At 39.3% G+C, this 270,291-nt stretch overlaps 3 protein-coding genes, 2 long non-coding RNA genes and 1 pseudogene across 11 annotated transcripts; 2 read left to right on the top strand and 4 right to left on the bottom strand.

The window, feature by feature from the left end:
• Positions 1 to 21,997: 21,997 nt before the first annotated feature.
• LOC100471210 lies at positions 21,998 to 22,178 on the bottom strand (annotated as a pseudogene).
• A 5,009-nt stretch (positions 22,179 to 27,187) lies between these two features.
• TBC1D19 (TBC1 domain family member 19) lies at positions 27,188 to 180,957 on the top strand. 5 transcript variants are annotated; one of them, XM_034671991.1, is made up of 22 exons: positions 27,195 to 27,425; positions 28,251 to 28,273; positions 64,633 to 64,705; positions 65,658 to 65,703; positions 71,914 to 71,989; positions 84,027 to 84,101; positions 85,306 to 85,369; positions 86,376 to 86,422; positions 88,936 to 89,046; positions 98,265 to 98,337; positions 103,026 to 103,064; positions 104,800 to 104,912; positions 117,225 to 117,299; positions 120,560 to 120,622; positions 150,157 to 150,241; positions 152,368 to 152,412; positions 162,939 to 162,971; positions 166,626 to 166,735; positions 168,871 to 168,962; positions 175,099 to 175,214; positions 179,697 to 179,767; positions 180,756 to 180,957. In XM_034671991.1, exons 2-22 carry the CDS (start codon positions 28,271 to 28,273, stop codon positions 180,828 to 180,830), a joined length of 1,485 nt encoding a protein of 494 aa, XP_034527882.1. In that variant the 5' UTR covers positions 27,195 to 27,425; positions 28,251 to 28,270; the 3' UTR covers positions 180,831 to 180,957. The 5 variants fall into 5 exon arrangements, with proteins under 5 accessions (XP_002924345.1, XP_011229446.1, XP_011229448.1 ...); XM_002924299.4 differs by lacking the exon at positions 28,251 to 28,273 and having other exon boundaries at positions 27,188 to 27,425; XM_011231144.3 differs by lacking the exons at positions 28,251 to 28,273; positions 162,939 to 162,971 and having other exon boundaries at positions 27,188 to 27,425.
• CAR1 (syncytin-Car1) lies at positions 124,838 to 126,253 on the bottom strand. The gene has a single exon (NM_001305590.1). The coding sequence runs from the start codon at positions 126,251 to 126,253 to the stop codon at positions 124,838 to 124,840; it is 1,416 nt and encodes a 471-aa protein (NP_001292519.1).
• On the bottom strand, positions 127,937 to 128,320 carry LOC100470961 (small ubiquitin-related modifier 2-like). The gene has a single exon (XM_034671993.1). The coding sequence runs from the start codon at positions 128,318 to 128,320 to the stop codon at positions 128,033 to 128,035; it is 288 nt and encodes a 95-aa protein (XP_034527884.1). The 3' UTR covers positions 127,937 to 128,032.
• A 36,890-nt stretch (positions 180,958 to 217,847) lies between the features above and the next one.
• LOC117804452 lies at positions 217,848 to 221,479 on the bottom strand. The gene is made up of 3 exons (XR_004628918.1): positions 221,456 to 221,479; positions 219,224 to 220,008; positions 217,848 to 219,115 (listed from the first exon to the last, which is right to left on the bottom strand). It is a non-coding gene; the product is annotated as an uncharacterized LOC117804452 (long non-coding RNA).
• Positions 221,480 to 224,773: 3,294 nt separating this feature from the next.
• Positions 224,774 to 236,356, top strand: LOC105239798. 3 transcript variants are annotated; one of them, XR_004628917.1, is made up of 8 exons: positions 224,774 to 225,207; positions 225,967 to 226,194; positions 226,612 to 226,701; positions 228,991 to 229,041; positions 232,136 to 232,684; positions 234,051 to 234,159; positions 234,399 to 234,469; positions 234,614 to 236,356. It is a non-coding gene; the product is annotated as an uncharacterized LOC105239798 (long non-coding RNA). The 3 variants fall into 3 exon arrangements; XR_004628916.1 differs by having other exon boundaries at positions 225,967 to 226,701; positions 232,482 to 232,684; XR_858714.3 differs by having other exon boundaries at positions 225,967 to 226,701.
• Positions 236,357 to 270,291: the final 33,935 nt, after the last annotated feature.

Genomic DNA, 270,291 nt, shown 5'->3' with positions numbered 1-270,291 from the left:
AGAAATTGGCTAAGTGAAAAGATGAGAGGTGGTCTTTGATCGATTGAGGAATGGATCTTTTGCAACATGGTGTCTGGCCTCGGGCTAAGGAGGTAGACAGCCAATATTGGCTGTCCTCCCCGACTCTCATTTCCACCCCTGCCCTCATACCCCAAAAGGGCACAGCCAGTGAATGTTAGGATTTTTGGTGTCTGACTTATGACTAATGTCATATTTAGGTTTTTCTGTTTTTGTTTTTTTTGGGTTTTGTCGTTGTTGCCTTCTGTGATAATTCCTCACAGTAAACTTGTGTCAGCGGAGACATGGGGAATGGGGGAAGGGGCTGTGTCCACAGCTGGGCAAGAATGGCAAGGTGGCAAGACGTACCCAACAGAGCAGCCTGGTGCAACCATCTTGAGGGAAGCGACAAGCCTCTCTCTGAAGTAATCTTCAGCTCTCTCTGACAAGCCACTGGGTTTCTCATAATAATGCGGAGCGAAGGTGAAAGAACTTATTTGTGTATAGTTTTTAAAAGTAATACAAAAGGGCAATAAACTTGACTGGGGAGGAGAATGTCAAGGACCAAGGAAGGATTTTGAGATTTGGCATAAGACCTGAGGGAACACCCAAACCACCAGTTTCAGAGGCATATTTGTAGATTCTTACAAACAGGGTCTGTGTGTGGTATGTATGCTGGGGGGCGGTGGTGAGAAGAAAAAGAAGTATGAAGGTAACAAGTAGTCAGGCAACAGAGGCATCACTAATGCCTACTAAGGGCAGAAATTTGGCAGTAAAGAGGAGAGAAATAGAATCTCAGCTAGAGGAGGTTATAGGATCAAATGAAGATGTTCTTGTGTGTTTGGTTTCATGACTGGATGGAGGTGTGCATGCTTGAATAGAAAGGAAGAGACACTGAGGGGGAACTACAGATATTGAACAAGAAGTGCGTAGATGTGAGCCCACAGACATAAGACATTTTTAGGTGAGTAGTTTGGAAGCTTCAGATTGTGCCATTGCTACGGGTAAAACATTTTTGAGGATTTACTTTGAATTCAAGTATGTTTACTTATTTAAAAATTGCTTACAGGGGCTCCNGCTAGAGGAGGTTATAGGATCAAATGAAGATGTTCTTGTGTGTTTGGTTTCATGACTGGATGGAGGTGTGCATGCTTGAATAGAAAGGAAGAGACACTGAGGGGGAACTACAGATATTGAACAAGAAGTGCGTAGATGTGAGCCCACAGACATAAGACATTTTTAGGTGAGTAGTTTGGAAGCTTCAGATTGTGCCATTGCTACGGGTAAAACATTTTTGAGGATTTACTTTGAATTCAAGTATGTTTACTTATTTAAAAATTGCTTACAGGGGCTCCTGGTGGCTCAGATGGTTGAGCGTCTGCTTTTGGCTCAGGTCATGATCCCAGGGTCCTTGGATGCAGTCCAGCGATGGGCTCCCTGCTCAGCGGGGAGCCTGTTTCTCCTTCTCCCTCTGCTGCTCCCCTTGCCGTGCTCTTTCTCTCTCACACAGGTGGATAAAATCTTTAAAAAAAAACTTGCTTACATACGCCATTGTTATACATGTTTTAAAATTATGCAAAATGGATATTTAAAAGTGAGGATATAACAGTAAAATATTTTAAAATAGTTTTATTCATACACAAGTATTTTGTAGTTAAAATTCCTTATATCCACTACTATATATTATTAATGTGATAATAATATTTTTAGTGGCAGCAAAGTGATTGAATATGCTTCACTGTTTTTGAAAATCTTGATTTAACATTTTGAAATATAGCAATTCAAAGATCTGGTTCTAATTTCAGCTTATTTTGATATTTGATTTTGTGTCTGTTATAGCTGAACAAGACACCTCACAAAGATACGTAGATGTGATCGGAAGTAGTGTTTGCTTTGCTTACCAAATCATGATCCTTGCTTCTCATTCCCACCCACCAATTATGCAAGGGCTGTTATTGAAATTTAGCTGGGGAATTTCCATCTTCCCTCATGTCAATCATTCGTTCTTACAAACTAACTATAAGGTGTTCTGTCTCTACATTTTTTTTTAAAGATTTTATTTATTTATTTGACATAGAGACAGCCAGCGAGAGAGGGAACACAAGCAGGGGGAGTGGGAGAGGAAGAAGCAGGCTCATAGCAGAGGAGCCTGATGTGGGGCTCGATCCCAGAACGCCGGGATCACGCTCTGAGCCGAAGGCAGACGCTTAACCGCTGTGCCACCCAGGAGCCCCCTGTCTCTACATTTTTAACAGATGTGTTTAAAAACCACTGAAGTCCTTTGTTTGGAAAACAAATTTAAATAGGTCATGGGGGTGTAATGACGTACAGCATGGCAACTATAGCTAATAATGCCATATTGCATATTTGAAAGTTGCTAAGAGAGTAGATCTTAAAAGTTCTCATCACAAGGGAAAAAGTATGTGTGATGATGGATGTTAACTGGACATATTGGGGTGATCATTTTGCAATATATGCAAATCTCAAATCATGTAGTACACCTGAAACGAATATGTTGTATGCCAATTATTCTTCACCTAAAGAAAGGAAATGGGAAAAAATATTGTTTAGTGGGTGACAACTTACACACAGTAAAATACCCTGGTCTTAAGCTCAAAAGAGGATTTCTAAGCAGAAGAAAATTCAGTGTCCAATTTTCTCAAGTGTGCACATTTGGCTGCTTTTACAGGGAACAAACACAAGTCATTCGGAGCAGCCACCTGAAATATTGTGGCACACTTCCAGCACCAGTTTTGAAACTGATCCTTCCTAGCATAAATATATTTTTAAAAAGAACAACTTTTTACCCATTAAAAATCATCTTTACCTTGAAGAGAGATTAACCCTATCAAGTACGTGCTAGTTAACATTCTAGTGGCATTTACTGCTCATCACAGGAAGGGTTGGCAGATTCACAATGCCTCAGTGCTTCTAATTTTTGTAAAAAAAAAAAATGAGTAGCTTTTTTAAGTTTGGCAATGATTTTACCTGGAGATAACTGCTTTGTCCGTTGGGGACCATGTTGTTTGCTGTTGCTGCACTGACAAGTGCAGGACCTGCAGCCTAGGGCAGAGCAGTATTTCCTGCTCTTCCAGTGAGACTCTGCTTTAGGCTGTGGGTGACTGAGCTTGGCTCAGGGCTGCCTCATGCATCTTATTACAGAGCCCAGGCTGATGGGCAGCAGGGAATATTCTTCTGTGGTAATAGCAAGTGAGCAGGGATTGGCTAGTGCCTTTTAAGCCTCTGCTTATGCAACAGCCTCTAATATCCCATTGGTCAAAACGAGTCACACATTAAACCCAAAGTCAAGAGTGGAAAGAACAGTCTGCCCACCATAAATCCATGTCAAGGGTATTAAAATGTACTTTTCTAGCAGGGGAATGAAGAATTGGGATCAATCTTTCAGTTCACCACAGGTTCCTAAGATTTTTGTGGTCACTTCTCATCTTGCTAAAACATATTATACAAACTTCACCACAGGGAATGTTATCTTTGTAACTTTTTCCCCGGAATGTCTTTATTTATTCCTATCAAGGCTCTTGCCTCATCAGAAGTTACATTCACACAGCTTTTAACAAAGCTAAAACTTTAAAAAAAAAAATTTTAATGGAAAGCATTCCGTATTGAATTCTTCTACTGGACACGTTTCCTTCGAGGTTCTCATGCACACACAAAAATCCTTCCTCTGTTCATTAGTGAAACCCAACCCTGAAAACTGTCAAGATGAAGCATGCCTACAACATCTGTGGTTTCTTCCGACAGAATAACAAAATTCTCAAACTGCTTGACTTGTACTGATATTGATTCAATTTTGCAACAGTTTGTGTGTGTATGTGTGTTTTATGATTTATGTATTTATTTGAGAGAGAGAGAAAGAGAGAAAGAGCATGACAGTGGGGGCTGGGGGGTGGGGAAGAAGGAGAGGGAGAAAGAGAATCTCAAGTCGACTCCACGCTGACTGAGGAGCCCGACATGGGGCTTGACCTCGCAACCCCAGGATCCTGAACTGAGCCCAAATCAGAAGTCAGATACTCAACTGACTGAGTCACCCAGACACCCCCAGCAGTTTTTTAAAATATAACTTTCAAGAGTATTTTCTGACAGATAAAAATGTATTTTTAACCTATTGTTTTTAATGTATTGTTTTGGCCATTTTCTCCACCGTAGGAAGAACAGGTGTTTCCACTGGTGGTGTGTGGCTTGTTTGGTTTTGGTCTTAAGACATCTCCTATGAGCAGTCTCAATATTTATCATCCAATTTAATGAAATGTTTAGGAGTTCTAGATTGATATCACATTATTTTAAATATTGCTGAAAAGTAGTAGGGCTCTTTCATGTTTTGCCTGCTTGATTTTTTTGTTTGTTTGTTTTAATGAGACTTGGTATGCTATCCAAGGAGAATATCCACAATATCTGAAAAGGATATAAAAACACACCTCCCTTTTCCAGTTACCTATCTGTGTGACACTGCATTTTGTCATCACCCACAAATAACATGGCTCCACAGCAGATTAAAGAATCCAGCTGTCCTTTTAAGCCAGATGTCAAAGAGATTTGCAGAAATCTAAGATAATGCCTTTTTTCGCACTAATTTTTATATCTGAAAATGCAGTTCTTTTAAATGAAAATATTTAGGTCAATATATAATGGGTTTGTTGTTGCTATTTTAAATGAATTAATAAGCAATTAAAAAAAAGATTTCATCCATTTCTTTGACAGAGAGAGCACGAGCTGGGGGAAGGGGCATAGGAGAGGGAGAAGCATATTCCCCACTGAGCAGGGAGCCTGATGCGGGCTCGATCCCAGGGCCCTGAGATCATGACCTCAGCCAAAGGCAGATGCTTAATGGACTGAGCCACCCAGGTATCCCAAAAGCAATCTTTTTTTGTGGTAAATATACATAACATAAAATTTAGCATCTCAGTCATTTTTAAAAGCACAGTTCAAAACATTCATATTGCTGTGCATCTGTCACCACCATCCACTTCCATCCATCTCCGGGACTTTTTTCATCTTGCAAAACTAAGCACTATATATACCTGTTAAGTCCTAACTCCTCATGCCCTCTCTTTGCAGTTTCCAACAACCCCCATTCTATTCTCTGTCTGTATGATTTTTGACTACCCTAAGGACCTCACATAAGGGAGTCATAACAACATTTGTCTTTTTTCTGCCTAGTTTATTTCACTTAGCATAACGTCTTCAATATTTGTTTGTGTTGTAGCGTGTTGGAATTCCCCATTCATCCATCAATGGACACCTGGGTTGTTTCCATGTTTTAACTACTGTGAATAATGCTGCTATGAACACAGGTATGCAAATATCTCTTCAAGACTCTGCTTTCAATTCTTTAGGGTATATACTCCGAAGTAGAATTACCCAGAAGTAGAATTATTGGATCATATGGTAATTCAATTTTTAACTTTTTGAGGAACTGCCGTACTGTTTTCCACAGTAGCTGCATCATTTTACCTTCCCACCAAAAATGCACAAGGATTCCGGTTTCCTTTTTCATTTGTGTAGAATCAGTAGTAATGTCTCACTTTCATTTCCAATTTTAGTAATTTAAGCATTCTCTCTTTATTTTTTTAGTTCATCTAGCTAAAGGTTTGTCAATTTTGTTGATTTTTTTTCAAAAAAACCAACTTTTTTCTCTATTTTGTTTATTTCTCTTCTAATCTTTATTTCCTTCCATTTTAGCTTTTGTTTAATTTGGATTTTTTTCTAGTTCAGTTGTTGATTTAAGATCTTTCTCCTTTTTTTAATATAAGTGTCTAGAATTATAAATACCTCCCCCCCCAGCACTGCTTTCTTTATGTTCCCTAAGTTTTGGTATATTGTGTTTTCATTTTCATTCACCATGAAGTATTTTCTAACTTCCCTTGTGGTTTCTTCTTGGATCCATCTGTTGTTTAATGTTGTTTAATTTTGACAAATTTCTGAATTTCTAACTTTCCTTCTGTTAATTGATTTCTAACTTCATCCTGTTGTGGTCAGAGAATATATTTTGTATATCTATCTTTTTAAATCTATTGAGACTTAATTTGTTGCCTAATAAATGATCTATCCTGGAAAATGTCCCATGTGCACTTGAAAAGAGTGGGTATTCTGTTGTCGATGGGTGTAATATCCTGTATATGTCTGTTAGAGCTAGCTGGTTTATTGTGGTGTTCAAGTCCACTATATCCTTACTTATCNGTGTTCAAGTCCTCTATATCCTTACTTATCTGCTCTCTGGTTGTTCAATCCATTATTGGGATTGAGATATTGAAGTCCCCAACTANTGGTGTTCAAGTCCACTATATCCTTACTTATCTGCTCTCTGGTTGTTCAATCCATTATTGGGATTGAGATATTGAAGTCCCCAACTATCACTGTAAAATTGTCTATTTCTTATTTCAATTCTGTTAGCTTTTGCATCATATATTTTGATGGTCTGTTATTAAGTGTGTAAATGTTCATAGTTGTTATATCTTCTTGTTGTATTAAATCTTTTACTAATACATAATGTCCTTCTTTGTCTCTTATAACGTCTTCTGACTTGAAGTCTAGTTTGTCTGACCTCTGTTGGCCACCTCTGTTCTCTTTTGATTATCGTTTGCATAGAATTCCTTTTTCAATCTTTTCAGTTCCAGAGAGAGAGCATGATCAGGGGGAGGGGCAGAGGGAGAGAATCTCAAGCACACTCCCTGCTGAGCACAGAGCCTGCCACAGGGTTTGATCCCACAACCCTGAAATCAGCAAACCTACGCTAAAATCAAGAGTCTGGTGCTTAACTGACTGAGCCACCCAGGCATCCTTAATCTTTTCAGTTTCAACCTGTTTGTGTCTTTGGATCTAAAGTGAATCTCTTCATGTTTCCAAAGAAGACATACAGATGGCTAACAGACACATGAAAAGACACTAACATCACTCATCATCAAGGAAATGCCAATCGAAACTACAATAAGATGTCAATTCGCACCACTCAGAATGGCTAAAATTCACAACACAGGAAATCACAGATGTTGGTGAGTATGAGGAGAAAGGGGAACCCTCTTACACTGTTGGTGGGAATGCAAACTGGTATAGCCACTCTGGAAAACAGTATGGAGGTTACTCAAAAAGTTAAAAATAGAAACTACCGTACAGTCCAGCAATTGCACTCTGATGTATTTATTCAAAGCATACAAAAATACTGATTCAAAGGGATACATATGCACCCCAGTGTTCACAGCAGCACTACCAACAATAGTCAAATTATGGAAAGAGCCCAAATGTCCATTGACTGATGAATGGATAAAGAAGATGTGGTATGTATGTATACAATGGAATGTTAGCCATAAAAAAGAATAAATTCTTGCCATTTAAAATGACATAGATGGAGTTAGATAGTATTACGCTAAGGGAAATAAGTCCGTCAGAGAAAGACAAATACCATGTGACTTCACTCATATGTGGAATTTAAGAAACAAAACAAATGAACGTGGGGGAAAAAAGAGGAAAACAAAGCCATAGACTCTTAACTATGCAGAACAAACTGATGGTTACTGGACGGGAGATCGGTGGGGGAGATGGGTTAAATAGGTGATGGGGACTAAGGAGGGCACTTGTGAGGAGCACCGGCGTTGTGCATAAGTGATGAATCACTAAATTCTACACCCGAAGCTAATATTGCACTGTATGTTAACTAGCCAGAATTTAAATAGAAACTTGAGGAAAAAAAGAACAACAACAAAAAAATAAAGTGAGTCTCTTGTAGACAACATATAATTGGATGATGTTTTTTTAATCTACACTACCAATCTTTGTCTTTTGATTAGAGAATTTAATCCATTTACATTAAAATTAATTACTGATGAGTTACTTAATTTTGTTATTTTACCGTTTGTTTTCTATGTGCCTTATAGCTTCTTTTGTTCCTCATTTCCCGTATTATTGTGTTTATTGACTTTTTGTGTTTAGTTGATTTTTTTGCAATGAAATGTTTAATTCCCTTCTCATTTCCTATTGTGGGTATTCTATAGCTGTTTTCTTTGTGGTTACCATGGAGATATCATTTAATATTCTAAAGTTATAGCACTCTAATTTGACTTTCTACCAGCTTGACTTCAATAACATACAAAACTCTGCTCCTTCACAGTTCCCTTCCCAAAGCTTTTGGTTGTTGATGTCACAAACTACATCTTTATACTCTGTGTTTCCAAAAACATAAACTAATAATTGCTTTGTTTTGAAATGAATTAGACTTTTAAGTTATGTAGAGAACAAAATGTGGAGTTATAAAAAAGTTATAATAATACTAGATTTTATAATTGCCCATGTATTTATTTTTACTGCGATCTTTATCTCTTCATGCAATTTCCAATTGTTGTCTAGTGTCCTTTCCTTTCAACACACAAGACTCTTTAGCATTTCTTTCAGGGAAGGTCAGAAGTAATGAACTCCCTCAGCTTGTTTATCTGGGAATGTCTTAAATTCTCCTTCACTTTTGAAGGACGGTTTTGCCAGACATAGGTGGACAGGTTTTTTTTTGGGGGGGGTGGTTTTGTTTGTTTTAGCACTTTAAATATATCAGCCCACTGCCTTCTGGCCTCCCAAGTTTCTGATCAGAAATCTGTTGATTATATTATTGAGGATCCTTTGTATGTGATGAGTGACTTCTTTCTTGCTGTTTTAAAGATCTGTTGTCTTTCAGTTGTTTGATTACAGTGCATCTCAGTGGGGGTCTTTTTGAGTTTATCCTCCTTGAAGTTTGTTGAGTATCTTGATTGTTTATAATCATGGTTTTCATTAAATTTGGGGAGTTTGGGCCCTTGTTTCTGAAAATATTCTCTCTGCCTCTCTTTCCTCTTCTTGATGGTGTCCCACAAGTCTCTTAGGTTCTGTTTACTTTTCTAAAATCTTTTTTCTGTCTTTCCTTCTATCTTTTTCTTTCTAAAATCTTTCTATCTAATTTCTAAATTTCTAATTTCCATTCTCTTATCTTCAGGTTAGCTGTTTCTTTCTTCTGCCTCCTCAAAGCTGCCTTTCGATTCTTCTAGTGAATTCTTTATTTTAGTTATTGTACTTTACAGCTCCAGAATTTATCTATCATCTATCTATCTATCTATCTATCTATCTATCTATCTATCATCTATCATCTATCTATCTACCTATCTATCTATCTATCTAGTTTTCTCTTTACTGATATTTACATTTTGTTCAGACATCATTTTCTTGATTTTCTTCAGGTCTTTCTTTTGTCTTTGAGCATCTTTAAGACAGTCTTTTTCAAGTCTTTGTCTAACACATCTGTCAGGTCTTTCTTGGAGACTGTGTTTTGGTTTATTTTTCCCTTTGAGTGGGTCATATTTTCCTATATTTTTGTACACCTTGTGATTTTTTGTTGTGGTTGAAAACTGAACATTTGAGTCAAATATTGTGGTAACTCTGGAAATCAGATTGTTCCCCTTCACTAGGTTTTGCTGGGTTTTGTTCTGTTTGGCTTTGTTTTGATTGCTGTAGGCTATTTCTGTGCCAAGGATCAGCCTGAGGTGTAAACATAAGGCATTGTTAGGTCTTTTCTGAGACTAAGCCTTTTCCTGGGCATGTGTGGTACCTTTCCAATTTCTCCTATATATGTGGTTGCTTTTGAATGTCCTAGCTTTCTCTCTTTTTTTTAAAGATTTTATTTACTTATTTGAGAGAAAGAGAGATAGCTAGAGAGAGCACAAGTGGGGTGGAGGGGTGCAGGGAGAGGGAGAAGCAGGCTCCCCACTGAGCAGGGAGCCTGATATGGGGCTCAATCCCAGGACCCCAGGATCATGACCTGAGCAGAAGGCAGACGCTTAACGACTGAGCCACCTGGGTGGCCCCGAATGTCCTAGTTTTTAATGTCTGACTCCAAAAGGAGGAAAAAGGAGAAAAGTGAAGGGAGAAAACAAAGACTCTGGTAGCTTTAAACCCCAGGGGAGGTCACTTCAGCTGGATGAGAAGGGGCTTATAACAACAGAAGGAGGTGCAACAACAGGGGCTGCCCACCTTTGTGTCTACACCTATGGGATCAGAAACAGCAATCAGCAATTAGAATACAAAGCCCCAGTATGTGGAGGACATGATTTTGATTGCCCCCTGGTTCCCACAAGCAGCCTGCAAGCAGCTCCAGGACCATGTACACAGCTGTGTGTCCTCAACCTGGGTAAGTAGCTGTTGCTGAGCTAAAAGCTAAAATTGACCAAAGTTTACCATGCAAGCCTTCCCCTGGAAGTTGCGTCTTCAACTGACTCTATGATTCCAAGACAGATACATCAGATAGATTCTGCCAGTATAATTGTTGTCTGAGTGTGGAGACAGATTCCTGGTGCTTCCTATTCTGCCATCTTCCTAGACTCCTTGCCTGCTTGATTTTTTAAGGGTCCTTTTAAATTGTGCTGCCTGCAGTCTATCAATCACTAATATCCAAACCATGAGATACATTTAAGGGGGGGGGTCATTGTTTATGAGAATGGATATAAAACTATATTTCAAATAGGCTTGTTAATATTTGCAAGGAACAGTGCCAACTTCTAGTCATATCATAGTTTTTTACAATATGTTACAATGACACAAGATAGGCAAAGAGCTTGTATGAGTAGTCACAGAATAACAGCTTTGCCTTTATGGTTTATTTGCAGATATCTTTTGTTGTTGCTTTGTTGTTGTTGGCCCATTTTCTAAGGGTTGATTTAATTGAAACATGAGCACACGATCTGTAAATCCACTTCCCACAGCTCAAATCCATGTGTGCCAAACTGTTGAAAAGTGGAATAGCCTGAGACCGCTATGGTCAGTCCTTCTGAAACTTTTCCCCCAGCACACCTCCCACCCTGAGTGTACAACATGGCCGCAGATGTGGAATAAGTAAGTGTGGGCAATCTTTAGACTAAATAACACTGAAGCATAACTTTATTCTCACAAGACAAACGCGGATAAGTAGAGCTTCTAATATCGATTCAATAATCCTATTCTGGAAGCTGCTAATTCAGGCCAATAGTCACATAATGGTAAAAGAGTTTCTTAGCAAAATATTTAAATTATTTGTTCAAGATTAGATTCTATCAGCAGGGTTAGAAAGGCTAGCTCAAAAGGCCTGCTTCTCTTTCCTGGCTCTCTGACCCTGTAGCAGATCTCCCTCACGGGCTGGTATTTTCCCGGAAGGTAAGTTATTTTCCATCTAATTCTCAGGGTTTAAAGCTTTCTTTTTTCAAAGCTCTGTTATCTTTGTGACCTAAACAAATTATAATCTATACAGTATAATATGGAAATGACATGAATTTTTTTGTGTTTGGTTAAAATTTTTACCTCTGAAAATGGGCTGTGGCTTTTCTTTGCTGTCTTATGCTAGAACTATTCATTTTGCTATAATCAGCTCTGGCAACATTGAGAGAGCCATTTAAAATTAGTCATTTTTTCCTTCCTGAGCTTAATAGACACCTATTTATGCAAAGACAGAGAAAGGATCTTTGCATTTCCAGGAAATAGATCTTCAGACTGTGCAAATATTGCTCCCAGACAGCACAGTGGCTAACAGAATTTTATGCCATTCAGGAAATGGGAAAGCAACATGAGCAAGGTAAAGAGCAAATTATGAGTGTATTTCTTTTTCTAACAGACCATCCAAAGAATTAGACAAAGAACATTAAACCCCGTAAGAAGAATGAAGAATAATTTGACCTGTTGAAATTTTAGTCTGAATCACTGGGAAATGAACTAGGTTTATCTTTAGCCATCCAGCCTTCCCTTTATTAATAACAATCTCTAATATTTTTTCAACACTTTGCAATTTGCAATTTACATAAAGCTTTTCTTGTTGGTGGCACCCTCCTTCCCGCATTCTCTCCTGGTGCCCATGGGCTTTCATCAAATCTGATCAACTCATTTCCAGTAAGCAGCTTCAAATCCTTTATGGAACAAGGCAGGGTCAAACTGGAAAAAAAAAATCATTCAAACAAAGGTAAAAATGACTGATAATGTTTAATGCGTGACCTTTCCGGAGGCATTTGTATTTTACCAGAAGATAAGGTCTTAGATGAATCTGTAATTTTATAAATCAGGCAGCAAGAGAGGTTTTCTGGGGGAAGGGAGGGCACAGGACTTGCAGTGTCCTTTTTGATATCTCTGCAATGAAACTATTTAGGAAGTCATTTTGCTCTCTGGCAAGGTATGCCTCTCCCTGAGTCTATATATCTGATAGCATACATTGCTTAGATTAGTTGAATTTAATTAATTAGAGTCCAGATTTTCAAACTGTCCAAAAATATAGACTCTTAGAATTTCAGAGATTAAAAGAATCTTCGAGTTATTTTGGCCAAACCTCTTATCTTATAGGTAAGAAAACCGAAGACAAGGAAGTCTAAATCATTCTGATTAGTTAAGGTCACACGATCTAAATGCATTAATAAAGAAGGAAGCTGATAATAGGAGGACTAAACACTGAATTGATCAGGAAAGTATCTTGAAGCGTGTTATTGTTATTTTGACACTCACCAGGCACAGGATGCTTGGGGTTTGCTGTGGTTGATGTTCATAGATCTAACTCAACCATATTTGGGCAGTAGGAGATGTTACTATTCCAGTGCCTATCGATGTGTTGTTTTGATTTGGTATAATCATTACCTTTTGTCCCTAGATTATGATTCATCATGTTGCCAAAGGGGCATCATGTTGCCAAAGATGCCCCTTCTTAAAATACAATGTTGTTGAGCCACTGGATTCCTTGTTAGCTTTACATCATCACAGGTTTTGAGGGAAAATCTTTAAAGATATTGTTGGTTAGCCACATCATGTTTTCAGAGGAGATTCTAAGACCCAAAGAGCCACATACTTAATTTGTAGCAGAACCAGATTGAGAGTCTAAATTTCCTGAATCTGGGGCACCTGGGTGGCTCAGTCATTAAGCGTCTGCCTTCGGCTTAGGGTGTGATCCTGGAGTCCTGGGATCGAGCTCCACATCGGGCTCCTCCACTGGGAGCCTGCTTCTTCCTCTACCACTCTCCCTGCTTGTGTTCCTTCTCTCACTGCCTGTCTCTCTCTTGCTGTCAAATAAATAAATAAAATCTTAAAAATAAATAAATAAATCCCTTGAATCTGTGTCCAAGTGTCTGTCCACCAAACCACACGGCAGAATTTTACAAGCCCAGAAGTCTCTGATGGCTCCAGAAAGCCACGTATCCCCTATACTTCAAACCTAGAGAATATTGACTGGTATGATTCCTTTGTTGTAAATCAAATTCTGGAAGAGGAGAGGAGAGACAAAGTTATTCTTCTCTCAGGCGTCCTGAGATCACAGGAAGTATTCACAGATGATGGGTGAGCCTCTAAGAGTTTGATTTTTCCATTCAGCTCTCTTTTGTTTTGCTTGGCCTTACAAGGAAGGAAAATGTGTAACTGAGTGATAAAGTCAATAAGATCTGAACTGGCTGTTTGTTTTATGTTTCCTCATTAAGTATTTCCATTTTGTGCTTAAAATTCAGAAGCTCATCTTAAAGAGAAAAGGTTACATTTCAAGATTAGCATCAAAAAATTTCTGGGAAAATTAACTGAGAAACCAAAATCCTGGTCCATGCAAGAACTGTTCTCTCTGAGAAAAGATTGATGAGTCATGCTGGTTGTAGAAATTTGTGATCTGCCATGAAAATTGGGCATTTATGATTCAAAGATTTCCTTGGCTGCATCTACACTGAATCATCTGGAGGAATATTGGAAAAAACAAAACACAAAAAACAAAACCCACCAGTCAATTGTCTGGGTATTTTGGCTACATAATGAGAAGCATACAGCTGTTTGCAAGTATTAAGTGACTGTCTGAGATTTTGGTTATTTTTCCCCCAACTTTTTATTTAAATTCCAGTTAGTTAACATACATGTAATATTAGTTTCAGGTACAATTCAGTGATTCAACACTTCCATACATCACCAGTGCTCATCACAAGTGCCCTCCTTAATCCCCATCTCTTATTTCACCCATCCCCCCACCCACCTCCCCTCTGGTAGCCATCGGTTTGTTCTCTGTAGTTAAGTCTCTTTCCTTGGTTTTCCTCTCTTCCCCCACCCCCCACCATGTTCATTTGTTTTATTTCTTAAAATCCACTTATGAATGAATTTATATTGTATTTGTCTTTCTCTGACTGACTTATTTGGCTTAGTATCATACCCTTTAGTTTGAGTTTTTTATCATCCAGATTTGCAGTAATGGACACAGTCAAATTCAAAACTGCAGTAGCATCAAGGAACAATTAGTTTCTACCTGGAATCTAATTGGAAATTTAAGGCACAGATTTGGATGATGACTAGCTGAATGAAAGAACATAGCTTAGATGGGTGTGCAATGCACAACTCATATGCTCAAACATTTGCTGAAAGAAAAATATCATGTAAGAGAAAGGATCGAAGTGAACCGGTGCAACTTGGTAATCAGCAGCTGGCACATTGTTGGCTTACCAGTGGTGTTTTTTAAATGTACATGCTCAATAAGGCACATGGGTGGCTCAGTCGGTTGAGCCTCTGACTCTTGATATCGGCTCAGGTCATGATCTTGGGGTCCTGGGATTGAGTCCCGCATCAGACTCTGCACTCAGTGGGGAGTCTGCTTGGGATTCTCTCTCTCTCCCTCTGCCCCTTCACTCCCCCTGTACTCTCACTCTCTCAACTAAATAAATAAATCTTTTAAAAAATTGTTGGAGATGTTTCAATAGAATGGCAGGGTCTCTGGAGCTAAGCCCTGAGTTCTACTGATTACTAATAAGAAAGAGCATGCACACATAACTTGCAGTTTCAAGGATTCACACTCATGTAAGAGTTCAATGAAGAAATCCCTAGTGCCTAGAAAATGGGAGAAAACACACACAAAAGCAAGAGATTGTACCAAATGAGGGAGGTCTGTTCTTAGCTACAGCTTTTCATCAGTCTTCAGTTTTACTGCTCACAGCTACAAAACATCTAACAACTAGCAGCTTGGTTTTTCTTTCTTTTGTTTTTTGCTTCTTCTCAGAAGTGATAATTACCTTTAAGCGTGTGTTAATTATTTGGATGATGAGTATAATTTGACGTCAATGGCTAAGTACACTGGGTCAGCCTTGTCAAATGTCACCACCTCTGAGATGCCTTCCCTGACCACCCAGTCCACATATCAGACACCTCCACCCATTACAATGTTTTGTTTTTTAGAAACATGATTATCCTTTCTTTTCTTGTCCATTTCCTGCATGGGGTGTGAGCATTGTAAGGTCAGTTTTCTTGATCTAATTCGTTGCTGGATCTCCAGTGCCTAGTATGGAGCCTGACACACAAGAGACATGGAATAAATATTTGTTGAATGAGTATCCAAAAACCGAAGGCAGATGGCCTTAATTATATCTTCTGCTTTCCTTTGGAATGAAAACTAATTTCCAAGTTGCTGTGCAAAGGAGAAACTCCTCTAAGACAAATAGAGAAATTGGAAACTGTTAGGAATGACTAAAGAACAAGACTAAATAAAACAAACAGAGCCAGATGATTAAAAAATAAAGAATAAAATGAAATGATTATTAATTATTATTAAATAATTTAAATGTTTTTATAGGTAAAAATTCAAAAGATGGCTAAAGATTAAAAAGCAGAAATAAATTTGGCAAAAAAAAAAAAAAGGTAAAGTATTAGTTAGAAGGTTTGCACTGCAGGGTTGGGACGCTCCTTGCAGTGATCCTCAGGGATTAGAATTCTGGATGAATCAGAAAGGCAGAGGATCCAGGTTCTTGACACCATAAAGAAGAAACCAGTCATTGGAGACAGCCCAGATTCAAATCCTGGAAAGTCTAGATGATTTTGAAATGAGGTTTAAAGGAAATAAACATGTAAATGTCTTAGCACTGAACCTGCTTCTTAGTGAGTGTTCAAAACTGTCATCTTTTATTTTGTATTTTAAATCATTCAAAGGGATGCTAATAAACAAAACTGTCTTACCTTCTTTGCTGTGGCCCATTAGCCACCCGGTTGCTCCTGAAGTCAAAGGGGTGGAGATGTGTACAGAATGTCAGCAATCACCTACAGGCAACGTTTTGTACCATCTTTTCTCATTATTGTTGGGCGTTGGAGTTTGCCTTAGAACTTTACCTCTGAAATGGAAAAGGAGAATTAATAGAGATAAGGATTCCAGTTATAAGCTCTGTACAGACACATGCAACCCATCATCAAAGGCTCACCTCAATCCTGTGCTGTATTTTTACCATAATCTCTACCTACTTCTGTTATGGCTCTTAACACCTGCAGTTGTGCTCACAACCTTTCTCTTAAAGGAAATTCTTCCAGGGAAGAGGCCTGTCTAAGTTACTCTTATGGACAGTGTTATGTCCTCTCCTCCCCAATTCATAAGTTGAAGTCGTAACTCTTAGTGTGACTGTATTTGGAAATAGGGCCTCTAAAGAAGTAATTAAGACTAAATGAAGTTGTAAGAGTGAGGCCCTAATCCAATAGGGCTGGTGCCTTATAAGAAGAGGAAGAGACACCAAAGATGCACACTCAAAGATGAAAGACCAGGTGAGGACACAGGGAGAAGCAGCCATCCGGAAGCCAAGGAGAGAGGACTAAAGAGCAACCAAACATGCCAAGAACTTGATCCTGGACTTCCAGCCTCCAGAACCATGCAAAATAGACTTTTGTTATTGAAGTTACCCAGTCTGGTATTTTGGTATCTTGTTATGGCAACTTTAGCCAACTAATACATTTATCTATGATGGAACTGGAAGATTGGCACTCAGCATCCCTTCCAACTTCCTTCCAGTGTGTCTTCCTGTACTGTAGAGGCCAGGGAGCTTAAAATATTCTCCTCCACTCTCAAATGTAAATTAGTTTCACTGATCAGATGCCCTCAAGGGAAATTTGGAAGGTGGAAGCGAGGCAGGGCCATCTTCAGGCTGCTGTGGGTGTTGCTGGGTCAGGCACAGTCATGAAGCACTGGGCTGCTCTGTGGCAGCATGCTAGTGTCCAGTCCTAGTTTGAAGGCAGTGGTGAGGCAGTTATTGTGGTGATCAAGGTAGACTCTTGATTGCCAGATGGCAGCTAAGGCAGTGTCTCCTCAAACTCAACAGTTCCTGAACGGGATGGTCTTCTTCTTCTCCCTCCCCTCCTCCTTCTCCCTCTCCTCCTCCCTCTCCCCCTCCTTCTCCTTCTGCTCCTCCTCCTCCGTCGTCGTCTTCTTCTTTCTTCTTCTTCTCCTTCTTCTTCTCCTCCTCCTCCTCCTTCTTCTTCCTTTTAGAGAGGGAGAGGGATGAGGAGGGCCAGAGGGAGAGAGAGAATCTTAAAATCTTAAGCAGTCTCCATGCTGTGTGTGGAGACTGACACAGGGCTTGATCTCACAACCTTGAGATCACAACATGCGCCAAAATCAAAAGTTGGACGCTTAATCAACTGAGCCACCCAGGGCTCCCCCTGAATGGGATCATCTGGTTTTCTTATCCCTGACCGTGGCAGAGGTAGCAGCCACCTTGGGGGGACCACCTTGAAAATGTTCTGAGAATCATTTCTGGAACCCTGGTCTAGAAGTAGCTCTTCAATCTTTCCTGCTAGGTCATACGTGTTTAATGATCTGGATAAAATCTCTTTCTGCTAAAGAAAGCTAGAGCAGTGTCTGGTTTTTGCAACTGAACCTGGATCGATGCATTCTTCTTTGTGTCTCTAGCATTGAGCACAATGCCTGGCATTTGTAAAAGATGAACAAACCCTTATTATTGTTTTCTAAACTGGTGGTTCTTAGTCTTTGATGTGTATCATCATCACCTAGAAGCCAATAACGAACATGAAGGCCCTGACTCACTGAGAAAGAATAAGGCTTTTATTTTTTTTATTTTTTTTTTAAAAGATTTATTTATTTATTTATTTGACAGAGAGAGACAGCCACTGAGAGAGGGAACACAAGCAGGGAGAGTGGGAGAGGAANAGATTTATTTATTTATTTATTTGACAGAGAGAGACAGCCACTGAGAGAGGGAACACAAGCAGGGGGAGTGGGAGAGGAAGAAGCAGGCTCATAGCAGAAGAGCCCGATGTGGGGCTCGATCCCATAATGCAAGGATCACGCCCTGAGACGTAGGCAGACGCCCAACCGCTGTGCCACCCAGGCGCCCCAAGGCTTTTATTTTTACAAAGTTCCTTATGGGATTCTAATAACCACCAAAGTTTGAAAAGTTCAGGCCTACCAGGGACCAGGCATCTTTGAAGCACATGATACTCAGTGACTCTTTTTAATCTCATATTGACCTTATGAAGTAGGAAGCAGTAGTATCCCCATTTTTGAGATGAGAAAACCAAGGAATAAAGACCCTTGGAAAAGTACCCAAGATCACACAGCTCACTAAGTAGATCTTAGTTTCTAAACCCAAGAACCAAGGGACTTAGACCCCCGAGTTCATGACCACCACGTTCTTCTGTATGAATTCTCTCTTCTCAGAAGAGCCTAAAGATGAATCTCATTTAAATTTAAATCAGAGTCCTCTGAACAATTTTTTAAAACTTAACAATATTTCAGTCTTGGGGCACCTGGGTGGTTCAGTCAGTTAAGTGTCCAACTCTTTATTTCATCTCAGGTCATGATCTCAAGGTTGTGAGATCAAGCCCCATGTTGGGCTCTGAACTCAGTGAGGAGTCGGCTTGAGATTCTCTCCCTCCCTCTGCCCCTCTCCCTACTCTCATTTTCTCTCTCTCTTTCTCTCAAATAAATAAATAAATAAATAAATCTTTTTTAAAAAACTCCAACAACAATATCCCAGTCTCTCTCCTCAGGTCATTTAGTTACTAAAGAAAAGTATTGGGCTAAAAAAAATCTTTCTACCGAAACGATAGTCTCTAGGCTAGATGCCAACACACTTCAAAGTCTAATAAAACCTATTTAAATCAAGCAATAGCTTGAAGGAGTAATTGCTCTCAGGTACAAACCTAATAATTCCCTGAATATTATTATTATCTTTGAAGTGAAGAATAACAAACTGACCCTTAGGTGCCTCCATTTATTATTAGAAAAACATTATACATTTTCAAGAAGAATAGATCAAAATAGTATTATTTAGCTGCAGAATCCCACATTCCTTTTTTCTTACATTTTCAAGATTGCATCTCTAAGATTTAATAAAATCTTATTATTCTCCTAATGCCTAGAAATTAATAATGTAGAGGAAGATATTGGAAGATGTTCATAGGAACTTCTTATAGAGATGTGCAGAAATGCACAATGAATAAAAGGAAGTATTATCCTCTTTTAAACTTTGTGAACTTTTTAGTCAATAGAAGTTCTCAAATTTAAATTTATCATTATTAAAAGAGAGGATTTCTGAAAACTTCTGAAGTTGTCATTTTTATCACTGGTTTCACTAGTTGGGCTTGTAAGGCAATAGTGGGACCTAAACATTTTTGAGGCAAAAATTACCCTCATTTATCCCAGAGAGGAAATATGATGTAAAAGAGCTGGGTTCAAATCCAAGTTCTGTTATTATGAACTTTATTGTGAATTTTGACAGATTAATCTAACGTTCAATTCTTATTTTCTTGTTTTTTTTAAAGTCTCATTTTCTTAATTGTTAGAGAAAATAACCTCTACCTTATGAGATGTTACAAGGATTAAATGAGATAATATTTTTTCCCTCCATGTTGAATCTCTGCAGCCTTGGAGAGGAAAAAGAGAGAGAGAGAGAAAGGAAGAAAGGAGGGAAGGAAGGAAGGAAGGAAGGAAGGAAGGAAGGAAGAAATAAAGAAAAGAATGGCAGCAACAAACCATAGACACCAAAAATAAACATACTGGAATCATGAGAAAGCATGAGCTGAATTATTAGAAAATTTGGGTATGAAATTGGAACTCTGTCTCCATCTTGTTTTGTGATGTGAAGCAAGTCTTTTAATTTTACTCTTGTAAAGAACAAATTTCACTCTTGTCAAAAGGAAATAAAATTTTTGACTTTCCAAATTTGTTCTAATTCTGACAGTCGGTGTTGCAGGAATATAAAAAGCAATTCTTAAAATTTATAAAAACTTTTACGTCTTTACTCATATATTGAATACCTTAAAATGTGCTCTTCAACCATCCACATTTCCCATCCACTTTATTTGTATTGTCAAGTGAAGTTGTTCCAGCACATGAGTCATTTGAGATGAAAACATTTATCTGATGTAATGTGTCAAAGATATTCTTTTAAAATGTTTCCAGTATGTTTAGATATTAAGTCTCTCTCTCTCTCTCTCTCACACACACACACACACACACACACAAACACACACACGCACACACACACGCACACACACACATAGGAGGTCTGACTAGAATACTAGTAATGAATCACAGCCTCCTCTCTCTTTCTCCTTCAGGCTGAAGTTTGATTTTGCCATTTTCCCTTTCCCTTAACAAAAGTGCTATTTGATATATTTCATATTTAGTTCTACGAATGAAACTATACTGTTTTGGGACTCTGGAAAGAATATCATATCTGGGTTCCACCAGAATGGACCACTCTGGACCCAGATGACAGCCAAGAGGTACTCTGCTAGGGGCTCTGGACTAGTTCAAGAGGCCAGTCCCCAAGAGTGGAGTCCAATTCATCAGGGACAAACAAGGAACAGAAGAATAAGGCAGCAGTGTAAAGGGCCAAAGTGTCCCATAAAACAGAAAATCAAAATTGAAGTGTGGTAGAGAGAGTCAGGATATTAGGGAGACAATGAGGGGTCAAAGTAGAATATGACTCTTGTGGATGCTTGCATGACTAGGACAAGGGCTTTTAAAGAACCAGGTAAAGAAAATGGGTACCTCTTGTGACGGTTAATTTTATATGTTAACCTGGTTATACTACAGTGCCCAGTTGTTTGGTCAAACACTAATCTAGATATTGCTGTGAATGTTTTTGGGAGATATATATGGTTAACATCTACAATCAGTTGGCTTTAAGTAAAGCAGATTGTCCTCCATAACATGGGCCTCATTCGATCAGTTGAAGACCTAAAGAGCAAAAAATGAGATTTCCTAGAGAAGAAGGAATTCTTCCTCAAGACTGTCACTTAGAAAGCCTGAGTCTCTCGTGTGCTGTCCTGTGGATTTTGGACTCAAGACATCAACTCTTACCTAGATTTCCAGCGTGATGACTTGCCCTATAGATTTCACATTTTCTAGTTCCCACAACCATGTGAGTCAATTTCTTAAAATAAATCTATTTCTACTCTTATTGGTTCTGTTTCTCTGGAGAATCCTACTGATAATACCTCTGTTGTCATTTTTCTCTAATACAAAAATGTAAAGTTTGGAAGACTCTGGTGGGCTGGAAGGTTGGGGTTAAAGCTGCAACACTCCAGTCAAGCAGTTTCACCTGGAGAAAACTGGAAATCATCGTCCCTTTTTTGACCACTTAAGAAGTACCTGCTACCTTCCAGGCATCACATTAGGTACTAAATGTAGATTAGGTTCCCCCAGAAGTGGACTCTGAAATAAAAATTTGAGTGTTCATAGTGTATTGGGGGTGATGTCAGCGAATACATGTAGTGGAGTGGGGAAGTGAGATAAGGAAGGGGAGATAAAATGAGGTATGTTACTGCGTAGGGTACAGATGTGGGCTATTGGGTTCAATACTGCTGAGACTTCTGGGACAGCATATGGTGGGGGGCATTCGGCTGTGTGTCAAGGAGTGTGTTGACAACCAAGGCTACACATGGTGCTTTAGTTTCCTAGATGTTGCAGTATCGAAAACATTTTTATATTGAAATAAACAAAGGTATATTTTGGAATACACCTGTCGTGTCATGAATTTTTGAGATAAAGGATAAGAACTCAAGGATATTTGAGTGGAAAAACACTGTTTTATTGTAGTCTTTGCCTTTTGTTCTCTTTCTTCTCTGTATCAGACATTTAATTCAATTTCCCATGTTTTTGAGTCATGCCATAAGTTTATTTAGAAACATATCAAGTACTTTGAATTCAAAAGTTTGATCCATTTTCAAAGAAATTGCACTTCTTAAATGTTCTTCCTATCTATCTCATGGATTAACTAAAACATCCTTATTTCTTAAGTAGTTGGTGTTTTACTATTAAAAAAAGATGCAGCAAATCCAGATCCAAAGTACACAGTCGTCATAATTAGTAACTGCCACTTGGTTTTCACTGAAAATGGCAAATTCTTCCCTAGGCCCTCCTCATAGTGGTTTCCGTGTGTGAACATCTCGATGCTCTGTCCCAACATGGTGCTGGTGGAAGTTCTGTGAAAGGCAATGAGACCCAAGAGGAAGAAATGGTGCACCACGTTAATTCCCCTCAGTTTCCCACTTGAAAGTCTTCTCCTTGTCAAGTTACCCACTTTGTTCCAGGGTCCATGGCTTTGCTCTTTGCAATGCACAGACCTTGTCTCAGGCTTAAGTCCTGGTAACAGACCTGTCAGCCCCTTCCCCAGGACCCCTCCTATTAACAAGCATCTGCAGTGGGGCTGCTGGTTATGCACTAGAGTTTCATGCTCTGCTCCTCACTGGCTCTGCTCCTAGATGACTAAGCATGTGACAAACACTTTTTGATCTTCTTTCTAGGTCTATAACTTAATCTTAATTCCCTGTATGCAGCCATATGGACAATTTTTTCCTTCCCTAATGGACAGGGAAAGACCCCACTCTGACCTTCAATTTGATCTCAAGTACTTAATATTGTAGCTGTTCTAGATATATATATATGCCTTATACATGTTGCTATGCCTTCAAAAAAACTGGAAAGAAAAAAAGATGGCAGACAGTACGTAATTTTCCTAGGAGGCAATGGAGAAAAGGTGGTACAAAATAAGAAAGAATAATTCAAAAAGAAACATTATGGAATAGAAGTGTGTGTGTGTGTGTAGTGTAGTTTGGCTGGGGGAGGTGGGAAAGCTGAGCTATGATTAGAGAATTAAGAAAATGAGTCAAGTAGATCCTTCTTTACTGTGTCACCTGAAACCTAGAGGAATTGTCTGGAGAAACCAGGCCATCCATCACTTTGTGGCAGTCAGCCTCTTTTGCTCCAAGCAGCACAGATTGTATAAGAGAATAGGTTATTTCCAGTGCTCACTTCTGCTTGTACAACCAGACAGAATAACCTAGAATTCCAGTAGAGTGACTTCTAGATACAGGGAGGTCTTCACAGAAAGTTATTTATGAACAAGTGTTTTCTTCACACGTCATCAGTTTTTGTCTTTTTTAAAAAAAATAATAGCACTTGCAAGTATTCTGTTCTTGTCACATAATCTTTTACTTATAGATCGTATTTTGCAAATGGGTCAACCTTATTTATTTTTAGCTTTTAGAATGTCACCACAATACTGAGAAAATGCCACATCAATAAGTACTATAATTTAGATTCTGGATTCTGAACTTCACACAACAATCTCTGTGGATAATAAATGATCTGGATATTGCCCAACTCTGCTTTATTTGTGGTCCAACTGGCCTGAATGTCAGTCAGGAATGCTCACCCACAACTGTTCATGTCACAATGCCAATCTGAGACTGAAGTTGTTTTGGACAACATGGTAGAACCAACAAGCCATTCTTCTCCTTCACATTTCTCTCAGGATTGAGAATAAAATACCAGGTCATTTCTTGCCACTCTCTTGTGGCTAGAGGTGGTCAGGTGACACAGCTTTGGGCAATAAGATGCATGGGAAAGTCTTTTTGGGTGATTCTTAGAAAAATAATCTTTCTTAAAGTTTATTTTAAAAATAAACTTCTTTGGGAAAACAATATCTCTGGTAATAGCTCTCTTTCTGGTACAGGTCCCCTTTCCAATACAAATTTAAGCAGTTGAGTAAAGAACTTTTCCTGAATCTGCTGGGTTTTAAATGTCTTTAGTGCAAAGTAATCTTTATGCCAAAGAGACATGTTTTGGGGTAGCAAAATCTGCTCCCCTCCAATAGCATGGTCTGATAATCAGCTTGGGTTCAGACAAACAGAACCATAAGGGGCTTTGTTCTTGACGGGTTTTGTGAGCCTTGGGATTGAAGCATCTCTGGGTTTTTGCAGCTTTGGGAGCTCCAAAAAGCAGCACCCTGGACAGTAGCTTTTGAGGCATCAGATACTATCAGATACTATCAAAGCAGGCAGAGCAGATCACAATCAGATTTGCTCCTCAGCACACATGTGCCACTTCTTTTCCCAGAAGTAACAGGAAGAGGCTTTCAAGAGGAGCCTGAGGTCCTGTGCTAGCATATGAGGGCAAATGATCCAGTGACAGATAACTGGTATCACAATGAGCTCATTTGTTCCCAAAGACAATGTGGTATTCATGGTATACACACAAAATACTTTTTATTTATTTTAAGTAAATTCCTGACAACCTACAATCCAATCAATTCTGCAGATACCCCATGCTAATAGCAATGTCTCCTAAAACAACAGCTGAACATACTTTCATTGTAGATCGTGGAGTGTATGCAAGCCTCAGTTCTGTGTTGAGCTCACAGGATATTTTGGATGTGGTCCTCATCTTTGCTCATGGGAGGCCACTGGTCAGTGGCTTCCCCCCACCCCCTCACCCACAGTGAAATCTGACACAATAATAAATCAAAGCAGAGCAGGTGGGAGAAAGGCAGAACTGAGCCCAGAACCTTACACATGTTGGCCCAGAAATGCCTTTGCTTCAAATTTGAGGGGATTTTGAGAAATCTCTCTGCATTAATTTTCTTTTGTTTCTGTTTATATAGTTTTAGTTACTCAGATGAAATTGGATTCCTTTTGCTATTCATCTCTTAGAGTGTTTTCCCAATTCCCTCCCACTCTGAGTAGAATAACGATTTCCAAGGCAAAGTTCTGCTTGTGAGATGGAGATAGAAATCTGCACCTTTTGCTTCTTATTAGACAATGACTTTAGAGTAATAAAATTTCCAGATACACAGGTGGGAGCCTAAGGAGGCCCACCTACCATCATAGCTCTCTGTGTCCTGACCTCACCATTCCTTTGAGACAGAGAATTTCTTAGAAGAAAGGACCGTTTCTTACTCATCTTTGTATTCCTTGCCTTTCTTAGCCCAGAGCAGGTGTTCTGAAAAGTTTTGCTAAATTGAATTGGAAAAAGAGAACAGAGGGCATTCTAGAATTGAATTGTAACCTAACACACCTGCTTCTGTGTGTGTAAGAAACAAATCTTTAATATTAGGATTAAGAATATTTTTTTTGCTTGGGCATGTCTTCAGAATCAAATACAAACTTTTTAATTGTTGCTGTAAGACTGCAAATTGTTTTCTCCTTAGGAAAAAACTTTTTAAAGCTGCTATTTGTGCAAAAAATTGTGCTGGGCACTTTCACACACATTGCTACATTTATTTACTTTCCATTCCTTTGTCAATAGCATTGGACATTGTTTTATTTACTTATCTCTATTTTAATAGCTCATTTATTCATATTTTTAAATAAATATTTTAACACTAGCTATATCTTTCCTCCTCGTATCCCCTCAGGATGGTATTTTATCCTCCTGTTACAGATGAGAAAGCTGAAACTCTGACAGGGGAAAGGACCCAAGGGTTCATAGAAGAAAAGGAGTTAGGTTGTTTTCTTATTCCAGGTACCATGACTTTCTGCCACTGCACAGTTTCATCTTCTTTCCTTCCTATGCCTTATGACCCTTCTCAACCTAAGCATTCTTATCTTTCTAGTTATTAACCATCTCCCCCCTTCCAACCTCAAAAGAACTCTCTCCATAGTTTTCCTTTTTTTGTTCAAAGTGATGTTTGTGTTGGAGATTCATGGATGGCTGGGGAGGTTGTAAAGCGTTGAGGAGATTTACTCATCTACAAGTTGGAGAAATTCTGAATTTTAGGGGGAATGTTTTGTAGAGAAACTGCATGTTTTGTGGAGTCTGTCATTAATTGTCTTTAAGTACTTTTTTCCCCCTGCCGGCCTCTTTCCAAAGTTGTTTTTAATAAACAAACATGACCAAATGGATTATTTGGAATCTGTATTTACTATCACAATATTCTGAACAGTGGTGCTATGAATGCCAAGGTGTGTATGGGTGCTAAAGGTCCAGTCCTTTAGAATTTCTATCATTTATCTGTTTTAGTCCTTTGGTGTTCAGAGTGTAGTTTCTGAACCACCAGCAAAACAATCTCCTTGGAACTTGCCAGAAATCAGATTAGCAGATCCTACAAGGCCTTTTGAATCAGAGGATCTGATTCAATATTACATTAAAGTTTAATGTAGTTAGGCTAGCGTAGTTTTTGCAGTAATCTTGGTCTGTTTTCTCGGAATCTTACCTTTGCTTTGCTTAGAATATATGCATATACACACTTGAAATTAATTCTTGATTCTTTTGGTGAGGTTATTCTAATGTTTACGTTATTCCACAGGCATTTTTCTAGCTGTCTTTGGGAATGCCATTCAATTAGCGAAATCTGTTTGTTCTAGGTCTACTAAAAACCTTTGATATGTTTCTTTGAAGGCAAGAACCATGTTTTATTTACCTTTGTGACCACAGTTTCTTGTATGTAAATGCTCAATAAATTGAAAGCTGAGTGACTTTTCTTTTTGAAAGTTGAATGAATTTTGAATATATGAATGGGTGAATGGAAGAAGAGGCATTTAGATGGTACATCCCTTGGACTGAGACAATGTCTTAGTCATCCTTGAATTGCCAATGCTTCACAGGAAGCCTATTAATAATAAATAAATAAATCTTTCTTTGTTAAGTTGTAGCTCTTTGATGAGAAGATGTTGTCTATTTATTCCTGGCATAAGACCCCAGAGAATAGAAACAGGAGAAGTGGAAATAAAATGAATTGTTAAATACAGCATTAGCCACCTTCACAATTGTTACCACAGCTAATCATCACAACATCTTGTGAACCGGTGTTATTTTACGAAGATAGAAACCGAGTTCTGAACTGTAAGCACCTCGCCCAAGTTTACACGGCTAGTGTCAGAGCCTTATAATCTTGGCAGTAATTTTCCATGCAACTGTGCGCACAGCCCTGTTTCTGCAGAGACTGAAAGGTGGAAAAGGAATGTTCCGTGATAATAAAACTCAAAGATACACGACTCTGAGCTCCCCCTGCGCATCAGAGGCACTGTAGCTCCGGAGGAAAGAGCTGCTCGTCTTGTTGCCTTTTAGACGTACACCAAGCAGGAACAATGGAATGAAAAGCTACCCCCAACCAGGTCTTTTTTCCGCTAGCGGAACTCAGGCGCTGGGACCTTCAGCCGCCGGGGGGACCAGAGAGGAACGGACTCACGGCCCGGCAGTTGCCTGGTAACGCCCCGCTAGAGGAGTCCCAGCGTAGAAGGTCCCGGAGAAGTGTCACTGGCCCCGAGTGGGACCCCGTACCCCGTTCTCTCCTCGCCAGCCTGTCCCCGCGGCTTGGCGGGCTAGGGCAGGGGAAATGTTGCAGGAGGAGTCGGATCTGTCTCTCATTATTGCCCAGATAGTCCAAAAGCTCAAGGGCTCCAATCTGTACGCTCAGTTGGAACGGCAGGCCTGGGTGAGTGAGGCCGAGCGGGAAGGGATGGAGACGGGCGGGGCCGCGGTGATGCCTGCTCCCCGCCTGCAACCCGCTAAACTAAGCGGGAGCCCGCCCCTGGTCTCCCCCGCTCCGCTCCTGGGCACGGAAAAGCTTCCTTTGCAGGTGGAAGCTCCACTTGCTCAGCCTCGCGCGTGGGGCAGTAGATTTTTAAAGCAGGGTGGGGCGCATCCCGCCTTTCTTTAGGCCAGAGAACGCCGAGGCTATTCATTCATACCGTAGTCCTTTCCAGGGTCTAATTTTTTAAGCTGCTAGAATCAGTAGAGATGGGTTGGGCCACGCCTTCCCTCACATTTTTCGTCCGGCGGGTGGGTTTGGACCCCCAGGTGCCTTTTTGCGTTCCGTTAATCTATCACCTTCTTGCACTCTATTCTCTCTGCAGTGATTTCTTCCCCTTTCTCTCCATCCAGCATTTCCCGAGTATTTTCTAATGTGCTAAGTTCTTTGGATGCAGAGATTGATTTTTGCCTTTTTGTGTGAATGTCATATAAATGGGATCGTACAGCATGTAAATTTTTGTGTCTGTTTTCTGTCATTTAGCATAATGCTTTTGAGATTTGTTCAAATTGTTATTATTTAACTAGTTCTATTCCTTTTTACTGCTGAGTAATATTTCGTGCTTGGATGTACTATGATTTGTTTATCCATTTATCGGTTGCTGGGCATTTTCGGTTATAGTTATGGGTTGTTTCCAATTATGGAGATTATGAATAAAGCTGATATATACATTTTGATATAGGTTTTTGCTTGAATATTTGTTTTCTTTTCTCTTGGATAAATATCTAGGAGTGGAATTGCTGAGTTGTATGGTAAGTGTATATTTAATTCTATGAGAATCTGCCAAAGTTTTCCAAAGTGGTCGTATTATTTTGCACTTCCACCAGCAATTATGAGAGTTTGTTACTCCGCATCCTTGTTAGTACTTGATATCAGCTTTTATTAATTAATTTTTATTTATTAATTACACTCCTCTGGTAGGAGCATGATATCCCATCATGGTTTTGGTTACATTTCCTTTATGATTAATGATACTGAGCATCTTACCATAGGTTAATATTTTCTTTGGTCAAGTAGTTTATGCAAATCTTTTGCCCCTTAAAAAAATTGTGTTTGTTCTCTTACTGTTGGCTTGTAAGGATACTTTTTATATGACACAAGTCTTATCGGATACGCATCTTGCAAATATTTTCTGCCAATCTGTGGCTTATCTTTCCATTTCCTTAACTAGATCTTTCAAAGAGCAAAATTTTTTATTTTGATGACAATTTTTAAAATCAGTTTCTTCTTTTTGATTTGTGTGTTTTGTGCCCTACCTATGAATCTTTGCCTAACCCAAAGTCTCAAAAAATTTCTCCTATGTTTGGTTCTAGAAGTTTTGTAGTTTTAGCTTTTACATTTAGGTCTGTGATCCATTTTAAATTAATTTTTTGGTATAGATAGATAGATGTCCAATACCACACCTATTTCCGGTACCTATTTGTAGACACGCCTATCCATTCTCCACTAATTTCATTGGCACCTTTGTTGAAAATTGATTAGGACACACACACACACAACTATTTCTGGCTTTTTGTTCTGTTCCACTGATCTATTTGTTTTGATTTTTGTAAATTTATATTAAGTCTTGAAATCAGGTAATTAGTTTTCCAACTTTGTTCCTCTTTTTCAAAATTGTTTTGACTATTCTAGATCCTTTGCTTTTCCATATAAAGTTTAGAGTCATCTTGTAAATTACTACAAAAAGTTTTCTGGGCTTTAGATTAGGATTATGTTGACTATGCAGATCAATTTTGAGAGAATCATGTAAACAATATTGAATTTTCTGCCTACGAACATATTTTATCTCTTTATTTCTATTTTCTTGTCAAGTGTTTTATAGTTCAGTATACAAATCTTGCACATATTTTGTTTAGATTTTCCCTTAGTATTTATTTTTTGATGCTATTATAAATGCTGATTTTTTTCTCATTTCATTTTCCAATTGTTTATTGTTAGTATGCAGAAATATGATTGATATTTGTATATTTGCCTTGTATCCTGTGACCTCATTAAACTTACTTATTAGTTATAGTACCACTTTTTGTAGATTGCATAGGATTTTCCAAGAACATGTGTCATATGTGAATATAGTTTTACTTCTTCCTTCCAATCTGTATGCTCTTTCTTTCTTTCTTTTCTCTCTCTTTTCTTCTCTTTTCTTTTCTTTTCTTCTTTGCCTTGTTGCACTGCCTAGTGCCTCCACTGCATTGGTGTTTAGATATGTTCTACTAGGTTGAGGAAGCTCTCTTTTATTCCTTGTTTTTTGAGAGTTTTATTATGAATCATTGTTGAATTTTGTTAGATACTTTTCTTGTATCTGTAGAGATGCTCATGTGATTTTTCTTTTTTAATATGTTGATACGGTGAATAATACTGATTGGTTTGGAATGTTGAACCAATTTTGCATTCCTGAGATAAATTGCACTTGGTTTTGATGCATCATCCTTTATATATATACATTTCTTGATTTGATCTGCTAATATTTTGTTGAAGATTTTGTGAATATTTTCATGAAAAATGTTGGTTTGTAGTTTTATTTTAACTAATCTTTGTCAAATTTTGTTATCAGGTGATGCTGATTTCATAAATTGCGTTGGGAAGTGTTCCCTCTTTCCTATTTTATGGAAGAATTTGTATGGAATTAATATTATTTTCTTCTTAAATATTTGGTAGAATTCCTAGTAAGGTCACTGGGGCCTGGAATTTCCTTGGTGGGAGTCTTTTTTATAGAAAATATAAGTAAAAAACATATGCAGGGCTATTCAGGTTATTTGTCTTGTTGATTGTTCCATGTGCATTTGAAAAGAATGAGCATTCTGTAAATGTCAGTTAGGTCAAGCTGACTGGCAATTTTCCTCAAGTGAATGTGGAGGCTTACTGAATATGGAAGCTAAAGTCAGTATAGTTGGGGATCAAGCTAGGCTTGAGTTTTGTTATTACTGTCGTTAGTTTCAGTGTACATAGGGTTCAAATTTGGTGGGCTGCTATAACTTTGTGCTTATTAGAAAAGGCCCTGGAGTACTGGAAGGTTTTCCTGTGTTCTACGTTCTGTGCTTTCATCTGCCTCTGCTTGCCTGTGCCACAGAGGGAAGTCTCTCTCTTTGCTCTTTCCCTCAGCAGTAGAATGTTGTTTGTTACTCAATCCTAAGATCATGGTAGGTACAGGCATTCTATATTCTACTGATCCTGTCTTAATCCATTTGCCTTGGGAGTGGATCTTTCAAAACGTTCCTTCCTCTTCTCCCCTTGGCAACCAAACTCTGCCTTGTATTTGTGGCTGGTAATGGAGGAAAAAGAGATTCCTGATCCTTACTAGTGCTGGCTCACCTCTGCTTTGTACTGGTGTAGGATCCTGGGCCCAAGAGGGTTTTTTTTCCCCATGAGGAAGATCATTTTTGCCTCTATCTCATCCCCAGAAACAATTAATTATTGCCTTGTCTTCAGAGTGTGAAGTTTTCTGAGCCCTCCCTCAGAGGTTTAAGGCCTTTTCCTCCTATGAGTGGAAAGCTAGGCAAGGTAGCATGGTTTTATGCCTGTCCAGAAGTGGCAGTTTATCCCTTCTTGTGCACCTGTGCCACAGAAGGGGTCTTTCTGGAGTTCCTGGCTTTGCGGCCATTCTTTTGGATGGGCACCTGGTAGAGACCCATGGAAAAGAGCATGAAAGTGCGTGTAAATGCCCCATGTGTTTTGAGCTTTTAGTTATTTTAAACTGAAATGTTAGCCTACATACAGTCTACTGCAGTTAAAATTTTAACTGATTTCTTCTTTTTTTTGCTTGTGTAGTAGCCTCCTTTTTCTTCTTTGCTCTGCCAAATGTGAAATAGTTTGGAGCTCCCTTCTGTCCTTGGAGAGGTTTGTTATTCTTCGAAATTTAATTCACTTGATTGTCCTACAACTTCAATTTTCTGATGGGTTCAAGAAGTAATTATGATTTGGTAGATTATACCATTTTTCTCATGGTTAGGGTGGGAGAGACATTCTTGTACTGGTTTTCTACATCCTACAGTATTAGTAGAACTCCAATAATAAGTGTTAAAGGATTGCATCTATGTCCCTGAGAAAAATTGGTCTGTAATTTTCCTTTCTTGTAATGTCTTTGACAAGCTTTGTATCAAGGTTATGCTGGCCTGATAAAATGAGTAGAGAAGTGGTCCCTCCTTTTTTATTTTCTGTTTGCTGAGAGAGTGTTATGAGATTGTGTTATTTCTTTCTTAGATGTTTGGAAGAATTCTCCAATAAAGTCTGTGTCTTAGATTTTCTTTTGGGAGTTTTGTTTTGGGTTTTTTTTTTTTTTTAGCAGACTTTATTTTTTTAGAATAGTTTTAGGTTTACAGCAAATTGAGCAGAAGGTACAGAGTTCCAATATATTTCCTTTTCCCTTGTACACAATTTTCCGTATTAACATCTTGCATTAGTGTGGTACTTTTTTTCAATTGGTGAACCAATATTGATACATCATTATTAAATAAAGTCCATAGTTTACATCAGAATTCACTTTTTGTGTTTTACAGTTCTGATGGTTTTTACAAATGTAAAATGTCATATATTTGCTATTTCAGTATCTTACAGAATAGTTTCACTGCCCTAAAAATCCTCTGTGCTGCACCTGCTCATCCCTCCCTTTATTCCTCATAAGCCTCTGTCAACCATTGACTTTTCTGTTCTCTAGTTTCACCTTGAAGAATGTCATATAGTTGGACTCATGCAGTATGTAGCATTTTCAGACTGGCTTCTTTCACTTAGTAATATGAATTATGTTCCTCTATGTCTCTTTGTGACTTGATAGCTTTTTTTTTTTTTGAATAATATTCTATTGTGTGGATGTATCACAGTTTATTTATACATTCACCTGTTGAAGGACATCTTGGTTGCTTCCAAGTTTTGGCAGTTATGAATAAAACTACTAAAACATTCCTGTGTAGATTTTTGTGTTGACATAAAATACCAAGGAGCATGACTACTGCATTGTATTGTAAGACAATGATTAACTTTGTTAGAAGCTGATGACTTTTCTTCCAATGTGGCTGTACTATATTCCATTTCCATGACTAATGAACGAGTTTCTGTTGCTCCACATCCCCACCAACATTTGGTGTTGTCAGTGCTTTAGATTTTAGACATTCTAATAGATGTATTGCGATAGTCTCACTTTTGTTTTAATTCGCAATTCTTTAATGATTTATGACACTGAGCATCACTTCACATGTTTATTTGCCATCTGTGTATCTTCTTTGATGGATGTCTGTTCAGATTTTTTGCCCATTTTTAGATTATATGTTCTTATTGTTGAGTTTTAAGAGTTTGTTGTATGTTTTGGGTACAAGGTTTTTTGTTTTTGTTTTTTTAAATCAGCTATGTCTGGTATGAATTTCTCCCAATATGTGGCTAGTCTTTTCATTCTTTTAAAAGTATCTTTTGCAAAGAAGTTTTAAAATTTTAATGGAGTCCATCTTATCATTGTTTTTCTTTTATGGATTGTACTTTTGGTGTTGTGTCTAAAAATTAATTGCTAGACCCAAAGTCACTTAGGTTTTCCCTTATGTTATCTTTTTTTAGAAGTCTTATAGTTCTGGGCTTTGAATTTAGGTCTGTGATCCATTTCAAGTTAATTTTTGTGACAGGTATGAGGTGTGTATCTAGATTTTGTGTGTGTGTGTGTGTGTGTGTGCCTGTGGATGTCAAGTTATTCAAATACAACTTTTTGACTTGTTGATAAGACTATCTTTGCTCCATCGTCAAAGTTGACTATGTTTGTGTTGGTTTTTCTGGGTCTCTATTCTGTTGCATTGATCTGTTTGTCTATTCTTTCACCACTACCACACTGTCTTGATTTCAGTAGCTTTATAATAAGTTGAAGTTCGGTGATGTCAGTCCTCCAACTTTGTTCTTATTCTTTAATATTGTGTTGGCAACATTTTTAATAACATTACATTTTGATAGATATAGGAATATTAAGATTTCTATTTCTTTTATTGTGAGTTTTAATAAGTTGTGTTTTTCAAGGAATTTGTTCATTTCATTTAATGATATAAATCAGTGTCCTAAAGTTGTTTATAATAAACATATATTTTTTAAAGTCTGAAAATTCTATAACAACTTCTGATAATGGTAATTTGTATGTGTGCATGTGTGGTGTGTGTGTTTGAACAGTTTTGCTAAGGGTCTCTCAATTTCATTAATCTCATCAAAAAAGCAGTTTGGGTTTTGATGATTTTACCTTAATTTTGAATCATATCTTTATTATTAATCGCCTCCTGCTTTCTTTAGGATTGATTTGCTGTTGTTTTTTGTTTTGTTTTGTTTTGTTTTCAGTTTCTTCAAATAAGTTTACATCAAAGATTTGAAACCTTTCTTCATTTCCGAAATATGCATTTAAAGTTATACTTTCCCCCCAACCACTATTTTTTTTAAATTTTTTTTTTTTTAAGATTTTATTTATTTATTTGACAGAGAGAGAGACAGCCAGCGAGAGAGGGAACACAGGCAGGGGGAGTGGGGGAGGAAGAAGCAGGCTCCCAGTGGAAGAGCCTGATGTGGGGCTCCATCCCAGAATGCCGGGATCATGCCCTGAGCTGAAGGCAGACACTTAACGACTGAGCCACCCAGGTGCCCCCCAACTGCTATTTTAACTGTATCCCATAGTTTTAATGAGTCATATTTTCATTAGCCTTTCATTCAAAATATTTCCTAATAATTTTTTTTTGTGATTTTTAATTTGATTCAGGGGTTATTCTGAAGTATATTGCTTAATTTCTAAGCAGTTGAGATATTCTATTTTTGTTACCAATTTCCAGCTTAATTTTAGTGTTGTCAGAGAACATCTTCTGACTGATTAAATATTTTTAAAATTTTGGGGGCTTGCTTTATAACCCAGTGTATAATCAATTTTGCTGAATGTTCCATGTGCACTTGTGAAGAATGTGTGTACTGTCACTGTTAGGTTAGGCTTATCTCTATATGCCACTGAGCCCACTTGTTAATTATGCTATTTAACTTTCTTATAATCCTATTGAATTTTTTTTCTGCTTATTTTATTAGCTATTGAAAGAAATATGTTAAAATCTCCCACCATGACTATATATTTGTCTATTTAATACTCTCATTTTATGCTATGTTTTAAGGCTATTTTATTGGTTGCATAAGATTTACATTGTTATTTTCCTGATGGCTTAACCCCTTAATCATTATGAAATGTCCTCCTTTATTTCTAGTGAGTTTCTTGCCTTAGAGTCTGTTTTGTGTGATGTTAGTATAATTACATCAGCTTTCTTTAATTAGTGGTTGCATGGTGTGACTTTTTTCACCCTACTGTGACTGTATTTTCACCCTACTGTGACTGTATTTAAGATGTGTCTCTTGAAAGCTTCAGCATCATATAGTTGTTTTTTAAATCCAGTCTAACAACCATAGTCTTTTAATTGTATTATTTGTCTATTTATATTCAATGAATTTACTGATACTAGTTTTGTATTTGTATGTTACTGATTTAGTTTTGTATTTCTGGTCTTAATATTTGTTTTTTTAGTTGATCCATTTGCTTTATATTCTGTTTTCCCTCTTTTAATTATTCAGATATTATTGAAATATTTTATTATTTCTTTTTCTTTTCATTAATGTGATAGTTACATGTTGTTTTAATATTCTTTAAATAGCTACCCTGGATGTTACAGAATTTATTCTTGATTAATTATAGTCTCATATAAATAATCACTTTACTATTTCCCTGTTATGTAATGCTAGAACTTAGAACAGTTTACTCATTTATGCCGCTTTCCTTTTGTTTCTGTTTTGTTTCATTTGTGGTTTTTTTTGCTATGCCTTTTATGTGTAATTTATTATTATTATTTTTTAAAGATTTTATTTATTTATTTGACAGAGATAGAGACAGCCAGCTAGAGAGGGAACACAAGCAGGGGTAGAGGGAGAGGAAGAAGCAGGCTCATAGCAGAGGAGCCTGATGTGGGGCTCGATCCCATAATGCCGGGATCACGCCCTGAGCCGAAGGCAGACGCTTAACCGCTGTGCCACCCAGGCGCCCCTATGTGTAATTTAAATCCCTTGAGAGAGATAGTCCAAGATGGTGGATGAGTATGAGACCTTAGTTTCGTCTGGTCCCAGAAATTCAGCTAGATAGCTATCAAAACATTCTGAACACCTGTGAACTCAACTGGAGATCTAAGAAAAAAAATAGCTGCAACTCTACAAAATAGAAAAGCAACCACTTTCTGCAAGAATGACAAGATGGAAAAACTCACCTCAAAAAAGAGAACAAGAGGGGCGCCTGGGTGGCACAGTCGTTAAGCGTCTGCCTTCGGCTCAGGGCATGATCCCAGCGTTCTGGGGTCGAGTCCCACATCAGGCTCCTCCGCTAGGAGCCTGCTTCTCCCTCTTCCACTCCCCCTGCTTGCGTTCCCTCTCTCTCTGGCTGTCTCTGTCAAATAAATAAATAAAATCTTTAAAAAAAAAAAAGAGAACATGAGGCAGTACTGACTCCAGGGACCTAATTAGTATGGATATAAGTAAGATGTCAGAACTAGAGTTCAGAATAATGATTATATAGATACTAGCTGAGCTTGAAAAAAGCACAGAAGACACTAGAGAATCCCTTTCTGGAGAAATAAAAGAACTAAAATCTAATCAAGTTGAAATAAAAAGGGCTATTAATGAGATGCAATAAAAAATGGACGTTGTAACTGCTAGGATAAATGAGACAGAAGAGAGAATTAGTAATACAGAAGACAAAATGATGGAGAATAAAGAAGCTGAGAAAAAGAGAGATAAACAACTACTGGATCACAAGGGGAAAATTTAGAGATAAGTGATACCATAAAGCAAAACAATATTAGAATAATTGGGATTTCAGAAGATGAGGAAAGAGGGAGAAAGAGGGGTAGAAGGTATAATGGAGCCAATTATAGCAGAGAACTTCCCTAATCTGGGGGAGGAAATAGGCATTCAAGTCCAGGAGCCACAGAGAACCCCCCTCAAAATCAATAAAAAGTCAACACCTTGACATATAATAATGAATCTTGCAAATCTCAGAGACAAAGAGAAAATCCTGAAAGCAGCTGGAGACAAGAGGTCAATAACCTACAAGAATAGAAACATTAGACTGGCAACAGACATCTATCCACAGGCCAGAAAGGACTGGCATGATATATTCAGGGTGCTAAATGAGAAAAATATGAAGCCAAGAATACTTTATCCATCAGGGCTGTCATTAAAAATCGAAGCAGAGATAAAAAGCTTACAGGACAAACAGAAACTGAAATAATTTGTGATCACTAAACTAGCCCTCCAAGAAATATTAAAGGGGGTCCTTTAAGTGGAGAGCCCAGAAGTAACATAGACCAGAAAGGAACAGAGACAATATGTAGAAAAAATAATGACTTTACAGGTAATACAGTGGCACTAAATTCATATCTTTCAATAGTTACTCTGAATGTAAATGGGCTAAATGCCTCAATCAAAAGACACAGGGTATCAGATTGGATAAAAAGGCAAGACCCATCAATATGCTGTCTGGAAGAGACTCATTTTAGACCCAAAGACACCTCCAGACTGAAAGGGGGAGGGAGTGAAAAACATTTATCATAATGGACATCAAAAGAAAGCTGGGATAGCAATCCTTATATTAGACAAATTAGATTTTAAACCAAAGAATGTAATTAAAGATGAGGAAGGACACTATATCATAAGTAAAGAGTTTATCCAACAAGAAGATCTAACAATTGTAAATATTTATGCCCCTAACATGGGAGCAGCCAATTATATAAACCAATTAATAACAAAATTAAAAGAAACACATTGATAATAATACAATAATAGTAAGGGACTTTTTTGTTTTTAAGATTTTATTTATTTATTTGACAGAGAGAGGTAGCGAGAGAGGGAAGACGAGCAGGGGGAGTGGGAGAGGGAGAAGCAGGCTTCCCGCCAAGCAGGGAGCCTGATGCAGGGCTCGATCCCAGAAAGCTGGGATCATGACCTGAGCCGAAGGCAGACGCTTAACGACTGAGTCCAGGCGCCCCAGTAGGGGACTTTAATACCCCACTCACTGCAATGGACTGATCATTTAAGCAGAACAACAAGGAAAAAGGGGTTTTGAAAGACACACTGGAGCAGATGGACTTCACAGATATGTTCAGAGCATTCCATCCTAAGGCAACAAAATACACATTCTTCTTGAGTGCACATGGAAAAATCTCCAGAATAGATCACATACTGGGTCACAAATCAGGTCTCAACTGGTACCAAAAGATTGGGATTATTCCCTGCATATTTTCAGACCACAATGCTTTGAAACTTGAACTCAATCATAAGGGGAAATTTGGAAAGAACTCAAATACTTGGAGACTAAAGAGCATCCTACTAAAGAATGAATGGGCCAACCAGGAAATTAAAGAAGAATTTTAAAAATTTATGGAAACAAATGAAAGTGAAAAAACACAACTGTTCTAAACCTTTGGGGTGCATAAAGGCTGTCCTAAGAGGGATGTATATAGAAATTAAAAGCCTTTCTTAAGAAACAAGAAAGTTCTCAAATACACAACCTAACCTTACACTTAAAGGAGCTGGAGAAAGAACAGCAAATAAAACCTAAACAGCAGGAGAAGAGAATTAATAAAGATTAGAGCAGAAATCAATGAAATAGAAACCAAAAGAACAGTAGAACAGATCAACGAAACTAGGAACTGGTTCTTTGAAAGAATTAATAAGATTAATAAGCCCCTCGCCAGACTCATCAAAAAGAAAAGAGAAAGGACCCAAATAAGTAAAACCATGAATGGAAGAGGAGAGATCACAACCAACACTGAAGTAATACAAACAATTATAAGAACATATTATGAGCAACTATATGCCAACAATTAGGCAATTTGGAAGAAATGGATGCATTCCTAGAGACGTATAAATTACCAAAACTGAAACAGGAAGAAATAGAAAACCTGAACAGACCCATAACTAGCAAGGAAATTGAAGCAGTAATCAGAAATCTTCCAACAAACAAGAGTCCAGAGCTGGATGGCTTCCCAGGGGAATTCTACCAAACATTTAAAGAAGAAATAATACGTGTTCTTCTGAAGCTGTTTCAAAAAATAGAAAAAGAAGGAAAACTTCCAAACTCATTCTGTGAGACCAGCATTACCTGATCCCAAAATCAGACAAAGAACCCACCAAAAAGGAGAATTACAGACCAATATCCCTGAGGAACATGAATGCAAAAATTCTCACCAAGTTACTAGCCAATAGGATCCAACAGTACATTAAAAGGATTAGTCACCACAACCAAGTGGGATTTATTCTTGGGCTGCAAGTTCAACATCCACAAATCAATCAACATGATACACTACATTAATTAAAAAAGGACAGGAACCATATGATCTTCTCAATAGATGCAGAAAAAGCATTTGACAAAGTACAGCATCCTTTCTTGATTAATACTGTCCACAGTGTAGGGATAGAGGGAACATACCTCAATATCAAAAAAGACATACAGGAAAAGCCCACAGAGAATATCATTCTCAATGGGGAAAAACTGAGAGCTTTTCTCCTAAGGTCAGGAGCACAGCAGGGATGTCCACTATCACCATTGTTGTTTAACATAGTACCAGAAGTCCTAGCCTCAGCAATCAGACAACAAGAAGAAATAAAAGACATCTGAATCGGCAAAGAAGTCAAACACTCACTCTTCACTGATGACATGGCACTCTATGTGGGAAACCCAAAAGACTCCACCCCAAAATCACTAGAACTCATACAGGAATTCAGCAACATGGCAGAATATAAAATCAATGCACAGAAATCAGTTGCATTTCTATACACAAACGATGAGACAGAAGAAAGAGAAATTAAGGATCTATCCCGTTTACAATTGTACCAAAAACTATAAGATACCTAGGAATAAACCTAACCAAAGAGGTAAAGGATCTGTACTCTTAAAAACTATGGAACATTCATGAAAGAAATTGAGAAAGACACAAAGAGTTGGAAAAACATTCCATGCTCATGGATTGGAAGAATAAATGTTCTTAAAATGTCTATGCTGTCCGGGGCAACCTACACATTCAATGCAATCCCTATCAAAATACCATCAACATTTTTCACAGAGCTGGAACAAATAATCCTAAAATGTATGTGGAACCAGAAAAGACTCCGAATACTCAAAGGAATGTGGAAAAAGGAAACCAAAGCTGGCGGCATCACAATCTTGGACTTCGAGCTATATTACAAAGCTGTAATCATCAAGACAGTATGGTACTAGCACAAAAACAGACATGTAGATCAATGGAACAGAATAGAGAACCTAGAAATGGACCCTCAGCTCTATGGTCAACAAATCTTCAACAAAGCAGGAGAGAATATCCAATGGAAAAAAGACAGTCTCTTCAAGAAATGTTATTGGGAAAAATTGGACAGCCACATGCAGAAGAATGAAACTGGATCATTTTCTTACACCATACACAAAAATAGACTCAAAATGGATGAAAGACCTAAATGTGAGACAGTAATCCATCAGAATCCTAGAGGAGAACATAGGCAACAACCTTTTTGACCTTGGCCACCTCCTTGCTAGACACGTCTCCAAAGGCAAGGGAAATAAAGGCAAAAATGAACTATTGGGATTTCATCAAGATAAAAAGCTTTTGTGCAGCAAAGGAAACAGTCAGCAAAACCAAAAGACAACCAACAGAATGGGAGAAGATATTTGCAAATGTCTTATTAGATAAAGGACTTGTATCCAAAATCTATAAAGAACTTATCAAGCTCAAAACCCAAAGAACAAATAATCAAGCCAAGAAATGGGCAGAAGACATGAACAGACATTTCTCCAAAGAAGACATACAAATGGCCAACAGACACATGAAAAATTGCTCAATGTCACTTGACATCAGGGAAATACAAATGAAAACCAGAATGAAATACCGCTTCACATGGGTCAGAGTGGATAAAATTAACAAGTCTGGAAATGACAGATGTTGGCAAGGATCTGGAGAAAGGGGAACCCTCTTAACACTGTTGGTAGGAATGTGAGCTCATGTAGCCATTCCGGAAAACAGTATGGAGGTTCCTCAAAAAGTTGAAAATAGAGCTACCCTACAATCCAGCAATTGAACTAGTAGGTATTTACCTCAGAGATACAAATGTAGTGATCCGAAGGGGCACCTGCACCCCAATGTTTATAGCAACAATGTCCATAATAGTCAAACTATGGTAAGATCCCAGATTTCCATTGACAGATGAATGGATAAAGAAGATGTGGTATATATACACATTAGAATACTACTCAGCCATCAAAAAATGAAATCTTGCCATTTGCAGTGATGTGGATGGAACTGAGGGTATTATGCTAAGTGAAATAGGTCAATCAGAGAAAGACAATTATCTTATAATCTCACTGATATGTGGAATTTAAGAAACAAAACAGAAGATCATAGGGGATGAGAGGAAAATAAAGCAAGATGAAATCAGAGAGGGAGACAAGCCATTAAAGTCTTTTAATCATAGGAAACAAACCGGGGGTTGCTGGAGAGGAGGAGGGTGGTGGGATGGAATAACTGAGTGATGGACTTTAAGGAGGTCATGTAATGTAATGAGTGTTGGGTATTATAAGACTGATGAATCCCTGATCTCTACCTCTGAAACTAATAATATATTATATGTTAATTAATTGAATTTAAATAAGAAAAAAGAAAGGAAAAAAAATCCCTCAAGACATGGCTATTACTGTTTTGTAGCATCAGTAGTCAGTCCGTATTTACTCATTTTTAACCACATTTTTATCCTTTTTTTGCTCATCATTTACTTCTACATTTCCATATTTACTTTGGGATTATTTTTCTTCTACAATAAGAACTCTTCTTAGTATGTTTTTCGTGCAAATTACCTGGCATGAATTCCTCAGTTTTATTTGTCTGGTGTCTCTGTTTCATCTTCATTTTTGAAGGACTTTTTTAATGCATATAGATTTCAAAGTTGGCAGTAATTTTTTTTTTTCCAACATGCTGAGACAGTTTATTGTCTTTGGCTTTTTTGTTTTGTGTTTTGAAGTCAGCCCTTAGTCTTTTTGTTGTCTACTGAATCTATGCCGCCCACCTTTACCCTGGCTGCTTTTAATATTTTCTTTCTGTCTTCGGTGTTTAGTAGTTTTGTTAAGATGGGTCTTGGTGTGTTGTTAGTATTTGTTTGTTTTATTTATTATTTGTTGTTTGTATTGTTGTTTGTATTGTTTTTGTTTGTATTATTATTTTATTTATTCTGGTTTGAGTTTGTGGGGCTTCTTGAATCTGGGGTTGATATCTTTTACCAGTTTTGGAAAATTCTTGGCCATTAATTGTTCCAGTATTTATTCTGCCACATTTTTCTCTTTCCTCTCTTTCTGAGGAGAAAGTCCAATTTATACATGTTAGACTTTTCCCTGAATCCCATTTATCTCCAGTACTTTTTTCCCTTTTTTTCCATTATTTTTTTTCTCTGTGCTGATATCAATATAGATATTTCTTTTGACCTTCCAATTCACTAATCCTGTTTTAGGCTATTTCATATCTCCTGGTAAATCCAGCTAATGAGTTCTTATTCACATAGTGTATTTTACAGTTCAAAAATTTCCAGATGATTCTTTTTTGTTGATTCCAGTTGTCAGGTAAAATTATCTGCTTTTTATCTATTTCACCCATTTTTTCTCCTTTTTTCAAAAAACATGTAAGTCATAATTATTTTAAAGTCCTTGTTAGTTAACACCAATATCTGGATCACATGTAGATCTGTGTCTATGGTGTTATTTTCTTTTGTTTATCTGATTTTTCCTATCAGCATGACTAGTGCATTTTTATTTGTTGCTAGACATTGTGTGTGAAAAACTGTAAAGCCTGTAGATGATATCTTACTTTATTGAGGGTTCCCTCTCCACTGGGTAGATAGTCTTGTGACTGGTTACTGTAATCCAATTAGGGAATGTTCTGGATTGAGGCTGAGTTTTAGCCCCTTTGCTTTAATCTTCCTCTGGTTCTTTCCTTGCTCTCCAAGGTTTTCAACTAAGAATTTGATGTATTCTAGAGGTCCTCTCCCTCTTGGGTCCCAAACTCTAATCTTTTTCTTGTCAGACTGCTAAAAAGACTTTTTCAGAGGGTTCCTTCTTAGATTTTTAGCTTTCCACTCCACAGAATCCTAATATTAAAATAATTTCTTGAGGACAAAACAAGCCATGTGCTTAAGATCTCCAAGTGTCTGCCAAAGCTCTCCTTATTTGTCTGTCCACTGTTGGTAGCCCTGCTTTGTGCTGGGTTTGTATTGATTCTCAGCCTCTTGTCTGTGCTCAGAATAATGATCCCAGGGAAAACATGGCTATAGACACCAGTTCATCTAACAAGATTTTTCCCTTTCTGTTACTGTAGTTCTTGTTCTCTCAGCAAATCTCTTCTTCCTTCAGATAGTTGATTCCCCTCCCCCCGCCCCCCTTCCCCCTGGCTTTGCTAGTTCTCTGCAGGGGTGCTGATCAGCCACCAGTTCTTGCAACTTGGAAAAGTAAGTCCCATTTTGTGAGGACTGAAAAAGATAATATGCCTGGCACATTGTAAGTGCTTAGTAAATGGAAGCCTGGATATTCCTTAAAAGTCCAAACAAGATTGTTTAAAACCCTTAAGGCTTCTTATGGCCCTTAGAAAAATGGTTAAAGTCCTTGATCATGTCTACGAAGCTTGGTGGTACTGTTCTTCACTCTGCTCTTTCAGCCAAGACCATTTAAGCTCTGTAGGTCTTCTATACCCTCTCAGTTTAATGGCCCGTGGTACCTGGAACTTTCTTTTTTGTAGTATTTATCACACTTGTATTTATTTTTTAAATGTCTGCTTTCCCCATTAAAATATAAGTTTCATGAAAGCAGGAAGAGAGTAGGTTTTCATTGTTCTGCTGTATGTTACACCTACCAAAATGACTGGCATGAGCCAGGTGCTCAACATGTATTTATTAAGTGGAATAAATCCAGATTCTTCTTCTTTAATGTTGATTATAATGATATATATGGAGTATCTACTATATGCCAGATACTTTACTAGGTGACAAAAGACTACTGAAAGCATCCTTAACCATATGGAATTCAAAGTCTTATGTGGGACTCTGCTTTTCTTTGGAAAGTTTTTTATTTTAAGTATTTCTTTTTTCAAACTTGAGATCTACTAAGTTAATAGCTGTTTCTCAATTTATAAGACACCTTAAAGTTCCAGAAAATAAGCAGCAATGACAAAACTTTTTGTTTTTAAAGCTTTTTGTATGTATTTCAGAATTGCAAGTAAAGATAAAAAACCTGTGTATAATATAACCTTATTTGGAGATTACTGCCCTGAGAAAGTATTCTTGTTGCTTTCTATTTTGAACTCCACTTATATTAATTAAATATGATTATTTATTTGATTATTCAACAAGTATTTATTGAACATTTAGTATATGTCAGGCACAATTCTACTCCCAGAGGATACAATAGTGAATAAAATAAAGTTCTGACATCATGGAGAGGTGATAGTATTACAAATAAATACAGGCTCACAATACCTTATCTAAAATCTGGGGGCCAAGTATGTTTTATAATTCAGATTTTTTTCAAATTTTAGAAGGGTAATTCAGTCATATTTTATGTTATTTGATATCCGTACTATGGTCTTGTAGCACCTTATAATTATACAAATTAATATTTTTGCAATAAAATGTATGAATTTTCACACTAAGTGTGATAAATAAGGACTATAAGTAGTCTCATCAATTCAGGTCAGATCAGATTTTGCCACCAAATGAGTTCAAGTCAGGACCAATTATACCACAAATTCAGTTATGAAAAAACTTTGGTCTTCAAGGAATTTCAAGTAAAGGATAATGTATCTGCAATATAACATCAGTTAATTGCTTTGATATAATAAGAAAGAAACGTAAAAGCAGGATAAGGAAATGATTACATGGGAACTCAACTTGTATTTGACTTGTTCTTAAGATACGTAAAGTAAAAGATCTATAATATTATAGATTGATACTTTTAAAGAATGTAATTATAGATCTTTAATATTAATACAACCTTGACCCTGAAAAAATGTGTTAACAACTTTGCCTTAGCTAATATCTGCTACTGCAGACATTTAATAGAAATAAGCTAACTCTTAAAAGGCAATTCTACAATCAGTTTTAGTAACACACTTTTAAACCACTGGTTATTTATTTGTTACATGCCTTTACAATTTTAATCATGGGGGCATTTTCAGGCCACCAGCATTTTTCTGTACTGTCTTCATTTTGTTTTTTGGGGTATATTCTGGAAAGTGCTAGAGCAGTATTGGTTCAACGTAATTGGAAAAATAAAATCACACAGAATATTTTAAAGAGAAATATAAGTGATTTTTAGACTTTCCCCCCAGCTAATATTAACACTTCTTTTTTAATACTATAATTAAACTGTATTTTAATATATCCTTTGTAGACTAAAATTTAATTATCAAGATCTTAGTGTGATAACGTGGAATTTTGTGTTTCTGGAAAGGGGTGATATTTTTTGATTTCTGAGGTTTTTTGAGTTACTTTGTTATGAAGTTGACCTACATCTTAAAATCAAATTTGCTCACTCATCCTCTAGACACTAGCATGATAACCTAATCTAAATTTGATGTTTAGCACAAAGATTAACATTGTTATTTTGTATCATTCATTATTTGTATTTAAAATGGATATTGTGTAAAACCTCAAATGTTATTTCCATTCCATTAAGTATTTAATAAGTCTTGTTGCTCTGATTGTTATTATAAATAATAGAATTTTGAAATGAAGGAAACTGAAAGAAGATAGGCTTTGGAGTGAGAAGGAATAGTATAATTCATAGGACATTGTTATAAGTCTAGAACCCTATAGCATCTCAATGCTAGTGTCCCTTACTAAAAAACTTATGAAATTATATGTCAAATGTTGTTTTTTTTATTCATCATTATTCATCAGAATTTAGAGATCATAAAAAGAGAAGAAACTGACATTCATTTATCATTCATTTTAAGGAAATGAAAATTTAATGGATTTACATAAATTTAATTAAATGTATTTTCTGTAAGATGTAGATAGAACATGTATATATTTTTTAAAGGTTTTATTTATTTATTTGAAAGAGAGAGAGCACAAGCAGAGGGTAGGGGCAGAGGGAGAGGGAGAAGCAGGCCCCCCCCTGAGCAGGGAGCCCAATGCAGGGCTTGATCCCAGGACCCTGGGGTCATGATCTGAGCTGAAGGCAGATGCTTAACCGATTGAGCCACCCAGGTACCCCAGAACTTATATTGGTATTGAAAGGCCTATGCCATGAGCAGAACTTAACCATCTTCTGTCTTTTCTTTCTCTCTAGGGTAGGATTTGGCATATACATGGTTAAGCTTCAGATTGGACTACTGTAGTTGATATATAAATTAATAATTCAGGGACTCTGATTCTGTTTGGTGCGAAGCAAGGACTGGTGTCATTCTTACCCATATCTGTCTTGGCTATTGTTGTGTTCTTTAATCCTGGAAAGTACGACAATTGTAGGAGTGCTGACAATACTCCTCTTTGGCCCTTCATTTTGTTCATGTTCGCTGGATGACCTATCTTGGAGCTATGCGTTCCTGGCTCCTTGGAGATTAATATACATAACTTAGAAATGCCCACCAAGGTTAGGATGGGGGGGCTTGCTTTGACCTCCCATGAATCCATTAAAGATAACATAGTCTTTCTCCTTCCTGATGCGCAGGTGGTATCACAAGATCTAATTAAAGGTTAGCTGTTAATTAGGTGCATGCAAAGCCTTTGAGGTGCATGCAGAGCCTTTGATCTTGCTACAGTGCCCTTCTGCACATCCTGTCACACTATAAAATCTGTGGACTAAGGTCTAGACTTTGTGGAGAATAGCTATACAGTGCCTGAATCATCATCTGCCTGATCCATCTCTGTCAGTAAGTTACCTGGTAAAACTCTATGTAACGTGTATGGAGTTCCATTTTCTGGTCTCAAAGTGCCTTCTTTCTCTCTTTTATTGATTGATTGATTGATTTTGTATCAATTTTTCATTTACCTTTTAGTTAATTAACATATAGTGTAATATTGGTTTCAGGAATAGAATTTAGTGATTCATCATTTACATATAACACCCAGTGCTCATCACAATAAGTGCCATCCTTTATACCCATCACCCATTTGGCCCATCCCCAATCCATCTCCCCTCCAGCAATTCTCAGTTTTCTAAAGTTAAAAGTCTCTTATGGTTTGCCTTCCTTCCTGCCTTTTTTTTTTTTCCATCCCCTCTGTTCCTCTGTTTTGTTTCTTAAATTCCACATATGAATGAAATCATATGGTATTTGTCTTTCTCTGACTGACTCATTTTACTTAGCATTATACACTCTAGCTCCATCTACATTATTGCCAATGGCAAAATTTCATTCTTTTTGATGGCTGAGTAGTGTTCCATTGAGATTTTATATATATATATAAACATTTATATAAATGTATTTTATATATATAAATGTATTGATATATATTGAGATATATATATTGAGATTATATATACACACACACACACACACACACACATATATATATACACATATGTATATACACACACACCACATCTTCTTTGTCCATTAATCAATCAATGGACATTTGGGCTCTTTCCATAATTTGGCTATTGATAATGCTGCTATAAACGTCGGAGTGCATGTGCCCCTTCGAATCTGTATGTTTGTATCCTTTAGGTAAATACCTTGTATTGGAATTCCTGGATTGTAGGGTAGCTTTATTTTTAACTTTTTAAGGAACCTCCGTACTCTTTTCCAGAGTGGTTGCACCATCAAAGTGCCTTCTCAATTTGGGGGATACTTTACTGTCTCTCCCCTACCTTCTAACAACAGTGTAGAAATGAATCATTATGTATAGCATTTCAAAATAAGAAACCTCTTTTCTCCATAGAATGTATGTACTGGGGTGGGCCTGGGTAAGATAACTATTAAAATAGGGGTTTGCTTTGAATAAGATAACTATTAAAATAGGGGTTTGCTTAAAATAGGGGTTTGCTTTGCATTTTATTTTAGCACGGAGTTGCTTAGAGAAGGTCATATAGGGTTTTTGAATTAGGTAAGGCCAAGCTGAAACAAGAGAGAAAAGATTGATTACTAAATGTGAACTGAAGACTGGCTCAGGCATAAAGTATATTATGAAAGGAGGCTAAGAAGTAAAGATATGGAATAAGGGGGATAAGAGACAGTGCTGGCAGAAAAGTGGGTCATCTTTGGGATGTCAGCAAAAGAAAAACAGTGAGGAATCTATCTTCAGGTGAAAGAAACCAGAGCAGGGTTTGAATTATACAACACAGATTGAGTGTAAGGCATTGCCAGCTTGCACAGAGCCAAAATTTCCAATTTGTAACTAAAACTCATTCCTGGCTACAATGTATGTCCACTGGGGCTACTTGGATTACAGAAACAGATATGATCTACAATTTCATAAAGAACCAAAAATATTAGGAAGGAATGGAGATACCCAGTTCAGCATGTTTTAGTTGAGCCTCTCTTCTTTGGTGGGGATGGGAGAAATTAGACAATGTCCAAAACAGTGATGTTAGTGAGAAGGATGTTTGTGGATTGATGCAGGAAAGAGCATTTATTTATCACACTTTTTTTCTTAGCTTTTTTTTTTTTTAAAGTAATCTCTCCACCTAATGTGGGGCTCGAACTTACGACCCCAGGATCAAGAGTCACATGCTCTACCAACTGAGCCAGCTAGGCACCCCAGCTTTTTATGTCCCTCAATACATTGTGAGTTCCTCAAGAGCGAGGGAGAATCATGTCTTGTTTTTATTTTTATGTTCAGCAACTGACACATAGGAAGTATTCAATTATTTATTGAAAGAAGAATGTAAATTGTTAGGCATATACTAGACATATATATACTGAAAGGACACAGATGGGAGTAGAGAAGACTTGGCTAGCACTCAAGGTGGGGAGATTGGAATGAATTCCCAATATAGGAACAGCGAGAAGGTTAAGTGGAAGGTTTCTGTTGTAGGGCACTTCTAAAGAGTGAAGGAGTTCAGAACAAATCTCCCCAAATGTGCCACTTTGGTATGTGGATTGTTTTGAACTGAAGGCAATCGAGATCCTGCAGGCTCAAAAGAAACTTTTGCATTTAACTACCTAGAAGAATCTAAATTGGGTGTTTCCCAGAATAAGAGTTATTACCAGAGATCAATTTTATCTGAGTGACCCATCTGTATGGCAGGGCAAATATCTAATTATGAAACATCTGCTCTTCTTACTGCTCTGTGAATTACCTTCCTTCCCTTCGAAGCCCCAGGTTTCTACCCCATTCTTTAGCTCAGAATGGCGGATATACCTCATTTTACCTTCCTATTTTGAACCTCTTATGTATGTGGGATTCGCATATGTATGAAATTAGATTTGGTTTTCTCCTGTTAATCTGTTTCATGTCAATTTAATTCTTAGACCAGCTGGAAGAATCTCTGAAGGCTAGAGAAAAATTTTTCCTTCCCAACAAAAGATAAGATTATATAGGTTGGGTAGGACTAGGTTTTTAGGAGATCATAAATGCCAGAATGAATTTGCTTTTATTCTGTATGTACTGAAGGGGTCATTGAGGTATTTAGAGGAGGGTGAAGACTTGAAGGATTTTTTAAAGAATATTAATCTGGCACTGGGGAGTTCAAGAGATAGGAATAGGAGAGAGTGTTAAAGCTTCATTTTCCACTTTATTCTTTCCTACATTCTCTTGGAACTTTTGCTCTTCCACAAAGCGACAGTGCACAAGAACATCCCCATGACTTTGCTCAGTCTGTTTACATAGCCCATACTCTTTTGTTCCCCTTTTCCAGTTCTTCAGTTAGAATTAATTGTTCCTGTCTCTAAGGATGATACCTTTGTTGTAATATATTTTTTTCTTATGGTAGCATTAGTTGTTTTTTGTTCTTTTTTTAATTGGGTATCTTCATGTCTGGACTAAGAATTCCAGAAAACAAGGGCAATCATCTTGTGCTTCCCATGGGGTTTTGCAGGTGTAGGTCTAAGGAATCTTTAGTGCAAATGCATTCATTGTGAACATGTTTATGAAGTACTTACTATTTGTTAGCTATTGTGCTGAGTCTTGGGGTACAGAGGTGAAAGACATTTAGATTCTCAAAAACTTGAATTCACCATGTGAACTTGATGGCTCCTCAATACTTAAAGACTTTTCTGATGATATTTACGTGATGTTAAAGAGTGTTACTTTTTGATCTTGTTTAACAAAATGTGTCCACTGTGTCACTTAATATAGTCAAAATGATCAATGCATAATGTTATGAAATCATATATAGGTAGAAGATTGATTCAAAGTGCAAGGCAGAGCGATACATATTTATGTAATAAAGCATGAAAACTTTACTGAGGTTCAGATTCCACACTGCAACTAATTTTTAGGAAACTACTAGTCAAATTTTGGTATACTATCACAGGAAAATATCTACAATATCTGAAAAGGATATGAAAATACCCTTCCCTTTTCCAGTTACATATCTGTGTGACACTGATCTGTTTCATATACATCAATCAAAATAACATAGTGCCACAGATGGAATATCACAAGAGATTGAAGGGTCCAACTGTCTTCAGTTAAACCAAACATCAGAGATTTGCAGAAATGTAAAACAATGCCTCATTTTCTCACCCCAATTTTTGTATCTAAAAATATAGTTCTTTTAAACAAAAATATTTAGGCTAATATATAATGGGTTATAGTGTTATTTTTAAACAAGTTAATATTTTTATTGTAAAATATGCATAAAATTGACCATTTTTACCATTTTTAAGTGTACATTTTAAGTGGCATTAAGTACATTCACATTGTTGTGCAACCATCAATAACCATCCATCTGCAGTACTTTTTCATCCCCAAATAGAACTTTGTACCCATTAAATACTAACTCTCCATTCCCATCTTCCCCATAGCCTCTTGCAAACAGCATTCTACTTTCTGTCTCTATGGATTTGACTGTTCTATGTACCTCATATATGTGAAATCATACAGTATTTGTCTTTTTGTGACAGGCTTATTTGACTTAGCATATTGTTCTCAAAGTTCATCCATATTGTAGATATGTCAGGTTTTTCTTCCTTATTAAGGGCTGAGTAGTATTTTATTGTGTGTACATATCACATTTTGCTTATCCATTCGTTTGTGGACACTTAAGGTTGCTTCCACATTTTACTTATTGTGAATAATGCTGCTATGAGCATGAGTGTACAAATACATGTTCAAGAATGTACCCAGAATTGAAATTGCTGGATCATGAGGTAATTCAGTTTCTAATTTTGGGGGAGGAAATTCCATACTAATAAACAAATAAGGTTTTTTTTTCTGTTTTAATTTCTAATGCTGTAAATATCAGTAGATATAATCCACATAAAGAAAGTACTCTTAGATCCTCAATTTTTAAGAGAGTGAGCGTCCTGAGGGTTAAAAGTTTGAGAATCAGTGGTCTAGTGAAATGAGTGAAGTAGAGAGATCAGTTAGGAAGTCACTATCATAGTGGACAAGTTGTACTGGACTTTGCTCATAGAATGGGCAGGGTGGTAAGAAGAATGTGTCATACGAAGAGAACTTGGAGAATCTGGAAATATATGTGACCTTGAGAAAAGAAGCTTTTAGGGAAGACTCAGTAGCTTTCTTTGAATATTTAAAGGTCTCCTATAGAAAAGGGATTAGGTTTATATTTTGTGACATTGTGTGTGTGTGTTTGGGGGGATTGTGATGGTGGCAGATGGTATGAGGAATCAATTTTAGCTCATAATAAAGAATTTTCTAATGTAATAATTCTAAGATGAAATTGGCTAAGGTACGGATGTAGTGAGTTTAGAGTTTCGTTGTCGTCGTCGTCATCGTCGTCTTCTTCTTCTTCTTCTTCTTTTTTGGTTTGGTTTCAGAAGTAGAATTTAGTGATTCATCACTTACATGTAATACCCAGTGCTCACCATAACATGTGCTCTCCTTAATGTCCATCACTCATTTAGCCCATCCCCCACCCACCTCTCCTCCAGCAACACTCAATTTGTTCTCAGTAGTTAAGTCTCTTATGGTTGCCTTCCTCTGTTTTTATCTTATTTTATTTTTCTTTCCCTTCCCCTATGTTCACCTGTTTTGTTTCTTAAATTCTACGTATGAGTGAAATCATATAGTATTTGTATTTCTCTTACTGCTTATTTCGCTTAGTATTTTACTTAGCATAATACACTCTAGTTGCATTCAAATTATTGCAAATGGCAAGATTTCATTCTTTTTGATGGCTGAATAATATTCCATTGTATATATCTATACCACATCTTCTTTATCCATTCATCAGTCAATGGACATTTGGGCTCTTTCCATAATTTGGCTATTGCTGATAATGCTGCTATAAATATCAGGGTGCATGTGCCCCTTTGAATCAGTATTTTTGTATCCTTTGAATATATATGTAGTAGTGCAGTTTCTGGGCCATTGGGTAGCTCTATTTTTAACTTTTTGTGGAACCTTGATACTCTTTTCCAGAGTGGCTGCACCAGCTTGCATTCCCACCAACAATGTAAGAGGGTTCCCCTTTCTCTGCTTCCTTGCCAACATCTGTTGTTTCCTGTGTTGTTAATTTTAGCCATTCTGACAGGTGTGAGGTGGTATCTTATTATGGTTTTGATTTGTATTTCCCTGATGATGAGTGATAAGCATTTTTTCATGTGTCTGTTAGCCATTTGTTTGTCTTCTTTGAAGAAAAGTCTATTCGTGTTGTCTGCCCATTTCTTAACTGTATTACTTATTTTTTAGGTGTTGAGTTTGATAAGTTCTTTATAGATTTTGGATACTAGCCCATTATTCTATATGTCATGTTCAAATATCTTGTTCCATCCCATAGATTGCCTTTTAGTTTTGTTGATTGTTTCCTTCACTGTGCAGAAGGTTTTTATCTTGATGAAGTCCTAATAGTTTATTTTTGCTTTTGTTTCCCTTGCCTCTGGAGACACGTGTAGTAAGAAGTTGCTACAGCCAAGGTCAAAGAAGTTAATGTCTGTGTTCTCCTCTAGGATTTTGGTGGTTTCCTGTCTTACATTTAGCTCTTTCATCCATTTTGAGTCTATTTTTGTGTATGGTGTAAGAAAGTGGTCCAGTTTCATTCTTCTCCAGTTTTTCCAACACCATTTTTTGAAGAGACTGTCTTTTTTCCATTGGATATTCTTTCCTGCTTGGAAGATTAGTTGACCATAGAGTTGTGTGTTACCATTTCTGGATTCTCTATTCTGTTCCATTGATCTGGATGTTTGTTTTTGTGCTAGTACCATACTGTCCTGATGATTACATCTTTGTAGTATAGCTTGAAGTCTAGGATTGTGATGCCGCCAGTTTTGGTTTTCTTTTTCCACATTCCTTTGACCATTCGGAGTCTTTTCTGGTTCCATGCAAGTTTTAGAATTATTTGTTCTAGCTCTGTAAAAAATACTGGTGTTATTTTGATAGGGATTGCATTGAATGTGTAGATTGCTTTGGGTAGTATAGACATTTTAACAATATTTGTTCTTTAACGCATGAGCATGGAATGTTTTTCAGTTTCTTCATATCTTCTTCATTTTCTTTCATAATTGTTCTATAGTTTTCAGAGTAGAGATCTTTTACTTCTTTGGTTAGGTTTATTCCTAGGTATCTTATGGGTTTTGGTGAAATTGTAAATGGGATTGATTCTTTGGTTTCTCTTTCTGGTGCTTCATTATTGGTGCATAGAAATGCAACAGATTTCTGTACATTGATTTTATATCCTGTGACTTTGCTGAATTCCTGTATGAGTTCTAGCAGTTTTTTGGTGGAGTTACTCAGGATTTCTACATTGATTATCACGTCATCTGCAAAGAGTAAAAGTTTGACTTCTTCCTTGATGATTGGATGCCTTTTATTTCTTTTTGTTGTCTGATTGCTGAGGCTAGAACTTCTAGTACTATGTTGAACAACAGTGGTGAGAATGGACATCCCTGTCATGTTCCTGACTTTCAGGGAAAAGCTCTCCTTTTGTCCGCATTGAGGACAATATTAGCTGTGTGTCTTTCATATATGGGTTTTGTGATGTTGAGGTATCTTCCTTCTATCCCTACTTTCTTGATGGTTTTTATCAAGAAAGGATGCTGTATTTCGCCAAACATGTTTTCTGCATCTTTTGAGAGGATCATATGGTTCTTATCCTTCCTTTTATTAAGGTGGTGTATCACATTAATTGATTTGCGAATATTGAACCACCCCTGCAGCCCAGGAGTACATCCCACTTGATCATGGTGAATAATCCTGTTAATGTACTGTTGGATTTGATTAGCTAGTATCTTGTTGAGAATTTTTGCATCCTTTTTCTTCAGGGATATTGGTCTATAATTCTCCTTTTTTGGTGGGGTCTTTGGTTTGGAGGTCAAGGTAATGCTGGCCTCATAGAATGAGTTTGGAAGTTTTCCTTTCTTTTCTTTTTCTTTCTTTTTTTTTTCTTTCTTTCTTTCTTTTTTTTAAATAGCTTCAGAAGAAAATATTAATTTTTCTTTAACTGTTTGGTAGAATTCCCCTTGGAAGCCATCCAGCCCTGGACTCTTGTTTGTTGGGAGATCTTTTATTACTGATTCAATTACTTTTCTGGTTATGGATCTGTTCAGGTTTTCTATTTCTTCCTGCTTCAGTTTTGGTACTTTATCCAAATAATTTATCCATTTCTTCCAGATTGTGCAATTTGTTTGCATATAATTGCTCATAATTTTCTCTTATGATTGTTTGTATTTCTTTGCTATTTGTTGTGATCTCTCCTCTTTCATTTATGATTTTATTTATTTAGGTTCTTTCTCTTTTCTTTTTATAAGTCTGGCTAGGGGTTTGTCAGTTTTGTTAATTCTTCAAAGAACCAGCTCCTAGTTACATCAGTCTGTTCTCATTTTTTTTAAATTTCTGTATCATTTATTTCTGTTCTAGTCTAAATGATTGCCTTCTTCTTCTGGTTTTAGGCTTTATTTGCTGTTCTTTTTCCAGCTCGTTTAGATGTGAGGTTAGGTTGTGCATTTGAGACTTTTCTTGCTTCTTGGGGAAGGCCTGTATTGCTGTGTACTTACCTCTTATGACTGTCTTTGCAGCATTCCGAAGGTTTTGGACTGTCATGTTTTCGTTTTCATTTGCTTCCATGTATTTTTTTTTTCTTTTTTAATTTCCTGGTTAACCCATTCATTCTTTAATAGGATGTTCTTTGACCATGTATTTGTGGTCTTTCGAAATTTTCTATGACTTCAAGTTTTATAGCACTGTGGTCTGAAAATATGAATGGTATAATCTCAATCTTTTTGTACTGGTTGAGGTCCGATTTGTGACCCAATACGTGATCTATTCTGGAGGTTGTTCCATGTGCACTCGAAAAGAATGTGGATTCTGCTGCTTTAGGATGAAATACTCTGAATATATCTGTTAAGTCCATCTGGTCCAGTGTGTCATTCAAAGCCATTGTTTCCTTATCAATCTTCTGCTTAGATGATTTGTCCATTGCTGTGAGTGGGGTGTTAAAGTACCTTACTATTATTGTATTATTATCAATGTGTTTCTTTGAGTTTGTAATTAATTGATTTATATATTTGGTTGCTCCCATGTTGGGGACATAAATATTTACAGTTGTTAGACTTTCTTGTTGAATAGACCTCTTTATTATGATATAGTGCCCTTCTTCATCTCTTATTACAGTCTTTTTTTTTTTTAACTCTAGTTTGTCTGCTATAAATAAAAGCTGGCTACTCCAGCTTTCTTTTGATGTCCATTAGCATGATAGATGGTTCTGTACCCCTCACTTTCAATCTGGAGGTATCTTTGCATCTAAAATGAGTCTTTTGTAACCAGCATATTGATAGGTCTTGGTTTTTATCCATTCTGACACCCCATGTTCTTTGATTGGAGCATTTAGTCCATTTACGTTGAAAATAATTATTGACAGATATTAATTTAGTGCCATTGTATTACCTATAAAGTCACTGTTCGTGTCGATTGCCTGTGTTCCTTTCTAGTTTCTGTTGCTTTTGGCCTCTCTTTCCTACTCGGAGGGTCCCATTTAATATTTCTTGCAAAGCTGGTTTAGTGTTCATGAACTCCTTTAGTTTTTGCTTTTCTTGGAAATTCTTCATCTCTCTTTCCATTCTGAATGACAGCCTTCTAGATATAGTATTCTTGGCTGTATATTTTTCCCATTTAGCACATTGAATATATCGTGCCACTTTTTTCTGGCCTGCCAAGTTTCTGTGGACAGATCTGTCGCTAACCTTATGTGTCTACTCTTGTAGGTTAAGGACCTTTTATCCCTAGCTGCTTTCAGAATTCTCTCTTTGTCTTTGTATTTTGCAAGTTTCACTATGGTATGTCTTGGTGTTAACCTGTTTTTGTTGATTTTGAGGGGGGTTCTCTGTGCCTCTTGGATTTGAATGCTTGTTCCCTTTCCCAAATTGGAAGTTCTATAATTTGTTCAAATAAACCTTCTGCCCCTTTTCCCCAGTCTTCTTCTGGGACTCCTGTGATATGGGTATTATTGTGCTTTGTGGAATCGCTGAGTTCCCTAAGTCTGTATTAATGATATAATTGTTTTCTTTCCCTCTTCTTTTCAGCTCATTATTTTCCATAATTTTATCTTCTGTATCTTCTGTATCACCTGTTCATTCCTCTGCTTCTTCCATCCTTGTTGTAATTATATCCAGTTGGTTTTGCATCTCAGTTATAGTATTTTTTAGTTCAGCCTGACTAATTTTTAGGTCTTTTATCTCCTCAGCAAGGGTTTCTCTGGTGTCTTTTATGCTTCTTTCAAGCCCGGCTAGTATTCTTATTAGTGTTGTTCTAAATTCTTATTCAGGTTTATTGCTTATATCTGTTTTGAGAAAATCTCTGGCTGTGATTTCTTCTTGATCTTTCCTTTGGGGAGAATTACTCCATTTTGTCATTATGTCTGGGTTTCTGTCTTTTGCATGTTATGAAAGCTTGGTATGTTTCCTGCTCCTGAGAGTAATCCTATATAAGAAGGGGGTCATACACTGTCCAGGGCCTGGCACTTCAGGAAGTGTTTCCGTTTGCACTCTGCTATTGTGTTTTGGCTGTTCTTTCCCACAGGTCAGTTCTCTGTAGAGTTCCTCCTTGCTTGCTTTGGGGAGTGTTTGGAACTTTAACTAGGTATGCTTTTTTTGTTTGTTAAGACAAGCCTGAAACAAGCAAACAAACTCCGATCCAAGAAAAGAGAAAAGGAAAAGGAACAAAAAGCAAACAAACAGACAAAATACTATAAGCCTGATTCCAAAGAAAAAGAAAGAAGGAAAAAAGAATAGGAAAAAAACAGCCTGATCCAAAAAAAGAGAAAAGGAAACAAACAAACATACAAACAAATGAACAGAAAACTATAAGCCTGATTCCAAACTAAAAAGAAAATTGAAAAAAAAAGCCTGGTCCTATTTCCACCAGAACTGAAACTGATTCTTTAGAGCATTCTATGATCATTCAATTTGATACTTGCAGAGGGCCTGTGTTGGTCCTCTGGGAAGAGGCCCGCTCCACTGGCTCACAGTCATATCTGCCCTAGTAAAGATACCCCTGTCAGGCACAGGGAAGTGCGGTTTGTTGTAAGCAACTCGGGGCACTGTGTTTCTCTTGGAAGTCTCATGGTGCTGGGGGGTGTGTGGAGTGGAGTGTGGTGGGGAAGATGGAGTCACCCTGCTCTTTCTTCCCCCAGGGAGGGTAACTCAGGGGTGCTGTTGTTCAGAAGGCCCTTATAGAATAACTAACAATCTCCCCTCCTGTGTCCCAGGCTTCTGTCAGATTCCTGCCCTCAATCTGTCTGTGCCCAAGCCATTGTTCTCTGGTGTTTTATCTTTGGAGTGGCGCTGGGATTCAAAACTCCAAATCTTAAAGGACCTAGCAAGACATGGACCCACTCCCCTGCCTTGGAGGAGAGCCTCACAGCTCTGTGCCTGGCACCTTTCTGTCTCAGAAAAGTAGTTGCAGGGCCGCACAGCTACCTGGAGTCTATGGTGAAGCACAGCAAAAAGCTGTCATCAGGTTATCTGCCCTCCAAGTGAGCCTCTGTCCCAGGCTGTTGAACAGCCACTCAGTGGCTCCTGGTAGGCCTTTTGTCCTTGAAGAGGCAGTGTACCCTCTTCCAAATGTACTCCAGGAAGGGGCATGTTCTCTCCCAGTGTGACTCAGGGGATCCCCACACATCTTGCAGGAACCCTACCCTCTGCTCTCTCCCTGACTTCTCCCCATGTAAAGGGCTCCCTTCCCTCCACAGCACCGTGTATTTTCTCTCCCCCAGTTCATGTCTCTGAACCTTGCATCTCCCTCTAATTATGCAGATTGTTTTCTTAATCTTCAGATCAATTTCCTAGTTGTTCAAAATGATTCAGTGTTGGTCTAGCTGTGTTTGAGGGACGAGGCAAGCCCAGGGTCTCCCCATTACTTGGCCATCTTAACTCTCACCCTAGTTTAGAGTTTCTAAGGTAGAGTTTCTAAGCTAGAAAACCACTTGGAGAAGAGAGTTTTATTAAATGGTTAGTTGACCCAGAAGAACTCTGTAGCTTCTTTGAATCCTGAAATTCTTTGATTCTTCAGACACAGAAAGGCGAAGTTCAGGATTTGCATGATGGAATAGTGAGAAGTGGGGAGGATGGGTCCTCTTTAAAGGGAGTTAAAAGATACTTGGAACCTCCTTTTTAGGCCTTGCTATGCCCTGGTTTGTACTTCATGGAGTATTTAGTCTCAGGTTACCTCCCATCTTCTTGGACTCAACCACAACATCAGCCACTTTGCTTCTCCAGTTTTCTTTACTTGCCAGGTTTAGAAATATAAGATTGCCAGTGGCTAATGCTTTGGATTAAGATTATTCTGGTGGACGTAGAAAGAAACTGAATTTGTGTGTGTGTGTGTGTGTGTGTGTGTGTGTGTGTCAGGGGCAGCGGGGGCAGAGACTGTCATGTGTTTTTAGAGTGCAGAATGGTGGAGGACGTCAGAAATGTCCACATAAATAAATGGGTGAAGAATATATGCAAGGTAATGTACACTCTTGCTGGAATGAATATATATATATATATATATTCATTTTTTTAAAGATTTATTTATTTCATAGAGAGAGAGTGACTGAACACAAAGGAGTGACAGGCAGAGGGAGAAGGAGAAGCAGGTTCCCCACTAAGCAGAGAGCCTGACGTGGGGCTCAATCCCAGGACTCTGGGATCATGACCTGAGCCGAAGGTAGACACTTAACTGACTGAGCCACCCAGGTGCCTCTGGATTATATTTTTTATCATATTGTTACCAGCTCTTATAGTGAGTTAGAGGTGTTTTGTTTAAAGAAAGGGTTAAATTTTGTTGTAGATTTCTAAAAAACTTCTACCTCCAGGCACTCCTTTCCTGCTAGTCTTTTACATTTAGTCTATTGTCATCTGGATACCTCGTATTTTATAATACAACTTTAATTTACACTGGAATTCCCAACTAAAAATAACCTTGAAAATTTTTTTATTTAAGTCTCACAATATCCTAGTTCAGGTATTACTTTCCCTATTAAATAAGGAACACGGAGATACAGAGAGGTTAAATGACTTGACCACGATAATAAATAAAGCTGAGAGATAATTCAAGGTCTTCTTATGCCCAATCCTATTCTCATTTAGTCCCAAATAGTTTTAAAATTGTGCTTTGTTATACCCAAGGACTCAGAAAATGTCCTATTTATTTAAAAATTCTTAATTTAAAAAGTATATTAAGAAGCACCACTCTTCCAAATGCATTGTTGTTATATTAAATACTTCATAATCCATTGTGTGTTTCTAAATTAACTTGTCTCTAGATAAGTCCCAGGAAAAAACCCTGTTCCTTTCATCATTTTCATATATTAGAGACACTTATAAATGTGTCATTGATGAGGAAGGATATAATTCTGCACTGGTCTTTCAAACTATTTGGGTTTGCACATGTGCGCCCATGGTTCGCTGTGCAAGTGAGGATACTACTGCGGGGGGTAGGCAGAGTGCAGGTGCATCTGCTCAACAGAAGCTCCCTTCATGGTGTACTGCAGCAATGTGGGACAAGTGAGCCAGTGACACATCATGTGGTAGTAATATCATGATATGTGTAGTTCTAGCAGTCATAAGCATCAGAAGCTCTTTGTCTGATTTTGTATTTATGATAACTAATATCAGTAATTTTTTTCTTTTTTTAAAAAGATTTAATTAATTAATTAATTTAGAGAGCTAGTGGGAGGAGAGGAAGAGGGAAAGGGAGAGAAAGAATCTCAAATAAACTCCAAGCTGAGTGCAGGGCCTGACACAGGGCTTAATCCCACAACCCTAAGATCATGACCTGGGCTGAAATCAAGAGTTGGATGCTTAGCCGACTGAGCCACCCAGGCGCCCCTTCAGTAATTTGTTTTCAAAATAAAAATTTCCAAGGATTCCTCTTTCAATTTCCCGCAGCAGTTTAATTTGGGAGTGTGCTGAGATTGCCAAGAAGGCTATTAAAAATGCAACCACTTATCTCTGTGAGTCAAGACTTTTTCTTTATGTTGAGCGACCAAAACAAAATACAAAAACAAATTGGATATTGAGGCTATATCATAATAAAGCTATGCATTTCTAATGTAATTATACCTTAGTCAATGAGAGAATACTCATTTTCATTGTCTACTAGTATCACTTTCAATGTGTTTTATAGAGTAGGGTTTTTTTTTTATAGTAGGGTTTTTAATTGGGTTCAGATTTCATTTGAAAAAAGGTTTATGCTGCTAAAACATGTTTGAAAATTGCCTTACCATGTTGTCCTGTCACTGGCCTGCTTTTGATTTTCAAATTTCTCAATTTTTTTTTCTTTTTTCAAGAGAGTGTGAGTCAGGGGATGGGGCAGAAGGAGAGAGAGAGAGAGAATCTCAGGCAGGCTCCATGCTCAGTGCAGAGCCCGATGTGGAGCTCAAAATCATGACCTGAGTTGAAATCAAGAGTCAGATGCCCAACCAACTGAACCACCCAGGCGCCCCAAATTTCTCAAGATTTTTATAATTATGCTGATGATTATGAATTTGGCTTGCCTTTGATTAAAAAATGTATCTAGGAGATCTAGCAACCTTAAAATATTGAAAATGTTTAGAAGGAATAGCCAATTTTTTATCTTGAAATTCTTTTAATTTTGCTACCTCAGAGTCATTTCCAAATACAGATGTAGTAAAAGAATACCTATTTCCTTTTGCTTTGATACTTTTGAATAATGAGCAAGATTTCACAGCTTTTAAAATCCTAAGAATAACAGACTGGAAAACAGTCTCTTTAGTTAAAAATAACTTTTATAAAGTTCCTTATTTATTTGGGTGGAAATTGTATAAAAAGGGTAAAACATGGTTTGATCAATATAATTTTGTTAAGCAACAATTAATACTGAGTTAATATTTGGAATGCAAAAATGAAGTCATTGTCCTTGCCTTTGAATTTAAAATCAAAAAGAAAAATAGGTGAGCTGAAAATTACAATATAATCTGATAAGTGCTATAACAGAGAAACAGAGTAGGGAAGTGGTAAGGAAGTGGTAGGGAAGTGGTAGGGACAAATTGAGAGAAGAGGTGGTATTTGAGGGATGTCTTGGGAGCTAGTAGGTATTTGCCGAGGTGGTGAGGGAGCACTTGCATCTGAAGAGCAACATGAACAAAAGCCTGGAACCCTTAAAATATTTAACAGTTGGGGGATCAATGAATGTAATTCACAGTGACTAGAGAGTAGTGTGTCTTGGGGGGAGAAGGTGTGAGAAAAGAGATATTATTGTTAGCCTGGTGGAAGAGCAGCTGATGAATTTGGAGAGATAAGTTGGTCTACATAGTGAAGGGCCAAGTGTGCCTTGTGGAAAAGTTTAGATTTCTTGTTACTGCTATGGAGATTTGCGGTTAGGAAACTCTTATGTTTTAGGAAGAAAATGCTAGAAGATGAATTAATAAAGGGAGAAATTGGTTCATTTAGTCAATAAACATTTATTGATCACCTACTATGTAAAAGTAACTATTCTAAGCACTTGGGCTATAACAGTGAACAGAAAGAGAAAGATATCTGTTTTAGTGGAGCTTATCACTTCTAATGTGGGATGATAGACAATATACAAATAAACATAGTAAATACATTAATCATATGGTATATAAGGAAGTAATAAATGCTAAGAAAGGAGAAAAAGTAGACTAAGGGAGTGTAAAAATGCCAGGTGGAGAGTAACTGCAATTTAAATAAAGTGGCAAGACTTATGGTTTAGAAGCTGTTACAGTGATCCAAATGAGAAATGATGAGGATTTAGGCTTAAGTGTGGGACTTTAGAATGGAGAGAAGGAATAAATTGGGAGACATATTTTTCTTTTTCTTTTTTTGGTGCTTTTTTATCATAAAATAAAACACAGAAATTGTATAAAACAAACCTATAATGTAATCAATTATAAGATGACTGACCTTGTAAAAACTGCCCTGGTAAAAAAATGAAGCTTTGCCAGCCACGCCGGAAACCCCTCCATTTGCCCCATCCCAATCACAAACACCACTCTCCCAAGCAACCTGATTTTTATGATAATCACTTTCCTTCATTTTTTGATAGTTTTCTTTTTTTTTTTTAAAGATTTTATTTATTTATTTATTTGACAGAGAGAGAGACAGCCAGCGAGAGAGGGAACACAAGCAGGGGGAATGGGAGAGGAAGAAGCAGGCTCATAGCAGAAGAGCCTGATGTGGGGCTCGATCCCAGAATGCCGGGATCACGCCCTGAGCCGAAGGCAGACACTTAACCGCTATGCCACCCAGGCGCCCCTGATAGTTTTCTTAACCAAATGTGTATCTCTCACATGAAGACACTCTAACTTGGTCTTGCCAATTTAAAAAAGTTTTAAAAAATTATTTTTTAATTTTTAAACTTTTTAAAAAGATTTAATTTGTTTATCTATTTGAGATAGTGGGAGAGAGAGAGAGAGCAAGCAGGAGCCGGGAAAGGAGCAGAGGGGTGGAAGAGGGAAGGGGAAAGAATCTCAAGTAGACTAAGTGTGGAGCCTGACATGGGGCCAATCCTACGACTCTGAGATCATGACCGAGCCAAACCAAGAGTCAGTTGCTTAACCAACTGAGCCACCTAGGCACCCCTAAAGAAGTATTTTTGATATATCTTTTTAAATCTACAGGTTTTCTTTCCTTCCCTTTGTTTTCCTTATACTTTATGAGCTAAAGAACAGAGCCATTTTAGAATATCTCATGTCCTGGATTTTTCTGATTGCACCCTCATGGTGCAGTTTAACATGTTCCTCTGTCCTTTGTATGACTTGTAAATTGACAACTGGACCAGGGGCTTGGTCAGACTGAGGTGTCATCCCTTTGGGCATGACTATTGGCAGTGGAGTGTTCTTTCATTAAGAAGCACATAATATCTGGTTGTCTTTGGCATTGTTAACAGCTGTTTCTGCTCAATGCCTAGAATTCGTAATTTATTAGGGGCTGCAAAATCGTGATATTCTAATTATATCACATCTGTTTTAGTTATTAGCTGGAATACTTTTTATCAAGAGACAGTTCCCCTTATTTATTATTTGGTTACCCCGTGATGCAGTTTCTATAGGAAAGGCAAGATACATGCTTTTTCCCTTATTCACTGGTTTTCAAGGTATTGCATTCATACTCTGTCATCCTCAGTTTTTATTTTTCTATCAGTATTTTCTCCTCAGTATGGCTTTGTCTGGAAAGGGGGCACGAGTTTTTCAGTGGCAAGAACTCATAGGTGCTAGGCTGCCACAGTCTCTTCAGACCTCATCTGCTATAAGCAGTTAGGGAACACCTCTCCCAGTTTTAGCTCTGTTCTAAAATTGGCTTTTCATGTGTTCCAGTGAAAACAGTGCTGGCTATTTTGGGGGTCCTCCTGTTTTCACATCCATCACATATCCCACTGCTTCCTTCTGCTTTTTCCTGCACAAATGCTAATATAATATAGGTCTATGGCTGTTGGTTTGTCCCCAACTGTTTGTATTTTAAGTTTGTTATCACCAAGTTTTGTAAATGTTTTCCAATGGATTTTGGTTTTCCTATTCAGTTGCTTGGTCTGTTTTTATGTGGAAATCAGGGAGATTAAAAAGCAAAACAAAAAACACCCAAACCAAAAAATAATTCACTGCCTCCAATGCTATCTTCCCAGAAAGGGATTGAATCTTTGAGGAGTTAGAGTGGAATTAAGAATAACTGAAGTTTCTGACTTAGAAGGTCTGATGCATGGTAATTTCATAGATGAGGATTAAAAAATAGAAGAGAAGGAACAAAAGATGAGTGGAAGATAAGATCAATTTTTGATTTCTTAGGTTTGAAATGCTTATCATGAGTTATCCTAATATTAATGCCTTCTTAAGGAATAGACTTTTACAATTTGAGAGAAAGAGCTAGGTGATGAAAAATCAACACTTTGAAAATAATCGAAACCATTTTAAATTGGAGAAATTATTACTTTTTGTTAAAATTACAGTGTGAAAAACGAATAGATAGAATAGAAGGCATGCAATTGAAGATGAAGGAGACACTAATAAGTATTTGTGAACTACTAGTTTTATGTGTTTTCCATAAATATGCACAGCAAATGAAGGTTTGCATTGAGCAGCAATCCGAAGAGGAAGACACTTTTCAAAGGGATACAGCTGGGTTTTTGGTCATTAGGTATAAATGCCGCCATATGTATTTGATATAATATTAAGAGAATGAATTTATAAAATCTGAGTATTTTTCCTACTAGAAATATAGATACTAAGTATTCACAAAGATAAAAATCTTAGATAAAATGTTAAGTATTCATAAGTTGCAAGTTTTTCTATTTTGAGTAGACTGCAGTGTACCATCATAGATCCTGTATATTAAGGGTAGGTGAAAAAGTCTTCTCTCTTATGAGCTATTCTAGATAATTCCAAAGTGCTCTGACCTCAAAAAGGGATTTGTAAAATGGTATGCACATTTGGACACTCTTTTTAAAAATTTTTGTTCATATTAAATATCAACCCAAATGACTTACTTTTGACCTCTCTCTTTTCCCTTCTTCTTTTTCTTCTTCTTTCTAAAATTAGGCCAGTCTTCAGAGACCTGAGATTAAGCTTGAATCACTAAAAGAAGATATTAAGGAATTCTTTAAAATATCAGGTTTGTAAGTTGTTTTCCCCCCGAATTCTTTAAGGCAAAGTAAGGAAATACTTTATTTGGAGGGAATATTTTATCCTCAGCCTTCCAATTACTCATTCAAAATTGTGAAACAGTGGCTGGATAGGTTTCTATTTAAGGAGAATTAGAACTTTCAGATATTTCAATAAAATGCTGCAAAAATTCAGGAACACTGTGGAAATCACTGCATTACTCAGTTTTTAATGCTGTTTACTTCCTGATCAAAATACATCCTGAATGTATGAAGAATCTCCCTCGCTAAGCACTTCCTCTTTTACTTTTCATTTGTGGCTGCTTTTCCTTCTACACCCCCCCCCTTTCTATCCTTTCAACGAAAAGAAAAGAAAATCCTAATTTCTTTTAGAGCAGGAAGAGAAGTTCCCTATTCTAACCTTTGTACACGGAAATTGAGATGTTAAGTGGTTTACTTATCCAGAAAAGTTTAAGTAGTTAGCGCCAAGCTCGCTGGTATGATGGTACCTCATAATAATGTTCTGTTGTTCAGGAGTTTACTTCCTAGTTAGTAGTGACTGATTGTTTATGATCTGTCTTTGTCAAGTGCCTGGCTGTTTCTTGCCCTTTCCTTGGCACGTTCCTGGTAGTACTCGCAGTACAGTAGCCAGCACTGTTTTGGCATTCATTGAGCACCCTAGCAATGGGAAGAAGGATTTCTCCCATCTTGAGAAAATAGTGTAATAGTTTTAATTAAAAAAATAGAGTCATACTGATAATTTTCCTACTCAGTGTTTGCCAACGGACATAGTGAATGTATAGGAAATAATTCCTTAACAACACTTACACAGCAACTGGCAATTGATAAAGTTCTTTCACAAATGAATATGATGTGAGAGTTTTAGTGAGATAAATTTGATTATAATGTATGCTTCTTTTTGAAACTAATCTATTCATATATTTTATTCTTTTTAAAAAATAGGTTGGGAGAAGAAACTTCAGAATGCTGTTTATAGTGAATTGAGTGTGTGAGTTTTTCCTACCTATTTTGAGATACTGTTATGTTTAGCTGTATTTACTTTGTAAGTAATGAATATAGTATTGCTATGTACACTCATTATATTGTTATTTTTCATTAGTATTTATATAACATTTCACGTAAGTTAATACATTTAAAAATTACAGTCCTTCCTGGGAATGAATAATGAATAGGTGGGGTTTTTTACCACCAAAATTTTTATATTAACAATTCATTTATCCAGTGTAGTTAGGGAAATAAGTTAATATTTCAGATAACTGAAGCTTATCAACATTCTTTTTATTGTTGCCATTTTGGATATTATCCGTTTTCTGTCTTTATAAAGCAACCATTCTAAATATAATTAACTTTTTTTTTTTTTCAAAATTGGTGTCATTATTAAGGAAACCAGTGTTTCTGTTAATATGGACTTGCCCTTAGAGTCTGTTGAGGTGTATAAAACTATTTGTCATTATAAAGAATAAGGATCTAGAGTTAGCTTTTATAGTTTATTCAACATTCCATTATTCATCAGTTATTTATTGAGCCCCTACCATGTGCTAGCACTATGCTAGGCACTGGGAACATAGTATAGAACAAGAAATCAATTCCTACCCTCATGGAGTTTATAGTCTAATGGAGTTCTTTTGTCATTTTTTTTTTTTAACTGCTATCAATGTGCCTATGTCTCTAGAATTCTCTAGATTCTAACACTTCTGTTTCTAATTTGTCCCTTCTAATCTGCTATTAACTAGGAAACAAGGGAATCTAGTTTATCAGAACTGTTCTAAAATAAAGAGACTCAGATGAAGGACTGTGGACCTACGCTTAGACACACATTTTAAAAATTAGCGTTTACTTCTTTGCCTGTCACCATTTTCCCAGTTGATTTACAGATTCTTAGATAAATCATATTTAAGTGCCACCTGTTAATTGAAGTTGACTGTGACCATACCCCTGGTCCTAGTCACCCAGAAATAGATGCTTATCATAATAAGTAAGGTTTTAAATATACAATATGTATAGAGATGCCACCGGTTACTTAAACTAATACGAACATTGTGATTTATCTCTTTGCCTGTTACACAGGAAGCTTGTTATTTTGTGTGTCTTTGTGTCCAATACTGGTGGAATAAAAGCACCCGGTTATGTGTAATTGCAAACAGTGGATTCTTATCCAAGGAGGTATTACTGGTGTTTACTATTTTTGTAGTCTAAACCATTCCTGAAAATTGTTTGATGAGTGAACAGTGAGTGCCTTTTTACTTGATGGCAGGGACAGTATTTCATTCATTGTCTTATTTTCAGTATCCTAACAATAGACATAAAATAAATATTTTTTAATAACGTTGAGATTTTTGAAAGAGTAAGTAATACTACCTTTTTTACTCACTTGGGTTCTGAAGAAATTGAGAAATAAGATAAAACATAAAGGCATATGGGTATCAAAATTATACTTTTATTACTGATAAAGGCTGGATAAGAGGACACAGCTTAGTGCTAGAGCAAAATGAGTCCTTTAACTGAACTCCAGAATTAAATAGACTTAACCTTGCAGTTAAATAACATCAGTGAGCATGTTCAGTTTATTATTCCAAAATTTTAAAGTTGGATAAGGGGGCGCCTGGGTGGCACAGTTGTTAAGCGTCTGCCTTCGGCTCAGGGAGTGATCCCAGCATTCTGGGATCGAGCCCCACATCAGGCTCCTCCACTGGGAGCCTGCTTCTTTCCTCTCCCACTCCCCCTGCCTGTGTTCCCTCTCTCGCTGGCTGTCTCTCTCTGTCAAATAAATAAATAAAATCTTTTAAAAAAAAAAAAGGTTGGATAAGGCACTAAACCTCTTCTGTGGTGTAGCGAGTAAAGCCCTGGAGAGAGGCCAAGAATGTTACAGTAATGGAGCTCTTTTCACAGGGAAGGACACATCCAGAGTGAAGAAGTGTTTCCCCTAACATAAATCAAAGGAATAAAGTGGACTTAGTATATTGTGTTGGATTTTTCCTTGGCAGAAATCATTAGATGGACAAGTAAAGAATACAAAAAGTAAAGTAGAAGAATTCACTAGGTTAAATAGAGTAGAAAAAAAAATACACTCTTACCTAATAAAGGTGTAGACACATGAGCTATACAGATGATACCAGAAAATTGTTCACTTCATTTTAGTAACCATGCCGAAGATTTTTGTCCAACTCTTGTTTAAAAGAGAGAGAAAAATTTTTGTATTCTGTTATTTATCTGCAACTTTAATTGTCGCCTAGGTTAGTTCTTCCCTCTTAAGATTGACCACTTAATTGGGGTGCCTAGGTGGCTTAGTCCTAGTTAAGTGACCGACTCTTGGTTTCGCCTCAGGTCATGATCTTGGGGTCATGGGATCAAGCTTATTTAATTATTGTTGTGTAAATATTTAATAGGCAATTGACATGATTAAATGAGTATTTTATATAAGCACTCTGCTAAGCACTTTAAATACATTGCCTTATGGAATGTAATATTCACAACAACCCTATGATTGTGGAATTTATTATTATAACCTTTTGCAGAAGAGAAAACCAAGGCGTTTTTAAACTACTTAAATAATTTACTGAAGATCATATGGCTAGTAAATGGTAGTGCTGGGTCTTGACCTCCAGCTGTTTGATTCCAAAGAACATGTGTTTTACTACGTCTCACATATGTGTATATCTTATCTCTCAGCCTGGATTAAAAGTGTTATGAAACAAGAATTATATTTTATATTTCTTTTAGTACCTTCAAATAAATGGTATTGAGTCAGTGGGTAGGTAGTTATTGGGCCTCTGACCAGTGCTAACACAAAATAAATATTTGTTGAATTGAGGATACCCAGTAGTTACTAATCCTAAATTTACTAAAAAGATTTAATTAAGACAGTCTTTACATGGAACATGCACCTTTTTTTTCTGTCTTAGTTTTCATCATACTTTGTGTAGAACAGTTGATAAAAAAGTAGGTTGCCTATCATTTTCCTTTAAGGAATATACATAAACCCTTTTAAAGTCTTTCTATATAGGTATATATTAGTAAAATATATACATAGTGTACTGTTATGGTAGACACATGCAAACATCTTCCATACTTTAGAGAGGTGTGAATGTTGAACAGTAGTGGACCAAAAATGGAAAGATTTTAGATAATGGGTACCTTACACTAGACCACAAGATATGGTTAAGTCTTTATAGACATTCATGGCATTTGTTGGAAGAGTGCTTAGGCAGTAGACCAGAGTAATTCCAAAATGTCCTGATCACATAGTTCTTCTTTGCCTTTTTTTGAATGTTACTTTAAATGTACTTGTTATATGCTATACCCTGAGCTAGGAATTGAGGATAATGAACAAGCTGGCTAGTCTTTGCTTTCATGGAGCTTACATCTCAGTGCAGCACAGATAGTTTAAGGAGGCAATTACAGTACAATATAAGTACAAGATGAGGAAGTACAAGGAACACATAGGGCAGGCACTTAACTCAGGTTGGGGATGTCATGAGGGCTTACCAAAGGAAACAATATTCAGATTGAGATAAAAAAGCTGAGGTAGAGTTAGTCAGGGAAAGGAATAGAGAAGAAAAGTGCTTTAGGAAGAAGGGAGCAACAAGCTTAGAGATTTAGAAGTGGAAAAGTGTGGCACATTGAAGGAGGGAAGTTGTATGGCTGGGTGTATCAGGAAAGGGACATGGTGAAGGATGATACCAGATATGTAGGTGGGGGTGTGCTTCTTCCTCAAGGCTATCTATCTATCTATCTATCTATCTATCTATCTATCTATCATCTATCTTTCAGATTTATTTATTTGAGAGAGAACACATGGGCGCGTGTGCCAGGGAGGGGCAGAAGGAGAGAATTTTTGAAGCAGACTCCACCCTGAGTGCAGAGCCTAACTTGGGGCTTGATCCTATGACCCATGAGCTTGTGACCTGAGCTGAACCCAAGAGTCGGCTGCTTAACCCACTGAGCCACCCAGGCTCCCCTCAAAGCTTTTTTAGACTGGATCCTAAGAGCATTTGGGTTTCATTTTAGAATTTTAAGCATAGTAATGATGTGATCATATTTGCGTTTTATATTCACTCAGCAATGTCCTGGTTATCCGGTATGTGCCACACATTATGCTAGACACTGGAAATACAATCACTGGTGAATAAGAAAGACATTGCTCCTGGCTAAATAGCCAGACAAATTGGCAAACAGATTGAAAATAGTGTGGAAGGAGGGGAGACTGCTTAAGAACTTGTCAGATAAATACAGGCAAGAGATGTTGGTTTAAGTATCAGTGGAGTGGAAAAAGATGAGAAGTATTTCTGGGGATTTAGGGGACAGGAAGAGGCAAGAGTCAAGAGTGATATACAGGTTTCTTCAACCTTCATCTCTTCATGTAAAAATGTGAGCTCTACAAGGACAGAATTTTAGCCTATTTTATTTACTGATCTATTTCTATTACCTTAAACGTTTAGTAGAGTCTTACTAAATATTTCTGAATGAATAAAAATCTAACTTGATTTTGGATTAACATTAATGATTTTTGGGTTGCCACCTTTTATTACCTATTTATGGATAAACTTCTTTGTGCATTAAATAACAAGATTACCAGTAAGTGCTCTCAAGTTTCAATCCTTAATTTCTAAGTTTTACTAAATTTAGAAATAATTATTATTAAAATGAAAGGATTTTGAAACAATATTTCATTCTAAACTATGTGTCCCTTACAAATGATATAATGAACAGTATGAAATATATGGTTTTTAAACTGTCTTGCATATATGAAGAAATATTGAGGTATATATAGATTACCATTTTTTTTCATTTGTGAGTAGGGAAGGATAATTTATTTAGGTACATGGAGTACAGATTTTTGTGGAAAAAACAGATAGAGATAGTGAAACTTTTAGAGATTGGTTTGAACAGGTTGCTTTTTCTATTCCAGAAATGTTTCCTTTGGACATTTGAGCATTTTACTCTTAAGTCCTGGGATAGGTGTAATTAAGCTTGGTGTAGCATAAACACTTTACCTGTTGGTGTTCCACTTTGGATGAGGCATTTCTTGAAAATTCAGTGTATGGTTCTTGAGTATTAGAACATGGTTACTTTGCCATAGGAACAAGTGTTATGACTAATTTCAAAAGGAGTTATTTGTTCTCGTGAAAGAGACTGGAATCTCTAAGTAAATGTTGAACTGTTATGTTTTCCTGTTGCGCTTTCTGTGCTTTCATGTCACTCTGTGTCTCAATTGTTATATTCCAACCATTCTGGCTTTTTCTGATTTTTAAATCTTCCAAATGTTCCTAACTCAGGTCTTGTGCTTGCTGCCCCCTGCCTGAAATATTCCTCCCCTAGATCTTTGTGTGGTTGGCTCCTTCTCACTTATGTCTTAGTTCAAGTATTAGCTCCCCTAGACACCTACCCTTCCAAATCACTTCTATCTCATTTCCCCGCTCTCATTTTCTCATGGCGCGTATTACTATCTGATATAGTTCTATTAATTTGTTTCTTTTTCTAATTATTGACTGTCTTTCTTCACTAGAATGTTAGGTAGATGAGAACAGAGGATATTATCTCAATTTCTACCATATACTTAGTATCTAGAATAGCTCAAATATTTGTTGAATAATATTTTCTCAATAAAAACAGTACATTTTGAATATGAATGTAAGGTTACTTAAAAAACAGAAAGAATCCATAAGAAATTAACATTTTTAAATTTTATTAAATTCGTGTATTATATAGTAAAACATGGCTCTTTTGAAAGATACTAATTACATTATCATTTCAACTATGTAAAAAATATATAATCATATGGAAAAGGAAATTGGGAGAAATGAAGACAGTTGATATGTTAACAAGTTCATGGATTTTTTTCAACCTTAAAAAATTCCTCTAAATGTTACAATATTTATATGCTAAAAATAACAGCTCTGACAATTTTTACATGAGGATTTACAAAGTAAAGTAATTTTAAAATTACCTCAAATTATGAATTCAGATTATTGTGCAATTCAACTTTTAACAAGTAATTAAATTGCTAATCTAAAACTATAATATTAGTAGGATAAGAAAACTTTATTATGTTGTTGTACCTTCTGTAAACACACTGAATTGCTAGCAGATACTCTTTTTCATTTATGACATGGACCACAGAGGTAAGTGATTTCTAACAAAGAGAATTAATTAGTTCTCAAGATAATGTACAATATTTAGCTGCCTCTTTTTGTCCTAGGTTTCCTTTACCTAGTCATCCTGCTGCACCGCCTGAACATCTGAAAGAACCTTTGGTTTACATGAGGAAAGCACAGGTTGGCTATTGTTCATTTTCATTTTATTTTTCCGTGCTAGGTTATATAATACGGAATGAAAGATCCTCATTGGTATCAGGAGTATATATTATTCCCTATATGGAAGCCTGGGTAAGGACCACTCCAACGATTTGAATAGTATTTGCATGCTCTTCCTTTTTACTTTCGGTAACCAAGGAACACACTTACTTAACTACAGTAATCCTGAAAATGTTGAGTTGAAGGAAGAAAAAAAATCAAGTACTGTACTGGCCTGAAATTTTAAATGTGATAAAAGTATTATGTGACCGTTTATTCCTCATGCTCGTGATATTAAAAGAATGAGATGGAAATGAACCGACTCACTCTTCCTTTAAAATATTGGCTTTCAAAGCCAGTCATACTGATACTGTATTTGAAATAGGTTTGTTCTCACAGCAGGCGCTATGGACTAACTGTATTCTGTCACAGAACTCAATTGAACCTGCTTTCTAAAGTGGGCTGAAATAACTAAAATTCACTTTAAAAAAAGAAATGATTTTAGACAGAAAACCGAAAAGAACTGTTAAAATAGACACTGAGGTTCCATCACTGTTCTTCACCTCAGCGTGGCCTGACGCACCTGCCTCCGAGGTAACCCCTGCGAGCCTTCCTCGCGGTACCGAGTGTGACTCCCTGACTTCCGCTGCCAAGGGGTTTAATGGGCAGCACAGAGTCAACCTTTCTCAATCATAGTCTCAGAGATTATCATGAAAAATTTCAAATATACCCCAAAGAACTCCCGTAAACCCATCTCCCAGCTTCAGTTATCATAGTGGTTCGTTCTGCTCCTGAGAGATAATCTGCTGCTTTGAGTTATCACAATCCAAGCAGTGGATGTGAGGCAGCTTTTTTATTTTTCAACTTTTATTTTCATTTGAAAAGCTCTCAAAATCAGATGGTGAAAAGAAGCAATAACATGGAGATCTTTGAGGAAATATGTAATATAATCCTATCTCTGGGTGGTACCTTTAGGTCTAGCAATCAGACAATATTATTGATATGTCACAAAGCATAATCATTAAATGCTACATGTGTGAAAATTGTTTAATCTTTTGTTGTAAAGACATAAACTCAAAAAAATAAAAAAAATTACGTCTGAATATTTTTTTTGGTGAAATTTGAAAATTTCCAAAGGGTTTGGGAAAAGTATCAGTTTTAGCATATTAGCTATAGGAAAGAAGATACTGAAGCTATTTTCCTATCATGATGGAAAAAGAAGAGGTGGAGAGGTGGGGTCTCTGGGTGGCGCAGTCGTTAAGCGTTTGCCTTTGGCTCCAGGGCCTGATCCTGGCCTTCTGGGATCGAGCCCCACATCAGACTCCTCCGCTATGAGCCTGATTCTTCCTCTCCCACTCCCCCTGCTTGTGTTCCCTCTCTCGCTGGCTGTCTCTCTCTCTGTCAAATACATACATAAAATCTTAAAAAAAAAAAAAAGAGGTAGAGAGGTAAATAATAGGTCCATTCTTCACGCCTACTGCTTGTTGCTGAGACCACATATGAAGGGTAAGTGTATGTGTTGTGTGTAGATATATGCGACTCCTCTCTTTTCTTTCCAGACTCACACACTAACGCAGGGCTTGGTGCAGTGCAGTCTATGGGGCAGATCTGCCCTGCCACCGGTTTTTACACAGCTGGCAAGCTAAGAATATTTTTTACATTTTCAACTGGCTGAAAAACCAGAAGAGTAATTTCTGTGACTTATGAAAATTATAGGAATTAATAATTTTATTGGAAAATAATCTTGTTCATTTATTTAGATATTGTCAGTGGGTGCTGTCGCACGACAATGCCAGAGTTTAGTAGTTGCCTAGAGAGCTTATGACCTACAAAGTCTAAAATATTTGCCGTTTGTCTTTTTACAGGAAGCTTGTCAATCCCTGCACTACATTATTCATTCTTTAAGAGCAGGGACTGTGTTTTTTTATCCTTGACATCCAGCACAGTGCTTAGCTCATGGAACATGATTTGTTGAAATAATTGATTCTTTAACTGTGGTCACACTAAATACCTCTTCTACCAATTAGTGTCTACCTATCTTCTTCTATTTGTTCTCGCTGAGTCATATAGTTCTTAAGCTCCCGGTTGTATTGGGCAGTTCTCTCCTCTTTGCACAAAAGCTCCTTAGTCCATATGGTAAAACTACCATTCCATCAGCGTGCTCCCTTGCACCTCATCGTCTCTTGCCCTATTAGACTTCTGTTCTGTCTGCCATTCCAGTTCTCAGCCTAAGGCTACTTCTGCGTCTACTTTCTTCTCCCAAACTGTGGAGTTACTTAGGAAAGTCACGTGAATTTTATGTTTACCATCAGTTTAATCTAAATCCATTTATTTGTCTTTCAGTGGATTCATTTTGCTGCCTGTCAGTCCTTTTATTATTACTCATCATGCATTATCTGCTTTCCAGTTAGGTTTTCCCAGAGTTTCTCACGCTTGTATAGCTCCTAATTCTACTTCTGTCTCTCATTTTAAATATTTAACTGTTTTTAATATTTGCCACTTAGTTTATTAAGAACATTCACTTCCACTTTATCAGTCTCTGCTGTCTTATAACTGTTCTGTGTGCCCTTACAAGTGAATCATTTTGCCTTTCCCTCTTGCATCTTTTAGCGCTTTTCTTATTTTGTTTTCTTGTCCCGGAAAGCTCTTTCCTGGTTAGTATTATGAAAATTCATCTATTTTGTGAGAGTCAACTCAGATGACATCTCTTCTCCAAGATGGTTATCATGTTATCATCCCTGTTGAAAAGGATCTCTCCTTTTGGACTCTTGTAGCACACTGTCATTTTATGGTTCTTATCACAAATTGCATTCTATTATAGCAATTTCTGTGTACATCTTTTTGACTTTTGTTATAAGCCTCTTGAAATCAGTAACAATTTAAAAACGTTTTTGTGTACCCATTACATCTAGCGTACTGATCCTTATGTAGCAAGAACTTAGAAAGTTTATGTTAAATTAATAGTAAAGGCACTTGCCATCTCTTCTACCAATTATTGTGATATTCAGATTAAAAGATCTTTACTGAATGCCTGCTAAAAGACACCCTACTATGTGCTATGAAGATTCAGAAATAAATTAGATATGGGGCGCCTGGGTGGCACAGTTGGTTAAGCGTCCAACTCTTGGTTTCAGCTTAGGTCATGATCTCAGGGTTGTGAGATCGAGTCCCATGTTGGACTCCATGCTCAGTGCAGACTCTGCTTGGGTTTCTCTCTCTGCCTCCCTCTTCCCCTCCCCCCTGCTTGCTCGTTCGCTCTCTCAAATAAATAAATAAATCTTAAAAAAAAGAAAGAGATAAAGATTCCACCTATGGTAACTCATGGTTTAATCACTGAAAGAAGACATAGGCATAAATGGTTGTAGTATAAGGTAGAAAGTGCTATGTACTATGGGGGAGATGGCTAAAACATCCTGTAGGAGCACTAGGGAGGACCTGCACACGGGCGGTTCCTTATTAAGTTGTTCTTTGCTCTTTATAATCAAAAAGAACTTTTAAAAAAAAACAGTTAGTATTTCTTTCCCCTTTAATTCAGTAAAACAGGTCGGCAGAAAATATTTTGGAACTGGAGCCTGGAAAATTTTGATTTTTTTTTCCTGTTAAAGTTTCATGAGTTATTTGAACTTCACTTAGCTCTTGATTGTGTCTTCAGAGTTGGGATGTAAATCAGCTCTCTGCAGTTTTTGGCAAGCTAGATTGGTGTTCAATTTTCTGGGTTGATGAGGGAAAGAGGTTTCTTATACTGCATCAGCATTTCCCAGATTGTTTTCTGCTGAAACTAGCCCTGAGAGGTGCTCCACAAAAAAGGGTTCCATGGACAAATAAGTTTAGAAATTGAGGCCCACACTGCCTTCCTCTTGGTCACAGTTTTTCTTTCTTTCTTTCCTTCTTTGTTCCTTCCTTCCTTCCTTCCATCCTTCCTTCCTTCCTTCGTTTCTTTAAAAATCCTTTTTTTATTTGTATTTATTTTTTATTGAAGTATAGTTGACACATAATGTTACATTAATTTCAGGGTTTCGGGTATTCAGCATAGTTTCGGGGTACCACATAGTGATTTGATGACTCTACGTTATGACGTTCACCAGAAGTGTAGCTGCCATCTGTCATCATACAGTGCTATTACAGTATCATTGACTATATTCCCTGTGCTGCAACTTTCACTCCTAGAATCACAATTTATTTTATGATTTTTTTGTGTGAACTTGATTTTTAAAAGATTTTAGATTTACAGAAGAATTAAAAAGTTATTATAGAATTTCCATAGATTCCACACCTAGTCTCCCCTATTAACATCATCTTAGGTTAATGTGGTATATTTGTTACAATCAGTGAACCAATATTAATATGTTATTATTAGCTAAAGGTCATATTTTATTTGTATTTCCTTAGTTTTAACCTAATGTCCTTTTTCTGTTCCAGGATCCCATCCAGGACACCACATTACATTTGGTTGTCATGTCTCCTTAGGCTCCTCTTGGCTATTACAGTTTCTCAGACTTTCCTTGTTTTCGATGACCTTGACAGTTTTGAGAAGTACTGGTTAGGTATTTTGTAGAATGTCCCTCTGTTGGAATTTGTCTGATGTTTTTCTCATGATTAGATTGGGGGGCCGGGTAGGTTCTTGGAGGAAGACCACAGATAGAAAGTGCCATTTATATTCCTCACATATCAGGGTATAGACGGTCAGCATGGCCTGGCACCGCTGATGTTGACCTGGCTCGCCTGGCTTGGGTAGTATCTGTGAGTTTACTCCACTGCAAAGTCGCTCTTCGCCCCCACCCCCTTGTATAGTCTATTCTTTGGAAGGAAGTCACTATTTGTGGTTCACATGTAAGGTGAGACAGGTAGGTTCCGCCTCTGTGAGGTGAGAGTCTCTACAGAAATTATTTGGAGTGTTTCTGCACGGATGAGTTGCCTCCCTCCCCCCAGTTATTTATTATATCACTGTGGACTCATGGATTTTTATTTTATACTTTGGGTTTTAGTTCAATATTCCTTAATTTTGTTGTATACAATTTATTTTGGCATTTTAAAGGCTCCAAGATGTTCTGCAGTAAAGAAACTGTTTAATTTTATTTAATCTAGCATTGTTCAAACTTATGTGACCATGAAACCCTATATCCATGTAAAATAATTTGAGAACAACTTTGCTTTAGAGAAAGCAGTATTTGAAGAAACTGATATACAGTGTGTGATTAAATATAAGTATGTGAATTTTCTTGTGAAATAGTACTAGTAAGAATGTAGTGCTCTAATTATGTGCCAGGTACCATTCTAGTGCTTTACAAGTATTTACTCATTTAATGTTCATGACAAGCCTGTGAGGTGTGTTACTCTTTGGATCTTAGATAGGTCCAATTTCACAAAACTAGTAGGTGGAAGAGTTGGGATTTCCACCTGGACAGTCTGGCTCTAGAATCCGTACTGCCTGATGATATTCAGCCTGTTTCTCTATCCACTCCAGAAATGCTCAGACAAATTCAAGGTATGCTGTGTGGTTGAATTTGTGCAGTTCTCTGTCAATCTAGTAACCTAAATAAAAATGAAAATTTTGTTAGTTTTATGTGACTTCAGTTCTCATCCTCTTCCTAATTGATCTTTTCTGCCTTCTGTCTTGTCACTCCATTTCTTAAAACTTTTGGGTTTTCTGGGTGGCTCAGTTGGTTAAGCATCCGACTCTTGTTTCGGCTCAGGTCATGATCTCATGGTCTGGTATTGAGCCCTGTGTGGGGCTCTGCGCTCAGTGGGTAATCTGCTTGAGATTCTCTCTCTCCCTCTCTCCCTTTCTGTTGCTACCCCTGCTCAAGCTCAGATGCAAGCATGCTCTCTCTCTCAAATAAATAAATAAAATCTGTAAAAAAAACCTCCAAACTTTCTCGAATTTTAGGATACAGCTGCAATTTCTTGTTTTTGCTTACAAAACTATAAATGATCTTGCTCCTTTTTACCGTTCAGATCTTATCTTAAGTGTCCTCACACTGTTCCTCCCCATCCCGGCACTACCTTGCCCACTTCCACACACATTAGCCTTTTGTATCTAATCATACTTGACTTCCGTCAGTTGTTCCAGCAGGAGAACTGTTGCTCATGCTGTTGCTTCCAGCCGAAACTGTCTCCCCACAAATCCCACATAATCTGGCTAACTTCTGCATGTTCTCAGGTGTCAGGTTACATGATGGTTTCTTTAGGAAGGCTTTCTGACCCCGAGATCTCAGATTCTCATGTACTTTTTCTTTTTCTCCAATTCTCCATATGGGAGTCCCCCTGTACCTCCTGCCACAGTACTTGGGTTGTCTATATCATCATCTCGATTCTGCCACTCTGTGAAGCAGGACCAGTGTCTCTCTTTTCACAACCGTATCTTCAACATCTGGCACAGTGCCTGCCTCAGGACAGATGCTCAGTAGCTATTTTTTTTTTAATGATGGATGAATTGAATAAACACAAAATAGAAAATGTGCCCTCTTAGAAAATATTCACACCCTCTTTCCTAGTAATTCCACTTTTAGAACCTTATCTAAAGGGAAGAATCAGGGAAATGCAGAAATTTATGTTCATGATAATATTAAAAAATTTAAAAGAATCCAAATGAATAACTGTAGCGTTTGCATATATATAGCATGGTATCTCCAAAAGACAATGTTATACAGACATCAAAAATGTAATTTTTGAAAGAATATAATGAAATAGAAAAGTGTATACAATATAATCTTAAATGGAAAAAGCAAAATATAAAACAATATAATTCCACTCTAATTAAATATGTATATGCATGTGTATACGTATACACACACATGTATATCTCAATTGTACACATGTAGAGAAAATGAAAGAAGAGAACAAAATATTAACAGTGGTTATTTTTGGCTGATAGAAATTTATGGATCCTTATTTATTATTCTATTCTTTACATACTGTTCTTTTTTCCAAATTGTCTTGAATAAATGTGTTACTTTTATAGTCAGAATTACTAAAATCTTTTTCCTTTAGATAGCTGGGTTATAACTATTTTGCTTTATTTTTTTCAGAGTGAAGGAAATAATTTTTTAATTTTATAATTTCATAGTTTTTTGCATGCTGAATTATATGGCTTTTAAAGACTTATTTACTTAAATTGTTATGAAAAAGTAACAAGGCAATAGGTAATACCGAATTAGAGATTTCAGTACAATTGTGAGTCTTTTGTAATTTTTTTGCTTCTCATGGCTTAGAAATTACCTTATTTATAAAACTCTTGAAATCCTTTAACTTAATACCATAGATTCCAATTATTAGGGAAACTGATTTGAAGGCAACAGTAATTTCATTTGGAGAGGATATGGGTTTGGGTAAAAGGTAATATCTTCCTATTAAACATTTTAAATGTTAAAAGGCCATTCATTTTTCTTTTAAATAGCATTTTAAAGCTTTATTTATTTCATAAGTCTTTTGGGGAGAAACCATTATTTTCTTTGTACCTTGTATTAGTGCACTGTCATTTCTCAATAGTTGATTTGCCGCTTCCACTTCTTTTTCTGTGTGTGCTAAATATATTTTGACATTTTAATTTAAATAATAGCACAGGACTATGATTTTTTTTTTTCCGAGCATTTATTTTTGAGACTTTGGGCTTATTTAATCACCTCTACAGATACAGCCTGAGAAAAGTTATCTATAAACCGGAGCTGAAGTGGATCCAAGTTTATCTCATCCAACCTCTGATGTTCATGTCCTTTTGGTTAAGTACTTCTAGAGAAAACAGGGAACTCGCGATTTCATAACTTAAGCCATTTCAGTTAAGCCTTTCTACTTATTGGAAAGTTTCTTTCTTGTATTAAACGGTCATTTGCTCCTTATAACATTTACTCACTGGTCATAGTTTTGGGCTTGGCACATAGAAAGCATTCCATACAGTGTCTGTCAGTGAGGCAGCAAGTAAACAAAGGAATGAATAAATACCCCTGAATTAAGGTTAGAGTTCTTGAGGGAACCTAAAGGATAACCCAGGTTGTGAGCAACCACTTTCTTCATCTTGGATTTCCCCTCATTATCAGGAAATTCTATTCCTCTTTCTGATGTCTATAGAAGTGACTTCTCTGACTACCCAAGATTTCTATGGAAATAACCTCTCTGGTCATCTGACTGAAGTTCTTGTAAGGGGTACCCTTGGAAAAGCCCTGCTGACCTTGGCATTGTGTTGTAAGTATGGAACAGAAGATGGGGAAGACATGGTGAACCCCTGGAGTTACTTTTCTTTCAGTATTTTTAGGCTTTAAAGAAAGTGGTTTCTATTCTATTAACAACTAGAAGTTTTGACATACCTAGCTTCCTGTTTCCTTGCTTATTCTTTTTTGTTCTTTCTGTGTGTACGGCATATGGCTGATATAGCCCTTGTGAACTTTTTGAACCTGTCTCATGTTATTTGTGTATCTGTCTTATCTTCCCCACTCCCACAACAAAAGTGATGTGTTTCTTAGATACATGGGATGCAATTTTATTCATCTTTAGTGTCATGTGTTTAATGGGTGCTCAATAAATGTTTGTTGAGTTAATATCTTTTCATTATTTGAATTTTCAGCTATAACACCTCATGCCCCCCTGTTCTAGCCACAAAAATCCCTTTTTTTTTTAATTTAATATTCTTTTCCTCTTAATTTTTAGTCATGCTTTCTTCTCTTTTGGATTATTTCTAAGTTCCTGCTTCAATTGTGGAGCACATAAAAATGCTAATTGAATAAAGATTTGTTCAACTTTGCTTCAGTTTTTAATATTCTCTCTCATTCTACTCTCATGTGTTCCTTTTAAAAGTTTCCTCATTCATGCCCCATATGAGGCTCCCTGTTTGGCGGGGAGCCTATTCTCCCTCTCCCTCTGCCCCTCCCCCCTACTCGTGTTCTTTCTCTCTCTCTCTCTCTTGCTCTCTCGCTTGCACGCACGCACAGATAAATAAATAAAATCTTTTTTAAAAAGTTTCCTCATCTATAAAGTGAAGGTAATGGTACATATCTCACAGGACTAATAAGTAACATATGTAAATATATGTAAATTATGTGGCTGTTTCCAAACTTTTCTTTCAGAACGCTTTCTTCTGTTGTCTGATTCCTTCTCTGTGTAACTTTATTCCTTAACTATTTTCTCTTTATATTACATGTCTCTATATTACATCTAATTGAATTACATTCAATTTCAAGTTGGTAAATTGAAATACTTGGTAGTGGGGTCTATCCATTTAGGAGAACTGTGATTAATCATGTAAAAATTGTACTTTATAGAGAACACTTGAATGAGATGTTTTTACCAAAATAATTTTTTAAAGATGTTAACAAATACGTTTCAGGATATCTTGTTGAGGTGTCATTCCAGAAGATGTCATTCTATTTCGAATGGCCTTCATGTTTGAGTTTTTAGTAGGCTTTATACTGTATTAAAATTGTATATTGCAGTCTTAAAAATATGTATAGTATGTATTATGATCCACACATTGATGTCTACTGTAACTTTTTGTTTTTATGTCCATGAGATACTGTCTTTTTATCAGTTCAAGAGCCTTTTTATGTGTGGCTGAAAATGAGAATATTTGGAATAATAATTCAATAATAGCAATTTGGTTCTTTATATAATAGGATAAGTGATACAAATTCAGGGATTGGATTTTTTTATTGTTTATTTTTTTGAAGATATTTATTTGAGAGAGACAGATCATGAAAGAGAGAGTGAGCACAAGCAGGGGGGAGGGGCAAAGGGAGAGGGAGAAGCAGACTCCCTGCTGAGCAGGGAGCCCAATGCGGGACTTGATCCCAGGTCCCTGGGATCATGACCTGGCCTGAAGGCAGACACTTAACCCACTGAGCCACCCAGGAGTCCCAGAGATTGGATTTTTAATCTTTACGCAAATTTTATTTTTATAGTAATGATTGAATTAAGATTACTTTTTTTTTTCCCCCCAAATAAGCTTTCTTGTATCTCCTTCCCCCACAGTCTGGAGCTGGGGTGGGGGAGGCAATTGACAGAAGGCTTATTAGAGGAAATGATATTTAAGCTGAGACTTGAAAGTTGAGTAAGATTTATTCAGATAAATTGAGGATAAGGATGTTGGGGATGGAAGTGGGTTATATTGTTATAACTACTGTTTGATCATGAATAAGGTGCTCAAAGGTATTTTAAGTCTTGGATCTAAGAGAAATATTTACAGTAAAAGAGAGAGATAATTGAAAATAAACCAGTAAATGGGATTAGTTTTGTCGGTGTTTCATATAATTTATGAAGACTATTCTTTTACTCCTAAAAAACCTATTTTTAGAGTAGAAATCTGCTCAATCATTGAGCATTTATTAGGTGCTAGACAAAGTGTGATTATGTGCTATGATAGGTGAAGGATGGGGTGCAAAGGCACCTAATACCATCTGAGGTGAGGGACCAGGAAGAGAAAGCTTAATAGAGTTGAAGACCTGAAAGGTGAATAAGGTTTATTCATATAAAGTAGGAATAAGTACGTTGGAGATGAGAGTAGAGCATGGAGAATATCTTCCAGATAAAAAGGGTAATGTATTGGGGCGCCTGGGTGGCACGGCGGTTAAGCGTCTGCCTTTGGCTCAGGGCGTGATCCTGGTGTTATGGGATCGAGCCCCACATCAGGCTCCTCCACTGTGGGCCTGCTTCTTCCTCTCCCACTCCCCCTGCTTGTGTTACCTCTCTCGCTGGCTGTCTCTATCTCTGTCAAATAAATAAATAAAATCTTAAAAAAAAAAAAAGGTAATATATTTAAATATATGTGTTAAAGAGGAACCTGTGAACAATAATAACTATAGTAAAAGCTATCAATTATTGAATGATGATTATTATCATTATTATGTCCCTTTTCCAAATTTTCCAAATACTTTACCTCTTTAATCTTTATAACAACCACTTAAAGGAGCTATTATTATTATTCCGCTTTTATTGACTGGATATAACTGTCCATTATCAATAATGTAATATATAGTTCTCTTGTTTTCTTCTCTCCTGGTCTAAATTTTGAAGCTTTGGTATTATTTTATTTTGGTTTCAGTGAGTCAGAAGTGGCCTATAGGCATGTTTTAGTAAAAAGACCAAAAAAAAAAAATTACAACATTTTAGCTTGGTGTTAAAAAGAATAATTTACTAAAATATGGTATACATGGGTAATCAATTTATGACTGACTATTAAAAAGAACTTATTATTTCAAATTTAAAAGAGATATAGGGGTTAGAGAAGAAGGTAATCAATGCTGTGAAAAAACAATAAGACAAATCCAGATTGTAACACATTCTAAAAGATGACTGGCCTGGACTCTTCAAAAAAGTCAGTATCATGAAAAAGAAAAGGACAAAGAGACTGTAGATTCAGTTACATGGGAAAAGATAAAACAACCAAATGTAATGTAACGCATATGTTTTTAATGGATTGTGGATTAAAAAAACTATAGAAGATATTTTGGGGACAACTGGAAAAGTTTGATGATGGACTAAGTATTAGATGATGTGAAATATTATTGCTAATTTTCTTAGGTGTGATAGTGGTATTGTGGTTATTATGTAGGAGAAAGTTCTTTTTAGAACATTCATGCTGAAGTATTTAGGACTGAAATGTCTTGTTTGGAAAAATTACAATATAATAATTCCTGTAAAGTTTTATTTTTACTAGGTTATTAATGAGATTTCTGAGTATCAAACATTTACAAAATGCTTAAGTGTAATTTACCATTTTATTACTTGCTATTTTTTCTTATGACTTGTTGATTTTTTTTTTTCTTTAATCTATCCTCATAGCCATCCTCCCCTAGAACATCAGTTCTATGAGGACTGAGACCTTCTGTTCATGGCTTAATTCACAGCACTAAGGACAGTATCTGGCACATAGTAGGCAGTAATCGATATTTGTTGAGTGAAATAATGAATGAAGTTAACCAATCTCAACCAACCAACTACCATTTCTATATAACTCATAATATCTTTAATTTTTTAAAAATTAGTTTTGGTATTGTTAACCAGAAACAATAATAAGTTGTTTTTTATATTTCAGGGAAGTTGGGAAAAAAGAATTTTGAAGAGTTTAAATAGTATGTGCACGGAACTGAGTATCCCATTGGCACGAAAGGTACTTTTAACATTCAAGTATTTTATTGTCAATCAAATACTAGGAGTACCTTGAAGTTGTAACTGTTAGGCAGATTTATTTATTTATTTTTTAACCAGTATATCAGTTTGTTTTGAATCAAAAATCTGTAAAAGGCCACTTACATGGGTGCATTCTAAATAGATTTCTATTACATATACTATAATGCTTTTTGTAATGAACATATCTTGAGAATAAATAAAAATATAGTATATAATCTACATATAGATTATTTAGAAATTTGTAAAGGTTATAAGTGTTATAAATGCACTTTAAGAATTTTAATTACCTTTGGTCTCCTTACTTTTGGCTAATTTGCACAATAATCATACTTTTTGAATTTGAGATGGGGTTCAGGCATGCTATTATCTTGTAATAGCCAGTATGGTACCATCTTTCAGTGTTAACATAGAGAATGGAAGGATGATTTGTCATCTCTCAGTTGAATTATTTAGTTCTAATAGTGGTATTATTAGATCTAATTCTCAACATTTATCTATCACTATGGAGTTTGAGTGGGGAGAGATGAAAAGGAAGAGAAAAACCACTTGAGGAATGCTCTGGATTCTTTTTGGCTTCTCCTGAGTAGGAAAAAACAAATTTCTCTTCATTTTATTCTCCCTACCTGCTATTTATTCCTTGTCGTGGGACAGGATATAGTGGATGAACTTTGGATAATACCCAAGGACAAGTCACTGGAGGCACCAGAAAGATGGCATAAAAAACGGATACATTTATATGGAAAACTGTCGAAGTATGTAGTATTGTGTGATGCGCTGTCTTTCATATAGGAAGATGGTGCTGCTGACTCACAGTCACACTCTCTTGGCCAGTCCCCCTCGCGATGTGTTTCTGAGGTTGTGGGATGGGGTAAGAGATGTACTATGTGGCTGAGGAGCAGTTTTTCTTTGTGAAATTTACTGGCCAGTAGAGATCATTTACCTTCTTTTCTTGGACTCATTAGTACCACATTCTACCTGAGCCATTGAGACTAGATATAAAATAATAGTTAAATAACAAGAATTGTAAAAGTAATTCCCAAAACAGTTCACCTTATGTCATGAAATTATTTTTTCTTATATTATGGTAGCTTATCCAAACTTTTAGGTAAGTTATCGGTTCTTATTTTTCAGCTGCATTGCTAAACTGCACAAAATGAAACCAATTTTAAAATTACCTTTTTTAGAGGCCAGTTGGAGAACAGAAAGAACTTCTCAATAAATGGAATGAAATGGGAACTGACGAACCAGGTACATGAACAACTTTTTTCAAAATGTGGTAGTAGGAAACGAATCACCTTCTTAATTATGGATCCAAAATAACAGCATTAACAGTTCTTTTGGTAGCGCCAGCAGTTTTCCTTCCCTGCTAATTACTGTCATCTACTTTTTTTGCTTCAACTCCTACTTTGCAGTTGAAAAATTCCTAACTTTGGCCAATGTTTTACATTACTTCAAGATATTTAAAACGATTATCCTCTTTTAAAGCAGCATTTGGAAACATTTTTGTAGAAAAGTAGATTAAATCTTTCAGTGGATTTCTTAGATTCTTCATTAAGGTAAATATTTTTCAGTCTTTAAAGGTAGGTGAAATGGTGAGAAGTTTTGAGACTTCTAAATGTTTTTAAGTATTTCTTTTGGTTCATTTTATGTTATTTTATTTTTTGGTTCATTTTAATGGTTAAAATGAACTAAATCAACCAATTTTATAAATATATGAGTGACAACTGTATCTCATTTACCATGATAAATAGATATATATAATTGTATAGATAGACATGTACATAATCCCTGGTGACTCCTTTAAAAACTAGTGTGGGGGACTGGGCAAGAAATGAGTACCGTACTAGAGGAAGCAGTGTGTTATACAAGTTCAAAAGGGAGAACAGCACAATACAACTAGAGGAATTCACTAAGAAAGTATTATTTATGTTCTGTGTACTCTGAGAATTCTCATATAGAACTTTTATGTTTTACTGACATTGATTTTTCAATTCAGTTACAAATTTATTACAGATTTAGGAAAGGGAGTCTCTTAATTTCTTCCAGAATATGTCACTTTAGGCTGTTACCCTTCCTTTTCATTTTTGTGCTCCCAATACTTAAGACAATGAATGAAAAATTATCGATACTCTGCAAGTCTGAATTAATCTAGCGACATAGCAACATATGAAAGATTCGTTAACTTTTATTATTAATAAGCATTCATATGGTGTAGTAATTGGACTTTTGTTCTAATCTATTTTATTAATTCCAGATTTAAGCCTTTTCAGACCTGTTTATGCACCAAAGGATTTTCTGGAGGTAGGTTATATTGGATCAATATAGGTATATTAATGAGGGGGAAAAGTGGAAGAAATGATGATATAAGAAAATCTCCAGGCAGAGGAATCACCATGTATAAAGCCCTAGAGTCACTGAAGTGGTAGAATGACATGATCAAATTTGTGTTTGGAAATAGCTCTTGGAAAATACATTGGAATGTGGAGAGATTAGAGGCAAGAAAATCAATTAGGAAGATTTTGATTAAAAAATAGTAATCGTAAATCAGGTAGCCTGTTGCCTGGCCCATATAGATGGTCAGTGAATCTTTCCCCTGTTTTAGTAGTCTAGGCAAGACATGAAAAGGGTCTGAACTAAAAGAACAGCATTGGAACTAGGAAGAGTTCAACAGATTTGCAAGAGATCTTTAGGATTTGGGAACTGATTAGGTCTGGGGAGTATGAGAAAAATTAAAGGTACAGATGATGTTTAAGTGTCTAGAGTTGGCAGCTGGGCAGAGGTACCTTGCCCTTGACATAGGGGTTATAGGAGGAGGAACAGGTTTGTTAGTGAAGACAAAGAGCTTAGTTAAGTTTGACAGGCATACGGATCATTGAGTGCAACTCTTTAGTAGGCAGTTAGAACTCACTAATTATTTTAATTGACCCTTCTTTGACTCTACTCTGTCTTTTGTACCTTATACATAATCTATCTGCAAATCCTGTCACCTTTACCTTCAAAATGTATTCAGAATCCACCCATGTCTTCTCACTACCATTCCTACATCAATGGTTCAAGCTCCTGCGTCTTGTCTGGACCATTGCAGTAGCCTCCCACTGGCCTTCCTGCTCCACCCTTACCCACCAGAATCTGTTCTCAGTGCAGTCCCCAGAGGAAGCCCTTTAAGTACCATTCCAAATAAACCACTCCTCTGGCATCCAGTAGCTTCCCATCTCATTCTACCTAAAAGCCAAAGTCATGACAGTGGCGTAAAACATCTTATTTGATCTGATACCTCATTACATCTCTGAGTTCATCTCCTATAACTTGTCCCTGATTTGTTCTACTCCAGGTAGCTTAGCCTCCTTGCTCTCCCCAGCTTTCTGCCATCTGAGGGCCTTTGCTCCTTGTTTCCTCTGCCCACAGTGCTTTTTCCTCAGATACTTGTCTGCATATTCCCTCACTTCTTATGTCTTCGCTTTAAGTGTCACCTTCTCAGCAAAGCCTTCCCCCTACCCTCCTGCTTGGAACTCCTTTTAGTCTTTTCCTACTTTGTTTTTCTTCATAGCATTTATCATTATATAACATTCTCTTTTTCTATTTTGCTTATTGCCTGCCTTCTCCTATTAAATGGAAGATCCACAAGGGCAGGAGCTTCTCTTCTTGTTTTGTGCACTGCTGCAACAATTACAAAGTCAAATGACCGAAGAGACTTGCAGGACTTCACAGGATAAAACCACCGAAGGCTTTTGTTTCAGCAAGAGAGAGAAAGCACATACAAATGCAAAGAGATCCAAACTTCCAGGCATAGCTTCTAGGGCCCTTTCTTAGTTGCACAGGACATGCTTTGTCTCTGGATTATGAGCTACCAAGATATAAGTGAGATACACTGGCCTGGGGAGTCAAGGCACAAGTTTCCTGAGGGGTCTTTTATAACCCCACTGGTAAATCAGGTGAAACCAGCAATCTGTACATTTTTAATAAACAATATAAATAAACTGATATGGACTGCCTCTAGGGGACATTAAATAGCATAGTATAATAATTGACTAGTTAGTATATTTCATCTCATCTTAGCCAAGGTCACTCCCGGACATCCAGGTGTCCGTGGAGATAAGCATAGAGCTACCACAAACCAGCTGCAAGTTAACGGCTCTATCTCCAACTGTAGAATAGTGCTTAGCATATAGTTGCTCAATAAATAGGTGTGGAATGATTGAGTAGAAAAATGAATGAATCTTTTCACATTTTATTTTTATTTCTTTTCTCAACTGTTGTCTCTTTACTAGTTTGCCGGCATAAAACATATGGTTGATGCTTGAACAACGCAGGGGTTGTTATGATCCCCTGCATAGTTGAAAATCCACATAGAACTTTTGACTCCTCCAAAACTTAACTACTGATAGTCTACTGTTGGCTGGAAATCTTACTGATAACATGATAGTCAATGACCACATATTGTGTATGTTACATGTATTATATACTGTATTCTTACAATAAAGTGGGTTAGAGGAAAGAAAATATTAAAATCATATTATAATCAAGTAATTTTTATTTTTTATTACCATCAAAAGATTTTTCGTTCTAACTAAATTCTTAACTTTTCAGAATTTCATATGGTAGATGATCAGTTGGAATATTAAATTTAAAGCATGTTTATGGTGTTTTAACATTTCAATACAACTGATTAGTTTTTTAGAATGTAATTAAAGTATATGCATAGCCCCAAATAGTTTTTAATTTTGTGGTGATACACCAAGAATATTAATGCCAATTTTATAAGTGTAAACATTCTATAAAGAAACTAACCAATTTTGTTGGATTTGTTTTTAAAGGTGTTAATTAATCTTCGCAACCCAAATTATGAAAATGGTGATTCACTTAGTTTCAGGACCCATTTGGGTTTAATCCAAGTACCTCTGAAAGTAAAAGACATCCCTGAATTGGTAAGTATAGGCATTTCAAAATATTACATATAGTAGAAGACAGCCATTAGAAAAATATTTTAGTGCAGCATATATCTAAAGCAACAGGACTGTCTGCTCATTAAATAAATTAAGTGAAAGGTTTGTGTTTTATTGTCAGTATGTTTTATAGACAGTGAGTTGCTTTGCTGGTAGGACTAAAGATGAGCTTTCATGGACCTATAAATGTATTTGCTTTTTTCTCATTTTAATCAACAGCATAGATTTATAAGACAGTTTGTTGGGATTCAGATGCGTGATCTATGGCAATAAAACTCACTGAAACAAGTTGTGAATTTTATTAAAAAATTTTAAAGAACATACATTTTATTTAATTCAGCCAACCTTTATTAAGCTTAACAAGATGACGCACTGAGGGAGATAAAGGGAAGGGAAGATGAGGTAGAGATTGTCTTTGCTCTGGAAACTATTACATTTTGGTGAGAAAGTTAGTTTTAAAATAGAGCAATTATAGAAAGGTGGGGAGAATTCCTGATGGTGGAATTAGGAAGTTATCACTCCTTTTGCTAATCACCCCAAAGCAATAAGGAGCACAGAACTATAAATACTGCTTTTGGTGAAACTAGGAAACAACTTATAACTCTGTTAATGTATTCAGTTGGAAAGCTGATAGGAAAATGATAAATGACTTAAACATGAAAGAAGTTCAAGTCCAAATGCCTCTCTCTAGAAGATGGGAGATACAGATGAGAGACATGCCAATAATCAGTTTATCTTTCAGCTCTGTATCAACCTTTTTTTGCTCTGCTTTATTATGCTGGAGCTAGATCTTACAAACATTCCTCTTTTGCTAACTGGCTTGATGTTAGGCTTTATCAGTAGAGGGTTCTGGAGGGCACTGCAGACCATAATAAGAACAAGGAGCATCCCTTCCTGGTTCCTATATTCGGAAGGCAGCCGATTAGCATGAAAAAGCCTGCTCCAGACTGCCCTCTAGCAAGTTTCTTCACCCGCCCCAAGACCCACATGCACATTTCCAGGGTAGCCATTCTCTCTCCTTAAAAGACTGAATCTGGGGCACCTGGGTGGCTCAGTCACTTAAGCATCTACCTTCCACTCAGGTCATGATCTTGGGTCCTGGGATCGAGCCCCATGTTGAGCTCCCTGCTCAGTGGGGAGCCTGCTTCTCCCTTTCCCTCTGCCCCTCCCCACTGCTTGTTCTCTCTCAAATAAATAAAATCTTAAAAAAAAAAAAAAAGGACTGAATCTCATGGAATCTAAAATAGAAAGCAAACAAAAAAAAAACAACAGAAATAAACTCACAAATACAGAGAACTAGTGGGTGTCAGAGTAGGGAGTGGTGGGGAGATGAGCAAAATAGGTGAAGGGGTTAAGAGGTACAAACTTCCAGTTACAAAATAAATAAAGTATGGAGCTGAAAAGTACAGCATAGAGAATATAGTCAGTAACAGTGTAATAACTTTGTATGATAACAGATGGTAGCTACAACTTACCATGGTGAGCATTTTCTCGTAAAAAAAAAAAAAGTCTGAATCTCAGTCTTGAGGGCAGGGGAGACCCTTTCCTGAGTTCTTAGTTCCTTCTTGGTTCTCTCTTCATCAGTCTAAAGTCATAGTTGCTTTTTGTATTCGCTAATTCTATTTTTTCCTGTTCACATTTCTGGTATGATTTCTATTTTCTGACTGGACACTGACTGATACAAGAAGCAAGATTATTTTCTCCATAGAACTTTGGAAAGGCTTAAGAATTGGAGACACCGCATGTTATAGAAGGGCTTGAGCCATAGGTTTGAATATGAGACTGTGTGAAAGTCTATATCAGGAGAGAGTAGACCCCCAGACTCCTACCACCTTGCATATTCAGGTGACTCCTCCTTCTCCACGGGATACCAGAGATATATTCATGAGAGAAAAAGAATCAGAAAGGCTAAGAATTCAGAGACTTCAGATTTAGAGCAGTACAGGAATGAGATGCTATTTTGAAAACAGAGAAATTAAGTGAAAGTTGACCAAATCATGAGACTAATACCGTCATCCCCTACCTCCATCACTGTGCCTGCTCAGTTCTCTCCTTCTACTGCACCCTGTACCCCATCCTTGCAGACACAGCTTCGGTCAGTTGCCTCATTCCTAAATATGACTGACCAGCCTAGGATCTCCAGATATTTGAAATCTTCCAATTTGAAAGGCAAGAACCAAAGAAAAATAGCCAATTTAGGGAATGAATGCTTATTATGAGCACTAATAATTGTTTTAGATTTGGAGTTACATTCACACTCACAGGATACAATAGGTCATAACCTGGCATCGGGTTCACTTAGATTTGTAGAATAGTTCAGGACAGAAAACATAGCATGTCTGTGTATCACGTAGATCTTCACTGGGAGTCCTTATAGCAAATCCTATGCGACTTCCCAGCCCTGACAAGGAATGCATGCAATTGGAAGTGACAAAGTTACATAGGCATGACATAGGGAAGTCATACACAGTAGAAACTGTTTCTTGTAATGCACATGAGCATAACTTCCAAGTCCTGTCAAGAGATACCACACCAGGCAGCTAAGGCCTGTGTTTTCCAATATATTTTTATAGTCCTCTCACAGTCTTCCATTTCAAATGTAATTTATCATCAAGGGTCATATTTTTTTCAGTAAAGTACATTGCTTAGTAATATAGCTGGCATTCCTTGCCACAATGTGTGTGTCTGTGTGTATGTGTTCTGTGTGTGAGATCCAGAACATTTTCAGGGCAACAGTGCTGGGAGAAGGTAAACTCAAGGTCATCTTTACATGGACAAAGAGGTTAGCCTGTTAAACATTTCTTCCCAATAGAAGACTTAAACCATTAATATTCTCAGAGAGAAGATACTACTCATGAAACAAGAATTACACAAGAACAGAGTTTCATTAAAACAACAAAATAAAACATAAAAGAATGAGAAAGAACATTCAGGAATAAAAAATATGGTAGGAGTGTTGAAAACAAAGGTGAGGAAATCTCTGTCAGAAGACAAAGCAAAAGCAAAAAGCCAAAGAGATGAAAAATAAGAGGGAAAAGATTTTTTTTTACCTAGATATAAATCCAGAAGGGCTAACATCTGACTAGTAGAAGTTCCAGAAAGAGAAAACAGTGGTAAAGGAATTCTTAGAATTCCCAAGACCTGAAAGATAGGAATCTCTGGTATGAAAAGGCCCACCCACTTTCCAGTGCCATGAACGAAAGAGGACCCATTTCAAGCCCCCTGAAAAGAAGACTTTAAAGACTTTTTATAGAAGGAAAACAGAATACATAAAAAGTGTCAGGAATTAGAGTGGCTTCTGACCTCTCAGCAGCAAAACTGGAAGACAGAAGATTTTGAAGTAATCCCTTTAACAATCCAAATGATTTCTAGCCAAGAATTCTATATGTAGCCAACTGTTGATCAAATGTGAGGTTGGAGTAGACATTTTCAGATGTATGTGGTCTAAAATATTTACTCTTATTTGGTGAACTATTGGTAGAAAGCCTCCAAATCAAGCTCATAAACAGAGCAAAATAGGGGACCCAGGAAGCAGGGTTCCAACCCAAGAGAAGAAAAATTTCCAGAATGAGAGTGAAAAGAAGTTTCAGGGCAAAGGGTGGGCAATAGGACCAGAGCACAGGGATTCCAGATTGGAGCAAGAAGTGGAAGGTTCCAGGATGAATGCCTGCAAGAAAAGTTTGACCACATGCAAATTTATATTGTGGAGGGTCTTTTCAGAGTTGTCGAAGGGTATAGAAAGATAAATGATTAGAAAAAATTGTGTATGTGAAAAAATGATTTAATTATGAGGTGCATATACAAAAAATAGTACAACAAAGGAAGCATTATAGCATACTACATGGCTCACCAGTGAATAATATTTAAATAGTCATAATGCAAACACTTAATATGGATTTAATCAAGAATTGATATATAATTATATTGGAATGATGGAGTAAAAGACTGTACCTGAGCTAAAATCCTTAATTACAATAAAAAATCAATAGGTATCTGAAACTGATAAAAACAGCAATATATGTTACTTGAAATATGGAAATAAATACTAGAAAAAAAGCTGAAAGTGGTTGTCCCTGGGTAGTGGCTAGTTACCATTGTGTGTGCGCCTATGTATGTATGTGTGTGTGTGTATGGCAGAGGATTGTACAAGATAAGGAGCTGCTATTTTGTTGTGACATATTTTTAGCTAATTTGACTTTTTTTTATTATGTTCAATTAGCCAGCATATAGTACATCATTAGTTTTTGATGTAGTGTTCAATGATATATAACACCCAGTGCTTATCACCACACATGCCCTCCTTAATGCCCATCAACCAGTTACCCCATCCCCCCACCCACCTCCCTTCTGTGGACCCTCAGTTTGTTTCCCAGAGTCCAGAGTCTCTCATGGTTTGTCTCCCTCTCCAATTTCTTCCCATTCAGTTTTCCCTCCCTTCCCCTGTGGTCCTCCACACTATTCCTTATGTTCTACATATGAGTGAAACCATATGATAATTGTCTTTCTCTGCTTGATTTCTTTAACTGTTTGCTGTATGTGGAGACAGTATAGCATGATGGTTAGTTGATTAGATTCCAAAGCCGCCTAATTGGGGTTTAAAATTTTTGCTCTGGGGCGCCTGGGTGGCGCAGTCGTTAAGCGTCTGCCTTCGGCTCAGGGCATGATCCTGGTGTTCTGGGATCGAGCCCCACGTCAGGCTCCTCTGCTATGAGCCTGCTTCTTCCTCTCCCACTCCCCCTGCTTGTGTTCCCTCTCTCGCTGTCTGTCTCTATCTCTGTCGAATGAATAAATAAAATCTTTAAAAAAAATAAAATTTTTGCTCTGCCCCTTACTGGCTATGTGAACTTGGGCAAGTTTCCTTGACCTTGAGCTTTAGTTTTCTTATTTGTCAAAGAGAGATAATAACATCTTACAGAAGTATTGTATAGATCAACAAGTTAAGATGTAAATTATGGAGTGAATTGTGTCCCTCAAAAAGATATGTTGAAGTCCTAACCTCCAGTACTTGTGAATGTAACCTCATTTGGAAATAGGGAAATAGGGTCACTGCAGATCAATCAAGTTAAGATGATATCTCACAGAAATAAGGTAGGCCCTAAATCCAATATGACCAGTGTTCTTATAAGAAGAGAAGAAACATAGGAGAAATAAGAGAGTTTCTTAAGACAGTAGAGGCAGAGACTGGAGTTAGGCATCTATAAGCCAAGGAATACCTAAGGTTGACAGTGATGAGGGAGCAGAAGGCTGGCTAAAGACAAAGCATAAACTGACACCCTGCAGCCTCCTCCCACCCCCCACTCTTGGGTGGGACATGTGTGACATTCTTCCAGGAAACCCCCAACCATCTTAATGCTAATGACTTGCTAGAGGGAAAAGCAACCTTATGTTGACAACCACAAGGCCTCTGATATCCTGAGAATCTTCTTTAACATATGAAAGTACTTTCTCAACCTCCCTTTTTCCTTACCTCCCCCAACCCGATAGTATATAATCAGCCACCCCTCACAACCCCGGGCAGCAGCTCTTTCTCCCATGGGTCCTGTCCCCGTGCTTTCATAAACCACCGTTTTGCACCAAAGACGTCTCAAGAATTCTTTCTTGGTCGTTGGCTCTGGACTCCACCCCACTGAACCTCACCTATATTCCAAAATCACATCACCAGAAATATCAGAAGCTAAGAGAAAGGCTTGAAACGTATTTCCCCTAGAGTCTTCAGGGAGAGCACGGACTTTAATGCCTTCCTAGAGGGGTAAACAACTTTCACTTGACAATGGCAAGGCCTCTGGTATCCTATGAGTCTTCTTTAACATATGAAAGTACTTTCTTGAATCCTCCCTTTTTCCTTACGTCCCCCAAACCCGTAGTATATAATCAGCCACCCCTCACAACCCAGGGCAGCAGCCCTTGATTCTAGCTTCTAGAACTGGGAGAATAAATTTCTGTTGCTTAAAGCCACCCAGTTAGTGGGACTTTTTTTTTTTTTTAATGGAAGCCCTAGGAAACTAAAATATAAAGCATATAGATGGTACTTGAAACTTAGTAAGCAGTATATAACTTAATCATTACTATTAAATCCTTAATAAAAAATAATTTTTAAGAAGTTATTTTCTTAAAATGTTAGAAGTCCTGTTTGTAGTAGTTTATACAAAGTGTACAGAAGAGGAGGGTGGCGGATTCTTCTGCTGGAAGTGGTAGTGATGTTGTTGTGGAATATAGGTGAGGTTCAGTGGGGTGGAATCCGGAACCCACGACCAAGAAAGAATTCTTGAGACACCTTTGGTGCAAAATGGTGGTTTATGAAAGCACGGGGACAGGACCCATGGGAGAAAGAGCTGCTGCCCTGGGTTGTGAGGGGTGGCTGATTATATACTATGGGTTTGGGGGAGGTAAGGAAAAAGGGAGGATTCAAGAAAGTACTTTCATATGTTAAAGAAGACTCATAGGATACCAGAGGCCTTGCAATTGTCAAGTTAAAGTTGTTTACCCCTCTAGGAAGGCATTAACATGAATATAGTTGGGAACTTCCTGGATTCCTGGAAGTATCTGTCTATGGCTTGTAAGGTATAAAGACATTTAATTGTATTTACATTCCCTTCTGGAAGCTAGGTTATTGATAGAAATGCTTTGTTCTTGTAAACTGCTAAAACATTTGTAAACTGAGGGAGACTCAAGTCTTGCTGGATTGTGGTGTCTATAGGTTAACGATTTCTTTTTCCTTCAGGGCAGCCAGGAGTGCCTGAGGAATGTCATGTACACCCCATGGGGGCGGGGAGGTTGTGGGGTGTCAGTTTCTGCTTTGTCCTCAGCTTGCCTTCTGTTCCCTCATCATTAGGAAGACTTCTTAGAGGTACTGCCATTTGGACTAGTTTGAAGGAGTTTGCTAGGTAAAGAAGCAGGGAAAGGATACAGTATGAAAAGGTTTAGCATGTTCGTGAGTGGGACTAGTTATGTCTTCCGTCTGTCTGAGGGGGTCTGGAGCTGATGTAGATTCATTCTTACCTATTGAAGAACTGAAAGCCTGTGGTTAATTTTCAAAAAACTTGTGTCTATACCCACTAAGAGTATGGTTAGTCTTTCTCTTCCTGCTGTGACTAGGGCTAGCTGTTCCTGCCTTCCTTGAGTCATGTGGCCTGGTGATATGATTCCAACTCCAGGATGCATGGTTTATTTGAGACCCTGGTCTGTGTGTATGAGTATTGAACTTGGTGAGGTTCACTGAGTCAAATGACCCTATAGTAGATGGCTTTCAAACCTAGTTTACAGTGTTATGTAGACTCATCCATGCTAAAAGGACATTTTTTAATAAACTGAAATTTATTAACTCTAAAGTGAAATTGTCGACTCATTCCTATTTACTGATTCAGTCACATAGAGGCAACAGGTTGGAAACTCGAGCTCAGCAGGGTGAGTCAGTATTTATGGAGCCCCTCTGCTCTGTGTCACTTAGCACACTGTACTGGGGGTACAAATATTTGTAAGACACTGTCCTTGTCTTGCAGGAGCTTCAGGTTAGTGGGAGATGAACAGTAAAAAGATAATTTCAATATGATGTTGATGAGGGAGCAGAAGGCTAGCTGAAGACAAAGCATAAGCCTACACCCTGCAACCTCCCCCATCCCCCCATCCTGGGTGGGATATGTGATGTTCCTCCAGGAAGTTCCCAACTATCTTCATGTGAATGCCTTGCTAGAGGGAAAAGCAACCTTAATTTGACAATGGGAAGGCCTCTGGTATCCTGTGAGTCTTCCTTAGCATATGAAAGTACTTTCTCAACCCCCCTTTTTCCTTACCTCCCCCAACCCCATGGTATATAATCAGCCACCCCTCACAACCTGGGGCAGCAGCTCTTTCTGCCCACGGGTCCTGTCCCCGTGCTTTCATAAACTACCATTTTGCACCAAAGACGTCTCAAGAATTCTTTCTTGGTCGTGGGCTCTGGATTCCACCCCGTTGAACCTCACCTATATTCCAAAAACCACATCAATATGATTTTATGCTTTGCTGGTGGTTTATAAAAGGTAGTATGTATAGCATAGAAAGTTGTTTATATTAGCCCAGAATATCAAGGAAGGCATCCCAGAAGGCCTTGTATCTTGGGTGAATTTTGAAGGAAACCTGGGATTCAGGTCTACTGACGTCGAGTGAAAAATAGTACAGAGCAGCGAAATAGAAAATGAATGTTCAGAGTTCTGTTTCTGTGCCTTAGCATAAGTAAAATTCTCCATTTTGATTAGAGAAGCTAGTATTGACATGTTTATTGGATCTAGGTCCCTTCTGTAGTATGAAGGGACTACTCTTTAGTCATTAAAAATGGAAGCATAAATTGAAGTGGTTTTTAAAAGTATATATAAAAATCAAATTTAGTTAAAAATTGAAGTATAACATCAGTTATTTAAAATCGATACAAAAATGAAATGAGTGTGCATGTTAGGCTGGATAACTGTCTTATGAGGGGCAGAAATAAATCACTAACTTAAATAATAATACATAATTATGAGGGATTAAAACTAATTCCATCTTTTAAAGGAGAAGGAAGTTAGGTTTTAGCAATTAAAATAACAAAACACTGAGGCAAATATTAATAGAAATATTTAATTAGTTAGGGAATAAAAATAATGTGAATAATATGGGGTTACTTATTTAAAAAGTAACAGACAAACATTATTACTTTTCCTAGACATTACTAGATAACTGGAGGAAGTCTGGAGAATAAATCTAATTTGTTCTTAGTTTAGCAGAACACTTGATAGTCTAATTTTACTTAAAAATTAATTTAAGTTGTTTGGATATTTGCGGTGTTTAGTTGATTAAAAGTGAAGTACAGTACCATGGAAAACAGGTAGAGAATCATATACGTAATTTTAGACAATGAATTTCGAAGATAAAATTGTTGAGGTCTACACACACTGTGCGTGTGACTCAGGAAAGACTTGAATGTTATTAGTTCTTTACTGAAAAGTATAATTATCATGTCTTACTTTACTAATTAGTCTATTACTTAAAAAGGCAAAATTTGACTAATGCATTACTCTTGAAAAGTTCAATAGTATCCTCTTTAAGAGGATATTTGAATGAAGCAAAGATTCATTTTACATTGTGATTTTTTTAATTTAAACTAGTGTTTGGAGGAGGCTGATTTTTTTTAATACTGTGTAGCAAAGTCTGGGATGTATGTTAATTCTATGTTTGTTATTTTTCAGAAAGAATTCTTTGTAGAACTGGGCTTAACTACAGGACAGCTGGGTATAGATGATTCTACACAAGTGCCTCCTGGTGAGTGTTTCTTCCATAGCACATATAATTAATGACAAATGAGAGTGCGTTGAAGGCTCATCTTGTCATTTCCAAATTAATCTAGTAATTTTTTTATGTCTGAAAACCAAGCATACTTTTTGCTTCTCCTTGATTGCTGTTAATTCTTGAATAGAATTCTGTATGTTGTAATTACCAGAATTCAACTAGATTTTGTCTTTTTATTTGAAGGTCTTAAATTTTGAAAAGTCATTAAACATACTTAAGTCATTTTGTTGGCAAAATTGTCACCAGCAGCACTCATGTTTTCATTTACTGGCCATTACTATCTATTTTTATTACTGTTTGTATCACTAAGTTAATTGTATACATATATTCTACCTTGTATAAACTTAGGCTATAAAATTAGTGTCTTTTAAATCTTAACCAAACAGAAAATTTCTCCACCTTTCCTTTTTTTGTGCATAAATACAATGCATTTTTCATAAAAGACCAGATTGATTGGTATTTAGCTATAATAAACAAGAAATAAAAATTGACTTAAAATATGGATGCCTTTATTGTAGTGGAATTCTTCTAGTCTTTCCTCCACCACTGGCTAGGTGTGTGACTTGGACAAGTCACTTTACATTTCTGGACTTGTGTCTTTCTCTATAAAATAAGGAAGTTGGCTATTTCTTAATAACAATAATAATAATAATAAATATAATCAAGTCATTGAGTACATACTGTATGTTACATGTGTGTTATCTCATTTTAACCCCAGCAGCTCTAGAAGGTATGTACTATTACCATTTTTAAAACTTTATTAATGTATAATGCATATAGAAAAGTACAGGGGCGCCTGCCTGGCTCAATTGGTAGAGTGTGTGACTCTTGATCTCTGGGTTGTGAGTTTGGGCCCCATGTTGGGTGCAGAGTTATATTAAAAAAAAAAAAAAAAGGAAAAACACATACATCATAAGAGAATGGCTCATTGCATTTTTATGAATTGGACACACCTATTAAAATAGCACCCAGATCAATAAACTGAAACCCCCTCCTACCCTCTTTCAATCTTTATTCCCTTTGTCAAAGATAACCACTATTCTGATTTCTAACAGTATAGATTAATTTTGCCAATTCTTGAACTTCATATGAATGGAAGCATACAGTATGTGCCCTCTGATATTTGACTTCTTTTGCTCCACATTATGTTTGTGAGATTCAGCCGTATTGTTGTATGTATTTGTGGGTAATTTTTTTGCATGACAGTGTTCTACTGTATTAATGCACCACACATTTATTTAGCCATTGTACTGTTGATGAATATTTGGGAAGTTTCAAGTTTGGGGCTATCACAAGTAAGGCTGCTGTGAACATCCTAGCATGTTTCTCTTGGTGAGCGTATGTATACGCCTCTGTTGAGTATACACATGGGAAGACAATTTCTCTCTCCTGGGATTTGCATAAGTTCAGCTTTGGTAGATAATCTCCAAAGAATTTTCAAAAATGGTAGTACCAGTTGACATTTCCACCAACAAGGTATGAGAGTAGACGTCCTTGCATGCTTGCTAATGCTTGCTGTATGCCATCTTCTTTGTAGTCATTCTGGTGGCGTATAGTTATAGTGCATTATGGTTTTAATTTTCCTTTTTTTTTTTTTTAAAGATTTTATTTATTTATTTGACAGAGATAGAGACAGCCAGTGAGAGAGGGAACACAAGCAGGGGGAGTGGGAGAGGAAGAAGCAGGCTCCTAGCGGAGGAGCCTGATGTGGGGCTCGATCCTACAATGCCGGGATCACGCCCTGAGCTGAAGGCAGACGCTCAACCGCTCTGCCACCCAGGCGCCCCTATGGTTTTAATTTTCTAGTATCATGTGAGGTAGAAGTATTACTACCATTTTAAAGTTGCTTTCATGTTAAGTAACTTGCCCAAGGTCTCAAAGCTAGTAAGGTCTAGAACCAAGATTCAGAACTAAACAGTGAGCCTCCAAAGTCTGCCATTATATGCTACCTCACCTTCTGACCCCTTTGATAGTCCTTTTTTATTTTATAAGAAGATATCAGATATCTTACAGAATAAGATATTGCTATGGTTTAGACGTTTTTGTCCTGAAATATTTTGAAGTTCTAATCCCCAAGGTGATGGGATTAGGTGGGGCCTCAGGAAAGTGATTAGGTCAGGAAGGTGGTCTATCAGTGCCTTGTGAAAGAGCTCTCTAGCTCCTTCCAGCATGTGAGGATACAGAGAAAAGTCAGCAGTCTGCAGCCCAGAAGAGGGCATTCACCAGAGCCCAACCATAAGGACACGCTGATATTGGACTTTCTGTCCCCAGAACTGTAAGAAATAAATTTCTGTTATTTATAACCCAGGCTGTGGATGTTTTACTGTAGTAATCTGAACAGACTAAGACAGATATCTTATATTTCTGTTCATGGCCAGTGATAGCCATATATATAACAAAAGGAAAAGAAAATAATATAACCTTGAGTGATATTTATGTTTTTCACTTTTGGAATAATCCTTAAGAATTGCTTAAAATTATTCTAAATCCTGTAGTAGCTATGCTTTAGAAAACCTAATTGTTTTCTTAATCTAGAGTAGTTCTTTCTTCTTTGATTCACTTGTAATACAACAAATGTGAGACCCTGCTAAGGGCCAGAGACTAGTGAACACATAGATGTGACATAATCTTACTCTTGGTGAAGATACAGTGGAAAGTAAGATTCAGATAAGAATCAATGTGGAATTTGCTAATATTACCTACAAGGGGTGGTTGGAGCAGAGGAAAGAACACTGCATCTGCTAGAGGAGGCTGATAGTCTCTTTAGTTGATGCAGTTTTTATTCTCTACTCCTCAAAGCAGGACTGCTAGAAATTGGGAGGAGGGAATCAAGTGCCAAGATGGTCACCAGGTTGCCAGGGGACCCAGGCTCTACTTACCCAGTCACATGTAAGTTCATGGCCCTTAACACACAGTTATCCCATTCATTAGAAAAGGCAAACTAATCACTGTTGTAGAATCTAACAAATCCAATTAACAGCTCCTCCTTTCTCAGCTGATGGGGAGAAAGAGGAAGAAAGGAAATTGAAAAACTGGTTTTCTCTGGGATGGGGAGAGGAGCTAAAATCTTTCCCTCGCATAGTTTCATAATCTTTTTTTTTTTTTTTGGCTCTAATTTTTGAATAACATTTATAGTAGTATAATGTACATACTGAAAAGGACACAAATCCTAAGCATACTGATCAGTGAATTTTTATGAAGTTAAAACACTGGTGAAACCTCTGACTAGGTCAAGAAATAGAGTATTACCAGGATCCCAGAAGCCTCCAGATAAGCATCTAGACTGTACCACCTCCAGGGGTAACAACTATCCTGACTTCTAACATCATAGATTAGTTTTGCCTATTTTTTACTTTATAGTTATGGGATCATACAATTGATGATTTCTGCTATTGATGGTCATTTGAGTTGTTCCCACTATTTCGTTATTGCCTGTAGTGCTGCCATGAATATTCTAGTATATGTCCCTCGGGGCACATATGCACACATTAAGGTGTATACCTGATGTGCATACATCCAGTGTTAGTAGGTGCTGCCAGTTTTCCAAGTGGCCGCACTATTTACATTCCCATCACCTTTGTATGAAAAGTTCATTTGCTCCATTTCCTTTGCATGTAGAATTGTCCATCTTTCATTATACCATTGCTATGGGTGTGTATTTCATAATGGTTTTAATTGCATTTCTCTGATGACTAATGTGGTTGAGCCTCTTTTCATAACTTCACTGATCCTTTGGATCTCCTCTTTTGTAAAGAACCTGTTCACATGTTTTGCCTATTGTGTCAGAGAGTTGTCTGTCTTTACCAGGAGTTCTTTACATGTTCTAGATACAAGTCCTTTGCCAGGTATACGTATTGCAGATATATTCTCCCATTCTGCGACTTACCTTTTCAGTCTCAATGGTGTCTTTTGACGAGTAGTTTTTTTTTTTTAATGTGGTTTAATTTATTGAGTCTTTTCCCATTATGATTGGTACTTTAAAAGCAAATCTTTGGGGTGCCTGGGTGGCTCAGTCGGTTAAGCACTTGACTCTTGATTTTGGCTCAGGTCATGATCTCCAGGGTCTTGGGATCCAGCCCCACATGGGGCTCCAACCTCAGCATGGAGTCTGTTTGAGATTTTCTCTCTCCCTCTCCCTCTGCCCCTCCCCCTGCTCTCTTGCACTCTCTTGCTCTATTTCAAAATGAATAAATAAGTAAAATCTTTTTTAAAAAAGCAAATCTTTGTTTCTCCCATATAATCTTTTTAAATGGCATTTGTATAGTGAGATTTTACCTATAATAGCATTAACACTTTATTTAGCTATGCTTTCATGGAAGATTAGAGAGCAGAAGGAGGGCTTTGCAAATGAAGCTATCCAGATGAGTAGACATGTTTCTGTTTTGAAAAGATATTCTGTTTTATTTTAACAAAGGGAAATTAGTTATCAGATTTTTTCTTCTGATTAAATGTACTTAACTCATTTTTAATTTCCGTAAGCTTTAAACAACTTAGAAAAAAGATTTTTCTACGTATAAAGATACATATTCTTGTAGTTCTTTATAGAGCCATTCAGCTTTAAAACAGTATCTATAGCAGAAAAAATATACCTAATATTGTTCTAAACAATATTGATTGTTTGATTATATTTGTGTCTAATAATTTTATTTTATCATTTTTAGAACTTTTTGAAAATGAGCATGTACGTATTGGGCAAAAAGGTAAGCTTTTGATTATACTCATACTTTCTGAAAATGAAACAGTCTGAAGTAAATGTCTACATTCTGTACCTCCAGCTGAAATCCAATCTCTGAAAAGTTAAAAACCTAAAAAAGGGTAATATTTACTTGTGTAGTTAATATCATGGGAATTTTTATAAAGAGGAGAAATGCATCATTTTGGCTTCATCAATAAATGTTAGATAAAGAAGTACACAGATGGTTCACTAAAAAGGAAATAATAAATGCAGACACACATTCTTCAATAATGTTACCTTACTCCATTCAGCAGTAGAATTTCATTTTAAAATCAAAGAGGCAGGCTGTCTCTCTGCTGTGCCCACACACTTCTCATTACCGTTAATGGGAATACGGCTCTGCATCAGGAGAAGCTATCTTTTGCATGCTTCTGGACTGTTCACAATGGTAAGACTTAATAACCAAAGCGGCTCTTAGTGTTCTGGGGAATGATTTTTCCCTACCTTTTGAAGATTCTTTTCCTTGTTTTTATAAATCTTCTTTTGTCTTTGAAATACGAAGTACAGGTAAGTCTTTGTGTCACAAAGTACCTTCTATGGCAATTGTGTAGTCATGTTTTAAACTCCCTAGTTCAGTTTTTCAAAATCATATTTATTCAAGACTTCATCATTTTTCCTTCATATGGTTGACATTTGCATTAAACACAATTGCAAATTAAAGAATATGTCTCATCTCTTTTTATTTTATATTACTCCTTTATTTCTTTAGGCTATGTCATTTTCATTTAGTATAAGCTTTTTTTTTCCCCTTTTAAGAAGAAAATAATAAGAAAACATTGTGTCAGATAAATATCAACAGTTGTCTAGTATATCTTTTGCTGCTTTTTTTTGCTTTGTTTGTTTGTTTGTCTTGGGAGAGCCTTTATTTCCAGACTTACTAGCTGGTATTTTCAAAGACAATTAAAATGAAAATAAAAGCAAAAAGATAATATATTAATTTTGTGAACTTGGCTGCTTACAAATAGTTTTTGGCCTTCTTAAAGGTTATCAGATCTTTTTATTTTTTACCTCTTTTTTTTTTAAATCTCTCTTTTATGTTGATTTTGGCAGATAGCTAAGAAGTCATCTAATAGATTAGTTATCTTACATCCTTTATAATTCTTTTTTTCTTTTTTTTATTATGTTCAATTAGCCAACATATAATACATCATTAGTTTTTGATGTAGTGTTCAAAGATTCATTAATTGCATATAACACTCAGTGCTCAACACCTTTATAATTCTTTTTTTTTTTTTTAAAGATAACACCTTTATAATTCTTAACCATAATACTTCAAATACCACACTACATCCAAATACTAGAACATTCATGACTTAGAGAATATGCATAAGAAGTTTGAGTTTTTTGTAAATATGACTTTATTTGATCATGGAATCCAAAGATTGTGTGTGTGTGTGTTTGTGTGTGTATATATACACACACACACACAGCTATAGTTAAAGCAAAGTGATTTCCAGATACCTGCATTAAAAACTTTTACCAGATTAGGTAGAAGGTGGGAGAATTTAAGGCTTGACACGTATAGGGCTGTAAACAGGGCCACATCAAAATTCAGAGAGTAAAGGAAGGTTGTCAAGACATGATGTAATGTTAGATATAAAGATGAAATGTTAGCTTCCCCAAAGATTTTTAGTTAAGGATTTCAGTGTTATTTCTTACATTATGAATTTTCTAATGAAATTTTTCTATACTTTTGACAGTTCTAGCAGAACAAGATAGTGCCGCTGCTCAACAGTATATCAGACAAGGAAGCCCCACAGCACTGAGAGCAGAATTATGGGCTCTCATTTTGAATATTTCCAGTCAACCGGAGGTAAGAAGAAAAAAGGATGGGCCAAATTTGAGCTGTTAATATTTATTCTTCAACGACCAGTTATTCAAAATAGAAATATTTTTGTTTCTTTTTTTCTCTACTTTGGTTTCTTAATCTAATATATTTACCCCCTCTTCTAATTTCAAAATCACTGTAGTTTTGAGTTCTAAGACAAGATTAACAGAATTTAATCACTTTGTGCTTAACATAAAAGTTTTTGTTATTGATAATTAGTTGGATACTTTAAATTTACAGGTATGAAAACCAATAAATAAAATTGTTAGAAAGGGAGTCATCCAGTGGAGGTCAGTGAAGACATCTGGTAGAACTGTGTTGTTAGAATAGAGAGAAATAAAAAAGGACTGCGCAGTATATGTAAATGAGCCTTTTCTCCCTACAGTTAGTTTTGAAACATGCACTATTTTTATGGTTCTAAAAACAGACATATTATATGGGAATATTATTTTTCTAAGAACATTTTATTTTAGGAAATACAGTGAATATGAAGAGAAATCACCAACAGACAGGTAATAGATTCAGTAAGGAGAATTATATAAGACACTGATTCCTTTTGAAAAAAAAATTATTTTTTTGCTTTAAGCCCATTAATCATATAATCCATCCACTTGAAGATTTTAATAAGCAGCAAACTAATACTTCCCTTGCCTAGTCCTTAAAAGCATGGGTTTTGGAATCATATGGACCTGATTTCAACTCCTACCTTACTCAACTTATTTGAAATGAGCCATTGAGCAAGTTAAATTTCTTGAAAGCTCAAGTTACCTGTACTTAAATATAGGTAATAATATTTGTATCATAGAGTGGTTGTGATTAAATGAAATAATGTGTGTTAGTCTTCTAACACAGTGCCTGACACAAATGGTCACCGTTAATGGTAATAATAAAATAATACTTACATGTTGCAATTATTATGTTACAAATTAATTATAATGCAGTTTTTAAGAAAATTAAATATCATTAATACTATTATAAAAACTACACCTCTAACCTTTGCAAATTATATACTTGTGTGTATGTGTGTGTTTTAAATCTCCCCCCATGAACAGCACCATCAAAAATTACTTCCTTTTTGAAAGAATAATTGTTCTGATTTATTTCAGAGAAGTTTTAGACCAAATGATATTGCTGATCTTTTGTGGTGACACTAGAATTAACAGTTTACAGAACAGACGTCGGGTGTGTTGGGCAGTTTTTGTGAGTGTTCAGCTCTTGGAAAAGAGATGGTAACTCTTGTTCTGATCTAATCGTGTAGATAGATGACCTACCAAGTTCTCTAGTCAGGAGCTAGATAACAAAATCTGTCTCTCCAAAGGAACTAACTGCTGCTATTTTAGAAACAAATTTAACATTTTTCCAGAAGTCTCACCCTAGAATAAAAGTAGTGGTCCCAGATAATGATTGTTATAATATTCAAAGGCAGTTTTTACAAAACTTGAATTTTGGAGCTAGTAGTCATCTTAATTTTTAAATGCAAAATGGCAAGTTTGTAAATAGAAATTAATATTTTCAGAAAAGCAATCTTGATTTTACTGAATAAAAACACTTTTTATCACATGCTTATTTTCAGCTATAAAAGTATGACCTCAGCAAACTGGAACAAACAGTTCCAAAATAATTGTTGTAGGTAGTACATTAGAGGGAGAAGGGGGGGAAGAGAGGGAGAATGGTTGCTTCTTATCAGGGATACTTTATCAGAACTTTTTGTTCAATTACTTTTCAATCACTTAAAATAAGCTACACATGCAAATGCATCATAATTAAGGAGTTAGATAAGTGGAATATTTCACATTTTATACCCATAAGGATATTTTAAATCTTACCTCAACAGAAAAACTGGATATAATGCTTTAAGTTCCTAGTAATTACTAGAACATTACTAACTTTGATTTTTTTTCTCTTATTAAAAAATATGTGATAAGTTTAAAAGGATTGCTTTTAGAACAAGGACTAGAACATTACTAACTTTGATTTTTTTCTCTTATTAAGAAAATATGTGATAAGTTTAAAAGGATTGCTTTTGTATATTTTCTTTTATGCAAATCTCTAGGTGTATATCAAAATATCTATATTTAGAAAACATTCGTATTTTAAACGTTTTTGCTCAATTTCAGTTTGCTAATTAAAGAATACAGGGGGCGCCTGGGTGGCACAGCGGTTAAGCGTCTGCCTTCGGCTCAGGGCGTGATCCCGGCGTTCTGGGACCAAGCCCCACGTCAGGCTCCTCTGCTGGGAGCCTGCTTCTTCCTCTCCCACTCCCCCTGCTTGTGTTCCCTCTCTCGCTGGCTGTCTCTATCTCTGTCAAATAAATAAATAAAATCTTCAAAAAAAAATAAATAACATAAAGAATACAGAACATTTTTCTATACTTTGCTCTAGGTACTCACTTACTGATAAAATAGCCAGGGCTAGTATTAATATTTAACATTTTCTTTAGTGAGTTCATAAGGTTCCCCACAGCTTTCTGCAGGTCGAAAACAACTCCTGACCTTCCTAGATTTTCCTGGTCAGCTCATTTAATCTTCACAGTGCCTGTTTCTGACCTTCACTCTCCTCAACACTTCTTTTCAGAGTCTTAGTAAAACACCTCACCTTCTCCTACCCCGAGAAAACAGAAATCATGCTAAGAAACTCATTCAGATTCCTTCTACCAAACCTGTAAACTTAACTGCATCAGCACCTGTTCATGCCTCCTCTGAAAGAAAAGTCTATGCTGGCGGCATTTACTTCCTTAAAATCATTCATTACTCAGTCTACCATAGTCCTGGCATACACCCCGCTACATGACTATAACTGCCCTAGCTAAAGTCACCAAGGAGCAATGCACACATTTTAGTCTTTACGTCTACGGTGTTTAATACCCTTGCCTGCTCTGCCCTTGAAATATTCTTGGTCTTTAATTTAGTTCGCCCTGTTTTCTTAGTTCTTCATTCTCTTGTTCTCTCTCTTTTGTGTGTGTGTGTCCATTTGAGTTCCTTTTTTAGACCTTAAGGGCTTGTATTTCTAAGAATTCCATTTTGATTGTCTTTTTATTCTATACATGTTTCCTGGACTGTCTCATCCCAAGTCACTTACTCTGTAATGTCTTTGACTCTGTGTTCAACCAAGCTCTCTCTTAAGCCTACAACTTTTATTTCCAGTTGCCTACAGAACTCCGATATGTGGGGGCGCCTGGGTGGCTCCGTCACTTAGGCATCTGCCTTCGGCTCAGGTCATAATCCCAGGGTCCTGGGATGGAGCCCCCTGTCAGGCTCCCCGCTCAGTGGGAAGTCTGCTTTCCCCTCTGCCTCTGCCCTTCCCCCTGCTCATGCTCTCTCTCTCAAATAAATGAGTAAAATCTTAAAAAAAAAAAAAAGAACTCCAATATGTGTTCTGAAATTATGCCAGACTCACAATGTCTAAAAGAAAAGGCATAATCTTTACCTCGATGTGTTTGTGGTCGTCCAAGAGATGCTCTATTGTCTCTCTTTGCACCACACAGTTCTCTTCCTGAAAAAAACCTCAGACTCTTGTCTGCTTGGAGACTCCTACTCTCTTTCTTTTTTCTTTCTTTTTTTAAAGATTTTATTTATTTATTTGACAGAGATAGAGACAGCCAGTGAGAGAGGGAACATAAGCAGGGGGAGTGGGAGAGGAAGAAGCAGGCTCATAGCGGAGGAGCCTGATGTGGGGCTCGATCCCATAACGCTGGGATCACGCCCTGAGCCGAAGGCGGACGCTTAACCGCTGTGCCACTCAGGCGCCCCCCTACTCTCTTTCAAACACAGTTTATTCCATCACCTTTTCTGAGAAGCTTTTCTAACGTTCTCTCCTACCTTATCTTCTCCCAGCTCCATCACCATTACAATTAGATACTTCCTTCTCTTTTCTGGTCATCACCAGGGAAGGAGCAAACGCCTAAAGACAGAAAATCGTACTATACTTCTTACTCTTTCTGGCTGCCGCTCTTTCTAGGTTGAGTGCCTGAGGACAGAGATTTTTTTTTTTTTCTCTTCACCATCTGTGAATGTCGGTATCTTGTACAGTGTCTAGATGTTTAATGAACTATAAAATGTTAGGAATGTTCTTTGAGGTCTTTCATTTCCTAAGAGTACATTTCCTTTTTTTCTTTAGTTAAAGAGGTGGTGTAAGTCTACATAAAATACCAAACAAATATATATACTAAACTTTAAATATTCTCTGATACTAAAGATTTGGGCTACTTTGTTTTTCAGAGATTGTTTTTTATAATTATAATTTATTACTCTTAAATATCTATATTACTAGAGCTTATACAAATACTCTTTAACAATATCCTGTTATATTATTGGTAATCATTGCATTCTATAAATGCTTATGTATTTTATAGAATAAAATTAAGCTATTACTATAAAAATCCTCCCTTATCCCTATAACATTGTTATAATTTCAACTCTCCTATCCACATTTTTCTTTCATTTTATGTGGATAAATTACACCAAAAATTGTTGAAACCAAACACCATAGCCTGGAATTAGGAAGACTAGTTTTGTCACTAGCCAGTTCTGTAATGTTGGCTAAGGCAGTTAACTTGACCAGATCTCATTTTCTTAATGTGCAAATAAGGCATATAGACTAGATATTTCCAAGGTCCCTTCTAGGTCTCAAATTCTCTGATATGTTTTTCTTTTCTCTAGAATTAAAAGTAGATTTTTGTCGGTAGCACTGTTACATGTCAAGAGTTATAGGTGTTGAGTTATTCACAGCATTTTGAAGATATATTTCTTTATGAAAGCATACTGCACTAAAATTAGAATTTTAATGACTTGTTTTTATTAAAGTATTTATTAGCTTTCTAGCATTGGTCATGAAGAATGTTTATTATTAATTTATAATAAAAAGCATTACAAATGCAATTACAAATTACTATTTAGAATAGCAATTAAAATGAAATTCCCTGTGGGAATTTCTGAATTATAGGCAATAATATAGTTTGCAGTATATTATTACCTAAAGAAATATTTTCTTTGATTTTACTTCACTTTTTTATGTTAATATAAATGTAAACCTAAAATTTTAAAAAAAGCAAATTAAATAAATAATAATAAATTGAAATCACTCAAGGTGCCTGGGTGGCCCAGTCAGTTAAGTGTCCAACTCTTGGTTTCAGCTCAGGTCATGATCTCAGGTTTGTGAAATCAAGCCCTGCGTGGGGCTCTGTGCCCTGCGGGGAGTCTGCTTGAGATTCTCTCCCTTTCCCTCTGCCCCTCCCCTACTCATGCACGTGTGCTCTCTCTCTCTCTAAGTAAATAAATCTTTGAAAAATATAAAAATAAAATCACTGAAATCACTCAAACTAAAATTATTAAGACTTTATTTTTTAGAGCAATTTCAGGTTCATAACAAAACTGATAGGAAGGTACAGAAATCTCTCATATACCTGCTGTGCCCCACATATGCATCGTCTCCCCAGTTGTCAACATCCCCTACCAGAGTGGTACATTTGTTACAATTAATGAACTTTTATATTGACATATCGTAATCACCCAAAATCCAGCATTCACCTTAGGGTTCCTCTTGGTGTTGTACATTCTAAGGGTTTGGGCAAATGTATGATACAGAGGATTTTAACTGCCCTAAAAATCCTCTAAAAATATTGTATTCATCTCTTCCCCTCCAGTATGCTAGTGATTACTGATCTTTTTACTGTCTACATAATTATGTCTTTTCCGGAATGTCACATAGTTGGAATCTTATACTATACAGCCTTCTCAGATTGGCTTCTTTCACATAGTAATATGCATTTAAGGTTCCTTCATGTCTTTCAATGACTTGATGGTCCATTTCTTTTTAGTGCTGAATAATATTCCATTGTCTGGATGTATCACTGTTTATCCATTAATCTACTGAAGGACATCTTGGTTGCTTTCAACTTTTGATGACTATGACTAAAGCTGCTATAAATATGAGTGTACACATTTTTATGTGGACTTAAATTTTCAACTCCTTTGGGTAAATATGAAGGAGTAGGATTGCTGGATTGTATGGTAATAGAATGTTTAGTCTTGTAAGAAACCACCAAATTGTCTTCTAAAGGGGCTGTACCATTCTGCACTGCAGCCAGCAATGAGCACAAGTTCCTGTTGCTCCACCTCCACCAGCGTTTGATATTGTCAGTTTTCCAGATTTGGGCCATTCTGGTAGGTGTGTAGTGGTAGTTTGTTGTTTTAATTTGCATTTCCCTGGTGACATATGATGTGGAGCATCTTTTCATATGCTCGTTTGACATCTGTATATCTTCTTTGTTGAGGTGTCTGTTAAGGTCTGTTAAGCTCTTTAGCCCATTTTCTAATTGAGTTATTTGTATTCTTATTCTTGACTTTTAAGAGTTCTTTGTATAGTTTGGATAAAAGTCCTTTATCAGATGTATCTTTTACAAATATTTTCTCCTGGTCTGTGGCTTGTTTTCTCATTCTCTTGACATTGTCTTTTGCAGAGCACAGGTGTTTAATTTTAATGCAGCAAGCTTATTCATTATTTCTTTTTATGAATCATGTCTTTGGTATCATATCTACAAAGGCATCACCATACCTAAGGTCATCTTGGTTTTCTCCTATGTTATCTCCTATTAGTTTTATAGTTTTGTACTTTGCACTTAGGTCTATAATCCATTTTGAGTTATTTTTAATGAAGGGTCTAAAGTCTGTATCTAGATTAATTTTTTTGTGTGTGGATGTCCACTTATTCCATCATTTTTTATAAAGATTGTTTTTTTGTTTTTTTACTCCTTCATATTACCTTTGCTCTTTTATCAAAGATCAGTTGACTTTATTTATGTGGGTCTATTTCTGGAATCTGTATTTTGTTCCATTGATTTATTGGTCTGTTCTTTTGCCAGTACAAAATTGCCTTGATTACTTTAGTTTTATAGTAAGTCTTGAAGTTCAGTAATATCAGCCCTCCAACTTTGTTCTTCTTCAATATTGTATTGATTATTCTGGGTCTTTTACCTCTTAATAGAGACTTTAAAATCTCCTCCTTCTCCTTCAATATTGTGTTGGCTATTTTGGGTTTTACCTCTTGATATAAACTTTAAAATCAGTTTGTCAATATCCACAAAATAATTTTCTGTGATTTTGACTGGGATTTCAGTGAATCTATAGATCAAGTTAGGAATAATGCACACCTTGAATCTTGACAATATTGAACATGGAATATCTCTCCACTTATTCAGTCTTTCTTTGATTTCATTCATCAGAATTTTGTGGTTTTGCTCATATAGATCTTATACATATTTTGTTAGGTTTATACCTAAGTTGAAATTATTCTTTGGGGCTCCAGTGTATATGATATTGTGTTTTTAATTTCAAATTCCCCTTGTCCATTACTTGTATGTAGGAAAGTGATTAGCTTTTGTATATTAACCTTTTTATCTTGCCACCTTGCCGTAATTGATTATTAGTTCCAGGAGGTTTTTTTGTCAAATCTTTTGGATTTTCAACATAGAAAGTCATACCATTTGCAAACAAAGACAGTTTTATTTCTTTACTGTCAACCTGTATACTTTTAATTTCCTTTTCTTGTCGTATTGCACTAGCTAGAACTTCCATCATGGTATTGAAAATGGTGGTGAGAGGGGACACCCTTGCCTTGTACTTAATTTTAGGGGAAAGCTTTGAGTTTCTCAGGATAAAGATTACATTATAAGTTTTTTGTAGATATTCTTTATCAAGTTGAGGAAGTCCCTCTCTGATTCTAATTTATGAGAGTTTTTATTATAAATGAGTGTTGGATTTTATCAAATGCTTTCCTTTACCTATTGATATAATCATGGGTTTTTTTTTTCTTTTTAACCCGTTGGTGTGATAGATGACATTAATTGAATTTCAAATGTCAAACCAGCTATATAGACCTCAGGTAAATCCCATGTTGCCATGGTGTGCAATTCTTTTTATACATTGTTGGATTCAGTTTTGCTAATATTGTTGTGGATTTTTTTTGTCTATGTCCATGAGTGATATCAGTCTGTATTTTTCTTTTCTTTTGTTGTTTTTGTTATTAGGGTAATGTTGACCTTGTAGAATGAGTGAAGAAGTATTCCCCTGCTTCTGTTTTCTGACAGAGATTGTAGAGGATTGGTAGAATTTCTTTCTTAAACGTTTGGTAGTGAACCCCTCCGGGCTTAGTATTGTCTGTTTTGGAAGGTTATCAATTATTGAATCAGTTACTTTAACAGTTATAGGCCTATTCAGATTGTCTTTTTCTTTTTGTGTGAATTTTGGCAAATTGTGTTGTTCATATAATCAGTCCATGCCACCTAGGTTATCAAATTTGTGGGTATACAGTTGTCTATAGTATTCCTTTATTATCCTTTTAATGTCCATAGGATCTGTAGTGATGTCCCCACTTTCATTTCCAATATTAGTGTTTTGTGTCCTTTATCTTTTTTTCTTAGCCTGACTAGAAGTTCATCAGTTTCATTGATTTTTTCAAAGGACTAGCTTTTTTTAAAAAAAAGATTTTATTTATTTATTTAGAGAGAGAGAGAGAGCTCATGCGTACATTCCCACATGTGAGCGGGGGAGGGGCAGAGGGAGAAGGAGGGAGAATCTCAAGCAGACTCCCCACTGAATGCAGAGTCCAACATGGGGCTTGATCCCATGACTGAGATCATGACCTGAGCTGAAACAAAGAGTCAGATGCTTAACCGACTGAGCCACCCAGGTGCCCCAGAACCAGTTTGGTTTTGGCGATTTTTCTCTACTGATTTTCTGTTTTCAATTTCATTTATTTCTGCTCTAAATATTATGATTATTTTTTTCTGCAAACTTTGGATTTAATTTACATTTCTTTTTCTAGTTTCCTAGGGTAGAAACTTAGATTATGGATTTTAGATTTTTCTTGTTTTCTAATATATTCATTCAATGCTTTTATAAATTTATCTTTAAGCACTACTTTCAGTGCATCCCACAAATTTTCATAAGTTGTGTTTTCATTTTCATTTAGTTGAAAATATTTTAAATTTATCTTGAGTTCTTATTTGACCCATGTGTATGTTGTTTAATGTTCAAGTATTCGGTCATTTTCCAGCTTTCTGTTATGATTTCTAGTTTAATTCCATTGTGATCTGAGACCAGACGTTGTGTGATTTTCATTCTTTTAAATTTGCTAAGGATGTTTTATGACCCAAAGTTGGTCTGTGTTGGTGAATGTTCCATGTGAGCTTGAGAAGCATGTGTATTCTGCTGTTGTTGGATAAAGTAATGTATAGATGTCCATTTTATGCAGTTAATGGTGTTGTGTTCAACTTTATCCTTTACTGATTTTCTACCTGCTGAATCTGTCCATTGCTGATAAGTAATAAAGTTTTGTTTCAATTGGAAATATATGGTCTATTTAATAAATGATGCTGATAATTAACTATCTTTCTGAAAGAAAACAGACCTTTTCCTTATGACATATAAAAATAAGTTTCAGGTAGATTGTAAATATTTAAATAAAAAATAGCAATTTTAGAAAAAAATAGAAAAATATTTATATAAACATGTGGTAGAATAGACTTACCTAAGGCAAGCAAGAAAACGTAAAGCCATAGGAATTTTTTTAAAATTTGTTAATGGGGGGTGCCTGGGTGGCTCAGTCGTTAAGTGTCTACCTTTGACTCCGGGCGTGATCCCAGGGTCCTGGGATCGAGCCCCTGATACATCAGGCGCCATGCTCTGCTGGGAGCCTGCTTCTTCCTCTCCCACTCCCCCTGCTTGTGTTCCCTCTCTCTCTGGCTGTCTCTCTCTGTCAAATAATAAATAAAATCTTTTTTAAAAAATTTGTCAATGTATACCATAAACAAGAATCAAACACTTTTTTTATGAAGAAAAAGTATTTGTAATACAAATGACAAAGGGTTAATCCTCATTATAAATAGCCCAACAAATAAAATAAATATAATCTAATAGAAAAAATAGGTAAATGTTATGAAAGGCAAATCATTGAAGTATAAATTCAAATGCCCAGTAAACATATGAGAGGATGTTCAGCTTTATTGATATTTGGAAAGTGCAAATTAACACAATAGTAAGACTCCAGTTTTCATTCATGAGAAAGTTAAAACAGGTGAGGATATAGGTAAGCTTTTGTTCTCATGTGTTGCTGGTGGAAATTTGAATTGATGATTTTTAGAAAATGATCAGGTAAACTATAGTCCAGCTAAAGACGTATATAACCTTCAGCCTATAACCCTTCCTTTGCCAGTGTACCCGTAGTTACAAAAGCACGTGTGAGTAAGGGTATTTATTACAGTGTTGCTTGTAGTGACAAGCAACTTCAGTATCCATCTACAGGAGAATGATTAAATAAATGGTGATCTGTCTGTGGCACAGCTTTAAAAATATTAAAGTGTATGTAGCTATTAAGAAGAAAGATAGATGTATGTGTGTTAACATAGAGGGATGACCATGCTATATGGCTAAATTAGAGAAGCTGAATAATGAGTATAGTATGATTCCAGTTTATGTTTAAAAAAAAAAAGACAAACAAAACCCCTACATGAAAGTGTATATTTATACAAGCATGGAGAAAACTATGGAAGAATAAAAATTACAAATAATATTACAAATACAATGCAAAGAACATTAGTTTCCTTGGGAAGGCAGAGTGGGTAAAGGACGGGTTATTAGATTTTCTTTATCCAGTTTTAGATTGTTGTACTTCTTTAATGGTCACATACCAGTTTGTGATTTTAAATTTATTTTATTTTTTAAAAGAGGCATAGCTCTGAACTTGCTAGCTTTTCCACTATAATGTTTGCTAGAAAACATTTAAGTATAATACTAGGCTCTTTGTCAGTTGTCAAGGATTGGTATTTGAATTAGGTACTGTTCCTGTCTTTAAGAATGTTCTTTTATTCTAGGGAGAGAAATGGATTCGATAGATACAATGGAAGTTAAATAAAATAATGAAATAATTTTGCCTTAGTTAAGAAATAAAAACATCATAAATAAGAGCAAAGTAACGCTTTTTTATTAAAATTAAAATGACTAAAAATAGCCAGTAAATCTCCAGATTATCTTTAGGCAAAGAGCACTTTGACCCAAATCAGAGAACTGTGTATTAAGCATCTTTCAAGATTAAGAAATCATATTTCAGGAAACATAGGGTCAGACACCATCCTGCCAAGGCAGCTGCTCACAACAGATATTCTTTGTCTCAAACGACCCTGTCCCTCACCTCCTACTTGTCTGAGGAAATGTCTTCAGAAAGAATCATACAGATTGGTGTGTACTAGTGGAGCCAAGCAGTGTTTGGATCTGGGCAGAAACCAGGGCTTAAAGTGCCTGAGAGATGAATAGAGGGATTGGGAGGAACACAAGGGCCAGCTAAAGCAATGAGATGATATTTCCATCTGTCTTTAAGACAACTATTATCCACTTGATCCTCACCTTCATTCTCTCTCTCTCTCTCTCTCTTTTTTTTTCTTACCTTCATTCTCTTTTTGGGGATGCCCTGACCAACTATTAACCTGATGCTTAACTGGATTATAGTCTCGAATCCCTCCTCCCTCTCTCCCTCCCTCCTTCCCTATTTTTCCTTTCCTCCTTTTTTCTCACCTTTCCATCTTCCCTCTGTTTGTTCTATGTCTTATTCTCTATTAAATTAAACATTAGCCTAATCTTTTCACTATGAACTGTTAATCAGATTCTATGATGTTATGGAATCATATTCTAATATTTAAAAAACTGACTTCTTTCATATGCTATGTGATTGCTTTTACTAGCTGGAATGATTTAGTATCTTTAACCTTTTTATCTTATAATAATTTAGATATTAGAAAAGCAGTATAGAGTAGTCCTTCTGGGTGTTTGCATAGGTTCTGGGGCCAGGTTTCCTGGGATCAAACTTTACTACCTTTGTGCCCTTGGACAGCAAGTTGCTTTTTTCTCTGGGTCTGATTCTCAAATATAAGTGGGAATAATAATCACTGAACTATTTTATTTTATTGGTATGGGATTAAATGAGTTAACCCATGAATGGTGGTTAAAACAGTTTCTGGCATCTAATAATTAATAAATATTATTGTATTTGCTCTTAAAGTTAAATAATGGTTAATCAGTTTAGCAAATATTGATTAAATACAAGTGCCCAGATCTTATCCTAAGTGATGGGATTAGGTATGCTTATTGAGTATCTACTATTGGTCAGGCATGGAGAATATAGAAGTGAATAAAATAAAGTCCTCTTAGTATTTATGATACTATTAATGATTATTATTTATTAAAATTTGAGGCTGACTTTAAAAATGTGATTGACCTTTAATTTTGTTTGTTTTATTTTTAAATCTAGGATATCTTGTATTATGAGCAGCTTAAGACCAATGTGATACAACATGACCTTTTGGTGGACAGTCTAATCTATAAAGTAAGTAAAGGTGTACATAGTTTTTTCATTTCAGTAATATCATTAAACAATTATTGTGAGTCTTTACCATACAGGACCTGTATTTTGTATGGTAATACATGTTAACCTTGAAAAATAATTGTAAGTGATCATTGTACTTGTAAAGGTAAGGTTCATTTTCAAAATTTGTAGTCTCCAGTCAATATTATCCTCCTTCGCTTTGAAGCTGTCCTCATGATTCTTTCCTGGTACTCCCATTTTTTTGATTAAAAGAATGATAAACATTTCTTGTTTCTGTAAATTCAAATTTTCTGCACAAACCAAATAAAAATGCAGCTGAAAGGAAAATCAGACTATGTTTTTCAGAGTCAAATCAGACTAGTATTTTTATCTTATTTATCTCATGATTCTTTAGGGCCTACTTGTTTATTCTCTTGTATTGAATTCATTTTTATTTTTAATTTTTTGTAGTTTTAGACATCTGGTCAAGCACATCTCAAGTTTTATGATAAGGATACATTGAGCTTTTGTCTCCAGGCATCTGGTATTGAGTTGAGGGTTGAGATGTAGATGGCATAAGTATGATGGAGGATATGCCTGATTCTGGATTAAAAATTGGGCTATTTAAAAGACTTGGATTTTTAATTTAGGACTTTTAAAGATAGAGAAGAAGGACATATTATTTCAGGTCTCAGAACTGGGAGAGAGAAAATTACACATTGAGGACCTGAAGATTTTTATAGGTAGAACATGACCAAGGTTAATAATAACAGTGACAACTGGCATTTAATGACTATCTACCATGTGCCATACAGTGTTCCAAACTCTTCACATAGATTGTCCTTGATCCTGAAAGCTACCTTAAGAGTATCAGATATCAGCATTTAGGTATCATTTATAGATAAATGCATCCCCCCCCCGGGAAAAAGCCCCACATTCAGTAAAATCATACATTAAAGATAATAGAGCTTATGGGAAAAATAGGGTTAGGGTAGCTTTTGTAACTTTGCAACCAGAGTATTAACAAAAACAATTATGGGTAGTTTGGAAGATGAATTGGACAGCTCCAGCAGGCTGCTCCTACAGCAGCTATTAAAAATGTACACATAGAATGAAGTAGAAATGCTAACAGAAGGCAGATGGAAGTGGTACACTGGGCCCCTGGGGCTGCTGTTAAGGTGGACACAAGAGGAAGTACAGCAGCTAGGAGATGTGCAGGGCCAGGGGTGTGCCTGTCTGGAGAGGGAGCCCCTCATACGGTCATTAATTTTTAATTTTCTTGAAATGCAATTGTAGGGCTCATGCCTGTGCAGCAGCTGAACTGAAGGCATTTTTCCTTTCTTGTTTAAGGTTGTAATTCTACTTTTGTAATTTTGGCACCCCTATAAAAGGAAGGTTGCACCTGAACCAACACAATTTCCATGTAATAACAGATAGCACTCCCTTACCCCCTAGAGACATATTGGCATGTGTTACAGAAAAATAGGAAGTACTATTCTTTTACCATTTTACAGATGAAGGAACTGAAGTAAAGAAAGATTAGAGAAATTAGTTAAATTCACATATTAAGTGGTGAAGTCAAGATTTAAAATTAGGTAATCTGACTTCACAACCATACCTTTTAAATCACTGTTCACTACAGGAAACAAAGTCTTGACTCTCTCAGAAGTTTTACATAGATTTGGATCACAGGTACTATTGTTAACTAAGGTCTAATAGTTGTGCTCAGGGGATGCTTTTAGCACAAGCATAAGAGATCTTTTGGGCTTTTAGACCTTCCAACCTCTTTTTCTATTCAAATGAAAGAAGACTCCCAAGGGAAGAAGTTCGGAAAGTTAGGGAGGGCTAGCATGAGAATTCTCTTTGCTGCCAAGATGAATTTCAGTTTGAATCAGTAAAGGAAGAGGTAAACAGTTTGTATCTGAAAAATTAAATATAAGTTTTAGTAGAATCAATCCTGACTGTCCACAGCATTAGTACTTTTAAGAAGATATCTGTCTCTGGTTGTTCCAGACGTGTGTGTTGAGCTTCGCTGATCTTTCTGGAGCAACTCCAAATGTTAAAATCAGCTTTTGAAGGAATGGGCATTTAAAAAAATTACTGAAGTTTCATTACAGCTCCCTATGGCAAAGACTAATTTTTAATTTAACTGAAAATAAAGTAAAATTATGTTAGTGATTGAAGGAATGGATGGAACAAGGCAATACTAAATTTAGAACATCACCAAACCCTCCCTAAGCTAAATTATTAAATGTTCTCTCTGGACTCTGTTTTTCCCCCCCCACAAGGTTGCCTTGTAGCCACGCTTTCTACAGTTTTGTACCACTTAGTATGACCTGGCAGTTCATACCAGTTTTTCTCAACCTTTTCTTCATTATTAGCTCCCTGAAGAGAAAAATTAATTTTTCTCTAGTATAAAAAAATTAAATACCAAAGAGTAAGATTTGGAGGTCTATAAACCATTGTAATATGTAAAATTTTTTGGCTTTGGAGAACTAATTCTCACCCCCTTAGAGGTAATATCATCCCTATTAAGAATGCATTATCTCTACCTCTACCCATATTGTCTTCTGACTTAGACTGACCCCTTTCTTTTCTCTTAATTTGTGTCTTTCAGTTTTTCTAGACTTAGCACATATTCACTACCTCTAAAATCATCCATGATTCATTTCATCCTCCCTTGATTGCTGCTTCGCTCAACAGCCTGGTTGAAATTTGTAGATTGAGCAATATTACCTTGGATTTCTTTAATATTTCTTTCTAATTGTTCCCATATTTCTACTACATAGGTATTCTTGCTGGTGAGATTATAGACTTTTTGAAGATAAACAATTGTTGGGTAATATGCAATGACTTGCAAATGAATAATCACAGTGGTGTGGAAGATGTTTGGTATTTCAAGGGAATGGCAAGAATGTGAACTTGAACAGTAGGGGATGAGTTTGGAACAGTAATTTGGGGCCAGCTTGTTATGGTTTCTTCTGAATGTTATGATTGCATCTGCTTTTCCAACTTTAAGACACTTAAATATTAGATTAAAAGAAGGTAAAAATTGAAATAAGTAATAAGGAAAAATTGAAATAAGTAATAAGTTGTGAGCAATTTAATGTGTCACATATATTAGTCAAGCAAATTTATAGCAGTGATGAAATCTAATTGAGACATTTATAATCATACATAAGTAAAATCATTACAGTATTATTTCTAGATAATGCATTTGTGTCAGTACTGTAGACATGTTCCTTTAGGTTCTTTTCAGTACTCTCTACCTTTAATTATAGGATGTGAAGTTGACAGCAAGCAATGATGATTATTATTTTGTATTTGAAGATTATTTATATCAGGTAAGTTGAAAAATCAAAATATATAATGTTCTTGTTTTAAGCGCTCTAACTCAGCATACTTTAGGAAGTGTCTCTGTTTTTAACTGAATCCTCCTAAAATCTAAGCCATGTCTGTTCTTTATCAAATATTCTAAGTTTAGAATAAGGTTAACTTTTGTGCTTATGTGGAATTGGGTGGGAGAACAAGAGTTCTCAAATGAGTGTTTGGGCTGTTTCTTTTGGTCATATTTGCTATGACCAGGAGAGGTATAGGCACAGATTCTTAAACTGGGTGTCAAATTCATTCTTAAGCCATCCCAAGATGTTTAGAAAAAGCATTTTACACACTTTTCTATTAAAAGTATTGAATAAATAATTTAATGTTTTGTGGTCAGTTTGACGTGTCTTGATTATTCTTTGATCATTTCATATGCTAATGTTGTAGATGTTTGGGTCCTTACCTAAGTCTTTTTAGTATCTACTAAAATTAAAACATCTTATCTTAAATAGAGAATGTGTCCTTTATATAGAATTGCCTAGATGATATTCTTTTCTAAAAGATTGCACATATATATTAATAATTTTATTTTGAGTGTCAATATAAATGTCATGGTGAAAATATCTAGTTTCCATGTAGTAATTTCAGCTTGATTGAATATAAATTAGTTCCAGCTGTTTGGATTAGCAGATTTCAGTTGGTAATAGTGGTGGGAGTATGCATGTGTTTAAGAAAAAGTTAAAAAAGAATCTCTCAAGGTTTAATTATTCATTTGAAGAACTGAAATCCAAAGCCTTTATGGGTAAAATTAAGTTTTGAAATAACCCTAGAAACAAATTTAAGAGGATTTTAATGATTTCACATGTGACTAATTTTTCATTTTAAAAAATAGTAAAGATGTAAAATTCCATTTTTAATGTAAAGTCAGTTATTAATTAAAATTTAGAAAATACAAAAATCTGAAAGTTTATTTACTTATATCACCAGTATGTATACCCCAGTGTCTAATTGTTAGTAATCAGTAAAATTTTGACTATACAGGTAAAGTTAATGTTTCATTTATGTATTAATGTTATTTTACTGATGACCTCTAAACTTAAGAAAATTGAGTGGATATTATTACTTTTGGAATGGTAGCATGAAACCATCCCCAGCAGAAAAACCATAACTGTTGAAAATTATTTGAAAAACAGAAACATTTTGAGTATCTGAAAATGGTCCTAAGGTCATACATCAAATCAGAAAAAAAAGAAAATTATTCAAGAGAAGCTACTAAATCCCAGTAAGAACAGTCTGTGGCACTTGAGCCATGACACACTCTCTCTCCCTTCACCGCCAGGTCAACAAGACAGACGCTACAGTTCATCTGAGTGTGACCAAGACGATAGGGTTCCCTTTTCCTCTAACTTCCAGTCAAGGGCTACGGTAGCTCTACAGAAGTTGTAGGTAGCCAGTATTTTTCATATCCTTGAGCTCTTTGTTGCAGATGCTAAATTCCAGAATATCGCTGCCAAGAAGTCACAAGCTCCCTTCTTCCACCTAGCCTTCACTCATAGGGCAGGCCTCTGCCCCAAATGCTCTACCTGCTCTCACTAGGCTGAGAATACTGGGGCCCCACTTCCCTCACCCCAGTTTGCTCATAGGGTGGCAGTTCCTCACTGGGAGAGGCAAGCTGAGAACACCAGAGGTTACTGTCCCCAACCAGTGCCCTTCTCAGAAATCAGAAGTGGGCCACAGTCCCTACCCCTATCTCCAGAGCAGTGACTCAGATATTTTGTCCCGGGACATAAGAGACCAATGAAGCTGTCCTCAAAAAACTTGACTTTAAATGGAAAGTGAGAAAGTTCAAGCTTAATGGGCTTCTCTAAAACAGTGGAGATTTTAATGACAGGCAATTAAGAGGAGGCAATTAGCTTCATAAGAATAACGAGCTAAAACTACAAGCTGACTAGTTTACCAGAGACCAGAGAAGCACAGCTGGGAAGAGCCTTGCTGGGGTGGTCACAAATTTCAAAGACTGGCTTCAAAAATGACTTCTGTAAAGGATTCAAAATTTAATTGTATCAGACCGTGGAACAATGTATGCCTGAGAATGTTGTTGAAAACAGTAGAGCAATCACCGGGCAGTTAGTGGAGCCTAACATCTGGTTGGGATACAGGGGCAGAGAGCTTAGAGAGGTCAGAGAGAGAGACAATTAAAAAGAGGCCTGCTAAAAGTTGTGTTATCGAGGAGTGACTGTATACTCGAGGCTGCGCCCTCTGACACACATCAGAGGCTTCACACTGTGAGAGAAATGAACTTCAGTAAAATATTCCAACCAAGTCAGTAAACAAGTAAGCAAGCAAACTCATGTTTGATGTAGTCTCACTTATTTATTTTTGCTTTTGTTCCTTGTGCTTTTGGCATCATATCCAGGAAATCACTGCCAAGACCAACGTCAAGGAGACTTTCTCCATGTTTTCTTCTAGGAGTTTTATGGTTCAGGTCTTAAATTTAAGTCTTTAATCCATTTTAAGTTTGCTTTTGTGAGCGATGTAAAATAGGGGTCTAATTCCATTCTTCTGTATGTGACTATCCGGTTTTCCCAGCACCATTTATTGAAGTGCTATCCTTTCTGCATTTAGTATTCTTGGCTCCCTTGTCAAATATGAGTTGACTGTATATGCAGGAGTTTGTTTCTGTGCTCTTGATTCTGTTCCATTGGTCTCTGTGTCTGTTTCTGTGCCAGTACCATATGGTTTTGATTACTGTAGCTTTGAAGTGTAGTTGGAAATCAGAAAGTGTAATGCCTCCAGCAGTGTTGTTCTTTTGCAAGACTGCTTTAGCTCTCCAGGGTCCTTCACATTTATACAAGTTGTAGGATCGGTTTTTCTAGTTCTAAGAAAAATGCCATTGGAATTTTGATAGGGATTACATTGAATCTGTAGATGGCTTTTGGTGATACCAGCATTTCAACAATGTTATTTCTTCTGATCCATGAACAGGGATATTTTTTTCCATTTGTGTTGTCTTCATCTTCTTTCAGCAAAGTCTTGTACTTATCAGTGTAGATCTTTCATCTCCTTGGGTAGATTTATTCCTTTGTATCTTATTCTTTTGGATGTTACTGTGAATGGGATTATTTTTATTGTTGTTTTTAAACTGTTTTGTTATTAGTGTATAGAGATGCAACTGTTCGGCACCTGGGTGGCTCAGTCGGTTAAGTGTCTGCCTTCAGCTCATGTCATGATCCCAGGGTCCTGGGATCGAGCCCTGTCTCAGGCTCCCTGCTCAGGAGGGAATCTGCTTTTCTCTCTCCCTCTGCCGCTCTCTCATGCTGTCTCTCTTTCTCTCTCTCTCTCAAATAAATAAATAAATAATATCTTTTTTAAAAAAACAAATGCAACTGTTTTCTGATGTTGGTTTTATATCCTGCAACTCTACTGAATTGGTTGACTAGTTAGTTCTAGCAGCTTTTTGGTGGAGTCCTTAGGATTTTTGTGTGTATAAGTTCATCTTGATGCAGGTGGGTCAGGTCTGAGAACTCAGAGGGGGTCCCACTGGACCAGCCAAGAGGGTCCTTGGCTTCCCACAGGGTGGAAGTCAAACATGAGCCAGCAGGAGGTGAAAGCAGAGTTTATTGAAGGTATAGAGAGAAGATACAGATGGAGTATCTGGGCGACTCAGAAAGGAAAAGAGGGAGTCTTTGCTTGGCGTCTGAGGTTTTTATTGATGATTGCAGTCTTCTGCATGTGTCTTCTCAGGCATCCAGGAACTGATCAGAATGAAGACAGGGTCCAGGTGTCCATCATAAGTCAATTATTCCCTGGAGCCAGGGGGTCTTGGCATGAAGGTGTTTAGTGACAGTGGTCTATAATGTGCACAAAATGGCCTCACCTGGTCATTCCTTAGATGGTATGTTGTGCTGGAAGACTCCAAATAAATCATTAACTCTTCATCCCTTATGAGGAGGACATACAGTAAGGTATGTGTAGGGCAAGGGTGCAGGTTCTAGCAAGAATAGAAGCGGGAAAAAGAAGCAAAGGGGGAAAAAAACAACATTTTTTTTCTCACGGGGTCCCTTCGGTTTCCCTGTCTCATTCCCTGCTTTGGGATTTTCATCCTTCTATTCTTAGGGGGTGTTGAAGGGCGAAGGTCTCATCTTCTGTAGCTTCTTCAGGCTGAAAGGGATTGTAGACCCTGCCTATTGGAATGCATAAAAATCTTGATTAAATGAAGGGCCCCTACTTGTAGATCGTCAGAGATGTTCATGAGGCCTTATGATAATAGAACGCCTCCTAGAGAATATCCGTTCTGTTAATTTTTCTGACATATTCATGCAGAGAATGCAACAACAGTAGCTCCCACAGCAAAGAAAGAGCCCTAGCAGAACTACTGTTACTGCAAGTAAAAGAAGTTTTTTCCACCAAGACCATCCATTTCCACTAAACCAGGATGAAATCCAATCATTGAGGGAACTAGAGGTGTCAGACATTCCTTCAATTTGGACGTGCATGTCTGATAAAAGTTTAGATACATTAGCTGAGTTATCTGGGATATATACACAACATTCAGACTTAATGATAGCACAGGTTCCTCCTTGAGCTGCTGTTATTACGTCTAAGGCCATCCTATTTTGTAATACAGCCATTCTCATTAATGCAACTTCAGAATTTAACAGGCTGATTGCATGCATACTGTCATTAAGGGCGCGTGTGGTATAGTTTGTAAGGGCCTCTACGTGCCAGATTATGTCTTCCATTCCCAGTTGGGGCAGTAAAATACCTAATAGGTGGTCATACCAGTGGAAGACTGACCGTGTCCAGCGATGGAGTAGATAGGGATAATTTGCAGGCGTTGGTAATTTATTACGCAATGTCCCTTGCATCCAGGGAAAGCCCAGGGTACAGCGCCCTATCCATCCAGGGGGTAGCCAAGGCCACAAATTTGTGCCACATAGCCATTGAGTTCCATTGGGTGCTAACCATCTGATGCCTGGTCGTCTTATCCAATCAGTAGCAAACCAATCAGTTGCTTGTAAAATTATGATATGGGTACAAGCTCCTGGGGAGAGCCATCCTAATTTACGGGTGCTATTAGGCCAGGCATCATAGGTATGATTTCTTTGCTCCCAACATAAAAGAGCTTTCTGGTTTAACTGGCCTATGGTAGGAGTAAGCCACATAAATTCATCCCATACTTGAAAATAACCATCCTGAGTAATTCTCATATTATCAGGCTTAGTTGTTCCCCACAATGCTTTACTTTCAATCTTAGAGTTGGCATATTCAGTCATGATTTTGGTGGTCTGGGGGTAGGAAAAATGTCTTTTATGGCCTGGAGAATTCCAGGTAGTATTTACCATAGGCCAACAAGAAACATCTTTGTTAGTGATAGAGATGTCCCTATATATGCTTGAATTGGGATGGAAAACCATATCTTTTATATATTGGTGTAAGTAATGCCAGTCTGTGCCTTGTAAAGGAGAAACCCACCACGGGAGGCCTGAGGTGCTGGATAACGGCAAGAGGCCACAAACCCAGCAGGAACTTTTCTGTAAACTATCAGCGTAGTGTTGAGCCCACTGCAAAAATACATTAGAGCCAGTAGCTTTTCCTAGATATAGGTAAGGAAAGAGTAAATTCAGAAAAGTGAAAGATTTGAAAAGCACCATTGAACCTTACTTATTGGTCCTTCAGAGCAGCAACTTTAGTCTTTTCCTCAGGGTCACAGGCGCGGGTGGATGCTAGGAGCTTCAGGTAGACATGCAGCAGGTATTTTCTTGAAAAGATAGCTTAATTCGTTGACAGGCTCACAGGCATATGTGTCCCCTTCTTCCCTTGGAGGCAGTATCGAAGTTGGCTCCTGCAGAGACTCAGGAGAGATAGGTTTGATTCTGGACAAGTGATCCTAGCTAAAAATACCTTTAAGTTTTACTGCTGTGGGGGTGCTGAGTAAAAGTTGATAGGGCCCTTCCCACCTTGGTTCAAGCTGATCTTCTGGTCACCCCTTTTTCCATATCTTTAATGGTATCTTGCTCCCTGATGGCATTGGCAGAGACCGCTTGTCTTCAGTGGGGTTCGGAAGTACTTTATTTCCATACTTTTGGAGAGACTAGTGCTTTACCCACACTGTTTATATATTTTAAAATTTGATTGGTTTCCTCAGCAAACCATAAAGTTGCAGTGAGAAAAGTTCTTCCATATGTTATTTCAAAGGGGCTCAATTTAAGATTCCCCTTTGGAGCCACTCTTATTTTTAGTAAAGCAATCAGCAACATCTTATACCATGTTTCATGAGTTTCTCAACAGAGTTTTGCCAAAGTTCGCTTAAAGTTGTGGTTCACTTTTCCTGAAGATTGAGGCCTCCATGAGAGATGAAGTTGATAGCAGATCCCTAGGGTCACTGATAATTGTTGTGTTATTTTTAGCAGCGAAAGAGGGTCCATTATCACTTTGCAGACTTCAGAGAAGTCCAAACCTAGGTATGACTAATAAAATCTTAGAAACATCTAAAGCCCTGTCTGTCATAATAAGGAAGGCCTCTACCTACCCTGTCAATGTATCCACATAAGCCAAAAGATACTTACATCCCAGAGAGGGTGGCTTTTGAGTGAGGTCAGTTTGTCAGTCTTCCCTGTGGTAAATGCCTCCATAATGAACTGGCTTATTTAAGAGGGGAGGCATAGGATGGGACCCTGGGTCATTTCTGATACAAATCTCACATACTCTGGTACTTCTCTTATAGTTTTGGCCAGATTCTTTCCTCCAAATACTTGCTGCAGTAGATTTTCCTTAGTGTCTCTACCAAAGTGAGTAATGTATTTGCTTAATTATTTTTCTTTTTTTTTTTTTCATTTTAAACAAGAAGTTTATTTAAACAACAAGATGCTTGACTTGAAAGGAAAACAATGTAGGACTCATTTCTTTTAGAGTAATCTATCCCCACTTAAAGACGGATCGTCTTACATGTAACAGCTACATACAAAAAAGTTATAAAATTGTCCTTGGTTTTGCAATGATAAATGAAAAACATTAAAATTCTCCAATCACACAAGGTATGCATAGATTTTTATGTTCTTTTTTTGTTAAACCATGAAAGCAAAACAACTTGCTGGAATATAAAGACAAGAGCTGACTGAGTGTGCCCCTAGTGGAGAAAGGGGGTATTCTCACAGAACCAGTATTTTCCCTCATCCCGTCTCCATTTGATGTCAATCAAAACATACCATTGGCCATTTAGTTTAAAAAAAAAAAAAAGGGCAATGTGCTTATGCACATGTATAGTTACTTGATGTCAAAAAAAAAGGAATGGGAAAGGGGAAAGTGAAAGAATGGAGAAAACTCTACTGCAGGCATCAGGGTGTGGTGGGACCGAATTGGGGTTTGCCAGCTGAGAACGTCTTCTTGGTTGGGAGGAACAGAGTCCTGGAGTAAAGCAGCGAGCTCCCGTTTCAGTGGATGCCTCCTGTCTGCTGCTGGAACACGTCGATTATATCTTCGTCCTGCATGTCCAGCAGTGCTGGCGTGTCTGTTTCCTTGATCGGGTGCCCGTCGAAGCGGAACCTGACCTGTGTCACCGGCAGACCCTGTCGTTCACAGTAGGCTTTCATCAGCTTACTGAGTAGCGTATGCCTCTTAATCTTAAAGTACACCATAGAACCATCCTGCCCCGCCACCTTCAAATGGATATGGTTGTTGTTCTCAGTCAGGACTTCTTCCTTGGGCTTTTCCTCAGCCATGGCGAGCACCGGGCCTCCTCAGCTGCCGCTTCTCCGAAGCGGTGCCAGGTCCACACTGAGCGAGCGCGCCAGCAGCACCAGGAGCGGCAGAAGAAGGCTTAATTATTTTCCATTGCAATGCCTTGGGGAGTACATCTTTATTATTTAATACATACCGTCCCAATCAGTTTCAAATCCCTTTTGTGAGGCCCATTGAGCTTCAGAGGGAATATAGCTTGGGCTGCCTTCTGGCAGAGGACCTTCTGGAAGCTAACACCTGTGTAACAAGCTCTTTCTTCCTTGCTGTCCCTATTGCTATTCTGTCCGCAAAATCGTTTCCTTTACTCGTGATGGTTTGGTCTGTTTGGTGTGCTTTACAATGTACAACTGCCCCCTCACAAGGTTACAGCCTCTAGTAATGTTAACATTTCCCCTTTACGTTTTATAGGGGAGCTGTTTGAATTTGATAGTACCCATTTTTTCCAGATGGCTGCATGGGCATGAAATATTAAGAAGCCATATTTGGAGTCAGGGTATATATTTAACTTTAACCCTTTACCTAGTTGTACTGCTCAGATTAAAGCAATTAATTCGGCCTTTTGTGCTGAAGTATGGGGAGGCAAAGCTTTTGCCTCAGTTATTTCCTGTAGGCTGACAATAGCATATCCGATTTTTCTGGTTCCCTCATGCGTAAAGCTACTTCCATCCGTAAACCATTCAGCCTCTGGATTGGGCAGAGGTTTGTCCTTTAAATCAGACCGATTTGAATACACTAGTTGTACAGTGTCCACACAGGAGTGGATTAGAAGCTCCTGCTTGCCTTCATCAAGTAATAGAGGAGCTGGGTTTAAGCCTCCACGCACCTGGAGGGTTAGTTACATCAGGGGTGTCAAGGAGGAGGGCTCGATACCTCAGTGATCTCTCGCCTGTTAAGCATTCATGCCCTTTGGCTTCTAAACCCCTTGGACTTGCTGTGGGATCGTGACATCCAGATGTTTTCCTAGAGTTAATATGCTAGCTTCTCCAACTCCGTGGGCAGTCACAGCCACTGCTTGTAAACATCCTGGCCATCCTTCTGCTACCATATCTAAATGTTTGGAGAAATAAGCTACTGGTCTAGGAACAGGTCTGAGTTTTTGAGTTGGGAGACACAAAGTTATTCCTCTCCTTTCTCACACGTATAAGGTGAAAGGTTTTTCCAGGTTTGGGAGCCCTAAGACAGGAGCAGTGCTCAGTTTTTCTTTCATACCTTTGAAGGCTTGGTGGCAGTCATCATTCCATTGCAGGGGTTCTAAATCACTTCCTTATAATGCTTTATAAAGGGGTTTAGCCATTAGGCTAAACCCTGGAATCCAAATGCAACAAAAGCCTACATGCTTAAGAAGATTCTTAATTGCCTTTTTGCTTGTGGCACTAAAATATTCAGTATGGCTGATTTTCTGTCCTGGGCCAGTGTCCGTGCCCCTGGAGTGAGGACATCGCCCGGATATTGAACTTTCTCCTTAGAAGTCTGGGTTTTCTGGGGAGATACTCTCTATCCCCATTGTCCTAAAAAGTTATGGGTGATGATTGTATTTTCATCAGAATACTCTTTTGTTGGGCTAGCAGTCAATATATCACCCACATATTGAAATAAAGTTCCATTAATCAGTTGTAAATTCCCCCATTCCCTTTTTAAAGCCTTCCCAAACAAATGTGGGCTGTCTCTGAATCCCTGAGGCAGCACTGTCCAGGTCAGCTGGGAGGTCTCACAAGTATCAGGGTCAGTCCATTCAAAAGCAAAAAGATATAGGGAGTCAGGGTGTTCTGGTATGCAGAAGAAAACCTCCTTTAAGTCTAATACCATAAGTTTGCATCTGGAGGAACTTGTGTCAGTGTAGTGTAAGGGTTAGGGACTCTAGGATGAATAGGGATCACAGCCTCATTAATTGCGCTCAAATCCTGGATAAAGCAGCACTGCCCATTTGGCTTCTTAACTGGTAGAATGGGGATATTACAGGGTGACTGACAAAGGGTTAATAACCCATATTTCAAAAATTTCTTAATTAGAGGCCGAATACCTTTTTGGGTCTCTGGTCTTTTCCAAGAATATTCTACACGTGGTCTTAGGGAGATAACAAATGGGTGAAATATTATTGGCTCTCCCGGGAACTTCTGTTTCCCATACATTGGGCATTATTCTGATTGTAATATGGGACAGTATACTGTCTGGCACATAGATGTTATTTCCCACTTGTATGGCTAGGCCCATTATCATTATAAACTTTGTTTTCTCTATATTTGGGTCTGTCAGTCCTCTTTGGATGGTAGTTTGTGGCTTAGCAAGTAAGTTGCCCCCAGTAAGGGAGTAGGGCATTCAGGTATCAGGAGAAAGCTATGTGAAAGCAAGAGACAGCCAATGCCACAAGCTAGTGAACAAGTAAATTGTCTTCACCTGTGGCCATCCATCTATTCCAATAACTGTACAAGAGTGCTGGGAGAGAAGCCCATTAGACTGAGTCAGGACAGAGTAAGTGGCCCCTGTGTCCAATAAAAACTCAATATCCTTACTTGCCCCTTCAGAGATCGCCTGAGGCTCCTGGTATGTCATGTTGAGATGTCTGGGAGAAGCCATAGGGAGAGCTCGGGCCCCTTCAGTCCTCTGTAATTTTGGTCAGCAGAGGTTTTGGGTCTGGAACAACCTTCCTTCTGAGGTGGGGACAATCCTTTTTCCAGTGGCTGTCCATCTTACTGAAAGCACATTGATTGGGACCCACCCTTTTGTGAGCCAGGGGCTCTATTTTGGCTTTGCCAGAGTCCAGCCTCATAGGTTTCCATATACGGGGATCCAGGAGTGGTGAGTTCCCCAAAGCTGTGGCCAAAAATTAGGCATGGCATTTATTTTGGACAAACCTGTCCTCCTTCTCTGCCCTTCCTCTATTATTAAAAACAGCAAAAGCCACATCCAACAATTGGTTCATATGAGTTTGGGGCCCACCAGTTGCCTTCTGTCATTTTCTGCTGATATCTGCTGCAGATTGCAGGATAAAATGCACAGCCAACAGTGACTGCCTTTCTGGAGAATTGGGGTCTGTATTGGTATACTTCTGGAAAGCCTCCACCAAAGAGCCTCCAAAGAGAGCTGGGTTTTCATCCTTTCCTTGAGTTTCTTCCCTTACTTTATCGAATTAACTGGCTTAACTGTGCATGGTCTCATTTCCTCCTCCACAGTGCAGCAATGAGACAATAAGATCTGTAGGTTTCCCCCAAGTCAGATCAATCATCAAAATCAGTTCCAGGATGTCAAGTGCCTCCACTGATTTCGGAACTCGGGCCATGCAAACTACATTATCCTTTGGGGTCCTGATACAGGGCCGTAAAGGGTAACACAGAAGGCACTTCACTCCATTTCCCTTCCCTCTTACAAAATAAACCAAGCTGTAAAATGGTATTGTAATTCAAAGTCCCATTTGCAGGCCGGGTTTCTTGGTCCCCCAAGAAATATGATACTGGGGCCAAGCCTCATTACAATAGAATATTACCTTCTTCTTTTTCAACTTCTACAGCATAAATGTGTCTGATTATGTAACAAACAAACGGGAATCCGTGGAAATGCTCACTCTTGCCCCCATTTAGGACCGTAAGCAAGGAGTCAGATTGGGACAAAGGGAGGATAAGATTCTAGGATAATATTGTTCAGAATGCCAGAGATCTAAGGCAGAGGAGAGAGTCATTGGCCACAGTGGCCCCAGCCAGATGAATCAGATAGAAGTCATGGAGTTTCCTAGAAACCAAAAGGAAAGATAATCTCTTAAGGATAGGGAAGCCTGCTAATGCTGAATACGACGGTCAGACAATGTAATTCCTCAGTGACGGGCGAAAAAGGCGAAAATTCAGAGGGGTAGAAATAGGTGTAGAGGAGTGATAGGGCTGGCGTACTGAGCAAAAGGTGCAGGAGATTCCAGCTTGCCACGTTTCTCCTCCCTCATCCAACAAGATGACCTGTATCTCATCCCTATAAGCCGAAAACCCAGTGCAAGTGGGGGCACCAGGGCCACTCTTTATTCTAAGAGTTTTGGTTCTTAACGGATTGGCCACCAATCCCCAGCATAATTCCAATGTCCCAGAATTGCCATGAGGAGACATCCACTTGGCAATGGAAAAGAGAGAGAGAGAAGTCCAGACTCTATTCTAGGGAAAGCATGTAGTGGATCGAATGTGCTACTTATGGGGAGAACTTCCCAGAGAGTCACCAGCGGGCCTATCTTCCCCACTTACCTGTCTCAGTTTCTCCCAGTGGCAGTGTAACACCACCATGGGGGCTCAAAGCACAGGATGATCATTCCTTCTGTGTGCAACCCTGGGTGAGCCAAAAATTAATTACCATGGTTGGGGGGAAGTTTTTCTATGGGACCACACCTGTCTCACATAATCTCTGATACTTCCCTTGGTCCTTAGTTGCCTAAGAACACCTTTCATTGGGAAAGAATAAGTGTCCCTTTTCTTCAGAGCTGAGTGACTCAGTCTGTCATGACAACTCACAGCCTTGAAGTTGTCTGGAAGCCAGAGTAAAAAAGAGTTTCAGAGCAGAGAGCGAGCGGGGAGTAAGAAGAGCAAGTTCACAGACAAGTTTTCCCAGTTTCTCTCCCTCCCTGGAGAATGGAGGAAGAAAACAGAGAAGCACAGAGACAAAAATTACATTAGTATTCAACCAGCTCTGTTTCCCAGAGGTGGAACTTACCAGTTCTCGAAAGCCAAGCTGCGCTTCGCAGACTCAAGTTGGGATACCGATGTTCCTCTGCGGGTCCCTTTGTGGTCGCCAAGATGATGCAGGCAAGCTGGGTCTGAGGACCCAGAGGGAGTCCCACAGGACCAGCCAAGAGGGTCCTTGACTTCACACGGGATGGAAATCAAACTTGAGCCAGCAGGAGGCAAAAGCAGAGTTTATTGAAGGAGTAGAGAGTGACCAGATCAGATGGAGTGTCTGGGAGCCTCAGAAAGGAAACAAGAGAGCCTGTGCTTGGGGTCTGGGTTTTTATTGACATCATGGTCTGGTACACGTGTCTTCTCAGGCATCCAGGAACTGGTCAAAGCAAGGACAGGGTCCAGGTGTCCGTCACAGTCACTTATTCCCTAGAGCCAGAAGGTCTTAGTGTCAGGGTGCTTAGTGACAGTGGTCTGGAGTGTGCACATGATGGCCTCACCTGGGCATTCCTTAGATGGTATCTGTCATTCTGGAGGCTCCAAAGAAATCATTAAATCTTCATCCCTTACAAGGAGGACATACATTAAGGCATGTGTAGGGCAGGGGTGCAGGTCCTAGCAAGAATAGAAGCTGGAAAAGAAGTAAAGGAAAAAAAACAAAACAAAACTTTTTTCTCATGGGGTCCCTTCAGTTTCCTTGTCTCAAGATATCATCTACATATAAAGACAATTTGCTTTTTTTTTTCTGCCTATTCAGATGTCTTTTCTTTCTTTTTCTTATCTGATTGCCCAGAGTAGTCTTTTAAAAACACCAATCAATTCATGCCACTTGCGTGATTAAAACCAAAAAGACCAAAATCCCTCATGGGGCCTACACGACCCTCCATGCTTGGCCCCCTCCCCAGCCGCATTGCTTACCTCTGTCTTAACTCTCTGGTGCAGTGCGTTCCAAACACCGATTGTTTCACTCCTCGAGTTCCCTGCGTGCCTCTGTACCTCAGGGCCATCAGACCTGCAGTTCCTTTGATGTGAAAGACTGTGACCCTCTCCTCTTCCCTAAGTAAATTCCTATTTTTCCTCAGCTCTCAGCTAAAATATCTCTTCCTGACGTATACCTTCCCTGACCTACACCCTGCTTCCCTACACACACGCACACACACACACACACAAGGTCATGGCCATCTGAAATGTGCTTTTAAAGTATTATGTAGTACTTGTCATGCCTTTTATTTATAGCTCTCATCGTGGCTTATTTGATTATTTTATGATTGTCTCTCCCATATAAATTCCATAGTGTTTTGGTCCTCATTGTTAATCCTAGTGCATCCCATGCTGTAGATAGTGAATGAAAATGCTTAACATTGTATTTTTTTCATTGATGACGTTTGATTTTTTTTTTTCTTTGTTGAGAAGGAAGCTTTCTTCTTAAATCTGAAGGCTTAATTTTAGGAATTATTGGCTGTCACTGTACAGGGCTTGAGATTTCCTTAAGTCAAGTTTAGGTCTAGATGTGACAGATCCTTTTTATGAACTCACTCCTAAGGGAAACAGATTAGTTAATGTTGCTCAATATTAAGGATATAAAACAAATGAAACCAAACAAACTAAATATCTACTGCTTGGCAAAAATTTTAACTGACTTGTTAAATTGTTTTGGTCCTTCCTGTGCTAATTATTTCGATCCTGAACATGACACTGTTACAACACTAAACATATGAATATGTATGTATTATAATATCAACTAAAGATCAGAAGTGACATGATTTATAGCATGTTGATGCTCCTTCAGTGTGTGGGTAAAGTGTAAAGAGAAAGTGTAAAGTTGACAATTTCATCCCCTTTGGTGACTGGAGAGAAGAGGATTGTCAATTTCTAATTACAATTACAAAAGCTTTTTAGTGGTGGTAAAAGGGACTTGCCAGGTAACAAATCTGCCTCCTTCAGTGAACAGAATCAGTAAGGGTATCGTTTGAACTGAGAGTGGTAACAATTTCTTGAAATAAGTTCCAGAATTAACGCTTGAAGCTACAATGGCACCTGCTTATCCAGTTTTGCCTTCCCGGGTTTCAGTTGCCCACAGTCAGCCGTGGTCCAGAAGCAGATGATCCTCCTTCTTATGTGTCGTCGGAAGGTCAAGAGTAGCCTAAGGCTCCATCACATGCCTACATCATTCCCTGCACTTCATCTCATCACGTAGGCATTTCGTTATCTCACATCCTTATGGAAAGAAGAAAGTTGAGTACAGTACAAGACATTTTGTGAGAGACAGACTGTATCCACATAACTTCTATTACAGACTAGTGTTATAATTGTTCTTCTTTATTATTAGTTATTGCTCTTAATCTCTTGTTATGCCTAATTTATAAATTAAACTTTATCATAGTTACGTATATGTAGGAAAAAGTATATATATAGGGTTCTGTACTACCTGTGGTTTCAGGCATCCACTGGGGATCTTGGAACATATTCCCTATGGCTAAGGGGGGGATATAGATACATATTCATTTTTGCCTCTCCCACATAAACTTGGAAAACTTATAAGTGACTAAGTCTGACAAACAGAATTATTTATGAACAATGGATGTATTCTTTGAGAAAAGCAGAGTAATCATCAGTAAATATTTATTGATCTTTATTGATCTCTTTATTATATGTAAATTATATTACCTTTGATGGGTTTATATTCTAACTAAGGAGACAAAACAACATAAAAAATGTTTTGAAATTGTTTTAAGGTGTTTATGTAAAGCATTGGATATTAATTCATATCACAGACAGTTATACTGTAGGAGAGTGCTTTAACCTTTATTTTCCATTCTTATCAATATTTCAGTCCCAGTTGTTTTTTTTTTACATAATTTTTTCAGTCACAGATCTCATGGCCTTTGCTACCTTTAGTACTGAAGTAATAATACTAAATAAGCTTTAATGTGAATCTTTATCCCTATAAAATAAAGAAAAGGATAATTATAATACATAAACTTTGTCTTTGGGAATTATGCAGATAGCTATTAAGGAAACACTTTCCATGATCATATCTTTTAATGATTTATTTTACAATTAGTCTGACTAAAGAAGAAAGAAGTTCATTTTATGTAGTAAAAATTAAAAATATATGTAATTGTATGTATTGAAAATAATATTTTATGGTCAGATATTGAATTCTGATTTTTCTCTGGGAAAAAAATTATTCTCATATGTGCATGTATGTATGTGTGTGTGTGAGAGAGAAGACATAGTTTGTTTTATTTTGGTTTTTTTTTTTTAATCGTTAATTATAGGCTTTCCTTTGGCAGAACTGCCCAGCTACACAACTGCTCTGTGAGGAAATTGTTGGTGATAATGGAGTAAATTTAATGTTTCTGGCCATGCCCTGGGTCCTAAGCCATTTATTGAGTTTTGTGACCAGACTAGACTACAAAGTTAGATGGCATGTGACATTGCTGTGTCCATAGATAGATAGATGAGAAAACCTCCAGTAATCCCTCTTTAAGGGAAATCTGGGCCTATGTTACAAGGATACGCCAGGCACTACTCCCAAGTGATAGTTACCTAATTTTATAGGCAACAGCACTAAATATTATACAAATAATGCTTTGAGTAACAGGTCAACTTTTTAGTATTCCAAACTTTAGTTTTTATTTTGCATGAAATTCTTAAAAATACTTTGTGATGTTGAAAATTTTAAATTGTCAGTTTTAAAATGTGTTCAAACAGAAGATGCTCCTTATTCCACAGAAGCAAATTGGGTGATTTAATCATTTTGGGGTTCTAGTACATCATGACAACCTATAAAAGTTAGCTTGTGGTCCAAAGTGTATAAAATACTCATAAGGAAGAATTCCTATATAGTAAAGGGAAGACATGGGGATTTATTCATTCTGTTGTGTAACAAATTTTCTTTTTTTTTTTTCTTTTTTTTAAAGATTTTATTTATTTATTTGAGAGAGAGAGAGGGAGAGAGAGCACCGGCAAGGGGGACCAACAGAGGGAGAAGCAGACTCCCCGCTGAGCAGAGAGCCCGATGTGGGGCTCGATCCCAGGACCCGGGATCATGACCTGAGCTGAAGGCAGACGCGTCACTGACTGAGCCGCCCAGGCGCCCCGTGTAACAAATTTTCTATCCTATGCTTGGCTTATCTAGCATATACTTAGCAGTACTGACATATTAGAGTATTCCATACTTACAGACATTTTAATGCCATTATATGGAGTTAAAGAAAGGCCGAGGGACAATCAAATATCATTTATTCATGTATCCATGTCGTATTATATTGAGTATGTTCTGTTACAGGCACTGTGTTAGGTGCCGCATAATTTTATCAAGCTCACATTTTAGTGGAAAATGAGGGGAAAGGCAAATGCATAGTTATAATTTGATAAATGCTCTGATATAAGTCTTTGTAATGTTCCATGCAAATACAGTTAAAGTAGACATAAATCTAGGAGTAGTACAGTTTATGGTGACTTCAGAATAGAATTGTTATAAGAAATGTCTAGTTCTTAAAGGCAAGGAATTAGGAGGAGAATGGGGAAAACAAAAATGCACATGAACCACATGCATACAGCGACTGGTGAGGAGAGATTAGTTTAGGTGGCAGTGAACAGCTCCAGTGTTGAGGCTAGCGTTAATGAGCACCGGATAGAGAGCGAGGTCTGGGGGAGTAGACAAGAGAGAACAAATAAAGAAATGTCAGTACCATGATCTATCATTATAATCACTTCCTCTTGAATAGATGTTCAACTCTCTTGCCACTTCCTAGTAGTAATTACCTGACAAAGCTTTAACACTGGTTAAATACAATTCTCTACCAATTCTGTGGCAGCAGGATGCTTTTGAATGTGACTGGACAAAGACATGCAACCGTGATAACGAGCTGTGCTTTACATTCATGACCACTAACCTCAAGAGAGTGTTAGTTCTGCCCAGAAATTCTACTTCATTTCCCTAGTGCAGTCATGCATCCATTCTCCTCGATGACTCTGCACACCTCCACCTCTTCTCTTTCAGATGATGGCTTTGAGTCCAGTTTCCGGAAAAAGTCAAAGCTCTGAGAAGAGAACCCCACATACTCCCACCACCTGCGTCTGTACCCATATACTCAGCTTTCCTTTCCTCTTGTTATGGATAACTGCCCTTGCTTTGATCTATGATAAAACCAGTCTCTGCATTTGGACGCTAAAACTCACATCACTTTGGTACTCAGAATCAGTGCAATTGTTAGTTTTTCTTTTCTTTTTTCTTTTTTTTAAAGATTTTTTGTTTGTTTGTTTATTTATGTGACAGAGAGACAGGCAGCGAGAGAGGGAACACAGCAGGGGGAGTGGCAGAGGAAGAAGCGGGCTCCCAGCCGAGGGGCCCGATGTGGGACTCGATCCCAGAACGCTGGGATCACGCCCTGAGCTGAAGGCAGACGCTTAACGACTGCGCTGCCCAGGCACCCCGAATTGTTAGTTTTTCTGTTGTCAATTTTCCCGTATCTATTGGATTGCTCCTCTCAGTATACAAATATGCTGTTATTCCCCGCATCCAAAAAAACAAAGCAAAATAAAATGAAACAAAAATCTTTTTGTTTAAAGATTTATTCATTTATTTGAAAGAGAGAGAGCGCACGAGCGGGGGGAGGGACAGAGGGAGAGGAAGAAGCAGACTCCCGCCCAGCAAGGGAACCTGACACAGGGCTTGATCCCAGGACACTGAGATCATGACTTGAGCCCAACGAAGTCAGACATTTAACTGACTGGGTCAGACTGAGCTACCCAGGGGCCCTGAAACATGAATCTTTCTTGATCCCTATTCCTTCCAGCTATAGCCCATTCCTCTGTTCCCTTATTCAGCAAAGCTTCTTTTTAAAAAATCAGTAGATATTGGGGCTCCTGGGTGGCTCGGTCGGTTACGAGTCTGCCTTTGGTTCAGGTCATGAGCAAGGAGCCTGTGCTTGTGCTCTCTCTCTCAAACAAAGTCTTTTAAAAAAATCCGTGGATATCGTTTTCAATTTCTCTTCTCCTATTCTCTCTTGAATCCTCCCTTTATTACTTTTTTTGCCCAACTGTTCCACTAAAGTCACAGGCGACTTCATATTGCTGAATCCAAGTTAGTTCTCACTTCTCATCTTACTCATCTCATTTGGTTAATCATCCCCCGTCCTTGTCCTCTTCTCTTTCTTCTCTTAATCTTCTAGGATATTGTGGTTTTGGGTTTCCTTCTGTCTTACTAGCTGGCATTCTCATTCACCTTGGCTGGTTTCTCCTCCTCTCCCTGTCTTATCCTGGAGTACCCCAAGGATAAGTCCTCAGGCCTCTTCTTTCTTTCTGTCTTTGCCTTTGGTGATCCCATCTATTCTCACAGCTTTGTATCAATGTACTGACAACTCCCCACTTTCTGGATCTCTCCCTTAAACTCCAGGCTTACCTATGTGCTCCCAGGAGCTTTCTTCTGCCAAAAGCCTTATTACCTGAGGCTCATTTCCTGACCACTTTTAGGTGCTAACGGAAGTAGCACACTTCTCCCAATATAGACATGTGTGTGCGTGTGCATCATCCCTCATGTCTGCGTTAGTTTTTTCCATTGCATTCACCATGTGATATACAATATATTTTGAACAGTGCCTGCCACACAGTATGTGTTCAATAAATACTTGTTGGAAGGAGGAAGGGAGGGAAGGGGGGAGGAAGGAAGTAACTGTCAAAGGTAGATTTTGGTGACTGGCTAAATACGCAGGTTGAGAGAGATGGAAGAATCAAGAATGACTGGATTTTCAGGTTTTTGGTAGTTATAAGCTTGGTGGTTCCAGGAATTCACATTAGTCATACAGAAAGAATGTATAGGTTGGAAGTCACGGAGACAGGGAAGGGAAAGATTGTAAATGTTTTTCTCTATAAGAATGTGGTAAGAAGATAAGAGCCCATGCCTAAGCAAGAAACTAGTCCAGAAAAAAAGACTTTGTTTTTTATTTTTCTCCCAGTGTTCTCCAATCCTTGCAAGTGAGATTGTCAGCACGTTTGTCATTTATTTATGCATTGCCTGTTAGGTTCCAGGATCTGCTCTAGATACTTTATGTATTTTATAACTAATTCTTACCTATAAGGTAGATTTATTCCCATTTTACAGATGGAGAAGAGGAGGCTCAGAGCCCAAGCTCAGTACAGCTACCAGGACCTCAGGCTAGGGCTGCCCAATTTCAAAGTCCTTGTAAGCCACTTTGCTTACAATTTATGAAAATTTAAAGCAGGGAAGAGTGTTTTAAAGAATCATTTTTGAACATTTATCATTTGAAATTCTCCAAATTGGTTTGAATAAAAATGCAAGAGCTGCAAATGAAAAAAAATTGTGTAATAGTTCTAAGTTAAAGTGATTTCCAGTTGCTATCCATTGTTTCTTATGTGCTTTTACTACATAAATAACCTATTTCTTAGAAACACTCACCATAAATATGTTTTCAAGAGACTGAAGAAAACTATAGGCTCAAGTAAATCTTTTGTAGCTATATATGGACATTTTAGGCGTAATTCTATCTAAACCATAGTTGGGACTTACACATGCAGTTTCTTACAGCTCTCCTGAATAAAGTGTATCCTTATATATATGTATAACCATGTATAACCTTATCCTCATGAAGTTCAATTTTCCCTTAATTAGTAGGTAATCAAAGTTGAGCTTTCTAGTTAATTTGCTAGTTTCTTGTTAATCGAAATTGTCATCTTTATGTAATCACAAAATTTTATAGCAAATTTACAATTGAACTGTTACGTCCTTACAGATACAAATTTGGAATCTCAGAAGCTAAAACAACCCAGGTTAGAATGGAAGTTGGCAGATCTTTGCTCGTACGCTAGGGTGGCACATCAGAGCATAATGTCTGCTGTACCACCTCTGGCATTATCACCTTACAGTCACCAGTATTCTCTCTAGAGCGGTCTCAGATATCTTGTCTTCTCGAGGGCAAGAGAGACTCAAGGAGTAGATATTTAAGCACAGATCTCTTCCTAACATTAGTATGCTCCCACCAGCCTGCTAAGGGAGAGTTAATACAAACATTTCTTTAGAAATTGTTTTCTTTACAGTCAATGCTGGAAAGATATTTGTAAGTATATTTTCCTTTTGCATTATTTTACTTTAATTATATTAATTTTTTATTGGTTGTATTAGTTTATTATTATATTAGCTATGTTACTTTATTAGTTATATTAATTGTATTAGTTTATTACCGCTATAATAAATTACCACAAATTTAGTGGCTTAAAGCAAGTATTCTTACCGTTCTGAAGATCAGAGGTCTGAAAGGAGTTTTAGTGATCTAAAATCAAGGTGTTGTCAGAGATGTGTTCCTTTTACAGGCTTTAAAGAAGAATACATTCCTTCGTTTTCTCCAGCTTTTAGAATATACCTGTATTCCTTGGCTCATGGTCTCTTTATTCATCTTCAAAGCTAGCAGATAGTATCTTCAAATTTCTCTGATTCTGACCCTGCTGTCTCTCTTTTATTTATAAGAATCCTTGTGGTTATGTTGGACCTAACAAAATAATCTAAAATAATCCCTTTCTCAGACACCTGGGCGGCTCAGTCAGTTGAGCATCCGTCTCTTGATTACGGCTCAGGTCCTGATCTCAGAGTTGTGGGATCGAGCCCCATATTGGGCTCCACTCTCAGCACAGAGTCTGCTTGATATTCTCTCTCTTCCTCTCCCTCTGGCCCACTTGCACTCACTCTCTCGCTCACTCCCTCTCTCTCAAAATAAATAGAAATAAATCTTAAAAAAAAAAACAAAACCAAAAACTGAAGGGGTGCCTGGGTTGCTCAGTCAGTTAAGCATCTGCCTTTGGCTCAGGTTATGATCTTGGGATCCTGGGATCAATCACCGTGTTGGGCTCCCTGCTTAGCCAGGGGTCTGTTTCTCCCTTTATCTTTACACCTCACCCCTGCTCATGCTCTCCCTCCCTCTCTCTCTCTCTCAAAGAAACAAAATCTTTTTAAAAAACACTTAAAAATAAACAATAATAAATAATCCCTTCCTCTAAAGATCTTCAACTTAATCACATCTGCATAATTTCTATTCCCATGTAAAATAGCATGTCCACAAGTTCTGGGATTAAGATGTGGATGTCTCTGAGGGGGCATTATTTTAGTTACCATGGTGGTATGGGAAGGTTTGGCAAGAGAAAAGATTAATATTATTTACTGATTTGATAAAATTTTATGGATTTAGAATTTTTTAGAACTTAATAATTTTACCAAAATATTGGCAAATATTCATCACAATTATAGGTCTAAAAATAAAAATTATATAATTATGATCATTTCACAATATATACAGATATTGAGTCATTATTACTGGATCGTTATTACTACCTGAAACTAATATAATGTTACTATAAGTCAATTATATCTCAACAAAAAAAGATATGATTATGTCAATAGATACCCAAAACATATTTGAAACTGTATTTAATAGCAATTTATTAAATTTTTGTAAAAAGCACAACATGAAATTTACTATCTTAACCATTTCTAACTGTACAGTTTAGTAGTGTTAAGTATATTTACACTGTTTTGCAACCTAACATGCTTCTTTTTTGCACTCTATGTAAAAGAATGGAAGTATTTTTTCATGACATACAAATAATATTTATGTGAAAACAACATTTGCCATCTTAACATAAATTAATGTTATTTAAGGTTGAAATGCTAGAGATATTCCCACTAAAGCAAAAAAAGAACGTGAATCACTTTGGAATTTCTAGCCAATGAATAAAGATAAGAAAAATAACTTAGAGTTACAGATATCAGACAGAATATAAAATTATTATCAAGTATAGATACATAAAAATTCAAAGGAATTAATTGGAAAGCTATTAGAGCTAGTAAAATAATTCAGTTAAATGTGTGTTTACCAAATGAAATATTGAAATTATTTACTCTTTTAAATATGAGAAGTAATCATTTAGAATATACAGTGGAAAATAAAGAGTTGGATAACGTAAGCGACTGAGCTCACTCACACTATAAACATAAAGAAATGCTGGATAGAAGATAACAAAGAATGTGAATACATAACCAAACATTCATCACAGCTTTCAATGCATGTATCCTTTGACTAGACAATTCTATTTCTATGTATTTGTCCTACAGAGATATTCATATATGTGTGAAAATGACACAGTAAAAAGCAGATTATTTTGGCATTGCCAGAAATAGCATAAAGTTGAAAATTGCTTAAATGTTCATTTATAGGGGACTAACCCATTAAATAAATTATGGTATATACTTCCAATGAAATACACTGTAGCTCTTAAAATGGAGCAGCTCTGTATGAAGCAGCAATATATTCATATGTACTGCTATGAAAGGATCTCTAAAATTCATTGTTAAGATAAAAAGAAGTCAGATAGTGAACATTGTATATGGTATTCTACCTTTTGAGCTGAAACAGTTATTGTGAAGGTCCCCAATAACTAAGTCCAATGACCAATGGTCAGTCCTCCTCTTAATTGATCTCTCAACAGCATTTGACCAGTTGTGCCCTTTCTTCACTTGGCTTTTAAAATGCTACACTCTTTTTGGTTCTTCTCTTATTTTATTGGTCACCAGAGGCAAGTCTAGCATTTTGGGCACCTAAAGTAATATAATATTACAAATAAATCATAATTAGATAAGCACATGCATAATGGTTTAGAACAAGGGGGAAAATCATAACAAATTATTAGAACAATAAGAGGTTCAGGTCCCTTTTTTCTGAGATCTTCTTAGGCAGTTTATTAGAAATGCATATATAGAAATGTTTTCTGATCACATCCTGACTTCCCCTCCTTTCTTAGAGCACACCACACCAGCAATTCCCAGCACTCAAAGGGACCCATCCTAATGAGAGGTCCTAAAGACCCTTCATTAGCATCATAGGAAATTCACCTCTTTTGGTTACTCCTCAATCTCCAGGACTGGTTGCTTCCCTTCTTCCTCATATCTTAATGTTAAAGTGTCCCAGGTCTCAGTTCTTGATCTTTTCTCTAGTAATACCTACTCACTTGCTGATTTCACCATGCTCAACTATCTTGACTTTCATTATCATCTATATGTTGATAACTTCTAAATTTATGTCTTCAGTCCAAACTTCTCTCCCATACTCCAGACTGGTATCTCCAATTGCCTATTCAATACCTCATTTAGGTATCTTGCAGGTATCTGAAATGTAGTACATTGAAAACTGAAGCCCTGAAATCACTCCCCAAATTGTTCGACTCTCCCTATTTCAGTTAATGGTAACCCTGTCATTCCACTTACTCAAATCAAACATCCTTCCACTTGGCATTATCCTTGATTCCTATTTTTCTGACATTATATTTAGAATTTGACCATTTTTTCCCCCTTCCACTATGTTGCAAGATGAGTTCCTAGGGAAACATACTCAGATTGAGATTAGCATGCCAAAGATTAACTAGGGAGCGCTCTTGCGATCAATGCCTGTAGAAAGGCAGTGAATGAAGCAGGGTTGAGCAGAGGAAGAAGTCTACCTGCAATACAGTATAAATGGAAGCCTCAGTTAAAGCTGCAGAGACTTTTAAAGATGGGGTAAACCCTTGGACCTGTCCTGAGATGGGAGCAGGAATTTCAGACCTTTTTGCCATGTATCAGTTGTCATTGGATGTGGGCCATTCCAGGAAAGGGGCATGATCTTTGAGCAAAATAGCTCTCTTCAGCAGAGGCATTCCCTGAAAGGAGCTGACTGCTGAGGGCAGCTGAGAATTGCCTGCTTTCACCACTACTAGCAGCCAAGTCCTTTATTCCTAAAGAGAATCTGGGTGACACATCCCAATGCACAGCACACACTGCTACCAGCTTGGTCCAAGCCGTTACCAGTAGTTTCCTAAAGGGTCTCCATCCTTCTGCCCCTGCCCCATCCACATGGCCAATTTCTTCACAGTGGCTAGAGTGATGATCCTTATAAAATATAAGTTAGATCATTACACTTCTCTGCTGAAAACCTTGCAGTGGCTCGCCATTTCACTTCCAGTGAAAGCCAGCATCCTGACAATGGCCTGCCATGCCTTGAGTAATTCAGCCTCACTTTACCTTTCTCACATATCATCTCTTCCCACTCATCTGCTCCAGCCACAGTTGTATTCATGCTGTTCCTCCAACATGTCAGGCATAGTCCTGCCTTAGCACCCTTTCGATTGTTGACTCTTCTGCCTGAAATGCTCTACCCCGGATATCCATATGTTAACTTTCTCAAGTCCGTTCAAGTCTTTGATTAGATATTATCTATATGCATCTAATGAATCATTGAACACTGCAACAAAAACTTATGGTGTACTATATGTTGGCTAACTGAACATTAAAAAAAAAAAAAAGATGTTCTCAATGATGCCTACCCTGAACACTCTCTGTTTCTGGTTTTGGTTTTGGTTTTTTGGCTTTTTTTTTTTTAACCTTTAGACATTTTTTAATTTAAATTCAATTAATTAATTTATAATGTATTATTGGTTTCAGAGGTACAGGCCTGTGATTCATCAGTCTTATGTAATACCCAGTGCTCCTTACATCACATGCCCTCCTTAATGTCCGTCACCCAGTTACCCCATCGCTCCACTCCCCTCTCCTTCAGCAACCCTCGGTTTTTTTCCTATGATTAAGAGTCTCTTATGATTTGTCTCCCACTCTGCTTTTGTCTTGTTTTATTTTTTCCTCTCTTCCCCTATGATCCTCAGTTTTGTTTCTTAAATTCCACTTATCAGTGAGATCATATAATTGTCTTTCTCTGATTAACTTATTTCACTTAGCATAATACCCTCTAGTTCCATCCACGTCATTGCAGATGGTAAGATTTCATTTTTTGAAATGAATCATGGAACATTGCATAAAAAACTGGGGATGTACTGTATGGTGACTAACAAAATAAAAATTATTAAAAAAAAGATTTCATTTTTTGATGGCTGAGTAGTATTCCATCATATATATATAGCCATTCATCTGTTGATGGACATCTGGGCTCTTTCAATAGTTTGGCTATCATGGACATTGCTGCTATGAACATTGGGGTGCAGGTGCCCTTTTGGATCACTACATTTGTATCTTTGGGGTAAATACCAAGTAGTGCAATTGCTGGGTCATAGAGTAGTTCTATTTTCAACTTTTTGGGGAACCTCCATACTGTTTTCCAGAGCGGCTGCACCAGCTTGCATTCCCACCAACAGTGTAAGGGTTCTGAGCTCTCTCTTTTAAATGGCAACGATCCTTTCCCATTTCCCCTTTACTGTGTGTTTCCAAAGCACTTACAACCTAAAATACCATATCATGTAATTATGTATAATGCTTGCTATTTATTAACCCCACCATAATTAAGCTCCACAGAGAGGTTTTTTGTTTATTTGTTTGTCTGTTCCTTTTGTTGTTTCCCAAACACCAAGCACCTAGAGGAGTGCCTGGTGCATAGTAGAAATAGAAGGAAAGAATTAGTGAACTGATTTAAAAAGATAACATCTGTAGAAGTCATCCAGAATGGAGCACAGAATAAAAGTAATTAAGAAATATGGCAGGGCAAATAAGTGTAGGTCAGTCTTACATCTACAAAAGTCAAGTAGAAGTGAATAGAGAATGGGGTAAAAGCATCATTCAAAAAGATAATGGCTGAGAATTTTCCAGAAATGGGGATAAACAAAATTTAAATTTGAAGAGATATGATAGTCTTGAGGCCATATAAATAAAAACAAACCCTAAGTTAAATATGCTGGGCGGGGGGGAATACAGAATATAGAATAAAATTAAAGTAATAGTAGTGGTAGTAGTAATTGCAGCTAACATTTTAATAATATTCACCATGTGCTAGGCGCTGTTCTACACACTTTTTTTTAAGATTTAATTATTTACTTTAGAGAGAGGGAGCACAAGCGGGAGGGGCAAAGAGAGGGAGAGAGACTCTCAAGCAGACTCCCCCTACGCGGGGCTCGATCTTATGAGATCACGACCTGAGGCAAAATCAGAGTCGGATACTCAACTCACTGCGCCACCCAGGCACCCCTACACACTTTATGTATATTAATCCCCACAATAGCCTTTGATGTAGATATTATTATGGTATGCATGTAACATGTGAGGAAACTGAAACACCAAGAAGTCTAGTAACTTGCCCAACGTCACACAGCTAAGGAGCTAGAATTTGAACTCCAGCAGTGCCATTTCAAAATAAATTCCAGACACATTAATGATTTTATCACAAAATGAATTTATCAGAAATGCTAGACAAATAGCAAGATTTCCATTGTATTATATACCACACCTTTATCCACTCACCTCTCTTATCATCTGCAGCAACATGAATGAAACTAGAGGGTATTATATTAAGTGAAACAAGTCAGACAGAGGAAGACAAATACCATATGATTTCACTTATATGTGAAATCTAAGAAAACAAAACGAATGAACAAAGAATAGAAACAGAGTTATAAATACAGAGAACAAATTGGTGGTTGCCAGACGGGAGAGAGGTGGGAGGATGGGCAAAATAGGTGAATAAGAGGCACAAACTTTCAGTTATAAAATAAATAAGTCATAGGGATGAAAAGTACAACATAAGGAATATAGTCAATAGTATTATAATAACTTTGTATGATGATAGAAGGTAACTACACTTACCGAGGTGAGCACTGCATAATGTACAGAATTGTGAAATCACCGTGTTGTACACCTGAAACTAATATAACATTGTATGTCAACTATACTTCAACAAAAAAGAGAGAGAGAGACCTAGAGGAGAGAGAAGAGAAGAACATGTGAATTCAGAGGCAGAGATTTCAAGCCAAGGAACACCTAGAGACACCAGAAACTGAAAGGAAGAGGCAAGGGAGGATTTTCCCCCAGAAGCTTTGGTGGGAGTATGGCCCTGCCAATACCTTGATTTCAGACTTGCGGTCTCTAGGACTGTGAAAGAATAAATTTTTGTAGTTTTAAGCCACTAAAAAAAAAACTAGACAAAATTTCCTGTTTTAGTCAGGATACACTAGATTATGCTGCGATAGCATAGAAATCCAAAATCTCAGTGGCTTAAAACAACACAGGTTTGTTTCTTGCTCATGGTCATGTCCATCTGATAGGATGGGACCTAGCTCTGTGTCATCTTCACTCGAGAGCCTAGGCTGATGGAGTAACTGCTGCCTGGAGTACTGATAGTTGCTGTGAAGAGGGAAAGAGGGAACGTGGTTATTGCTTTGGTTCTTGAAACTTTCATTTAGAAATTTTCAAATGACACGTATCTGCTTCATTGACTAAAGAGCAAATCATATGACCACACCTAACCCCAAAGTGGCCAGAAGAGACAAGCTGACATATGTTCCCAAAGGGAAAGAACCAGAAATATTTGGTGAAAACACTAAAAACGTTCATAATCTAGGTGAATATCTTAAATGTGGGGAGGAGCTTTCTAAGCCTGAAAGTAAGTGTTGGTAGATTTCAGCGTATATAAATTAAGAACATCTCTGTGTCAAAAATAACAAATCGTTTGAGAAAGAGATTCGTAACATATTATTAGACCAAAGGTTAGAATCCTTCATACACAAAAAATTTAAACAAATAATTTTAAAAACATCAATTTTAAAATGGACTAAGATGATGAGCTGGAAAATAGCAAAAGAAATGCAAATGGAAAAGGGTTCAACTTTATTAGTAATTAAAGCAAAATGCTATATTTTACTTATAAGCTGCTGATAACCTGTTTTGGTGAGGATAATAGAAAAGGTGCGCTATGTTATTGCTGTATTTATTAAAAACAAAACCAAAACAAACTATCTAGAGGACATTTTGCAATGTGTATCAAAAGTTTCAGATTTAAAATGCCCATTGCTTTGACCAGACAGCTAGTCCAGTTTTAGGAATTTAAATAAAGCCATACATAAATATTTAGCTATAGGGCGGTTTATTGCAGCATTGTTTGTAGCTGGGGGAAAGCGGAAATAATTAAGTGTTCAACAAAAGACAGGTTAGATAAACTATTGTTTATCCATATAGTGGCACATTTTCTGCAACATTAAAAAATGTGGGCAGGGAATATTTATATTATTAAGAAAAAAAATAGATTATAGAACAGCATATATAATTTTGTTGTTTGAAAAATGCATGTACGTATAAGAGCAGTCTGAAAGCATATACATCAGAATGTTAACACAGATGGGCTTAGGGGCATTTTGTCGCCTTTTTTGGTGATCTGTACTTCTAATTTTTACCATAACCATGTATTGCTTGTATAGTCTTTCAAAATATAATAAAAATAAATCAGTGGCAATGGTTGGTACACATTTTACCATCGGGCTTCACTGATGCTCAGTCTCCTTATCTATTCTTTTTCTAAAGCTGGTCCCCCTTCTTATGCCTTGGACCCACAGCTTCTCCATTGGCTCCTGCTGCTAGTCCAACCCTGACCTTGTGACCCTATTCTGTTAACTGGTCTTCTGCCTTTTCCCGTCGTTCCCAACTCTTTTCTCAGTAACATCTTTTGAATCCTAGGTCTTCCGATACCAGGACCCAGATTTCCTGTCACTGATCACCTTGGGATCGACCTCCTGCCTGCAAGTTCCAAGCTGGTGTCAGCAACCCAGTTCCTCCTAAGGACATCCTTGATTCTCACTTTCTGTCCTTCCTATTTTCATCTCCAGGCAGACTCCACACTCCACCTGCTGGGCAGGAAAACCAGCTCCGCTTGTTCTCCAGCTGCCTTCCCTTCTAGATGCCATAAGTGGCCTTCCCTCCCACCCTGACATGCCCAACTGCCTGCGGCTGCATTCCAGCAAAGACTCCAGGTCCAGTTTCCTGCACTTCCCAAGCTACTCTGTGCCCCTGTAGTTAACTAGGGTCCCCGCTATACGTTTGTCACTGGGTTAAATTTCTCCCAGCTGTTTCTCTTTTCCAGATACAAAACAATAAAAGAATCAACTGGTAGTTAGTAACTTACGTTATCTGCTGCTGTTCAACGTTTATGTGGCTAACAGAAATCTTCAGGGGAAAAATCCCACTTGGCGTCCACTGTAACGCTTAGCTTAGGTGTACCAATAGAGGGCACTCCTCCCATCTCCAGGCACCACACTGAAGCAGAAAGATGTACCTCCATGCCTCCCCAGAGGGAAACAGCGATGAGCTACCTGTTATAAAACAGTGCTTAATTGTTTGTTTCTTCCACTGTTGTACCCAGGTATTACTTTGTTTTTCCCGGGATCCATCTGTGTTGGGTCATTTTGCGTACAACAGTGCTTCACCACCGAAATCATACATAAGAGGTAAAATTTTAGTTACATAAAGGGAGTATTCTTTACAAAATCATACCAAGACTGTTATATTTTACAGCATTTGTTGGTGTTGTTAAATTTTTTATTGTAAAGCACTTAATAAGATTTCTCTCAGATTATCGTAACCATACTTTCTACTCCTACTGAAATCAGGGCCCGAGCAACTCGTCACAATCACAGACCAGTGGTTCCCAGAAGCAGCACTTAGAGTTACCTCCTTTATCTTTCCTGTTTACTCTCTCCTCCGTTGCCATTTTTGTCATATCTGTTGACTTTTATTTTCCCTCCTAGTTATGAGTTTATCACACAAATTTGCTTTTTCTACTTCTTTTCTATTCCTTCCTTCAAAATGGTCTACCACACTTAAAATTTGATGTAATTTATATGCTATTAGCTCTCTGATTTCTATTTTAGGGCTTTCTTCTCTTCTTTATCACTAGCTGCCTACAAGATATTGCTATTTCAATATCCTGCTATCACCTGACAACAGATCTAATTTCAGCTGGAAGCCTTTCCCAGTTTCTCCTTTTTATTAAGTGGTGAACACCCAGCACTGAAAGCTTATAACCCCATTGTGTATGATTGCCCTGCTGTTCCCATAAAGAAAGAAACTGTCTCTCCTGTAGCTCCCAAGTCTTTCTGCCTGATTACTACAACCCCTGCCCTAGGATAGGCCTATGTTACCCGCTGTACTTCTGACCAACAGGCTATAGATTGGGGGGGTCAAACAACCTGCTTTTTGGATTCAATTAATTTGCTAGAGCAGCTCACAGAACCCAGGGAAACATGTACCTTTGCCAGTTTGTTAAAGGACATGATAAAGGTTACAGATGAATGGTCAGATGAAGACATACATAGGGCGAGATCTGGGAGAATCCTGAGCATAGGAGCTTCTGCCCCCATGGAGTTGTGGGGTGTCATCCTCCCAGTGCTGATGTGTCTGCCTACCCGGAACCTCTCTGAACACCTTACTACTGGAATTTTATGGAGGCTTCCTCGAGTAGGCATGATCAGTTATTAACCTCATTTCCAGCACCTGTCCCCCTCTGTGGAAAATGGCAGATGGGGCTGAAAATTCCAAGGTTCTAATCATGACTTGGTCTTTCTGGTGACCAGTCTTCATCCACAAGTCCGCCAGAGTCACACCAATGGAAGAGATGCCCCCAGTCTCATCACTTAGAAATTTACAAGGGTTTTCACCTAGCCCCATATTTACTACCCAGCTGGTACTTGTACCACCCATATCTCTCTCCCTCTCTCTTTCTCTCACTTTTCATTATTCTATTCTTTCCTTACTCACAAGCTCAGTCCTTGTTATCTCCACCCTAACCTAAATTGCTCATGCTCCTTATTCTTTGTCTTCTCTCTGCCACCACTCTCAACAGAAACAACAAAAAAATTTCATTAAAAACTTACCTTAAAACCAAGTGAAAGAATGCATGAGACTTTTCAATAGACTCAAAGTATTAGAAAAAAACTGTCAAGATAAAAGCTACCTAAAGATATTCAGTGGAAGGCAGGAAAACACTCAGAACCTTAAGAGTTGAGGGAAAGCTATTTTTTAAAACTACTTTAAACATTTGATTATGGTGAAATTACTTTAATTTTCTGAAACAATTCTGATTTCCAATATTTAACCTCATTCTTGGACCACATGAATTGTTTTAGAATTCAGAAAAATATTACCATTATATGGTTTAAGACATTTAATTTTTAACTTCAGCACATTCCAGAGGAGCGTAAACTAATGAGGCATTGCAAAGTTTAGGACTTAATTTAATGAATAGATTAGAATTATTTATAGTTAACAAAACAAGTCTATGCTTCTAAATAGATGCTTCTCTTCTTAAGTGCTTAAGGAAGTTGAAAGGGTTTGTTCTTTTAATTACTTTGTATCAGTTGCTCATACTTAAGTTTATATTACTGACTTTGAGGAAAGGATTTGCTGATATCAAAAGATTAGCTGGTAGATTTTCAATTCCATATCCTGAAATGAAGTCAAAAGATATTGTACTATAGTAGTTCTTTAAATTCCATTATGAATACATCCACAAAATTAGTTAATTTTTATAGATTTATTTTAATCATACTGAAACCTTCTATGGTTTTTCTTACAGGAAAACTAGGATTAGAAGAATATGCTGTCTTTTATCCACCGAATGGTAAGAATAGTACTATTGCTTCCTCTAGTGGGAAATAGGAAAATTACAACTTTTATGACAAATGTAAACTTGTCTGTGTTTAGATGGATAATAATTTATTATTATTACTATCTAAAGTAAACCTTCTATAGAATACCTATTTTAGTGAACTTTCCCGTGTTTGTGGTAGGTTTGTGCTAACCTATGCACACCCTCTCTGGCTTTCCTCAAAACCAGTAGTGACGTCTATGAGAAAGCTGTGCGGACTTAGGTCTAGGGTGCTTCACTTCCCTCTGCAGGACACTGACTGGGTCTATCCAGGGCCTTCCTTTTTTTTTTTTTTTTAAGACTTTATTTATTTATTTGACAGAAGAGAGAGCACGCAGGGGGTGGGGAGCAGGAGAGGGAGAAGCAGACTCCCTGCTGATCAGGGAGCCCAATGTAGGGCTTGATCCCAGCGCTCCAGGATCATGACCTGAGCTGAAGACAGATGCTTAACCAACTGAGCCATCCTACTGCACCCCAGGAGAGCTAAGAACATGGGCTTTCTACTCCAGCAGACATGGGTTCAGATCCCAGTTCTGCCGGCTCACCCTATGACCTTGGGTAAGTCACATGACTTTGCTGAGCTCGGATGCATCATCTGTAGCACGTGGATTAAATGAGACACAATCTATAAAAAGGGCACCGTGACTGATATGTAGCCAGTGCTCAAAAAATGCAGCTGCTCCTGGTGTTTTTCACTTTCTTTGTCAACCTCCCCATGTGAAGGTCATACTGGCATTCATGGCACTGTTCTCTCCATACACCTGTCAGTGTGACCTCTCAGGTTCTTCCACTGGCCACCCTCCTCTGCCCCTCTTGAGGTGCTGGTGTTCTCCCACGGCCCACCCCATGCCGGTTCTGCTGCTCTTCTTTTTTTTTTTTGCAGTTCAACTTTTCATTTTAATAAAATCAGAATATTCACAGCACATGCAGTGCTAGCATGTAAACTAATACGATAAGCAATAACTAAAGCTACAGTGACTTGAAGTTCAATCTTTACATTCAGCAAGTTTAAATCCATTCTTATGTGATTTTTGAAACCTTATTTATTAACTGAAAATATCGCTTGCTTATTGATAAAACTTAGACACTACCGCTGAATGTGCAAGTCACTGAGTATGCCAATACAACAAAGATAACCACATGTTTGAGGATTGCGATGTGCCAGACATTCACTGAAAAAAAAATACACACAACTAAACAAAACTCACACAACAAACATCTGAGAATCTAGACGCTTCTTATCAGTGTTTTTGAAGTGTGTCATTAATATCTTAAGACAAGTGTATCAAAACCTTGGCATGATTTAATTTCAAGTTGCCAATTTTGTTTTTACTAATATCAGAAATGTATGGCTACACTGCCAATGCCGGGTCTGCTTAACTTGACTTAAGAGCTTAATATGAATTAACATTAAAAGCTCACACTACCCCGAAAAACCCTCGGCTTTTTTACCTGTGTTCTTGGTTCTATTTGTTCGTTACTCTAAAATTTACATCTTCTATTCTGACCTCTATAATAATTAACTCAGGCTTAACATATCTCAGTGTGAACCCATTCATTTATCTTCCTATACCCACTATTCAAAACAAAAACAAAAACAAGATGAAACTAAGAACAAAACAAAAACTGCGTTATTGTACTCTCATCAAACCAGTCATTCAAGGCCTAAAGCCCAGTAGTCATCCTTGACTCGGCTCAGTCTAACATCCCCCTCATCGAATAACTCACCAGGACCATCCAGTTTTATCTTTATCTTTATCTTTAAAAGGCACCTGGGACCTCTCCTTCCTCTCTTCCTCACCATATCTGCTGCCTTGTCCTCAGCCAGGCTTTACCATCTCTAGCTTATTAATTGTAAGAGACACCTGACTGGTCTCCCTTTTTCCAGCCTTTTCTAGCTTTGCTTTATTTTTCACAGTGCTATCTGAGTTTTACATCTAAAAGGAAAATCTAAAAATTGCCATTTTTCTCCTTAAGGTTTTCTTAATGGCTTCCCATCTCTTCCCAAATAATATCCAAGCCTCTCGGCCTGGCGTTCAAAGACCTCTTTTGACTCAGGCCTCTACTCAGTCTGACTCCTGACTTTGTATCTCCCCTTTCTTCTCTCACTTTTATCACAGCGATATCAAATGATTAGCTACACGCATGCTCACGCACACACAGACACAGACGCGCATGCACACGCACCCCTCGTACTCTCTCAGAGCACGGTGCTGCTTCCTGCGTCATTACCTCCCTGTTCTCCTGTGTGGAGAAGCCTTTCTTCACCTGCTCTAGGGCTCGCCTCAGGCAGGATCCTTTTCAGGAAGCTTTCCCCACATCCCCGGGTTAGGTTAAGGACCCTTTCTTTAGGCTCCCATAATATCCAGTGTGAAAATCTTTATATCTCTTATTATATTGTCTTGACATTATTTGTTTATGCTTTATCTTCCCGCCTAGGTTGCAAGCTCCTTGAGGTGTAAGGCCATATTCATTTTTGTCCCTCTAGCATCTAGTCGTCATAGGAGTTTAATGAGTATTTATTTGAACTAAATTAGAGGACTTTTAATTTTAATGTTTTTTATATTATACCTCTGCCTCCTCAGAAACCTAATTTTCAGATAACTTTTTATGTTTATCCAAGAATCAGGAAATCAAAGGGAAAATACCTCTGAAGAACCCAAAGAGGTGTCCATGGAGTCAAGTTCCTCTTCTCTCCATTCCTAGGAGAGCTTTTTCAACTTAGTTTAGAACATATTAGCCTAGTCAGTTAAGTGTCCCAACTCTTGGTTTCAGCTCAGGTCATCATCTCAGGGTTGTGAGATCAAGCCCTGCATCGGGCTCTGAGCTCAAGGACGAATCTGCTGGGGTTTGTCTCCCTCTCCCTCTTCCTCTGTCCCTCTCCTCACTCACTCACGTTTGCATGCTCTCTCTCTCTCAAATAAATAAATCTTTAAAAAAAAAAAAAAGAACATATTAGCTTTTACTTAACACACATGTCTAACAAGCTTGGTTTACCAGTGTTTATGGCCCCCTACAAAACTGGAAGCATGGAAAGGGGCCGATAGAAATAGGAAACATGACTCATAACAGTAGAAATGAAAATCAGAGGCTTCACAAAGGAAAATAGAAAAACTAGAAACCAGCACATAAGAACACTCCAGAAAATCAGCTGGGACCATTTTACATAAAAGCTTTTTAAAAGGTCTCACTGGGTTGTAGCATACTATCATAATTTAAACTTTGGTTAGGAACTCGGGGCACCAAGGAAAAATATTGCTGTAGTAATGTAACGGTAGCCACGGGGCGGCAGCTAATGGTTTCCAAGCAGCACTGTGTACCAGGTGTTCATTCATTTAATCCATACAAGGCAGCTACCTTCCGAGGCAGGTGTTAGTATTATCCCTATTTATTGATAAGGCAGCTGAAGCACAGCGGGTCAGCTTGCCCAGCTGGTGAGTGTCAAGGCCAGGCTTTGAACCCGAAGCTCTTTGACTTCAGTGTTCTCAATCACCGTGTCCTGTTGCCTTGGGAAATGTTACTGTGTACGCTAGAGTGTCTTTTAGAAGAAAAGGAAGGGGCTAATATATTGAAAAAGTAGATGTGTATAATAGGTTCTAGAAAGATTTTCATTCAGAATAAAAATAGTTTATTGCTAAATGGGATAAACCTACAGCTGTTCATAAACTTAATTCTTCAGAATAATTTCTTCTTTCGGGTTATTTTAGAATGTTACCAGAATCAGAGAGAACTCTCCTCTCTGGGCAATGAGTCTGAAGTTCCAGAATAGGAAGAGACAAAGATTAGTCAGTGTGCTGTCCCTTTTCTTTACTCAAGGCAATACAAAGCAACATTTTATATTACTCACTCACTTCTGCCAAAGAAAGGATTACTTTAAAATCTTAAGGACACCTCTAGGGCCCCTGGGTGTCTCAGTTGGTTAAGTGCCTGCCTTTGGCTCAGGTCTTGATCTCGGGGTCCTGGGAACGAGCCGCACGTTGGGCTCCCTGCTCAGCACAGAGCCTGCTTCTCCCCCTCACTCTGTCTCTCCTCCCTACATGTTCTCTCTTTCAAATAATAAATAAATAAAATCTAAAAAATAAAAAAAATAAAATAAAATCTTAGGGACATCTCTACCACCACCGCCACTGGAACTGACCTGGCTTTCTTGGTCTCAGGGACCCACACAGAGAAGCTGGCCTACAGCTCACTGACACACTCTCCATCCCTGACCAGGCAGGTGCTTACACAGGGGCACCTCCCTCCCTGTATCACCTTTCCTAGGATTGACATGACAGGCCATTGTGGCATTGGACATAACCTTCTCACCTCATTTGAGGCCTTGTTAGTGGACAGGCTTTCTGTAGTATATTCACTAAACAACAGGTAGGCAAAATTTCTGAGCTGAGGAGACTCTTCACAAGAATTATATAAGCTTTTCTTGTTTTTATTTTTCGTTCACTTTATATCACTTGTCTTTATTTATTCATTTAATACATCAGTCCTGCTCTGGCTCCCTCTTCTAGTCTAGGTGGGTGATTTGTGGTAATAACCCAAAGTACCTGCTGTCAAGGAGCTTTCTAGTGAGGGAGATAAACATAAACAAGTAAATAAATAGCTCATAATTTCAGAGAGTGAGGACACGAACAACGACAGGGAGCAGAAATTGATAGTTGAGGGGACATGGCTATTTTAGGTCAGGTGATCAGGAAGAGTACTTCTGAGGAGGTAGAATAGGAACAGAGACCAGAATAGGCAGTGAGCTATGCAAAGAGGGAGGAGAAGAGCATTCCAGAGGGAATATATAGCATGTTTGATGTTTAAGTGCCGAAGACAAAAAACGTACCAGATGGTTTGAAGAACAAGATGGCCAGTGTGACTGGTGACAATGAGCAAAACATAATCTGGTACAAGGTGAGGTAGGAGACTTAGGGATCAGGTCGGAAAGGGAGACAGTTGATCAAAATTTTGTCTACTAAGTCCAGTGTCTGGGCTTCCTCAGGGACAGTTTCTGTTAATTCCTTGTTTTCCTATGAATGAGCTATCCTTTTTTAAATTTTAATTCCAGTTGGTTAACATACAGTGTTATATTAGTTCAGGTGTGCAATACGGTGATTCAACACCTCCATATGTTACTCAGGGCTCATCATGACAGGTGTACTCTTGATCCCATTGGGTTGTACTTTCTCATTTCTTTGTGCACCTGGTAAATTTTTTGTTGATAACTAGATATCTTGAATATTATAGTGTGGTAACTAGAAATCGGATCCTCTCCCCTCCCCAGAATTTGTTGTTGTTGCTTGTTGTGCACTAGTTCCTCGTTTAGTGACTTTTCTAAAGTGCTTTTGTCAGGATTGTGTTTTTTGTATTGAGTGCCCATGAAGTCTCTGTTCCATAAGCTTAGTGGTCAGCTGATAATTTGACAGAGATTTCCTTGAACATCTGAAACCCAAAGAAAAAAAAATTACCCCAGGCTTTTCGGGCTGGCTCTATATTGAGGACTCCTTCAAGGCTCAGCCAGGCCATTTATAGTTCTACCCTAGCCTTCGCTTCCTGCCTGCACGGAGCCCAGGAGTCTGGCAGAAGTGAAAGCTGAAGTGCTCCTTAGGTCTTTTCAAGATTCCCCTGAATAGAGAGGAGCTTTTCAAAGTCGTTATCCTTCCCCAGCCTCTTCCTTCCCAGGTTTGTCAGTCTGTCTACGGCTTGCCTCATCTGTCATCCTTGTGGCCCCAGGGAGCTGCAATGAGTGTATTTGCATTAAAACACTTTTGATAGTGGGTAGGCCACTTCAGCCCAGCCCTCAGGTAGCTACTAGACAGGACAGAGCACACCGCCAACAGTTTTTCAATTCAAGATCCATATTGTGCAATCTGGGACCAGCAAGCTTCCCCAGGAACTTGGATGGCTCTATCTTCACAGCAGCCACCAAACTGGACAATGGGCAATGGTAGGCAGGGAAATTAAATACCACAATGCTCTCTGTCCAAAATTCAGCAGCTTTTTTTTTTCATTAAGCACTTCCTTGGCTGTAAGGTGTTTTTTTATTATTATTATTAGATTCCAGAACTCAAAAAAGTTGATCTAACAGTTCTAGCCATCACTTGAGGAGAGGGACGGAGTTTTGGAGTTCCCTACTTTACTCTTCTCAGTGACATATCTTCTCCACTTCAGAGGTCATCCTTACTACTGTGTGGAGTAAAAGTGTCACTCTAATGTAAGCTCCAAGAGAACAAGGACTTTTTGATGATCAATATATCTAACATCAAGAATCATGCATAGCATAAAGTCACTGCTCAGTAAACACTGAACGAGAGAGCAAATGAATGAGGGAGTGAATATAGAAGAATATAGAGGAACAAAAATAGAAACAAGGGGACAAGACTTACAGGAGAAATGCACATAGACCTGACTGAGACTTCAATAAACAAACACCACAATTTGCTAATATCATTTGTTTCCTACAAGAAAAGAGAAAATAACTAGTTGCTAGTGAACATTAGCCAGAGGAGTTTCAGGACTTTCGATCAGTGGTTATCAACCAAGGGCAATTCCATGCCCCACCCGCCATGCCCCACCCCCCATCCCCCAGGAAACATTTGCCAATGTCTGTGGACACTTTTGATTGTCAGAGCCAGGGGGAGAAGGGTTTTACCAGTATCTCATGAGTAGAGGCCAGGGATGCCGTTAAACATTCTAGTAAACAGGACAGCCCCTCACAACAAAGATTAGGAAAGGCTCTTGGAAGACGTAGTGAAAATATGTCTTTTTTTTTTTTTAAAGATTTTATTTATTTATTTGACAGAGATAGAGACAGCCAGCGAGAGAGGGAACACAAGCAGGGGGAGTGGGAGAGGAAGAAGCAGGCTCATAGCAGAGGAGCCTGATGTGGGGCTCGATCCCGTAACGCCGGGATCACGCCCTGAGCCGAAGGCAGATGCTTAACCGCTGTGCCACCCAGGTGCCCCGAAAATATGTCTTTTTAAATCCTCTTACAAGTGTCAAGTCGATAAATAGCAATGTACTTTATCATCTTTATTAACTAAGTAAATTAAAAACATCTCATAATCCAAAATTTATTTGATGTGTAACTTTAGACATAAATTAAAAGCCTAATGAAAATTGTATTTAAAGTATGATTTTTAGATTGATCTTTAAATATGGTTGTAGTCCAGTATTTGGGAAATTTTAATTACTGAAATAAAGTAACAAAGTCATATTCTGAAGTTCTAATTCAGAAAGATAACAGAAATAGCTAGAAAACAATGTAACCGTTGTCCTAATGCCTACTCTTACCTGTAGGCTACATGTAGAATGAGAGTAACCAAAGGAAATGATTATTTCCACAAATGAATTAAATACAATATACTAAGTAATCCCAAATGAAGGAGTGTAAAACTTTGGAATGATGTTAAAGTGAGTCAGATGTGAGAGCTGTGATACAACTATAAATGCTAAGTATTAACAGAGACAGTGAGGAAATGGAGGGAAAATATTTAGTAAGTGCAAAGCATGTTAATATTCAGTATATTTTCTGAGTCATATTTACTATTTATATCTTATCTAGTTCAAGATTTATTTTTGTTAACCATGCTTACCACTCTGAGCTATGTCAAAGACCCATGAAACCATGACTTTATAAAGTTACTCCTATTGAATGGGACAGGCAGTTCATATTTTAGACTTTCTTTAGATAGACAAAGGAAGCCTAGTACCTTAAAATAATCAGTTATGGCAGACTTGCAGAACTCTAAGGCCAGAGAAGGGGTGGTGTCCCAAGCATCCCGACACCTCTTAGAAGTACACTCTTGGATGATGGCCACGTGAATGAAACTTGACCCTTGAAAGGCTGAAGTGATGAGAGGCAAAGGAAAGGATTTTGGAAAACTGGCCAAGAACATGACAACCTCTGAGATCAAAGAAATGTTCTAGGCGATATGTGCCTGAGAGTGTTAATGGATTCTTCACTGCTTCTTCTGCCTTCTACTTTTGTTTGCCAGAATTTCACTTTGTCCTTCTTCAATAGAGCAGACCGTGCACCCTTTTTTGAAATCGTAAGCCCTGGTTAATCTTGATTAAGTTGAAGGGAACCCTTATCTAATACTGACAAAAAAAGATTTTCTTAGGTTTAAGCTGATACTTAAAAGTGGTGGTCTCCCTTCTGAGAGCATAAAATAGCTATGGTTATTGAGCACCTGCTGTGTCCTGAATACGGGACTATTACTTTAAGGACACTAGCTCACGGGTGCTTTAGCAAAGCTCAGTGAAGTTGGTCTTATTTATCTCTATTTTCAAAAATGAAAATAGACACTCGGAGAGTGTCAGTAACTTGCCTGGAATCACACAGAATTCATATTCATGTCTGTCTGACTTCATTGGCCATTTCTAATTTCAACATTGAGTTTTTGAGAGCTTCTTATCCTACATGTTAATTACTTATTACTTACACTTCAGTGTTTTTTTCACTTTTTTAAAAATTTATCATTGACACACAATGTTACATTAGTTTCAGGTGACCAACATGGTGACTAGATTAGTCTATACATTATGCTGTGCTCACCACAAGTATAACGACTGCCTGTCACCATAGAGCACTGTTGCAATATCATTGACTATATTCCCTACGCTGTGCCTTTTATCTCCATAACTCTTACTCATTCCATAACAGGAAGCCTGTATCCACCACTCCCCTTTGCCCATTTTGCCCATCCCCTGACTCTCTCCCCCTGGCAACCATTAGTTTGTTCTCTGCTATATTTTAATATTTTATTTAAAAGACTTGATTGTATCTATAAATGCTGAAATTTGATTGATTTATATTGATTGATTTATATCTCATTTGTAGAAGATACTGTGCTGGGTGCTGAAGATAATACGCAGTGTGAATTATGTCCCTTCCCTCAAATAGTTTTTAGCCTAGCTGCTTACAGAGCACCTATAGATTTCAGAACTTGGGGAAAATGTGGGGGAAGTGCAGTTAACCACGTGTCATCTTAATATATGCATCCCTTTTCGCTGCTTGGCAGTTCATGAATTCACTCACTATAAGTTTCCTAATTAAAAGTGGCTTGACCAGGGGTGCCTGGGTGGCACAGCGGTTAAGCCTCTGCCTTCGGCTCAGGGCGTGATCCCGGCGTTACGGGATCGAGCCCCACATCAGGCTCCTCTGCTATGAGCCTGCTTCTTCCTCTCCCACTCCCCCTGCTTGTGTTCCCTCTCCCGCTGGCTGTCTCTATCTCTGTCGAATAAATAAATAAAATCTTAAAAAAAAAAAAAAAGTGGCTTGTCCAGACTAGGGTATTCCTGTCCTTAGCAGATCTAATACATGTTTGTAGAAGATGAAAATAATAATACGAACACCTCTATTTCTGACTACCTTAAACTGCTTGTTCAAATGTTGCTGCAGTAGCTTAACAGGGGAAAGAAAAAGGGGGTTTGCAGTAAGAATATAGCGATTTTGCTTTGAGATGTAGTGTTTAGAAAGATGTAATATGTACTTACATTTCTGTAAAGCATTTAAATATGTCTACTATTTATTAACTCAGTTTTCTCTCAGTTTTTTTTCAGATGTCAACAATTTTATTATAGAAAAGTTAGAAAAAACAGAAAAGACAGACTTTTTATTATTTGTTAAAAGCCTATAATTAGTAAAAGAAAATTAAGCAGCAGAGAGGGAAGGTAGAAAAAGATGGTCATTCATAAAAGAAAAAGAGACTCAACCAAAGATAGAAGCAGAGAGAGAAACTTGAAGAAAGTTGGTGTGTGGGCCCTCATTCTAAGTGCTCCTTGGAACTTGAGTCGGTGGCTATCACGTCATTAGGAATGTCGACTTGTATTGTGAATCTAATCTGGTTTTGAATTTTTTCAGTTTCTAGAAGCAAAAGACCTTTAAGTTGGTAAAGAATCGTAAACTGGAAGATCCTTCTATGTCCAGTTTTCTTTGGATCTCACAAAATTTTCTGCATTTGCTCTAGGCATAATTGTTAAACATAGAATTTTAGAGCTAGATGATATTTCAGAGACAGTCTTAGTTCCTGCGCACCACAAGCAGTTACTGAAACTCAGGAAGTTCGGTGACTTTCCTGAGGTTACCCAGCTGGTTTGTGTAAGCCGGCCACTTATCTTTGTAACAGATTGGATTCTAATATGCAGGATGAAGTTGTTTCAGGAAGGACGTAATCTATTGACATTCTGAGACCATTATAATTTGTTCTTAAACTTAGTTCTGTGATCTGCCTTGTTCTGTTTTTGTCTTGTTTTTGTAACATATTCAAAGTTTTAGTTTTTCAACATTATCAATAGAAAGTTAACTGGATATATACTGAAAACTTCTAGTTTGTTTTTATACAGGATTAAAAAGCATTTTGTTGTTGGTTACAGTCACTAAGTCTTTCTGACATTTGTGAACGAAGTTGAAGCAAAAATAGGAAACCTTTCTATTTTCAGTTTTAATCCTCTCAAGTTTACCTAATAACTCAGTGGCTATAGTAATTGAAAAGAAACATTTTTAAAATTTTTTTTAGGTGTAATCCCTTTCCATGGATTTTCAATGTATGGTAAGTTGGACTTTAAAATATTCACTGTTTTTATCACACTTTAGAGAATTAAACATGAAGATCACACTTTATGCCACATCACCCACCCACTTAACAAGTTGTGAACATTTTTAAACATTGAATTTAGTATTTGTTTATATCTACAATTAATTTTTTTTTTAATAGTGTCCTCACAATTTCTCAGATGATGATTGCTTGACAAACTAAAATTAGAACATACTGTGAAAGTGCCCCTGTGTTGACCAGGTTCTAATGTGATGGAAACTAGAGATACATGTTAATATTTAGTTCTCACAGGTGGAAAATAAGGTTGCTTAAATTCCCGAACTAATTCTCCTAAGTCTTTTAAGCAAATAATAGGTCAGAAAGAATGTGAAGGGAGGGCCAACACTGAGTTTGAGTCTATGCTTTCTTCAGACTGCTGGCATACACAGCGGGTTTCACTGAAGGCTCGCGTGTCCCGAGGTACCGTGTGGAAAGCGCACGTGCAGGCATGAGAACCCTGAATGCCTTTCTGGCCTCAGGTGTCATTGAATGAGGAATGCAAGAAGCTTAATGAAGATTAGCAAGAGGAAGAATGCTCTACACCTTAATGCAATTTAATTTTTGAATTGTCACACATTACATATAAACATGTTGAAGAGTGTTGTCACCCCAACTGCCATCTCCCCACCTTTACACTAAACAGAAATGCTTTAATGTTTTACTCTTATAAAAAGAACCAGTGACACATTAACACTTTTCTTTGTAAAAGCCCCTCTGTGTTCAACATCAGACAATAATGGTGAATGGCATAGCATAAGACTTAAAACTAGCAGACAACAAAAAGGGTTCAGGAACTTTGCATTATGCTACCCTTGATGGTGTTGATCACAGGCTTGAATTACAGGGCACTCTGCTGTATTCTCTTGAGCAATCAAAATTTCATAACATAATACATAACATTATAATGACCTTTCAGCACATTTCTCTTTTATAAATATGTGAGGAGTTTAAAATAGAAAACCCCAAAAAGGTTAAGAATATAAATTTTTACATCTAATAATAAAAATGTTAGCCTGTTATCTGTCTGTTTCATTTCCAACTGCAAGAATTTTTCAAGTAAATAGTTTTTAAAAAGTGAACTCGAGTGATTTGGAGGATATTAATGATGTCATGAAAGTTTAAATCTAGTGACTCTTAGGGAAAAAGTACATCATTGACTCCAACTCTGCTGATTCACATGTCTGGTCACATAAATAGGCTGTTTAATGTTCGCTAAGGAAGTAGATGATGCAAAATGTTTTATACAGTTTCTTTATACTATTTTAGAAATGTATATTAAGCATCCACAAACACTTAGCAGCAATCACTTATTCAGCACCAGTGTGCTAGAGTAATCACAAAGCATCCCCAAGGAGCTCCACGTAGTACTTTGCTACTGTGTTTCTTCAGAATTATAATACTTCTCTCATTTAAAAACTGATTCAAAACTTTTTATTTTTAAACTGGCCTTCCCCTCTCCCATCTCTGCAGAATAATGAAATTATTGTAGGTACGGATTTCACAAAGGAATTCCTATGGTACCAAATTTAATTGACTTAAAAGATAATGAGCTAATTCATTTTTATGGAAGAACCAAATAGGGAAATGTGCTTTAAACAGAAAGTAAACTCATGTAGATTTCTTACATATCATATAAAGGACTAAAGCTTTTCCATTTTATAGCTGTATAAGGGAATTCAACACAAACAGTAGTGGTATCTTGAATAATAGCTGATTGTGAAGGTTTTTGTATTATGCATGTTTGTAAAAAAGTGCTGATTTTAAAATTGTCTCTTTTATTCTTTCACCTGAAATGATAATTAATGAGTACTGAACCCATAAATCTTTAGACTTAGATTATGGATTTTACATATCAATAACTTTAAAAGTTAAAGGAAAAAATATGCCGAAAAAGGTAAATAAATTTCAAAGCTTCACTTCGAATTTATAATAATGCCATGTATTTATGCCACATTGCTTTTTTAGGTTGTTGCAATTAGAATATGAATTATTCTTAGTAAATATATAGAATACCTTAATTTGGGCTATTTTAATAAATAGCAATTTATTTTGGTAGTAAAATAAGTTTTTAAAATTAGTTTTAAAATGGAAAGATATGCCTGTCAGTTTTTAAATGTGTATATATATAATGTAATTTTTTTCTCTACATATAAAAGCAGTTTATTTTTGTGGGCATTTATTTAGTCCCCTAAAATTGATTTGTCTCTCTTTTCCCCTTCAGAAAAAATGAAATCTCTCCCTTGCAATGCTAGTTTTTGATGATTTACTCATCTGTGATACTGTGCACTGCCATTTATTCCAGATAATTGAATTTTTATATTTGTAAGAGTTTAAAATTTTTTAATCATTTTTCTTTTCACTTCGTCAAAAAGAAGTGAGTCGAGTTGGCTGATTGCTTTCCCTGATAACTTAATGCCTACTGCCCTCAGGGGCAGAACTGATGGGCTGTAGATAGAGCCTGAGAATTTCTAACTTGTCCATTCCATGTCATAGCTAAAATTACTCAGTAACTCATTGTGTTTTAAATTAATATTTAGGTAGTGCAGTTTTATGTACCTGCATTATAAGTGTGTTTATGATGTGTAAAATTCTCAAGGTTTGAAAGATGAAAAGCATGACCACGTCAGTCCAGAATAATTGTGTTGTGACATCAGCATCTGAAATTCGGACTTTCTGACATTCAGTTGTGGGGTGTCTGATTGAGTTGATCCACCTGTGCTTAATTGCCAAGAATTGGGTGCAGAGGAAAACTTAATTCAACATTCATTAGGGAAATAAATCCTCTGCCCGAGAGTTGTTTTATTGTAAGTCTATAAAAACTGACTTCTTGCATGTTGAGATACGCCAGTCTCAAGGACCGATAGTCTGAACTGTTAATCAGAATTTTTATTTTCAAATTGAATTAGTTGAAGACCATGATTCTAAATGCTAGACATAAATCATCTTATATTTTACTTACCTGACTTCCAAAATAAAAAACTTGGAAAAACCTTCTGGATCCTTTGTGGAACAAAGTGAAAATGAAGTACCTCCATCTCACTTTCTTACTATTTCAATTTTAAAAAGAGAGACTTGGGGCGCCTGGGTGGCTCAGTCCTTGAGCCTCTGCCTTCGGCTCAGGGCGTGATCCCGGCGGCGTTCCGGGATCAGGATCGAGTCCCACGTCTGGCTCCTCCGGTGGGAGCCTGCTTCTTCCTCTCCCACTCCCCCTGCTGTGTTCCCTCTCTCTCTGGCTGTCTCTCTGTCACATAAATAAATAAAATCTTTAAAAAGAAAAAAAAAAGAAAGATAAAAAGAGAGACTTGACTTTACGTAGTTTTTTAAGGTTACTTTGAATTTTTAATATTCCTCTATATGTAATCCCATTGTGTCATTCTGTTAAATTTGGATTATGGTAGTTTTTATTCCTTTCTTTATAATTTTTAATGACTGAGCTTTTTACATGTGTATATATTTCCTTTTCAACATGAAAAAATATATATGATTTTAAACTTGTTTTTGAATGAATATTACTATAAGATATTGATTTATTCTTTCATGTTTCATTAATTTATTTTCTAAAATTTTAATAGTTCTGCAATGTTATCGATAATTTCCTTATTCTTTCAGTTGCACCACTTTGTTTTCTCTACCATGAACCTTCCAAATTGTATCAGATATTCCGTGAGATGTATGTGCGTTTTTTCTTCAGACTCCATTCCATCTCTTCTCATCCTTCTGTAAGTTCATAAAAATGGGGTGAAATTAGACTCTAATCTGTTTTCTTTCCTTAAGAAGAAGTCTCCTACTCAGTTAAATTATAAAGCAACAAATTTTAATTTGTGATGTCAAGCAGCATATTTCTACAGAATAAATGAAAGAGAAGAAAAATTGATATTTAAATATTTTGGTGATAATTAGGGAGGAAAAGGGCCTTTATCAATTGCACTTACATTATCTTTTATATGTTAACAGAAAAGACATAAAAATGTATTATTCACTTTCACAAGGATGCCTACCCTCTTCGAACACTGATGTCCTCATCTAGGAGATGAGGTTAATATGTTTCTGTAGGGCTGCAGAGTGCCAGGGTAGCACTTGGCTCATGGCAGGTGTTCAGTAAATAAATGGCTGCTGTTTTTATTATTGTTGTTGTGATTATCATCATAATTCTTCTTTATTAATGAAAATAAAACATTTGCCACTTATTTTTCAATTTCATATTTGACTATCAGTTACTGCACTAAGTATTTTCTTTGTGTAGATAGTTCTGTTGACCTCGATATGGAAGTCCAAGAGGATTCTGTTGGGAGTTGGACATTTTTTTCTGATTTATGTTAGCTGGTCCTTTATCACATCTTTTTTCCACCCATGAGCCTGAGTAAAAAACGATATTTACTTCACTTGAGTTATACTTTTCTCACCTTTGGGCCTGCTGTGGTCTACTTGTGGGTAACTCAACTGACTCTCCAGAAGAAACACTGAATCGGAATCTGTCAGGGCTACGGGATTTCCCTGAAGAGCAGACTCAGTCACTGCTATTAAACTGAAGCGCTTTTCTGTATCCCCGGCAGCTGAACCCTGCGTATTCCTAGTCCACCTCCCTGTCTCCACCTTTGCTCTCCTACACTGCTAGTAAAAGCTGACAAGCAACAGCAATCCAGGATGTCTCCAATGAGCAAATGAAGCACCACCAGTTATCTTGGGTTCCTATTCTCTGAGACAACTTGAGTTAGTGCTTATCTTACATTAATTTTTAGTGTAATCAGAAATATATAAATAATTCTGTTTTCTAATAACCTCATTTTTAGCCTCAGATTTCTTACTCTCATATTCTGTACCATTTTATGCCCAGTATACAGCCACAGTGCTTTCGTTGTGCAGAGCACTGAAGCTTGACATGGAGCAACCCTGGATATTCCTTCTCTGTCTCCATGCTGACCCTGAGGTGTCCTTTTTCAGTGAATTGGTTGGGCCAGCCCTGCCTCTTGCCCTTTCTTTATTCGGTGGAATAGACGTACAGGCGGTCACCTCCTTTTCTGGCTTGTAGCCAGACTGAACTACTTGGAACCCTGCCAGCCTTTTTTTTCCTTAGAAACTCACAAAGAGGATTAAAATTTCCTCACAAAGATCAACCCCAAGGAATGCTGAGCTACAAGAAAGACTTTATTCACAGTTGTCAAGTAATAAACGCACTTGAAAAACCATCTGCTTAAAATGGTTACTTCTCGTCCTTTACAAATAATGCCCTTATAAAAAGTAGATTTCAATAAATATATATATATATCTTTATACTAAGATAATCAAACATTCTTGTTTGATAACTTCCTGATGCAAATTTCAAACAGGCAGTAGTCAGTCTTCCCTGGGGATGAATTTCAAAGAAAGAGTGAGAAAAGCAGGAAATATTTTCCTGGATGGGTGAGGCAGCTGGAAGGGAAGGTTCATATGGAGGGAGAGAGTAAAGGGTGTGGCTGTAGTACCAGAGAAATACCTGGAAACTGGAATACATCCAGAAAAAACTAGTTTGCTGGACATAGTGATAATACAGGGCTTACAAAGTAGTAGGTTTTCTATAAAATGACGTTTTCCTTGGACTCTCTGAATGTTATACACCAGGTTATATGGGGATCCTATTGTGTTAAAAAGGAGGCTCCTTAGCATACAAATAGTAGGTATCCATAAATAGGGGGAAAAATGTATCTTTAAACAAAGTATTAGAGATCATTAGAGCATTTCCTGTTTTTTTACTATTAGATAATATAAAAATATTTATGTTGATAATCTCTTCACTTCCATTTGAATAATTTATTCCCAGAGTTGATTTTTAAATACTAAAATATGTACTTCTCTTGTGTTTTGTTATTATATCCAGGGTATTGTGTCCCTCTGTTTGCTGTTTGAAACTCTTCTTCAAACCTATCTCCCCCAGCTTTTCTATCATCTACGAGAAATTGGGGCTCAACCGTGAGTACCTTTCTCTCCTAACTGAAGAATAGATTGTTTGACATCAGAAACTTCTATTACATCATTGTAAAGCACCTTTAAAGATACAATAATTCTACAGAGAAATTAGCAATTTCTCCAATAAAACAATAATTATCAAGTAATAGAGTGTACCTCTACATTGTGCCAGAAATTCTTGGAAGAATTTCCAAAATCGTAGTAAATTCTTATTTGCTGGTATTTTTGTGCCTGGTATAAGAATCAACCAAATGAACTAATTTAATTTCTATTCATAAGGAAAGGAGTTGGCCAAAATTGAGGCAAAAATTTGTGAACATAAATACTATGTAAGAAATATGATAATACTAAAATTAAGTTGGTTTAGGCTAAATTTATCAGAGAACAACTTAATAAAAGCTGTATAGTTTTAGGTTTGCTGTCTTTTGATAAAGGAAACTAGATCAATTACCTAGTAATGATTGTACACTGTGATTATTTTTTTTCCAAAAGTTTGAATATTTGTTCATTTATCTCAATATGAATTATCAGTGAATATGTAGGGTTCCTCTGAGCTTCAACATTATTGGTTCTCTTCTTTTTTTTTAAAATAACAATGTCTAAGCCAACAGAAGTTTCTAAATGATTTATTAATGTTTTGGCACTGTCTTCCCCTTTGTGAAACCAGTTTCCCCTATTGGCAGAGCATATTTGAAAGGAGCGTTAACTCTTTGAGAACACAAAAGTAGTAAATGGGAAATACGGTAGTTTAGTATTGTCTTCTCCACACTTGAATTCACATCAGGTGAATGGATGGATGGATGGATGGATGGATGGATGGATGGATGGATGGGTGGGTTTAAGAGACAGACCAAGATTTAAATTCTATCTACTAAACTGTATAATCCTGATGAAGTTATTTAATTCATCTAAGTCTCATTTTCTTTCTTTAAATCAAGATAATTCAACTTCCTCATCTTTAAAATCAAGAGAATTCTTACCTCATGAAGTTGTTTCAGTAGTGAAGGGTTTTTTACATATATATATATATACACACACACACACTTTCTCTAAAGCACCATTGAATTTCGGACATCTTAAATCTTAGAAATACCTTTTATAAAACAATACCTCAAATCATCCATTGATAATACTGAGATTATACTCTTTCCTTTGTAGCCATTAAAAAACAAGATTCCGGGGCGCCTGGGTAGCGCAGTCATTAAGCGTCTGCCTTCGGCTCAGGGCGTGATCCCGGCGTTATGGGATCGAGTCCCACATCAGGCTCCTCCACTGGGAGCCTGCTTCTTCCTCTCCCACTCCCCCTGCTGTGTTCCCTCTCTCGCTGGCTGTCTATCTCTGTCACATAAATAAATAAAATCTTTTTAAAAATAAATAAATAAATAAATAAATAACAAGATTCTGTTAATGATGAAGTTATAAAACAAGAATGTGGCAGAAATATTTTATATTGTACACAAGTCTTTTTTTCTTAAACTTGTAGTAAATTAGCCTCTGTTTTACTCTTGTGCAATGAGAATTTTATGTAATGAGGCTTTACTAGGATGAAGACATTTGGTTTACTGCTAGAAACTAAAGTCCTGATTTTTTCTAGCCTATTTATACACTTTAATCATGAAAGGAACAAATTTCAATGACTTATGGCAAACATTAAAATTCTTATGCAGAAGAAAGTATAAAAATTTAATTGTCAAGCTAGAAATCAATTTTTCAAAGGCTTTTATGAATTAAAACTGATGCTGTTGAAGGTTTTTAATTAGAATTTAATTTCTTCAATAGATGATAGGACTATTCAGATTATCTATTTCCTGAATAAGCTTTAGTACTTTGTTCATTTAATCTATCATATTTATGGAACTAAAGCTATTCATAATATTCCCTATTCTTAATTAGGCTTTTAATATCTAGAGAATCACAGTGACAATACCTCTCTCATTCTTGAGATTGACATTTGTATCTTCTCTCTCTTTTTTCTTGATTGTTTGGCTAGAGCGTTATTAATTTTTCTTCTTTGAAAGAACCATGTTTTGGTTTCTTTGATTTTTTCTATTGTTCTTCTGTCTTCAATTTCATTATTTATGTTCTTATATTTATTATTTCCTTCCTTATGCTTGCCTTAGGTTTATTTTGCTCTTGTCTTCTTGTTTAAGGTGAAAGAGGATTAGTTTGAAGCCGTTCTTCTTTTCTAACATAAGCAATATTATTATAAATTGCCTTCAAAGTACCACATTACCTCCACACAACAAATTTTGATATGTTGTGTTTTCATTTTAATTCTATTCACAATGTTTTTTTCCTTTCTTTTTCTTTCTTTCTTTCTCTCTTCCTTCCTTTCTTCCTTTTTTTCCTTTCTTTCTTTTCTTTCTTTTGAGAAAGAGAGAAAGAGAGCATGTATGAGAGGGGGAATGGGGGATGGGCAGAGGGAGAGAGAGCATCTCAAGCAGACTCCCCCCCTCAGCACGGAGCCTGACAGAGGGCTCCATCTCACAACCCTAAAATCATGACCTAAGCCAAAACCAACAGTCAGGCACTTAACTGACTGAGCCACCCAGGCGCCCTTGAAATGTTTCTTAATTTCTCTTGTGACTTTCTCTTTGACCATAGGTTATATAGAAGTGTGTTGTTTAATTTCTAAATATTTGGAAAGTTATGATACCTTTCTGTTATTGATTTCTATTTTAATTATGTTGCAATTAGACAACATGCTTTGTAAGATTTCAGTTTTTTTAAATGTGCTGAAGTTTGTTATATGGCCGAGAATATATCTGTCTGGGTGAATATTCCAAGTACACTTGAAAATAATTCATATTCTACCAGTGTTCAGCAGAATGTTCTGCCAATGGCTACAAAGTCAAGTTTTTGTTCAGGCGTTCTATAAACTTAATTTTCTGTCTACTTTTTCTATTAATTTTTGAGAAAGAAATGTTAGTCTCCAGTTATAATTGTGAATATGTCTATTTCTTCCTTCATCGCTATATATATTTTTACTTCATGCAATAGAAGCTCTGTTTTTGGAAGAACTGATCCCTTTATCATTATTTAATGTCTTTATTCCTTGTACTAAATCTATTGTATTTGATATAGCCATCCCAGCTTTCTTTCAATTACAATTGGTATGGTATAGTCTTTCTGTCCTTTTACTTTTAGTGTATTGATTATCAATTTCTTTATTTTCTAAGTGGCTTTCTTGTCAAAAGTGTGGTTGGTCTTCCAGTGCAGCAATTTGTCTTTTTAACTGGTGTGTTTATTCTGTTTACATTTATAATTGATTTATTGAATTAAAATAATAACAATTGATATCATCTACTATCTTGGTAGACATTTTCTATCTGTCTTTTTTTTTTTTTTTAAGATTTTACTTATTTACTTGACACAGAGAGAGAAAAGGAACAGCAGGAAGAGGGAGAGGGAGAAGCAGGCTCCCCGCTGAGTGGAGGGCCCAATGCGGGACTCCATCCCAGGACCTTGAGATCATGACCTGAGCTAAGGGCAGCCACTTAACCAACTGAACCATCCAGGCACCCCTACTTGTCTTTTTTTATTCTTTTTTTCCTCTTTTCCTGCCTGCTTTTGAATTGAATATTTTTTATTCCATTTTATCTCTACTGTTGGATTATTATTTATACCTTTCTTAAAATGTTTTTTTGGTAGATGCCTGTCTTAGTTCAGTCTGCTATAACAAATTACCATGAGTTGTATGGCTTATAAACAACAGAAACATTTCCCAGAGTTCTGAAAGCTGAAAGTCTAAGATCAAGGTGATAGTGTGGTTGAGTTCTAGTGAGGACCCTCTTCTAGGCTGCAGACTGCCAACTTCTTATTGTATTCTCACATGGTGGAGAGCAGAGAAGAGAAACTAACTCTCTCATGATTCTTATGAAGGCACTAATCCCAACCCTGAAGGCTTCACCCACATAACTTTATCTTATTCCAATTACCACCCTAAGACCCTCCCTCTTTCCTAATACCATGACATTGGGGGGTAGAGTTTCAACATATGAATGGTGGAGGGGGGGGACGACAGAAACATTCAGTCCATAACAATGTCCTGGGGTTTACGGTATACATTTTTTAATTAATCACATTCTACCTTCAAATAAACTCCAGGCCTGGATGGCTTTGCTGGTAAATTCTGCCAAACATTTCGGGAAAAAAATGTTTTTTCTCTTTGTCTTTAGTTCTCAGCAGTTTGATTAGGATGTATCTGGGCATGGATATCTGTTGTGTTTATCCTGTTTGGAGTTTGCCGAGCTTCTTAAATCTGTAAGCTTATGTCTTTTGCCAAATTATGGACATTTTCAACCATTATTTCTTCAAATATTTTTTTCTGCACTATACTTATTCTCCTTTTCTTCTAGGATTCCAGTGATAAAAATGTTGAAACTTTTGGTCTCATCCCAGAGGTCCCTGAAACTCCATTTTATTTTCAATCCTTTTTACTCTATGGTTCTAATTAGACACTTTCTGTTGCTCTGTATTCAAATTCACTGGCTCTTTTCTCTGTTATTACCATTTTGCTATTGGATCTATCCAACGAGGGTTGTTTTGTGTTTTGTTTTTGTTACTGTATTTTTCAGTTTTAAAGTTTCCATTTGGTTCTTAACAAAACTCCTAGAACTGTGCTTTAATAAGGGTAAATTTTACTATCCATAAATTATACCTCAATAAACTTTATTTCTAAGAAACTAATTCTGCCCTATATATGGAGAGGGGCACAATGTGTGGTGCTGTTTTTCTAAGAAGACACTAAGAGATCCAGTAAAATGAAACTCGATGACATTAATAATTTAGACTTAAGAGGCAAATGATCTTTTTTTTTTTAAATATTTTATTTATTTATTTGACAGACAGAGAGACAGCCAGCGAGAGAGGGAACACAAGCAGGGGGAGTGGGAGAGGAAGAAGCAGGCTCCCAGCAGAGGAACCTGATGCGGGGGCTCGATCCCAGAACGCCAGGATCACACCCTGAGCCGAAGGCAGACGCTTAATGACTGAGCCACCCAGGCGCCCCCTCAAATGATCTTTTTTAATTTAAAATATCCGGTGGCCAAAACTTTGTTCAGCATTTATAAACAGATATTCTAAAACCAACCAAAAAGTTTGATTTGTCAGTACCATTCCCTACGTGTATGTCATTATATTAGAATAATAGTTATCTAGTCTTGAGGAATTTCCGAAAACTTGGGGGTGTTTTTTGGTCTTAAAAGAATTAATACCATGTCAACAATGGCAATCTCTATGTCCCTTTCTCTTGCTTTAAGAAAATAGCACAGATACTTATCCACATAATATTGTAACAACTCCAGCAAAGAGCTTGCCTAGCACCTCTCAGGGGCAGTCGAGCGATGTTTGGATGCTAATAGATAGTACAAAAGTGTGAGCGACTCCTTTCTCCCTTAAGGCACCAAAGCTTCAGAGTTCATTTCCTGATTGCAGAGAGAAATTATTATTGTAACATAACCTACTTATAAATAATGGGATCTCCTATCTCTTAGGATTTTTTTTTTTTTGCAAAATTAATTGAATTCTCTGGTTGACCTTTCAGAGTTCTGATAACCTCCCCTTTAAAAAGAAGGATTTGAAATCAGAAATCTAGTTCTAAGGTCCTTTATAGCTTTAAAACTATTTTTCTTTGTCTTCAAAGACTCCTGCCTCTTGTTTTATTTTATTCATCCTATGTAGCCATTTGACTGAAAATGTAGGGATATAATTCATTGAATTGGGAAAGTATACTGCTACCAAGCACTCTTTCAAGTATTTTGAATAAAAATTCAAATAATCATGATTCAAACTGCTAGGAACTGTTGACTCTTAAGACCACCTCATTGATAGCTAATTAGTTCAGACCCTGAAAAACAGAACATAGAAGTGAGTGAGTTTTCTAAAGGCTGAACTATAACGTAGCAGATGTAATTTTTCCTCTTAATATGCCGAGACCACTAATTTGAAGACTCATGGTTTCTCACCATTGCACTTCTGCAGTTTTTAAGAGAACACGTGAGATTTAAATGCATAGGTAATTTTTAAGACTCACAAAGCGGTTACCTTAACAATAGAATTGCTTGGCTCTTCTGATATTGCCTTTTTGTAAGAAGAAAAACCAATGCTAAAATGGATTTTCTTTTCTTTTTGCTTACAGACTTCGCATATCCTTTAAATGGATGGTTCGAGCTTTCTCTGGATACTTAGCTACAGATCAACTCCTGCTTTTGTGGGATAGAATCCTAGGATACAACTCTCTGGAAATTCTTGCTGGTAATAAGTGCTTGTTTGTAAACCACATGTTTCTATAATAAAGCCCCTTTCCTTTCTAACATTCATCATCTGTAATTGCAGTTTGAGTCTATAGTTATCTGTCATTTCTAATTCATAAATATTTAATAGATTATCTGCCTTAGAAAACAAGTACTAAAGTTCTGAGATCTAGATACTCCTGTGTAACTTCTCAACACTAGTGTATTCCTAGTCTTTCTTCTTTGCTCCCAGGAAAGTCCATTTCTCCTCCCTCATTTCTAGTTTACCCAGGGCTTACTACGTCTCAGCACCTGTGAGGTCTGTGCGGCGGGGTGTAGGTATACCTCAGTTCTATTCCTGGCTCCCCTGAATAGCTCAGCATCTGTTCTGTGTCTCTTCCCAACCACTGCCTAAAATCCAGCTGACACGGAGTCTCCCTACAGAGTTGAAATCTCAGCTCTTCTGGATTTCAGCTTCTACCAAATTCAAAACCTTTTCTTTTTTGCTAACAGTCTCTGACTCCTGGTGCTTTAGTTTCCCCTTTTAGGTATTAAGCCAAAAAATATTTCATCTTTTTTTTTTTTCCAGGAAGCCACAGATTTATCTCTTATTTATAATTAAGCAGTTCTTACAATAGACATACACACAAGACAACTGTATGATAATACATAGAGCACAGATTTCTTATTAATTATATTATTTTGCTTCTCTTATACAAAATAGTCTCAGTTATTTTTACCATTGGGATTATCAGATTCAAATAAATAGCACAAGGTTTTCACAACAATGGATAGAGAGCAGAAAAGTTGGCAGAGTGCTGGGTCCAACCTTCTCCAGTTGTGTAATATTGAATAAATTATTTAAGCTGCCTGAGTCTTCATTTCCTTACCTTATATTGATAGCATTGTAAAGATACCTCTCTGCGTTTGTGGAAATAATGTTTAATTGAAGAAGACCATTTTCTTGTAGAAGATTCTTTAGGTACCATATTAACATATTCTTGAATGCTGAGAGGTCTAGAGTATTTGTATGGCTTTTCAAAAAGGAAAATTACAGTAATAATGAAGTGCCATGAAGATAAAACATTCCCCTTGGTGTAATCAGAGATGCCACTTACGTCGTTACCAACTCCTAGTATCCTACCTCACCTGGGTTTTAAGCCCACACAGATTTGACTTAGGAAAGAAGGGTCTGCCCTCATTTCTCTTGGCTGAATGGCAGTGAAACATGGAATCTAGAGGGAGAGGAATCCTAGAGTTCATCAGGTATGACTTCCTTTAGACGTTTCTGACAGGCACTTCTCACGCTCTGCTTGAGCTTCAGCGTTGGAGTCCTTGTCTGACAACATAGCCCATTTCACTTCTGGGCAATACACCTTATTAGAATGGACTCCTGTTAAACCACGGTCATCATCATGTTGTTTCTACTCTTGCCTTTCCCCAGAGCTTCTGCTTTCCAGGCTAAGAAGCCTTGTTTTCTGCTACCATTTCTTAGGCAACAGGATTTTAGACTTTTCAGCAAATAAACCTCTTCTAGGTATGTCATAAATTTTGAAGAGTGTTGTGTATCGTTTTTTATATCATTTAAAAAAGATATTAGAGCATGTTAAAGAAGGGGGTTCACTATAAGAAAGTACTTCCTAATAATTAGGATTTTTCAAAACCAGAATGGGCTTTTAACTGTCACCGAAAGGTTAAGAGGTTTCCTACTGTGAAAGAAATGTTGAATTGGAAGACCTTCAAGACCTCTTCCAATTTAAATTTTCTTATTCTGTGACTTATCACCCCTCAGCAAACTGAAGTGAGACAGAAATAACTGAATGTTGCATGATGTATTTGCTCGAAACTAGGCACTCTGCTGTGAGCTCAATACATTAATAAAAATGTTAGTGCTGGATAGTAGAAATGCGGCCTGCAATGTTGATCCATTGCCTTCCCTGGGTGTTTTTTTAAATCAACAGGGAAGAATTATAGAACACTTAGAAATGGAACTAAACTGGTGGGAACTCCCCTACCATGAATCCAGATAAAAAGCCACAGAGTAGACCATTTTATGTAGGTATACCCAAATTAGTTTTTATTATTTCAGACATTTTTTTGGAATGGTTATTTTGGGACCACCTTTTTTGCTCACGTTAGTCATTACATAGTCTTTAGAAATTGTTAGTAAATATTACTGGCTTTAATTATGAATTAATTAGGGTCTTCTGAAAAACAATTTAAAGCATAAGTATCTTAATGCTTATGATAGAGTTGCTTAGAATTAAAGCGATGAGAATAGCTTAAAAGACCACAGGTAAATATTAGAGTTTCTATATTTCCTGTGATGCATGGTTGCAGTTGAAAATATCCCAAAGTGGCGATCTTTACTCCTCGGCAAACAAACGTGTTCTGCGGAAGGGCTGGGCAAATCAAACACAAAGCAGACGCAGAGGAACTTCTGTGATGTGACACCAAGATAAATAAAGGTTATGAGCACATAAGCACTTGGGATGTGGAGGTCAATTAGTGAACTGATCCTTTTTTCCCCCCTCTTATCTACCTTTGGAAAAACAATTTCCCGCCATGTAAAACTCTTTCCTGCTACATCAGAAAATTTGGCCATCCTGTCAAGCTTTCACCAGCTCTGTTAAATTATACACAAAAAAGGAAGTAGCAATCACACTCCTTAGCTTCCCGAATGACCCTATTGTCAAAATGATTCCAGATATTAGGAATCTATAAAGAAGTTGCTGGTTCACAGAAATTATTTTCTTTGATAGTCTTAAAAATTTAGAAGCTTAGTGACTTTAAAGTACTTAGGTTTTCTCCTTTTCAGTTAAAAGGTAAATTCTTTGTCCCTGATCTCTTGTATCCCTTGTTACATATTAAATAATCTCCGCTGATGTGACTTTTTACATTTTGTTTTAGCTGTGCCATCTCTTTTTTCCTCAGAGTTTTCCTAATGAGATGCAATCCTTTTTTTGCCAGACTGTTCAAAATCTGTTGTACCCTAGAAAAATGCCTGTTTCCCAGTCTGGTCTGGTTGCACTCAGTGTCTGTCTGGGGAAATTAAGAGGTCTGGATGCTGACTTCTACTCAGGCACAACCACCCACCTGTCAGAACCCAGGATCACCATAGCATCATGCTTCAGGCCATCTCTGGAAAACCATTGGGAAGGACAGCAGAGATGACAATTCATAGGAAAGCACCCAGATTTTCATGTCAGGGAAGAGTCATTACTACCTACCTTCAATCTCAGTAAAGTCATCACAGAGTGAATGCTTAGATGCTAGAACCAGGGTTAAGTTTTCACGCTACTGTTTTCTACCTGTGGGACTCTGAACGTGTCGTCCAAACTCACTGGGCCTCAGTTTCCATCTTCATATTATGGGGCTAGCAGTGATGCTAACTCATAGAGTTGGTGTGAGAATTATCACTAGCATTGTTATTATTATTCCCATAGTAAAAATGTCTTTAAATTATATATATATGCATTAGCTGTGCCATATACTTAGGAGCCAGTCTTTCAGATCATTTTGAAGATTCCTTACCATTTACTTCCTAAATTTCAAGGATTTATTGGGTGGAGAGGAAACTACCACCAGTGGTGATATAAAAGAAAAAACCAGGGAGAAGTCAGTCAAGAGTCATCCTTAGGCAGCACCATCTCCTTGTCAGGGTATCTACCTCTTACATGGGTCCTTTTGCTGTTCGTGACAATGCATTCCTTCACGTGGGGTTTTATCGCAGATTATATAATAAGATGGATTACACGTTAGCATTACTTTTTTGTCATATGCATTTGATCGATAGAAACAAAAATCCAAAGTTGCATTCTACTCTATGTACATTATTGACCTTCAAGGTGTCCTGTAATTTTTTTTCAAAGTTTCAACTTCTTTTTCCTATAGCCAATATTAATGTAAATTTCAGGATTAGTCCACAGCATCTCTCCCCACAGACCTATCCATTTATGACACTCTAAGAAAGTCAATGCTGAATGTAAAAGTATAAATATAACAAAATACTATAAAAATATTTTTTGAGTAAAGGCTTTATTGCACGTCTATCGGGACACCTTGATACATATGAAACATGTTCTGATAAATATAAAAATACAGTCTCCATATAACTTTTCAGAATCCTATTGCATTAGTAAGAAACACCCGCATCGAAATAAACCTTTATTTATCTGTATTATATTTGTTATATATTTATTTATATTTAAGCTCTTATGACTTAAGTTATAGGTAGGAAAGAAACAATTTATAAAATGGCTCTTTTAAGACCACTGAAATGTCCTTTTTCCCAAAACTGTGGGATTCGGTTTATCTAGCCATCAGGCCCTCCGTCCCCCAGAGGAGACAATTTCCATTCATCGCAAGACCTGAACTTCCAATGCATGTGTGCAGTTGTGTAAAGCGCTAGTTCTGAGCTCTGCTAGCAGGGTGTGGGCATAGCAGTCAATGTGGCAGGCCAATGGGTAGGCCAGCAGTTGAAATAGTGTGCATTCTTTTCCAGTGCTGGCAGCTGCTGTGTTTGCTTTCCGAGCAGTGAACCTGATGGAGGTGACATCACTGGCTGCAGCTGAAGTAAGGATAAGTTTCACTCAGAGGGGATGGAAATAGTTCCTGAGAGGTTGCCAGGCTCGGGCCCGTTAGTCTCAGATGCATAGGATACACATTACTCATAGCCTAATTTTTTAACTCGGGTAAAACCTGTAAGTTTCAAGCTAAGTAATAGCAAGTATGCAAAATTCCTTAATTGGTTGAAGGCAATCTTCTTGTGAAGGAATCACGAACAAGATTCTTAGAGGAAACCATTATAACCATTATGGGAAACAAGATACCCAGTAATTTTAGTAGCAACTATTGGGGCTTCAGTTGCATTTTCTTATTTTTGTTCACGTCTATGTATTCTGCTAGAACAAAGAAAAACTAGTTGAGAGAGTTAAAGAGCATGCATTCAGATGATACAGTAAATATACAAGGCCTTTGGTTATTTTTAAATATGAGTTAATTCTTTAAAGCTGGTTTCTTTTCAGTAGTCTAACTTATACCTGAAACATAGTTCAATTAAATATTACTGTATTTGTTATGTCTCATAGAAATTTAAATTTTACCCTTAAAATAGCTGCCTACATTCTTTGTTAAAAGGGAAGAGGATGTTTATGCGTCTTACAATTGAATAAACATTAGTTCCATCTCAAAATGATTTCCTGAAGCCAGATACTCCGTATACTAGAATAACGGGACCAAGATTCATAATGTACGTTTATTTATAGAAGCAAGTTGAAATGTTAGACCTCTTATAAACTCCTGCTACCTTGTATATTTGAAGAAGGCTCAAGGCAAAAGTCCAGAGTATCTTCTGCACGTTTTAGCATTTTGCACATGTTCTAACATGAAGATGTTCAGAGAAGAGAAGGGAGTTTGTAGCTTCCATGCAGATTTAGGACACACGTGAAGAACTTAGCAAGGATGTCAATGCCAGACTTACATTGCAGTGGTGTTTCTGTTGTGGCTTCCTTTGCCCATTAGAATACTGATATTAATGGTTCTTTTTGTTTTTTTGTTTCAGGCGGTTCTTGCTGACCTTTCTACTTTAAAAGTTATGCCTCTTCTTCAAATTTTTCTGTTTGCTACTGTCACCTGATCTTCTTCAAGGTCACTGACAACACATCTAGTTTTTCATTAGAAAATAATCATGAACTATGCAAAATCTGCATAAAACCAAAATGAAACTTTGCATATAAGCCAATAAAGATCATGTTCCCTCTTCAGTTAAGCCTAAGTAGTTTTTCACTTTTTGAAACAACTCCGCACACCAAATATTGCACTGCATGCTGCTGATTTTCAAGAGAGAAGCAATAGACATAACTTCTGCTAAATTGAGCATATTATATATATACTCCTGACTTGTAAAAGGCATGTAACAATATATGCAATAAGAACTAAAGAAACTGTAATAAACTTGAGGAGGTATTGTAGCCTCTGGGACAATTTTCTTATGTCAGTTTGTAAATTTCTCTCTAGGTAATGTATCATTTTGTCTTGTAAATTGCTCTTCACTCAGAGCCAGGGGTGGAGTAGAATGTGGGAAGATTTGAGGGAGGTAATGGAATTCAAATGTACTTTGGTGTTCTTAACAACTTTTCTCTCACCGGAGATCTTCTAGATCCCTTTCCACTTTATTTCTCCCTGTAAGGTCTCAGTGGGGCAGGTCAAATAGAGTTGTCTCCATCTGACAATATTTTCTTCATCACTTTCTGAAAAAAGAAAATTACAGAGTGATCCCTTCAAACTTCTCAACCTTCCACCTCTTGCTTAGAAGACTTGACACTGCCAGAGTGTGTTACTTGGGAAGTATGCAAAGAGGACACCCACGGATTCGATGAAGGGAATGAAAAATCAAAAGCATATCCACTTGTGCTGAATTTTGGTTTAACAAGATTTACTTCCAGAGCAGAGCAGCTGAGAAACTAGCAGTAGGTACGATATACATTCATTTTAGAACTGAAGACGTTATGCGGGGCATCAGTCTTATTTTGGTCTTTATTGTAAGTGAAGGGTTTTATTTTATATTGCCTCCTAAAGACCTACCATTTCTATAATTCGGAATAATAGAATGTGAAAAAAAAGTCCAAATTCAAGATGCAGATCATTTCAACACAACTTCGAATCAAGAGATTGATGCTCTTACTGAATGCCTAGAATTTTATTAAGTTTTGTCCAGATGTATTTCTTGAGTCTTTTATTTAAAGAGTATTTATAAATTAGAAAATGTCTGAGGTTTAGCACAAGACTACAAGTGTGATGGGGTTTGATAGAATTAGTTCTTTTTTTTTTTTTAAAGATTTTATTTATTTATTTGACAGAGATAGAAACAGCCAGCGAGAGAGGGAACACAAGCAGGGGGTGTGGGAGAGGAAGAAGCAGGCTCATAGTAGAGGAGCCTGATGGGCTCGATCCCACAATGCCGGGATCATGCCCTGAGCCAAAGGCAGACGCTTAACCGCTGTGCCACCCAGGCGCCCCTGATAGAATTAGTTCTTAATTTGAAAATCTTTATTATATGCTTTATTCATCAGGTACTTATTGAAAAAATAATTTATTATTCAGTGATTGATTCTTGAGAAACCCCAATTTCATTGCTTTTGAAAGTGATTCAGTTATGATCATATGCTTTGCCATTGGGTGTGTGCAAATGTGCATTCATCATGAAGATAAGCATACACCTTTGACTACTGTCTCCCTTTCTTCCCTGGTAGAGTTTTAAATGATCAAGGTCAGCTACGTACAGATACGCCCATGGTTGGCTTCTTTAAGAGAATATTCATAAGCCTTTTTCAAAGCAGCAACGTAGTAGTCTACGTTTCTAGAGAAAAACTCTAGACTGAGAGTTCTTGTCCTAGCAGTGAGTCCCTGCTAATTTAATCTCTCTTATCTGTAATTGAGGGGGTGGAGGGTATGAGGGGCAGGCAACAGGAAATTATTGTATTTTTTCTTGTTTACCTTACCAGGTTGAATAAGACTAAATGAGAAAATTTTGAAAGTGATTTGTTTTAACTGCAAAGCACCAAGCAAATGTAAGATGTTGTTGGTAATTAATTTTAGGTATGACGTTGTAAGGCCAAGCGGTAGAAGATTCGTATGAAGAATGCTTAACTCCTTTAGCATCTGTCTGACTTTATTTGATAATTTGAGACTGTGACTATGAACAATGAAACCTGGAACATGGCAGAGCAGATCCTTTCATTTGAAACAGGTGGCTCCAGCCAGCAGATCTGAATCTGAACCCCAAAACTGCTGCACATTTGCTGCCATCACAAACCCCTCCCGGCCAGGTGCTGTACGCAGCTGCTCATTAAAACAGTGCGTCAAGGGCAGTCGGGCTGTCTTGCCCACTCTGCCTCCCACTGCGCTCCTCACACTGCCCCTCTTGGCTTCCTTCCTCCTGTGTCCTCCTTCACCACCCCCTACCAGCCCCTGAAACCCCCACATATGCTCTGCTAGTGGTCACGAGGACCCGAGTGACCGGTGTTAACCATGTAATCTTTCTATCTGCAGCATTCACACTGATGGCGAAATAGGCTAGTAGGCAAATTGTATTCAGCTCTTCTGGATTTCAGTTCATCCACGAATGTACTATGTATGACTTTATATGATGGAAGAGTTTACTGAACAATCTCTCTGACAGAACATTTCAGTAGTGCAGCGTTCTGGCTATTTGAAACTTCCAGCTGCTCTTAACTGCATAGCGCCCTCTTACACTCCGCAGGTACTCTCTCTCCCTATTTCATAGAGAAAATAAAGACCATTAGGATTGAACCCCCTCAGCCTTCTGCTTCAAAGCCTAGCTTTGTTCCCCCTATACTTATCTTCTTCCTGCTTCTCTCAGGAAGTGTCTAGTCTGTTCCTACGGCTCTCTAAATACAGGCTCGGTTTTGTCACTTCCACGCTTAAAAATTCAACAACACCCTGTTGCTTCCAGGATAAAGTCCGGGCTCTGTAGCATAGCGGGAAGAATTCTCCACAGCTTGGGCTTTCCATGCCTTGCCCCCCACTCTGATCCCTTATCCTGTACTTCCGTCTCACCAGGTTACTTGCTCATCTTCAACCAGCTGTGGCCGTGCACTTGTCTATGCCGCAAGGCCCTCCTATGTCCAGGCCCAACTACAGAATCTCTTATGAAGACACCCTGGAGTCTGTATATTGGAATTAATTACCTCCTTCTCTTTGTTCGCATAAAACTGTTCATCCGCTAATATAGGTGCTTAGAATAGTGAATGACTGTTTTTTGTATATATGTTGATTCTCCCCTCACTTTATTCTGAAGTCAGTTTTTATGGACTGGTCCTAAGTATGGAGGATGAAAGAAGAATTTGTCCATTTGTGTTTGTGTCCCCTGACTTGTTCTAAAACTTGTTGGGATCTGCTTTTCTTAAAACATAATTCCTCCTAAGTATGTACTAGTCTTCCTTCTTCCACAAAGGCTCTAATTTTTATCTGGAGATCCCCCCCCCCCATCCTCAGCACCACATGCTTTTCGTATGAGGCTGACTCCACCCCAGGACCTCTGGGTCCTGGTCAAGCCAGTCACCATGTACCATCCCTCTTGGCCACAGGGATTGCTTCAGAATTAGTGCAAATCCTAAGACCAGTGAGGACCAATGAAACGTGATTACAAGACTTTGGTTTAATCTTTTGGGAAAGCTGGGTATGAAAAAGAGAGGATATAGGGTCTGGAGCTGCAACCTAGAAATGGAAAGCATGAAAAGCTGCTCTGTTGACCTTGTTGATCCCCTAAGTCACCTTCCACCAATCTGCCTCTGGACTGTTCCGTTACATGAGCCTAAAGATTCTCTTTGCAACAAAAGGGATCCTAACTGAAGGTGCAGTTATTTTACTTTTTAGGGGATCCACTACCACATGGGTATCATTACTTGCTACAGGACTCTTGTCTACATACTGCTTAAACTGGAGGAATCTTTTTTTCAACTTTTTTTCAGTCAAGACACACCATGACCTTACAAGGATAAATTCTATGTTCCAGACCTACCGAGCCACCTGAAGTACCTTAAACACATAACGTATCTCTCAACTTTGGCCCTTTGCCCATACAGCACCCTCTGCTTAGAATGCCTTCTTTTCCCTCTACCGAACTCTTACTTGTACCTCAAACCCCAACTCAGGTGTTGCATCATCAGGGAAGACTGCGTTCTTATGAATTCTCCTCATACCCTATGTATACATAAGCTATATCATAATCATATGTTATATTGTCTTTCTTGCTCTAGACTATAACTCCTTAAGAGCCAAAACGATTGCTTTTTCAGCTTTGTATCTAGAACCTGGCATTTGCTTGCCCCACAGTGGGCTTTAATAAATGTTTATTGAATGAACAGATGAAATCATCTAACCTAATTCACTCATTTTACTGATAAGGAAACTTGCTCAGTTCAGAGTAATAACTTGTTCAGTGTCACACAGCTATTTTACCCACTCGGTTGATTTGTGGAGTTGCCTCCACAGGGAGAATATCTTCCCCTCCAAAAGGGAAGAATATCTTGAGAGAGAAAAATACTTCATAAACAACTTTATAAACACTTCAGCTCACTCAACTTTTTGCATGTGAATCTACCTTACTAAGGTATAATTTATGTACAGTAAAGTGTATGCATTTTAATTGTACAGTCATACAAGGCTTAACAAATGTATATATCCACATCACCGTCACCACCACAATCACTTGTAGTATACGACATTTCCATCATCTGAAACAACTCTCTTCAGGCCCCTTCCCGTTTGATCTCCCATTCACACAACCACTCATCTGCTCTGTCCCTAAAGTTTGGATTGGTCCTTTCTAGAGGTACATGTGAATGGCACCCTACATATGTACTCTCGTGTCTGGTTTCCTTTGCTCAGCCTAATGTTTGAGATTCATCCGTGTTGTGTGATTAATTGTCCTTTCCTTTTTATTACTGAGCAGTATTCTATTGTATGACTATTTCATATAGTTTGTTTATTCATCATTGTTAAGGGCGTCCACGTTCTCGTATTTTGGTGTGTTATGGATACAGCCACTATAAACATTTGTGTGCAAGCCTTTATGTGGACATAGATCTTCCTTTCTTTTGAGTAAATATGTAGGAGTAGACTTGCTGAGTCATATGTCAGCATAAATTTAACTTTCTAGGAAACCTCTAAACTCTCTTCTGATGGGCTTCTACTGTTTAACATTCCTACCAACAATGTGTAAGAGTTCTAATTGCTCCAAATCCTCACCAACACTTGGTATTATCATGTTGATCATTCCAATAGGTGGTTTAACTTGCATTTCCCTGATTACTAATGATGTTGAGCATCTTTTCATGCTTATTTACCATTTATACATATTCTTTTTTAGAGTGTTCAAATATCTTGCCCATTTTTAATGAATTATCTTAAGTTGTAAGAATTTCTTATTCTGGATGCACTTACATCTTGTAATATTTTCTCCCATCCTATGGCTTCTGTCTTAATTTTCTTAAGTATTTTTTTAAAGAGCAAAAATTTTAATTTTATTGAATCAGTTTATCTTTTTTCTTTCATGGCTCATGTTTTTTGTGTCCTATCTAAGAAATTTTTCCATAACTAATGGTCACAAAGATTTTTTTTTCCTATGTTTTCTTCTAGAAACTTTATAGCTTTAGCTCTTATATTTAGGCCTGTAATCCTTTTTTTTTAAGTTAATTTTGTGTATAGTACAAGAGTTAATGATTGAGGGTCGTGTTTTTTTGTGTATGGATATGCAATTGTCCCAGCACTATTTGCTAAAAAAAAACTATCCCTTTTATGTCAGCACCTGTGTGTAAAATCAGTTGATCATATATCTGTGGGCTTATTTCTGGACTCCATTCCGTTCCATGGATTTATGGCTATCCTTCTCCAATACCACACTGTGTTGATTTTGCAACTTTAGAGAAAATCTTGAAATCAGGTAGTTTGAGTCTTCTAATTTTGTTTCCTATGTCAAAATTATTTTGGCTGTTCTAAGTTCTTTGCATTTCTAAATAACTTTTAGAACCAGCTTTTCCACTTGTACCAAAAATGTTTTAAAAGATGCTGGAATTTTTATTGAGATAGCGTTGAATCTATAAATCAGTTGGAGACAATTGATACCTCAATAATATTGAGCCTACCAATCCATGAACATGAGATACCTTTCCATTTAGTTACTTCTTCTTTAATTCCATTCAGTAATATTTTGTAGTCCTCCATGTAGAGCTCTTGTGCATATTTTGTTAAAATACCCCTAATTCTTTCCCATTTTATGCTATTGTAAATGGTATTTTTAATTTTACTTTCCAATGGTTTGTTAATATATAAAACACAATTGATTTTTTAATGTTGACCTTGTATCCTGAGACCTTGCTAAACTTACCATTCCTAATACCCCTTTTTGTAGCCTCCCTAAGATTTTCTACATATACAATATGTCATCTACCAATAAAGACAATTTTACATTTTTTTCAAATCTATATGCTTTTTTTAATTCACTGACTAGAACTTGCAATAGAATATAGAAATGTTGCAGCTCACCTAATTTTAAATTAAATGTACTTCTTTCTTGAATAAGTGCAATAAATATTTTAAATATATACCAGTGTAATAGTTTGGTCAATTTAGGAATGAAAGAGTGGGAGGAAATGAAACAGATTCAGAATGAGGCGGGGAGACGTACTGATACACAGTGCACATCAGTTTGGTCAGCTGCACGTTGCTGACCATCCAAATGGCTTCTTCAGATTATTCCTTTTAACTTAAGCAACTGACTTCAGGTATTATCAATGTCTTTTTTATGTTAATTAGGCGATTGTTTTTGTATTACTTCTTCAATTACTTTTAATCCTTAAAACTTTTGTTCTTAGATAATGTGGTGTGTATATATTTATTCAACAAACACTAAATGCTTACTCAGAACAAGGTATTCTGCTGTGCAGTCAATGTTTATATGTATTTGTATGTTTGCTTTCTCAGGAACAAACGTGGTGAGAGACAGAACTTCTTTCGTAAATAGAATACTAACACCTCTTTTTGCAAGTAATGGTGCCATCCCTCCTGTGGTAGACAGAATAATGGTGCTCCAGGAAAGTTCATGTCCTGGTCCCTGAACCCAGTGAATATGTGGCCTTACTTGATAAAAGGCAATTTGCTTTTGTGATTAGGTTAGATTTTGAGACAGGGAGATTATCTTGGATAGTCAGGTGGGTCCAGTGTATTGACAAGGGTCCTTATCAGGGAAAGAGGGAGGCAGTCAGGAGTGTCAGAGTTGGGGAAGGATTGGAAGATGTGCTACTGGCTCTGAAAATGGAGGAAGGAACGCAGGTCATTCTAGAGCTGGAGAAGGCAAGCATAAGGGATTCTCCCCTAAAGCCTTTAGGAGGAACCCAGCCTTGCTGACACCTCGATTTTAGAACTTCTAACCTCCAGAACTGTAGGGTAGTAATTTTGTGTTGTTTGAAGCCACTCAGTGTATGGTGACTTGTTGCAGCAACAACAGGAAATCAGTCCACCTCCGGAGTCTCAGATAAATTAGATTTACTGTATCAACTGTGACATATGATAGTAAGTTCACATTGTTTCAATTCTCTTACCTATAAAATGGATGGTTCTACCCATCCAGTGTCTCTCATGGGGTTTTATAATGACCAAATAAGATAAAATGTGTGAAAGTATTTTGAAGACAACCACTGCTCTGGTACCGACAGGGAAAAGACCCCACAAAGTTGGGCTATTTTAAGATAAGTGGAACAGAGGAAGAGAGGTGTTGGGGGAAATGTATTGCCAAGTCCTAACGTTTCCTTCCATGTGGACGTTGTTCACTGGTGTCATGGTTCTCACTCCCTGCTCCCGTGGACGGGAATAAATTATATTATTGATGAGGTTGGGATCAGTGAGTGGGCATATAAAGCCAGCTCCTTTCTCTCTCTTGGGATTCAACAACCCAAAGCAAGCATATATTCTGTACTGCTCCCCTACACCCTGGCTTTAGACAGTCTGGATCCCATGGTATGGAGGCGAGGGGGGCGGGGTGGCTATAGTTGTTTCGTGTATCAGTGAGTACGTAATTTTGAAAAACGCATCCTTGCTGCAAAATTAAGTCACACTCCCTGAGATTAACTTTATTGGCAAGAAAGATGATATATCATTTTCATAAGCTTTCATTTGCTTAGGTTTTAATTTTATCTCTCAAGAACTCAGAACTCAGGAAGACAGGTGCTGTTTATTGGACCTCCAAGCCTTATTCACCTGAGTGAGAAAGTTAAGGGTTGCAAGGAAGAAATTATAATGATGGGTCATGGAATATAAGCTAGAAAAGAAGAGATGAAGGATAGCTAGGGAGTGATGATAGATATGGATAAAGAGGGGTGGGAGGATTAAAGGTAAACACAAAAAAATAAAAAGCATTTTTGAAGGAACAGTATTAAACCAAGTAACTTGGAAGGATAGTGTTTGTAACCAGAATGGGATATTTGCATTTGAAATTTTGAACTTGGTGCCATTTTTGTTGATGCCAAGATCTAAGGCATGGTGGAATAGCAGGTGTAGAGTAGAGGAAAACATCGTTGAAAATATGAGGAAGCCAAGAAACCAAGAGCCCATGGTGTTGGATGAATCATCCGTATAAATATTGAAGTCACCAAGGAGGATGACAGAAGTAGGGGAGAAGAAGAAAACAGACTTGCAAGTTAGTTTTTCTGAGAATCAAAAGGAAAGACTCAGAAGCTACTAGTTAGTAACTGTAACTTGGAGGAGGAAGAGTGGTGTGACCAGATGGTGTGAGCCTCAAAGGAGCAGAAGGGGTTTGCAAGAGGGAAGGGGGAGTAAAACTCAAATTGGCATTGCCAAGTAAGGCTGGTGCTGAGTCACTTTGAATGTAAGAGAAAAGAAAGAATTCATTCAAGAGAGCAGCAAAGAAACCGTGTCCCTAGGATACAGCCTGCTTTTAGTTAAGCGAAGAGGTGAAGAGAACGTTCAGAGAAGAAGTTGAAATATACAGTTTATTGATCTCACATTGTGAATTGGGAATTCCAAGAGACAAAGGGAAATGCTTTACTAGGGAGGGGAATAAAAAGTGGGGTGGGAATTAGGTCCAATTAAAGGAAAGAAGTTTAGATAATTGATGACTGAGAAGCTTGGAATTCTGATGGAGAGAGTGGGATAAACAGGGATGTGTGGATAGGCTGGTCCTCTCAGAGGTGACCCAGCCATCAGTTCTGCTGCTGTGGTCCAGACCATTTCTCTGTGGTGGGGCAGCTGCTCCCTCCCACAACCTGAGGTCGGCATGGTCTAGTTACAGTCAGCTGCCTTTTCAGACAGCAGGTGCTCATCTCGGAGAGAGAGCGCTGCACTAGTTTGGTGACTTAGCTATTTTTTTTTCCCACCCGGTGAATTTATTTCCCCTCTCCCTCTTTTGTCTTTTGCCTATTCATTGTTTCAACTTACTCCTGGCTCAGGGAGGGACAGTTTTCTTTGCTCAGACAAAAGGACCCCTCCTTTATAAATGGAATCACTGCAAAGTTTTCAGGAAATATGGAAAGCAACAAATTATCTCTAATACACAACTTAATTTGCAGCCATAGCATGTACAGTGATGGACTGACCCAGAGACAGGGAGAGAATAAATGAATGAGTGAATAAGGATTAGAATGTCAATGGTAAGACTCTAGGAGAGATAGGTAGGTTTTTCTCTTTCTCTCCATCACCTTCCAAAGGACTGTGTGCCTTACCTTCAAAAAAGGGCACACAATTTTTTGTGTTATTGGGTAACCTCTCCTAGTGTAGGAGAAAAGTGGCTGAATGATTATTTCATGTATGAGAGCCTAAAGCAAATTAAAAGGCTTGAATACATGTATGGAAAGAAAGATTTGGATCAATGGACAGGCTGATAGAGCCCCAACACTGTCAGAGGTCTGATATTGCCAGGCTGGGGGGGAAGTACAGAAATGTAAAGGGGCAGTGTACCAGGAACAGGAACTCCCCCCACTAGGATTTCCCCCGGACAGAAGGCCAACCCTAGACTTCAGCCCTGAGATAAGGTCAGTGGACTTATCTGTTGAGCAGGAATGACACCCTGCCTCTAAGGAACCACCAAATACCCATTTCATGTGAGGGAGATGGTTGGAAGAGACAGGAAGAATTCCTATACCTGTGCTTTATAGGGAACCATGCATCTTAGTAACTCCTGGGCTAGACACGGAGGGAATAGTCACCACTGTTGAAAGCAACTATTTTCACAGTATCCCATATTTTTGTTTATACTCTATTAATAGACATTGACTTGAAACCCAGCTCCAACATTTGCTAGCTTTGCAGTCTTGGTGAAATTACCTAACCTTTATAAGCCTTAATTTCTTCATCTGTAAAATGCTAATCAGTGCCAAATAGGGCATAGAGTATAAATTTCCCACTAAGCACTGTTTTAGTTGCATTCCAAAAATTTCCATGTATTGTGTTTTTGTTTAGTTCAAATACTGCCTAATTTCCCTCTTTGATTTATTCTTTGATCCAGTGTGTTGGTTTCCAAATAGTTCAAATTTCCTCTAGTTATCTTTGCTATTGATTTCTACTATAATTCCGTTGTCATCAGAGAACATACTTTATATGGCTGGAGTCCTTTTAAATCTGCGGTGACTTGTTAGCCAGCCCAAGATATATTCTGTGTGCATTTGAAATGAATGTGTATTTTGCTATCTTTGGAGAAAGTGTAAGACACATCATAAACTTGGTTAAAACCAGTAATAAAGAGAAAATCTTAAAAGCAGTCCAAGAACTCCCATTCTGTGCAGAACAGCAAGGTTAAGGATGGCAGCATATTACTGTCAGAAACTTGCAAAATAGGGGCGCCTGGGTGGCACAGCGGTTAAGCGTCTGCCTTCGGCTCAGGGCGTGATCCCGGCGTTATGGGATCGAGCCCCACATCAGGCTNAAAATCCTTTAAAAAAAAAAAAAAAAAACTTGCAAAATAGAAGAACGTGGACCAACATCTTTAAAGTGCTGCAAAAAACATATTGTCAATCTAGAATTCTTTACCCAGTGAAAATATCTTTCAAAAATGAATGGGAAATAGACTCTTTTCACACATTGAAAAGCTGAAAGTACTCAACACCAAGCAGACATGCCTTAAAAGAAGTGGTAAAGGAAGTCTTCAAACAGAAGAAAAATGGCATCAGAAGGAAATCTGAATCTACACCAAGGAATGCAGAGCCCTGGAAACAATAATCATGTGAATAAATATAAAAACTTTTTTCTTAGTATTTACATTAATTTTAAAAATAAACCATGTAGGGGCACTTGGCTGGCTTGGTCAGAAGAGTTTATGACTCTTGGCCTCGGGGTCCTGAGTTCAAGACCCCATGTTGGGTGTAGAGATTACTTAAATAAATAAACTTAAAAAAAAAAACCTTGTAAAGCAAAAGCAATAACAATAAATTTTGAGGTTTATATAGAAGTAGAAGTAAATATATGAAAACAGTAGCACAACGGCAAATAGGATATATATATATATATATATTCACATTTAAACGGCTAGAGTCCTTTTAAATCTGTGGTGACTTGTTAGCAGGACCAAGATATATTCTGTATTCATAAGAATTCTGTGTGCACTTGAAATGAATGTGCTTTTAGCTGTTGGATGAAATGCTCTATGAATGTGATTAGATAAAGTTGGTTAAGCACATTGTTCTTGTATATCCTGATTTATATCATATATATATATGGTATAGGGTTCTGTACATGAGTGGCACGTCATCACTTGAAGGTACTCTGTGATAAGTTAAAGACTTATATAAAAACTCCTAAAGCAACCACTAGAATAAAAACACCAAGGTATAATTAAAAAGCTAAAGGAGATAAAATGGGACTATAAAAACATGCAGTTCAAATGAAGGCAGAAAAAAGAGTGAAAGGGAAACAAAATACAGATGGAGAAAATTGAAAATAACAAAATACTCAACAATATCAATAACGACATTAAATGTAAGATTTAAATGTAAATATTTCAGTTAAAAAGCAGAGATTGACACATTGGATAAAAACAAACCAAAAACTCCAATACCTAATTATCCATTTTAATATGAAAATATAATTCGATTAAAAGTAAAAGGATGAAAAAAAGATATAGCATGCTATCACCCATCAAAAGTTAGCCAGAGTGGCTATATTAATATCAGACAATCGGATTTCAAAGCAAAGATCATTACCACAAGAAAAGGTAAAGTCATGGAGAACACCTAGCAGTCCCAAACGTGTATACACACAACAGAGTTTCTAAATATATGAAGCTAAGTTGATAATGCTAAGAAAAATAGACAAATCTAAAATTATTGTCAGAGATTTCAACACCTCTCTATCAATTATTTACAGAAAAAGTGGGCAGAAAAATCAGGATATACAAGAACAATGTGTTTAACCAACTTTATCTAATCACATTCATAGAGCATTTCGTCCAAAAACAGCAGAATGCACGTTCGTTTCAAGTGCACACAGAATTCTTATGAATACAGAATATATCTTGGGCCAGCTAACAAGTCACCGCAGATTTAAAAGGACTCCAGCCATATAAAGTATGTTCTCTGATGACAATGGAATTATAGTAGAAATCAATAGCAAAGATATCTAGAGAAAATGAACTATTTGGAAACTAACACACTGCGAAATAACCCACGAATCAAAGAATAAATCAAAAAGGAAAATTAGACAGTATTTGAACTAAATAAAAACACAGTATCTGGAAATTTTGGGTGTTTGGTGGGAAATTTGTACTATAGAGGCCTATATTAGAAAAGTAGAAAGATTCCAAATCAGTTATCTTTGCTACCATTAAAAATCTAGGAAAAAAAAATAACGATATTCAACCAAAAATAGGTAGGAAAGGGGAAATAATAAAGATCACCAGAGATCAATGAAATAGAAAACAAAAACAACAGAGAAAATAAAACAAAAAAGTTGTTTCTTTGGCAAGATCAATAAAATTGATAAACCTCTATCCCGACTGATCAGGAGGAAAAGAAAGAAGTAAAAAATTACCAGTATCAAACGAGGGACATGCTATCTCTACAGGAAATACTGTGAACAACTTAGCCCATAAATGTGATGTCAAGTAGTTTTAGCCCTCCAACTGCGTTCCTTCTCAAAACTGTTTTGTCTGTTCTGGTACATTTGCATCTTTTATTGAGGAGTCTGGCTCCTGGCCAAACACCCATGCATCATTTTTTTCAAAGGCAACTGCTAAGGCTTCACCTGGCAGTCCCTATGAGGGAGAGCTGCCCCCCACACCAGACCTGGTGTACAGCCAACACAGTGCAGCCTCTAAAAGAAGTTGTGGCGTGGACCGGGCTCCCCTGGCCGGCCATGCTCTTCAGTACATCCGCATTCCTAGCCCTGGTGCCTTATGGAAGCTTCTTTATCAGAGGTCTCCTCAGGTGCTCTGCCAAAATCTTCCTTTCAGGATGCTGGGGTGAGGAGGACCTGAAGACATTTTCTTCCCCTCTGTCTCAATGCTTGGTACTCTTCCACTTCTGTCTCCTCCCTCTCTCTCTCCTCCTGGTTCCCTGCAGGAGCCTTTTGTTTGAGGCTCCCTGAGCATTAAGACCATTCCCCACATCTGTGCTGTTACACCTTGCCTTCAACTGAAGTTGTTTCATGGGGACAAAATGGAAGAGGAGGGTGATGCTTTTCTCAGTTTAGCCTCTTGCTTATACTGTTGCAGTAATGGTTAAAGGCTCAACTGATACTTTTGTTGTGGCTTGTTGTCTTAATCAGCTACTCTGACACCTGGGAGCTCGGTGCACCCTCAGCTCATCCCAGCTCAGTCTTTGACACATTTGAATTACAGTTTGCCAGTTTCTACAAAAAAAGACTTCTGGGATTTTGACTGAGATTTTGTGGAATCCAAAGATCAATTTGGGTAGAACTGATATCTTCACAATATTGAGTCTTCCATTTCATGAACATGGTATATGTCCATTTATTTAAGTCTTTTTAAATTTCACTCAGCAATGTCATCACACCATATCTTTGCATTTGTCGTCAGTGTACAGGTCTTACACAACCTTTGTCAGATCTTTCTCTAAGTTTCACATTTGTGATGCTATTATAAGTTTAATTTCAATTTTTGATTGTTGCTAGCATATAGAAGTACAATTGATTTTTGTAGACTGAAACCTTGCTAAACTCATTACCAGTCCTACTGCTTTTTGTAAATTCCCTATAATTTTCCACATAAATGATAATATTTATGCATAAGAACAGTTTTACTTCTTCCTTTCCAAAGTGGATGTCTTTTCTTTCTTTCTCTGGCCTATGCGCACTGGCTAAAACTACCGATAAAATGTTGAGTAGAAGTTGTAAGAGTGGACTTTCCCCCTGTTCCTAACTTTAGGAAGAAAGCATTCACTATTTCTCCATTAAGTATGGTGTTACAGTAAGTGGTTTTGTTGGTTTTTTTTTTTTTAAGATTTTATTTATTTATTTGACAGAGATAGAGACATCCAGCGAGAGAGGGAACACAAGCAGGGGGAGTGGGAGAGGAAGAAGCAGGCTCATAGCGGAGGAGCCTGATGTGGGGCTCGATCCCATAACGCCGGATCACGCCCTGAGCCGAAGGCAGACGCTCAACCGCCGTGCTACCCAGGTGCCCCTGTTGGGTGTTTTTAAAGATTTATTTATTTATTTGAGAAAGAGAGAGTGGGGGGAGGGGGGTAAGGGCAGGGGGAGAGAGAGAGAGAGAAACTCAAGCAGACTCTGCACTGAGCACAGAGCCCAAGGCAGGCTTGATCCCATGACCCTAAGTTCAAACCTGCGCCGAAACCAAGAGTCTGACGCTTAACCAACTTCGCCACCCAGGAGCCCCTACAATAGGCTTTTTATAGATCCCTTTTGTCAGGTTAGGAAGTTACCTTCTAGTCCAAGTCTACAGATAGTTTTTGTTAGGAATTAATGCTGAATTTTATAAAATCCCTTTTTTTGCATCTACCGAGATAATCATATGATTTTGCTCTCTTAGTATGTTAATATGGTGAATTTTATTTAAATAGTTTGGCACACAGAGCACCTGGGTGGCTGAATCAGTTAAGTGTCCACCTTTGGCTCAGGTCATGATCCCAGAGTCCTAGGATCCAGCCTCGTATGGGGCTCCCTGCTAGTGGGGAGTCTGCCTCTCCCTCTCCATCTGCCTCTCCCCCAGTTCATGCTCTCTCTCACTCTCTCTCAAATAAATAAATACAATCTTTAAAAATAATTAATTAATTTGGCACAGGACATATAGGAAAGCCTGGATAATGCTTGATTCTTTCTTTTTATCGGTTATCAAGGCCATGGATTGGTTCCTTATTATTCTTCAAAGATGGTCAGTTGTTTTTTAAACATCACTATGGGGGCACCTGGGTGGCACAGCGGTTAAGCATCTGCCTTCGGCTCAGGGCGTGATCCCGGCGTTGTGGGATCGAGCCCCCACATCAGGCTCCTCCGCTATGAGCCTGCTTCTTCCTCTCCCACTCCCCCTGCTTGTGTTCCCTCTCTCGCTGGCTGTCTCTATCTCTGTCGAATAAATAAATAAAATCTTTAAAAAAATAAAAATAAACATCACTATGAACATAATGGACTTAAATATAGTATTTTATGGGTTTCAATCCATTGCAATTTTTGTCATGAATGAAGCTCAAATTGCTTCATGTTTGGTCAGTGACAGCCCCTTTAAGTGGGCTCCTACATCCTTTTGGCACATTAGTCATCACTGAAAGCTAGCTTGCTGTCTGGTATGACAAATGTTCCAGGTTCGTCTGGTGCATCTTTCACCCCAAACCTGAAAACAGCCAATTCTTCAGGAAGTTCTGGTATCTTTTATGGCACACAATATTCCAAAGCCACAAGCTAGATGTTAGTGCCATTCATTGCTTTTAGGTTAGTCATTGTTAGGCTTTTTCAAGTGTTCAGAGGTAATTTCCAAATCAAATACAGCCTATAGTATTTTTATCTTAGCTCTTCTATATTATATCTATATCTCCTTTCCTTAACATTGGTAATCATGGTTCTCAAGGACACAAGATATGATGGAATAAAATATCTCTAACCACTTATTTATTTTATCCAACAATTCACATACCATAGTCTCAAAATGGCAAACCTATTACCTCAACACAAAAGGGTTTTAAAATATCTTTTGTCATATGTACTTCTCATTCTAATACTATAATTTATAGTTGCACCAAATCTACATTGTCAGAGCATATAGTCAGAACATATTACATATTTAGTCTTGGTTCTACAAGTAACCATATTGAATACTCACCATCAGTACTCATGCCGATGTCTTCCTAATCATCTTAGCTGTCTGAAGCTTTGATTTCTAGTAGATTCCTCAAGAAGGACTCATGAGAGGGACAAGAAGCCCCAAAGTCTGCATGTTGATTGCATCTTGAATGCATCCTTTTTTACTTGAAAGTAAGTTTGGCTGGGTATAAAATCCTTGGCTCCCATTTTATTTCCTTGAATATTTTAAATATGTTATTCTCTCTTCTTCTGCCCCAAAATGAGATGATAATCTAATTCTCCTTTCTAATTCTCATTATAAGTCACTTTCTGATTTTGCCTGCATTTTCTAAGGATTTTTTTCTCTTTCTTTAAAGACATGTAATTAAAATATGTCTTGATGTTGGTGGTTTTATGCTGATCTTCTGAGGTGGTATATTATTTCAATGTGCAATTTCAAATCTTTTTTACGTAAGATTTTATTTATTTATTTATTTATTTATTTATTTATTTATTTATTTGAGAGAAAGTGAGAGAGAGCCCCAGAGCAGGGTGAGGGGCAGATGGAGGAGCAGACTCCCTGCTGAACAGGGGACCCGATGTGAGGCTTGATTCTGGGACTCCGGGATCATGACCTGAGCCCAAGGCAGATAGGTGCTTAACTGACTGAGCCACCCAGGCACCCCTCAAATCTTTTTTTTAATTTCAAGAAAGTTTTTTTGAAATATAATTTTTAGTGTTTGTTGTGTTTCCTTGTTTGGGTTTTTTTTCTGCAGGAAACCCGAGATATTTTTACATAGCTTTGTTAGATAGGCCTTCCCATCCCTATTTGTCAACTAAGAAAACTGATGATCAGAAAAATTACTTAAGTTATTCAAGTTTCCACAGCTGGGAGGGGGAGAACTAAACTCCAGTCTGCTTACCTCTGAATCCTAAGGCCTTTCTCCCACACTACCCAGCTGCCCATGTCCAGATGTCACACAGGCAGATTTTCTCCGTGTTTATTTCTTTCCAGTGGTCATTCTCCCATGTCTTAAAACCTTGCTTCTCAAAGAAAGGTCCTTGGACCAGCAGCATTAACATGTAACGAGCCTTGGAGGTCATTAGAACTGAGGAATATCCTTTTCTTTGGGACTACTGAGTTTTTACAAGATCCCCTGGCAATTTCTATCATATTAAATTTTGAGAAGCAGTGGTCTAGGAGGAAAATCTGAAGGTACTCTAGGCAGTGTTTCTCGAACTTTACTGCATGTTAGAATAACTACAGAATCAGGGGCGTCTGGGTGGCTCAGTCAGTTAGGCGTCTGCCTTCTGCTCAGGTCATGATCCGGGGTCCTGGGATGGAGCCCCGTGTCAGGCTCCCTGCTCAGCGGGGGTCTGCTTCTCCCTCTGCCCCTCCCCCCACCCCTGCATGCAAGCTCGATCGCTCGCTCTCTCTAATAAATAAATAAATAAATAAATAAAATCTTTTAAAAAATGAAATAAAATTCCCCAAAAGTACAGCCAGGTTTGGGAGTGCATGCTTAAGGCAGTTGTCTTCAGGCTTTACGTTCCTTGGAATCACCTGGGAGCATCTGAAATGACAGATGCTGATACAATAGGTAGAAGGTGGGGCCTGTGAGTCTCCATTTCTAACGAGTTCCCAGATGACAGATGCTGCTGGTCCCAGGAGTTTCCGGTGTAAAATGATATTACCTGGGGTTTCCTCCAACAACCCCAGCCCCTAGGAATAGGGCAGGATCGAGGCCGGCTCGGCTCGGTAAGGCACAGTCCTGGCCTGCTTACCTCTGCGGGAGATAAAACAAGGAAGGCTGGGAGAAGGGGGTTGCCACAGGCTCTTCTGGGGCCTTGCAGGTTACTTCACACCTGGCGCTGGGCTGAGCAACCGCACCTGGCAGCCAGGCTGAGGGCTCCTGGGGCGTCAGATGGCGGCCCGCAGGCCGCGGGGCAAGAGCTCTTGCACCGCACTTCTCTCTGGCTGCCCGCACCTTCTCCGGCTGCCTACTTTCTCCTTCCCTAGCCCGCCCTTCCCGCCCTTGGCCCTGGGCTCCTCCCTGGGGCACCTGCTGCATCCCCCGAATGCTTCCCTGGGCTTCGGACTAAGTCCCAGCTGCCGAAGCCGAGGCCACAGCCCTGCGGCACGCAAGCCGGGAGAGCGAGGGCCTGCGACCGGTGCCTGAGAGACACGGCAGGACCCAACTCGGTTCGGTTTCCGTCCCGGCTCCACTCACGACACGCAAGATGTGGTCTGACGGCTGCAGCTTGGCAGGACTTAACACGTTCTCGCTCCGGCTTCTAATTTACATATTCTCCTCCCTTGGCGAGACCCCAGCTATGTCAGCAGCAGGTCGTGTGCGGCTCGCCGGCGTGAGGCAGCCCCGGGCGGGGGGGGCGCGCCGCGGCCCAGAGTTCGGACTCAAACCCGCTGGCCTGCGGCGGAGCGGGGATGGGTGCTCGTGAGGCGATGGCTGAGTAAGGGTTTCCCTCCGGATGCCCGAGGCCGAGGACTCCCCTGCCGGCCGTAACTGGCCCTGCTCCTGCGGCGGCGGAACACTTACCCAGAAGTCCCGTGGGTACAGAGCGAACTGACTCACGCTCCTCTAGGTTTGACAGAAAGAAAAGAACGATGGGGGTGGGGAGGGAAAAAACCGAGACCTGAGGGTGCCCATTGCAAAGGCAGCCAAGTCAGAGATGCTTTAAATCTGTTTCTACATTGAGATCATCCTGTGTTTTTTACTGGGGGTTTGTTCACTGACATTTTTCTGAGCACTGCCTACAAGACCTTTTCCACAGGCCAGATAAAGCTAGTCATCAGGACACAACTCTGGAATAACACTGTTTTTTTCCAGATTCCAAAGACTGTTTCATTTCTTGCCAGCTTCTAAGGATTCAGAGAAAGCCACTCTGGGACCTTAAAGAGTTAATGTAGCTCAAAGGCTGAGCAGGTTTTTCCTCTCGGCTGGTAGCATAATTAATCCTTACTGTTCCCGAAAAGCTGGCCAAGGGAGCGCTTCATTCCCCAGATGAGGTTCAACAACCTCCCTAAAACCCTTGTCCCAGCTAGGATCCACGGCCAAGTGTCCCCGGTGCAATCTGGGTTGGACCCAGCCTCTTGGGATTGGCGTCTGGTCTCCCATGACTAGTCTAAATAGAGGTGAGCCTCGGTCTTCACTTCCCTAACCCTAATAACGCCCCCTTGGGATGTTATTTAAATAGAGCTGTTTTGAGAGCTACAACAAAAGAAGAAATTTCCTGTTCCATAAGTAATTGGCCTAATGAAACCTCACCTGGGGGGCGGTGGCTAATTAACCGAGAGAGCAGAGGAGGAAGCAGCTCTGGAGGAGATCGCCTGACAAGCAGGCAAGTGTCCCAGGGTGTGGAGGTGTGCTGTCTTGGGAATGGAAGTTTCAGCGTGATCACTAAGACCCCCTGGCAGCCTTAAGCATACAGTGAATTAGAGGAGCTCCCTAAGGGCTCTAAGATCCAGGCCTAGAACCATCCGCCCAAAAAGCCCCAGAGTTAAGGTTCTGCTTTCACTCGCTGGTTCTCAGTGTGGTTGCTGGGAAACAGCAGCAGCATTGCCTGCGGACTAGTTACAAATGCGCATTCCCAGCTAGGATCCATGGCCAAGTGTCCCCGGTGCAATCTGGGTTGGACCCAGCCTCTTGGGATCTCCGGAGTCTGACTCCTGGTGGCATCCAGCATCCTGTGTCCCAGCAAGCCCTCCAGGAATTGCAGGCTGGCTCAAGCTTTGGCACCACCGCTCCAGTGAGAAACACCATTGTTCGCTCAGCCCCTTTTATAAACATCTGGATCATCCAGGGCAAAGGGGAGTTGGGAGTTTCAGATCGGTCTGCCTGGTTCTGAAGACCAGCTCTCCCACCACCCAGTCCTGTGACCTTGTATGTCTCTTCCCTCAGCTCTAGGATGGGGGGAGTAATGCCTCTTCCACAGGAGGTCACGAGTGTCTATGTCTCCCCCCAGCAATCCATCAAATAGGAAATTTACAGAGCAAGACTCACTGTCCCTAGAGCGAAAATCTGCAAGACAAGGAGTGGCCACACGTACAGGATGCTAAGGTTAATACATGTTTAATTAACATTTGTAAATGGCTCCAGGCTTACGAGAGTTCAGTTCAGCCTTTGAGCCCCGAGGATAAAGAATTGTTTTAGCAGAAAAAATGTTTCCCCAGGCTGACTTTCATCCAAATAGTTTCAAAGATTAGATTAAAACTTTCCTAAAAAGTGAAACTTAACTTCATGCACTTATGCTTCCTCTTTTTTTCTTGTTACTTCTGGCAGAACCCTTTTGACTCTATGTTGCATGCTATATTGCTTTTTGCATACATATAAAAAAGCATATCTTTAGAGCAAGAATTTTAGAAAACACAGAGAAATATGAAGAAGAAAACGCCCATATCCTACTGCTCAGAGATGACCACTGTTAATATTTCAGTATATTTCTTTGTGGGTTTTTTTTTCTGCTAATGGGTATGATTATTAATATGTGTATGTACATAAAAACTTTTTAATGGGATCATATCATATTGTGATCACCCTGCAGAGGTGGGATGGACTTCTCCCACCCAAAATTTGGTTCAGATGTCAAAACTGGTGATGCAACACGCACACACCAAGAGGATATGATAAGATTTATTACTCACATTGTGAGGCTTTCTGGAGGAAGGAGGGGAGTGCAGTGCAGGCTTCTAAAGAGGTTCAAGAATGGCTCAAGAGAGCAAGGAAAGGCAAATGGTATTGGTTTTTCTTGTGGTTTGAAGGAGAGGCTGGGGTGACCAGGCCTTGTGTGGTTTGCTCCTCTCACTGGTGCCGAAGGAATGGTGCCCCTGCGCTTTCTCATCAGCTTGCCCAGATGTGGGGCAGAAAGGGAAAGGGGAAAGGGGAGCGGTGAGCGCTAAAGCTGTCACCAGCTAAACACCAAAACTGGAGTTAAACTCTTTATTATTTGCATAGTTGTGCATCTTTGTCTTAAATTTACCGTCATATGTTCTATGTTTAGGGGTGACCAGAAGCTTCATTGTCCAACTAAATTTCTTTTGACGTTGGCATCTCGTGACAATGCCAGTTTTCCCTGTAACTGATCATTTATTTGTTCATATTCTAGAATGATTTATGGATTAAAAACAACACTGATTCTTTTCTTATAAAACAAACAAAAAAAGATTATGGAAGAATAAAACACAGCATACATCCTGAAAGCATTCATCACTTAGAAAACAAATACAGCTTGCTCAGGGAAGAGAATACAGATAGTTTTCTTGTTTGTGAGTGTATTTGCATTTGTAATGATCACACATATCTCTTTCTATTCTGCAAAATATGACTGCAGAATGTGTGAGTCACGTATCTAATCTGCTTTTAAATATTGGTTCTAAAGAACGTAGGTACTTCTAATCCTACAGTTGGAGTCCACACCTTGTAACAACAAAAGACAAGTCAGCTTTGCAAACAGGAATCATAACTAACCACGGGGCTATATTTTCCCTCTGTAATAAAGAATGTTCCAACATCTTTAATGACCGAAGATAATCCTCTGTCGTCATCTGGTGCATCTAGGTTATAAAAATATATACACTGCTTTGAAGAAAGGTTCTGGTCCATTGATGTCAAGCGAAGGTCAGATTATGGAAAACTGGCATTGTTACAGCAAGAAATGAGGCCTGCTTATGTTTTCTCTTGGAATTTTGAATAAAGAATCTCACTACATAGTTTCCAACTTGAAGATTTAATTAAGGCCATGAGGAGTGATTGTTTCTAGATGCTGATGACTGATGATGACTTGCATGCATCAGAGAAACACCTTCTATTGAAGTGGATGAAGGGAAAAATCTGGTTTCAGATTGAAGGACTCCTGAAGAACATTTTGAATCGACCAGGAAGATCAGAACAAATTGGAACATCTTCTTCCAAGATAAAAAAGAACTTAAAAAAAAAAAAAAAAAGCTATTTGGTAGAGATGTTAGCCAATCCTATTTTTCCCCTTTAATGCAAAAGAACTTGTCATCTCTGAGAAATAAAGTGGGTATGCCTTTTGAACTGAAGTGTAAAGATTGGCAATACAATGTCAAAATAGTAGCTAGATGAGGGAGACGTAAGACAGGAGGATGGAGGCAGGGTGCATAAATTGAGAAAGAAGAAAGTTTTTAATTTAGAGAAATGGGTGCTTCTCATACTTCCCCTAAGAGGCATGGCTCAGGCCATGGCAGAAATGCCTCTGGAGCAAGCCTTCTGGTGGCTGCTGTCCCCAGGAAGCTTCCTGGAGCTTCTGTACAGGTCACCTGGGAGCCAGGTCAGAGCAGAGCTCACACACTTTCCTCCTGGGAGTCCTGTGTGTTAACCTTATTGAGATGTTTAGCCACTCAATGGCTTTGGTTTCAAATGACCTCTCCTGTTTGTCCCCCTTCATAAGAACCCCTTCAGTATCTTCACCAGGGATAGAAAACAACCTGCACGAACCTATTCACACCCAGCGGGGGGATAGGGACACTGACCCTCTTCCTTCTCTGCTGCCCAGGTTGTGACAAAGGCTGTGCTGACTGACAGCAACAGGACAAGGATCCCAAGGGTCCTTTAACCCCAAGTGGTTCTCCCAGTAAAGAATCCTGGAGGCTGTGTCTTTGTGAGTACTTTTGTGCTCCATAAATCCAGTATGGAAAAGCCAACGAGATTTAAGACTGTCGTCTAAGCCTCTTATTCCCCAGGCTCAAAGTTGTCTAGTGACTGCCCAAGGCACTTGGCGGGAGCCCAGGAGCCCAGCCTGGAGCTGGCCTCATCACCATCTTGCCTCTGCAGGCTACTGGCAAATGCCTGGGCCAGTGAATGACTGGGCAAACCACCCAACTGCAACTTAAAATGCAACAGAAACCTTTGTGATGGGCGTTCCCAAAGTTTGTTTTTTGATATACCCAAGAGACATTCCCAGGGGCTCTCTTGTTTGCCTCTGCTTCCCCCCACCTGCAGAGCTCCGACGGCCTCCAACTGCGCCAGCCAAGAACTCTGTGTGGTCAAGTTAACTCCTGACCCAGAACAGGAATTTTTGTGGTGACCCCAATCTCAAATGAGTCCCATGAATCTTCTGAAGACATAAAAGATCTTAACTCTTGATCGAAATAACATGTTTGAGTGTCCTTAAATCTCTTGCATGGCAAGTTCATATTCTTTTTTTTTTTTTTTAAAGATTTTATTTATTTATTTGACAGAGACAGAGACAGCCAGCGAGAGAGGGAACACAAGCAGGGGGAGTGGGAGAGGAAGAAGCAGGCTTAGTGGAGGAGCCTGATGTGGGGCTCGATCCCATAACGCCAGGATCACGCCCTGAGCTGAAGGCAGACGCTCAACCGCTGTGCCCCCCAGGCGCCCCTTTATTCTTTTTTTTTTTAAGTAGGCTCCATACCCAGCATGGAGCCCAGTGCGGGTCTTGGGCTCACCACCCTGAGATCAAGACCTGAGCTGAGATCAAGAGTTGGATGCTTAACTGACTGAGTGCCCTCCCACCACCCGGGCATCCTGGCAAGTTCATGTTCTAATACTGAGCACTTTTTGAATTTGTGAAGGGAGAAGTAGTTCTCTGCCTTCGGGGACATTGGCTAATTATTTGTAGAGAGTTAAAAACTACCTTGATATAAATTCAGGCTAAACCTCCGATTTTATTACTCTCTGATATTAAAGGATATTGATCATGAAAATAATGATAATGGCCACACTTTATTAAACACCAATTTTGGGTCACATGCAATGCTAGACACTCTGCCTACGCTCAAGAAGACAAGACACATTTTATCACCCCACTTCACATATGTTAACACTGAGGCTCTGGGTGGTGAGGGGACTTGTCCAAGGTCACACAGCTTGTTAGAGGCAGTTTCACACCGGTCTGCCTGTCTTTTATCTCCCCGCCCCCTCTAGCTATTATTTTGACTTTGTATTGGTGATCTTTACAATTCAGTTCAAAAAATTTGTATTTCAGGGGCTCTTGGGTGGCACAGTCGTTAAGCGTCTGCCTTTGGCTCAGGACGTGATCCCGGCATTCTGGGATTGAGCCCCGCATCAGGCTCCTCCGCTAGGAGCCTGCTTCTTCCTCTCCCACTCCCCCTGCTTGTGTTCCCTCTCTCACTGGCTGTCTCTCTCTCTCTGTCAAATAAATAAATAAATTTTTTTTAAAGTTTGTATTTCAGGGATAACAAGTTCTTTTGCAGTAGAGGGGGAAAATATTTCTCCTAAATCTCTCTCTCTCTCTCTGTTTTAAGAGCTTTCACAATAAACAGACTTCGCTGAACTATGCGTGCTGGGACTGAAGAAAACCAAAATGGCCCCTGAGAACGCTAAGAGCGCCTACCTCGTAGGATTGTTTGGGTTGGATGCCAATGGTGTGTAGAGCAGTTAACAACATTGAAAATGTTGACTATCACCATGATGATGATGGTGACAGTGATAATGATGATGACAAGGTTATTGCCCTCAAGAAGTTCAGTCTAGTGGAGGAAGCACTCAGATAAACAGATGATCGCCCTACAGCGCAGTGTAAATAATGCATGAAGGGGGACCAGGACCAGAGAGAGGAGAACTCAAGCCAGCCCAGGGCCTGGGGTGTGGCTGGGGAACCACAGTGTTCAGTCAACACGCAGACGCGTGGTGCGTATGTGCATGGATGACTACAAGTGACTTAAAAAATGACTGCTTGTCATCTGTCTGTGTAAACAGGAACAGAGTTAGGTTCAGACAACTGGTACTTTATCATTTCCTTTTCCTTGTGCTACAGAGGACCAGGATCTCTAGGAGCTTTTAAAAATACCACCTTGCTTGCCATTGAAGGGTATTTTGGATTTGTATTCCAGTTATCAGAGATCCCATTGTAATATAAAGGGGCAGGCAAGATGGAAAGCATACGAAACTGAATACGACATTTCCTGTGATTATAGTCTCAAGGCTGAAGTTCCATGCTCACTACAGACTTTTTTTTGACAGAAGTATGTACCTGTTAGAAGGTTTTGAAAGAGTGTAAACTAAGGTTCTTTTGGGTTCCAGGAGACTCTGGCTCAGGACTCCAGCAAGAAGCCATTTTTGTCTGTTGACCTTTCGTGAATGGCTTTCCATGACCCCAGTCACCTGAAGACATGGCCTCCACCCTCCTGGTCATCTGGGAACGTGGCTATTCTCAGCTGCCCATAAAAGCAGAGTAAACCTTCAGTCATTAGCCAGTTGTCAGTAAGTATCCAGTCTGCCCAAAGTGCTATGGGAGATTTTATGAGGGACACCTGATCCCTGGCCTTAGCATTTCCAATCTAGTTAATAAGGTAATGTCTACACTAGGAGAGAAGTACCACACTGGGCTGCCATGGGAGGGGTTCAGATACTGAGTGCCACAGAACTTTGGAAGAGGGAGAGAGCTGCCTTGCTCCATGTAGGTATTTGAGGGAGGAACAGAAGGATGGGTCAGGTGTATGGGTGGGTGAATGGATGGGGGATGGGTAGATGAGAACGTGCATGGGTATAGCATTGTAACACCATAACACAGTGGTTTGAAGCCAGTTGGACAAGAGCTGTTCTGTCATTTACTCGCTGAATGGCCTCAGGAGATTTAAATCAAACCCAATTCCCTCACCTATAAAATAGAGTTGATTAAGACTTACCTTGCAAGCTTATGGAGGGAATAGAATGTGATAACGTTTGTGAAGCAACAGGCATATGGTAGTCGCGCAATGAAGAGCCACCATGTTTCTTTCTAGTGGTAATGGTCTAGAAAAGTTTTCAGGTGGACACAGAATTAGAAGAAGGCCTAAGAAAAGACATTGCAGTGGACAGAAATGGAGAAAAGGACAGTCTGCTAGAAGGACAGCATAATGAGAACGTGTATCTAGAAAAGCAGGAGGCACGGGCAGTGTGGCTCAGGGAAGGAACCGGAGCTGCACCTTCGCGGGGTTAGAAGGTCAGTCTGGGGCCTAAGTTGGGAATGCCTTGAAACGCCAAGGGGTTCTGGCTTTTCCCTGAGGAATCCTGAAGGTTCAGAAGGAAGCAGAAAGCTCCCTCTGGGCCCCTTCTCTTCCTCTTCCTCAGTCCGACAGTGGCCACATCCGGACTTCCTTTGAACTTGGAGGCTCTCATTTTTTATAGTATTTATAGTTCCCTTTCCCTCTGACAAGTGGCCCCTGGACTTCCTGCGCCCAGGACAGCTGCGGGGCACGGGCAGCCGGCTCCCCCTCCATCTCCAGGGGAGCCGCTGGAGGGCTGCTGTGTCCCCAAACTGTCCCGTGACAGTTAAGAAGCAAATGATTTTTAAAGATGAGCTGGCACAGAGGGAAACAAGGCCCGTACAGCTCCCCTGGCAGCTAAATGCTGCCGGTGAATCAGAGCGGTCGGCGTGACTCACGCTCGCACCAGGCTCGGGCAGAAGGCCCTCTGCCAGCAGATCCGGGGGCGCGGTTCCAGCCACCAGACGCCCTGGGGAGGTGGGCAAGAGGATGGGCTGTGCGCTCAACGCCCCCAAGCCGCCCACAAGGAGGCTGACCCGGGGACCTAGAAGGTGCCTGCAAGGCTTCCTTCCACAGGAGGCAGCAGAGGCACGGGGAGCGGCTCTTGGTTCCCTACTTTCAGAAAGCAGGAGCCCTGGAGCTCGCGACAGCCTGGAGTCCAGCCCGTTAGCGGGGATCCCCCGCGGGGAGTCTGTCAAGTCTGCAAAATGCGGTGTGTCTGTGCGTTTTGTGAGGAGAGGAGCCATCGTTTTCATCAGCTCCTTTGGGTGCTAAGACCTCCTGCATGCCTTGATCACATGGAACCTCATTTTGCCCCGAGAGCGCTCTGCAAGTCTCTCCGCCGGTGGGGAGCGGAGGAGAGGGTGGAAGCAGTCTCAGGGCCCTTCCGCTGGCCTGGCCCCGCCACCGAGCCTACGAGAAGGTGACATTCTGGGTTATTCTGAACATGGCCGCAGGGACAGCAACTAGACGTGGCAGGAGGGCCTACTGTGGAAGGCTTCGGGCCACCGGCACCTCGCCTCCTTCCGGTGAGCCCCTCCCCCACGGGGCTGACTTCCGGTGAGGAGCACGCGCTCTCGCCTTCAGTCCGGGGCCGCTGCTCAGGCTCGCTGCCCGGGGACGAAGCCCCTTGCTCAGTGCCTGGCTCTCTTGACTCTACACTCGGGGACAGGAGCAGCGGGAGAGCGAGCAGGAAAATGGGACACTCCGGGGTGTGGCAGTCATTGTTGCTTTGTTGCTGTTGTTCATCCTCGTGTACTTGGTGACCAGCGGTGTGTCGAGCTAACCTCTGTGGAACATCATCGTGGTTGTGTGATAAAGAGCCCTCACCCTGGAGGCCGACGACGGGCTTGAGTCCTGGCTCCACAACTCTGGGCAGGTTTCTTAACGTTCTAGACCTTGGTTTCCCCATGTGCAGAAGAGCATTCTAGTGCCCACCTTTGGCAGACCGGTACATGCCAACTTTCACACACGGCCAGACGGGTCTGTCCAGCCCAGCCTCCCTCCCTCTCGGGTCAGCCGTGTGATTGAATTCTCTATAAACGGAATGTGAGGGCAAGTGAGGGGCCCTGATTCCGGGCCTGGCTCCTAAAAACTTCTGGGGCGATCCTCCACATTCTGCCGTATCCCATTGGCTGGCCGAGGCTGCCTCCAGGACTCGGAAGCCCTGTGGGATGATGGAGCCACCAACTGGAAGGAGCCGGGGTCCCTGAATCCCCAAGTAGAAGGCCACCTGCCAAATACCAGCCCTGAACTGTTACTTGAGTGAAAACAGCTTGTATTTGTTAAGATACTGAGAACTTACCATGGGTTTCTATAGGTCTACTCATAACGTTGTTGCAAGAATTAAATGAATTAACATAGGCACAATTCCTAACACAGTGCCTGGAACATATATAAAAGAGCTAAAAACATAATTGCCATTATCATGATATTTGGATGGATGGATAGATAGATAGATGATAGATAGATAATGAGCTAGAGAAAGGGAGAGACAGAATTATCTTTAAGGGTTGCAAAGATACTTGGCCAGAGTCTTTCTCCCCCCCAGTTTTATTGAGATACAACACTGAATAATTTAAAGGTGTACAGCATAATGGGTTGACTTGCATATATTGTGAAATGATCACCACAGTAAGTTTAGTTAATACTCATATGGATACCCCTCCAAAAGGGGGGAAATATCTTTTTTTTCTTTGTGATGAGAACTCTTGGGACCTTCTGACTTAACAACTTTCAAATATATTCTACAACAGAGCACTGTAGTCACCACACTGTACATGACATCCCTGGTACATACCTATCTTAAAACTGGAAGTTTGTACCTCTTGTCCACATTCATCCAATTCCCCCTCCCCCCACTCCTACTTCTGGTAACCACAAATCTTATCTCTTTTTCTGTGTGTTTGGTCTTTCGTTTGGTTGGTTTTGTTGTTGTTGTTGGGACTTTTTTAGATTATACATGTAAGTGAGATCATACAGGATTTTTCTTTCTCTGTCTGATTTCTTCCACTTAGGCCAGAGTCTTATTTCCTAGATTATTGTCAAGATAATATTAAAAATATATTTTTACTATACGGCTGTAGAGTTCGCATTTGAGGGGCAAAAAGGGCACCGTAGAAAAATAAATTGAGGCATTTATAAGTACATTTCTATGTTTCTTGAGGAAAAAAAGAATCACTTTTCTCAGAGAGATACTGTCTGGATGAAATAGACAATTTTTTTAACCAAATTTGGTATTCATGCAAAAATAATATCTTCACTTTCCCAGTCATATAATTGTTAAGATAATTTGCTTCTATAAGGAATGGAAGGAAGGAAGGAGGGAGGGAGGGAGGAAAGAAAAAGGAAAGGAAGGAAGGAGAGAAGGAAGGAAGGAAGGAGAGAAGGAAAGAAGGAAGGAATCGTAATTGAGCCTGCCTCAGCAGTAACCACCTCTGAGATGTTGATATTTCTCTTGCAGTGCTGTCTTTCTGTCCTAATCACAAAGACTAACTCCCAACTTCAGCATCAGTTTTCATTCTTACTATTACAATGACTTCCTACTAGCCAACCTGCTCCCTGTTTGCTCCCCATGCCTCCCTGCCCACTCCCAAATCCATCTAGCACAGTGTCCTCAGGGTAATTGCCTCAAAATCCTTCTTTGTCATCCTCTCTCTCCTGCTCCAAACCCTGTGTGGCCCTTGGTTGTTTCTCTCAGAGAATCTCAAATATGTTAGAGAAGAGCTATAATGGTACAGAATGAGTTGGTGTCATGTATTCTTTAATCATTGATTGAATTCACTCAAATAACATTTCTTTAAAGATTTTATTTATTTGAGAGAGAGAGAGAATGTGAGGAGGGGGTGGGGCAGAGGAAGAGGGAGAGAGAGAATTTCAAGCAGACTCCACTAAGCACAGAGCCTGATGCAGGGCCTGGTCCCACCACCCTGAGATCATGATCTGAGCCAAAATCAAGAGTTGGATGCTAAACCAACTGAGCCACCCAGGCGCCCCTCAAATAACATTTTTCATCACCTGCTATCAACCAGGGGATACCACAGTTAAAAAAAAAAGAAGGCAAAAAATCTCTGCCCTCATGGAGCTTACTCTAGAGTATAGGAAGATAGAGAATAAATGAATAAATAAGTTAAATAATGGTGCATTAAATGATGATAAACAGGGAAAAATTAATTATGGAGGAATAATAGTAATATCAGGAGTGGGGTAGGAGGATGCCATTTTAAATAAGTCATCAGGGAAGGACTCACTGAAAAGTGATATTTAAGCCAAGACCTAGAAGGTAAGGGAGCAAGGTATGTACAGAGCTGAGAAAGAGCATTCCAGAGGAAGAATTTTGGACCAAGAGCAGGTTTGGTACATCTGAGGGACAGCATAGAGTCCAGTGTACCTGGCATGCAATGAGTAAGAAGAGTCCAGATTGAATGAGGGCCAGAGGACAATCAGATGGAGTTTGGCTTTTACCCTGAGTGAACTGGGAAGCCATTGGAGGATTCCAAGCAAAGATATGTATTGAAATGATTGCTGTGGTTGCTGCATGGCAAATGGCCTAGAGGTGGGCACAGACAGAAGCCAGGAGACCAGCGAGGAGCCTAAGATAGTAATATGAGCAAGAGATGATGGATGATGGAAACTTAGACCGGAATGGTACCAGTGGAAACTCTGGATACAGTCTGAACATAGATCCAAGATGGTTTTCTGATTGATTGGATGTAGAATATTCGTGTGAAAGAGTAAAAGAAGAATCTACATAGTTTGAAGCCTAAAAATACAAAAGATGAGAGAAAAACTGGTTTATTGTGGGAAGGTTGGGAGTTTCCTTTCTGGGTGTGTTAAGTCAGATGCATATTAGACATCCAAGTGGGGATGTCAAGTATGTCATTGGAATTCAGGGGAAAGGTCCAGGCTGGAGACATAAATTTGGAAGTTGTCAGCATATAGATGGCATTTAAAGCTGTGAGACTGGCTGAGATCACCACTCAGAACACATGGATGGTGGAGACATCAAAGGGCCAAGACCGCAGGGCCCCCATTCTAAGTGGTCTTGGAAATGAGAAGAATCAGCAAAAAAGAGTGGCCACTCTGAGAGATGAGATTAGCAGAAAGTAGGTCCTAGAAGCCAAGTGAAGAGTGTTTCCAGGACAGGCTGACAAACTACATCAGGATTCTGCATTAGTCATATAAGCTGAAGGCAGATCATTGGATTTAGCCATTGGATTTAGCCACATGGAAGCTATTGGAGACTTGAGCAAAGAGCAAAAGGGAGCAGAATACTGATAAGGCCACCCCATCAGGAAAGACTAGGAGGAAGAGAAGTAGAGACGATAAATATAGACAACTTTTGAATGAGTTTAGCTATAAAGGAAATCAAATAAAAGGGCCATAGCTAGAGGAGAGTATGGGGTCTGGGGAGGGTTTTCCTTAAGGTGAGAGAAATTACATCATAATTGTATGTCACCAGAAAATCGAGAGTTCATTGGCTGAAGTAGCCTGCCATGAGCATAAGATTTCTTTGAAATCTTAAAGATTCACATAAATTTCCCCTTTTAGTCTGACCAATATCTGTCTTTATGTACAAGTATCTCTCCTCTGTGTAATATGGTGATTTACAATAAGAAACACATATATTTTGTGTTCGTCCCCATTTCTGGCACAAAACCCCTGAAACCCTTGGAATATCCAAAGGGATGAGAGCAATAAAGGTGGCTTTTGAAAAGTCCCTAGGTAACCAAAGGATGAGGGCTGGTTGTCAGCGGACCCAAGCATGTGTTTAAAGGATTGGACCTTTCAGTCCCATCCCATGCTGTCTCGATCAGGATTCTTCTTACAGTGTGTGACAGAAACCCAATTCAAACTCACTAAATAAATGTGGAATTTACTTGCTGACATAGCTAGAAAGTTAGAAGAGGGTGAATCATCTCCAGACATAATGATCAAAGGTTCAACTAATGTCATTAAGAATCCATCTCTTTTGTCCTTCATCAGACAAATGGATAAAGATGTGGTCCATATACACAATGGAATATTGCTCAGCCATCAGAAAGGATGAATACCCACCATTTGCCTTGATATGGATGGACATGGAGGGGATTATGCTAAGTGAAATAAGTCAAGCAGAGAAAGACAATTATCATATGGTTTCACTCATATGTGGAACATAAGGAATAGCATGGAGGACCACAGGGGAAGGGAGGGAAAACTGAATGGGAAGAAATTGGAGAGGGAGACAAACCATGAGAGACTCTGGACTCTAGCAACCAAACTGAGGGTTACAGAAGGGAGGGGTGTGGGGTGATGGGGTAACCAGTGATGGGTTTTAAGGAAGGCACATGTGGTGATGAGCACTGGGTGTTATATGCAACTGATGAATCGTTGAACACTACATCAAAAACTAATGATGTACTATATGCTGGCTAATTGAAAATAATAAAGAAAAAAAAAGAATCCATCTCTTTGTCTCTGTTGTTCTACATTGACTTCTTTCTTAGGTGCTTTCTAAGGGTGACAAAGACGCCCTCCAGTAGCTCCAGACTCTCCTGCTTCATAGGACCTAAAATCTCAGGACAGAGAGAGTCTCTTCCCCACCCAACCCCCTAGTTCTAGCAAACCCTGGGAAGAGACTTGATTGGCCCATCTTGGGTCATGTGTCCATTCCTGGACCAATCACTGTGGCCAGGTAGATGCAGCATTCTGATTAGCTAAGCCTGAGTCCCGTGGCTCTACCTTGAGCTTGTCTCTGAGATCTCCCCTTCTAGTCTGTGGATAAGGAAGAGGCTGTATCCAAAGGGAAATTGATGTCCTGTTGACTAAAAGAAGGGAATGCATATAATAGGAACAAAAAGAATATTACTGTCCATTCTATACTACTAATTTCTATTTATTTTTGAAGGAAGATTTCCCATTTTACTCAAGAATTATTGTTACTTAGCTTTTATATTTTGGGGGCTTATTTTGTTAATTCTTTAGAACTTAAGTTTTTAAAAAGTATGAAAATAAGCCAAATGAAACTAGGAAAATGAAATTAATAAAGACAAACTCTAACATTAAAATAGAAATCAAGAAAATAGTGAAAGGATAAATAAATCAAAAACTGAATCACTTAAAAGGACTAATAAATAGATTGTATGAGCTTTATCAAGGATAAAAGAAAGAATAAAAACATGTAAATTTATAAATAAAAGAAGAGGGGCACCTGGGTAGCTCAGTCCATTAAGCATCTGACTCTAGATTTCAGCTCAGGTCATGATCTCAGGGTCCTCGGATTGAGCCCCAAATTGGGCCCCACACAGAGTCTGCTCGAGATTGTCTCTCTCCCTCTGCCCCTCCCCCGACCCGTGTGTGCTCTCTAAATAAATAAATAAATAAAATCAATCTTTAAAAAAAAATTAAAAATAAAAATAAAAAAGAAGATACAGCCACATATACAGAAGATATCAAAAGTCATAAACGGATGCACAACTGAAAATATGAGAAATGTATGATTTTTTTAAACAAAATACATAATATCAAAATTAATCATAAGAACACTAAAAAAGTTTTTAGATTTTAAAAATAGATAATGTTAGCTAATGCTACAGTGGTAATATATGAAATCAGCATGTTATACACCTTAAACTTATACAGTGTTGTCTAATTATATATCAATAAAAATTAAAAAAATTTAAAGGGATATTAAGTGTTACTTAAGTAATTCTAGACCATAGAAAAATGTAGAAAGTTCTATAATTCAATGTTAAATGAGATAATCAACCAGTCAATTAAGCGTGCAAAATTTTTTTAATTAGCCAAAGAATCCCAGCAATGAATCAAAATAATAATATCTTCACAATCGAGTGACATTTTTTCTAATGATTCAATAGTTTACTATAAGAAAATCTGTCACAGGGGCGCCTGGGTGGCACAGCGGTTAAGCGTCTGCCTTCGGCTCAGGGCGTGATCCCGGCGTTATGGGATCGAGCCCCACATCAGGCTCTTCTGCTATGAGCCTGCTTCTTCCTCTCCCACTCCCCCTGCTTGTGTTCCCTCTCTCGCTGGCTGTCTCTATCTCTGTTGAATAAATAAATAAAATCTTTTAAAAAAAAAAAAAGAAAGAAAATCTGTCACATAATTCATTACTACAACATTTTCCCAATTATCTATTAATACTTAACAAATGACCCCAAAACCCAGTGTCTTAAATAAATAACAATGTATTATTTCTTGTGATTCTGTGCTTTTTCTGGTTTCACGTGGGAAGTTCTGGTCCACACAGGGTAACTGAATGACTTGTGACTGTCTTCAACCAGTTGTTCAGCTAGGGCCAAAATATCCAAGATGGCTTCTCATCACTTAGTAATTTAGCTCAAGCTTCATTACCATATATTGTCTGGCTTCCGGGAAAGGGGATGTTCTAAGAGGACTAATTCCATTGTAGGAGGCCTTTTCAAGCTCTGATTGCACATGCTTGCTAATGTTCAATTGGCTGAAATCACAAAAACTACACAGAAGTGGAAATACTGGGGAGTGTAGTTCATTGGTGTCACCCATGCAACAGTCCACCACAATATTAAAAGAGAAAAATCAAAGGACCCTCCCGACAAGTGCCCAAAACACATTTGATAAAATTTAACAGCCATTTCTTTCTTTCTTTTCTTTTTTTAAGATTTTATTTATTTGAGAGAGAGCAGGAGCAGGGGGTGGGGCAGAGGGAGAGGGAGAAGCATGCTCCCTGCTCAGGGAGCCAGACGTGCGTCTGGATCCCGGAATTCTGGGATCATGATCTGAGGCATAGGCAGATGCTTAACAACTGAGCCACCCAGGCACCCCTTAACAGCCATTTCTAATAAAAACTTCAGGCAAAAGAGGTGTGGAAACAAAGAGCAATCATTCATATTGAATCATATGAAATCACCAATGTCCAGCTCCTTCAGATCTATAAAGCACAACAGTTGCATGTGGCTTAACCTAATACTAACCTAAATGGCCAATGCTAAAACCATTTCCATTAAAATCAGGAACTGGAACGGAGAGCCATAATCATTACTATTATTTAACATTGTCTTGGGATTCTAACAAATGCATTGAGATAGGAATATGAAATAATTGATATAGATGTTGAAAGTGTGTAAGCTAACTGTTGATATGGCTATATACCTAGAAAATCCAAGAAAATCTTATAAAATATTACTAAAATTATTAAAAGAACTGAATGTTCTGTCTTCTGGCAATAAGCACCTGAAAAAAAATGAGAAAACTGTTTCATTCACAATTTCTTTTCTAGAAATTAATAAGTAAGGACACTTAAATGAAACTGTAACATCTTATCAAAGTATCTAAACCCAAATCTTAACAAGTGGAAAAAAAAAAAACTTAACAGCCTTGGTTGAGAAGACAACATAATGTAAAAGTCCATTCTCCCAAAATTAAGATATAAATTTAATGCAATTACAATTGGAAGGCTAGCAGCATTAAGAAGGTGAGAATTGGATAAATTTGTATACAGAAGGATAAATGTCTGATAATAGCTAAGAGAAAATTTTGAATAGGCAAAAATTTAATATAAATTAAAATTAAGGGAAAAGAATTGTATGCAGTGAAAACTTTCCTTCTTTCCTTGTCCCGCATCTGGCCTGGTTCATCTAATCCCCCCCCTACCACATGTATATCCTTCCAGAATTTATATTGATAAATAGAAAGAAATATAGAATCTTGTTTTTTGCATATTTTCTACATAAAGCATATCATATTTTACACTCTGAATCGTATTTTTTACTTACTAAATCGCCAAGATATTTGTAGTACAAAAAGATTTTTGTTCTTTATTATTTAGATGCTTCACCTTCCATTGTATAGATATACAATAATATATTTAACTAGTTCCATATTATTAAATGTTGAGGTTGTTTCTAATGTTTTTTACTATAAGCACTATTACAATGTGAGCATGTGTGTATGCGTGCGTACCCAGTGTGTGTCTTTTCTCCTAAATATATTTGTAGAATAATTTCCCAAAAGTACCATTGCCAGAAATATGCATTTGAAATATTGCCAAATTGCCTTACGTAGGGGTTATGTCAAGGGGTTATGCTTTTACCAGAAATGAGTAAGATTATGTTTGCCCATGGCCTCATCAATGTGGTGTGTTACAAACTTTTGGATTATTCCAGTATAAAAGGTGAAAAATGGTATTTCAGCATAATTTTCATTTGTGCTTGTTTTTTCCTTCTTAGGAGTGAGATTGAGCCTCTTTTAAGAGTCATTTGTATTTCCTTTTCAAAAGCTTTTCATATTCTTTGCTCATATTTCTAATGGGTTGAAGGATAAACAAATGAATCAATGGAACAAAACAGAGAGTCCTAACCATATATTTATAGTTTCAAGTAGGACAAAAGTGATTCTTCTTGTCTAGAAAAGGCAAATTTATACAAACAGAAAACAGATCTGTGGTTGCCTAGGCTAGAGGGTAAACAGATACAAGAAAACTTTTTGGGGTGATGGAAAAGTTCTAAAACTGGATTGTGATGGTTGCAAAGCTCTATCAACTTAAATCATTTGATGGATCAATTTCACAGTGTGTAAATTGTACTTCAATAGAACTGCTTTTTTTAAGTTTTTAAATTTTAATTCCAGTGTCATTAACATAGAGTGTTATATGAGTTTCAGGTGTACAATGTAGTGATTCGACAATTTTATACATTACTCAGTGCTCATCATGGTAATGTATTCTTCAATCCCCATCACCTATTTCAACTGGTCCCTCACCCACCTCCCCTCTGATAACCATCAGTTTGTTCTCTATGGTTAAGAGTCTGTTTCTCAGTTAGTTTCTCTCTTTTTCCTTTGTTCATTTGTTTTGTTTCTTAAATTCCACCTGAATGAAATCAGATAGTATGTCTTTCTCTGACTTATTTGGCTTAGCATTAGACTCTCTAGCTCTATCCATATTGTTGAAAATCAATAAGCTGTTTTAAAAAGTGATTTTTTTCAATCCAGTTGGATTTTAAATAAAGATTGGGAAAGGATTGGGTATTTAATAAGGATGAAGGGCGCCTGGGCGACTCAATCGGTTAAGCATCCAACTCTTGGTTTCAGCTCAGGTCATGATCTCAGGGTCCTGGGATCAAGCCCCGCGTTGGCTCTGTCCTCAGCCCAGAGACTGCTAGAGATGATCTCTCTCTCTCTCCTTCTTCCCCTCTGCCTGTGCTCTCTCTCTCTTTCAAATGCATAAATAAAATCCTTAAAAATAAATAAATAAGGATGGGAGAATGAGTGACTATCCAACGAGAAGAAAATAAAATGAGCCCCTCTCTTACCCCATACACAAAATAAATTCTAGGTAGATTGAAGATCTAAATGTAAAAATTAAAACAAAAATACTGGAGTACCACATGTAAAATCTAGGGTGGGTGAGAGTTTTTTAATCAATATTGGAAATTCAGAAGGTATAATGTACATATATACATATTTGACAAGTTAAAAATGAGAAGCTCTGGCTTGGAAAAGACACCATAAACTAAGTCAACAGATAAACACTAGCCTGGAGAGCAACACAGAGATTGAAGGGTGAACAGCTATAATATACAAAGAACTCTTACAAAACAAGTAAGTCAGGGATAAACACCGCAACAGAAAACTGAGCCAAGGATGTGAATAGGTAATTCACAGAACAGCAATTCCGGGTGACCAACACATGCATGAAAAGAGGCTGAAACTCAGGGGCAATCAGGGAGATAGGAAGTAAAGTCACAGCAAGGCCTGAGTTTACACTGATCAGATGGGAAAATGGGGGACCGATAATCCCTGCTGCTAAAGAGGATGTGGGAACTCTCGTACATTTCTGGTTGGAAATATGTATTAATGCAATCTTTTTGGAAAGGAATATGGCAACATCTTTTATGATTAAAAATACATACATGTCTGACTCAGCATTTGCACTCCCAGGAATCCATCCCTTAGGAGTGAAAGCTTTAAGATCTAAGGACATATTTTCACAGAAATGGACTCCATTTTAAACAGTGATTAAACAAGCAAACAAAAGAACTGGAAACAAAATAAATATTATCTCTAGGAGAATGCTTAAAGAAATCATAGTACTGCTACACCATAGAGTTCTATGAGGCCATAAAGAAGAATAAATTGGAGCTAAATTGAGTGAATTAAGAGGGATTCCAATATATGCTGGAGGAAAAAAATGCAAGATACAGAAATATAGAAAAATAAGAAAGCAATGATAGACATATATGTATTTATACAGAGATACTTTGATGGTCTCCTCCAGCTGCTATAATAGAACACCACAGACTGGGTAAGCTTCATCCACAGACATGTATTTCTCACAGTTCCTGGAGGCTGAAGTCCCAGCTCACGGTGTCAGTAGATTTCGGTCTTGGTAAAGGCCCCTCTCCTGGCTTGCGGATGGCCACCTTTATGGTCACAGGGCCAAGGCAGGAAACTGGAAGGTGGCTTCCTCTTCCTACAGAGCCACTAATCCCACCACAGGGGCCCCACCCTCAGTATCTCCCAAAGGCCCCACCTCCTCTTCCAGTCCCATTTGGAGCTCGGACTTTAACACAGGAATTTGGGGAAACCCAAAGTATCCGGTCCATAATAGATAAATCGGAAGTTGTCTCTGCAGGTTGCCTGGGTCACCAAGGATGCATTTAGGATCTACAGAACAACTAAAAAGGAGAAGGGGGGAAAGAGAAAAAATGAACAAGATTCATCCGTTCAAGTAAAGATTTATCTTTTATTAGCCGATTTCAGAGCAGCTGACAAATAGCGATTACCTGGGAGATTTTGCCCTGTTTTCAAGTCGGAGACACGCTGGCTCAGAGAGGACAATTCCCTCAGCCGGGGCGCCCCCAGCAAGGTAATTACTGAGCCAGAAACACCACCCAAGCCTCCTGACTTTGCCGTGGCTCGAATCGGAGATGAAGTACACGCCCAGCTAAGGGGAAGCCGGGGGCTTGGAACGGAGGAGCAAGCGTAGAGACGGTGAAGCCTTGGCTTCCTGGACCGGGGCTTTGGACGTGGCCCTGCCACTAGGGACTTGCCCAGGGTCACCTGGCTGGGTGGACTGGGGGTGGCTGCTTGCCTGCGTTTCCGGAAGAAGCAGAAGCGAGAGCGGCTGCGGCCACGTGAATCAGCGCCACGGTCGAGCTCCGTGTCTGCAGCCGGTTCGGGGCCCGCAGTGCCTCTGGGGGGTGAGCAGGGAGTAGGAGCGGCCGGCCAGAGGCGGCAGATGAAGCAGGAAATCTGTTCCTGGGTGGCTCTTGGCAAGCCGGCGGGGTGCTGGCGGAACCGGGGCGAGAGAGGACGGCAAGGGAGGGGCAGAATGTCTCTTTTTCATTTTTGATTTTGCAGAGCCTTCTGAACGAGAATCTTTACTGCCTGCCCGTCTTTGGGAAACGGCGGCTAAATTACAAACGAAGGGAAGAGGGGGCGCAGCTGAAGTCGGAAAAGTGGAATTTTCTGAAATTCAGTGGCTTAAAATGATTTCAGACGGAATTCAGTGGTCAGTCTTAATGTCTCATTCTGTCGGCTTATCTCTGAGAGCCCGGGGATCTAACTCCTAAAAAATAAAAGCAAGAAGGGTTTGTTTTTTGTTTTTGTTTTTTTCCTCATTAAAAAGTTTACAACTTGTGATCCCTGACGGTAGCTCGTGAGCATTTACCCCGGTACCGGGAGTCTATCCGGGACGTGACTCCCTCCAGAGCCGGTCCCCTGGGGGGAGCCGGCACCACTCAGCCAAATTCACGGGCTGCAAATGAGCCGGGGAGCAAGCTTGCTCCGCTAAAAGGGGCTCTGGCTGCGCCCCAGTTACGAGGCATGACTGGGGCCCGGCTCCGCTGAGCAGCTGCGTGGGGCGGGGGAGGGATGGATGTCAGCCCCGGCTTGCAGAACCTTCTTCTTCCTTGAGCACAGCCATCCGCCTTTGCCTGCGCTCCACTTCACCGGCACTCCGCAGGATAAACGGAGCTCTTAAATAAACGGGAAGCAAGCGGACACTGTCCAGAGGGCAAGATTTATTTTTATTTAGAAAGGTTGAAGAGGAAAAATTTCAATCCGATTTAAATATTTACTCAAGGAGGAGATCCACAGACGGCTGCAACAGTCTAACCCAGACTCCGGACAAGAACCTGAACACCGCTTTTCTGAAGTCAGCCACAGGCACGGGAGAAAGCGCTTGGCTGAACGAAAGAGGCCTGAAGAGTCAGGAGATTCATGGAATGCCCTTAAGGTCACAGATGGTGCAGTCCAGCTCCTTGTCCCCCAGCCGCCCGAATGCATTTGCTGGGAGAACTGGCACAAGGCTGAGATGCTGTCAGCCCTCTTGTTCTCATCTGTGACAGGGGGGTGGGGAGAAGGGATCTCATGGAATTCTTATGAGATTAAAAAAACAAGGACTGAAAAGTGTGCTTAATAAAAGCACTGAAAGAGTGCTTAATAAAAGCAAGTTGGACTATGGAAGGACAGTAGGCCTCCTAACCCAGCAGATTCCTGGACCCTCTTACATCAGGACTCCGTGCAGCTGAGATCAGGCCCACGAGTCTGTATTGCTAACATGCCCCCCAGAGTTTTCTACTGGGCCTCTAGGTTTGGGAACCAGGGTCCCAGGAGCAGAGCCACACAGAAGTGGCCCCAGCGTGATTCTCACCCCCGGGGTGGGGGGCGGGTGGGGGACATTCAGATTTAGTCCCTTGGTTTCAAAAGCCAGCAAATGCTTAACATGCATATTAAACTCAGGCTACTGCTCCTGCCCAGACTCACCCACCCCATCTCCCGGCGGCATCAGCATCTTACGCCCCCAGAGGCTCAGCCTGCAAGCTGGGATTTCTCTCCCCCCTTCACGGCCATCAGCGGTCCTGTCAACAGCAAGCCAAATCCAGCCCTTCCTCCTGACCTCTGCCCTTACCTGAGCCAGCTTCCCCCCCTGCCCTACTGGGGACCGTTTTCCAGGAACAGCCAAAGAGACTGTTATAAAGACTAAGTCAGGGCCCCCCTCTGTCTGGGCTCACCTGGCTCCTCACCGCCTTCGCCTTCGCTCTGCCTCAGCTGCCACCGCCTCCTCCCTCCCTCCCTCTCACACATGCTAAGCTTGTGCCTGACTCACGGCCTTGGCACCAGCTCTTCCCTCTGCCTGGAACATTTGCTCGCCCCATCTGCCCTCCAGCCTTCCCATAGCTCCCGCTTTCTCCTCCAAGTCTCTGCCTGCACGCCAGCTCCTCAGGGAGGCATGCCCTGGCTTCCAGAGCCCGGGGAGTCAGCTCCGTGACCTACAGCAGCTTACTGGGTTTTTCTGGAGCTCACTTTCCTCGTCTCTAAAATGGAGACTCACCTTGCAGTGCTCTTCAGTGAGTACTAAGATAGTAGTACTCCCCTCTTAGGCTTTCTAGGATGATGAGATGAACTTAAATGCACTTTTAAAAATATTTTTAAAATATTTTCCCAGTTTTATTAAGCTATCATTGACGTACAACATTGTGTTAAAGACGTGCACCGTAATGATTTATGTATGTATTGCAAAGTTATGACCACAGTAGGTTTAGTTAACATCCATCCCCTCACATAACTACCAATTTTTTCTTATGATTAGAATTTTTAAGACCTATTCTTAGCAACCTTCAAATATACAACACAGTGTTCTTAGCAGGGGCCATCCTGCTGTACGTTACATCCCCAGGACTTATGTATCTCACAAATGGAAGTGTATACCTTTTGACCCCCTTCGCCTATTTCCCCCATCCCCAACCACCTGCCTCTGAAAAACTCAAATTTGTTCTATTTCTGAATTTTTTTTAAGATTCCACATATAAGTGAGGTCATACAGTGTCTGTCCTTCCCTCTCTGACTTATTTCACATAGCATAATGCCCTCAAGTTCCATCCATGCTGTCACAAATGGCAGGATTTCCTTCTTTTTTATGGCTGACTAATGTTTCCTGGCATATAAATCCCACATTTTCTCTAGCCATTCATTCATTGATAGAAAATAGACATTGTGCCAGGCCCTTAGTAAGTGCTCAATAAATGTGAACAATTAGCTCATATTCGGGTCAGGGCTTTACAATAATTTCCTTATGTGTCTCCCTCTTCTGCAGACTGTGACATTGTGGGGGGGGGGGCTTACTCATGTTTATATCCAGGCCAACTGGCAGGGTATCTGGCATAAAGAAGACACCTGAACTGGGTTGAACAGTGGCTCCCCCAAATTCATAGGCACACGGAACCTCAGAATGGGATCTTACTTGGAAGTGGAGTCTTTGCAGTTGCAACTAGTGCAGGCGAGATCGTACTGGGTTAGGACGGGCCCTACATCCGATGACTGGTGTCCTTTAAGAGGCCACATGAAGATACAGACAGGACACAGAGGGAAGGAGGCTATGGGATGACAGAGGCAGCGATGGCACAAATACATCTACCACCCAAGGGATGCAGAGACTGCCAGCAAGCGCCCCAAGCTGGGAGAGGCAACCGACCATGGTCCCCTAGAGCTTCCGGAGAGAGCGTGGCCCTGCCAGCACCCTGACCTGGGACTTCCAGTACTGTGGGAGAATAAATTCCTGTTGTTCAAGCCACCCAGCTTGTACTTTGGTAGGGCAGCCCTGGGAAATAACACAACACCCAGTGACTGGTGGGTGGGTGAGTGAGTGATTACTTCAGACACCTCCTTCCCCCAGACTCTGCCTCCCACGAGAAGGCAACAGCTTCCCTCCCTCCCCTGTAACATTGCAGGAGGTTCTTAGCGGCTTCGGCAAACAGCCCCTCCCTTGGGGGGCGCAGCAGGGACCCCGAGTCCTTCCCTCTCTCGCCACCAAAGAGGTGAAGGGCCGGGTAACTGCCCTGCTCAGCTGAGGTCAGCCCACCATAGACGGAGCCCCGCTGTCATCAAGACAATGGCCTCGGTCCAGGAAGGAGGAAGTCATTCAGACCCTCGGTTGGTGGACCATCCTGACCGGGTGGAGGTGCGGGCCGGCTCTGAGCTCCTGCAACCACTGCTCTGCCCTCTCTTGGGAAACCTCTCACTTCCTCTCTCACATCCTGGCTATTTTTAGAGATCGAGCTGCCTCATTTTCCCAAGGGGGTCATTTGGGAAAGATAAAAATGCCTCGGAGAAACCACAGACCAAAATACATTTCTGATGAGACCCGCCCACCCCTCAATGTGCCACCGGCTCGGCGGGTTCATTGACTCCCACCCGCAGGGAACACCAGGCGTTTGTCCGGGACACGAAAGCACCCGGCCCCCATGGGTCTCTCTCTGGGTCCTGGATTCCTGGCCTCTCCAGGTCCAGCCCTACACTCTCTAGGACGGGTCATGGGTGGAAGACATCCTCACCGCTGACCTTCCTGAGGGCTTATTCTGCACCAGGCACCCTGAGCTTCACTTAACATTCGTTACAGCCCTAGGGGTAAGGATTATTACTGACCCTACTTTGGTGGTGGGGAAACTGAGGCAGTAGGAGCTTGGATAACTCATCTAAGGTTACACAGGGAATAAAGGACCAATGACAAACTGGAGTGGGACAGTGGCAGTCTGGTTTCAGAGCCCAGGCTCCCAGCCATGGCTGATGGCGCAGCTCAAGGACACGTCTCTGCAACAGACAGATCGTGTGTCACTGAGGATCCAGAAAATGATTCCTTACCTTTACTGTGTTTCTAAAAATAGCATTGATTTTCTTAGCCATAATCCACTGGCCACCTTTACTGAAGCCCAGAAGAATATGGAATTTGGAGTCAGCGGGACATAGATTCCATTCCTGGATCTGCCCTACTGGGTGTGTGACCTTGAAGAAGTCCCTCAGCCTCTCTGGGCTGTGGTTTCTCCATCTGTAAGGTGATGGCATTTACAAGTGGTCTGGCACCCAGTAGGCATTTAGCAGGTTTAGTTCTGTCAGCCTCCCTCGGCCTAAGTAGATTTTCCATGAAATTCCACAGTTAAAGAGATACCCTGTACCCTCCTGCCTTAGCACCCCTGGGCCGCCATAACAGAATACCACAGCTCAGGGGGCTTATTAACAACAGAAATGTATCTCTCACAGCTCTGGAGGCTGGGGAGTCCAAGACCAAGGCGCCAGCAGATTCCATGTCCGTGAGAGCCCACTTCCTCGTTCACGGATGCCTGTCTGTGCCCTGTGTCCTTGGGTGGTGGAAGTGAAAACTCGAGTCTCTGCAGCCCCTTATAAGGGCACTAATCCCATGTTTGAGGGCTCCACCCTCCACTGTCACACTGGAGGTTAGGGTTTCGGTACATGAATTCGGGGGGGGGGTAAAGTTTCCATCTGTAGCACCGCCTAGGTCATGTCTAATTTAAGTCAGATCGTTATCAAACCAAGAAATTGGATGCTTGCCTTCAGAAATCGAGAAGTTCGGTTACGGACTCTGAGCACCCACTGAGCAATTACAAAGGAGTATGGTAAACACTCAGAACGTGGTCCTTGCTGAGCAGTGACGATCTTGACTCCCGGGAGGGCATAGCGTACTGGCACGAATTGGCACGAATGCTGGACTTTGAAGCTGAAGATAAGACCTGGACTCCTGGATCAACAGGGAGTGGTGCTAACACTTGCTCTGTCCAGCTGACCCGGCTACTTTGAGGCAAAAGAAGTAGGGGGTCAATGAAAAGTAATTGAGATACTGCATGATATTATAAGGAGTCCACGAGTACAAGGCGGGGTCGGATAAAGCCGCGTTTGCCAGGAAATGAGGTTTTTGGCAGCAGAAACACCAGTCTGAATCGTGCAGGGTAACGGCTCCACGCGGGTGTGAGAGGTGAGTTGGGTATTCTTGAGTGGCCCTCCCTACTCGGCGCCCTGGGAGATGCTGCTCTTGGAATACAGCACATCGCAGGTGCCCCCTGTCCTCCGGCTGGGGCCCCGGCAGGAGAAGGGACGCAGTGCTTTTGCCCTCAGCTTCTCTTCTAGCAAGCTGTCCCTGGGCAGGGCTGCAATTTTCTCCCTGAGACCACACTCCCATTAGGTGACCTCTTTTCCTCCATCCCAGCTCTCACCATCTCCCACCAAGAAGGTTAACTGGGTTGGGAAAACCTGTTTAGGGGAGTAGGGAAATGGGCCGGGAAAAGGAAGGAGGCCAATACGGGGAGCACCCATGGGGTGTATGGTGAACATGGGGTTCAGACCTCCGGAAAACAATGTTGTAGAACACGCCTGAGGGCTATCCCGTCTGAGGGGTGAGGAGGCTGGGGTCTCCCCTTCAGGCTAGGACTCCTGGCACTCGCCTTTCCTCGTGGTTGCCTCACCTGCCCACACCTCGTCCACTCTGCCTTCACCCAACAGCTCTCTTGTCTTCCCCCTTGTGTGAGCCATCTCTTTCCTGCCCTGACTCCCAGACCCACCATGTTTGTCCAGACTCTTCCATCTGGATAACCAGATGTATAGAGGACACAAGCTGTCTGCACCAGGGGCTTCCTCTTCAAGAGCCTGTGGGTTCTTTCTTCCCACCTCCCCGGGCCCCTAACTGTCCTCAGATCACCTCCCAATTAACCTGCTTGCACTTGAATCTTTGTCTCAGAATCTGCTTCTGTGGGAACTCAACCTGAGATACCAGATAATCGTACGTTGATCTGTGACTTCATGGGGTGGCTTATCAGTCCAGGCCACTCAGAAGGCACTGCGGACTAACCTGAATCCCATAGCAGCGTTGATAAGACCCTTCAGCATCAGGCCGCCGCTCACTGCCAGCCTCACCTCTCCCCAGGACGGTCTTCACTGCACCCTCCCGCCTGACCTCTGTGTACCAGTTAAGCTCGGTGACTTGCAGTTCTTGGAATGTATTTCAATCCTCAGGCCTCTGGCGCCGGGCCATGTTCTCTCTGTGCCAGCAGCACCCTTCCCCTCCATTCACTGGTCTACCTCCCACCTGCCTTCAAGGCTTCAACCTTCCTTGACCGCCCCCCACAAGCATGCACCCCAGCTGGGTGGCCCATCCCTCTTACGTGCTCCCAGACAGCTCTGCTCTCATATGGCCCACCTTCTCCCACCGCACTGTAAGCTCCGTGATGCGGGAAGCCTAGCTTCCTTACCTTCAAAGCCTGAAGCCTAGTCCCCTAGCTACACGGTTTTGAGTAAATGCTTGATGAATTAATGGGGAAAAAGTAGTAAGTGGACAAAGCTTTTAATTTTGGAAATGGACTAAAACAATTCCTCTAACACAAAGTAAAATGGACTGAGCATCGTGAGAAAAGTCGAAACCACTCTGCAGCCTTCCAGAATGGAGAGAAGACAGCCATTCCTTCCCATCCATGAGGTGAGCTTGGGCTCTGAAGGTCATGAAGGACGGTGATAGCTGGGCAGTGGACTGGGGAGGATGAGATGCAGGGAGAGAAGGTGGCCCAGAGCATAATATCCTAGGGCCGGACATGTGTGAGTCAGCCTGGGAAATGGGGAATGATCTGGGCCAGCAGAGTGCAGGGGACCTAGAAGAGTGTTGGGGGGCAGCAAGGAAGGCATGGATGGGGGTGCTTCCTCTGACCACGTAGACACAGTCCCAAGGCATGTAACTTTGCTTATTGTTTGCTATTCTGCCCCTCCCCCAGCACTGCCATCTTTCCTTCCTTCCTCAGCTTCCTCTGTTCATGGGTGAGGCTTCCTGTTAAGTTGTTCTGAGAACCGTGTCTTTCAGAGCTTCAGAGACCAGGAATGCCTGCCAACAAAATTACCACTAAAGATCCCCACTGAATTCCCTGAAACCATTCCTCGTGCGGCTAACATGGGCACTCTAGGGCATTCCAGAGCACGCGAGCCGCCAAGGGGATAGAGGGTGGGAGATGTGCTCTTCACTTTCAGGGGCCCATCCTTGACATAGTACACAATGCCACTCAGAAAAAGAAGTGTGTCACTCCACTTTGTGTCGACAGAGCCAAATTGTAACGACTGGGGTGCTAGCTGTTTAACGTTGAATCCTGCTCTGAATCATTTCCAGGACAGAGACTCTTTTGCAAAGTGGATTGCCATGTTTTCTTATTTTTAAATTAATATTTTTTAAAAAGCCTATATGAGGTAAGCTTGCATTTTTCTCTAGAATCAAGAAAAATACATATACATAACTAGGTATTGAAAGAAAGACGATCAGCATTCATAATAATGACAACAAAACGCCACAAAATCCTCGGGTGCTTTCTGAACATTAAACTACTGGCAATAATCCATTGTCCGCAATTCCGAAATTCATTTGGTAGCAAAAATTAACCTGCAGTAAGGAGAAGTTGTTTATATTCATTTATCTTACTTACAGCAGATAGTCGTACCTTTGGCTGCAGGCATATGAATGTGTTTTACGACAGCCCGCTGCCCTAGTTCTGTTTGGGGGGCATTATATAATATATAGTTTATAATTATTTGTCTAGAATACAAAATATTTTGAATTCCAGAATGCATCTGAACCAAAGAGCTTCAGGTAAGGGATTACGGGCCTAAGACTATATAAATTATGTTCAACCTTATTTTACTGGAGGCATTTTGTTTGGGGCATTCCTTTATGAAGTTGGTGTGCTGGCTCTTCCCTTTTCGTTGCCTGCCTCCTTCCTGTCCCCTCCTGGATCCATACTCCACCTTCCTGCCCTCTGCCCAGGGAGGCCACTTAAGTAGATGACCTCATTCTGGCTGACTCACTTGATGGCCGGCGCAGGGACTGGCTGGAGAACTGAAGGTCGGGGGAGGGAGGCTGGAGTGTTTCTTCCCACCGCCTCTGGCCTTAGTGTCCGTCACTGGCCCTTCCTGCCCGGCAGCCCAATTCACATCCACAGCTCCAACACTACAAACTGGGGAAGACTATATCTTCCCCTTCTTCTTCAGCTCCCCACTCCTGCAGACCCCTGGATGCACTCACTTCATGCTTGTTCTCTGTACCTTGCCCACACCTTGGAAGCAACCCCCTTATTAGAAGCTCTCCGTTTCAACCATCCGGAGTGAACGCTTGCTTCCTACTGCACAGCGACCAATACGTTGACAAATCAGAGTCCTCGCGGTGCCCTGGAAAATGCACTGATCTGAACTCAAGAAGCCCTAGTTTATGGATTGGCTAATTTGGGGCGCTCCCTTCACTTAGTTTTCCCATCTGTAAAAAAGGGCTGATAATGGCTATTTCAGGGTGTTCTGTGATAATAAAGCCAGTCACTGTATGTGAAAAATTCTAGGAAACTCTAAAGAAATACAAAGAGTTCAAGAATTCTTAAGAAACTAGAATATTCAGTTATTCCAAATATTCTAACCACCCCCCCAACTCTTCTGGATAAAAGAGTCTTTGCTTGGCGCACCTTGGCGGCTCAGTCGTTAAGCATCTGCCTTCTGCTCAGGGCGCTATCCCAGCGTTCTGGGATCGAGCCCCGCATCAGGCTCCTCCGCTGGGAGCCTGCTTCTTCCTCTCCCTCTCCCCCTGCTTGTGTTCCCTCTCTCGCTGGCTGTCTCTTTCTGTCAAATAAATAAATAAAATCTTTAAAAAAGAAAAAAAAGAAGTGTTTGCTTTGTCTCTCTGCTCAGGCTGCTATAACAAAAATACCACAGACTGAATGGCTTAAACCACATTTATTTCTCCCAGTTCTAGAGGCTGTGAAGTTCAAGAGCAAGGTGTCGACAGATTCGGTGTCTGGTGAGAGCCTGCTTCTTCCTTAGCAAATGACCCTCATCTTCTCCTTGCATCCTCACGTGGCCCAGAGAGTGAGATCCTGTGTCTCTTCCTCTTTTTATGAAGGCTTTAGTCCCATCAAGAGGGCCCCACCATCAGACCTTATCTAACCTCCCAAAGGCCCCCCTCCTACTGCCATTCCATCAGGAGTTAGGGTCTCAACATACACATGTGAATGGGGGGGAGGGGAACCAAACATGCAATCCGTAACAATTTGTTTAAAGCAAAGGATGCCTATGCTGTGTTCTGAGACCAGAGGTGGTCACAGGTGACTTGAAAAAGGAAAGCCCATGTTTTCCCCCTCTCTCCCTCCTAGATGTCCATTTCAGGACGCAGCTGTTCTTTGCTGCCTGAGTTTAATTTCTATCATCCACTTCAGTAAGCGTCTTCTGCAGAAGCTCGTGTGCTTTCATCTTACACCAATCAATCCACGTTTCCTTTCCTATCTTCTGCCATTTTGTAATTATTGGGGGTTTTAATTTTTATGTTCTTCTATGTCTTTGACATCCTACCCAGTTTGGGGGCTGCTTTATCTCCTTTAAAGTTACATAAAGTAATCATCTTTAGTAAGAACTCTATCAGTCATGAAAATTCTTTTTTTTTTTTTAAGATTTTATCTCTACACCCTGCATGGGGTTCAAACTCAGAACCCCGAGATCAAGAGTCACATGCTCTACCAACTGAGCCAGACAGGTGCCCCTAAAATTCTCTTTGCTTCCTTATCCCAAAATTTCTCAAGTAAGAATCTTCTATGGATGGTTTTCACCAATAAGAAACTGTTGCTTTGGCTTTAGAAAAATCTAGATCGATGTGTGTGTGTGTGTGTGTAGACAAAATTCACCAGAAAGATATATAACTCTCTAATCATACAGGCTTGGCCTAAAAATCTGATCTTTTCCTGGAGCTGGTCTTTCCGGCACTGCATGGGTGTTCCCCATAAAAGGGAACAATCAACAAGATTAAGTTACTTTGAGTTCTTAATTGATTTTCCAGAACTTCCTCCTCCTATCACAAAACAGAGCCTTCTGAGCAACACATTCAATTTAGCTTAATCTTGCCTGGAGCTTTAGTAAACAAGATACATTCTGGAAATAAAAGTGATTTCACATGTAAATGACTAATTGATACTTTCCACCTCCCAGTAACCCTTATTATTTATCTTTACCGAATCTAGTGCCAAAACAGATTTTGTCTTCATGTTACACACTTCTTTTTTTTTAAAGATTTATTTATTTGAGAGAGAGAGAGAGTGCGCATGGAGTGGGGGGAGGGACAGAGGGAGAGGGAGAGAAAGAATCTCAGGCAGACTCCCCGCTGAGCACCGACACTGACTCAGGGCTCCATCCCCTGACCCTGAGATCATGACCCAAGCTGAAATCAGGAGTCTGTCACTTAACCAGCTGAGCCACCCAGGTGCCCCTTATGTTAGACACTTTGAGAGTTGTTCAAATTCTAAAGCCCTGGAGTTCTGTTGTGCCAAAGATTTGCTAGAAGTGAAGAGGACATTCTTAGACGATTTGGCAATACTATGATATGCAAAGCTTTGGGTCAGGCTAATCGTAGTAATTGTATTTAATCACTATGTCTTGGTGTAATTTTCCTTCTTGTTAATTTATAGTTATAGTTTAAAAGAAAAACAGTTGATCTCTTTTAAGGAAGACATGGCACGACACCTCTGTAGTATGCATGGTGACCCATGTGCGGAAGCCTTACATGTTACCAGGTTCCAGGGCAGGAACGGCTACTGCTTGCTGTTACCCACCCCTCAGGGCTTACAGAGCAGATGAATGCTCCCTATGCCTGAGTTAAACAGAACTGAGATTCAATTCAGAGGACGTCTCCCCCTTTTATCTGGGTCAGCAAACATTTTCTATAAGAACCAGGTTGTAAATATGTTAGGCCTTTCAAGCCACATAGTCTCTGTTACAGCCTCTCAATGGAACCATTGCAGTGTGAAAGTAGTCCTAGACAATAGGGAAGCAGATGGGCATGGCTGTGTTCCAATAAAACTTTATTTACAAAATTGGTGGTGGGCTGGCATTTACCCAGGGGCTTATAGCTTGCCATCCCCTGCTCCACTGTACTGTAATCATCTCTAACTTGTCTCCGCCATAAACCCACGCACTTCTTCCAATGAAGATTCTCCACTGTTGAAATATTCAAAAATAAATTTCAGTCAGTAGGCAACCAACAAAAATAATTGATGCAGGCAAGAATCATCAATGAATATTAAAGCAAATGGGAGCACCTGATGAGAAACAAGATACTTAGTCTCCAAATCTCTCCCTACAACCTACTTATTAACTGCAAAGAGGAAAATAGTGACTTTACAGGTGAGAAACCTGGCAGAAACTCCCCCCCCCCATCAACTGATCAAAGTTAATATATCTGCTCCTGGGATAAATCAATACCAGACGCCTCACTTCTGTGGAATTCCTGCCAAAGACACATAACCTGAATTTACTTGTGTGAAAACATCAAACAAACCCATGTTGAGGACATTCTAAATAATGTTTGGCCTATACTCTTCACAAATATTAGTGTCACAAAAGACAAAGACTGAGGAACTGGTACAGATGAAGGAATAGGAAAGAAACATGACAATGAATGCAATGCATGATCTGGGATTTTCTCTTTTACAAAAGACACAACTGGGAAGATTGGCAAAATCTGAAAACTTTGTAGTCTGTAGATTGGAGAGGTTTTTGTATCAAAGTTCATTTCCAGATTTCGATAACCGTACAATAGTAATGTCCTTGTTTTTAGTACATACATGCTTAAGTATTTCCAGGTCAGTGGGCATCATGGCTGTAGTTAGGGTGAACAGTTGTCTCAGTTTGCTTGGGCCTGAAGGAGGCAGGATTTTTAAAGTTAAAATCAGGAAGGTCCCAGGCAAAATGGGAGGAGCTGGTCACACTCACTGCAACGGACTCTCAAAAAGTTCAGGTAAAAATGTGCGTGGGTGAATAAAACAAATGTAGTCAATGTTGACATTGGGGGGATATGCGTGACAAATCTTTGTCATAGTCTCGCAATTTTTCTGTGTCTGAAATTATAGGAAAATAAAAAGTTGAAAGGAATAAAAGCCCAACATGGTTTGAAGAAACACCCTCGAAAGCAGATTCAGATGCGCTCTGTGGGTCGCGGCAGTGAGTGGCCCGGTACGGAAGCCACACTGATCGGAGTCTCTGGGTTGTCCAGTGTTCCTCAGATAACAGCTCCCTCAGCTTAACCTGCAGCCCGGCAGCCTCCCAGCTGGAACCCTGGGCGCCTGCTGCTGGAAGCAAGGACAAAACAAATCCCCAGCGACTAACTGGCTCCTAAAACAAGAGAGGAGCTGGAATTTTTTCTTTAGTGTTTGTGAGCACCTTGCTCTGACCTTGGGCATCCATCTCCTCTCCCAGGACAGAGGCCTGGGAAGGTTCTGGGAACCAGAGATGATGTGTGGACGGCAAGGATGAAATCCCTGTTGTCGAAGATGACTGAACGGCGTGCCGATTCTTCTGGGGTGCTAGAGCACCTGTCCCCCTCTGTTTTGCTTCTGTGTGCCCTGAACAGAGTGGAGGATGGTGGAGCGAGGAGGGAAGTGTCTACACAGAAAAAAAAGGTAAGAACTGAAAATCTAACTGGGCCCAGCCTCTTGGCAGTCCTCATCATCTGTGTCCCACGCTCACACTGGTCCAAGCTGCCCGTGTCTCTCACCTCGCTGACTACAGTAGCGCTGGCCATGTCATAGCGATAGCAGACACTGTGATGGCCCTGCTTCTGTTCTTGTCACTTTCATCTGGGCCAACACAGTAGCCAGGTCGTCTTGTTAATATCTAGATCAGACCGTGCCACACTGTTGCCTGCAACAGCTTCCCATCTCACTCACCCCTAACGATGGCTCCTGAGGCCCTACCCGGTGTGGTTCTCAGCCACCTCTCTGACCTTATCCAATACTAGTCCCAGCCTTGATTTCCTCCTCTAAAACTGTTGGTCTCTTGCTCTTTCTCAGGCTCCCCAGACATTTCATGCCTCTGGGTACCTGTACTTGCCTTTCCCTCTGCCAAGAATGCTTTTCCCTCACATAGCAGCCTGACTTTCTTTCTCACCAACTTCAGTTCTCTGCTCAAATAACCCCTTCTCCATGAAGTCTTCTCCTCTTGCTGCTATGTCTAAAACTGCAAACTTCGTATGCGCTCTCTGCTTTACCCTTCCTCTTATCACCACCACCTCACATACTACACATTTAACTTATCTGGTGAAAGTCCTTGGTCCCATTTGACTGAGAGCTCCAACAGTACAGAGATTTCTTTGTTTTCGTGGCTGAATGCGTAGTCCCCAGAACACCTCCTGGAATATACTAGGCATATAAATATGTTGACTGGTTACTAAATGAATGGGAATGTCTCTGCTCAGGTTTGTGCATGCCCTGAGCCCCGTGCTGTTGCATCGGTGTAGGGATGCGTGGGTTCTAATGTGATTCACGGCTGAGAGCATCTTTGGACTTCAGCACGCATGTGTGTGCGCAGTCAGCCCGTTCCAGACTCTTGGAAGGGCCTTTGAGTCAAAACTCTCCTTTCTCTTCACCTTACATCCTAGCAAATTAAATGCACCTATCTTCCATTTTTAAAAATAATTTTGGCTGACAATTTTTTAAAGGACTATTACACTTTTGCTTTTGGAATCCTTTGGTAACGAGTCCCTTGGCGAATTTACAATCGGCTCTGAATTTCAACAGGTCATCGTGTACACGTATAAGTTCTTTTGAAGTGACAGCAAATCTAACCTTAAAATGGTTTTCAAGTGCAATGCCATTTTTATGAGTAATCAATTCAGCAATTAATAAAATCGGGATAATTCTATGCTCCGTGGGCATTTATGTGAGCATCGCTGAATTCAGATTTTGAAACGCTCCTTACAAACATTAGAGCTGGTAACTGTTTCCTTGGGGGACTCAGCCATGTTTATGGGCCCCTGGAATCTCATAGGACCCAAGTCTTGGACCCAGAAAATCCAACGGATCAAGTGGTCTTGGCAAGAATCCGGGATTAGAAAAAGGAAGACTCCCCCTTCGCTGCCTGAGACTGTAGGTCCTTGGTGAGTGGTCCATCCTCTGTGGGCGTGGCTGGGAGCCAGGGCGCCCCGCGCTCATGTCCAACTCTCTGTCCCCACCTGCCGTTGTGCACCAGCCAGCGGAGGAGCCATCCTTCAAGTGTGGCAGACCTCCAGTGGCCAGGCACGCTCCTCCCCTTTGTGACCTCCTCTCCCCATTTCCATCATCTCCTGGGCCCTGGTGGCAGGTATGTTTGCACTGACATTTTATGACACTTTTGCAGAATTCCGTTGACTCATGCGAGACAAGATGGGGGATTTTTCTGCAGCAGTTGCCACGTGGGAAAACAGATCAGTGAGTCACATCATATGCCAATCCCTGCTGTTGTCTGCGCGGAGCATTTTTAATCGTGTAACCTTCAAAGCTGTCCCTCATTTGCAATGACATTAACCTTGGTGATTTCTCTCTCTCTCTCTCTCTCTCTCTCTCTCTCTCAAGCTGTCAGTTGCTGAGGTCTTCTTGTTGCTTTCTCTGGCAGAGGAACATTTATTTATCACAGGAGAGGCTGGCTCTGAAAGGATTCAGGCAAACTTTCTTCTGGAGATGAAAACATGTCATCCCTCGCCTGTGCCATCTACTGAAAACCCTTCCAAACCAAAAGCTAGTGACTGTCCTGATGGACAGATGTCATCCCAAGCAGGCATGGATCATTGTGTTTGTTTTTCTCGCTAACCCTGCACGACTTTGAACCCACTCTGTAAATAAAAGAGACAGGAGCACAAAACTCTTTACACTTCCTGCCTTCCTCCCAGTGTGCTGACATTTCAAAGCCCCATATGTTTCTCTCAACAGAATTTCATGAAAATACATATTAAAAATAAAAACAGTTTTTCAGTTATTTCAACCCAAGAGAAGAAAGGCTGCCTGGGGCTGTGAGGGGCAGTTTACAGGATGATGTGATCGTCTCTCCCCCTTTTAATGCCAGCAGGCACATCTGAAAGGCTTAAAATGGAGATGTGCTTGAAGATGTGCGACCAGTGTATGCTTCTTCACTTACCCATGCACGTTAGAAATATTCTGCACTAAGCCACAAGCAGGATACAGTTTTAATAAATATTTCCCATTGAAAAATGAAAACTGGATAGAGTTTAAAACACATCAGACTCCTTAAGAGTTGGAATAGACATTTGCTCGTTACCTCCCCCGCATGGATTCTTCCTCTCCCCACTTTGATTTTCCTTGGGGATACACCCCTCTTCCATTCTCACTGGTGCTCAAGATGGGATTGATCTGGCCCCCAGCTCCAGGAATGGACTATAATTGGTTCAAGCCGATCATGGATCCCATTCCTCAGGCCACAGAGTGTGGTCAGGAATGAGCTCGTGATCCAATTTGGGCCAATGATTCATAGCGATAAACGCCTACATTTGGAAAAAAAAAAGCTCAAATAAACGACATAACTATACCTCTAGGAACTAGAAGAAGAAGAAAGGAAGCCCAAAATCAGCAGAAGGAAGGAAATAACGAAGATCAGAATGGGAATTATAAATGAAGCAGAGTTTAACAAGACAATGGGGGGAAATCAGCGAAATGAAGAGCTGCTTTTTGAAAAGAGAAACAAAATTGACAAAACTTTAGCTCGACTTACCAAGAAAAAAAGAAAGGACTCAAATAAATAAAATCAAAAATGAAACAGGAGACATTACAACTAATACCACAGAAATACAAAGAATCATAAGAGACTAAACAATTGTATGCCAGCAAATTAGACAATCTTGAAGAAATGCACAAATACCTGAAAGCATACAACCAACCAAGACGGAATCATGAAGAAACAGAAAATCTGAACAGGTCTATTGCTAGTAAAGAGATTGAATTAGTAATCAAAAATCTACCAACAAAGAAAAGTCCAGGAAAAGGAGGCTTCACTGGTGAATTCTACCAAACATTTGAAGAATTAATACCAAGCCTTCTCACACCCTTCCAATTTGCACCAGTGACAGAGGTGACAATCACTGGACCTGTATGCAAAGTTCTACCGCTTCTCTGTCCCTGGATCACGCCCATTGTGGGGTGAGGATGTGAGGTGAGGAACAGCCAGGGCAATTTGCTCCCCTGGGGGGAGAGACCCCAGAGTTGCCAGGAGCCTTTGTGTGGAATCTGGGGATAAAACTGCCACCACTTTGAAAACTGGAGAGACTGTAAGAGCCAGATCTTCGGTGGCTTAGACTCACCTGAAGCCAGCCTACGTCTGGACTTTTCATTTATGTAAGTCCATGACTTCTCTTTGTTGGTTAAGCCAGGTCTCATTGGGTTCTCCGTCGTGTGCAAACACGAGAGACCTACATGATTCAAGGCTGCTAACGCTATTCCTGCCCACGCATCGCCAGCATCTAAAGAAACTGAAATCTCGTGGTGAGGGTGTTTTTGTTTCTTTGATACTGTGGTTTCAGTTCAACAGCATCCTCCGCTCTTCCTTTTCTACGTGGAGCTCCATGGTCTCTTAGGAAACCACCCTTCCCCCACTCTCACTCCCGGACACCCTAGCTGACCCCACCTCCTGGCTCCAGCAGTGGACATGTGACCCGGGCATAACCAATCAGGGCATTCCATTCATGGGCCTGCTCGATTGGATCAGAGATAAGTAAATTACCCCAACATGGCCAATGAAAATAAGAGCCAGGACTTCTAACTCGTATGAAAAAGGCAGTTGAAGCATTTGCAGAGGGAAGAGGAGATAAACATCTTGGTGGGTATGTGTGCACCACCATATTTGCACCGTGAATGTTTATGGAGAGAGCATTCCTGAAAATGAAGCAATAAAGAAAAGAGAAAGAGATTAAGAGACGGGAGAGAAGGACCAAGTCCTAACAACTTTGAGGACTGGATTGAGCTATGCCTGAAGCATGAAAAGCAGTAACTTCCTTCTTGACAAGGCAGTTTGATCTGGATTTTCTGTCACTTGTAGTTTAGAATCTTGTATAATATGGACCTGAAATTTTTTCATACTGAAATAAATATTTATTTCCATTTATTATAATATTCCTATTTTCCCCTAGCACGGATGTATGGAAGTACTTAATGCAGAAAGTCTGGAAACACAAAGAAAATAAAGCAAAATTCACTTTTAGTACTACAAGTCTGAAATTATGACTGCTAACCTTTGAGTCTTTTCATATGCATATTTATGGACTTCTGTAACATAATTTCCAAATCATGTAGGTGCTTTATGACTCAATTCCTTCTTTTTAGCAACTGAAGTCATTTTTTCCCTTTCTTCTTTCTTTTTTAAAATTTACTATCAGGAACATCTATAATATTGATTGATAAATCTTTGCACCATGGTCATTTCCTTAGAATAAATTTACATGGCCATATGTATAATAAATTCCTCATTAGGTTGTTTCCAAATTTTTATTATAAATAATGTTTAAATGAACACATTCTTGCATTTCTTTATATGAAATAAGCTCCTAGAAGTAGAATTGCTGGGTAGGGGACATGCTTGCTTAAGGCTTTTGCTACACATCGCCCAACTGCCCTGCAGAAGGCTGTTTGCGTGGGTACCCCTGCTGTTCTGCCCCATAATCACACGCACTGGAAATTACTATTGTCTCAATTACAATCAAAAGGAACATTTTTTCATATGTTGGTTAGCTATTTGTATTGATATATTCTTTTTTAAAAATCTGATCTTATGTATTTTTTGAAAATCTCAGTAGAGGTGACACACAATGTTGCATTAGTTTCAGGTATACACATGAGTAATTTGACGAGTTTATACATTATGGTATGTTCGCCACGAGTGTAGCTACCATCTGTCCCATTACATCACTATTACAGAATCATTGATGTTTTCCTTATATTCTGCCTTTTATCACGTGACTTACCCAGTTCCACTACTGGAGGCCTGTTATCTCCCTCTCCCCTTCACCCATTTTGCCCATCCCCCTATTCCCCTCCCCTCTGGAAGCCATCAATTTGTTCTCTGTATTTGTAGTTCTGATTCTGCTTTTTGTTTGTTTATTCTTTTTTTTTTTTAGATTCCTTTTATGAGTGAAATCATATGCTTTTGCTTTTCTCAGCCTGACTTATTTCAGTTAGCAGAATACCCTCAAGTTGCATCCATGTGTCTCAAAGGGAGTGATCTCATCCTTTTTATGACTGTGTAACATTCTTGTGTGTGTGTGTGCATGCACGCACCACATTTTCCGTATGCATTTGTCTATCGATGGACACTTTGGTTGGCTATTGTCAACGATGCTGCAATAAACATAGGGGTGCATGTATCTTTTCAAGTCAGTGTTTTCATTTCCTCTGGGTAAGCACCCAATAGTGTAATTATTGGATCATAGGGTATTTCTGTTTTTAATTTTTTGAGGAACCTCCATACTGTTTTCCAAAGCGGCTGCACCAATTACATTCCCACCAACAGCGCATGAGGGACCCTTTTTCTCCACATCCTCGCCAGCACTTGTTTCTTGTCTCTTCGATTTTAGCCATTTAACAGATGTGAGGTGATAGCTCATTGTGGTTTCCCTTTGCATTTCCCTGATGATGAGTGATGTCGAGCATCTTTTCATGTGTCTGCTGGCCATCCAGATGTCCTCTTGGAAAAAATGGCTCTTCAGTTCCTCTTCCTATTTTTTAATTGGACTGGTTTTTTGCTTTTGGTGTGGAGTTGTACAAGTTCTTTATGTATTTTTGATATTAACCCCTTAATGGATATATCATTTGCAAATATGTATTGATACTTTCTTGATTTGCTTCTTCACATCTTTAAGTCTGGAATTCTTTTTCTTTTCTTTCAGGTGTAACTGGATAGATAAAGTAATGCCTCATTATCAGACATTTTAGTTATTTTTCCAGTGACATTTTCTATATGTGCAAAAAAAATCCAGGCCCTAGTGGATGCATTTTGGTTGGAAACACCCATTGCCCATTGCTTTGAATTTTCCCAACAATTTTCTGTATCACTGACCAGCCATAAATTAACTAGAATGACTTAAGAGGTACCATTGGGTAGTTATACTAGTTAATTAAAATGGGTTTGGGGTCAGGCTTTCTGGGGTCAAAACCCAGTCTTACCACTTAACAGTGGTATGATATTGGATAAACTGCTGAAAATCTCTGTGCATTTTCCTCATCTGCAAAATGGAGATAATAGTACCTATTTTATAAGTTTCTTACAATATCATTAAGATAAGATGAGTAATAGGACCGTCTCATACAAGTTAAGCCCTTAATAAACATTAACGATTAGTAACAGGATATAATAATAGCTAAGCCATACAGAATGTGTACTTAGTTACAAAGGATATAAACAACCCATGTGATCTTCACCAACTCTCTGAAGCAACTTCTTTTGTTATGTCCATTTTATAAATGAAGAAACTCAGATGCAGAGGCATTCAATAAGTTAGCCAAAGTCTCCTTGTTCATGTATGGAACTGGGACTCACACCCATCTGTATTGCCTCTGAGAGAATACAGAGGACAGATTCTTTGCATTTTTTAAAAGATTTTTCATTTGAAGACCATATATTTGTCATATAAGGAAAACGTCATTCCCACTGCAGGTAGAATTTCACATTCTGCCTGTTCAGCACTTAAATCTTTTTTTTTTTTTTTAAGATTTTATTTATTTATTTGACAGAGAGAGAGAAGCAGCGCGAGAGAGGGAACACAAGCAGGGGGAGTGGGAGAGGGAGAAGCAGCTTCCCGCTGAGCAGGGAGCCCCATACTGGGGCTCAATCCCAGAACGCTGGGATTATGACCTGAGCCAAAGGCAGACGCTTAACGACTGAGCCACCCAGTCGCCCTAGCACTTAAATCCTATATTAAAGCAATTTTGTCTAGCAACCTAAGGCATAGTTAATGATGACAATAATAATGAAAAGCAGGATATTTAAAACAATGTAAAGATCGTATATATCCGTGCCCTTACTCTGGGCTTATAGTACTTACAGCTAATTTAGAGGAAAAAAAACATGAACAGCATTACTACTGTGTTTTTAATTCTAAATCAGACTATTAAGATAATAGGGCTATTGCAATCATAGATCCTTCCTAATGCTCTTCAATATACCTCTCAAAACACTCACTTTGGAAGTCATTGTTCTAGTTGACGTCCGCATGGATTTTGTTAGATAGGGTTCAGCTGGATACTCAACCACCCTAACAACAAAATCCAGTAAAGCTTGACATAATGACGTTTCAAGCTTTATAACCCTGTTGGTAGGCAAAGAAGACAGTGCTGTTTCTACTTACTGAAGATTAGTGCCCGGTGTTGGGGAGATGTTTATAATGGCTCTAGGTGTGGGTGGGGACGTAGATTGAGAGGACCGAGCAGCGAAAGCAGCTCAGAGAGAAATGTTATTAGCAATAAAAGATAAGCCCTTCAGAGAAATAATACTAGCTATGAAATAGGAATGACCCTCCCGGTCACGCAGTTTGGCCCCCTCCTGAGATGGGGGGTGAGGAAGTCTCCCTCCACCCCAAACTGGTTACATAATATTTTTTTTTCCTAGAAGGTTTCACAACCTCTTTTATAAACTGTTAATGTGCTTATTCAATCGTATCATGGGGAACGGTAACTAATTTTTAACTTTAACCAGGGTAGCTTGACCTTGCCATCATAGCTCTGGAGAACCAGGACAGACTAAGGCTCGTAAGCACTCTTTCCCCACCACACATTCGGTCACAATACGTGACCAACAGAAAAACTGGAAACACTTTATTTGTACTTTGGCTTGATTAAAATACTCAGCATTAAATGTACTTCTATTCAAAAGATCTCCCATCTTAGTCACCAAATCCACTGTTGGGGTCAAAAACATGAGGCTGGCACCCTCCTGCTCACGGCTACATCCGAGCCCGTGTTTTTGAGGCTGGGACCGTTCCCCTGGGCTTGGAGATGGACAGAAGCTACTTAACACATACCTGCAGGTCCCTGAAGGAGAGAACTTTGCAACCGTTCCTCCAGGATCTGGTTTGGCAGCTGCTTTGACGTCTGCGGGTTTAAGGGGTAGGCTGGAAACTGTCCCGTGCTGCAAGTCGGAGTTCCTCAGTCCCCGTTCTCACCAGGTGGGTGGTGCCCTGGAGAATTAGGAAGCACTCCGAGGCTCAGTTTCCTCTTCCATAAACTGGGCAAAGAGGATCAGCAGTCTATGTGTGTGAAAGCAAGGGGTGCCCATTATGATCACTGCTCCCAAACTGACTTCATGTGACCAACCAAGGACATTAATTTTAGCCTCCTAAGCTGTAGCCTCGTCTGCCATAAATGGAGGCAGCCTGATTTGTGAACTCTGGCTGGGTCTAAGGCACTCTTCTGGCCGTTTCTCCAAAAATTCACTATGGGACGAAAAGAGAGCACAGAAACATCTGTGGCTGTTCCACACAATTTTGTGGCTGTTGCTTTTTGGCTGAAATCATTGGAATCAAATGGGAGTCATTTTGTCGTTCCACACCATCTCTAGATTGACCTTTGCTTAGACAGTGAAATACTTGATGGAATGACATTTTATAAACTCCTCTTATAAAACATTGTTTCTCGAATCCATGATGCCCAAGTATAAAGCACCAGGGTCAAGTGGTTAAGAGGGTAGATTCTGGAGCCAGGGTCAAGTGGTTAAGAGGGTAGATTCTGGAGCCTGACCACCTTCAGATCCTGCTTTTGCCACTTATTAGCTGTGTGACCTTGGACAAGTTACTTAACCTCCCTGTGCTTCAGTTTCCTCATTGGTAAATAGGATAATAAAAGTTCCCACCTTATAGGATTGTAGGGAGAATTTGCTTAATTAACAAATGGAAAGGACTTAGAATTTTGTAAGTGCTGTGTTTGGAGTTAGCCCTTAGAACTGTGTTTGGCAATGAGGCACTGAGCAAATCTTAGCTTTTACATCACCGTTTTAAAGATTTTGTTTGTTTATTTGAGAGAGTGCATGAGGGAGCACAAGCTGGGGTGGAGGGATAGGGAGAAGCAGACAAGCAGACTCCCCGCTCAGCAGGGAGCTTGATTAAGGGCTCATCCCAGGACCTGGAGACCATGACCTGAGCTGAAGGCAGACACTTAACCGACTGAGCCACCCAGGCGCCCCTACATTACCTTTTTTTTTTTTTTTTTTTTTTTTAAANATTTTATTTATTTATTCGACAGAGATAGAGACAGCCAGCGAGAGAGGGAACACAAGCAGGGGGAGTGGGAGAGGAAGAAGCAGGCTCACAGCAGAGGAGCCTGATGTGGGGCTATCCCACAACGCCGGGATCACGCCCTGAGCCGAAGGCAGACGCTTAACCGCTGTGCCACCCAGGCGCCCCCCTACATTACCTTTTCAAATGGTGGAGGCTGTGATGCGGGAGAGTGGGAAGAAAGAGCAGTACCGGAAGGGAGAATAGGACAAATCCACTTAGTTTATACCCTTTAGTCATTGTACCTACCACTTTTATCAAACCAATTATCTTTTAGTCATTGTACCTACCACTTTTGTCAAATCAATTATCTTTCTGGAGAACTCCGAACTTTGCTGGGCATCTGCAGATGCCCAGAAGTCAAGATTGGAAGGAAACACAAAGCTCAAATAACAGGTAATTAGAAGATCACTTTGAAAAATATGTTTGCTTTTTAATGGAGCTTTAAATGAGCTCCTGGGAAGGTTATTATAAAGTATGTGCCTGCACCAAATGCTTTAATGGGAAAAGCCTTATTGGGATTCAGTTGTTTAAATAATAACACAGGCCATGTCCCTCCTGGGACTCAGTTCCTGCTGTAGGAGTTAAAGTTCTTTTGAATGTCCCAAGGTATTCCCAAACTTCACACAATCACATTTTAGAGCTAGAAGTTTCTTTAGAAATCATCCCCTCCTAAGTCATCTTTTTATGGCTGAAGAAACAAGCCCAAGAGGAGTTAAAGGATTTGCATGAGGGCACTCAGCAACCTGGGGCTAAAATCAACACCCACTTTCTTAACTTATCAGGTAACGCATTTGCAATCTCACAGAGAGAGGAAGTTGGGGGGGTGCTGCATGCAGTTGGGAAATTCTCCAATTTTCCCCGTCCCTCACACAGAAAAAAGGATAAGCTGATCACTTGCCTGTAGAAACAATTATTTTTTTTTAAATATTTTTATTTATTTATCTGATAGAGATAGAGACAGCCAGAGAGAGAGGGAACACAAGCAGGGGGAGTGGGAGAGGAAGAAGCAGGCTCATAGCAGAGGAGCCTGATGTGGGGCTCGATCCCATAACACTGGTATCACGCCCTGAGCCGAAGGCAGACGCTTAACTGCTGTGCCACCCAGGCGCCCCTGTAGAACAATCTAGAGAAATTATCTAGGCTTAGCAGTGACTCACCAAACGTTCAAGATAAAGGTTTATTAGAGGCAGGTACGATTTTCTGTTTATTTTTACGTCGTCAGGACTAAAACCTGTTGCTGTGTTGGGTCCAGGCAGCGCATGGTGATGCCTGTGGGCAAAGAACGTGGCTGACTACCTAGTAGGTGGGGTTTCATGCTCCGGGAATTATTCTAGCCAGTGAGGGAGTCTGACACAGGGCCCGCCCAGAGTTTTCTATTGTGACGGGATCTCAGCATGCCTATCGATGGCTTATCTTTTGGCAATTCCTTCTGCACTCCTTCCACACTCATCAACAGTACAGGGAGCAACCAGGAGCTGGACTCGAGCAACAGGGCTTCCGTGATTTTGGGCTCTGTTATGGCTCCCCTCCACCCCCCCCACCCCCACCGTGGCCGTGGCCACGAGATTTCTGTAAGAAGCTGACCCTATCAGAGGAGCACTTAATCTCCCATATGAATTTGGAGGGAAGATTACATAACTGTTTACTCAGCTTGGCAAGTGCTTGCAAATCCTCCAGTCTGTTCCATCTATGAATAAACAGTACTCATATGCAAATGATAAACACCCGGGTGTGGCCAGCACTTGGAAGCGCTGCGGGTCAGCAGGCCGGCCGACACTTGGCCAGAGAGTTCTCGGCTCCCGCCTTTAACTCGGCCGGGTTATCCTGCAGTCACTTCGGTTATAGGAAGGGCATGTGACATCTGCCGCGGCAGAGCAGATGTTTCTGTAAAACCAACTTCCACTGCACACTAACGTGTAGACAACACGGAGAGATAAGAGAGAGGTCCTTGCCGTGAAGTGTGGGGCCCTCATGGAACTCTCTGAGCTGTGCAGTGTTTGCATAGCCCTGGGACGTTCATCCCCTCTGACCTCGGCCTTTGTCTTCTATTCCTGGAGATCCCCTAACCACCAGATGACAGCTTCTGCGAGTCAGACACTGACTCAAGGTCTTGTTTGTATCAGTGACCACAGAGAACCAGGACGAGAATCTGTAGCCTAAACACCCTGTAAGACTTCAGTTTTGAAAAACAAAGTGACTGCCTGTGAGGTGTGATTTCTCACAGCTGCTGGGATCGCCCCGATTCCCTCCACAGCCCCGTCCTCAAAGTGGCTGGTGCCCGGAGTTCTGCCTGTAGAGACTCGTCCTTCCAGAAAGAAGTAATTCACCTGGACTGTCCAAGGAGGCTTTAGACCTTGCTGAACTCTTGAAATTATACCCAGGGTTTGGGTATTTGTACATCTGACCATTGCTAACTGTGAAGAAAGGACCTGCAGATGTTTGCTGGTACCCCAAAATGTCAATAACCCACCAAGAGTGTAAGAGTGATTGTTTTTTCTGATAAGATGTTGGAAGTTATTTACCATTAGAGGTGCATGAAAACACATAGACGCATAGGCATACATTGTATATAACACAAAGAAGGCCAACTGAGAACCTTGCCTAAGATATTTTCTAAGGAAAAAAAACTCAATAATTCAATTAACTTTTCCCCTAGTTTTCATTCAAAATAAAATATCTGTACTAGTGAGAGAGATGATCACAACACAGATGCTACCTTTCCATTCTTAACTTCAAAAATAAGGTCTGAGCACAGGACTGATGAGGATTCTGAAACTGATTCTGGGAAATGCCGTCTCTTAGAGCAGGAGTGGTCAAATTTCTGTAAAGGGTCAGATAGTAAATATTTTTGGCTTTTCAGGCCACGTGATCTCTGCCAAACTATGCAACTCTGCCCTTGTGTGGAAAGCAGCCATAAACAATATGTAAACAAACGGGAATGGTGGTGTTTCAATAAAACTTTATTTACAAAAACAGGTGGAGGGCCAGATTTGGCCCATGGCAGCAGGTTGCTGATGCCTGTCTTCAAGTTTCAAGATGCTATTGAACGAAAATGATAAGGCTCACATATCCCCGGTTTATAATGTATATCATTTTCAAGCTACTTAGCAAAAACAAAATGCCTGATCTTGTTATTCTGTTATTGGAATGCAAGTAATTTCAACAAGTATTTCTACATGCTGGGCAAGCCGCGGGTGGTGTTAAACACCTAACAGTTAAAATCAAGAATTCCACGTGTCAGATTTTTCCAGCGCATAAGACAAAAATAAAACTGCATTATTTAGAATGTGATATGTCTTTCTGTGCAACTCAAGGAAATCAGATTTTTGGCAAATGACAATGGTAAATTAATCCTTTTACCCTGAGGCCTCACTCTGGGTGGGAAAGCCCTCCCTGATCCTCCAAAGGTAACCTTCTGTTTCTTCTAGAAACCTGATATCTTTTAGAATCACAGGCTTCTGACATTGCAAACACATGCTGGCAGTGGCTGCCAGGCTTCAGGCTGCTGCTTGTCCAACTGGGGAGAATGCTCCAGAAGTTGTCGTTTGCCTTCATTTCTCAGGCAAAATGGTGGAAACGCTGCTCCTCTTTTTACTTTCCACATGTGAAACAATGAGTCACTTTATCTTCTTGTTTGATACCTAGTCGTGCGTGCGAGCTGCCTGGTTAGAACCTTTCGTATCGGTACAGTTGCACATAGGCAGACTTGAGCAAATGAACTAAGAGGAAAGGAAAGGGTGGGAATGGGCGCGGGAGAAGCCAGAGGAAGTCAGTCCAAAGGCTATGGATGAGACCATCAAAACTGAAATCATTTCTCTCTGGCTTGAAATATACTCCCTCAAAATTAGTGAGTGCTACTGCAGGAAAAACAATCAAAATGCAAGGAAGTTCTGCCCATCCTCCCCAAGGAGCTGAATCACGGTGGCAGACACACAGAGACAAGCAAGGGGAGATTTTACTTGCTGGTGAACAGATAGATTTTTTAAATTTTTTTAAATTTAATTTAATTTTATTTAACTTCAATTAATTAACATAATGTATTATCAGTTTCAGAGGTAGAATTCAGTAATTCATCAGTTGCCTATAATACCCAGTGCTCACCACGTCACGTGCCCTCCTTAATGCCCATCACTCAGTTACCCCATCCCCCCCAGCAACCCTCAGTTTGTTTACTATTTGTATGTGGCTTTTGTGATATTGAGGAACATACCTCAATACCATAAAAATCATATATGAAAAGGCGACAGTGAATATCATTCTCAACAGGGAAAAACTGAGAGCTTTTCCCTTCTAAGGCCGGGAACACAGCAGGGATGTCCACTATCACCATTGTAGTTCAACATAGCACTAGAAGTCCTAGCCTCAGCAGTCGGACAACAAAAAGGAATAAAAGGCATCCAAATCATCAAAGAAGATCTCAACTCTCACTCTTCGCAGATGACATGATACTCTATGTGGAAAACTCGAAAGACTCCACCCCCCCAAATTGCTAGAACTCATACAGGAATCCAGCAAAGTGGCAGGATATAAAATCAATGCGCAGAAATCAGGTGCATTTCTATACACTCACGATGAGACAGAAGAAAGAAATTAAGGAACAGACAGATTTAAATTGACACCAGTAATCAATGAGGGTTCCTGGGTGGCTCAGGCGATTAAGCGTCTGACTCTTGATTTCAGTTCAGGTCATGATCTCAGGGCTGTGAGATGGAGCCCCACATTGGGCTCTGTGCTGGGCATGAAGCCTGCTTTAGATTCTCTCTCTCCCTCTCAAAAAGAAAGAAGGAAAGAAAGAAAGAACAAAAGAAAGAAAAGAAACGAGGAAGGGAAGGAGGGAGGAAGGAAGGAAGGGAAAGAAAGGAAAGGAAAGGAAAGGAAAGGAAAGGAAAGGAAAGGAAAGGAAAGGAAAGGAAAGGAAAAGAAAGGAAAAATTGACACCAGTAATCAGACTTCCCAAATGCCGAGGTAGGAGGTGTCACAGCAGAGAAATCAGGGATGCAGTGCCTGTGTGAGATTCAGTGGGAAGGAAAGATACTCTCTTTTCTTTTAAAGTCAGGCTTTTGAAGCATAATTTACAAGCAGGAAAATCTCCCTTGTCAGCGCAGAGTTCCATGAGTCTCGACACATACAGTCATGAAACACCATTTCCATCGCCACCCAAAACTCCTGGGTGCCCCTTTGTGCTCCACTTCTGTGGCAACTCCCAGCCCCTGGCACCCGCCGACGTGCTTTCTGTCCCTCTAGTTTTGCCTTCTTCAGCATGGCGGATAAATGAAATCAGACAGTGGGTGGCAGAAAAAAAAAATAAGATTTTAATCTCAAGAAAGAGGAGCTTTTCGGAGACCAAATGTCTCCAAAGCACCTTGAGACAGATGAGGCGATTGGTAAAGGGAGCTGGTGCTGTGACGGCTGGTAGGTTATTTCCACACAACTTTCCTGAAAGAGTACCTGGTCATGTCGCATCCTTACTGGAAACCTTCAGTGGCTTCCCATTGCCATCAGGATGAAGTCCAAACTCTTCCATATGGCTTTCCAGGCCTTGCAGGATGTGACAGCCATTGCCTCCTCCAGTCCTGTCTCTTCCCATCATCCTCATTCCCATTCTCCGCTTCTAAATCTGTGTGTCGGCTACCCTGCACGGTCTCACCCCCGGGCCTTTGCATATGCTTTTCCATCAAGACCATTTTCCCTTGACCTCTACCTCTTTGGCTTCAGACTGGCTTTCTCTGGAAGCATTTCCTGGCCCTCCCAGTTGGTTTAAATGCCATTCTTGTGGACTCCGATTCTCGGACCCCCTCATTTTAGTGCTTAGCAAACGACATCGTAATTTTGTGTTTCATTGTGTGTCTCTCTAGCTACACTTTAAAACTCCGCGAAGCTCTTCGGTGAACAGAAGCCAAGTCCGTCTTACTCACGGGTTGTATTTTCAGCACATAGCATAGTGCCGGGGATACGGTGGTTCCTCCATGAATATGCTTTCAAGTGAGCCAAAGAGACCAATACAATTCGGAAGGAATTTTGAAAAGGGAGAGATTTCTTTTAGCTGTGGGTGGGGTGGGGGGGCCAGGGAAGAGGTGAAAAGAGCAAAGTCAAGAAATACTTTGGGAAACATTTGGCATCGGAATTGGGCCCTCTTCCAGGTTCTCACCTGTTGTGTCGCTGTTGCACCTGTCCTTCCGTATTGTGCTTCGGAGAGGCAGGGCCAGGTGTGAGAAAATGACATTTTCCAGACTCTTGTGCCATCTGGGTGCAGAGGGAAACCCACAGGCAGTGGGAGAGTCCTGCTTTGGCTCTGGGAGTGAGATGGCTGCTGGAGTCACAGCCGCGGAGGGGGGATTCCAGCAGAGGCAGCCCCGGCAGAGCAGCCCCATTTCAGCTGCCGCAGCCGGTCCAGGCAGCAGCCCTCTGGCCTATCCAGAACCACAAGCAGCACAAGTGGCAGGTGTGGATTTAGGAGTTTTAGACCAAGGGTACTTAGCCGTGGCTCCTTTTATGCTCTTTCAGCCCCTTCCTCCTCCCTTTTGCTCTTCCAACCCTTCCAGCATGGGAGGGTCGGAACAGATTCCCTGTATGGAATTCCCTGTATTTGAAACACTGAGTGGTTCCTTTCCTTCTTTCTTTCTTTCCAGCTTTTATCCATTTATTTGAGAGAGAGAGACAGAGAGAGCACGAGTGAGGGGAGGGGCAGAGGGAGAGGAAGGCAAGCAGACTCCTCGCTGAGCACAGAGCGTGACATGGGGCTCAATCCCAGGACCCCGAGATCACGACCCAAGCCGAAGTCAGATGTTTAACCGACCGAGCCACCCAGATGTCCCCTTAGAGTGGATTCTATTCTCCTGTCCAAATGCAGACCAATATTGCCTTGAAGTCAGAATAAGGGGTAAAGATAGAAAGGCATTCTGTAGGGGAGAACGGCCAGGAGCAGAAGTCCAGAGGTAGGAGGGTTTGTCGGGGTATTTGGAGAAATCGTCCAATTTGGCTGGGGCACGGCGATCAAACAGGAGAGGGGTGAGAAGAAAAGCCACAGAGGCATAGCAGGTGTATGTCGTGCAGAAGCTCAAATACTGGGGAGAGCGTCTGCCCTGGTTTTGATGAACAGAGGAGATTCACTGAGGCCTGCAGTCAGGTGATGTGACCTGAGCTGTGCATGAGATCGTTCTGTTTAGTGGTGAGTGTGATGAGTTGGAAGGAGGGAAAGGATCCAAACCCTCACAGAAATACAGTATTTAGAGGCTGGGCGGCTGGGTTGGATGAGATGAATGAGAGAGGAGAAATCAAAGGTTGCACCACAATCCCCCCCCACCCCCGTTTCACTGAGAGAAAGGTGGGGGCATTAGAAATTGGGGAGACAGAATTAAAGTGGCTTGGAAGCAACGGGAGCTGAAAAGAATCGGCCTGTACAGCACTCTGACTCTTCACCTGTCATCTCATTTGATTTCAATTCCAATTTTCTATCTCTTTCCACTACATTGCTCATTGGCATTGGTCTACGGCTTGGCAAAGATGCTGGGTTTATATAACATGATTTGGTAGTCATCTGCATAGAGGAGAGAACCAAAAACATAATACTGGATGAGATCACTAAGGGTGAGAGGAAGGGAAGCCAGGCCCCCAAGGATGCCTGTGGGCAGGTGGGTAGGAGGACAAAGTGTTGGAGGTGAGAGAGAGGAGGTAGAGAAGTAGCAGGCAAGTAGGCAGCAGGAAGACCAAGACCGTCTGAGCCTTGGAGGTGCAGGGAGAAGACATCATGGGAAATGGGGCTTGCCATGACAGTCACCTCCTGCAAGGTGTGAAGGAGAATAAATGTTCAAGAAAATTCCATGGGGTTTGCAGACATCAGTTTCAATGATGAAGTGGGGACAGAATCTCAGTTTCTAAGGGCTGAAGAGTAGTTGAGGAATGAGGAAGTGAGAAAGAGAGAATGACCTATTTTCCCATCCTCCTGGCCCTGTTGGCATCCATTTCCTGTGCCTACCACAGAACTCTTCCCTCCCCACACCCTCAGGGATGCGCCCGTGAGCTCCCCGTACCTCTTCATCCAAGTCGGGGCGGAGCAGCTGTTGGCGCTATGGGTACAAAGCCAGCTCACTGACTTGCAAGCCTGCATTTCCTGCAGACAGTATCGGCTTCTCATACAGGCTAAAGTCACTTATCAGCATCACAGAGTGCTGCTCAAAGTTGTAGAGTAACGGGGTTTACTGTCAGGCTAGGGGTTTTTCTTAACGATATCAGCAATTGATTAAATAAAGTCTAGACACCTTCCATAACTTCATTAAAAACAAATAGAGAAGAATTATACAATCCCCCCCTTGGATTTTTTTTTTTTAATAAGTGTAGCCTGTCTCATGTGCTTGACATTCACTCAAAGTCACCAAATCACATCAACGCACACAATTAAGCATTGAACGCTGCATCTCTCACATGACCCCGATGAGCTCTGCAGACCACGCTCTCGGTCGTTGGCAAGAGTAGGCCACGGAGGGAGCCACCGGCTTCCTGTGCTTTGACGGGCTAGCGGAAGCCACGGTGAAAATCTGATTAGTTTGCAAGGGTTCCAAGCCTTGACCTAAATCGCCTGGCAGAAATCCGTTAACAAATCAGAACAAAGCATCTCTCGTAGCACCAAGCACGAGGTGCTCAGCTTTCAAAATTCTGGGAAGTCCCACTTTGGGGATGGGTAGACTTGACCACGTTATACCTCTCATAAACATCGGAGCCTGCCGTATCTACACCTGACTGTGTTCACGGTGAAATATCGGCTTCTCAATTACATTCTGTATGAACAAACAGGCCTGTAAAACATCCAGGCAACGGTGCCGTAGGTGGAAACAGATGTCATCATTTATTTTAAGATTATTTTATTCAACAATTGAAAAAAGGATGTTGCTTACTCTACACAACAGCTTAGGAGCTGAATAGTTTACTTGCTATTTAAAAAAATCTAGGGCTGGGGTGCCTGGGTGGCACAGCGGTTAAGCGTCTGCCTTCGGCTCAGGGCGTGATCCCAGTGTTATGGGATCGAGCCCCACATCAGGCTCCTCTGCTATGAGCCTGCTTCTTCCTCTCCTACTCCCCCTGCTTGTGTTCCCCCTCTAGCTGGTTGTCTCTATCTCTGTCAAATAAATACATAAATAAATAAATCTTTAAAAAAAAATCTAGGGCTGTCAAATTAGTTTTTTCGATTTTTAAAGGAGCGCCTCAACGTTTAATTCTTTGTAGTCCTGCCACACAAACATACAGGGTTTTCCCTGAAACTTGCTGTGAAAAATTATGGTGCCCTAAGATAGAATATTTTAAGTATCTTAAAAAAAAAAACAAAAAAGGGGCGCCTGGGTGGCTCAGTCAGTTAAGCAACTGTCTTTGGCTCAGGTCATGATCCCAGAGTCCTGGGATCGAGCCCCGCATCGCATCGGGCTCCCAGCTCAGCAGAAAGCCAGCTTCTCCCTCTCCCTCTGCTACCACCCCTGCTTGTGCTCTTGCTCTCTCTCTCTCAAATAAATAAATAAAATCTTTAAAAATAAAATTAAAAAAAAAAACAAAAAAAAACCCCTTTGAATTAGTCTGAAACAGCCTAATTTTATTTTTCCTAACCACCAAGGCAGACAGCAATAAATACTCATGATTGGGATCTTGGAGTATGACGTCCTAACAGGGGACACTAAAATCCCAGTTAATTTCCACTGCTGGTCTTGAATTGGGGTGGTTGTTGTTGTTGTTGTTGTTGTTTTCCAGAATGTAAAATTTTCGACAGGGATCTTCCTTCACGTCCTGCTGCTTTACTTCTTTCTTCTTCTTTTATAAAGCGTGTGGGCAGGAGGATGCGGGAGGAACACGGATGGCGAGGTGGGTTCTAACTGCTTCTCCATCACCCTCCTTTAGGACAAAATAAATCTGAGAAAAATGAGCCTCTCCCCTTGCCGGCTGCACTTCATCACCTCCCATTCACGTCCCAGCCCACTGCCATCTGGCTTGCACGCCATCGCTCCATTCAGACTGCTCCGATTCAGATGTTACCCATGTTCTCCTCCTTGCCAAATCCAGTAACCTATTTTTAGGCGCCTCTTCCTTGACCTTTCTGCGGCATTGGACACAGCAGCTCAGACCCAGGTTTCTCGACTCGTGTGCCTACGGTAATGGGCAAAACTGGGTCCTGTGCAGGTGCACGTGTAGACCCTTGTCCCATGGGGGGCACGCGCCCCATCTAGGGGACCAGCGCCTGATCATCTCTGGTTCCATTTTGGCCATGGAGACCTGTAGGTCCAGCATTGTTAAATCTCTTGGTTTTTTTTTTTTAAAGCTTGGTGTTTGTAGGAATGTTTCCAATTTTTAGATATTGGCTCAGATTTTTGAGATGCTTGTGGGACCAGGAAACATCTCTGTAGGCCTGCCTCCTAGCAGAGGGTCCTCTCGTTCTGTTGGCATCTTGGCCTCTCTCTCTCTCTTCTGCTTATTCATCTCTGCCTTGCTTTTGCTTCCGCCCCCACCAACCCCTCTCAACTGGGGCTCCCTAGTCTTCGTCCTTGGCCCTCTGCTATTTTCTCATCCTCTTGTGTGACGTCATGAGCCTAGGGCTGGCTCCATGGCTTCGCAACCAGCACGGTCGCACAGGAGCCCACATGCAGAAAGCCTCCATGCTAGGGTTTTCATGCCGTGCGGCTGCCGTCTTGACGTGCTTAAAATATCCTTGAGTGTGTATCTTGTGGGTGAAGTCTGATGGGACAACAGAGCATGTCCCGGAAGCTTGGCATCTCAGTTCTGTGCTATCTCTCTTCCCTCTGCCTCCCCGGGAAGGGTTCTTGGTCTCCTTCCCTTTGACCTTTGCACCCCTGGGTCCTGCCTGCTCCCCTCATGCCTCTCCCACCCCTGCCCAGACTGCTGCTCTTCATCCTGGAAGGGATCTGAGTGCAGGTGCGAGGAGAGTTGAGGTCACCCCCGGTGGCATCTCGGGGGGAGTCTGTCCCCCACCCCCAGCTGGTTGCCAGCAGCACCCCTCATTCAGTGGGCCGGTTGGTCAAGGCCAGTTCCTCACCACCCTTGATCCAAATACCTAGCACATCCTGACACAGAGGTTGTGATACCGTTGGGGTCGCCCATCTGCTGTGGGTTGGGACAGCTGGCCTGTATAAAGGGGAGATGCCTGATTTGACTTCCTGGCTCCCTGCTGAGGTGTGGTACATTGGCCTGGGCGCTAGTGGGAGGGGGAACATGGCAGCTGTCCGGTCCAACTGCAGGAGGGTTTACCAATCCTGGGCTGGAACCCCCGGCTCCTGCAAGGCCCTGAATTCACCCGGCAAGTATCCGCAAATCCTTTGGGCCCACACTGTGCCCCAGGGGAACCTCTTCTTCCTCTTTCTAACTTCCCTGAGTCTGGCTTGTGTTCATTTTTTCTGACCAGCTTGAGTCACCTTCCAGGGTCAAGCCAAGAAATATGTTGCGTAATTTTAGTCATTCCAAATGAAATGTTCTGATGTTTACATGGAGAACTGCCATTGCACACTATAAAGATTCATGGTAAAATTCATGCCAATAATTTTAAATTTTTATTTATTTAAAACAATGCTAAACAGCAAATAAAAACCTCCATGACATGTTGAGAGACTGTAGAAGAAAGGAAAACACTCTTGTATTTCAGTGCCTTAAGTACATTCCGTGACTTCAATGGCATTCTTCTCCTGCTGTTTGAACAAGGGGGCCCACATCTTTATTTTTCATCAGGGGCCCACATCTTTATTTTTCATTGGGGGCCCACATCTTTATTTTTCATCGGCTTCACAAATTGTGTGTCTGGGCCTGTCCAGGTCCCCCTTTGCTGATGGCTCCTACCCGTCATCTTCAGCCGGGACCTGCTCCTCCTCTCAACAGCCACGCTTCTGAGGGCACGACGGGCCGGTGGAGCTGGAGGCTTCGCAGGAGACTGGCAGTCAACATGTTCACATCTGATCTCATCCCCCAGATCAGCTTCTCCCCTTCTGCTTTCCTTTTCACCTCATGAAATTTCACTTAGTCACTCTCTTGTCACAGAGTAGGTGCCATATTGAACGAATGAATGAAATTTCGGAAACAGTTTCAATTCTCTCCCTTCCCTCAATTCCTCATGTCCAATGGGTCACCAGATTCCTTCTGTTCTACCAAATGTTCCATGCCCTGCCCTCTCCCCAAGCCCACATAGGGTACGTGCTGCCCGAACTACCTGTTTCATACCTGTTCAAAGCCCAGATCATATATTACCCCCTCCAGGAAGCCTTTTTGTGATTGGCCAGGCAGAATTAGTCACTCTTTCATCTGCGATCCAACAACCTGTTTTTTACAATATTTGTTATGCTGTGCTGTAATTGTTCACTTGTATGTCTGTTTTCCCCCACTAGGCTGTGAGCAAATCGAAGATGGGGGTATATTTACTTATCTGCATATTTTTATGTCTAGCATAGTATGTTGGAGACTCTCAGTAAATGAATAAATGGTGCAGGAAAATCAAGACAGGATTTACAGGTACCAGAAAAAGCAGATTCTTACAGAGGGTACACCTATTTCCCAGGGATTCCTGAGACCGAGGGTGCAAAAAATGAAGGTAGACCCCATATCTGGGTATCTAGATGTTCATTTCAATCACAGACTTGCCATAAAGAAGAAAAAGGGAACAAGAAGAAGTGGGGAAAAAATTCTTTGCCACTGGCAGAAACATGATATAAAAGAAATAACCGAGATATAAAATAATTCTTGTATTTAAAAAATTTTTTTTGGAAAGTGTTTACATGACCCTTTTCATTTTTAAAAATGTTTTCGCATACAAATAGCTGTACAGGATTAATACATACACCTTGGTGGGCTTGGAAATAAGTATATACCCACGGAAGCATTACCATCACCTATGCTGTGAACTTATCCATCACCTCCAAAAGTTTGCTCCTGCCCTTTTATGAAGATGATGGTGAGGATGTGATAAAAACACTTAACATAAGGTCTACCTCCTTAGCAAGGCTCTAAGTATATAATACCGTATTGTTAACCACAGCTGCTGTGCTGTACGGCAGATCTCTAGGACTTACTCATCTTGTATAACTGAAAACTTCATATCCTTTGACTAACACCTCCTTGCTTCCCCCTCCCCCAGCACCTGGCAACCACCATTCTTCTCTACTCTCTGCTTCTAAGAGTTTGACTATTTTATATTTATCATGTAAGTGGTATCATGACACTTTTTAAAGTTTCGTGCTTATTTAAAAAAATTTCAATGCCATGTCCAAGTAGATTCCTGTCTCCCCAAACTTCTTACTCATACATTTGGTTGAAACTCCCCTATATTCATTAACATGTTTTTCCCAGTTTCTTACTAATAACCCACCCTCCATCCAGGTACCAGATGTAGGATTAAATATCTCGAGGAGTTAGAGAATGGTGGTGTGGTACCAAAACACTCTGGTGAAAAAAAAATGAAAAAATGTTGTACTGACACCAGAGACCATTAATAACATAGATTACATTGTTATCAACATTAAATATGAAATCTGGGATAAGATCTATTGTCAACCCAAACTTTAAATATTAGTATTAGCAGAGAAGGAGTTCTTTAAGGTTAAAAATGGAATCATTAAAAAATTCACCAAAGTCAGGGCAAGTATGGTCCACAACTCCCTTGAAAATGCAGCAGGTGTTTTTGGGTAGGTTAGTACTGTCTTTTAATTTAAGAAGTGAGTCTATCTACTTTTCTTTTTTTAAGATTTTATTTATTTATTTGACACAGAGAGAGAGCACAAGGAGGGGGAGGGCCAGGTATAGGGAGAGGAAGAAGCAGGCTCCCCTCTGAACAGGGAGCCCACACTGAGGCTCGATCCCAGGACCCTGGCATCATGACCCAAGCTGAAGGCAGATGCTTAACTGACTGAGCCACCCAGGCGCCCTGAGGCTATCTGCCTCTTTTTGGGCAGAGTAATGCATTGATATGGCCTGAGCTGGAGGCTTGGAACTCTCTAGCAATTCCTAAATTAAGTCTTTATAGCTTGATTCCACTGTTTTGGAATGTCTGGATCAAGTCATCTGGGGTGTCTGTTAAAAATGCCGCTACTTAAGCCCCATTCCAGACCCACTAAAATAGAATCTTTAGAGGAAGGGCAGAGGAAACTACATTTTTAACAAACCCTCCATCCCATCCCAAGTGATCATTAGGTATTCCAGATTGTAGGAAAACCCAATTTGCTACATAAATACGATAATTTTAGATTGTCAAATAAAACAACTTTTCATCTCCCTTTAACAACATTGGGAAAATGAGGAGTTCTAGTTAAGTGAGTTTTCTAGAAGAATTTCATTTCAGTATACCCCCATAAGTCCTGGAGCTTTTAAATGTTTTAAACATTTAAATGAAAATCCTTCCAAACTGTGTTACATAACACACCATCCCTTCAATCAGAACACATTGCACAAACGGGGCCTCATTATTGGTGACTCAGGATCATTATCACAAATATCCATTATTATAAGAAGAGCTTAAAAAGTTATAAGCCTGTAAAACTGTCTGATCCTCCACTAAATGGTCCAGCCAGCTGTGTTTTTATGGTACTGCAATAGCTTTTTTGTGTTTTGTTTAAATAATTTTCCTGTTTTCTTCCTTGCTGTCAGGTAACTTTTATTAATTGTACCATTACTTTTTTTACTTTCTGCATTTGTCTTTAATAAGCTCTGGGAAAGCATAAGGAACATTTTATGAGTGAAGTTTTTGTGTGGGTGCAAGGATCAGTTGGGATGCTTTCAGGTGCAATAAAAAGCCACAATTCAGACTGGCTTAAACAATGAGGGAATTCATTATCTCCCATAAAAAGCATCCTTGCTTTACATAGTTGAAATCAAACTGTATATACAAGTTTTATCCTGCTTTTTAAACTTATTATATCAAGCCACTTCCTATGTCTTGAAACCCTTTATAAATACTCTTACACAGAACATTTCACCATATTAATTAATTCAACAGCTATCCATGGGGTATTTTCTCTGTGCCAAGCACAGGAAGGTGATGGAGATGAAGCAGGGAGCAAGAACAGACTGGTACCCAGTATCTGGGAGCTTCTAGTTTAGAAGAAGTTTGCCATCATTTATTTAACCATTATTCTATTTCCAAAGAGTTGTTTTGCAATGACAAATAACATTCTGATGAACATGTTGCTTAATTTTGGGTTTATTTCCACAGGGGTAATTTCTTATTTATTTATTTATTTAGAGTGAGAACAGGGGGAGGGGCAGAGGGAGAGAGAAAGAATCTCCAGCAGACTCCCCACTGAGCAGGGAGCCCGATGCAGGCCTCGATCCCACAACCTTGAGATCATGACCCAAGCTGAAATCAGGAGTCGGATGCCCAACCGACCGAGCTACCCAGGCACCCTACCACAAGAGTAATTTCTAAAAGTGGATTATTGGGTCACTATAAGGCTTCTGTTATATATATATTTTTGAGGGTTTTTCTTTGTGTGTGGTAAAATACACACAGACTAAATTTACCATTTTAACTATTTTAAAGTTTATAATTCAGTGGCATAAGATACATTCACAATGTTGTGCAACCATCATCACTAACTCTCTCCGGAGCTTTTCATCATCGCAGATGGAATTTTTACCCATGAAACAATAACTTCCCACTTCTGCCTCTCCAGACCTTGCCAACTACCGTTCTACTTTCTTTCTCTATGAATTTGATTTTTCTAGATACATCACGTAAATGGAGTTATACAGCATCTGTCCTTTGTGTCTAGCCTATTTCATGTAGCAAAATGATTTACAGTTTCACCATGTTGTAGCATGTGTCAAATTTCATTCCTTTTTAAAGCTGAATAATATTCCTTTTACATACATTCCACATTTTTTATTTTTTTTTAAAGATTTTATTTATTTTATTTGAGAGAGAGAGAGACAGCCAGCGAGAGAGGGAACACAAGCAGGGGGAGTGGGAGAGGAAGAAGCAGGCTCCAGCAGAGCAGGGAGCCCGATGTGGGGCTCGATCCCAGGACCCTGGGATCACACCCTGAGCCGAAGGCAGATGCTTAACAACTGAGCCACCCAGGCGCCCTATCTTATTTATTTTTCAAGATTTTATTTATTTATTTGAGAGAGAGAGGGAGAAGCAGACTCCCAGTTGAGCAGAGAGCCTTACACAGGGCTCGATCCCAGGACCCGAAGATCATGACCTGAGCCTAACGCAGACACTTAACTGACTGAGCCACGCAGGTGCCCCATGTTTTTATTTTTTTTAAAAGATTTTATCTACTTATTTTAGAGAGAGAGAATGGTAGGAGGGAGGAGCAGAAGGAGAGGGTCCAGCCAACTCCACACTGAGCACAGAGCCTGATGGGGAGTCAACCTCACAGCCCTGAGATCATGATCTGACCAGAAATCAAAAGTTGGACTCTTGGGACGCTTGAGTGGCTCAGTCGGTTAAGCATCTGCCTTCAGCTCAGATCATGATCTCAGGGTCCGGGATCGAGTCCTGCATTGGGCTCCCTGCTCAGCAGGGACCCTGCTTCTCCCTCTGCTCCTTGTCCCCTGCTTGTGCTCTCTCTCTCTGACAAATAAATAAATAAAATCTTTGAAAAAAAAAAAGAGTTGGACTCTTAACTGACTGAGCCACGCAGTCGCCCGTTATTATATTTTTAAATAGATTTCTGAAATGGACTATACCTGGTTAGGTCTACTGATGGTATTTAAGTAATTCTTTTTCACAGTTTACTTGACATATTATGTTTTTAAACTGTATTTTTAAACTGTGTTAATAGTAGGGGAAAAATTCTCAGCACTGTTTTAACTGATATTTCTTCATTTATTAGTCATGTATACCATTTCCAACTGTTTATATTTCCATTTTTATGAAATGTCTGTTCATATTCTCACCCTTTTATATATTAGATTTTTCTTAAAGTATGAGTTTTTTTTTAATAGAAGATAATTTTCCTATTGTCAAATTTCCTACACATATTTTTTCCCAGTTTATTTTAGCCTCTTCATTTTGGTTTGGCTTCTTTTGGATATAAAGAACATTTTACATTTTAATGGAGTCAAATTTATCAGTTAGTATGTTTGTAAATTATATAACTTATATAACTTATTTTAAGCTTTCCTCTTAAGAGCATATTTCTTTGCTGATGTTTTGCATTCAACACTTTATTTGTCTGGAGTTAGGTATATGCTGTAAGATGACCAGCAATTTATTTCCTTCTAAATAGCTAAGCAATTTCTATGGACGCTTTTTATTGCTAGTCTTGCTTCGCCTTTCTGCTATATTTGACCATGCTAACCACTCCTTTTGAAAGTTCGTCTACCTTTTTTGTTGTTCACTCTCTCCTGGTTCTCCTTGTACATATTTGTTATTGGTTTTCAGGCCCCTTCATTCCACCACCTCTTTCTCTACCTGTTCCTACCAATCCTAAGATTGGTTTCAACTTCTTATCCTTTTCATGTTGCACATTCTCTCTGAGTAATCCACCTCTTGGATCTATATGCAAATGAGAGCCCTCCATTTTTAAAAAATCTTTGGCAGAAACTCCTACCTGGGTTCTAGATCTATGTGTTCAGTCCCTGAGTCATTCGATATTCACCAAATAGTAATTGAACATCTGTTCTACCAGGCACTTTTCTGGGCTCAGAAGATAAAATGTCTACTCTCATGGAACTTACACTCTTGTGGGTGAGACTGGCAATAAGGCAAGTATATACAATACATATTTCTTTTTTAGGTAAGATAAGAGCTGTGAGGCAAACGAATGCAGGCAAGGAAGTTAAAAACTCTGTGGGTGGAGGCGGGGGTTGCAGTTTTAAACTGAGTGGTCAGGGAAAGCCCCACTTAGGCGGGGACATTTATGCAAAGAGCTGAAGGAGACAGATGAGGGAGAAAACATGTGGTTATCTGTCCGAAGAACATTTCAGAAGGAGAAGCAAATGCAAAAGTCTCGAAGTGTTGTTGCATCTGGTTTGTTCCAGGAGTGAGGAGATGCCAGGGCTCCCCCAGATTAAAAGAGAAAGGGAGTGGGGCGCCTGGGTGGCACAGTGGTTAAGCGTCTGCCTTCGGCTCAGGGCGTGATCCCGGCGTTATGGGATCGAGCCCCACATCAGGCTCTTCTGCTATGAGCCTGCTTCTTCCTCTCCCACTCCCCCTGCTTGTGTTCCCTCTCTCACTGGCTGTCTCTATCTCTGTCGAATAAATAAATAAAATCTTTAAAAAAAATAAAAAATAAATAAAAGAGAAAGAGAGCAATAAGTTATAAGGTCAGAGATGTAATTGGAGCCCGATAACACAGGACCCTGTCACCATTTTATGGCTTTTACACCAAGAAAGATGGGCTGTTTGAGAAATACCATGGTCTCTGGCAGGTGTGTTGAGAATAGAATTTGGAGGACTTGGACAGAATAGGGAAGCCAGTCGGAGGCAACTGCAATAACCCAGGCAACTCAACTTACTTGGACCAGAGCAGTAACTGTAGAGGTGGTCAGATTATTTTTCTCTTTCAAAGGTAAGGTTAATAGGATTTGCTGGGTGACTTGATGTGGGGATGAGAGGAAAGGTCTCAGTCATTGACTGAGATGGGGACTGTAAAGAGAAGCCGGTTTTGGAGAAAATATCAGGAGCATGGTTTTTGGACATGTGAATTTGAGATGTTAGTTAGATATTCAAGTGGAGATGTCAATATGAGTCCAGAGTTTACAAGATAGTTCTGAGCTGGAGAAATGAGTTTTGGAATCATCAAAAGATTATGGCATTGAAGATGAGAACAGATGAAATTACCAGAGAATCAGTGTAGGCAGAGAAGAGGTCTACACCCTGTTCTCTGGGAGCTCTGTCATAGATTGAAATTATTACCGTATTTTTGCACCTGCATGTACCAAAGACATTTCAAACTAACTCTGTCTCAAATTCAATTGTCTCTACCCTTTCATTCTCCAGTTCTATGTAGAGAATCACCATTTGGATGGAACAGAAGAATTTGAAAAAGGAGAGGAGAGTAAGCTGTTCTATAGGTTTAAGTCCCCATATAATTATTAAAATCTCACAGCAAATTTCACTTTGAGCTTTCTGGCAACCAAAGAATGAACACCACTTATCAAATTCTCAGAAGCCTTGTTTCCATTGTTACTTCTTTCTCTTACTTGTAGATAATGAGCCACTAGCTTTTCTAAAGATCCCTTCCCACCCATTTTGCTGCTGTGTGTGTACATCACTATGGCTTTCTTCCGTCTGTCCAGCCACATTGCTCATTAGGTAGAAATCTGCTTTTAGGGTTAGATCTTTCAAATTATAATAGGGTATACTAAGAACTCTTGAAGTGGTTTGATATTAAAATGCACACACACACACACACACACACACACACACCATGAGTTCAAGGCCATACAATGCCAAGCTCTATTATTCAATTATTTACATGCTATTGTTGAGCGAAATATGGTTGTTCTTCAAAGAGTGCATGTTTACTCTTCTTTAAGAAAGGTTTTACTTTATCCATTTAATAAAAGTTCAGAAGATATTATTTCAAGTAGAATGCCTTTCTCTTCCTCTTTGTCTAGTCTTTTTTTAAAAAAAATTCTTTATTTATTTACTTTAGAGAGAGAGCGAGCACGTGCACAAGCTAGGGGGAGGGACAGAAGGAGAAGCAGACTTCCCGCTGAGCAGGGAGCCAAACATGGGGCTTAATCCCAGGACCCTGGGATCAGGACCTGAGCTGAAGGCAGACACTTAACTGACTGCGCCACCCAGGTGCCCCTCTAGCTAGCCTTTGATTTGGTAACAGCTTCTTTTTCCTTCAAAGCCATTTCAATTATCATTCCTCTAAGGAGTCTTCCCTAGCTCCCTGGCAGGTTCTAGTTAAGGAGCATTCTATTTTCACCTGTATCATCATATTTTTTCTGTAAATCTTTATTAATATGTCTCCATCATTAGACAGAAAGCTGCTTGGGAGCAGGCACTCTCTCTTTTTTAACCTTTGATGCCCAGCAAGTAGCACAGTAACCGGCATTAGTAATCAATTAGTAACTGTGATTGATCGGTTGATTGATTAGTAATCACTTAATAATTGTGTTATTGGTAACGCAAAGTGTGTAAACCTTAGCAACTGAATTAATGTCCTTTGCAAACTTTAAATAGCACACGGAATTATTAAGACTCTCTTTTTGTTGGATGGACCTCTGAATCTGTATCATGTCAACTCTAAAACCTGGAAATTGATTTAAATCATTTTCCATGTTTTAGGGTCACCCAACACACTTATATCTGCAACCTTTGGTTGGCTCTGAGGGTAAGTCACATTTTCATTATTTTTATAGCCAGTTCATGTCTGGTATCATGTTAATGGAAGGTTCTTTCCGGGATTGTACTCAGATCACTATTGCTTTTTAAACTATATTTTCTGCTACTTTACATTTGATTGCTTATCAGGTGCCAGGACTGTCTCAGATAAGATAACTTACTCATTGAAGTTGCAAGAGAATCTTGAAATTTAGCTTTGCTATTTTAATAGGCCTTGTCATGGGCTGAAATTGTGTCCCCCCCCCATTCATAGGTTGAAGTCCTAACCCCCAGTACTCCAGAATGTGATCTTATTTGGAGATAATCAAGTCAAAGTTTTCAAGAGTGAGGTTGTTCAATATGACTAGTGTCCTTAAAAGTGGGGAAATTTGGAGACAGACATGCATAGAGGGAAGACAATGTGAAGAGACATAGGAAGAAGATATCCATCTACAAGCCGAGGGGAGAGACAGGGAACAAAGCCTTCTTTCACAGCCCTCAGAAAAAACCAACCCTACTTGACATCTTGATCTTGGACTTCTAGCTGCAGAATCGTATGACAAATTTTGTTGTTTAAGCCACCTTGTCTGTTGTACGTTGCTACGGCAGCCCTAGCAAACTGAGATGGGCATATTTGGTTTTTCAATGGCAAAAAAGGTAGACTGATACCAGGTTGACGGCTTCCAAAGACTTTTGTTTTTATTTTGAAGTACACTCTTTGACATCTCAAGCTTTGGGTGAGGGGTGCAAATGTGTAAACCTGAACTACCGAATTTCCCTTAATAAAGTCACTTTGGGTCATTTGATCATCAGTTAAACTAAATTCCTTCTTTGCAGTTGTTTAAATATTTATTTTGTACTACTGCTATGGGTAGTGAAGTCTATAAATTGGTTCCTTGCTGTGCTAAGTACTTTTCTTTTATTTGCATCTGTGTAGTGCATGAAGAACAATGTAGGAAGGGTACGTTTACAGAACATGTGAATCATCTAGTGGCCTTAAATTCAATCTATACACTGACGGCTCCTAAATTGAAGTCTCCAGTGTGGGCTTTTCCTCTGGACTCCAGGATCATATATCACACTGCTCACCAGTATTTTCACCTGGATGTCTAATGGCATCTCCAGTTGAAACTATCCCAAAATGAGCTTCTAAACCTCTACCACCACCACCACTTGCCTCCAACCCAGTCTCCTCACAGCCTTCCCCATGGGAGGCACCTCTATTCTTCCAGGTGCTTCTGGCAAAAATTTCAGCCTTATCCTTCATTTTGCTCTCAACATCGTACAATATTGTATTTTGTTGGTCTATGAAGCCTGTTGATTCTTCCTTTAAGATTTACCAAGAATTCAACCACTTTTAACCATCACTTCTGCCACTATTCTGACCCAAACTTCCACCGTCTTTTGTCTGGACTGTTGCAGGAGGCTCCTAACTCTTGTTCCTGTTCCTGCTAGGCAGAATCTAGTGTGATGCTGTAACAAAGTATGCCGTGGGGGGGGTGGGCTAAATAGGTAATGGGGATCAAGGAGGGCACCAGTGATGAGCACTGGGTGTTGTATGGAAGTGTTGAATCACTATATCGTATTCCTGAAACTAATGTTACACTGTATGTGAACTAACTGGAATTTAAATAAGAAGTAAAAAAAAAAAAAAGTATGTCCGATGGCATTAATGCTACTCAAAGCTTCCCCTGGTTTCTGAACTCATTCAGAGGAAAAAGCTAAAGTTCTTCCCATGATCTACAACACCTTGCATTTTCTGGCCCCCATGACTTCTCTTACAGCTTCTACTATTCTCTTCCTTGGTCTACTCTGGCCATGCTTACCTTCTTGCTATTCCTGGAACAACCCACAAACATCATTGCCCCAAAACCTTTCTGCTTGCAGGGATCCTCTCTCCCCAGATACCTGTAGAACTATTTCGCTTTGTTCAAGTCTTTACTCGAAAGTCACCTCCACCCTCCTTGCCTTCTTAACCCCTTTAACACTTCTCAATATTTAACACATGACATATTTTACTTATTTATCTCACATATCATCCATCAGCTTCTCCAGTGAGAATGTAATAGCATGGGATATATTTCCCTTTTTTTTTTTTTAATTGTGGCATGTAGTAAAGGGCCCAATCAATTTTGCCTAAATAACACAAATTTGTCCCAGTTAGAGAGACAACTTCAAAATCTCATCATCTTCTTCCTTCTGGATTGGCAATAATGCTCTGAGAACGTGCTCCTCCATGATTTGAACCTCCACATTTCCCGGCTTTCTGCTTTCTTTCCTTTCCATGTCAGAAGGCTTCTCCCCCCAAACTCTCCTGTAATTATTCCACTTCCCCATTACAAACACATTTTGGAGCACCTTTTTGTAAATGTTAAAACATTTACCACTTCCTGACAGCTACATTATGTGAAGTATGAAGTTATTCATAAACTCACTTGATATTAATTTGTTGAGGCAAGAATTTTTTAAAAAAGATTTTTAAATTTTTAAGTAATCTCTATACCCGATGTGGGGCTCCACCTCACAAGCCTGAGATCAAGAGTCCCCTGCTCTACCAACTGAGCCAGCCAGCACCCAAGGCAATAACCTTTTGAAACAAACCTGTTTTGTTAATGATTTAACCACATCAGAGGTTGTAGAACCCACATTTACTAGTGACAGAATTATTAAATAAAAAAGCATGAATAAATGAATCAAATAAATGACTACCTTTTTAGTACTGCTGTGTGACTGTGAACTCCTCAGGTCTTGGACAGAGGGATTATTTTATCTTTGATCGTAGCACCTAATACAGTACTTGACCCCAAAATGCATTTAGTATTTGAAAGCATGAAGGGGTTCTCTTAGTTCACAGTGCCTTTTACGCCTTGGCCCTCCCATATTTCTGCCATTATCTTTATATTGAACCCAGTTTATGTGTCTCCCTGCATTTGCTTTGCATAGTTTTCTGTTTAAAACTATGATTACCATCTAGAACATGACTGCACTGCAACAGCATCTTTCTAGATTGCAGAAGGAATACTTCAATCTTCACTGAAGGGAGGCTTATTGAACTCTGCGGCAGCCTTGATGGTAGTGGCTTTGATGTCGTGAGGCTGTTTGCTCCAGGTCACTCATGCTGCTTTGGCATATGACTTATATTAAGTCTCACTTAATGCCTTGAGTCTGCAGCTTTTGTGGAGGGGGGACTTCCCTGTAGCTCCAGAGGTGGTAGACACTGCTGAGCTGCAGGTGGACAGTTAGGAAGTGCTACTGGCTCCCATTCACTTGCTAGCTCAGCTCATGCATGGATAATGCTAGTGCTGTTGAGGGATCTGGCTTTCCTGGCAGCTGCCTGAAGTAGCAGGAGGCAGGATTCAAAAGTATGGGGGCGGTGGGGTGGGAGTGGTTCATATCTCCAGCAATAACCTTTGACGGATGGGAACTAGGAACCATTGTTCTTCCTTCCTCTGCCCCAAAGCACTATGGTCTCCCAAGTCCTCCGTGGAGACATCAGGGGAGACAGAACATCCGGTACTCTTCCTTGCATAGCTGTGGCCAGCTCAGTGCTTCCCTACTTCGTCCTTCCTCCCCTCCCTTGCTTCCCTGGGGTTATACTCGCTAAAGAATTGCTGTCACATAAGCCTTTACCTTGGGTCCTGTTTTCTTGGAAATCTGGATTAAAATATCATCGACTGCTCCTCCCCAGGCATACGGTGCTGTAAAAATTTTTGTGTGCCTAGCTTTGTCGTATGTGCGTTTATATTTTTCACTTTCCTCTTTTGCACAATTTAACTGAAAACAAGCTCTGTCCTTAACACCCTCAGGAGTTCAGATAATAATATCTAACTGTGCACCAGGTACCCTTACAACTGTTTTTACTCACAACAGCCCATGTGGGTACTATTATTACCGCCTTTTTACAGAAGGGGAAACTATGGCTAAGATTTTCAGTAGCTTGACCAAAGTCACACAATTGGTAAATGGCTGTGTGAACAACAGAATCTTTTTGCAGGGCGGGGGAGAGGGGGGCAGAGGGAGAGAGAGAATCCCAAGCAGGCTCCACCTTCAGGATGAAACCAGGTGCGGGGCTAGATCCCAAAAACCTGAGATCGTGACCTGAGCTGAAATCAAGAGTTGGATACTTAATCTGTTGAGCCACCCAGAACCCCCTCCCCATTCTGTATTCTTAAAGACACCATACCTCAAATAAGCCTCCAGTAAGGACATGGCTTTCCTGGAACCAAGACACAGGACCTCCTCCTCTCCTCATGAAGGGTTTAAATTCCAAAAGGCAGTACTTATGGCCATGTTTATATACATTCAAACTTAATAATAAGAGGCTTAACCCTGCAGTGTCTGGATGAACTTTCCACAAAAAAAGTGAGGTGGTTAACTCTTTACAACTTTAAAATGTCTATCTTTCTCTTCCTGGCTCGTGTATATTCTACGGCATCTTTTCCAAAAACAGACACGTTTGTACACTTTGAAATCGAGGATAGGTAATTCCCTCTTAGATAATCTCTTCAAGTGTTGCAAGAACCCTTTAGCAACTTCGTGCCTCATAATTCACAGATGTTATAAATATTTGGTTGGTGCTGTGGACCCGTGGAACCACACTTTGCCCAAAACACATATTTTACCATCCTAAGCTCTAGTTCTAGAACAAACACTTGGTCTTATGTGACTTAAGATTAGGTAAGTAGGCATCTGACTTAGAAGTATAGTCTCTTGCATCATACTCAAAAGTTTTTCCATTCCATCAATCACTTTTCCAGGCTCTTGCTGTCAAAAGTGTAGGCATATCATGTTTTGCCTGTTGCACAACTTGCCTTTCGTCTTCAGAATTAACAATACTATCCAAAGATTCATCTCTGTGCAAACGAAGCAGTGCTCATCTTCTCATCACTTTCGGTTATGAGCCTCTCTGCTTTTACAGGGAACATTTATTACTCCTAGTGCTTTAGCACTTACGAACTATTACGTGATCAATAGCATTCATGTAACACCTCAAATTAAGCAGTAACAGAGCAAACATCCCTTTTAAAAATGAAACGACTCCAGAAGCCTACTGATTAGTTTTGGTGGGCAAAATTGATTTGCTTTTGCTCTGTTGGGTCGCTTTTAAAAAACTATGTTAATATGTTAAAACTCTTAAAAAAAGAGTTTTTGGTTTCATACCCTGGATGCAGGATACCTTTTAAAAGACTTCCTTCTTCCACACAAGTGATGAAGGAGCAGAAGCCTGGCTGAAGACAAAAGATAAGCTGACACCCTGCAGCCTCCCTCCATCCCCGCTGTTGGGTGGGACAAGTGTGACATTCTTCTAGGAAGCCCCCAACCATCTTAATGCTAATGCCTTGCTGGCGGGAAAAACAACCTTAACTTGACAAGGGGAAGGCCTCCGGTATCCTGAGAGTCTTCTTTATCGTATGAAAGCACTTTCTCAACCTCCCTTTTTCCTTACCTCCCCTAACCCCATAGTATATAATCAGCCACCCCTCACAACCCAGGTGCAGCAGCTCTTTCTGCCCATAGGTCCTGTCCCCTGCTTTAATAACCACCATTTTGCACCAAAGACGTCTCCAGAGTTCTTTCTTGGTCGTAGGCTCTGGACTCCACCCCACTGAACCTCACCTGTATTCCAAAACCACATCACGAGAAAGATGCAATAAGGAAGCTTACCACCTTCACTAAACTAGTTGAGGAATATTCCCTGCCTTATTGGCTTTAGGAGAAAGAATCTTGTTAATGAGTTATTTCCACCGTGTCACTTTTCTTCTTAGTGCTTTAATTCATTCAACAATTTGAAGACCATATTAATATGCAGAGACTTCACTGTTCGGATCCTGGGGCCATCATACACTGTATCGCTTTAGGGATGTTTCTAAAGTTCTCTGGACCTCATTTCCCTTGCGAGCCTACGAGGGGAGTTAGTGGGAAAACAAGGTGGTGCGCAACAGGACTTCCACTAAAGGGAGTTCTTTGCATTTCTCTGAGGGGCTTCGCCGTAATTAGCAAAAGAAGCGGAGTTACGGATGACACCCCATCAGGCGCCGATATTCTAAGGTCGCGGAGTCAAAGCCAAGAAAACTGGCACATCTCTCTGTAGGGGAAACGCCGGCCAGAGAAGCTAGGCGGGACGCAGGAGGATGCCCCTCTCACTTAACCGCCGGCCGGAATTCCCCGCTCCCGAACCTCCACCTCAGCTCCGGCTCCACGCCCACCCAAAGCCTGCCGCGCCCGCCCGCGCGGTGACGTCATCCCCCGGCAGCCGGCCGCCCGGACGCACCGCCCACGGAGTGGGAGCCGGAAGCCAAGCTAGCTGCGGCGCGCGGCGTCCCGGAACCGCGGGAGCCTGAGAGCTAGCGCACCTGGGGAAAAGGCGGTGGGAGACAACGGGCCTGCGCGAGGCTGCCTGGCGGCGCAGGCGCGCTGCTGGCTTCGCTCCCGGGACGAAATCCGGTTTTCCGGGTGGGAGCGGGTGGGGAGTCGTGGGCAGTCCTGGCTGCCCTGGAGAAGGGGGAGAAGAAGGAGATGAGGACGGATCCTGACGCTTGGGAAGGGCTGGTTTGCTTCTGGGTTGGGAGGGGCCGGGTGGACGGATCTTGCGTCTCTGCTGCCGCGCCCTACGGAGTTAAGGAATTTTTTTGTCGGAAGATGAACTCAAACCACCCCACAGGCAAAGAGCGATGAGCTATCCTAAATTAGGAACACGGTCAGAACACACGCCCAGAGCCTGGAGCCAGTTCTCCCTGAGGGATGAAAACGTACCTGTGCGCCAGTCAGCGCGCAAAGGGAGACCTGTTATTTTACTCTCCTGCAGCCACCAGGAATCCCGTTTTGCGGGCATTATTACGTGGTCCCTAATTTTCCCCTCCGGAAATCCAGGACGGAGTAATTCTTCTACAGGTTACTCAGCTGGAAAATGGTGGAGTTGCAGTTACCACCAGGTTTGTCTGATTCCAAAGCTCAGTGCTCCCCATCAGATGCTTGAAGTCACGAATGGGTGAAAATCAGACAATACTGACGTTCTATAAGTTTATGGAAAGTCACGAGGTTTGGACGTTAAGAATAGGCTGTAGCAAGGCAGGCGCAAGGAAAGGGGCTCAAAGTAGATTTTAATGTGATTTGGCAAGAGAAAAGAACGTTTTGTGGGATGCGAGGAAAGGGAAGGCAAGGGCTTGGAGGTGGGACAGGAAGTCAGAAGAAAGGGAAGTGATTACTCTAACGGGAACCTGGTATTTCTTTTCTGCTTGCAAATGGACGTATTTCTAATTCTATAGATCCTCTTGTTTTCCAAAGCAATGGACTTTCTCTTTTATGCACTTAGGTTTTATGGTAGATATACAGTGATGCCATACTTCTATGCAGCAAGAGGATGCATTCTGGCCGTTCTAATAGAAACTTTGGCGCCCTTGACAAAGATGGTATGAGATGAAGGATTTAGTGCTGACTCTGGCCTGCTTGAAACAGGTCTCTTCCGGCACCTCCTTATCTCTTTTTTGGCTCCAGCCGTGAGAGGCATAAACAGTTAATCACAACCTCAAGTCCACTGCCCTCTCAGTGCCAACATCCTTATCTATCAAAGAGAAGGAGGTGTGCTTGGCTGGCTCAGTCAGTGGAGCATGCCAGTCTTCATCTCTGGGTGGTGAGTTCAAGTCCCTGGTCGGGTGTGGAGCCTATTTAAAATAAAAGAAGGAAAAATACCCACATAATCTTTGTTTAAAGAAGTTTGGCCTCAGTGA

This window comes from Ailuropoda melanoleuca, chromosome 11 (genome assembly GCF_002007445.2).
Source record: "Ailuropoda melanoleuca isolate Jingjing chromosome 11, ASM200744v2, whole genome shotgun sequence".
Classification (NCBI taxonomy): domain Eukaryota; kingdom Metazoa; phylum Chordata; class Mammalia; order Carnivora; family Ursidae; genus Ailuropoda; species Ailuropoda melanoleuca.
Note: the sequence above shows the minus strand (reverse complement) of the source record. Positions and strands in the feature narration are given on the sequence as shown.

Bases quoted from the DNA above. Each gene is read 5' to 3' on its own strand.
- LOC100470961 (XM_034671993.1), bottom strand. From the start codon at position 128,320: ATGGCTGAGGAAAAGCCCAAGGAAGAAGTCCTGACTGAGAACAACAAC.
- CAR1 (NM_001305590.1), bottom strand. From the start codon at position 126,253: ATGGTGCTTTTCAAATCTTTCACTTTTCTGAATTTACTCTTTCCTTAC.
- TBC1D19 (XM_002924299.4), top strand. From the start codon at position 27,327: ATGTTGCAGGAGGAGTCGGATCTGTCTCTCATTATTGCCCAGATAGTC. The intron at 64,706-65,657 runs GTTTGTAAGTTG...TTTAAAAAATAG, and splicing joins GGAATTCTTTAAAATATCAG to GTTGGGAGAAGAAACTTCAG. The intron at 168,963-175,098 runs GTGAGTACCTTT...TTTTGCTTACAG, and splicing joins CGAGAAATTGGGGCTCAACC to ACTTCGCATATCCTTTAAAT.